The sequence below is a fragment of the Lynx canadensis genome, chromosome B2 (assembly GCF_007474595.2).
Source record: "Lynx canadensis isolate LIC74 chromosome B2, mLynCan4.pri.v2, whole genome shotgun sequence".
In the NCBI taxonomy this organism is placed as follows: Eukaryota; Metazoa; Chordata; class Mammalia; order Carnivora; family Felidae; genus Lynx; species Lynx canadensis.
The window spans coordinates 20448998-20737355 of NC_044307.1; the positions used below are offsets into that span (position 1 = coordinate 20448998).

A 288358-nucleotide genomic window follows, 5' to 3' on the forward strand; every position below is an offset into this window, starting at 1 on the left:
ACTGTGCCTAAGATAATTATGCTCTCATTAAAAAAAAAATGTTCTGAGACTGCTATAGACTGAATGAATATTCATATCCAACCCCCCACCCCCACCCCAGGTTTCATTTGTTGAAATCCTAACCCCACAATGTGATGGTGTTGGGAGATGGGGACCTTTGGGAGGTGATGAGGTCATGGTGGAGCCCTTGTGAATCGCATCAGTGCCCTCATAAAAGAGACCCCAGAGAGCACCCTCGCCCATTCTGCCACGTGAGGACACAGACGGAGGATGGCCGCCTCCCAACCCGGAAGTGGGGCCTCCTCACCAGGCACTGAATATGCCTCCCCTTGACCTTGGACTTCCCAGCCTCCAGAACTGTGAGAGCCTCTGTTGGTTATAAGCCTCCCAGTGTGTGGTTTTCTGTCAGAGCAGCAGACTAAGGTGGGCACTTTTGGGTAAGGAGGCTTGGCTTTTGGACACATTTTACTTCTGAACACTCTTCACCCACCAGTTCCTAAATAAATAGCCGAAGAAATACAAAACTGCGGAAAGCATCCGTTTACACAGAAAGCTAAGGAAACAAATCATCAAAATGGCAGAAGTAAACTTGTCTCCAAATGCCTGGCATAGCTCCTGGGAAGTAAGAGGGTAAAGTCCTGGCCCCCGTGTGGAGTCTCTGGGCTGGGAGGGCTGAGTGCTGGAGAAAGGGGTGGGCTGTGGGACTAATCTGGAAAGTGCCTGGGGGAAGTCTGGCTGGGTGTGCGCACTGCTGGGATCCCCTGCCAACAGTGGCCTTGCAGGATGCAGAGATCCAAGCTGCTGTGATTAGGGAAGAACTGTGGCTCGAGGCTCAGGAGAGGATGTCTCCCGAAGCGTAAAGGTGATTGTAATTGTGGCAAGCGGCCGGGTGAACCTGGGACCCTTTCCCCAAACAAGAGGCTGCTGGGAGCGGTAGGAGCCGCAGCCCAGGATGGTGGCAGGTCTTTGTGGACACAGTAACAGCTGTAGAGAGAGATGGGGCTCAAGAGGCAGGTATTCAGATGCCAGAGAGGAGGCTTTGCTGGAACCCTGGTGCCCAGCAGAGTGGCTTCCCTGTAGATAGAGGAGAAATTACAGAGACCGAACTCTCTCATTGGCATAGCCGGTGGCTCTGATGCTCTGTCTGCTCCCTTCAGGATGGACCACTGATTATCAACAATCAGTAAGCAAGAATAAAACTAATATGGTGTCTATGAAAAGATTCTTTATTATGAAATCCCACCAGTAAGATTCAGAGAAAGTGTATATTTTTTTTTAATTTTTTTAACGTTTATTTATTTTTGAGACAGAGAGAGACAGAGCATGAACGGGGGAGGGGCAGAGAGAGAGGGAGACACAGAATCGGAAGCAGGCTCCAGGCTCTGAGCCATCAGCCCAGAGCCCGACGCGGGGCTCGAACTCCCAGACCGCGAGATCGTGACCTGGCTGAAGTCGGACGCTCAACCGACTGAGCCACCCAGGCGCCCCAAAAGTGTATATTTTTAAAGAGTGTTTATTTATTTATTTTGAGAGAGAGAGAGAGAGAATGTGCCAGAACACGATGCGGGGCTCAATCCCACCGCCCTGGGATCATGACCTGAGCCGAAATCAAGAGTTGGATGCTTAACCGACTGAGCCACCCAGGTGCCCCGAGAAAGTGTGTATTTTTGAAAAACATTTGTGGCAAAAAATACAATGAATTTCAGACAGCAACTGCTCTTTACTCTCAACATTAAAGAAATCTGCTCTCCATCAAATTAGATGACCTGTAAAATGATGTGACAGTGGAAGATTATGTTGAGGTATAGGCAGAACCATGCAGAGAAATAAATGAGGTATTGAATATATGTTTTAGAACCAAGCAGATAATGTCAGAGTCAAGATGCATTCGAAGCCCTAAAGAGCAGAATCAACCCTGCCAAAAATTATTTCAGTGACACAGAAGACAGGCTGGGGGCGGGGGGGGGGGGAACATATGTGTGTGTATGTATATATATAATGCAAAAAATAATGAAAAAAAGGAAAAGAAGTATATGTGGGATTTCATGGATATACATGGAGATCCAATATGTGGATAACTATTTCTGAAGAAGGCACCAGAACAAATGGACCAAAACAAAATTCAAACACATCTAAAACTTCCTTAAGACCTAAATCTCCCAATTAAAATAGCTCACTGGGTCCTAGGCAAAAGGAAGAATCTCAAACTCTTAATATACCCTCGTCAAAGTTCCAAAATTTAGGTAAAATTAAGAACTCTGTTAATGCCCTGATAGAAGATTACATACCAAAAAAAATTTTTTTTAAGGGCGCCTGGGTGGCTCAGTCAGTTAAGCATTCGACCTTGGCTCAGGTCATGATCTCACAGTTTGTGAGTTCGAGCCCCACGTCAGGCTCTGTGCTGACAGCTCGGAGCCTGGAGCCTGCTTCAGATTCTGTGTCTCCTCTCCTCCCCCACTCATGCTCTCTCTCTTTCAAAAAATAAAAATTAAAAAAAAAATTTTTAAGAAATGCAAACTGGTCTCAGAATTCCTTTAAAAAAATAACATAGGTGGTAAAATTTATAAATTTTGTAGATAAAATCCATTAAAAAAAATACAGAGATGATGCAATCAATGTCCATAGAGTTTTGAAGGAGAAACTTCATGACCCAAAATTCCTTATGTAGTTGAGCTGTCTCTCAGTTGCCAAGAACATAAAAGCATTTTCTGAGATTCAAGGGCTCAAAATATACAATTCATGTACTTTTCATGGCGCAATGAATACTCAGAGAAGTAGTCCTTTGCTACTCAGATGTCTTCAATCCAGCAGCATCACATCATCTGAGACCTTGTTGGAAAGGCAGAATCTCACTCAGGCTTCACCTCAGCCCTCCTGAACCAGATTCTGCATTCTAACAAGATCTCCATGTAATTTATATGCATATTAAAGTTCCAGAAGTACTGCTCTAATAAACCAAGTAATTAATCAAAATGTAAGCCCCCCACACAAACAGTAAAGTCACAGCTGAGAACTGCAGTGAACACTTAAATACCATAGAATAAAATCTTAATAAATGTATATTAAAAGTCTACATACACATTTTGTAATATAAAAGCATAACCTGAAAATTAATGTCTACAATTTAACATAAATAGAGAAGAAGAGTTAATGACAGGAAATAAAATGAGCCTGTTATGTCTTTATGGTTCAAAGAGATTCAGTAGAATTTATTTGAGATGTTTTATCCTTGATGTGATAGACAAATATGTATATATTCAAATATGTTCTTGAAACTCTTAAATGAAACCTAAATTATATATTAGCCATGTAACAAACTACTTGAGAGGGAAAAACTCATAATTCACAATGTAAAAGAAAAAAATTAAAAATTGAAGAATGAACCAGAATACATTCTTTGTGGAAATAAATGTAAATGGAACAAGCTCCTGTATTCAAAGAATTAGTCAGATTTTTGTCAATGAAAATAGTTTTATTGCTTATCTTTAAAGAAAATGGGAAGTACAAAGCAGACACAAAAACCCTCCTGGGATTCCATTATGCTCAAATAATCACTATAAATGTTCTAATGATCATCTTCCACAAAACAATTCAGTTTTTACAAATGGGGCAATACTACACATGTAGTTTTGAAACCTACCCATTGGAAATGATGTGTATAGGTATATTTGTTATTGTTATTTGTTTGGTGTGGCTTGATGTAGTTTGTTAATTTTGAGAATTTTGTTTTGAGTATTTTTTCTGCAAAGTTCTCTCTCCTCTTTGAAGGCATTTTTCATGCCTTTCAGTTTTTTCATGCCTGAGACATTATGGTTTTCTTCCCCCTAGTATTTCATTTTGACTTTCCCTTACAGTTCCCATTTATCTGCTAAAATTTCTCATCTCCTAGGACTATTGTATACTTTTTTCCCCTACAGCATCTAACATATGAATTATACGTATTGTAAATTCCTTATCTGATAGCTCCAATATGTGGTTTACCTCCGAATCTGGTTTTATTTGTTGCTTTGTCTCTTGTTGACTTTGGTTTTTTATTATTATTACTATTTAATCTCGTGCACGTGTCTTGTAATTTTGGGTTGAATGTTGAATTGAATGGAATTGAATACACTTTGTTTGAATATCGTGTATAGTATAGTCAACATTGAGGTAGTGTGCCTGCAAAGGGGCACACCTCTTCTGTTAGACCATTACTGTTGGGGGTTGAGGAAATAGACTCAGGAGTTCAGGGAGGTTTGAGTTGGGCGGTTGTTATGGTTACCTTCCATGCACCATTGGTTTCAAGTCCTCTAGCATTACCTTGTGCTTAGGGTGGGGCTGGGGTTCCAGATGGTTTTTCTCAGTGTTCCTGTTCCACCGTCAACTTTCAGTCTTCTTTGTTTGCCTATGCCAAAGAAGGGGACGTTGCTCCCCATGCTCTTGTCCCCTCCCCAGAAGTTCTTGCTTATTACTTGGTGCTTGCTAGCCTGGTGGTGGGGAGAGGGAAGGGGCAGGTGTTCTGCCCCTTCTGTTGTGCTGGTCCAGCTCAGTCTTAGCCTGGTTCTGTCTGCCTGGGTCTCAAGGGTGGAGCTCTCCTAGTGACCCTACCTCTCTTCCCCATGATAGCCAAACTCTCCTGTATCTGTGGTGAGTCTTGTATGGGCCAGTTCCCTGCCCCTCCTTCAGATGTGGGAGATCTCTCTTCATACTGGTATATGATTCTGGACCCAGAATTGCTTCCTGCTCCTTCTTCAAGGGTAGAGGATGTCCCTTTTTCTTTTACCTATCCCCTAGCTGCCCCAGTTTCCCAATGTCTCAGGAAATTGAAACTTTAAAAAAAATTGTTTTTAACGTTTATTCATTTTTGAGAGAGAGAGAAACAGAGCATGAGCTGGGGAGGGGCAGAGACAGAGGAAGACACAGAATCCTAAGCAGGCTCCGGGCTCTGATCTGTCAGCACAGAGCCTGACACAGGGTTCAAACTCACAAAGCTTGAGATCATGACCTGAGTCGAAGTCAGATGCTTAACCAGCTGAGCCACCCAGGTGCCCCAAAACTTTTTAATAGGGGAGAAGAGTCCAATCAGATTTTTGTGCCTTTCCTACAATAACAGCCACTCCTGCCCCAAGTCTTGGTCTCCTATTCTGCTCCCACCAACCACTTTCTCGGGAGCCTCTGGTGGAGGTCCGTGTAAAAGATCCTGTGTATGGGGGCACCTGGGTGGCTCAGTCGGTGGTGGCTCAGTTGGTTAAGCATCTGATTCTTGGTTTTGGCTCAAGTCATGATGTCACAGTTGGTGATAAGGAGCCCCGTGTCTGGATCTGTGCTGACAGCAAGGAGCCTGCTTGGGATTCTCTCTCTCTCCCTCTCTCTCTGCCCCTCCCCTTCACTTGCTTGTTCCTCTCTCAAAATAAATAAACTTAAAGAAAATTAAAAAAAAAAAAAGACCCCCACGTGTGAGTGCAAACTCCATTTGTGTCTGTACTCTCGGGTTTGTACTCGCACTAGCCCACACTTTGCCTTTGCAATTCATTAAAAAAAAAATTTTAAGGTTTATTTATTTTGAGAGAGAGAGACAAAAAGGGAAAGAGAGAATCCCAAGCCAGCTCCGCACTGTCAGCAAAGAGCCCCCTGTGAGGCTCGATCTCATGATCTTTGAGATCATGACCCGAGCCAAAATCGAAGAGTCAGATGTTTGACTGAGCCAACCAGACACCCTGCAATTCATTTTAAAATCTAACTGAATTCTTCTTACCCACAAGTATGGTCCCAGCATTTCTTCCCCCTATGCTCTGCTATAGATGAGCCCATGCTTGTATTTCATCTTTCCTTGCACGAGCCTGAAGGATATTTGTTTTGTCCTGTGGCCTCAGTTCTCTGGTAAGTTCATGAAAAGTTAGTGTTAGAGTTTATCGTGGTTTTTTCTGTTGTCAGGGTGGGGAAATATTTTTTCCTGCTTTTTACATCCTAGGTGGAACTAGGCATGGTTTGGAATGCTTTACGTGTAATAACCCACCGCTTCCTTACAACAACAAACCTATTAGGTGGATACTATTCTAGTCCCCATTTAGCAGATAAAGGAACTCAAGCACAGCAAATTTTAATTACCCAAGGTCACATCGCCAGAAGGGCTAGAGCTGAAATGCCAATCAGAGTTGTCTGATACAGTGGCTGCACCACTCACCACTAAAATATACTGTTATGCACATTGTGCATTGTGCATGGTCTGAATATAGGTTTGCTTTTTTGTTTTGCGGTTTTGTTTTTTTTCTCAGTCCCCTCCTAAGGGATAGCGGGGTTTTTTCCAGTAGTTTGCTATTATAAACAATGCTGAGGGGCGCCTGGGTGGCGCAGTCGGTTAAGCGTCCGACTTCAGCCAGGTCACGATCTCGCGGTCCGTGAGTTCGAGTCCCGCGTCGGGCTCTGGGCTGATGGCTCGGAGCCTGGAGCCTGTTTCCGATTCTGTGTCTCCCTCTCTCTCTGCCCCTCCCCCGCTCATGCTCTGTCTCTCTCTGTCCCAAAAATAAATAAATGTTGAAAAAAAAAAAAAAAAAAAAAAAAAAAAACAATGCTGCAATGAACTTGTGAAGTTACCTCCCAAAGAAACTTAAGGTCCTCAACTTATTGCTGGGTCGAAGGGTATGCTTATTTAAATTTGAACTATCTATTGCCAAACTGCAACTAAGAAACATTTTTTATTTTTTTAATTAATATGTTTGAAATATTTATTTACTTTTGGGGGAGCTCAAGCGCAGAAAGGGCAGAGAGAGGGGGACAGAGGATCTGAAGCGTGCCCTGTGCTAACAGGCTTGACAGGCTGACAGCAGTGAGCCCGATGTGGGGCTTGAACTCACAAACTGCGAGATCATGACCGGAGTTGAAATCTGATGCTCAACTGACTCAGCCCCCCAGGTGCCCCAAGAAGCGTTTTTTTTTTTTTTTTTTTATTAAATTTAAACTTTTTCCAATTACAAAATTCCAAAAGTGATACGAAGGCAGAATTATTGCAAAAAAAAAAAAAATCAGATGACAACTGTTACACACACACAACCACAGCCCACTCCAATCCCACCCCTCTCCTTGTATCGGCCACTATCCCAGTTTAGCATGTATAGCACATAGGATTTTGAAAAGCAGAGAGAGAGAGAGAGAGAGCACATTTCATGCAGAGAGCATAGCACAAGCAGCATCTGGCAGAGGGAATAGGGAAAGCAGCCTATCTGGAACAGAGTTACACGATGCTAGAGACAAGCTAGTAAAAGTGGAGGGAGCTGTGAACTGCAGGCAGAGGATTTGTGGAGTCGTGGAGAAGGAGATACAGAGCTGTTCTTTACGTGGGGGCAAAGCAGTGATGTGACAAAACTGGCTTTTAGGTGATTTTAGACTATCTTTATTAATCTGCTTCTTATTTTAAAATGATTATTTATTAGTTTATTGGCCATTAATTATTAGATTATCTTGGCCAAAATTGGTGACCATGGAACTGGTAGTAACTACTGAGATCCTGGGGAGAGCAGCCAGGCAGGATGTGGTGAAGGCCTGAGCTGAAGAGTGGTAGTCGAACTCGGGGTACCTGGGTGGTCCAGTCAGTTAAGCGTCCCGACTCTTGATCCTGGCTCAAGTCATGATCTCATGGTTCGTGAGTCTGAGTCCCACGTTGGGCTCCACAATGACAGCATGGAGTCTGCTTGGGATTCTCCCTCCTTCTCTCTCTCTTTCAAAATAAACTTAAAAAAAAAAAGTGGTAGTACAACTAGAGAGAATGTGTGGAATGAGACTTCTCAATAAACTGACAGGTGACCTACTGGAAATTACCAACATATCAAAGACATAATGAACTTGCCTATTGTACAGATAGATGGCTGAACATTGTAACTTCTTAAGATAGCTGTCCTCTCCATTTACTCAGCTTAAATTCCATACTCAAGAGCTATCGTTTCTTCCCTCCCTACACTCTCACCCTGTTTTCCCCTCTGCCTTGCTACCTCACTTGACTAAACCACCAACCTGGCCAAATTCAACTGCAGTCCCCTGTGGTTGCCCCGCACAGCAGATTTTCTGCAGAGGTGAGACTGGAGAAAATCCGGGAATGTCACATTGACTTCAAATGGGTCTTCAAGGCCACCAGGCAATCATACCAAACTGCCCTGGTCCTTCACACTCTCATCCCTTTCTAGACCTTGATTTCAGACTTCTCTTCCCTCCCCAAACCTCCCATACTTTCCCCCCCCCCCCCCCATCTTTGGTCTCAGTTCATGACATTGCTTCCCATTTCCGTGACAAAGTAGAAACAACCAGAAGAGAATCGATGCGGGTTCCCACCACAACCACATCTACCCACCTCTCCAGATCATTGCCCACCCCTGGGCCTGCCCTCCTCTTATTACAGGCAACTGGTGGTGTTCCTTGGGTCAGCCAACCTCTCCCCCTATACAGCTGGTGACACCCCCATACACACTCACTCAGAAACAGCGCCCCAGAAATTCTCCCTTCTCTTTCCTATACCATCACTGTGTCCTTCTTTTTTTGGATCAGCCTAGAAATGTGCTGGTTTTTCTTCCATGTTAAAGAAACAAAACTCTCTTGGCCACACTCTCCCCTCCAGTTACTGTTGTGTTCCTTTGCTTTTTTTCACAAAAGAAGTCCTCGAATGTGTGTGTGTGTGTGTGTTTTTAATTTTTTTAAGAGAGAGAGAGATTGTGCAAGGGCAAGGGAGGAAGAGACAGGAGAGAGGGAATCTTAAGCAGGCTCCACATTCAGCGCAGAGCCCGACATGGGACTCCATTGCACAACCGTGAGATCATGACCTGAGGCGAAATCAAGAGTCGGACACTTAACCAACTGAGCCACCCAGGCGCCCCTTGAATGTGTTTTTATACTCATTTCTCTGACTCCCCTCCTCCTGCCCCTCTTGAAGCCAGTCAAATCAGATTTTTGCTACCACCTCTCCACCCAGACTACCATGTTCAAGCTCGCTGTGACCTAAACATTGCCAAATTCAGAACTAAGCGTTAATACCCAGTCACACCTGACCCGTCAGGAGGATAACCTGCAAAAGTGCTATCCAAACTGGGACATATATGAAAGGAAATGGGGTATGAGTAATGATTACACTTGGTCCCCCGGTGCAAACGGGGATCGTCCAGGGCAAGCAAAGACATATTAGCAGATTTGCAACATCTGCTCCCTCGCTCTTCTTTGAAACATTTCTACTCTTGGCCTTCAGGGCAAGAGTTATCAGGCTGTCCTCCTAACTTGCTGGTTGCCCCCTGTTAGTCTTTGTTTTGTTTTGTTTTTTACATTCCTCCTCATCTGCTGGTCTTCTAAATGGTGAGAGGTCTCAGGGCTCAGACCTTGAACCTCTTCTCTTGTCTAGACCCTCTCCCACAGGGATCTCATCCTATCTCACGGCTTTAAATGCCATCTACATGCTAATCGCTCTCAAATTTATATCTGGCACATCTCTCCCCTGAACTCGAATATCCAACTGCCTACTCTGTGTATCTACAGACATCTCCAGTTTCATGTGTTCCATTTTGAGTGACTATATACCCCCAAAACCTGTTTCCCATCAAAGTGAAAGACATCTCAATCCTCCCGGTTGCCCCAGCTAAAAACCTCAACGTCATCCTTAACTCATGTCTTTGTCACACAACCCTCATCTGCTCAAGCAGCAACTTCTACTGGCATTTAACATCGAAAAGTGTGAGTCACCAGATGGGGTGGCCGCAATCGTGCCCTAATCGTACCTTACCTCCGCCCCCCTGCCCTCTTCGTGTTCCTCAGTACAACTCTCCGCACAATGTTGCTGGACAGGAAGTCAGGGCCTGTCATGGTTCCTGCTGAAAACCCTCCAATGACTTCCTTTCTCATTCATGAAAGCAAGCATTCTCACTCCGACCTGCCTGACTCTGGCTGCACCTCTCTGACCGCCTCCCCCAATATGTGCCTCCTTCGTCTGTTCTCTGTTCGGCTGAGTCCTCCGCAGAGTTGCTCTGCTTCCAAATTGTCACCTCTGTTACCCCCTCACTGCCCTCACATCTTTACTCAGAAACCACCTCCCCAGTGAGCCCTTCTTAAGACATCAGTCCCATCTGAACCCTAACACTTCACACCCCCCTTCCCTGCCTTATCTTTTCTTCCTTGGCGCGTAGTCCTGACCAACAGAGTATGTATCTCCCATATCCTGAAGCTGTATTAAGGCAGGGGTTTGGGGGTCTATTTTAGTCCTCGCCGAATCCCCAGCACCTAGAAGTGTGCCTGACCTGGACGAGACGCTGATACATGTTTGAGTGAATTTCCCTGCAGTAGGTCCTCATGATAGAGGAGGAGGTGCCAGAGCTCCAGCAAGGCAAGGAGACCAGACGTTTATCTTTGCACGTGAAATGCGACCTAACCTTCACAAAGTCGTTCGCAATGCGTGTTTGCAAAGCATGAATGGCACAAGATATCCCACAAATGAAAAGGGGTCTGTGATGAAAGATGTTCAGGAAACGCTGCATATGATACTGTTGGAGACTCAGAGGGTGCGTTTATATATTAAAATCCCTGAGACATCCTTTGGTGAGTAAGCTTGACTCTTCTACTTTCTTCCTCATTCCTGCTTCATCTGGCCATTCGTTTAGTCTTCCCAGCTCCTTGGCACACGCTCCTGGTGTTTGCGGGGCTCCCAAGGTCACACGTCCCCGGGTGTGAACTAGAGTTCAGGGCACTCGGCCCTGATGCAGTGAGACTTCCATTGGAAACTAGTTTTGTCATGCAGAAGCCATTCCTGCAAGGGGGGTGGCGGGTGACGGCTGCAGAGGTTGAATCCTGTGTCCTGTCTCTGTCGAAACCCGGTGTTCTGCAAACATGTTGGAGTCAGAACTCTTTTCTTAAGAAAACCCCTGTTAAAGGGGCGCCTGGTTTCGGCTGAGATCATGATCTCATAGTTTGTGGGTTTGAGCCCCACATCGGGCTCTGTGCTGTCGACACAGAGCCTGCCTGGGACTCTGAATCCCTCTCTCTCTCTCTGCCCCTCCTTGCTCACTCGCTCTCTCAAAGTAAATAAATAAACTTAAAAAATTTAAAAAGAAAAGAAAACCCCTATCTACTTCCAGGGAACACCAGCATTCCTTCAGTGGTCTGTTCCATGTCTGTGTGCTCAGGGCCCTGCAGCACCCCCTTCAGAAGCACCCCTCCCCCCCCAAGAAGCACCAGGGGCAGAGATCCGACTATGCATCATCTAATCTCAGTGCTTTTCGACATTGGGTGCTGGGCCAAGGCATCAGTACTATTTTCAAGACCCAGCTGATTGTAGGATGCAGCCAGAGCCTAGAACCATTAGTTTAGGTAAATCATTTTCCTGGATTCTAGATTTGGAATAGTTTCTGGGACCTGGGCAGCCTTTAAGAGCTGGATTCTTTTTCTTTTTTAAAAATGTTTATTTATTTATTTTGAGAGAGAGAGAGCTTGGCGCTTGGGTGCGACCATGAGTGGGGGAAGGGCAAAGACACGGAGAGAGAGAATTCCATGCAGTGTCCACACTGTCAGCTCAGAGCCTGACTCAGGGCGTGTTCCCACGAACCATGAGATCATGACCTGAGCTGAAATCAAGAGTCAGATGCTTAACCAACTGAGCCACCCAGGTGCCCTTAAGAGCTCATTTCTAAGCACCGTGAGAGTAGCATGCCCCCATGCCCATATGGAACACCACAGACCACGGTCAAGGCCACCAATGCCAGCTAGCACAGCCAAAAGAAAAGTAGAGCTATTTAGTGAGTGGCATCCATCCTTGATGAGAAGACTGTTCTCCTGCTCCCAAACCCAGGTGCCCACGTGCAAATTGGTGCATCGGCCTGTTGACCTTGCACTCAGGGAGCCTGGGAGAATGGCAGAAGAGCTGCCATAGTAACATCCAGCAAAACGAGGAGCTGGGAGAATGACAGAGGTGAGGAGGAGCACAAGAATCCACATGTGCAGAACCGCCCTAGAAAGCTAGAGCCACACGTCCATGGACTTTGAGAAATAGCACAGTTGTTTCAGCTCAGTGGTCACAATCCATTCAAGAACTTTTAAAGTGTTTCCCCTGGCATGGATCCCACGTGGATTCTGAACTGGGTCTAGGATGTTACAGCGTGTTTTCCTGTGCTTACTTGTTCAGGAGGAGACGGGCAGTGTTGCCCAGGGAGCTCATGTGGGTAGCGAGTGAATATCAAATTTCCATTAACCATTTTCAAACGCTGAAAATAGCTTTATGTCTCTGAGGGACTCCAGGCTGGGACATTGCTTTAGTCTTTTTCTTTAGACTTTCTCTGATGAGAGCAATCCTATAGCTTTGCCCTCTTTCTCAACAATCACATTTGAAAAGTCACAAAGGCTTACTGAGAAAAATGGTTTCTCTTCTTTAGATGCACCTTCCAGAACGTTCTGACCAGCAGTCAGAACAGGATGCAAATGCTTTCAGTACCTGCCCCAAAGTAGCATTTTCAGCCCAATAATAACTCAGGATGCACCTGCTAAAGGGGTTCCGATGGTGGCATTTTAGTTTCTGTATTAACAGAATGTTCTGTGGGGTCCTCTTCCCAAAGTGACAACATACCGGGGTTTCATTTTACTCTCAGAACGTGGAAAATGCAAGCTGTAGTTTCCCTGTCATAGCAGTTCTTCCTATTTCAGCTTTGATTGCACTCACTGGGATGAGGACAGCTTTGCAAACCATAGGCTTTGTCACACACCCCTTGGGCTGCTGTTGGGATAAGGGCACAGCTCCTTGAAGGCTACAGATTTACAGTAAAAGGGCAGTCTAGCAACACTATTTGTCAGTAGTAGGAATACTGATACCAGCCTTCGTGCCTGTAGCCTTATCTGTTTGGGATAAGGCTGTGATTGTAAGGGTGTTCTCTGAAGGAAAACCAAATGACTATGGCTTTTCATTTAATCCTTCATGCTTTCGTTCAACAAACATGCGTAAGTACCTGCACCAGACATGATGTTCACAACCCTTACCCCACGGAGTCTACAGGGGAAGGCTTATACCAACAAATAATTACTGTTCCGTTCAGGGGTATGGAGAGAAAGGACAGCTATTATGAGGGCATAGTGTGGGGTGAGGGCTAACCCCTCCTGGGGGGTCAGAAAAGCCTTCCCTAAGAAAGTTGTATTCACTTCACGTTGTAAAAATTCCAGTTCTCCATTCTTAAGCCTTCTTGAGCTGGAAGTCAGGCTGCTGAGAGATGGGGCACTCCAGCAGGGGCACCCGTAGCTGCCGCCATATGAAGTGGCACCTCCGTTCCACATGAGGGCTGGGAATTCACAGAGAGTCATGCCAGGTACAGGGAAGAGCCCGATGGATATTTGGGAAAGAGTAAGTCATTTAGTCTTCCTGGAGCCTGGGAAAAGAACATGGGTCAGAAGATGGGCTCCTTCACCCAACACTTGTTGAGTGTCTACTATGTGCCAGGCATTTGGGTTCTCGGGAGAGAGCGGGGAACATGACAGATATGGCTGTCCTTCACAGGGCTTATTGATGGAGAAGAGGGCCAATTAACCAACTTAACCCATGTGTCTGCAACAAAATGACATCAAATTGTGGAAAGGGATGTGCGGAAACCAAACCATGCAGTGACAGAGACAATGTGGTGAGCAGAGGGAGGCGGCTCCAGAGGGATGCATAGGGAAGGTGGCCCTGGAGTCGGTGATGTGGGGGCAAGAGACCTGAGGGCGCAAGGTGGCCAGTCACAGGAAGAGAGAGGAAATGAGCCTGGGGCACCACAAGTGCAAAGGAGGGAATCTCGTGGAGGGTGGTAAGAATCACCCAGAATGGGAGCAGAGGGCACAGCGGTAGGTCAGGAGGCTGCATCTTTCCTCAAGGCCCTCGGAAGCCGAGGCAAGGAGCTGGGGCTGCATTCTAAAAGAAAAGGAAGCCACTGAAGGAAGTTAAGTGACAGTTTTAGGATTTCAGCAGTTCTAGCTGCTGTGTGAAAACCTGTGAAGCCTGGAGGGACTCAGTGGCAGACCACGTGCGAAGTGATACTGCGGGTCGTGGCAGGGAGTAAGTTGTTGGAGATGTGTTTCAGACATGGAAGTGACTGAGCCTCCTGGTGTGAGGTGGGGGCCGGGGTGGGGACTGAGACGCAGCATTAAGGGAAAGGGAAAGGGAAAGGAAGCCGTGCAGCTGTGAGCAAACCCCAGGGAAGCGGCGCTTATCGAGGTGGCGAAACTGAAAGACAAGCGCATCACTGTGGGGAGTCACGAGTTTGGTTTCGGCCACGCTTGTCAGAAAAACGAACGGCGGTGGCAAATAGGTAGGGAGAGCTCAGAGAAAGGTCTCAGCCGGTGTAAGCACTATGGAGTCGTCATCGTGGGGGTGTCTAAAGTCATGGCTCTGAGTGAGGTCACCCAGGGTGGTTGGGGGGAGTGTAGCCAGAGGAAAAGTGGGTTGGAGGCTAAGCTCTGAGAAGCTGACACGGAGGGGTGGAGGAGTGGCGAGTAACGGAGGGGGCACATGGGAGAAACTGCCACCAGTCTCCATCCTGAGTGGATCCAGATGTGGCCAATGGTGATTGGACCAAAGCTGCCAGGAAGCCCAGTGAGATGAGCAGAGCAAAGCGCTCCTCTGACTAGCCAAGTGGACACCTTTGGTGACTTTGGTGTCTGGTGGGTGAGGGAGCCACAGAGGCCTGGCTCAAGAATGAATGGAACGTGAAATGCAGATAATTCTTGAAAGATTTTCCTATGAAGGAAAAGTAGGGAATTGGGATAGTAGCTGGGAGATTGTGAGGTCAAGAAGGGATGTGTTTTATCTTTAAGTTCGGAGATCTAAAGTATGTTGTATGTGCACGGAAAGGTCTAGGAGAGACGGAGCAGTTCATAACCCATGCGGGGGAGAGAGAGAGAGAAGACAATGGAAGCAGTGAAGCCCTTGGGGAGGTGAGCTGAGATAGGGTCAGTTTCCTCTAGCTGCTCTTACAAACCACCATGAACTTGGGGGCTTAAATAGCGCACATTTATTCTCTTACAGTTCTGCAGGTCAGAAGTCCGAAATTAGCTTTACTGGACCAAAGTCACATTGTCAGTAGGGCCAAAGAGCCCTCTTGGAGTCCCAGGAGAGAAGCCGTTTCTTTGCTTTTTCCAGTTTCCAGAACTACATTCTCAGCTCACTGTCCCTTCCTCCACTTTTAAAGCCAACCGTGGAACAGCTTCAAATCTCTCTCTGCTCTGGTTGCCTCCTGCACTCCTTCTGTAGTCAAACTTCCCTCTGCCTTTCCCTTAGTAAAAAACTTGTGATTACATTTCAGGCCTACCTAGATATTCCAGAATAATCTCCCCAGCTCGAGATCCTTAATCTCATTACATCTGCAAAGTCTCTTTTGTCCTATAAAATCACACTCAGAGGTCCCAGGGATTAGGACCTGGATATCTGTCTGGGGAGGTGGGTGGAGGGGGTGGAGGGAGCCACGGATATGCTCTAGAGCACTGCAGAAGACTGGCCTTTGTAAGGAGGGGGATACTTCCTTCACTTGTATAGCCACAGGGAAGAAGGGGAAGGGGCCACGAGGGTGTGTATAGATTTGGTGGCACAAACATGAGAGAGTTCACGCTTTGGGCTTCAGTTTCCTGAGAGCAGTATGAGGTCAAGTTCAACTGAAAGGGTGAAGAGGGGAGTGGAGGGAGGTTGTTGGTAGAGGTAAACATGGCTGATTGGGAAGCCAAACTATGTCTCAGGCCTTGCCAGGGTCACTGCAAGAGAGCATGGCAAGACACCAAGTATGAGAATCCATGGGATCCAATTTGGTCGGGAGGCAAGGGAACACAGCGATGTGGATTGTAAGGAGACTGTGAGCAGACGTGGTCTGGAGCTCAGAAGTCATGATGAGGGGACACTGAGCAGTAGACTGTAAGTACAAGAGGCATTGGGCAGAGTGGGATGCCTTTGATTTGGATTCCGGACACAGTGCAGTTTCAGGTTATATAATAAGTTCCAGGGTTTCCCTTTGGGAAGGAATCACTGAGGGACAGATAGATGGGCCATCTGAAGACACCAGGAATGAAGACGGGAAGGTGGTGGCCAGGAATACGGTGAGCCAGGAACCAAATCTTCCATGAACAACAGGGGGAACCACCTGGAAGAGGTTAGATGACAAAAGTGGGCGGGTGACAAGGACTGGAAGAGCAGTGGATGCCATACCCAATGGCATCACTTGAATGGCAGCTAGGGGTTTTGCAAGAGGAAGGGGGAGAGACGGTTTGGGAGGAGCAATGGGGAGCAAGGAAGCCATCTTTCAAGGTGTGAAAGAATAAATAGCTAACATTTGGGAGGGCTCCTCTGTTTCTGTTTGTATTACGATAAGGAAAGAAACGTGTGCCACTCTTGTGTTGGAACTTCCTGATAGCACAGGTGGAAGAGTTTGTATGAGATTGGGGGGAGCATCAGGATAAGAGTCTGGCAATAATAGATTATTGGAGAGGATCCCTGGACTTCCAGTGGTGAGTTTCACAATGATACAAAGCACATGGAATCTCATCACAGAGGGCCTTGAGTGGCAAACTAAGCAATCTGTGTTTGACCATGTTGGGGGGGAGGGTATTGAGCAGCAAACTATCATGGTCAAAGGTAGGCTTTAGGAAAAATAATTTTCCTTATGTGTGAACAAAGGAGGCCCTTAGAAAACTACTACAGTAGGCCAGGATTAAAGTCTGATGAGAGTATGGATACTTACAATGGTGGAAAGAAAGGATAGATGCAGGAAGTGTGGTTGGTTTGAATTATAGGAGATAAAGGAAACGAGGGAGCATGTGAGAGATGATTCCCATTTTTCAAGCTTAAGTGGTTGGGAGAAAAGGTTTTGAAGGGAATTGATAGTTTGGTATTTGGCAAAGCATGGTTAAAGGTTTAGTGGTGGCTGACCCAAAGTCTGGAACAGAGTAATGACAGGTGAATCACTGGGATCTTCCGCTGTTGCCATGCTGAATGCCTGGAGTTTCCCAGATTGAGGACAATCAAGGACCAAGCAGGATCCCAGGAAGCAACCCAGTGATTCTGCCTAATTTAGCTTCAGGCCCCCAGGGCAGAGCCCAAAACTTCAATAACCATATGCAACAAGACATGTGTGCAGGTATGAACTGTGAGGTGCCCAAGCCCAGGGAATACCTTTTACTGGTTCCACAAGGGGGGCAACCAGAGTAGGGGTGTTGTCATTCACCTTAGTGCAGGGGGTGCACAGTAGGACGCCAGCCACCCTTTTGAAGATGAGCCCTGCGGGACTTGTTTGAAAGAAGCCACTCTGACCTCTCCTTCTCACCCCAAAGTTAAGGCAGGGCGGGGATAACAGGCCACGGTTTCACTTGGAAAGTGGGTTTCATCACACTTCTGACTGAGCTCAGGCCCAGAATCACGGTTGAGGTCTGGCCAAGCATTTGACTCATTCAGGTGCAAACCCCACCCACTTTTGCTCAATCCCCTCCATTCTGCTGACAGCCGCTCTTTTCTTCCTTTAGCCTGAAATCCCGGGGTCTTTGTGTGTGTGGCTACGATTAACCGACGCTGACATTCCCATCTGCGGCTTCCCTGCACTAGTCACCTTACTGTGGGCTGAGCGGGCCCCGGGGCGTGCTGGCGGCCGGGACCACTCACCTTTTCCCCCCTGGCGCTGGGGGTAGGAGGACCACGGACGGGCGCGCGCGGACTCAGCCTCCGGCGGGCAGCGGGCGCGCGCCAGGCGCGGGGCGGAGCGAGGAAGGGGCGCGGCCTCTGCGGGGCGGTGCGCTGGGCGGCGCGCGGGGCGGGCGGCTGCGGGCGGGCGCCGCCGAGGGGACCGGCCGCCGCGGCGAGAGCGCGCCAGCCCCGCCGTGATGCCCGCGCGCCCCGGACGCCTCCTCCCGCCGCTGCCCCGGCCGCTGGCCCTGGCCGCGCTGCCGCTGCTGCTGCTGCTGGGCCATGGCGGCGGGCGCGGGGGCGCCTGGGCCCAGGAGCCGGGGGCGGCGGCGGCGGCGGCGGACGGGCCCCCACCGGCCGACGGCGAGGACGGGCAGGACCCGCACGCCAAGCACCTGTACACGGCCGACATGTTCACGCACGGGATCCAGAGCGCCGCGCACTTCGTCATGTTCTTCGCGCCCTGGTAACTGGCCGCGCCGCGCTCCACGGGGCCCCGCACCCTGCGCGCGGGGGGCGGTCGGGCCGGGGGCGCCGCGGCGGGCCGGGGTGGGGTGGGGGGTCGCGCAGCGCCGGGGCGGCGGGGGCGGCGCGGGCTCGGGCCGGGGGCGTGGGCGCTCGCGGCTGACGTGGCGCAGGGCGGCCGGGGCGGTGCAGGAGGGGGCGGACCCCGAGGGGGCAGCCGGGAAAAAGCCGTCCCGTCCCCGCTCCCAGCACACCCTCCCCCCCCTCCCCGCCCCCGAGTCCCCGGACCGGGGGGAGGGGCGGGTGGCCTCGTCGCCCTGTGGGGCTACCCCGCCGGTTCACCAGCCCCCTCCCCAAACTTCCTGCGCCGGCCAGAGGCGGCGGCCTGCGGGTGCGGCTGGGACCCGTGGGCCACGTGCGGCGGCCGCCGGCCAGTGGAGTCCGGCGGTGAACGCTCGGAGGTCGGATTCCGTGCGCTCGCTGCAGGGCAGATCCCCCTGCACAGGGGTTTAGTTGAAAAATAGCAACTCGCAAAGGTGTGATTTCCCACTTTTGTGTGTTCAGGAGCTGGGAAAGGGTGGTCCGGGGAGAGAAGGGGTTCCTGTGCTACCCCGGGAAGCCGAGAGTAGTGAGAACGCTGGAGACCCCGTCGTGGCTCCGAGTCGATGGGGGAGCTATGTGTGCTCTAGGCGACTGCAGCGCACTGGCCCCTCCATTCAAGGCTGACCCCCGGCACCTCCTCCCCACCTCTGTCTTGGGGCCTGGTCTTCTGGAAAGTGTGAGCTGAACGGAGCTCCTGCCTCGGTTCTCCGGTGGAGGCGTCCGTATGGGCCTCCGTGCCAACCCCAGAGACCCCCTTCCCTGCGAATTGTCCTGCAGAAGGACTTCCTGATGTTCACAGAAGCACAGGTAGTGCTTTCCTTCCAGCGCCTGGATGCCCCGGTGGAGGGAAGTTCTCATGGGGCAGAGCACAAAACCAGTGTTAGGGCACAAGGCAGTTTGCAGGCTTGTTGCAGCACTTGGCATCCTTCCCCAGAGCGGGAGAGAGACTCACTGAGATGGGGGGAAGCGATGTAGGAAGGAACAGAGAGAAGATGCCCATGAAAAACGTCCTGCTCAGGAACTGTGCGGGCGGAAGTTGGAGGAAACTTTTTTTCTCTTTCTTTCCATACTCAGGCTGTTAACTGTATTTCAGTTCATTTGGAGTTAAGTCAACTTTGGGGGGCAAGTCTGAGTGAGAGATGGCATTTATTAGCAGTGTACCCGTGGGGTACATTGTGTTTCAACTTCCCAAGAACCAGCCCCGACTTGAAGTTTTAGACCTACCAGTGGTCTAGAAAATACTTTGTAGCATAAAATAATCGTTCATTATTAATAGTTCCTCTGTGAAGGAGTATTCTCAGAGTATCTATTCCAATTAAATACATTACTTAATTGGAGCCTATTTCAGTGGAATAAGTCCATGGATTTTTTTTTCTTTATTTTTTAAAGAAAAGCTGACATGTAGACATAGGAAGTCTGCGCAGTGCCGAAGGGGTTTTAATTTTGGAGTCTCAGTAATACCAGCGAGTCCTAGACTGAGTGAGAAGACTGGCAACTGGGCACTTCGTATTAAGTAAACTCCTTTTTCAGTGTATGTGACTTACAGATTTAGATTTTTTTTTAATGTTTAGTTTTGAAGGCGAGCGAGAGAGCGCACACATTTGTGGGGGAGGGGCAGAGAGAGAGGGAGACACACAATCCTAAACAGGCTCCAGGCTCTGAGCCCTCAGTACCAGAGCCTGACACAGGGCTGAACTCGCAAGCCACGAGATCATGACCTGAGCCGAAGTCGGAAGCTTAACTGACTGAGCCACCCAGGGGACCCATGACTTACAGACTTTTAGGTGGATGTTCCTAGGAACATAGCTCTTTAAAGTTTTTGTTTGCTTCTTAATTATCCACTACAAAATACTTAGATAAAGATGTTGGGTTTCTATGAAGGCATTTAAAAGTTAGACCTTAAGGGCACATCGGGGCTCAGATAGAACAGGCTGTGGCCTACACTATTCCCCCCATCTCTTTCCAGGTTTAGTCTCTGGAATGTTGGAAGCCCACATGTAACTTGGGGGCAGCGGCAGCATATAATGAGAATATTGCTCTGTATACCTGCACTCTGAACCTGGCAGATGTAAGGTTATCCGGCTGTAGATTTTGTGCTAACATCAGGACACGGCTTCTGTATGGCCGATGTGCATCACCTTGAATCTGGTGACTGTCAGATTAGGAGGGCCAGGTGGCTTTGCTCTATTACGTGGCCACAGATGCAAGATTTTGAATTCAGCTACTGTCCCAAAGGTTCATACTGTAGCCACAACGGTCCCAAACCAGAAGTGCCCACTACATGGCACCTGTGGATGATCCATCACTAAGACATTGCCAGACATTTAGTACCCATTAAGCATGTGCTGGTTACTGGAAATAAAGTTGTAAAAGGAACAGTGCTTGTCTTCACAGCACTTGAGCTGTATAACTTATATAACTTAATACAACTTAGGTATCATTCTGATTTTCCTTCACAATTATCTTCCAGAAAAGAGGGAATCATTTTGTAGTTGAGTTTCTTATAAAGCAAGGATTCTCTTAGCTGGCCAGGAAAGTGCTGCTTAGGGAAGACACATTAGCTTGAGGCAGACTTTTTTGGTGCTGCCTTTCAGTGCTTATGACGGAGGTCATCTGTCAAGAAAAGAAGCAAAGAAATGTAACACTGATTTTGTTGAAAAATTACTTTGAGGACATTGTGACCATTTTGAGTGTTGGGTATTCTTTATAAACAGGCATTTATTTTTTTTTTACGTTTATCTATTTATTTATTTGGGCGGGCGGGGGGAAGAGAGAGAGAGGGAGAATCCCAAGCAGGTTCTGCACCTTCAGTGACCTCGGGCTTGAACTCATGAAACTGTGAGATCATGACCAGAGCCAAAAATCAAGTGGGTGCTTAACTGACTGAGCCAACCACACACCCCTGTAAGTAAGCATCTTAAAGATCACTTTGAAAAGCAATACGGCAGCCAGTTTCTTTGTAAATACCATGAATATACACCAGGTGAAAAAAACAAAAAACACAACAAAAACTCCTACGTGCCATAATGCTACTGTGACTGCACCTGAAGCTTGAGATAAAGTTTCCATGCTGACTCATACAGTATTCAAATATGGCACTACAGAGAGCTGATAATTAAAAAAGGTGGTCAGTTCTAGGACTGAAAAAGTAGATTTAGTGATGGACAAAACGCTGATGCTGTCAAGAAACGGGAAGAGTAGCAAGAAGCAATAATTCTAAGTTAATGTATTATTTTAAATGATAAGGGATTTAAAAATGTACTCTCAAATTCGTACAGCGAATATCAGAAGTATACATTTGGTTGCATCAAACCGAGAAGTTGGGGTAGCCTCAAACTTTTCTAAAGTTTCTCATTGGGGAAAATGCAGAATTGAGTGAATTTTGAGGTTGCCTCGCGTTGGCAGATACTTAGTTATTTAGTAGAGAGTCCTGACTAAATAAAATAGGGGCGATTATGACAGGCAGTGTGAAGCTGCTGCAGTAGAAGGAGAGCAAGGGAACTTTCCAGAAGAAGAAGAGAAGAGAATGGCATCAGACAGCCTGGGTAGTCAGAGCCGACTTGCTGGAGGAAGCGATACCCAAACCAAACTGAAGGGCAAATAGGAATTTGCCATGTGGGCTTAGGGTGGAGGCGTCAGAGAGGGTGTGTACCAATGCCCCTGTGCAAGCCAGTCTATCCCCCTTCGGAAAACCGCAAGTAGTTCAGTTTGGCTCCAGGTTAAACTGCAAGCAAAGGAGGGCAGCAGGTGTACAGAGGTCAGATTGGAGGTCAACAGGGGCCAGTTCAAGGAGGATCTGTCACAACACCTTGCTATGTTTCGGTTTCCTGCTGAGAACAATGCGGGAACTCTTTAGGGGGCTGGAGGCCGAGGAGTGAGGTTCTGTGGTAATTGTGAGGCATCCTTCCCTGCTGTAGTATAAAGAAAGGATCAGAAAGGTCCACTGCCGTATGAAATGGGTGAAGAGGTGGCCCGGCACCCCCTGACCCGATATTCAGTGTGCTTGCTCCCCTCCCCTTGTTCCAGGTGTGGACACTGCCAGCGGCTGCAGCCCACTTGGAATGACCTGGGAGACAAGTACAACAGCATGGAGGACACCAAGGTCTACGTGGCTAAAGTAGACTGCACAGCCGAGTCAGATGTGTGCTCCGCCCAGGGGGTCCGAGGATACCCCACGTAAGTGGGAGGGGCCCGTGTTTCCCGTATGGGTCCAGGTTTTCCAGAGCCTTTTGCCAGCTGCACTCGGCTAAAGAACATTCAAGTTAAACTTCTGGTAAATTTTTATGTAGTTCTGAAGAGTGAGGAGATGATAAATGTAAGCAGGCAGTCCCTGGTGTCAGGGAGAGGTTATACTTAACACTGTCTTGTCTATATTAGATGTCTTTTTGTGCTGTATTTGGAAAGAGCCTTTCATTAATCAGTGTCGGGTTTCCTGTCTATAAGGGAATGTGTTTGTGAGACAGAAATGGCGGTCTCCATGGGGTCCTGTCAGGTTTGATGTTCACAAGTACCTTTATGCAACGAGCATACTTTGTCATCAATTTTACTTTGAGTTTTTGGTCACTCTGCTATACTTAAGCATCCTTCCTGGAGTAATTTTCCCATGTGACTAGCACAAGGGCTGTTTCTGTTGGAAAGAAAAGTGACAAACTGGAATATGGCAGTTCTGACCAGCGGTGCTACTTACTCCCTTGACAGTTAAAACAGGTTTTTTTGGTTTTAAGAAGTAGAAATTGAAACTGGCTTAACAAGCAATAGAGGGATGACTTAGAAGGCTGTGGAAGAGGCTCTGAGGCTCCCCTCCAAGGGCTTAGGGGCCAGTTTTTACCTTTACCTCCTTAATGTGACTTAACTTTCCAGCTCTGCATCTCTCTGTTGCCACGGTGGGCTCGGGCTCACTACTGATGGGCCCAGCTGGGGTGGAGTGTCCGCCCCAGACAGTCCTTGTGGCCAGAGAGGCAGGTACTGTAGGAAGGCAGCAGTGCCCTCAGACCACATGGCAGGCGTTAAAGTGAAGAGCTCTGCTCCAAAAAAGGGAAGAAGCTGTGTCCAAAAAGATGGGGGAGGGGCTGGCCACTGCGATTCCCCAAATATTTATTCAAATTGATGAATGAAGTAAATTCTTATAAAACCTGGGCCTGTCTTCAAACCCGAGGGGCGGCATGGAAAAGTGGAAGGAACTCTGGGTTGGAACCTAGAAGCCAGGTCTGAATCCCGGCTCTACTGTTTACTTATCATGCAGTCCTGGCCACGCTGTTTAACCTCTGAGTCTAAAGTAGGATGTTGATATCTTACTGCCCCCCACACCCCCACACCCCCACCACCCTCATTGTTGTATGAAATTACGTGTTTGTAAATACTGACCTCAGCATACTCAATAAATGTTAAAGTTTTCCCTTACGTTTAGAAATTTGGCATTTTCATAAAGGACACTAGAATTCTTGCTCTTTGGTGACTGCTGCTAATCCAAGTGCCATGATTCAAATCAGATCAACTACGATGTGTGCCTACGATAGGTACCATTGTCCTGTGCTTCATAGCATTGCCTTTAAAGTAAATGTAGCTTAGATGAGGGCATCGCAAAGAAGCTGTCAGTGAGTAGTGGGACGCACGGAGGAGGTAGATGTTTACCTGTTTGGAACCTGTTACTTTCAAGATGCAAGGGCAACAGAGATGATTGGCTGAGGTGTCTACTGTTAAATAACTGGCTGTGTGTGGCCATGTACACCACCAACCACACCACCAGGAAGTGAGACAGGACTGGTGATAGGCTGAGAAGGGTAAGTGTTAGGGGGCGCCAGAGGAGGCAGTAGAGGGTTCCACCAAAACCTGGTCATAGGAGCTCTCTGGCTACGACGTCAGTTACTCCATAGATGTTATTCACAGATTTTAAACGAGCCGCATTGGATTGTGTGTCCTGGTTTAGAAGATGTGGTCTGTCCAAGAAAACCATGCACTGGTTTTGTGTTGTTAAAAAGAACTAGAGGGGCGCCTGGGTGGCACAGTCGGTTAAGCGTCCGACTTCAGCCAGGTCACGATCTCGCGGTCCGTGAGTTCGAGCCCCGCGTCAGGCTCTGGGCTGATGGCTCGGAGCCTGGAGCCTGTTTCCGATTCTGTGTCTCCCTCTCTCTCTGCCCCTCCCCCGTTCATGCTCTGTCTCTCTCTGTCCCAAAAATAAATAAACGTTGAAAAAAAAAAATTAAAAAAAAAAAAAAAAAGAACCAGAATGAGTCCACATTATACTGAACATTGTTTGGCAAGGAACTTATGTAACCCTCAGAGCCCTACACACAAGTGCCCGAGAACAGGTTGTTGTTTTTTTTCCATAGAATGCAGGAGGCAGGGTGTGCTGCATTAAAACGAGTCACATGAGAGCATTCATGCATTGACCTGCGTGAGCTTTTACTTCCTCTGAAACAGTACTCATCTCATAGAGATACATGAGTGAAAATGCCTGAGCGTGCACCGTGGGTCAGTGCATTCGCTTTTATGTCATTCTAACCCTGGTACCTTCAACTGAAATAAAGGATTGCACAGGGAGGGAGTTTGGGTTCCCATGTTCCTAGGGATGGCTCACTGTGCTTAGAAAAATGTTTTGAGGTCATGCTGTTGAGCCAGTAAGGAATCTTTATTATCTGGGAAACCGTGAGCCAGAGCAGGGCTGAAGGAGGTTTGCTAGGGCTGCTGAAGCAAAGCACCACAAACCACGTGGCCAAAGAGACCAGAAATTTATTGTCTCATAGTTCAGGAGGCCAGAAGCCCAACATTGAGGCATTGGTAGGGCCATGATCTCTCTGAAACTCGGAGGGGAACCCATCTCTGCCTCTCCCTAGTGTCTGGTGGCTGCTGTAGTCTTTGGGGTTCTGTGCTTGTGTCTGCAGCACCCCAGTCCTCTGCCCTTACACGGCCTTCAGCCTTTGTGCATGTCTCTCTTTGGGTCCAAATTTCACCCTTTAAAAAGGATCCCAGCCATGTTGGATTAGGTAGGGCCCATCTTCATAACCTCATTTGAACTTGCTTGCCTGTATATAGATCCTATTTCCGAACAAGGTCACATCCTGAGGGACAGGAGGCTTGGACTTCAACAGATCTGCTTTGGGGGACACAAATCAGCCAGTATCACTGTCTCCTCAGTTGTGCTAGGATTTTGATCACAGATTTCCAGAGTGACCCATAAATGGAGATTTTTTTCCCCCTACAGTCTCCTTGAAAGAGAAACAGATCACCAGGAAAAGCAGATGCCCCTGTGGAGGTTTGGGAATAGCAGGAAAGTTTGGGGCTGTCCTTTAGGCTTGTACCCCGGGGCCCACTCCCTATCCCAGATGCCCTGGACAGACTGAAAGGTCTGTAAAGGAAGCTCTGATTTTATCCCCTAGGCTCTGTGAACCTAAGGAAGAACCCAGACTTGGGCAGGATAAGAAGATTTCTAATCCAGTAAGAAGAAATTTAAAAAAAAATTGTTTATTTTTGTTTTGCTCAGTGCACACCAAATCAGAAAAAGTCACAGGTTAGGTTTTACTGCATTTTAATGTTAGCAAAGAAATGAGGAATGGGTTTGGTAGTGCCTGTTCCTTCCTAGTAGTTTGAGGATCCACCTCCTTTTCCACTCTGAAGAGCTGTGGTGGGGGAGGTGCCTTCTGGAAGAGAGAGTCGGGGGTGGAGGAGTACATTAAGCATCTTCTAGCTCTGTGGGCATAACACGTTTCTAGAGCTTCCTGAGGTCCCAGGGGTGGGTGTGGGCATTCGTGATTGTGAGATCATTGGGGTTGCTTAAAGTGTTAAAGTTCACGAAGTAACGGATGTACTGGCCAAAATGGTGAGTTTAGCTTTTTGTTACAGTCGTAAAAGTAAAAGCTACTGAGGAAGCGGGGCACATGTTCTTTATTGGAGGCACATTAGGGATGTCACCCTGAGTCCATCACAGGATCTTAGAGCGGGTAAGGCCTGTAAGCCTGTTGTGATTAAAGTGCTGATTCCGGCTAATGTGCTGGTTTTCTTGTACTGCTACGAAACTTCCTTCTAAGGCCTTTGGGGAGTTAGCTCTTCAAACCACAGTTCTGATATCTGCATATCTTGACTTCTGACACTCTGCTCCTGCACGTCGGGCTCCTATTGCCAAAGTCCACAGATGTGCCATAGAAGTGATAAGGATGTTTGGATGAACAGCTCACCAAAAAGTGCTCGTCTGTGTTTCTTTTCTTCTGTCAGTAGCCATATTCCCTGCCCCCACTCCTCCATCCTGGACACCCTCTATTAAGTTTTATCTAGAGCGTATTTGTCCCCTACCAGTGGAATGATACAGGATCTGGAAGTGTAATTTCAGTCTCTGACAATGTCTTTTGCTCACCGACTAAAGCAAGTGCTACATATTCTATCTGCAGATACCTTCAGAGGCTAATATATGTAGAAAAAGAAAAGACTCCTCAGTGGGGAGGTGGATAGACCATATCAGCCAGTGTCAAGGCTATTCTTATAGCCGGCAATGTAAATCTCACAGAACCTGGATATTCGTGCTTTGTTAAGAGTTGAAGAGCTGACAAGGTAGCGTGGAAATACATTTATTGCAAAACAGTGCTATTTCTACTACAGCTTTAATTTTTTTTTTAAACGCAGCACATAAAAACTACTAAAGCCTAGGAAGGATGACAAATCCCTAGCAGGAGAGAAGCTTGGAAGTTCTGTCAACCGAACGTTGGTGGCTTGGGTTTTCACTCACAACATCTTAGACTTGATGTGTTCCACTCAGTCTTATTTTTCTTGAATAAGTTAAGAAACTTTTTTAAGTGTGGGATTAAATGGATATGTTATCTTCTAGGACATTCTTTTCCTTTCTTTTTCATGTTGTATCAGAGGGCAGCAGGTCTGTGCCTGGCTGCGGTCCACTGATTGCCTCCCTGCACAAGCTTGCCCCCCGATGGGACAGCGCTGTCTACTCGGAGCACTCTGAAGGATTTAACAGTCTGCTCTGTCCTGTCCTCTGTCACCCTTTCAGCTTGAAGTTTTTCAAGCCTGGCCAAGAAGCTGTGAAGTACCAGGGTCCTCGGGATTTCCAAACACTGGAAAACTGGATGCTGCAGACGCTGAATGAGGAGCCTGCGGTGAGTGCACATGAGGCTTCCCTGCCTCCCGCCTGCTCTTTCTTCCTATAGTTTCGGGGTAATAAAGAGGCCACTTCAGGCAAAAAAAAAAAAAAGTAAAGCTACCGTTTCAAAGGAACTTTTTACTCTTTTAGAACTAATTGATGCTGTAAGTAAAAATGAACTTTTTTTCCCTTCTCAATTTTTGTTGATTTTGGTAAAATACACATAAACTTTACCATCTTAGCCACTTTGAGTACACAAATTCAGTGGTGCTAAGTCCATGCACCCTGTTGAGCAGCCATCCCCACCACGCGTCCCCAGAACTCTTTGCACCTTGTAGAACTGAAACCATGTCCCCGTTAAACCAACTCCCCAGCCTTTCTCCTCAGCCCCTGGTAGCCAGTCCTTCTACTTTCCGTCTCTATTTCACTGCTCTGAGTATCTTGGTGGAAACAGATGAACTTTTGAAAAGCTTTTTATTATGGAAATATTCAAACATGAACAGAAGTAGGAAGAGTCTTATCTTCGGTGCATGAGCGAGGAGCTGTGTAATGCAGATGGCCCCGTGTGCCTGCCCCCACCTTCCACAGTTACCCCCATTTTGCCCAACTTGTGTTATACCTGCCTTCCTAGCTCTTGTTTGGCTGCAGAGTCAGCCCTGGCAGAGTGTCATTTGTGAATATTCCAGTAGCATCTCACAGGTGCACGCTTCCCACTTCCTGACATAAACCTCTGGGCCAGTCTTGCACGTAATACAGTTACACTAATTTCTTAGCATCACAGGGTTGACTTGGGGTCCATTCCAGGCCGGCTTCGGCCCTCTCCTGCGACCGCGAGCGGTACAGCAGGGTGACTCCCTCCTTGCCCTCTGCACTCTCAGTCCCCAAAGGTGCTCACTGGCCTCGCCAATAACCTAATGTAATAAATACTCGTAATACTGTCGGTGTCTTAATGGCCCTCCCTGCGCTAAGGGTAATATCAGGAAATGGTGGGAACCGTATGATTTCTGAGATATTTTTCAAAGATGTAGGTCTGTGTAGAGTTATACTAAGCGTTTATAACCCTCCCCCTCTCCAATGGATGTTGGGAGCCTTGGTTTTGACCTGGAAGCACTCAGAATGCGTAGCACGTTCTGATTGGCGCAGAAGGCCCGCGGAGGCGGAGCGGATTGGCCAGTGTGTGGGCCCTGGCAGGGCAGGTCTGGAAAGACGAGGTGTCCGGTGCCACGTGTCTCTGGTGAAATAGAGCCCCTGGAGTCTCTGGAGGCAGTTGTAATCCCGCAGTCCACTAAGGCTGCTTTGTTGTGTCAGGTGGGCTTTCGCGGATCCGAGGGTTGTCGGTGCCCATGCGCAGCTCCAGCGGTCTCTGGGGGGGGGGGAATCCACTGCTCCCGGTGCCGTTTCCCGGGGTGCCTGTGTGGTCCTTCGGCTGTCCCCCGCATTCTCTGTAGATGTCGCTGCTTATCCAAAACCCACCTGCTTCTCAGGTGTTGCTTTACCTCACGTTTTACAAAGTCTGTAACTGCGTGGTGAGGAGCATTGGTGTTCGCGCTGAATAAGTGTCCGGCAGGGACTTCTCTAATTTTAGGCACTAGGGGAAGCCACAGACCTCTCAGGGAGTGAATTTGCATCTTTGTCATGGCAAGAGAGTTACATGAGCAGGTGGAACTTTCATGTCGATTTAAACTTAAAATTGTTTCCTCTGTGAAAAGTGCTCTGAGTGGAGGAAGCCGATTTTAAAGAGGGAGTAACGGTCTCAAAAAAAAAAAAAAAACCCACTTACAATACTTGTTTTCCATTATTCCACCAAAAATCCAGTCTACTGTGAGGACGTTTTTTCAAGGAACCAGTAGCCCTTAACAGGATGGCAGAATGACTTCTCGGGTGCTTCAAGCTCCCGTTTTGAGGAGCGGCAGCCTCAGGGCAGGCTGGGAGGGACAGGGAGGCCCCGCCCCTGCTGGGGGCACAGTGTCTCCAGATGAAGGGCCATTGCTGCTTGGGGTCCACCTGCTGCCATATCCTAGTGTCAGAGCAGTAGGGATCTCAGGTCATTGCTGGAAAACAGTGACAATGTGCCTTCCTGTCAGAAAGTTCAAATAGTCAAACCTTATATTGCAAACCAAAAATTTTTTTCAATTAGAATTTGCCTTTTATTGTACATGAAAACTTTTTAAAAAGTTCTCCATCTGTGTTTATACCTAAGTAACTTAACGTATGCATTTTTATATTTAAAGAGGATAAATTTAGAGTTTTCCCCTTAGTGTTATGGCAATATTAAAGAAACTCAAAGAAACCCTGATGCTATATCTTAAGTTTCTACTTCAAGTTTTATATTTTCCTATTTGCTTCTGTATTTTTTTTTCTTAAATAGTCATAATCACATAAACACAGTTCACTTTACTAGTGATATTTTTGTATAGTTATATCATCTCAACATTGGTCATATTTTATATTATGTGGATTTGCCATAATTCACCTCTTCTCTGTCAATGGATATTTAGGTTGTGTGTATTTTTTCTATCATCAGAAATGCTTAAGGAGCATGTTTATTTTTGTGAAAGACATTTTTTTCTACTTTTGAGTGATGTTTTTAGAATATATTCCCAGACATAAAATTGCCAGGCCAAAAAAAAAAAAAGAGAAAGAAAAAGCAAGACTACTTTTATGGTTCTTGATGAACATTGCCAGATTGCTTTCTTAAGAATCTGTAAACTCACAGTCACCAGCAGGGCAAGACTGTACCCATTTCTGTGGTATACTGTGTTTTTGCCATGACTGCCGGGACTGCTCTGGTATCTGCCACAGGGCAGATAGTGACAGTGCCCCCTCCCCCCAAGTTTCATAAATGAGCATTGAACATCCTATAAAAGGCGACATACAGTGTTTTGCATTATTGGAACTCACTGTTTGCTTAGCCACCATTCTGTCGGGCATCTTTTCGTGTGGGTACTTAGCACTTGGAAAGTTTTGACAGGCCCGCAGCAGCAAAGAAAGCTTCACGGTGCTTTACGATTACAACTCTGCACAGCTTTGAGCTGTCAGCACTTTTTGAAGCTTTTAATAACTTGGCTATTCTTTCTCATAGAAACGTGTGAACTGCCAGATAAAAATTGAGTAATCTACATCCACGTGTCTATAGCAAAATGGTGATTTTTCTGATCCAGCCTCAGAAATTGAGAACTTTAGACTTGTGTCCTGTGCTAACTGCCTAGTTGTACACAGTTGGTACCTGCTCAGGGACTGGCAGAAGCATCCTTTAAAAAGCCACTTCTCGCTCCTGCATTACGTGTTTCTGTCCCAAGCTTCGTTGAGTGAATTAAGAAGCACAACTCAGGTCTGCTCCATGGTTTTCTCACTCTTGTGAGAAACAGTCACCATCTCTTCTGTCCCTTTATCAGTCCTTCACAGTTTGTTACCATTTGTGTGAACAGAGGATGGCCAGGCCCTCCTGTTCTCTGATGGTCTCTCGCTCTCCACTGTGTCTATCTTGCTATCTTTGTATTTTCAGGTACTACTTCCTTTAGAGCCAGTCCGTCAGGGATTTCATTTTGAATTCCATGTGGAATCTGAGGTCACGCTGCAAAGAACAGGGCAGTGTGCTTGTTTGGGGTGGGCCTCTCCTTCAGTTTGTCTGCTCTGTTCGTCTGGGGACAGCGAAGAGCAAGTTGGGGTGGGGACAGGCATCCCTGGCTGCCTTCAGTGCTGATTCTGGAGCACTTCCTGGAGGTGTGGCTGGTGAGGGGCCTCCTGCTGAAGTGTCCAGACGATCTGACAGAGTTGGTTCCTGCCTCGGCCTCCCTTAACACAGCAGCATGCCCCAAGGGTTTGATGTAGCCAGATGAAGGAGGAGATCTGCAGAAGGTTCCAGACAGACACAGGTCACCTCCTCAGTTGGTTTCTCTATGTCTTCACATACAAACCCAGTGACTGTTGTTTTGTTTCTGTTAGACACCAGAGCCAGAAGTCGAACCGCCCAGAGCTCCTGAGCGCAAGCAGGGACTGTATGAGCTCTCAGCAAGCAACTTTGAGCTGCACGTCGCACAAGGTATGGTGGTTGAAGCTCATGGGTGCTCACAGTGGGACGCACACTCTTAGAACCACTGACCATCCGTCACTCCTTGATTTGCCGGGCTCTTTCTTCCTGCCACTTGAGGGCTCGTGGTTACCATCTGTGCACTTAGCAGTGGTCTCTTCAGGACCCGTTAACGTCCTTGTACAGTGCACTTCCTCTTAGAAATCATTTCTCCTTTTGTCTCTCTGCTTACAGAAATGCCAGTTTTCATGCTAGTTAAAGATGTAAGTTTTGGAAAGCTCACAAAACATGAATGGGCACGCTTAATTTGTATACTAGTTAGCACATCCTTGGATAAGAAAGTATTTATTTATATTAATGTGAATCATATGCTTATTGACCAGAGGCAGAAACAGAAGTTTCTCTTATGTGTTCAAACTAGAATTTAATGGGACCATTTTAACGTGTGAATCAGAGTAGGTGTTCTTGACACTTAAAACGGTTTTTTGTACCACATCTCATTTTTTTTGAAAACGCTCTCCTAAATAGTAAAATGATCTATATATGGTTTCTAACGTAAATAACACATAAGTCCTTTATTCACATGTTTCAGAACAATTGGCTCAGCACTGAATGACTTGAAAGCAAATTCAGCTTCCTTGTTGCTCTCCATTCTCAAATGCTGCCATGGAGAGAAGTCCTCCTGTAAGACTGGGCTGGAAACATTGTGAAAAGGGCTTAACATTATGTCTGGCCCTGTAACTTCATGCCCGCTGGGGGGTTGAACCCCCCCCCCCCCAACTTAAGGTCTAAAATAACTTACTGTGATGCCTTCCTTTGTTTTCCCTTTGTGTTCAAGGCTGTTATTTGTACCAGGGCTCTGGGGGGGAGGGGGTGGCGGTGACAGTACAATTTCAGGGTGTTTTCCCCAGTAGGGGATTCACTTTAGTTCCCATAAGCCCAGCTAGGACTCTCTCTAAGCAAATCGTGCCTGAAGGGCAGCATTGTGGAGATGCCACCTTGTGCTGCTCACATGAGGATCTGTCCTCAGAAAATGACAGTCACCTCTTGGCCTTAAAGCTGCCACTGATACTCTGGTAGGTTCCTTCCTGGACATCCTGTCTCCACCTCACAGCACAAGTTAGTGTCATTATCTGTTTAGAGAGGCATGGCTTCAACCTCATGGATCACTTGCTAGTTTTTTGAATCAAGTGTTTCACCATTTCCCTCAAGGTGTCATTGCTGTGGGTGACAAAGCACTGCCATGAGCGTTTGGTGTGGCAGTGTCCTTCTGTGAGCCTACGTCACATTTTGATGACATACTCACAACCTGATTGTGGTCTGGTCTCAGCCTGACATCTTTCAGGCCCTAGGCTGGTCAAGGCAGAACAGCCTAGAAAAAATCTTCAGTATCCAAATGACGATGTTGTATGGATTTGGGTTTTTTTCTCCTAGCCAAGGCACTGATACTGTTTTTAAAACCTTCTGTTTTATTGTCAAACAAAACACAGACACAGAAAGCCCTCAAACGTAGGGCTTAGTGAGTTGTCATAGAGTGGTCAGCCTATAACCACCGTCCAGTTCAAGAAATGGCACTGCCAGTCACCCCGTGCCCTTTCCAAGTCCCAGTCTTCCTGCCCTCAAGGAGGCACTTTCCTTGCTTTTCTTCATCATTCACTATCCAGATGTGCCTTCCTTACATTATAGTTTAATTTGTTCTTTATTTTACCTACGTCTCTCTTGCGTCTCAATCTACACGTTCCCCCAACATGTTTTTCTTCCTTGTATCCTTTTGCTGAGCACATAGGTTATTGGACCTGTAGAATTCCCCAGTCTCAACTCTGACAGCTGTGTCCCCATGGCATGGTTGAACATGTTTCCCTAGATCCGTTAACTTATCAGGGTTGCCAAATGCCGATAGTCTCATTAAAACATCCTTTCTTCATTGTTTTAGGGAGAGAAACTTGCCCTCATTTATCACATGCTTATCCAGTGGTGCAGTTTGTGTAAGAAAGGTGGGATAATTGCCTGATTCTTTCCGTTTGTTGCCAGTTCTTCAAATAATGTGTTGGTTCCCTGTTGTCCTCCAAAGATGACAAATTAGATTTTGTTTTGAGGATTGCTATGAGTTCATGGATATACACTTACTTGATGGAGTCTCTTTTTTACCAGTTAAAGGGTTCATACTGCAGTTAGTTTTGCGAGAGGACAAAGATCAGATCCTTGCATTCGATCTTGAGTAAGGTATTAAGTCACTCCTTCTCCCTCCTCTGTCTTGGCTCTCCACTGAAGGCGACCACTTTATCAAGTTCTTCGCTCCGTGGTGTGGTCACTGCAAAGCTCTGGCTCCAACCTGGGAGCAGCTGGCTCTAGGCCTTGAACATTCTGAAACTGTCAAGATTGGCAAGGTAAGTGAAAGCCCTTATTAAACTGGAAATAGACCGCCTTTGGCTGGATTAATTAGCAGAGTGGCCCATTATTCATTCTGTGTGCAAAGTCGCAAACTTGATTTATTAATTCCATTTAGTGTGCCACTTGATAATTCATTTCACCTTCACAGATGGCAGCCTGGTTTCAAATGTGCTGGCTTTTCCACAGCCTAAAGATAAATTATGGCTTTGGCTCCTTTGTTTATTTTGAAGCAATGGCCAATTCTGAATTGGCAGCCCCAGAGCCCTTTCTGCAAAGATACGGGGCACAGCCTTCACGAATGTTCACTGGCCGGACTTGGAGGCCATCCACATTTGACCTCACCCAAGAGCTGTCCCCTAGAGGAGCCTCAGCCCTGTGCTCACAGAGGCGTACAGAAGGTCCCCCTCCGGTGAGCCCCAGCTTTCACTGCTGCCTGGGAGTCTTTCCAGCTTTCCCCACTTTGCAGAGAGAAGCCAGAAGTGGTGTCTAACAACTTCTGTATAAGTGGATTTTCTGGAAATCTCCAGAGCAGCTCCCGGGCCATCAAGCACTTTTCATCTCACCCAGCCTTTGGCATCCACCAGACGTCCAGGCATGGGTTTCCTTTTATAAAGATCTCATGTTTTACTTTGCCAAAGGCCTGACTTGTATACAGAAGGAATGCTGCGTTTCCAGAACTGCAGCTCATGAGATGATCTGCCCGGGACAGGGAGATGGCCAAAAGCACAAGCTTAGGGTCCAGGCAGACCTGGCTGGCCAGCCTTTTTGACAGCTTCTCCACACCTCAGTGTCCCCTTTGCAAAACCACAATAAGACCTAACTGGGGCAGGGGGAGGTGGTGCAGGGAGAGTATGGAAGTCAGATGCTCAGTACGATGTTTGGCATGAAGCAGATGCCTGGTAAGTTGTAATAGTTGTCGTTCAATGGATTTTCACTGTTGCCTATTAAACACTTTTATTTTTTTAATGTTCGTATGTTTTTGAGAGAGAGAGAGAGAGAGAGAGAGAGATCAGGAGAGGGGCAGAGAGAGAGGGAGACACAGGCTTCAGGCTCTCAGCTGTCAGCACAGAACCCGACGCGGGGCTCAAACTCACGAACGGTGAGATCATGACCTGAGCCGAAGTCGGATACTTAACTGACTGAGCCGCCCAGGTGCCCCGTTGTTAAACACTTTCAATTATGTATTCTAGTTATATGTGTTCTTATAATTTTATATTTATTGAACATATCGTGGAAGTAGTCATAATTTTCTTGTGTTCTATCCTCCCCATTCCTTGTATCCTTACTTTAAACTATTTTATGAATTCTCATGGGCGATTATTTTCAGATCATGTCTGTAGAGATTGCTAGTAGAACCAGGTGTGAGCCGACACAGTCTGCCCATGCGGGCTGTGGCCTCCGTCTCCGGACATGTGTGCGGCTGGCTTAGACTGGACTCTGAATGCCCCCCACCCAGACTTCAGGCTGGGGCTTCCTGTGCTTCAGTTTAATACTTTAACTGCCGACTTCAGTCTTAGGTGTGAATGTAATATTTTTATCCTACTTTGTTGATATCCTGAAAAACAACAACTTAGTATCCCACATAGCTGATTTTAACATCAGTAGAAAATCAAAGAGAAGTGACTTAGGATAAACGGTTTCATGAAAATGTTGAACATGCAGAATCTTGGTAAGATTTAAGTGAAACAAATTTAAAGAGCTGTAATAGTTGAGCTTATGGAATTAAGAACATATAATCACCTTAATTTGATATCTTTTGAGTTATCTTTATTTTATACTGAATACTCCTGTTTCAAAACTCCTTAAGTGTGAACATGAGAATAAATATCGCAGCTGGTGTTGGTGTGGGCCTCTCTCAGCGACGGCCAGGCCTCCCCTCCCCAGATGTCAGGCTAGGCTCCCCTTCTCCATTTGCTAACATGCTCCAGGTAAAATGTTGCTTCCTAAAAATTGTCATTTTTAAGTGAGATAAATAAGTCATGTCTCTCAAACAAATCCCATCCCTCTGCTCCCTTAGCTCAGGTGTATTTTGGGGTAGGTTTTAGGAAGTCTCTCCCCAAACTGCCACTTGCTGGCAGAGATGCTACAGATGAAGTATGTAAAGTACTGAGTGCCCAGTGATCCATTTAGCAGGGAGGCTCATGAAGAAAGGAACTGAGAATCTGGTCTTACTTTATTTTTAGGTCGACTGTACACAGCACTATGAACTCTGTTCAGGAAACCAGGTTCGTGGCTATCCCACTCTTCTGTGGTTCCGAGATGGTCAAAAGGTACGTACGTCTTCAGGTCCTGGTATCGAGACCAAGTGCTTCTCTTAACCACAGTGGGCTGTTGCCAGTATGAATTGTTTGGGCACTGTTTTTTTTTTTTTAATTTTTTTTTTTTTTTTTTTTTTTTTTTTTTTTGAGAAGAGTGCATGAGTATGCATGTGTGTGTGAGCAGGGGAGGGGCAGAAGGAGTTTTTTTTTTTTAAGTTTCATTTCATCTGAGAGAGCACGAGCACGAGTGGAGGAGGGACAGAGGGAGGGAGGGAGAGAGATAATCCCAAGCAGGCTTTGCACTGTCGGCATAGAGCCTGATTCGGGACTTGATCTCACAAACCGTGAGATCACGACCTGAGCTACAACTGAGAGTTGGACACTTAACCAGCTAAGCCACCCAGGTGCCTTGGGCACTGGTTTCAAGGCATACATAATCAACAAAAACATCTTGGCCTCAATTAGTAAGATTTGGGTAGTTGACAAAAACGGTCAGTTGTCCTGCTATTTTGAAGCATTCCCATTGGCTGAGGTTAGCACTAGAATAGCTCGGGCGTACCGCCGGCTGTAGCTGTGCTCTGGCCACAACCGTTGAGTGGAGTCAACACTGGCTCCCAGTCACTGGCACTCACTCCCACTCTCCTGTCTATCCCTGGCCGATGGTCAGCTTCTCAGCACACCAGAGTCGGCCCCAGTCGTGACTCTGGGCTCTGCAGGAGGCAGGTGCTGTCAGGTTCTCTCCCCAAAGCTGAGGTGTTTGGTTTGTAACGTGCACTCTCGTGTGAATATGAGCGTGCGAATGCTGCCCAGTCCCCACCGCCAGGGTGACGGCATCAGTGGAGGTCTCATGGGGGTGAGTGGGGTCGGGACGAGGTTTGAGCGATTCAGAACACTTAAGTGTACTAACCTGACAGCATTTTTGTGTGGCCCTTACCTTGGACAGATTGACCAGTACAAAGGCAAGCGGGATTTGGAGTCCCTGAGAGAGTATGTGGAATCACAGCTGCAGAGCACGGAGCCGGGGGCCCCGGAGGCTGTCGAGCCGTCAGAGGCCCCAGTGCCAGCCACTGAGCCCGCAGCCAAGGTGGGTGTCCGCTGCGATCAGGAGCGCCGGGGGTGGCCCACCACCTCCTGCCCACAGAGGCCGCTCTCCTCAAATGCTTTGCACAGAACGGCAGTTGGGGGTCAGCAGAGAGTAGTTCAGATGGTTGGCTGAGGCTGACTTTTCAACGTGAGACATTTCCTTCAGCCACTTTTAACATGCTTGTGAGGGGTAAACCTAGGAGCTTCTCTGAAATAAACGTGAGACAAATCCTAGGAGTATTTGGCGTCAAAAGCTCTGGAAAAGTCGTCCCTTTTTGAGTCAGTAATCCCTGTACTTGAGGGCATTTGCTACATGAAAGTTTGGCTGCTGTTAGGCCCCCGTTTCTGTCCATTTCCACCACCTGCTATAGTAATTTGACTTTCACCCCGTGGTAAAGGCCCCTGAAAGGTCTGCAGCAGGAAAGATGTACACGTTGGAACTGAAAGGCACATTGCCCGAGGACATTTAGTTTGCTTAGGCAGGCAGTCTCTGACTTACTGTGCTGTTGTCTTCATTCACCCAGTGGAAGGTTTCAGATCCACTTGCTCTGCATTTATCGAGCCCGTTACATTTCAGACACTGTCCCAGGCCACCAGGAAACAAAGGCAAATAATAAGACTCTTTCCCTACCTGTGAAGGGTACCTGGTCTAGAGGGGAGACAGATGAGAACTTGGAGAAGCAGGTGTCCCAGGTGTGTGACCCAGGAGTGTGCAGGCCCAGTCATGATTGGGGCAGGCAGGCAGGAAATGTCACTTCAAGAGCTGAAAGGCAGATTGGTAATTGCTGCAGAGACGTGGTGGATGTGGAGAGAAAAGGCTTGTCTGAGGAAGAGCGTGAGCAGAAGCGCATTAGTGTAATCGGCTGGGCATATTTGGGGCAGGGCCAGCCGTCAGCTGGAGGGAAGGGGGTGAAAAGGACAGGGGGTGCGGTGCAGGATGCCAGAGAGGGGAGGTAGGAGCTGGATCATAGAGGACTTTGTCGGCCAGCCAAGGATTTTGAGCTTCATCGTATATTTATAGGGATCCAGCAGAGGGTTTTGAGCAGATTTGAATTTTAGATGACTGGCAAAAAGAGATGGAAAGTATGAAAGGGAGGGGAAGTCAGTGTATTAGGCCAAAATGATGATGAGACCCCGAAACTAAGGCTGTGACAGAGGGTGGAGACCAGGAGACAGCAAGCGTAAGGAGCCTCACCCTCCTGAATACAGTCGGGCAGGTGGGGTGAGGGGATGACCGGAGTTGTGGCATACCTGGTGGTCAAGGGCACCAAGCGTGAGAGAAGGACTGAGGAGCGGGGGGAAGGGAGGCGATCAGGTCAGTTTTCAAGTTGCCGATTTTCAGGGCTGTGGTGGACATTCAGGCGGAGATGTCCGGTGGACAGTTAAGTAGGACTCGGGAACTGAAACAGGAAGGATATGTGCACTAGAAGGGTAGCCTTAGGCGAGATTTTTCAAAGGGAGTCAGGGAATGTTTTCCAGGAAAACAGAGCTTGGTTTCCTAGCTAAGAACCCTAAGGCCTATTTGTCAACAGATTTCCAAGCAGAATACTTAAGTTGCTACATCAATTTACACCAAGCCCTTAGCTGGGACACCAGGATACAGTGGGCAGGGGAAGGGGCAGCATGCCCTCGTCCTGCGAGGCCAGAGCAGTGAGTGTGCAGATGTGTGTGACCACCCTCCTCCCAGCCCCCCCCAGTAATTCTTGAACCCTCAGCATTTACATAGCAGATCCTGACTTGCTGGGACCATCGCTCCCTGAGCCCTAGTTGTTTGGAATTGGAAAAAGACAGTCATCCACTCCCTCCTCGTGGAGTGGGGACAGGAATGGGCCTCCTTGCCCCCTACAGCCCATGCCTTAGTTGGACTCTTAGGTTGGGGACTTACCTAGGTGTTAGTTCAAAGTCGGAGCTTTGGTTTAAGAAGTAAACGAATGATTCTGCAGTAGCTGCGACCACATACGTTGGAGGGGACTGTGTCACGGTGGTTCTAAAGGTCACCATCCCAAATTGAATGTAATTATACACTGTGGATGTTTTCATCAAACACAGAACAGTTTCTATTTATAACACAGTTTTCCAGCAGTAAGTAGGTCTTTCAGTGAGCATGGCGTCATGTTTCTGGACATAAAGAAAGATGGTAGTGTTCTACAATGGGCCCCTTGGCGGGCTTCGCCTCCGAGTCACTGACACACGTTACTCGATGCCAGACTCAAGCGGAGCAGCCCTGGTACATTTAGCCACATGATAAATCATCATATTCTTGCTCTCGTGAGAGAATCACAGATCCATTTCTGGAGAAACCCAGGAACATAATTCTGCAAAGAATTGTCAAGACCAAATTGCTTTAGAGCAGGCTGTCTCATGGCACCTTCCCCCTACATTCTCCAGCCAGAGCTTAGATGAACAGTTTGCACGTTTACTTTGAATTTAAGAAGCCTAGGATACGTAAAACATGTATCCTTGCCTGTGGTCTTGCCACTGTCGACTCTGAAGGCAGTACACAGAGAAGGGAACTTGTGCACATCCACGTGCTAGGAGAGTGGTAGGGTCACTTCGAAAAGACAGCAGGTGCACGCACATCAGGTGAGCCAGTGAGTCGGTGTCTGGGACTCTCCAGTCGGCGTCGGAGGCTCTGGGCCGGAGAGGTGCACACTGTGGCACAGGCCGCACAGAGCCAACTGGTCCACACCATGGAGCCCTGGATGACAGCAGCCACACCTGAGCCCCTCTTCCCCCCCAGTGGCCGGGGAGGACTGCGTCCTGCCACCTCCTCGAGGCATGTCCTGGGCTCAGGACCTTGGGGACCTACCTGTGGTGAATCATTGTCCCTTCTTGTGTAGCTTGTGAAATGCACGTTGTACAGGTATCTCCGTGTGACCTTGGAGCATGTATGACAGCACTGTTAAAAGATTATTGATTTGTATTTCTGTAATCCCTGCTCTAAGTGATGCCTTGGAACTGTGGCCTTTCCCTCCCCTGCAGGGCACCCTGTTGGCACTCACGGAAAATAACTTCGATGACACGATCGCAGAAGGAATAACCTTCATCAAGTTTTATGCTCCATGGTAAGTGGCCGTTTGATGAGAAACTGCCTTGTCTCAGTGCACTTGAGCCCCATCAGAGTTCTCTGCTCATTAGGCACCACTCTAGACTCGATGTTGGGCCTAGATGTTGCTACATTTATACATAGGTTAGGTTCTAGGAAATGAGGAAAGGTTATTGTTTGCACCTATATTCAGGTATGTTGAAGTTCGGTTTGGTGGTACTCATGAAGTTATTTATAGAGAATGAGGCCAGTTTATTTTAAAATTCAGTCTGCTTTGGAGAAAACATGACAATGTGACAATAGAGAATTAGGATGGCCATATAAAAGTTAAGCTTTGTGATATCTGCCCTTGTCCAGATAGATTGAACATCCATATCACGATGTAGCTTTGCTCCTTAGTGTCTGAGACGTCGTAGAGAAATCCCATGGGGCTCCTGGGCAGCCGTCCTATATGTTACCCAATTACCCGAACCTTCCTGCTGCATGGTCCTCAGCGACCGGAGCAGAGAGGGCGACACCAACTTTGTGCCCAAGGCTCCCTGAAGTGGGGCAGGTGACAGGTGCCAAGAGTCACCTGCACTGCTGTAACTCTGCATGTCCTTTCTTTCCTTTGAATCTCTGTTTTCTGAGCTGTAAAATGGGAAGAGTGCTTTGTCTTCACAAACAATCCGCTTAGAAAAGCACGGTCTCAAGGAGAGTGTTAGGTTTTGTTTCTAAACACAAACAAGTAAGGTCCAGCGTGTCACTTCTGCTCTTCGGTTTGTTTTCATTCCGGGTATTGATGAGAAACCACAGGGGCAGAGAAGAGAAGTCAGGGAGCACGCGACTCACAGGAGTTGTACAACTTTTGTTCTTAAAGAATAGAAACACTAGTCAATAACACCTTTAAATCTATTATTTTCTATTTTTTTTTTATTTTTTTGAACCTAAAGCCATATAGACCAAGTGTGAGGACAGAAGATCCCCTTTCAGTGAAGGGGTAAAGTGCTGGGGAAGGGGGAGGGTTTGCACAGAACTTGGCTTGGACTTCACTGCTCACAGCGAATGGATGACGTTTCAGGGAAGCTTTCAGGCTGCTCTGACATTTTGAGACCACAGCAATCAAATCTAAAATGAAATGTCTTTAAAAGAAGTTTTTGGTGTCCATTTTCTTTTCTGTTCATCAACTCCTGCTCATGGTGCACTTGCTTCATTCATAATCCAGCTAGCTCAGTTTACCACATCCTGGAAATGGTCTCAGATTCTAAACTTGCTTTCAGACCAGCCTGTTTCCATTCAGTTCTCCAAAAGCCTACTTTGGATGGACTTCGAATTCCGTGTCTGGGACGGAGGAGGAGGAAATGTTAGCGCACCCAGGGGGGAATCTGATATCTTATACATTTCTAGGCAATTGCGGACTGCCTCGTACAGAAGAAACTAGGCTTGGCTCGGCAGCTGGATTTAGGTGAGTGAGCTTGACCCAAGACTTCAATAAAGCTGTCGTTGTCCTATTCCTAGGTGTGGTCATTGTAAGAATCTGGCTCCTACTTGGGAAGAACTCTCTAGAAAGGAATTCCCTGGTTTGGCAGAGGTCAAGATTGCGGAGGTGGACTGTACTGCGGAACGGAATATTTGCAGCAAGTACTCGGTGGGTACATGCAGAAGAAAACCCTCCCGGGGACCCTGAGTATCGGGAGCACGCCCACATGGAGCTGTCATCTGGTGTGGTGGCCTCAACCAGGACAAACCACAGGGCCCTCGTCGTCTTTGCGAAGCGCTCCTTGTGTCCTTTTGAGGCTGTTGCTTCATTTTCGTTTTGAAAAGCAAAAGAGATGCTCTGCCCGAGGAAGGGCTTTCTTCTCCCACTGGTTACACACCTCTCAAGGGGGACTTGAGGCCTTGCTGTCTGCATGGAAGTCTGGGCGGTAACAAGAAGGAGGTGCCACCTCGGCACGGCCACTTGCTGGCTGAACAGTCAGCTGATTTGCAGCCTCGTCTCAAGCCCCTAAGTGGCTTATTGTTCAGCCCTGAGCGTGTCCTGAAGTACAGTGGTTGAGTAAGGGAAACCCCTGACTTCCTCCCGAAGGGACTATCCCAGCCAGCCAGGCTTCCACTTGGTTTTGTCCTGAAGCGTTGCCTTCTTTCTGAGCTGCTAGCACAATCTGATAGCCCAAAAGGTTTGTAGTTCACATTTTTGCTTTTGTGCGGTTTTCTTAAAACATCTGGGGGCTCTGGAGTTCCCTCATTAGATTGAGAATAGGTGCAACACAGACGTCATTTACTCATCACTCGAAGGTGCCATTTTTTCTGGTGCCTTAAAGCCTTAGAAAAGAGCTGGAGATGTATATTCTTGTGACTCCGCGGGGGCCACAGAGTGGCTGGGCATCAGCAGGGGGCTTGTCAGAAATGCACAGTCAGGCCCCACCTGGACCTGCGGCATCAGAATGTGTCTGTTCACCGGGTGCCCAGGTGGTGGCATATGCACGGAAGCTCCAGAAGCTGTACTTCTGGGTAAAGTCCTTCCTTTGACACTAATCCTGAATGTGCTTTTGAATTAGAAGGTGAATAACCCCAAGGCTTTGCTTTCTTGTACTTTTTAAACAGTCTGCACCTTTTAAAAATTTAACCATGGGGGTTCTGTGCTGACAGCTCAGAGCCTGGAGCCTGCTTTGGATTCAGTGTCTCCCTCTCTCTCCCCCCTGCTCACGCTCGCTTGCTCTTTCTCAAAAATTCACATTAACAAAAATTTTTTAACTTAACCATGAACTTCCCTGGTTACAACCTTAGGAGTTTTTTTTTGGCAGGGGGTGGTGGTGGTGGTTTATCTCAGAAGCAATTTGTATGTGACCTGGACCACTGGTCTTTATATTTTTTTTTTTTTTTTTTTTTTTTTTTTTTGAAGGTACGAGGCTATCCCACATTGCTGCTTTTCCGCGGAGGGAAAAAAGTCAGTGAGCACAGTGGAAGCAGAGACCTTGACTCGCTGCACCACTTCGTCCTGCGCCAGGCAAGGGATGAGCTGTAAAACCCAGTCCCAAGTCGCCTGGCCACCCGTGCCCAGGGTGTGGGAGCTGAATTGTGCAGGTGTGGAGTTTCACATGGTGGTTTTTCAGAGAGCTGAATGTACTAAACTTGTGGTATCTTCTTTGTGTGATTTTTAAGGCAACACACTCTACAAATTCTTTATTAAGTTTCTCTAAGTAAACACGTAACTCATGATCCCTTCACAAACAATATTTTCAGTGGCGATCTGTCGTCCCCTTTACCTTTCTCTTGATGAATCTAAATGGTTTCCTTTGAGACTAAAATAGAGTTGAGAAAAATCAAATTGCTCAACTACTTTTGGCTCCTGAGTGATTCTGGTGAAAGTATCATCTAAAGCATCGTTTGTGGACTGCCCACAAGTTCTGGAAAGGTGGCAGTATTGATATTCTGCTGATTCTAAGGTCATAACGGACTTGTTAGTAAGGTGGTTGGTCAGTAACTTGGAGCAGATCTAAACACAGAAACCCCACACCTCTGGAAGATACCTTCACGTCCACCCCTGGCTTTGCTGTTTCTGTTAATACTACTCTCATCGCGAGAGGTCAGCCATAATGAAAGCAATGGTACTTCTGACGTGTGCCTGAGTAAGACAATGCTGGTGCCATAATGTGTGTGTGTGTGTGTGTGTGTATGCTTCTGTTAGTCACAGGTGAAAGATTTATTAGTTAGGTTCTCATGCAGCCAAGAGTCCATGTGAACTTTAAGATTTGACGTCTCCCACAGAAAATGTGGCACGGAAAGTTTCACAAGACTTGTCCTGACTATTCTGTTAACTCATAGAAAGATTCTGGTTGTATTTGCCACCAGGGGGGCAAAAGGACTTAGGCGAGCTTTCCCAGCCCTGGGTCTCCTGACCAGGGTGGCCCTCCTGCTCAGCAACAGGGCCCGAGCTGGAGGCAGCCTCACGTTCTGCTTCTGAGTAGTCATTTTAGAGGCTAACTGTACTTTGCCTTGGAAGAGGTCTACTCTCTGCTTTATGAGGAGCGGGATTAAGTTGGCCTCCAGACCAAAGACTGAAGTAGGTGGGGCTGGCTGGGTCAGGGCTGACACAGGCCAAGTCACTGCCAACACCGGCGTTCTCACAAGCCACGCCATCCTAGGTGTTAAGCATTCTTAACTGTCACACTCGAAAATAAGCACTCATCAGACTAGGCTCCCTTAAGATAATGTACCTGTATGTTCTTTGCCATCGAGTTACCTCTCATAATCCCTCCGTCTCCAACACTCTTTGCCCCACTTCCCATGCTCGGGGGGTGCGGGCAGTGGACACACAGTAACTGGTGGTGGGAATCTGATAAACAAGACCACTTCTGCTGTCTGCAGCAGAAGACAACAGAGCAGGATCTCGGCCAACCTCTGCCTTAAAGGAAATCTTTATTAATTATGTATGGTTCACAGATGTTCTTTTAAAACCCCAACTTTCTAGAGAAGCACAATCCTCATGAGTGGCTTCAGCTTTGCATCATGAGTCTTGTATTAAGAGAAAATCCAAGTGGTACAATTTGTTTACACTATGATACTTTCTAAATAAACTCTTTTAAAAAAAGAAAAAAAGTCTGGTCTTTCCTTAAATGTTACAGCAAAACAGATATAAAATAGACAATAAATTATAGTTTCTATTTACAAAAAAGCTGTAAGTGCAAACAGTTTTAGATCATAAATGTATTATTTAATCAGTTTAGTATGAAATTGGCTTCCTAGTACATGATTGTGAAAAAGACACTTTAAAAACATTCTACGATTTCATCGGCGTCTTACTTTCTACAAGAGAAAATGGGATTCGGGTTCATGAGGGCATGCCCATCCCATTCCTAGCGGCTGGGGGCTTCCTTCCTCATTTTGTTTCCTTTGTTGCTTCTAACCCCGCGACCCGGCATGCTGTCCAGTAAAAAGGCAGACAGCCATTTTACTGAGATAGGTGAACTATTAAAGCCGACATTCCCGAAGTTAATGTGCTTTTCCAAGAGCCGTTCCAGAAGAGAAGAGGCGCAGAATGGCTTTCACATGTTACACGGTTAAAGTGACGGCTGTCAAAAATGCTTCTGGCCCCCTGTAGCCTCACTGCAATGCCCAACTCGCCCCACTTATGGTGTTAGCAGAGAAAATAGCAAATGTTGGGGTGGGGGTAGGGGACCGAGGTGTGGAAATGACATGGTTTGTTGGACCGAAATAAGTATATTTTCACACCAACAACTCCAGCACAAACGCTAATGGCAGTGACAGAGACAAGGCACTTCCACGCAGCCCTGGGGATGACCCAGGCTGTTGATCCTACATGAAACCAACTTTTCTCGGAATGAAATCTGTGAACAGAGGCATTTCCCCCCAGTTTCCATTATCTGTAGGTCTCCCTTCGACAAACACTACAGAACGGGTGGATACTTTAGCCGAGAATACTCCTTTTAAGATTATTTTCCCTATTTATTGTTAGACACTAATGCCACAAATAGCTTGATCTAAAGCTAAAACTAATTTCAGTGGGCTCTTTTTCTTTTGTTGGGTGTGTGTGGGGGGGGGGGAATACTTCAAAGTTAGTTAACCAGACTTCATACTGCAGACATCCAAACTCCATTTCCTATAGACCAACAACTACTCACGTTATTTACTGTGTGAGCGAATTATTAACGAGGCCCTTTACAATCTTCCGTGGGCACCAACCAGCACTGAACGGCTTCGAAGCCTCGCCTCCCCCCTTCGCTGTGCTTCTGAATGTTTGTTTTTAAGGCAGACGTCATCTGGGAACCCAAGGCAGCATCTGTGTCCCCAGCAACTGGTTTTGAGTTAGTGGCATCCACAAGCTCTGACGACCATATTCCTGTATTTTTTCAAGATGACGTTGGAGTTGTCATCAAAGTAAAGAACCGAGATGGCATTCAGTTTGGTCGGTGCACAGCACGGTTTGGGGACATACTCAGGATTCATAAGGTGAACCTGTTCCAAAACAGAAGGGGAGAGGCACCGTTAGAAGCCATACCGGACCCTGACTGACTCCTACCTATAAAGCGAAGCAGGGAGGGCGCCTGGGTGGCTCAGTGGGTTAAGCATCCGACTTCGGCTCAGGTCATGATCTCACGGTTTGTGGGTGTAAGCCCTGCGTTGGACTCTGTGCTGACAGCTCAGAGCCTGGAGCCTGCTTCGGATTCTCTGTGTCCCTCTCTGTCCCTCCCCCCACTTGTGCTCTGTCTAAAAAAAAAAAAAAAAAAAAAACATAAAATTTAAAGTGAAAGGGGTCCCCAGGAGCTCACCAGCGTCTGCACGATCGCGTGGTTTGTGGCGTTCATGTGTGCGTTGAGTGGGAAGGAGCATTCTCCATCACAGTAATTGGCAGCATAGCCCTTGGGTGCGATGATCCAGTCCTTAGTTGAAAGCAAAGGGACATGACATGTGATGAGCATACATTCCTTCTATCATCTGTGTTCTTAGTAATCCTGTGAGAAGGTATTCCTCACGTAGCACAGCTACGCAGACCAACACAGGGAGGCCAAGTTCACGTTCAAGTGGCAAAGCCAGGATGTGAACCCGGTCTGTCTGGCTCCAGAGCCCTCGCTCCTTCCACAGCCTGCAGGGCCTTAGCTGCTGCCCACCTGCCAGACCGGGAAGCACACAGGTGGTTGGCTGTCTGCACCTGCCCCCCCTCCCCCGAGGGGCCTCGAGTATGCCCTTCCTCATAATGCCACCTGCGTACAGTAAATGGTATCTCCTATCCCTTGTCACCGAGGATTTGCTCATAAACTAGTGGTGGCTCTCAGCTGTGGGGCTCAGCCTTTGTGCTCCTCTAGATAGTTCAGGTGAGTCAGTTTGTAGCCATTGGAGAACTGTCAGGGCAGTTTCTCCAGCGCTTTCTCAAAACACAAAATTGGTGGGGCGCCTGGCTGGCTCAGTCAGGAGAGTGTGCGACTCTTGATCTTGGAGTTGTAAATTCGAGTCCCACATTAGGTGTAGAGCTTGAAAATAAAATCTCACACACACACACACATACACACAATTTGTTTAAATGCCCAAATAAGCACACGCCTCGTGGACTTTGCAAAGAATGGGAGAACACTGGGGACGGTAGTATGGATCCTGAGGGACACAGAACTTGGCAACCAGGCTCCCTGGGAAGGGGGGGCTCTTGGTGCACAAGCAGGCCCAGCCCTTCCTCTGCCTTACTCCAGAAGCCCAGGCATTTGGAAAGTCTCCCAGTACCTTCACACAAGGAATCGCCTCAGCCCTAAAGCTCAAAGTCTTTGATGGTAGCTGCTCCATTAAGATAGGAAAGGGCTGCTGTGAAGGGACCTTTGTCCGCCTTGCTGTCCAGAAAACTCACCTGCCATCCCAGGTCTTGGAAGCTCACGTAAAGCTCATGTTTCCTGCAGGCTGTTTTCAACTCACTGCTGTTATAATCTGTCGGAGGAGATCAGAAGATGCACCCGTTAACCCACTCATTCTTTCATTTGAAAACATACACCGGGAGGGGTTGCTGCAGCCCAGGCCCAGTACGGGGCTCATGACAGACGTGAACCTGGCCCCTGCTAGACACAAAGGCGGTCACCAAACAGCTCCGTCACGTGCCCGGTCGCTTGGCTGTCTCGTTCATGCCATCTTGTTCACGCCAGGGCGGGTGCCGGGCACACTGGCACACAATGTGTAATTATTGACTTGAATGGATGCTTTTAAGCGACAGATGATCGTTGTGAGCCCGTTATGTGCAAGGCCTACGGACAGAGTTTACAGATGCCCCCAGACCCCCCTTGGGCTCCTGACCTGGAAGGCACTGTATTCACAGTAAAAGCCACACCCAGGCAGGGTTTGCTATCATTCAAACAGACACAGTCCTAAAACTGTCCAGGGGCTGTGAGGACAGCTGGGTCAGGAAAGCATCCGGAAGGAAGGGTAATGGAGCGGGGCTTAACCAAGAGAGTGTCGTCAGAGTGAGAGAGTGAGAGAGAGAGAGAGACAGAGAGAGAGAGAGAGAGACGCTGCAGCAGGAATCACTCTGGTACTGGTCCCTTGCCTCACTTCCAGCGCTGAGCCCTTTGCACCAAAGCACTGACTCCTAAGACAGGAAGCCCTATGAGAATCTGCTGAAGTATCCTACCTGTCCTGTGCAATGTGGGAGCCACGAGCCTGGCCTAACCTAGAAGAAGGGGAGGGCCTGGATTTGTTTCGGTTGACTGGAACAGCTCTAATGTGACATGCCCTCTGCTAGACTGACCGCGGGAAACAGGAAGAGAGGTTATACAAGGCTTGCATCCTCCAGGAACTTAGAGAATCTAAGGGGCAGTATGAGACATGTACACAAGTAACTCCAATACAGAACAGCATAGACGCTCCAGGCAAGTGCGGATGGCAAATCCCACTGGGAGTTCAGAGAAGGGTCAGTTATCAGGAGGAATAAAATGGGACATGAACGGCCTGGAACACCAACCAGAAAGATTGGGACTTTCTACCAGAGGCATTAAGTAAGCCTGTGAAGGGTTTTGAGCCAGGGAGTGCCATGTTCAGAGCTATGATTCTACAGGATCAATCTGGTAGCAGTGTTCCAGAGAGATGAAAGGCAGGACTCCGGAGAAAGATTCCTAATCTAAAATGGATTTTGATGGATGCAAGAGCCTGAGGTCACTCACATGCCTGTTTTAATCACATGAGCCAGTAAATTGCCTAATTGTTTAAAGCCTATTTGAACTGGGTTCCCTGTTAACTTGTGCTTCTGGACAGCTTGGCCCAAAGTAAGACAGGACACGCGAGTTTGTAAGGGGAAGAGACAAATGGTACTGACTCCACTCAGTCACCTACACTGGGAGGAGAGAGAGGCTACCTTTTTGAGGTGATCTGCTAAATTCTAAATTTTTTCACGCTCCCTACCTGCCTTTTTCGCCTTGCAGAACAACTCTTGCTGTAATTTCAAGTACCTGGGAGAACTGAACACAAGGCCATGCTGAAGGGAAGTCTTCACAGAGAAGGGCACTGAGGACTCTTGCTTAAACACACACACACACAAACCACCATTACCAGGCAAGACCAAACCTCCTGCTGAAAACAATCCCTCAAGAAAAAAATCAAGCACACAAAGGAATAAATTATCCCTAAAGTTAGAATATAAGAGAATACACAGAGACCACAATAAGAGTAGTCTCTGAGTGAGATTACAAAAAAGAATACCTAAAATAATGGAAGAAATAAAGTAAGAAATAGAAATGCTACAGCAAAAACGTTATGGAGAAAGAACATGAAAAAATTATAGGTGGATGTGAAAGAGAACAAAATAGAACTTTATAAAACCAGAACCATTGAAGATAAAAATGAAATGGATGGTTTAAACATCAGATTAGACACAACCGAAGACAGGATTAAAGAACTGAGCAATAAGTTTGAAGAAATTTCCCAAAATATAGCCCAGAGTGAAATGGCTCAAAAATAGGACTCTCTTCCTATAAAGAGATAATGGAAGACAGAATGTAAATTCCAGTGTATTTCTAGTAGGAATTTCTGAAGAGAATAATGGGGGAATAATATTTGAATATATAAAGTGTCGGGGTTGGGGGAGGATTTTCTAGAAGTGAAGAAAACCAAACATCTTTATATTGGAAAGGCACAATGAATCCTAAGCATAGTAAATAAATTCCTGTCTGGCCACATGTGGTGAAACTGTAGTATATTAGATACAGAGGAATGCTTAAAAGCAACCCAAAGATAAAAAGAAAATAATCCACAAAGGAACATAAGGTAGATGGACAGCAAACTTTTTTTTAAATGTTTTTTTGAGAGAGAGAGAGAGAGAGAGAGAGAGTGCACAAGAGAGCAGGCATAAGCAGGGGAAGGGCAGAGAGAGAGGGAGAGAGAGAAAGAATCCCATGCAGGCATCACACTCAGTGTAGAGCCTGATGTGGGCCTCGATCTTACAACCATGAGATCATGACCTGAGCTGAAATCAAGAGTTGGGTGCTTAACCAACTGAGCCACCCAGGTGCCCCATGGACAGCAAACTTCCTAGCAACAAAAATATACAACATAAAAGGTTTAATACCATAAGAATGATGCTGTCAACCCTGAATTCCATACCCAGCTATGGTGGATACTTCTTGTTTGGGCCACCCAGCTCCCAGGTTCACCTCTCATTTGGAATGAGATGGGAATTCATAGACAGGTGAAAATCAAGGCCCGATCCCCCACAAGATAGCTCCTGCCTTTCTTCCCTGGCAACTGAGTACAGGCTCATGACTTCATTAATGCCAGGCAGATGCCCCAACCCGTGAGAAGGGGACTCCAAGGGAAAGCCAAGAATGGGCAGTTTGGCAGCCATGTGTTCAGGGTAATGGCATTCCAAACCACACTCTCCTTGTGACTAGGTCTCAGCTTCCTCACTGGATTCCCTGTGTTTGGTTGTAGGTTGGAGGAGTTCCTGATACTCTTACATTAGTTTGCACTTTGATTAGAATCTGTTTCTCTTTCACGTAGCCAAGAAGGGCCTTGACTAGCTAAATTATTATTCCACGGTTAAGGGATAGGGAGTGCAGGGTGCAAGGGAAGTGACGGTCACTATCTCATATGGGTTGCTGAGACTGTCTTTCCATTCACATGTCTTCTAAGCAGAGACCTGCAGGCATATTGGGAGTAACGCAGGAAGCTATTTGGGGGAAGAATAACCTGCACGGTGAGAATGACAAATGCAAAGTCCCCGAGGAAGCAGCCTGGCCGGCCTATCATAGAACAGCCTGGTGAGGGCTGCTGTCTGTTTAGTAAAAACCCATATCCTCCATCTACCCCCTTGGCACACAGCTATTGGATATTTCCCACTGCGGTTAGGTGTGGCCATGTGCCTAAGCTCTGCCCACGCACTTGGGGAGAAGGGGGGGTGTGCGGCTACCAGGCTTGGGCCTCCTGGGTGCACATTCCTTCCTTTCCTGCCAGTTTTGAGCAGGGGTCAACCTTTTGAAGACTCCAAGGCTCTGGTTCTTTGTGCTCCTGAAGGTTTCTTGGGTTAGATGCTAAGTTATATGATCTTCCTACTTATAGTCTCAGTCTGGAGTTTTCCCCACCCAACATCAGTTGGCCTGTGTCCCCACAAAGTAAACTTCCCCCCAAATGCCTTCTCTGTGCTGGGGACCATGATCTCTCCAAAGTCAAGCTTGGAACCGTTCGCCATGTGGAAGGCAGAGATTTCTGGGACACTTTTCCTTCCCAGGTTGATGAACATGGACAGTATAATATAATAAAGAATATACATCCTGGCAGAGCTATAAAAACCATGAAATCTCCTAATAGTTCCAACTCGTGGGTCCCTAGATAGGCTCGGGATGAGGGCCGGCTGCCAGAAAGACCAACCATGATGTCATAGAGCAGGACTCTGCTTCTCTACCTTCACCAGTAGGTCTGTCTGTGAGCCTCCTGCAAATTTGACTCTCTCAAAGCTCAACAAAGAGAACTTTCTCCGTAAGAACAGCTATTTCTTTTAGAGCCAGACACTGGCATTTTTGTTGTTAAGTAAAGATTGGGGCCGGAGAGAGGAAAGGGAGGAATTCAACTCTCCTGTTTTTCCTCCTACAGACACTTTCAAGCCACACTTAAGTTTCCTTATAACTCCATGTTAAGTGCTGGCTGAGAGTGTATAAATATTTGTGAAGGTCAATGCTCCTCAAAATACTTGTGTCTGCCACTCAGGGGTCAGTGCCCTGGGCTCTGCAGTGGAATTACACTGCCACGCACCATTTTGTTTGTTTGTTTGTTTGTTTGTTTGTTTGTTTGTTTTTAAGGACTGAGAGATTGCAGAAAAACATTCTCCTGCCCTGGCCCCTTGATATTTGTTTAGATGAATGGTCTGGACAGGCCCAGTGAAAGTTCATGCAGTAAATTCTCAGTGGGAGAAAGGAAGGCAACATGACTTTGTCCAGATGGGCTCGCCAATCAAGGGGAAGGCAGAAACAAGAAGCCATATTGCTGGACAGAGGTAACAGACAGACAAACAAACCAGAGCAACAGACCCGAGGCTGACACAAACCTCCCCAAGGGCAACAGTCCTCTGTCTGATGCATCGTGAGACTCATCAGGGAATTCAAGCCCTCTCTCAGACCCTCAAGCCAGGATCACTGGAAATGGGTCCCCTGCCACCAGGGCTATCTGGGCATTCTGGCATGCAGATGTGGCAAAGGCTGGTCTGGGAGGTGAGACACATCTTCAAGGAATCTAGGTTTCTCAAAGTTGAACACATAATGTGAAATCTGTCTTCCATTCATCCCAGGGGATTCTTTGGCCTAGAGCAGAGGGCAGGGCAAGTGCCCAGCAGCCCAGCTAGGATTCTGGCCCAGCCAGACCAGGCCCAAGGGGGTTGTCCTGAGTACCGTGGATAAGCAGGGCCCAGCCATAGATGGGTTGGGGCAAATAACTGTCACCAGGTGACAAAATCTACCAATCATAAAAGCCCCCAGGATTAATTTCTTTCATAACCAGAAAAATGTAGCTCCCTGGTCTACTTTTAAATAGGAGAGAAACATTTTCCCTCACCACACATTTCCTTCCTTCCAAGAGAAAGTGCGAGTAGGGGAGGGGCAGAGAGAGAGGGAGGCAGAGAGTCCAAGGAGGCTCTACACCGTCAGCACAGAGCCTGACACGGGACTTGAACTCACAAACCGTGAGATCGTGCCTGAGCTGACATCAAGAGTTCAGATGCTTAACCAACTGAGCCACCCAGGTGCCCCAGCCCTCACCATACATTTTCAAGCTTTAAAAGCTTCAGATGCCCCACACTGGGAGAAGGGGGGAACCTTTAAAGACCTAAGACAGCCCTGCCCGTTTGCCCCCCACAAATGAAGATCCTTGGGCAAAATCTTCCAGGCTCTGTTGTGGGAAAGGCACCGTCCTGGTCGGAAATGAGGATGAGCAGAGCGGGGCTGGGGCAAAGGCCAGGCTCCCACACACAATGCGTTCTCCATAAGCCTCTGTTCTTCCCATACTTTGCCGAGCGACACCTGCATCTCTTCCAGGCCTTCTGGGCCATTAAACCAGTGGCACAGAAAGTGTCACGTCCATGCCCAGTGGCCAGGGCCACCCGTTTTGCACTGTGGCTGCTTTGGAGTAGTCAATCTCCCAAGCCTCAGGTGTGTGTGTTATTCGTTGATCTGGGTAGTGCAGGAGCCAGGTGCACCGCGGAGGCTTCGGGGGGAGGGGCGGAGGGCAGCACAGAACGAGCTCTATGGAGGTATGTTCCCTGGAGTCCAGGCTGATGGGCAGGAGGGTAGGGTGACACGCGTCTCGTCCCGGCGCTTCAGACACCACCTCATTCCCACATCCGAGAGTCCTGCTGGGAGCGGGTGGCCACTGGAGGCCGACGCAGTGGGTCCCACCACACGCAGCTCTTCGCTGACCCACTCACTTGTCCTCGGCCCCCGCTTCACCTTCCAGTGCCTCTCTCACCTGGACAGCTACGGCCGGACTGCCACGGCCTCCTCGGTTCTGGCTGGCCGCTCTGTCTTCTCGGCTTCTGGCCCACGGCCCTGACACTCAATTTCATCGGCGACAGCCTCTACTCCCCGACCTTACGTTCCATTCTTCCCTGTGATGCCTGAGGGGCTGCTCACCTACAGACAAGAACTAGTGGGACTAACGGGGGCCTGGGTGAGCCCCTGTGACAGTGGGGGCCACCACTGCCTCACAGGACACTGCAGGGAGACAGTTCTCTTGCTCAGCACAGTGAGGACAGGGTGCTTCTGACCCACTGTAAGCAGCCAGCTGGCCTGGCACCTCCTCAAGGCATCCGTGTCCCTAGGCAGTGGCCATGTGTACCACATGTTTGTTCTGTCCTGAACACAACGGTCATATCCCATACACCCTAAGGAGGACATCCAGCATTCCTTGCTGCCCCCCGCCACCCGTCCCCAAAAAGCCATGAAGACAGTAAAGCACAAAGGAGCTGTAGGAGGGGAGAGCTTGGGCCCCACCACTGGCTTATTTCTGAAGCTGATCGGCTACATGGAGTGAAATGCAGGCTTCCCAGGCACCAAAGATCAGGGGATTCTCAGGGGAATGAATCCTGGATGAGAAGGGAAGGGCCCAGCAATGATCCTGACTTCCACGGCAGGCAGCGAGTGGGAAGGGTGGGGACCATGGTGCCAAAGTGGGAGCCATGCAGCCAGCCGGGTCCCAGGTGTCCAGGCAGCCTGCCTGCCATCCTTTCCAGTGCCAGGAGAAGAGGACAGGAGAGAAACAAAAGGGAAGACATGGAGAGAGGAGACAGGCAGACCAGGGACAAGGTCAAGGCAACCACACGTAACCAGGTGAGTGGGAAGGAGGGAAGCAGGCAGGTGGCCGCCACCCCGGCCAGGGCTTCTGCACAGGGCTGCTCAGCAGTGCTGGGCTCACCCCACAGCTGTTGTCCCTGCTCAGCAGGCTACACACCTGGCAGGGGCTGGGGACCAGGTGGCACGCCCCACACTGGGTTCCCCGTTCTTCTGAGCCCAAAGAGTCTTCCCAGAGGAAACCCGTGTTTTAAGTTATTTTTAATGTTTTATTTTTGAGAGAGACAGAAAGAGAGAGCGAGCGAGCATGAGTTGGGTGGGGCAGAGAGAGAGAGGGAGACAGAATCGGAAGCAGGCTCCAGGTTCTGAGCTGTCAGCGAAGAGCCCAACATGGGGCTCAAACCCACAAACTGCAAGGTCATGACCTGAGCTGAAGTCGGATGCTTAACTGACTGAGCCACCCAGGTGTCTCAAAACTGGTTTTTCAGAGAAACAATTGACTACTCTTATCTCCCTCCTCTCCTAGAATGACAAGGGCAAGTATAACATCAGCAGCTGTTGAAATGGCACGTTGGTCTTCATTGATCTGGCTGCACCTTCCAGATCGCCCAGCCTTATCAGCCTGTGTTAATCCAAGAGTCTCTGGCTCTCCCTCCCTACCCCGCCCCTCCAATGGAATCAACCTGGCCATTAAGAACGTGCTGGAGGAAGCCCAGCTCCTTGTGGAACCACACTGAGATCTTGATCTCAGGTCTCAGTAACATCACAGAATGTTGGGGGGCAGGGAGCTTGATATTCAGAATCTAGACTTGGTTTACAACCTGGATGGTTAGATTGAGAGTCAACAGGGAGGTCCCATTCTTCTGGGGTGCTGGAATCTCAGCCTCTCCTGCTTCATTTAATTGGGGTGGACTTTGGCCTACTTTCAGCCTTTATCTCTATTATCAAAGAATGTGGAGATTAACTATCTTGAAAACAGACACAGGCTTCTCTTCAACACTGAGCATGAACACTAAGACTCCCTGTGCTTTCAGCACCTCTGCTCTCCATGTTCCCTCCTAGACGGAGTCTCCTGGCCCCCAGGACCTGCCTGTGGGCTTAGCAGGTCTTGGTGGATCATTCAGGTTTTTGCAGCTCCTGTTTATGCTTCTTTATTATTTCCCTTCAGCACTGCTGGCCGTTATTACATTCCCATGGGGTAAACCTAAGGATGGGGTAAAGGAGCCTATCACTCCTTGATAACTTTTACCCAAAGGGACTTCATGGTAAAGGAGAGTCAAGTATTATAAATACGGAGTTTGAAATGACTCTGTTGAATCACTAACACCATGCCTGTCGGCCACAGCTGTGAAGAATTAAGACTTGATTTCATTTTAGAAAGTCCTGAACAGGCCTGTACTTCTTGACCAAGACATCTGGAAGCCAAGCCGCAGGCCCTAAAATTTTAAGTTGAGATCAAAATGACAAATTACAATTCCCGATTCCTTTGAAGAACCATAAACAGCTAACTCAAAGCCCTGACCCACGTCCATTCTTCTCAAGCTTTGGATGGCCACAGAGGGTCAGCCCACTCAGCTGTGGCATGCCAACCCCCAGAAGCACATGAGGAGCTAGTGGGGACACCTGCCAGGAACTAAAAGGCCAAATAAACATTGATCTGTAAGAATGAGGCCCTCGGCCTGCAGACCGGAGTTCCCGGAGATCTACAGCAAGATTTCACAGTCATAATAAAGTACCCAAACCACTGTTTTGCAAGCGACACAGTCCGGTTACCTTGCTTTTATGCTGGATGCGCACTGAATGGTCCCAATCAGGAAGTTCATGAGATACAAGATATGAACTATCAATGAGGTCAATGGCATATCTATAATGTACCAGAGCCACATTTCCCCCCAAGGATCCTTAAAGGCACGTGTCTGGGTGGGTTGGAAAGACACAGAAGAAGAAAGGACTCAGAAATGCTAACTGGTAGCATCTGAAGCAATGAAGGACTCATTCCAAAAGACAGACAGGGTCTTGAGTAGTCGTTGATTCACAGATGGTTGGCAGAGGTGCGTGGCAGCGACAAAAACATGAGGATTAAAGAGGCCTAAAGGTCATCTAATTTTACATAAATCGTTAAAAGTGGCAGAAGAGTTCCCACACTATCATCTGCCACAGCAAAGCACAATTCTAAGTCACAGCGTTGGCAGCTAGTGGGTTGGCGGGGCAAAAAACCTCAGACTCACCAACAACTTCTCCCTCCTCAGTGATGTCTTGGAAACATCCTGGGAAAATTAGCTAGGTTGGTATCTAGAATCACCACATGGATCCATCCCTCAAGGCCATTTGTTCATGGCACCAGTAGTGAATTGGCCAGGTGTTGTCACAGTCCTCCAGTAGGTGAAATAATGAACCCCAAGGAAAAGCTACTATAAGAGAGGGTGAGGGGCAGCAGGTAGAAAGACCAGCACACGAGAGAAGGAACTGGAGGGTAGGGTGTCACAGAGCAGTAGGCTGGGAGAAATGGAGGCTGAAAACTGCCAGATTCACTGGAATTGCCAGTAGGCGGCACAGCGTGGCTTGGACCAGCACTAGTAAAACATGTGTAAAAGTGATAAACAATGCTGTCCAGATGATGTCCAAGCCCACTGGAGAGGTGCGACACAGCCAACATCCATCATTCATTTGGAGCAGACAGCTGCAAAGAAGCAAGGGCAAGTGAAAACCATCCAGGAGCCTTCGACCCAAACCCAAGCTTCGGTGCGTGTGTTTGCAAAGTCTGGCTTGAAGGCCAAGTACAGATGTCAGAGCAGATTCCGGTGGGCGGTGGGGAGGAGGTGGATGGGGCTCTTGGCCTTTCCCTTGTTATGGACTCGTCCTACCGGCCCAGGCATCTGCAGCTCTGTTCCAAAAATAGCCACAGATTTCCCTGCCATGTTTCACCCTGATGACAGGCAATTTGATGGATTATGTTAACTTCTTTGCCCAGATGCAGGATGGTCTCTGATGGGCTTCCGGTGGTGGTTGTTTCTGTGGAGAAATATTAATTCCTTGGGAGCACTCTATTGAAGAAGGGGGGCAGCAGAGGCAAAGTAATCTCTCCCTTCAAACTTCCAGAAGATTTATAAAGGGAAAGTCCTGCCTGGAGTCATACCAGAGACCACAACTTTTTGTCTCAGTGGCAGCTACCTGGTTCAGGAAGGTCCAGCAAGACATGAAGGTTTAGTCCCATGGTGGCCTAGAAAAAAGGACAGTCCAACTGGATGGCCCATTTCTCTGGGTAGCAGACCATCTTTGTGGAATTCCCTTCTCCAGGAGTGACCTCTTCCGTTATGTATCTGCTCCCATTAATAGCAGGGATAAATGAAGAAAATGTTAAATATATAAAGTAGCACTTGAATGGGCCTAACCTGAGCAATTTCTCGAACCAGCTTGAGAGGGCCTTTGAAGACAGTAAGAGGGAAGGAGAGTCCTTCTTAGTCACACTCTCTTGGGGGTTGTCCTTGGAACAGGTGAGGCCAGAGGCACTTGCTGTGAACTCTCTCATCCTACTACCACTGAAAAGAGTGAAGCGTGTTTGCAAGTGCTGGGTTGGGAGGTGGGGGGAGGGAAGACCAAGACAAAGCAGATATACTTGCCTGTTATTCCACATTCGATCAACTTTAATACTCGTATTTAATTGCAACTTATCAAATTGAAAAAAAAAATGTTGAAAGGGACATGGAAAAGAATAATTGGGTGACATTATGGAAACCCAAATCAGAGACCTGTCTTCCCAATGAAAAACTCTGGCATGTGTACTTCGGGGAGGGGGTGTTGAATAAATCAAGTGAAATTTCAATTTTAAAAAGCAATCAGCATTCCCAGCGCTGCCTTCGTGTCTGGGGTCCCAGTACCAAAGTGGAGTTCATTCATTAATTGAAGCCTAAAACACTGAGATGATTAACTCTCTTTAGCAGGCTCCCTCTGAAGCGAATAAAGAAAAGCAATCATTTCTTCTTTGTGTTTTTTAAAAACCCAACCCTCACTGTTTTTAGTGATAAACACAGGAACACCCATGCTGGGCAATGCTTCCAAGAAACACCAGGAGGACAAGCAGGAAAATGTCACGTCACCCTGGGTGGTAGGTCCTCAAAGCCCCACAGCTAAGTTGCTGGGGAGAGAAATGGCTTATTAAGTCAGACTCTAAAATGAAGACCATTCCTCCCAAAGAAAAGATGAGTACTCTGGGAAGTTGCATGAACTCTTTGTGGCCACTGATGAGGACACTTTTAAACAGTCACCTGGAGGAAGTAATGCATCTCCCAGATCTTTTTTACATCCTTCCCAACGATCCTAACATATGCTCTCAGAACATACTTCCCACAATTGGAGGTAACTAATCTTTGAGTATTATGGACCAAATCAAACACTTCTCATTTAATCCCAGCAAATCTACCAAGTGTTAAGCATCCCCACTTAATGGATGAGTAAACTGAATCTGGAATGGATTAGGTTTGCCCAAAGTCAGTCACAGGGTAGTAATAAGGGAAGCAACATCTCCGGCTTCAAATCCTACCGCAAAAGTTCAACTGCATGCTTGAATCCTGGGCTGGCTCAACAGCTTGAGGAAACCCAGAACTTACAAGCCTTGGCTTTAGAGTAAGATGGATCTCTGCTGGAATTCAACACTTACTAGCTATGTGAACTTCAAAACATTGAAGAGTGGACTTCCATACCACTTCCCAAAAAAAGGCACAGCATGGTGGGGTGGGCATCTCTGAAGAACCACTGAATTGACAAGTAGTGGTGTCAATTGACTCTCAATTGACTCTCACCCTTTGCACCTGCCCGTTTGGGGCAGGATGGAGCTGACCCCATTCTCTAGCTCCAGGGTCAAGCACATGACCTCAGCCTGGCTATCTACTAAGCTACTGTGAGAGAGACATTCTCTCCTGAAGCAGAGGTAACCAAGGGTGATAAAATCCTGGAGCTGTTGGTTGCCTTCTTTACCACCATGTTAGAGATAGTCTTTCTAAGAATGCCACCAACAAGGGAAAAATTGAAAAGGAGAAAGTAAGACTCCTAACACCATGTGAGCCCATGATCCAGCCATGCCTAAAGGCAGAACCCTCGATTTCCCAGTTCAATGAACCAACGAAACCCATCAGAGAAGGCTGTTTGAGCTGACTTTCCATCACTTTCAGCCAAGAGCACCAACAAATGCAAGTCCATTTTCTGCAACTATACAAAGTTTGCTTGTGCACCACAACCTCCCAGGTGTCATGCAACTAGAAGAAAACCTAGGTGTCCTCAGGATTTTTACGTGAATGAAAGAAGAGTTGGAAGAAAAAAAAACCAGAAGGATGCTTTTCCAGAAAAAGAGACTCTCAGGAGGTCTTCAGCCTGCAGACTCAGTACCTGGATAACAAATGGTCCCTTCTGACGGCCCTAGGAACCCATGCAGATAATTGGTGGCTGTGATGAGGCACCTCTGGGTTTCTGTATTTGCCATGCAGAAGCCATGCGATGGCTAAAACCATCGACACGTCCTTGTTCTCGCTGAGGCCCAAGAGCCAACTAGGCTTCCTGAAAAACCAGGCTCCACCCAAACCTACCTGAAGCGCTGGAGACCCGCGACACGTCCTGCGACTGGGTGGAGCGATTGCGGCTCTGCTGTCGGCGCCGCCCAGGGGCTGACCTCGTGGTGCGCACATGGACCTCACTCACTTTGAAGAAGGCCACCATGAAGGGCTGCTTGTCATAAGGGCCGTCTCTGCCCACCAGGCCTGCGGCTCGGGGGTTGATGTTGAGTCCTTGAAGGCAAAGCACAGCGCACCTGTCTTTACCCATGGAAACTTGTTGCTGCAGCTGTAGACCTGAGCTTTCCTGGCCACCCAGGTGCCAGCCACAAAGAAGGAGCAGGAGGGAAGAGCACTGTGCACTCTCAGAGCCCTGATGACTCCCCTCAGATGGGCAGAATCAAGACACTCCTTCCAAAGTTCCATGAATTAGAGCCAGGGGTGGTGTGAACTCCCAAGGCTTGCCCATCTCGGATAGACTTCCCCCTACATGATCATTCTCTCTTTCTGATGATATAGGTCATAGAGTCTCTAGCCAGTGAGGTGACTTCACAGGCAAAGTGTGCCCAGTCTGGGACCTGATAATATAGATCTGATCAGATCTGATCATATAGATCATAGAGTCGCCAACCAGTGAGGCGACTTCACAGGCAGAGTGTGCCCAGTCTGGGACCTGCATGAGGACCCTGAGCTGCTGGGCTTTGGTGCTGCAAGAGAATAGGGTGCTAGAGGGGTTCTTGTGCAAACCCACCCAACTGTCAGGAGGTAGACTAGGCTCCCCCCCTGCCTCCACGAGCTGTCTTCCCATTGTGGCCCCTGGAACTCAGACCACCTACTTGTATCTGGAGACCTCAGGGACAGGTTTTGCTTTTCAATAGCCATTCTGAGGGAATAGTCAGTGAGGTCATCTTGGAGCCGTGGTCTTGACTGTAAACCATGGTTCTACCATAACTGTTGCAAAGGAGACGAATGAAAAGTGTTTGCCGATTTGAGCAAACTTACCATCCCGAGTCACCACGCTCAGCTGAAGCCCCATGTTGTGCTGTGGGGTCACGACCCACAGGTTGCTAGTGGCTGTGATGTCAAATTCCAGCCAGCCTTCTTCTGAGGCCCACACCACGCGGGTGTCCAACAAAAATAGGTCAGAGTCTCTGAAAGAGAGAAAAGACAGCGTGGTGAGTACCACACCGCCTTCTTGGCCCATCCTCTCTGTCCTGCCTTGGTATTAAAGTGAAAATGCCAGCATCGGATCAGGTTCACCTAGGAGACACTGCATACAGTGCCTACCACGGTTCTGGCTCACACACACAATACAATCTGGAGACGGCTATCTGCTAGGGCACTTCAGAGCAAGGAGTTTTCTCCCAAATATAGGTGGACCCCTCAACTTCATCAAAGGCCTTGCTAGGGCTGTTCATGCCAAGTCTTTCTCTGAAATAAGGGAGGGAGGGAGGGGGGGAGGAGGAAGGGAAGGAAAGGAAGAGAGGGAGGGAGGGAAAGGAAGTCATATTGTTGCTTCCTTTATGGCAAATGAACTCTAAAAAGAGAGAAAGGGGGGCATGAAAAAAAGAATTAGGAAAATATTAAAATCAAGATTCATGTGAGCAAAAAACGAAAAAAGTTGTGCTTTGTTCATTTTTTTTTTTTGTAAAATTAGGGCATGATAATCTTCACATGTTAGTTCCCATGAAATAATGAGAAACAAGAAGCCACATCGTATCTATGAGTAATCTTTAGTCCCTTGCTTTTAATTAAGGCCTGTGAGTGGTCCTTGCTGAGTGTGGGGTCCTTCCTCGTGTGGACAGTATAGCCACGGGTGCATGTTGAGTGATTTTAAAGTTCATCCCAGCACAGCTGTGAGCCATGGCTGGGGTTCTTGTAGGCAAACTCAGAATCCATACCCAGGGAGTAGTTTTATATATGTATCTCTGTCTATCTATACATATGGACATAATTTTTGCTTACAGTTTTCAACTAACATAACCCTAGGAATTGTGGGAAAGTGGGGTAAGGGTTTCTTCCTGCTCCTGCACACGTCGTGATAGAGCAGTGTTAAGGGACAGTCCCCTTCATGTGTTTCAGGGACATGCTGAATCTGAGCTGACATCCCAGGATCACTGGCACGAAATGGCCAGGAATTCCCATGACAGGGAAGGGGAACCACTTTGGCCATGGAAAGATTCAAATCTCCTGGTGCCATATTTTACAGGATAGAAAAAGGACTAGAATTAAATACTGAATTTAAGATTAGTATCACAATACTAATGTCGTACACCAAAATTGGTTATAAAAGGCTTTCATCCACTTTGCTTTCCTTAACAACAATCCTGAAAGCTAGCAGCATATCATTATATAGCTGGGGAAACGGAGACTCAGATGTGAGGTTTCAGACATACAGCTAAGATCAAACACTAGTAAGTAAAAGAACTGGCTAGCAAGGGGCGCCTGGGTGGCTCAGGAGGTTAAGCATCAGACTTTAGCTCAGGTCATGACCTTGCAGTTCATGTGTTTGAGCCCTGCATCAGGCTCTGTGCTGACAGCTAAGAGCCTGGCATCTGCTTTGGATTCTGTGTGTGTCTCCCTACCTCTCTGCCCCTCCTCTGCTCGTGCTCTGTCTCTCAAAAATAAATAATTGTTAGAAAATTTTTTTTTAAAAAAGCCTAGCAAGCAAGAAGAAAGCAAACAGATTCGGAGTTTTCCATACTATCATGCTGCCTTCTGAGATCAATATGAAAGACAGCCTGTGGCAAATGAATAAAATGCATTTCTATCCCATCAAATATCTGTGAGGCCAGTGAAAATGTCTAATTTAAACATTTTAGATTTCTGAGGGGAAACAATTTTTCCTGTTTACATGGCTTAGAGTTAGAAGGAAGTTCTATTGTCATCTTTTCCAAGCTTAAAACAGTAGGTAGAGCTAAAAGTAGTTTACTCAGCTGCTGACCAGGGTCCGCGGGGGGCCACTCTTGGGCCTGCCATCTTTAAAGTGCTCTCCGATGTGCATGTGTCATACCTCCTGTTGACAAATTACCCCCCAGGACTGAGGTAACTGTAAGCAGGGAGATGGGGGTGTTCATGGAAAACAGCAAGAGGGGAGTGCAAGTCCAAAGCTTTGAAGTGAAGATATAAAAAGACATAAATTCTGATCTAGAAGGTTGGAGAAGACCCTCATCCAGAAATAACACAGACGCTATGGACAGCAATGTGGGAAAATGTCCCGAAGGCAGCATGAGACGTGTCCATGTCAGAGCGGCACCCTTGAGGATGAAGACATAGTGAGAATTTCAGGGTGCCACGCTGCCCCTGAGGCGAAGGGGGTCCTCTGTCACTATCTACAGAGCTTAGATGACGGACCTGGCAAACGATTCTTAAGGCCTTGTAACAAGGACGCAGAAAACCTCAGTCTGGGACAGGAGTGTGGCAGAGATGGTACGAAGAGCTAGAATGAACTTTTATTTTGAAAAAGTAGGGTTTATAATAATGGAAATGGGCCTCAAGAGAAAGCAGGATGGGACACAAGCCCATCGTCCACAATAGGAGAGAAAGCAGAGAGGAGAAAAGGGGAAAACATGAATCAGAAACTAAACTTGGGGTAAAGGGGGAAGTGTTGACGGGAAGGATTAACAATTATGACATGGAAAGCATGAACTCCTCGGGGTTAGTGGAGACCTGTGGACACAGGGAGCCTGAAGTTCTCTCCTGACTGCTCCTGAGTCACGCCGGGTCCCCGGGCATCTGTGATGTCTCTCCACCACCTTCCCAGGCCGTGCAGTGAGAACGCTGCTCCTCACTGCTTAGGAGACCAGTGGCATACACAAACACAGCCTGGCAGCTGAGTCCAGAAAGATGGAAAACTCTGTGGCTCACCAGCAGTGAGGTAGCCTCAAATTCAGATGTTCTTTGAATCTACGATGCCTGGGTCCCATGGGAAGAAGGTGAGCTAGAGCATGCGCTTAACATGATGGGACTAAATGGACAAGGAACAACTACTATTCACTGTGTGCTTTCGATATGCAGGGTGCACCCAGAGCCTCTCCTTTATTCCTTGGGGACCCCGAGAGGCAGGTCCTATTACTGTCTCTCTCCTACAGCTGAGGGCATGGAGCCTAGAGAGGTGAGGTATATCAAAAGTCATATAGGTATTAAGTGGGGTGACCAGAACTTACAATCAGAGCCCACACTCTTGGCCACCACATATCTCAAAAGCAGAGTCAAGAAAAGCACAGGGGGGGCGCCTGGGTGGCGCAGTCGGTTAAGCGTCCGACTTCAGCCAGGTCACGATCTCGCGCTCCGCGAGTTCGAGCCCGGCGTCAGGCTCTGGGCTGATGGCTCAGAGCCTGGAGCCTGCTTCCGTTTCTGTGTTTCCCTCTCTCTCTGCCCCTCCCCCGTTCATGCTCTGTCTCTCTCTGTCCCAAAAAATAAATAAACGTTGAAAAAAAAAAATTAAAAAAAAAAAAAAAAAAAAAAAGAAAAGCACAGGGCCCAGGTTGAAAACTACTGCACCAGGGCTCAGAATAAGGTAAGGGTTCAAATCTACTGCACACCAATGCCAACATCAGCTGGATGCAGAAACGTGTTAAGATACTTGGAGCTGGCATGTGATCAGAAATCACGAGCAGGTTCTCCTATCAAGGCCAGGGAGGAAGAGGTGAAAGGTGCACACAGGAAGGGACCAAAGATGGCTGACATCTGCTGAACTCTAGGGACCTTCTCAGTCTTACTCTACTCTTCTTCCCACGCAGAATATTCTCTGTTTAGACTGAGAACACTACTGACACACATTCACCCAGCCAGGGTGAAAAATTAAAAAAACAAACAAAAAACAAAAGGAACAACTTCATTAGCTCACCCTCAATGTTTCCAATAACTCAGGTATTTAAGAGACGCTATTTGGGGCGCCTGGGTGGCTCTGTTGGTTAAGTGCCTGACTCTTGATTTCGGCTCAGATCACGATCCCATGGTCCATGGGATCGAGCTCCAAACTGGGTTCTGCGCTAACAGCACAAAACCTGCTTGGGATTCTCTCTCTTTCCCCCTCTCTCTGTCCCTCCCCCCCTTCACGCTCGCTCTAGCTCTCTCTCTCAAAATAAATAAACATTTAAAAAAAGACATTATTTATGGCAAGTCAATGAAGTGGGTCAGGTCTCACCAACATCTATTTACTTTTCTTCAATGACATATAACCTTCTTAAGTCTCCTTACTATAAAAGTGTAGCCTCAGGGCCGCTGGGTTGGCTCAGGCGGACAGGTGTCCAACTTCAGCTTAGGTCATGATCTCATGGTTCATGGGTTCAAGCCCTGCGTCGGGCTCTGTGCTGACTGACAGCTCAGACCCTGGGGCCTACTTCAGATTCTGTGTCACCCTCTCTCTCTCTCTGCCCCTCCCTAACTCGTGCTTGCTCACTCTCTTGCTCTCAAAAATAAATAGAAATATTAAAAAAATTTTTTTAAATACAAGGATTCCCTTCTGAATCTTATCTAAAACATGTATAACCAGTGGATAAAGAATCCTAGGGTCTGGCCAAAGTGACTGCCATTAAAAAAATTTTTTTTTTTTAAATACAAGGATTCGCTTCTGAATCTTATCTAAAACATGTATAACCAGTGGATAAAGAATCCTAGGGTCTGGCCAAAGTGACTGCCATGACTGGACTATTTGGACTTCCTACTTGGATGACTGACATACTCAAGTTAATATACCATGAAAGAAGATTCTGAAATGAGAGAGAGACAATTTTGAAAGAATTTACTGGGGCGCCTGGGTGGCTCAGTTGGTTGGGTGGCTGACTTGGGCTCAGATCATGATCTCACAGCTCGTGAGTTCGAGACCTGAGTCAGGCTCTGTGCTGACAGCTCAGAGTCTGGAACCTGCTTCAGATTCTGTGTCTCCCTCTCTCTCTGCCCCTCCCCCTCTTACACTCTGTCTCTTGGTCTCTCAAAAATAAATAAACATTAAAAAATTTTTTACAAAAATAATTTACTGCCTCTATCAACTCACAGAACCCCATGTTTCATGCTAAATATGCATTCCATCTTCAAGGATACAGTAACTTTATTCTCAGTGTTATCTAACCTGAGGGAATGAGTTTCCTCATACTGTGATCATCCTGGGAAAATTAAGTTCTTAACAATTAATAAGCCTAACAAGAGATTTCTAGAAAATGTAGAAATTTCTAGAAAATTTCACAAATTCACCTTGGGGCTAGAGTTGACTGACCAGCAAGTGACTTGCAAAGACTTGTGGAACTAGTGTTGATGGGCAAGGTCACCTCTACGTGGTCCCTCCCATTGCACAGCCTCCAAAGCACCTGCCCTTGTAGGTGACACTCCGTCAGGCTGAGAGGCAGACCCATGGCGAACATAGTGGGTCTCTTTCTTTTTCACCCCCAGGGAAGAGCAGGAAGTATCTGAGCTCCTAGTGGCCAGCTTTGGTCTTTCCTGACAAATGGCACCCATTACAGTCATACTGCCCTAGACAAGGTGCAACTTTGCTTACTACTCACCATTTTACTAGAAATGTTCTTGATAAAGTAGAATTTAGATGTTTGAAGCAAGCAGATTTATGAAATATTTGATAAGGTGAGCCTGTGGTCTTGTGCCTTTATTTGTTCAGAACATTCATCTACCTATGTCTAGACTTAATGGTAAACTAAGATACGAAATGACATTCTTATAGTGATGAACTGACTTTATACGCAATGAGGTGAATTTAAACTTCAAAAAGAATGGAAGTCAAAAGCCAATCATTTTAGAAAGTGAGATAGTAAAGCAGCATTTTTACTTTCTTCTTACATAACATATCATATATAGAGAATTATGTTTAAACTTTTATCACTAAAAGGACAGAAAAGAATAGGATATTTGAAAACAGCCCTACGAATCAGTGTAAACTGCTACACACACATCAATTTGAGTAACAAGGGTGAAGGCACATTATTATTATATAATTATCTAAGCTCTCATTGATTTTATGCCACTTTCTATTAACTAATTTTCACCTCAAGGACTAGCATGGTATAAAGAGATGTTTCAAATGGCAAAGGCACCTTAACTCTGTATGGAATATTCCATCTTCAACAAACGAATACAAGTCATTTTGCTGACGGAATATTAACCTAGCTAGCCCTTACATGCTGTTTACTACCTGAATGCTTTTACACATGCTAATGCCTCACAACCACCATAAGAGGTAAACGCCAGGGATACCATCACAGGTTTACAGATAGGGAAATTAAGGCACAAAGAGGTTAAGAAGCTTGCTCGCAGTCATACAGCCAGTAAGCGTAGAGCTGGGATTTGAACCCAGGCAACTTTGCTTCAGTGGTGCACATGCTCTTAATCAATCATCAGAGCGGTGGTTCTCAAGTTCAGCTGGCTTCCTGTTGGAATCCCCGGGAGAGCTTGTTAACACACAGACTGCTGGGCTCACCCCCAGAGTTTCGGGGCATGGGGCCTGAGAACTTGCATTTCTAAGGTTCTCAGGTGATGCTGCTGGTCTGGGAATGACACTGTAGAGCCACTGACCTACAGCATAGTCCCCCTCCCTTGAATAGGACTAGCATTACCTTCACATGCTTTTTAGACTTAAGGTTCAAAGCTAACTGCTCTTGAGAGTTCTTGCTCCTCTCCTTAAAACAGTACAAAGCAAATGTAGAATGCTCACAGAGTAAATGTTTGATTGTCTTATGGATTGGCCTTACCCTCAGGGAGTTATCAAGTTAGACTAATAATCAGAATCACAAGGAAGATCAAGTCCAAAACAGCGGTATCATTAGAAGGCCCACTTCTCTGTGTCGAGGACGGAGAGAGGTAAAGCGGATGACTTTCCACAAATTCACAGCTATCTAACCTGCAAAATAATGTTCTCCTTCACTGGGGTATATACTCCAACATGCTCGAGTGATCAAGCACAGACTGAATGAGAAATCCAGCCGGCTTTTAAACATGTTATGTGCAAATGTTACGCTGTCATTGTCATCACCAATCCTACATTTCCATATCCTGTATGATCTAGGGAAATAAAACAGGAAAAATGCTGTTCGTCTGTGACTTTTCTTTAAAAAACAACAACAACGACAACAACAACAACAACAACAACAACAACAACAACAACAACCCCAGATGTCTTGCAAGATAGTCTTAGCTACTACCATGGCCAGCCTCCCACAAGGCTGGACATCCTGGTAAGAAGATTCACATGACTAAGGTGCCTCGGTGGCTCAGTCAGTTAAGTATCCAACTCTCAACCTCGGCTCAGATCATGATCTCACAGTTTGTGGGTTTGAGCCCCACATAGGGCTCTGAGATGGAGCCTGCTTGAGATTCTCTCTCTTTTCTCTGCCCCTCCCCTGCTCATGCTTTCTCTCTCTCAAAATAAATAAATGAACTTAAAAAAAAAAGAAAGAAAGAAAGAGAGAGAAGAATATGCACATGATTAAGGCAATCTGTTTCTGGGAACGAATAATATGGAAGGCACAGTTTCCAGAAATAAAGACCTATTTTCATGTTTACCAAGTTACCACTTGGTAACAGTCCCCAAACAACAGTTTCTCTTGCCCGCCACACCCTGACTCCCCCTCTCCCCCCAAGTGGAGCATTCTTTTGAGTATATCCAACTCTTTATGATAACCTCAATTCCTTTCTGTAATATTCTCTTCTACATTGTGCCTATGCAAAGAACAGAACTTAGATTGGCTAAGGAGTAAGGTTCAGTAGCTGCTTGAATTTTTTTCTTGAATTTCCAGTAGACCATTCTAGGTATGACTTCACTAAAGAGATGAAACTAACTAGTTATATAACCTGAGCTGTGGGTCAGCTGTATTGTCCCTTTTTCAGGGGCAAAGGAACAAATACTGAAAAGTTCAATGCTTGTCTGAGGCCCACGCTGAGTGTGCCAAAGATTATCAAGTCGGCAAGTAAGATTTCAGGAGTCCCTGAGGATCATACCTGTGAAAGCCAGATACAGAAAGAGAAACAGGTGTGGCTTGGTACAGTGATAAAGGGCTTTGATTTCCGTCTGCCCCAGGTACAATGAGGTTCTCTAATCCCGGCTTTCTCAAATTTGCCCTTCTCTTCAAAAAAGAACATAGTCTCAGGTATCTCACCTTTACCTCAGTGAAGATAAAGGTTCGTGTCACTTCAGCAAGCAGCACTGAAAACCCAACAGCATTTTTAGAGCAATCAATCTATAAGAAATGCTATTCGAAGGAAATTGCTCTCCTAGATCCTGGAACTGGATCAAGTACCAGGTTCAGGTCCTGTTCCCAAAACAATACCATTTGGTTAATAAATCAAAAGCAACATTTGTAGGGATTCATTATAAAGATTTCACCATAAAAATAATAAAAATACTATGATTCAGAGACACAGGCTTCTGGTTATAATGTAGCAAACTAACATTTCCACTAAGAACAATTGGGGAAAAAAAAAGCTCATTTGTCGTCATCTTAGAGCAATAGGACAGTCAACTCTTGATGGGTCAATTTCACAGAGAAAAAGAAAAACACATGGAGGTGAGCCCCACATTTGTATTCTCTTTGTATTGCCTTTTCATTTCAGGACATTGGATAATTCCTAGCCTGATGCATGGGTATCAGAAAGGAGCAGGAGCCTATAGCTTGGAACAGTATCTGTAACTGAGGAAAAAACTGGAGTTTCAGAAAGCGAGGGCTTGAAGGGCTAAGGTCTCAGAGGAAAGGGGCTGCATAAAAGTGAGCTCACAGAAGTTTGGGTTCACTTCCTCTAGGGCCTTGGATCTTTAAGTCCTGTATACCTTGAAGTCCAATGTTTCCGTGTGAGATATTTGCCAAATATTAGGCTGTGTATGCCTGGAGTAAGAAGTTGAGAAAACAAAGAGAAACTGCTTAAAAGGCAAAAAGCAAAGCAGAGTTTTTGGCAGTTTCTTCATTCTGGGGAGTTAAATACTAAAGCTCAGAGCCCACCAAGGAAGAGGAGTTCTGGTAAACATCCTAGACTTTCAGCTGAGACTCCCTGAAGAGCTAAGCTCTAGGAGAAAGGGAAAAACCAAAAACAGATAATCCTTAACACATCCTTAAATACCCCCATTGGAACAAAAGAACAAGATGATCATGGTGTATTTTGTCTGCCTTCCAGAAGAATTTAGAGTCCACTCTGGAAAGAGATAACAGTATCTATTAAATATTTTCCATAAATAATTTCCAGAATTTATTTTTTAAAAAGTATCAGGCATGCCAAGAAATAAAAGCAAATGAGGAAAAATCAAGGGAACAAATAGATAATGGGAACAGACCCATAGGTGATCTAGACAATAGAGTTATCAGACATGATCTCTGAATCAAGCCTTGTATAAAAAGGATAATAAATGACAAGTTAAGCTTGTTCCAGGGATGTAAGTTTGGTTTAACATTTGGAAATCATTTAATGTAGTATATCACATTAATACTTAGGGAAAAAATCATATAATCATCCCCCCAAATTCAGAATTTTTTAAATAAAATTTCACACCAATTTCTAACATTAAAAAACTCTTAGCAAACCAGAAATAGAGAACTTCTTTATTCTAATAAATATTATCTACAAAAACAGTTTTAGCAAACATCATCCTTAATGGTAAAATATTAAGTCTTCCCCCTATAAGATTCAAAATATCATAGGGATTTCTAATCTGAGACAGAAATCTGAATCAAATTCAAAATTTTACTGGATGTCCAGCTAGCATAATAAAAACAAGAAAAACAGAGGAAGATAAACTATAAGAATTACAAAAGAAGAAATAAAACTGATATTTATAGATGGCAAGATTATATTTATAGAAATTCCACAATTTTGCACAAAAAAATTTTTACAATGAATATGTGAATTTGCAAGGTTGCTGGATATAAGATCAACATACAAAAATAAGGGCATCTTGGTGGCTCAGTTGGTTAAGCATCCAACTCTTGACTTCAGCACAGGCCATGATCTCACAGTTCCATGAGTTTGAGCCCCCTATTGAGATCTGTGCTGACAGCACAGAGCCTGCTTGGGATTCTGTCTCCCTCTCTCTCTGTCTCTCAAAAATAAATAAATAAACTTAAAAAAAATCCAAAAGTCAATTGTATTTCTATATGTGAGCAAAAATAATTAGACACCAAAATTTTTAAAAGCTAATAATATTTACAATAGCATAAAAAATCTTCAAAACCTGGAATATTATAATGTTCTATAAATAAGAATAATGTAATAAAAATATCCAAGACACAAAAAATTATAAAGAATTACTGAAAAAAGTGAAAGAAAGCCTAAATAAATACCACATTCTTAGACTGGAACATTCAATATTTGTAAGAGTCAATTCTTTCCAAATTGATCTCTAGATTTAATGCAATTGCAATTAGAAGCCCAGCAAGTTTCCTTGTGGAAATTAAAATGGTGGTTTTACAATTTATACGGGAATGCAAAAGGCCATAAGTAGCTGAGAAAGTCTCAAAATCTGAAGAATTTAGATACCATTTTTCAAGACTTCTTATAAAACTGAGAGAATGAAGAGTATAAGATTGGTGCAAGAAAAGTCAATCAATGGAATTGAATGAAGGTCTCAGGACCAGACCCACACAAACATGGCTACCTGGTTTATATTGGAGACGCCACTGAAGTGCATGGAAAAAGGATAGTATTTCAATAAATGATACTGGGTCAATTATGTATTTCTATTCTTACACAGCGAGGCTATCTAATCTACTTCACAAGTTCACTTAGGATCTCTAATATCTATTACTTTAGTGAGACCATTATGCTGAGCTGAAAACTTTCATTTAAAAAAAAATTAATGTTTATTCATTTTTGAGAGAGAGAGACAGAGACAGAGACAGAGCATGAGCTGGAGGGGTGCAGAGAGAGAGGGAGACACAGAATCCGAAGCAGGCTCCAGGCTTTGAGCTGTCAGCACAGAGCCCAATGTGGGGCTTGAAACCACAAAACATGAAATCATGACCTGAGCCAAAGTCAGCCGCTTAACCAACCAAGCCACCCAGGCGCCCCTGAGCTGAAAACTTTCATATCCCACTGCCTCTTGGTCATCCACTCATGCTTCGAACATGTCCACACCTGAACTCCTCCTAACTCCCCTTCCCTCGCTTATTCCTGTGTTCCCTATCTCTATGAATGGTTCCGAAGAGCACTATCAAACTAAATATTCTGGAGAAATGTGTCTTTGCCCTTTGAAAGTTATCTTCTCTCCTGAAACAATTTTATATTGTATATTGATATCGGTGAACTTGGCCAAAAATTTAGTTCAAGCAATAATTCAATCTGAGATTGTTCCCAGGCACTCTACTAGCTTGGGTTTTGGGTGGCCTGAAGAAATCTTTCTCAGTTTCAAAATCCAACTCTAATGCAGCATTGCCTTTTTCCCTTGATTCAAAGATGCATTTCTTCACAACCTAAGGCTACTTAAGTCAGGATGAAACACATGAACTAAAACAACAACAAAACTTTGCCTATCTGCAAACAGAGGAGTATGTTGTGATATTGCTTATTATCAAGAGGAACTTAATTTTAAAGTTGGGAATGAATTCTCAATCTAAATGGCTTCCAAAGACTGCACCATGATAGAACACAGAAAAGTCACCATATACACAGAAGACGGACTATGACTGCCAGCAACGCAATTGCCAAAACATATAGAGCAGAATATGGAATTTCCAAACTAGCAGCAGCGAGTGGGCCAATGCCTGTACCAAACTGTACCATCTTTCAGACCCTGAAAACATTTCTGGTGGGCTTTCAAGAGATGATGTTTGACTTTGACTTCTAAGTGGACGAAATTCAAGTAAGAACAGTAAAAGACTGTCTTTAACCCAAGAAGAGACGTAGGTGAAAACGATCTTCTTGAAAGGTCTCAAAATTGCACTATTAATCTAAAAGTGCTATCAAAGTAAAGATCATGAGTACGTGTGATGGAAAGCAACAGGCTACCATCATGAGCGGAAGGTCCCAAGGTATTCAGAGCAGCCTTTACACTCCAAGCATGAAGACAGCTTAGGGTGTATGAGTTTCAGGAGAACATGGTAAAGTAAATGGACAAACAGATAATACTAGGAATAAGTAAAGATACTTTTATATAAGATTTTCTAGTATTTTTTCTCATCCACACCCTTCCTCTAGAAAAGCTAACAGATGCTCAATAGCTCAACAAAGGTTTTCTTTAGAAAAACCTGGAAAGCCAAAGAAGCAGGGCCTGAATTCTAGCACATCTGGTCCCCAACAGAGCCCCATCTCATTGGACATCCAAACAGAAGCATCCTTTGGAATGCTTGCATCAAAGCTAAGCAGATGGATATAAGGGATGGGCCAGAAGGGGACTGCTGACCTCTCTCTGACACTTCAGCTTTATCTTGGGACTGTCCCCATGTCATCGGGGTGACTTTTGGGAAACAGCAGGTGACAATGGAGGCCTAAATTGGGCTTGGCAAAATTCATATGTGCCACGTTTCATTCTCTAAAAGGAAACATGCCGGCCTGCTTAGCTGATGGGATCAATGGTTAAGTCCTCCTAGTGGGGGGATATGTGAGAAGGCTCTTTCCAAACTCTAAGTGCTATGCAAGTGCCAATTTTCACCAGTGTCATCATAGAACCATGATGATGTAGAATACCAGATATTAACACCATGTGCAAAGGGCACCCCGTGCTACTCTGATTTAACTGTGAGCACTGCTGGGTTGCTAACCAAATGCTGCTCTATGGGTTGCTCCAGATCTTTTCAGCACTTAGATTCTATCTCAGGGCTTATTCTCAGTTTTTGAATAAAGTATCAAATGTTTCCCTGTTCTTACTCAAAGCGCCATCTATTCAAGTAGTCACTTTCTGGAACTTACCTAGTTCAGTGATTTCTTATCAGTAAGAGGAATATGTTTCTGCAGAATTCATAGCAATGGCCTATCTTCCGAGAATCTTTTCTGACCCTGCCCTGGGTCAGCCTTCTTAGCTGCTTTTATATCAAGAGGCCCAACATATCATTTCTGCCTTAGCTGAGGCTATGACTTCAGCACCAGAAAACCTGCCTTTTTATGTTTTTATTTTTCAAGGAGGCCAACTATTTTGCAAAGCAAACGTTTGTTAAATTAAGTTAATCCATCAAATTCTCCAAATTTCACTTAAACACAGATTAGACAAATAAGTTTCTTCACAAGCCCGAAGGATCATTTTTAGCCAGGACACCCCAAGACGGTACAGATGGGGAGATCAAACCTTCCCCAGAAGGAGTCCTGCAGTTAAATCTGGAGGCCTCAGGAAGAACATTAAGAGACAGCAGGAGGCCTGGGCTCCTGGCCCACTGATAAGAAAAGAAAATCTCCTCTTGGCCAACCTGGAGCCCTTCAAAAGCATGAAATTCTCCCAAACCTCCCCATATTTCCCCTTTCCTATGCACAAAAGTTAAATACATCCGACCGCCAAATACTCCCATCCTAGAAGGCAGAGAAATTACAACTTTGCTTTGACACAGTCATCAAAGTTGGGACCGTTTGGGATTTTGTTTTCCAAACTCGCTGCTGGCCTCGAGAAAGTATGACACCACCATGTTAAGCACAAGGCAGCTGTTCATTTTTGGCTAGAGTTCAACATAAACCTTACAAATGGTCTGCTAGCTCTATTTGTTAAATAATAATAATTTTGAAAAATCCCATAGTTACAAAAATCCCAATCTAGTGTTTTCACTAGAAAGCTTTTCCTGCAGAACAGAGAAAACCATGTATTCCAAACAAATGCCTGAGCCAGAAAGGTACTGGTAGGTTATTTTTTTTTTTTAATGTTTATTTATTTTTTGAGAGAGAGAGAGAAGCAGAGAGAGGGAGACACAGAATCCAAAGCAGGCTCCAGGCTCTGAGCTGTCAGCACAGAGCCCAATGCGGGGCTCGAACTCATGAACCACAAGGTCACTACCTGGGCCGAAGTCGCACACTTAACCGACTGAGCCACCAGGTGCTGGTATCAGTAGGTTATTTCTGCCAGATAAATACGGTGGACAAATAATTAGGCAGATTGAAAAATCAATGGCTAAAGCAGGTCCAAAGAGTCACCACTGAGTATAAACTCTCTCTGAAACCTCAAAAGACAAAAATCTACCAACCAATAATTTATTATTTCAAAAGAGACCCTCCCTTAACACTTATTAACTATGCTTTTATTCAGGAGTGAAAATCAGACATCAGAAAACTTTCCCTTCTTTCTGAAATTTTGGTTTGTAACAGATACCACAATAGCTATATTTTGCTTATTATGTAACCATCCCACCTAAAAACTCACATACAACCATCAGTGCACATGTTCCACACCATGACGTGTCCCCAAAGCCTGGCATGTGTCTTTCCTTCTTCTCTGTTTCCCTCATTACAGACTTGAAAATGCACAAGGGCCAAATGTTGGCAGTGCTCTCAAAGTAAACCTTTTATGGGGCAAGTTAAGGTCCGTTATTATTTTGGTGTGCCTATTTGTGGCAGACCCACACACAGATCCATAGGTCCGGGAGAAGCCAAAGTCATCCCTAAACCTTCGGACATTCTTGGGAAGTCAACAGACATCCAGGACCGATAAAGCAAGAATCGAGATTTGGTGTATAAAACCAACGCTGGCGAATCCCTTACAGAGTTTATAAATGTGGGGCTCCTTTCCTCTCTGCATTCGCTTTCATTTTTATCTGCCTACTTGCCACAGAATTGCCAGGCTGTCACAACACATGCTGCATTTCCACGTCACGAGCGCTCACATGGAAGCATGCGGTGGTGCTAATCTGTGCGTCAGGATCACCAGTCTCTCTGGACTACCGAACTGACTGACCCCCAAATACTAAGCACAAGTCAAGGTCACTGGCTTGCTCTCTTGTGCTACAGGATTGCACCAGCTGCTGTAATATTTCTCTCCTTGGCCCATCTAATCCTCTAGAAACCACTCTGTGGAAGTTTTTCTTTATGGTGAGCAGCCCCAAGAATATGTTCTGTTGAAGTTCTTTTGTAAAAACAGCCTGGCCTCATTTCAAAAAACAAGAATAATACAGACAGGGTGGGGAGGGGGCGGGGCGGGGCACGTCTATTGTTGCCCTGAACCCAAATGAGAAGAGATACATTCGAGACACACAAAGATATATTGTATCATTTGGATGTATATATTGTATGCAAACACACAGCTTTCTATTAACTTGAATCAGTATCCTTTGCAAGCATCCTTACGTAACTGTCACGTGTGAATCTATTTTAGCCACCTTCTCGCCCATCATTCAAAGTAGGCACTGAAAAACGGTGGGATATGTTTTTTGCCCAATAAGGCACGTGTTCTCTGATCACAAAGGATGCTTAGTAAAGACCGTCCACTGGCTTGCTTAGGAACACAAAACTATTTGGAAAAATCTTCATTTTAATAACAAAACATCTCCCTGCTGGCCAAACACTACCATTCAGAACACATCTCTCGTCATGCTCATGGCTGCCCTTGGACTCCACATCACGTTCCACAGACACACTCGGGGTCAGACGATGGCGGGGTGAGAAATGGGGGCCAGCCCCACCCTTTGGGGTTCCTTGCGCCTTCATACCTGTGCTGATGCTCCTGCAAGACTTGATAAATGCTGATAAGAAAAGTTTGGTTTTTAAAACTCCCCACAACACAGTCCTTGTAGATTCGGAATTCTGCAGCCGTCACCGCCTCACCCTCAGGAATCTGGGATAAGTTGAACTTGAACTCTTTGTGGTATCGCTGGCCAGGGGAGAACTCCTTCTCGTGCTCCACTATAAGATTAAACAAGAGAGAGTGACAACTATTGTTACTTGACTAAGTGCCACAGGCTCACCTCAAGAAAGCCGCCCCGTTTTCATTCATAAGTGGATTACCGGTTACCAATGGCTTAGGAGAGGGGATGGGGGCGGGGTAGCAAGAACCAACAGAGGCTGACCTGTCACACAGGCTGAGATTAAAATCCCTCATTTGACCCAAGGATTAAATAAAACTCTTAGATTCTATTTGGTTTAAATACTTTAAATACTTAGTTGAAGTACGTTGCATGAAAGCAAGTTATTTTAAACTCTTGGCTTTGGATGTCCTCATCCATGGAGACAAGAATTCACAGGGCTTCCCAAGGAAGTTGTGAGAATGAAGAAAACGAATATGATGGTGCCCGGTGATCCTGGCCCCGGTCACCCCCTCCCGCCCCCTTGACTTCCTGCAGCCTGGTCCCCCTCAGATTGGTTCACCAGTCACCATCAAGCAGTTGACGAGACCAAGGGTAGCCCTGAGCTGACCTCTGAGGGGGATGGTAGGGGAGGGTCCTTGTGGTGGAGGGGACCAAGGAGTGCATTGACCTCAGCCTGAAGCTCCAAGAGTCCTCGGATTTTGCCTGCTGCTCTGTGGCAATTTTTGTTGAGGGGTTTAGGGTAAAGCTTCAAAGAAAATGCCACTGTTAACTCAAGTCCACTGCCCTCCCTTCTCCAGGAAGAAAGGGAGGGCTGCAGGAATCTGAAGCCAGGGCCCCTCCACTTAATCTTTGTGTACAACCCAAGTGTGGGGACGGACACGTGGAAGCAAACTGCCAATGGTATGTATAGCTTGCTATTTTCTAAGGCTTTTCTAAAAACTGGGAAAGATTTGAATCTGAATGTCCTTTTTACTTTTTTTAAACGTGTCTTTTTTTTAAGTTTATTTATTTATTTTGAGAGAGAAAGCACTAGAGCAGGGGAGGGGCAGGGAGAGAGAGAGAGAGAGAGAGAGAGAATGAGAATGAATGAATGAATGAATGAATGAATGAATCCTAAGCAGGCTCCATGCTGTCAGCACAGAGCCTGACGCGGGGCTCCAACTCACAAGCCATGAGATCATCACCGGAACTGAAATCAAGAGGCAGACGCTTAACCGACTGAGCCACTCAGGCGCCCTTGAATTTTTTTTAAATGAAATCTTTCCCCTGCATGAAGATAAATTACGGAAAACTCCAACCGCTGATTATCATTTTTCAGAGTCAGCTTCCAGTTGTCTATATAAAGTCCTGTGCGAGAGAAATGGTATCAACCTCAGATGCTTAACTCATAAACGTAAAAATTAAAAAAAAAAGGGACTGCTCTGCTTCCCACCGTAAATCCTTGACTCTTTTCTCCAGGGTTTGGAAACACTTCTGCCCTACTATTCCTACTGGTTTTTTTTCTTAATGGCAACCGCAGTGAAATCTCATGAGTAAATTAATCCTTTATGGCAGAGTTTTCCCAGGGCTGTGGGTAGGAAAAAAAAAAACAACAACAAATTATTTGCCACCTCCAACTGCCCATTTTCTCCCACATGTGTTGGAGATTTAGCTTCTTTAAACAAAACAAAACAAAAACACCAATAACTCTTTATAAGAACCTAAGACCTCAATGGCATTTGCGGAGGAAGCTAAGGAAAAGTTAAGTCATGTATAGGTAGGAGATTTTAAATAAAGAATTTCTGTAACTGCCATGTGAGTATGCTAAAATCTTTTAGATTCAAGTTATCTCTTCATTTGGGGGGTGGTATAAAAAATAAGCTTGGACTTGTGTAAGACTTTGATAGTTAAAAAAAAGAAAAAAGAAAAAAACAAAACCAAGATCTAACCACAAAGTAAACCACGGTTCAGTCCCAACAAGAGAACAGGTTTTCTAATTTAGTGGCTAAGCATGAAAAGCAATCTTGTTGGTGAGTTCACCCAAGGACACCCATACATGAGGGTATATCACTTTTCCCTAAAACTGATCTGCCTTTTAAGTGTGATATGTTATCATTGGTGGTTAAAAAGTGAATCAAATCTGATTTCCCAAACAGACTTTCTTAAAAACAAAACAAAACAAAACAAAAAACCAGTCACATAGCTTTTCTATAGGGCCTTTTGGTTGCTTAAATTTTAATATCAATAAATAAAAATATATTGTTAAGATTCATTTGAATGAATGCATACGAATTCCTCAAAGAAGTCTTTCAATCACTATTAGTATAAACAATAGTTAGAAAGAATAATGGATGTGATACAAGATATAAGATAGTAACAAGATATTTCAGTTATAAGAAGTAAACAGAAACTTCAATAAATCAGGAATGTGGTCTCTAGTTCTAGACAAGTATATCACCCCCAATAAACCACAGTTCTGTGTATTCAGACTACTGGGTGGTCCCCCTCCCCTGGGGTGGGCTCCGTGACCTTCTCTGTACCCATTTCATTCAGCAACAGTGCTTCTGAGTGACTTCCAAGCTTTGAACTTCCTTCCACTTAGACTTCTTGGAATGCTTATCTGGGGGAAAGATGGTTACCATGTAAGAGGTCCAAGTACTCTGGCCCTCTATGCTATGAGGAAGCCCAAGCTAACCATGTAGAGAGACTGTATGGTACATGAAGAGACAGATGGAGGGAGAGAGGGAAGAGTCCAGTCAGTCTCTGACCACCTCAGCTGAGGCACCACACATGTTATAAAGATGCTATCTTAGATGCCCAATCCAGGGGAGACTTTGGAGGACTCCAACCCCAACCAGCATCTGTCTACACCTGCATGAGAGACCTTGAGCAAGAATCACCCAGTTGAACCTGGTCATTTCACAAGACTGTGGGAAGTAGCAGCACATTGTTTTAAGCCACCGTGATCTCGGGTGGTTTGTTACACAGTAATCGGTAATGAACACAAAGAGGACTAGGGAGGACAGGAGAGGATAAGAAAGAGATGGGAAGTCTGGTAGAAATCACATGCAATTATTAAGGATTTCAAAGTGCTGGGAAGCAGTATGTATGACTGAGGAGGAATCCTGGCAAATGATCACAGACAAATGTGAAGAGTTAAGGAATCTAAAAATGAGAAACTAGGGGGTACCTGGGTGGCTCAGCCAGTTGAACGTCTGACTCTTGATTTCGACTCAGGTCGTGATCCCAGAGTCATGAGATGGAGCCTCTCATCTGGCCCCATGCTGATCATAGAGCCTGCTTAAGATTCCCTCCCTCTCTCTCTGTCCCCATCTCTCTTCCTCCCTCCCTCTCCCCCACTTGAGTGTGCTTGCTCACTCACCCTCTAAAACTAAAAAAATAAAAATGAGAAGACAGGAGCATGGTTCAAAGCCTTCGCCTTATTACAACACGAATTAGAGCTCATTGCCTTATTATGTGCATTTTCCCAGTTCTCTACTGACCCCACATTACCTTGAAGCACTTTGAACTTTCTTTTACCTTTCCTTTATTCCTTCTTTGAGGAGATTCAGGGATCTGATTGCCCCCATCTCATTTTCAGCCCTCTCACTCAACCCCTTTACTCCACTGTCTTCCAAACCTCTCTTGAAGCCTCTTGGCTGGAAGTTGTACCACCTTCTTTCCTCTCCCCACGATACTTCAGCCACGAGTCATTAGGAGTTTGCCTGGAATGCCTCTCTCCCCCAATCTTTTGCCTACAACTGAATTTACATAGTGTGTGCACTAATGTCTCATAGGGATACAAGAAATAAATGCAGTTATGTCACTGCTCACACGTGCATTTGAAGACCACAGTGGTAAAACTGTAATGTTTCCAGCAAGCTTAGCATTCCCCCTTCAAGCTCTATGATTCTGGACTCCTGAAATATCAGACAACTCAAGAAATATGAGAGGTAATGAAAGGGAGAGGGCTGAGTTCTGAACTCAGCACTCAAGGCTATTTTGTAACTCCTAGCCTTTTGGCATCTCAATGGTGGTGCCAAACACGCTACATGATTGAGTAGAATCTAAAAGCGTTGATGAAGGGTCATTCTGCCAAACTGGTTTTGAACTCCAGCTCCCCTTTTCCTGATCTGTGTGATGCTGTGCAAGATATTAGCCAAAATTTGTTATCAGTTAAGTGAGAATCATAGCATTTCTGAAGGTTAAGTGAGACAATCTATACAAAAGAGTCAGTGGTAGAGTAAGTACTTAATAAATATTAGTTGTGATGATCATTAGCTGATGCTTGAGAATCTAGCTCTACTGATGGAGTATGTCTTTGCTGAGTAATTAAAATGTACTTCGGAGTCTTTAGATAAGGCCAATCAATGGTTCCTCTAAATTACCTTTTTAATTTGGAGAGATGCATTCTGTGTAAAGGGCAGTAAGTCAAATCACTACATTGAGTATCATCAGTCTTGGTGTTTGGCTAATGAATACAGTTCTGTGTTCTCTGAGGTGGTAATTCCTAGAATTTTTTTATTTCACGGACCAGTAAAAACTTTTTAACAGTAATGACCTTTTGCAAGTTCATTTACTTTTTCCGTTTGCCATCTTTGAAAGCAGTAGAACAAACGAAACAACAAACTGCATCCTTTTAACTCGATGATCATTTCTAAAGGTTCTTTTAACACCAAATAAAATAGAAAGGACATAGTTGAAGACCATATACAATCCCATATACCAGGTGAAATATCAGACCAGCACCGGACCTTTGCCCAACATGCAGGAACCATAGCCCAAAGGAGTAGAAGTTCCTAGTTGAGGATTCAAAATGTAAGTTATGTAATACTATATATACAAAAAGGATATATGCAACTTACGAAGGTAATGAAGCATCCTAACAAAGCACTGAGGAAACCAGCACCCAACTGGAATATGACAAATACTGTGTTATTCCTCCCTGGTGCCATCCCCGGCACCTGCCCAAAAAGTACCTAGAATCATGAATAGTGCCCAGCACTGTCTTGCCTTTTAAGAACTAACAGTTTCACTACATATGTATCACTAAATCAGTGTTTTTTCTTTTTTCCCTTAAAGTCTGTCAGAGACATAATGGAAACTTTATAGGCACGCATGGAAAATCCAGGCACGGTCACAGCTAAGAGTGAAGGCAGCCCAAGCAGATGGCCATATTGCCTGTCAGCTGGTGGGGAGGTGAAGTCCCATGGGTGTGGCCTGGCTGCTCTGGAGGCGATGGGTGACTAATAATTCTTCTTCTTCAGCTCTACCTCGTACAAATCCACTGAAAACACGGACGTTTTCTTAACAAGCGCTGGCAAGGATGTGGAGAAAGTTAGAACCTTTGCGCTTTGCTGGTGGTGACCTAAGATGGGGCAGCTGCTATGGGAAACAGTTTGGCAAGTCCTCAAACACACACCGAATCACCATATGATCCAGCAATTCCGCTTTTAAGTACAGACAGGTATCCACAAGAATTGAAAACAGGAACTTCAACAGATATCTGCACACCCATGTTCCTAGCAAGATTCACAGCAGCCAAAAGGTACAAGCAACCCAAGGGTCCACTGATGAATGAAAGGATAAACAATGTGGCAGAGACAGACAGAGGAATATTGTTCAGCTTTAAAAAGGAAGGAAACTCTGACATAGGCTACGACATGGATAAACCTTGGGGACATTATGTGAAGTGAAATAAGCCAGTCACAAAAAGACAAATATACGCACTTACATGCGTGTCAAATTCATAGAGACAGAATGTAAGAATGGTGGTTTCCAGGGGCTGGAGAGGGGAATGGGGAGTGAGTGTTCAGTGGGGACAGTAATTTTAATTACTCAGCAAAGACATACTCCATCAGTAGAGCTAGATTCTCAAGCATCAGCTTGGGAAGATGATAATGTTCTGGAGACGGATGGTGGTGATGGCTGCACGACAGTGTGAATATACCTAATGCTGAACTTGTACAATTAAAAATGGCAGAAGCGGTAAATGTTATGAGTATTTTACCACAAAAAAACTAAAAATGGGCATTTTTCTTACATAATCACAATGCATGATCACAGCTAAGTTAAATAATTCATTTTCTTTTTTTTTTTTTAAGTTTATTTATTTGAGAAAGAGTGCCAGCAAAGGAGGCGAAGACAGCGACGGAGAGAGAGAATACCAAGCAGGCTCTGCACTATTAGGGCTCCATGTCATCAACTGTGAGATCATGACCTGAGCTGAAATCAAGAGTCTGACGCTCAACTGACTGAACCACCCAGGTGCCCCCATTACTGTTTTCTAATATCCAATCCCTAATCAAATTTTCTCAAACTCCTCAAAAAACTATGTTGCTGCATTTGGTTCATTGGAATCAGGAGACAAACAGGGTCCACTCGTTACACTTGGTTGTTCTGTCTCCTAAGTCTCTTCCAAAATAAGCAAACTAGGAACAGAAAGAACCCCACTAATCTGATCATGAATCCATCTAAAAAACCTACAATGAACAACATTCTCAATGGTGATACACTCAGACGTTTCCTTTAAAATCAGGAAGAAGACAAAGATGTCCATTTTCAGTCTTGAGGTCCAGTTCAGCATTGCTGAGATTAAATAATAGGAAAGGAAGAGTACTATTACAAACTGTTAAACCTAGTAAGAAAATTCATCAGATTGCTTCCTTGATGGTCTCGGTGAGTTAAAGTTGCTCTAACAAAAGTACTACAGACTGAGGGGCTGAAACAATAAACGTTTCTCACAGAGATCAGTGTGCCAGCACATTTGGGTTCTTGCTGAGGGCCCTATTCCCCCTCTTCCTGGTTGGGTCGTCGCTTCGCCTACCTTGGCGCATGCACGTAGAGAGACACAGTGTGAGCTCCAGTCTCTTCCTCTTCTTTTTTTCTAAGCTTATTTATTTTGAGAGAGAAAGTGGGGGAGAGGCAGAGAGAGAAAAGGAGAGAGAGAGAATCTCAAGCAGGATCTGCAAGGCAAGCACAGAGCCCATTGCGGGGCTCAAACCCATTTTGGGATCGTGACCCGAACCAAAGTCAGATGCTTAACCAACGGAGCCGCCCAGGTACCCCCAGTCTCTTCCTCTTCTTGTAAGGATACTAATCTCATCATGGAAGCTCCACCCTCATGACCTAATTATTTCCCAAGGGTCCATTCATAACACCATCTCATCAGGGATTAGGGCTTCATCCGTATGAAATTTAGTGGACACGAACCCACAGTTCCCAACACTGACACCAAAAGTTGTTTGTTACTTGTTCACATTATTTGTTCTGTTACTTTTCAAATTTACAGTTTGGAATTTTTGCATTTGTGTTCATAAGTGACACTGGTGATGGGCTCATCTCACATAGCATTGTTCAGTTTCAAGTAATACTTGCTCCTGGAATCAGCTGGGAAATGTTCCCTCTCTTTCTTTTCAGGAAATGATCTCTTCCTTCAAACCCTGGCAAACTTATCTGTAAAATCATCTGATCCTGGTGTTTTTCCTTTGGGGAAAATTTTTAATTACTCATTCGCTTTCTTTTAAACATATAGAAATATTTGAGTTATCTATTTCTTTTTAAGTCATTGTACATTTGCTAGAAGTTTGTCAACTGGGGCATAATTTATCAAATTTATTGACATAAAAATATTTATTTATTTTTTTGAGGAAAAGAGAGAGCATGGATAGGGGAGGGGCAGAGAGAGAGAGGGAGACACAGAATTCCAAGCAGGCTCCAGGTTCTAAGCTATCAGCACAGAGTCTGATGTGGGGCTTGGACTCAGGAACTGCGAGATCATAACCTGAGCCAAAGTCGGGTGCTCAACTGACTGAGCCACCCAGGTGCCCCGCCATAAAATTTTTCACAGTATTCTCATATGATTTAATCTCTGCTCTATCTACAGCTTTTTCATTCCAATATCATTTATTTGTGAATTCCCTTTTTTTCTGGATTCGTCTTACTGGAGGCCAATTTTTTTTTCCTCACTATTGCTTAATTTTATTGTAATATTGATTTTTCTTTTTTGACATGTCGAAAGCAAAGAACTTTTTGTTACTTCTTACAAACAAGGAGACAGGGAGCTAACTCTCAAGACTTACTACAGTTTCTGAATCACATCCTGCTAAGTCTGAATTGTTTCGGGTGTCTAGAGAAAAATAAAGACACAACCTTTTTCAAGTGGAAATATAAACAGAAAAGAAAGAGGGGAGAGTGGTGGGAAAAGAATAGAGCAATCTTCCTAGTCAATACATTAAAGGATAGTCACATAATCAGGATTTTCTCACTATCTGGACTCACTCACTGGTGAACTTGGCAAGACTTAGTTAAGGCAAAATTACACTCATTCCGTAATAAATTCTACAATTCCAAATGCTTCATGCTTCCACTTATAGTCATACACCAAACTTACAAATCTTTTAACTCTTTAAAAAAAACAAAAATTTGCCATTCCATTGACTACTGTAAACAATTTTTTATGCTATGGCATAAGTTTCTTTCATTTTAGGTGACAAGGACTGTTCTGGCTGGTTTCAAGACTTGGTACAATAGCAGCCTTCTGACTTTTAAGATGCCAGCATTCAACCTGAAACAGTAATAGAGACATTGATCTGGACTCTTTGGCTCACTTTTTAACCACAATGAGTTAACAGACTTTACCCTCTAGGGTGCACCAAACATTTCTAAATATTTGTTTCTATTAATGTTCTATTAGAATCACAGATATCAAGATGAATATTTTCCTGGCTGCCATCTTATTTTTTTAAACTGATTTTTCTAAACTTTATATTTTTTAAATGTTTATTTATTTGAGTGAGAGAGAGAGAGAGAGAGAATGTGCACAAAAGCAGGGAAGGGACAAAAAGAAAGTGGGGGGGAGGGGAGTATCCCAAGCACGCTCCACACTGACATCGGGCTTGACCCCATGAACTGTGAGATCATGACCTAAGCCAAAATCAAGAGTCTGATGCTCAACTGACTGAACCACCCAGGCACCCTAACTTTTCTAAACTTTAATTTTTATTTTAAACAGTTATGGACTCACTAGTAGTTTCAGAAATAGCAGAAAGGATGAAAAAAAAATAGTCGAAAGATCCCCTGTGACATCTTACATAACTGAATAACAGTCAAAAACAAAAACCAGGAAACTGACATTGATATAATACCTTAACTAGACTTCAGACCCTACTTTTGATTTCACCAATTTTTACACCCCATTTTCTGGTGTGTGTATATGTGTGTCCATACATAATTCTACAATATCACATGTATCGATTCCTATAACCACCACCATAATCTAGACACAGAACTATTCTGTCCCTGCAAAGTAAATCCCTTGAGCTGCCCTTTTAATTAAAATGACTTTTTAAGACTAGATCGAGCACATATACTATAAAGAGCTTTCGGACCAACACTAAGTGCCTACATGTCATTAGTAGTATGGGTTAGCCAACACATTTTTTTAATTTTAAAAACATGTTAGAAAAATTTTCATACCAAAATACAGATGTTCACATCACTTTAGGCTGGGGAAGACACTCAGCTAATAGCCACAACTATATATGTCTTCCAATGGAAAAAAGTTGCAGACTTCAGCTAACATGAGAGAATACACTCAGGCACTTAAGTCAATAAACATGTGTCATGAGGAAAGACTTAAACTGAAAAATTGCAGCCTTGCTAGAGTTCCATCAATATCAAATAACCACATTTTTTGCCCACTTATAAAGACTACTATAAAGAAGCAATCAGACATTTAATAAAAACCAACATATACATGTATTTTTTTCACTATTAAAAATTTAACATCTTCGGTCAAAACACCTAGATGGGACAGCCTAAAAGAATACGCTCCCATATCTCTGATTAAAAAAAACTTATTCAATTTACTTAAACTAAAAAAAAAAGAAAAAAAAATGAAAAACAAACAAACAGTTCACCCATTTCTTCCACCCCCAACCACCTGCCTCTTGCAATCACCAATCTGTTCTCGTATCCATGAGCTTGGTTTGTTTTGTTGTGTTTTAGATTCCACAAAGAAAAGAGATCATATGGTATTTGTCTTTCGTTTTTCACTTCAAGGTCCATCCATTTTGTCACGAATGTCAAGATTTCATTCTTTTATATGGCTCAATAATATTTGTGTGTGTGTGTGTGTGTGTGTGTGTGTGTGTGTATTGCAATTTCTTCATCCGTTGATGGACATTTAGGTTGTTTTCCATGTTTTGGCTACTGTAAATAAGCTGCAACGAACATGGGGCATATACACTTCTACTTAGTGTTTTCATTTTCTTTGGATATCCAGAGGTGAAATTCCTGTATCATATGGTAATTCTATTTTTAATTTTTTGAAAAATTTCCATACTGTTTCCCACAATGGCTATACCGATTTTCATTTCCACCAACAGTGCACAAGGGCTCCCTTTTCTCTACATTCTCACCGACACTTCATATTTCTTGTCTTTCTGATACTAGTCGTTCTCACAGGTGTGAGGTGGTATCTCACTGTGGTTCTGATTTGCATTTCCCTGATGATTAGTAATGTTGAACATCTTTCCATGTGCCTGTTAGCCATCTGTAGTGTTGTTTGGGAAAAATGTCTATTCAGATCGTCTGTCCATATTTTAATCAGATTGTGTTTTTGCTATTGAGTTGTAGGAGTCTGTTGTATATTTTGGATATTAGCTCCTTATCAGATATATGATTTGCAAACATTCTCTCATTCAGTACATTGCCTTTTCATCTTGTTGATGGTTCCCTTTGCTGTGCAGAAGCTTTTCAGTTTTGGTGTAGCCCTACTTGTTTACTTTTGCTTTTCTTGTTTTTGCTTTTGGTATCAAGATTCCAAAAAGTATCGAAAACTCCAATGTTAAGGAGCTTAGTGCCTATCTTTTCCTCTAGGAGTTTTACAGTTTCAGGTCTCACATTTAAGACTTTAATCTATTTAGGGGCACCTGGGTGTCTCAGTCAGTTGGGCGTCCGACTTTGGCTCAGGTCATGATCTTGCAGTTTGTGAGTTCTAGCCCCGTGTCGGGCTTTATGCTGTCAGTTCAGAGCCTGGAGCCTGCTTCGAATTCTGTGTCTCCCTCTCTCTCTGCCCCTCCCCTGCTCACACACACTCTCTCTGTCTCTCAAAAAATGAATAAATATTAAAAAAAATTCTTAAAAAAAAAGACTTTAATCCATTTTGAGTTAAACTTTGTGCACAGTGTAAGACAGTGGTCCAATTTCATTCTTTTGCACGTGGCTGTCCAGTTTTATCATTTATTGAAGAGACTGTCCTTTCCCCATTGTATATTCTTGGATCTTTTGTCGTAAACTGACTATAGATGTATGAGTTTATTTCTGGGATCTCTATTCTGTTCCATTGATACATGTATCTGTTTTATGGCAATACTGTTTACTATAAATTTGTAATGTACTTTGAAATTAGGGAGCATATTGCTATGTTGTTCTTTCTCAAGACTGTTTTGGCTATTTGGGTCTTTTGTAGTTCCAGACAAATTTTAGGATTGTTTGTTGTATTTCTATGAAAAATACCATTGGAATTTTGATAGGGATTGTACTGAATATATTGCTCTGGGTAGTATTGACATTTTAACAATTCTTCCAATCCATGAGCATGGAATACCTTTCCATTTATTTGTGTCTTCTTCAATTTCTTTCATTAATGTTTTATAATTTTTAATATATAGACCTCTGAGCTCATTGGTTAAGTTTATTCCTAGTTATTTTGTTTCTCTGGTTATCCAAATTTTAATTTTTGTCAAGAAATTAATGTGGTTTTTTTGAGTATAGTAGACACATCATGTTAATTCAGGTGTACAATACAGTGATTCATTCATGGTGATAGTGATTTATATGTTATGCTGTACTATTTTATTCTCTTTAATGTAATTGTAAATGGGATTGTTTTCTTTTTTCTGATAATACATTAGTATAAAGAAATCCAACAGATTTTTGCATATTGATTTTGTATCCTGCAACTTTACTGACTTCATTTATTCTAATAGTTTTTGATGAAATAATTCAAGTTTTTTATATACAACATATCTTCTGCAAACAGTGACAGTTTTACTTCTTCCTTTTGGATCTTTTTCTTGCCTAATTTCTCTGGCTAGGATTTCTAATATTATGTTGAATAAAAGTGGCAAAAGTGGACATTCTGGTGTTGTTCCTGATCTTAGAAAAAAGCTTTCAGCTCTTCACCATTGAGTATGATGTTATTAGCTGTGGGCTTGTCATATATGGCCTTTATTTTGTTAAGATACATTCCCTCTATCCTGCATTTTGAAGAATTTTTTTTTTTATTTTTTTATTATTTTTTTTTTTTAATTTTTTTTTTCAACGTTTATTTATTTTTGGGACAGAGAGAGACAGAACATGAACGGGGGAGGGGCAGAGAGAGAGGGAGACACAGAATCGGAAGCAGGCTCCAGGCTCTGAGCCATCAGCCCAGAGCCCGACGCGGGGCTCGAACTCACGGACCGCAAGATCGTGACCTGGCTGAAGTCGGACGCTTAACCGACTGCGCCACCCAGGCGCCCCGAAGAATTTTTATCTTGAGTAGATGTTGGATTTTGACAAATTCTTTTTCTGCATCTGTCGAGATGATCATACAAGTTTTATCCCTTATTTTGTTAATCACATTGACAGATTTGCAGACGTTGAATCATTCTAATATCCCTGGAATGAATCTCTCTTGATCATGATGTATGACCTTTTTTCTTTTTTTTTTTTTTTTTTTGACATCTCTTACACTCTTCACCTGTTTCACCCATCCCCCAACCCCCTCCCCTCTGGTAATTACCAGTTTGTTCTCTGTATTTATCAATTTGTTTCTGTTCTTGCTCATTTGGTTTTTAGATTTCACATATAAGTGAAATCATATAATATTTATCTTTCTCTGTATAGCTTATTTAATTTAGCATAATATCCTCTGGATCCATCCACTTTGTTGCAAATGGCAAGATCTCGTTCTTTTTTATGGCCAAGTAATATTCTATTGTGTGCATATATAATATCAATGTCTATTAATGGACACTAACATTGCTTCCATATCTTTGCCATTGTAAATAACGCCACAATAAATACAGAGGTGCATATATCTTTTCAAATTAGTGCTTTTGTTTTCTTTGGGTAAATACCCAGTAATGGAATCAGTACAAGATCATACAGTAGTTCTATTTTGAATTTTTTGAGGACCCTCCATATTGTTTTCTACAATGGTTCCACCAATTTATATTGGCCTATGATCCTTTCAATGTGTTGTTGAATTTGGTCTGCTAATATTCTGTTGAGGATTTTTTCATCTGTGTTCATCAGGGATATTGGGCACACTTCATTATTTCCAGAACTAATGTTCTGGAAAATTCTTAGCCTTTAGCTCATTGATGAGGACGTTCCTCCATTCTCTTTAATGTCTCCTTCAAGAATGACAATTAAATGTGTTTCAGACCTTCATTTTAATTTCCACTGCTCTTAACTGCTTTTTTATGTCATTTATCTCCTTGTCTCTTGGCTGGAAAATTTCTTTAGATTTATCTAAAAGTTCACTTGTTTTTTACCATACAGCTTAAGCCATCTATTAGTTTCTCATTTTAATGAGTTTTTAAATTTTTCTAACTCCATCTCTTGTCATCATTGTTGTGTGGTCTTTTTCAGTTGTCAATTGTTCTATATCACTATTATGTATTTCAGTATTCATTATTCTTTGTGTATTTCCTATATAGTTGTCTCACAGTTTCTAACTCAGTGTCTGTTTTCTGTGAAATCCTTGGCAAATTTAAATCGGCACTGCTTTCCCATCCCTCTGAGGACTTTCATTTTGCTTGTTTATTACCTTGTGTGTTGCAGATTTTTAGGTAATTTTTGATTAAAATTCATCCTCAATGTTTAAATGGTTTGCTTTTCTCCCCGCCCGCCCCCCTCTCCAAAAACAGAGAGAGAGAGAGAGAGAGAAACATGGACATTTGCTTTTGTGAGGAATGTTACTGACCTGGACCCAGTTATCTCCCCGCTTTGAGGGCTTAATGTGGGAATGTCTAGGATAGCTCTCCCACCTTGGCCTGGACTCTGCACTGCTCTCATGATCTGCAGGAACGTTGGTATTTGCATTCACAGAAACCTAGCTTTTATGTTTGTTTGCTCACAGTAACACTCAGGGGAGTCCTCAAAGATGTCCCCAAGTCCCTGACATTCATGCTGTAGACATATTTGCTTTTGTTTATCCTGGATCGAGTCATATTTTAGCAGGAGGGCCTTACAAATTATCTAGTCTGCAATATTTCCAGAATTTGAAGTCTTTCTTTGATCGGTTACGTTTGGAAAACAACATTTGGGACACACTCCTCTCAACTCCTAAGATATTATAAAACATGCCTAATGTTTGAGGAGTTTACAACCATTTTCATACATGCTATCTCATCTGTTTCTCAGAATAGTCCCAGAAGGTAGACACAGCAAATATTATCACCATCATAGCAATAGGAATCCAACACCAAAGGCAGTTAAGGGGCTTCCCTTTGGCACTTACATTTATGATTTCAATTATTATTTTACGCTAATGCCTCCCACATTTCCCATCTCCAGCTCATTGCTCTCCCTTAAGGAATGGGTTTATCTCACTACCTGGGACACTTCATCCTGATGCCCCGTATGCATGGGGAGTCAACATGCACAAAATGAGACTCTTTTTCTCTCCCACTAATATGCCCCTGTAGCTTTCTTTACCTTCTCCACCCTTATCACTCCCAGTTGGCCAATTAATCACCAACTCCTGTTGATTTTACCTTCTAGAACTGCATTGTGTAATACAGTGGCCACCCGCACTAGCCACATGCAGTTATTTAAATGTAAATGAGAGAAAATTTAAAATTCAGTTCCACCATCACACCAGCCACATGTAGAGGGTTCAGTGCCCGAGTGTGGCTGGTGGATACCGTATTGGCAAGCATATCACAGAACATTCCCGTCATCACAGAAAGCTCTGTTGGATGGCACTGTTCTGGAAATTTCTCTAACCCACCTGTCCTGCTCCATGACCACTGCCCTTATTCAGAGCCGTCCTGCTGCCTCAAGATGTGTCCCTAGCCCATCCTCTCTCCACACTGCAGCTGGTACCACAGTCATAGACCCAAACTTGAAAATCGCCTGCTTAGAGCCTTTAATCTATTTCCCTGACCTTCTGTCCTTACCCCTCACCTTCTCCTGCCTCAAACTCTACTCTTAGGAGACCTTAAACTGCCTTTCCCTTACCCTTTTTTTTTTTTTGAACTGTTTTGTTAAGGTTTATTTTTGAGAGAGAGAGAGAGAGAGAGAGAGAGAGAGAGAGAGAGAGAGAGAGAGAAAATGAGCAGGGGAGGGGCAGAGAGAGAATCCCAAGCAGGCTCTGCACCATCAGCATGGAGCCTGATGTGGGGCTTGAGCCACAAACTGTGAGATCATGATCTGAGCAGAAAATAAGAGTCAGATGCTTAAAAGATTGAGCCACCTAGGCACCCTGCCGTTCCCTCACTTATACAATCTCCATGCCTTGTCAAAGAACTTCCCCTCCCTAACCTCCAGGATGTAAACTTTTACAGGCTCAAAATTTTGGAGATGCTTTGATGCTTCTATGTAATTCTAAATGAAAACAATTTATTAAAGCCATAAAACAAGGGTAGGTACATCAGAGTTTTTGCTTCCTCCATAATTATGAATGCTTTGTTGAAAAATATCAAGCTAGGGGCGCCTGGGTGGCGCAGTCGGTTAAGCGTCCGACTTCAGCCAGGTCACAATCTCGCGGTCCGTGAGTTCGAGCCCCGCGTCAGGCTCTGGGCTGATGGCTCGGAGCCTGGAGCCTGTTTCCGATTCTGTGTCTCCCTCTCTCTCTGCCCCTCCCCCGTTCATACTCTGTCTCTGTCCCAAAAATAAATAAAACGTTGAAAAAAAAATTAAAAAAAAATATCAAGCTGAAACTCTTTTTAAAGTAGATGTCTTCAGGGGCACCTGAGTGGCTCAGTTGGTTGAGTGTCCAACTTTGGCTCAGGTCATGATCTCACCCTCCGTGAGTTCAAGCCCCGTGTCGAGTTCTGTGCTAACAGCTCAGCTTGGAGCCTGGAGCCTGCTTCGTATTCTGTGTCTCCCTCTCTCTGCTCCTCCCCTGTTTGCACTCCGTCTCTCTATCTCAAAAAATAAATAAACATTAAAATAAAAAATAAATAAATAAATAAATAAATAAATCTTCACTCAGTGTTCACTCAGTGTTAAGTGTTCCTCTTTTGCTAAAACTCTGACCATTACTTGCCTTGCTTAATGGGTAATGCAGCGATATTTTAAATCTTCCTTTAAGGCTGAATTCCAGGAAGCCTTCCTTAACTGTTTCTCTACCCTCCTTACCCCCAGTTGGTTTGGGACCTTGACTACAGGTTTCTGTAATATTCCATGCAAATCTTCAGCGTTGCACCCCACCTCTTACTAAGGTGATCATTGTTCGTGTATGTACCTTACCCACTGGAGCGCAAGCCCTCAAAGGTAGAGTCCCTGTCACATTCACTTTAATACCTCCAACAGAGGGTTCAAGAATGTTTGTTGAATGAATGTATAAGCCGGGACTGAGGTCTGCTTCATGCTCTTTCCTGGGCACTGTAGTATCCCCACTGGACAAAAAGAGCCAGAACAGAACTCAAGCTTTGGACTCCAGCCTCTGCGATCTGTCTTCAAGACCCAGGGGCATTCTCCAGAACACAAACAGCTAACCTAAGGGACCAACTCAACACATCTGTCTGGGTTTGTTTCTTGAAGGAGCAGCACTATAAGCCCAGAATGCCAATTAGCATATTGCTTTGTGCTAGGGAGTTGAGGACACAGACTCTAAGCATGTTAAATTTTAAAAAGCTAAAGAAAGAAACTAATCTGCTCAAATTACTTTAATTATACTCAAGCCGTATCACAAGGTCATCACGCACAAGAAAGACGGAATCACATCCTCAATTCAGAGAAACAGACCTCTGGCACATGAACACACTCTCTTTCATCCGTTTTTAAAAGAAGTGAGGGGCACCAGGATGGCTCAGTCGGTTGAGCTTCTGACTTCGGCTCAGGTCATGATCTCGCAGTTTGTGGGTTCGAGCCCTGCGTCAAACTCTGTGCTGACAGCTCGGAACCTGGAGCCTGCTTCAGATTCTGTGTCTCCTCTCTCTCTGCACTTCCTCTACCCATGTTCTGTCTGTTTCTCTCTCTCAAGAATAAACATTAAAAAAATTTTTTTAATTGAAGTGAAATTTACATAACATGAAACTAATCATTTTAATGTGAATAATTCAGTGGCACTTCGTACATTCACAATGTTGTGCAATCACCACCTCTATCTGGCTCCAAAACATTTTCATCACCCCAAAAGCAAACCATACACCCATTAAACAGCAACTCCCCATTGCAGCCCCTGGCAACCACCAACCTTTGTTCCATCTCTATGGATATTTCATATGAATGGAATTATACAATCCTCTGTCACCGGTTTTTTGCACTTAGCAATGTTTTCAAGGTTCATCAACAGTAGTATCACCTATTGGTCCTTCATTCCTTTTTATGGCCATGAAACATTCCTTTGTATGCACATACATTTCGTATGTCCATTCATATGCTGATGGACCCTTGGACTGTTTCCACCTTTAGCAACTGCGAATGGCACCTCTGTGAACGTGCATGTACTTATCTGAGTGCCTGTTGTCAATTCCGTTATGTTTGTCTTTTGCTTTTCCTCTTCCATTTTCCTTCTCAGCCACCGATTCCCTAGAATTAATGTTGGATGGGTTGCTCATTACCCACCAGAGTTAAGTCATAGCCTGTCCCAAACACAAGGGCAGGGAGCTGGGCACCCCCCTCTCCAGGGGCAAGCTATGCAGGACATCTGAGAAGAGACTAGGTGTTGAGTGAATGTGCCCAGCACACTCTCTGGCACACAGTAGGTCCACAACAAATGTTTCCTGAGTCCGAATATAAATGAGGTTAATCCAGGGGGGCCTGGGTGGCTCAGTTGGTTAAGTCCAACTTTGGCTCAGTCATGATCTCATGGTTCTTGAGTTTGAGCCCCGCACCGGGCTCTGTGCTGGTGGCACAGAGCCTGCTTTGGATCCTCTGCCTCCTAGTCTCTGCCCCTCCCCCACTATCTCTCTAAAAAATAAACATTTAAAAAACAAAAAATAAATGAAGTTAATCCAGAATTACAGAACAAAGAGAAGGAGAAGTAGATATTGGAGAGGAAGAGTCCAAAGAAGAAAATGATAGGTCAGAGGCCAACACACAGAAGGGGCAACAAGAGAGACTGAAAATCGCACTGGTGAGAAAGTTTCTTGCCAGATGAAACCCTGGGAGCACTGAAAAAGAGAGAGGTCCTCCTAGTGAAACAGCTAGCTTTTTTTTCTTTTGAAAGCCAGATGTCTAATACACAAGGGAAGAGCACAGGGCCAACAGGCTGAAGAGGGAAGGTTGAGAAGCAGCAGGGTCTCTGTGTCAAGTTACTTAATTGTTGCAGCTTTTTTCTTTTTGGAGGAAGGGAGGGAGGGAGAGAGATGGACAGAGAGGCAGAGAGAGAATCCCAAGCAGGCTCCATGCTGTCAGCACAGAGTCCAATGTGAACCTCAACCTCATGAACTGTGAGATCACAACCTGAGCCGACACCAAGAGTCCGTTGTTCACCTGACTGAGCCACCCAGGCGCCCCTGTTTCAACTCTTGCAGTATCTACACAGTGGCCATAAAGTCTGGAAACAATGTAATATTATTTTATCATGCATTAGAATGTAATGTCTATACTTCATTTGTTACTGACTTGCCTACACTTACAGATATGGTGACCATCCTCTACGTGAGCAGTAGGAACATCTACCCACGAGGTAGCATGAGAGGCAAATGAGACCCTATGCACCAAAATGCTCCATAACCCACAACGGGGCTATAAAATGCTACATGATGCATTCTCTTTACTAAGCGCAATGTATCAACATCACTACCATTAGGGTTTTTCTCCATCTTCAACCCTTTGCAGAGAAAGACAGTACGTGCAAACGGGTACATGAAAAGCCCACAAAAGGAAAAACCCATCCTTAAATGATTGAGAATTGAACTGCATTGGCAACAGTTTCTCTCATTGGGTGGCAGCTTAAATAAACACTAAATCCTGCCTTTCTCCACAGCAGACTTTTGACCATGACAGTGGAGCTATGCGATTTACTAAAACGTTCAAGTTTTAAAAGTTAAAAGTAACTGACAGGCCAATTCCTTGCTTCAGTTCCCAGGGTTACCAGGGTTTCATATTCCTATCAAGTTACACCGCATCAGATGACCTGCTATTATTCGAGGCACAGCATCGAGCATGCCAAACACGGGGACATGGGAGAGTCCTTTCTCATGATCCCTTCCGACCTCTCCTCCCCGTGATTGGTCCAGGGTGTCCTGACCCTGGGAAGTCGGGAGCCAGCCCGCTTCCCTCCTTGCAGGCATCTGCATGGCCCTCCCTCCCCACCTTAACAACACCCAAGCCAGTGGCCACAGAAAAAGAAAATGCAAGCCTGTGACTGCAGAGGGCTGGAACTTCCCTCCAATGTACACCCCACAAGGGCGGGGCATTTTGTCTTGCTCCCTTATGAGTCTCGAGTGCCGAAAGTAGTACCTGGCCCAAGGAAGGCGGCCAGTGCATACATGTTGACAGAGTAAATGACTGACTCATCCAGAGCCAGGGGAGTTGTACTTCTCAAGCTCTGGGCGGCCTGACCTGGGACAGACCCTCGACTCCGTCCTGGTCAAACTAAGACCTGCGGTCCCAAGTGGAGATGTGACCGTGGCTGCCGAGCTGTGTGGGGGACGTGAGCTTGTCATGCCAGGGGCTCTAAACAAGAGAATGGAAAAATGCCACCATGGGGGTCAAGACATTCTCTGTAGCACAGCCGTGTGATGCAAACACACAAACACAGAAAAGGGCCATTCCTTTCCTTTAATAGACAAAACTCGGATCCCCACATCCTTGCAAAAACACAACAAACACTTCTCCCAGGACTGCTCTCAGGGAATATCTTTCCGTCTCTGGACAATAAGCCCTCTGGGTCCCTTTTGAGGGATAGCTGTGCTGGTGTGTTTAGCCCTGTTGGATCCTAAGTTGGATTCTAAGATCCTAAGTTGGATTCTAAGTGTTTACAAGGCAATGCTTCCTAAGTTGAAAAACACCACCAAAAAAAAAAACAAAAAAAACAAAAAACAAAAACTCACCAAGATTAAGTATTTGAATGTATGGTTTGAAAAAACAAAAATACAGCCGACACCTACAAGAGGCTTTAAAAACATGAGAAAAGGAGGGGCACCTGGGTGGGTCAGTCAGTTGAGCTTCCGACTTCAGCCCAGGTCATGATCTCGTGGTTTGTGGGTTCGAGCCCCACATTGGGCTCCCTGCTGTCAGCCTGTCAGCACAGAGCCCGCTTTGGATCCTCTGTCCCCTTCTCTCTGCCCCTCCCCCACTTGTGCTCTGGCCAAAAAAAAAAAAAAAACAAACAAACAAACAAACATGGGAAAAAGGGTAAGAAATGCCTATGGCTCCCACCTTCCTGCTCCTCAAAAATATCACGTAACTTCTGACTTAACCAAATAATCCTTACCTCAACAATGTCATGTCCTAGGCAGTTTTATTTATAAGACTAAAACTGAGTCCAATCCATGAGGTACTTCCGGCTTTGACTCCCAGATGATGACAACAATGGATGGTCTAAAGTCAGAAAGACAGAACTGAGCTGGGAAACAGTCAAGTGTGACAGATTGGTGGTATGCACTCATTTGTGTTTTTCATTTGGTTCTGATTTACTAATTAACAAATGGAGCAAGAAAAACATATTTGGGTTGAGTTGGAAGCTTTCACAGCTCATCTCCACTTCCTGGAGCCCTCAGTGAAATACTCATCTTGGATTTGTTGCTCTGTGATAATTTCCATGTCTAACATGGCCTTGTCATTTCACTGCAGGATTGAGTTTGGGAAAAACCAGGCTGGAGGAGAAAGTTCTTATCCAAGCATATATCTGAGGGAAGGAAGGAGGGAGGGAGGCAAAGGAACAACAAAGCAACCAGCCAAAGGTTTCTCAGTTACTCGCGCTCCCCTTCTAATTCAAAACATTATACTTTATTATTGGTGCAGCACCAGAGAGCACATTCTTTGCTCTGGTGATTCACTTCATTTTCCTGAGAACACAATGGAGAGAGTATCTCAGGGTAGAGTTACTGATTTGCCTCCAGATTAAGTCCAAGCTAAACTGCTCACTTCACGTTTTGTTTTCCCTGAAGCACAGCAGGTCCACATGGCGGGTGAGTCCTCGTAGCGGGTGGCTCCTGATGCCGAGTCACAAGATCTCAATTCTTTCAGGAGCTCAAATCACAGATTGATGAGACCAGCAAACAGGCCTGGCAAAAAAAAAAAAATGGGCTTGGGAAAGAACTGAGGAGGGCCATAAAGATGATAGAAAATCTCCAAGGACACTTGCCCTTGGTTTTCAGATTGACACAGGGCTGTGATGTGTTTGGACCAATATTCCAGCCTCACTAGTGTGGACTGAAAGGATCAAAAGTCATGGTTCATAGGACAAAAAAAAAAAAAAAAAAAAAAAAAAAAAAAAAAAAAAAAAAGATGAGAGGAAATGAGTGGATGGGGGTTGACTGGGGGTCCCAAAGAACAGCTCACATAAGTCAGGGAGCATGTGTCCACAAAAGCGATCGACCATGTAGCCGTGGAAAGCCAAGTGTCATCCCACTCCACTCAGTGGGTGAGTGCCCGAATCCATTACACTCTCGACTCGGGTGGCTAAGGGTGCGGTACTATGTCGTGCTGTATCTCGTGCGGTACTTATCTCATGCAGGCTCTTGCTAACCTATTCTCTTCCTACCTGGTCTTGGCAATAACCAGACAAACCAAGTTAAGAGGACAGTGGGAAGAAGAAAAAGGGCCATTACTCAAACGATCTCTGCTCAGAAGTGCCTCTCCCATGAAACCTTCCGCCAAAAGCAATTAGTAATCAGTGCAACTGATGGTCTGAATTCTCTTCTTTCTCTTTTCACAGCTTTCGGATGCCCAGAGGTTGGCAGTAAGGAGCTGAGTGCAAAATAAACCGAGAATGAAATCAGGAGCCCTCAGGTAATTCAAACCCAGGCTGACAAAAGGCATTTCCATAGGCCCCTCCGGGTGTGGGATCATGCCAGCCCTCTGCACTTACTGGGAGATAAATACACCATAGAGGAGAGTAAGAATGAGAGAAAGTGAATGGGAAGCCACCGACAGAAAGTATTTGACTTGGCTAAAAGTCACTTCTTGAATAACAAAAAGGAAGCTGCTGCCTTATAGCCCTTAGGAATCAAGAAGGACGTCTACCCAGTGGGCCTTAGAGAGAGAATGACGTATAACAGCACAGCCACTGTCAATGTGCCTCAAGCCTCCCTGAGTAGTCTGGAAGGATCCACAGCCCCTGTGATGTGGCCTCAACTCACAGGACACCCCAAGCCCCCTCCGTCTCTGGGATCCTCCTCAGCCCTCCTCCTGGCTAGAGTGTGACCAGCCAGTGGCATGGGGTGACAAATAAGAACGGGGGACAACCCGCCTTTTCTGCCAACAGGAAAGAATAAGATGATGGGGGAATGCTCCCCAACAGGCTGCCACTGGTCTATAGTAGATGGAGTCTTTGAGAGCCACATGGTTGAAGAAGCATTGCATACTTCAAATTAAACCTTGGGGAAACACTTTGTGCCTTAAAACCACTACGATTCTAAAAATTACCAGATATGAGCAGATTTTATCATGGCCTGACAAAGTCCAGTCCACAGCAAAAGAAGACCCTAGAAGGTGAACATGGGTTGAAGTCTGCACATTTTCTTTTTTTTTAAATTTTTTTTTTCAACGTTTATTTTTATTTTTGGGACAGAGAGAGACAGAGCATGAACGGGGGAGGGGCAGAGAGAGAGGGAGACACAGAATCGGAAACAGGCTCCAGGCTCTGAGCCATCAGCCCAGAGCCTGACGCGGGGCTCGAACTCACGGACCGCGAGATCGTGACCTGGCTGAAGTCGGACGCTTAACCGACTGCGCCACCCAGGCGCCCCAGAAGTCTGCACATTTTCAACGGCGCAGCAAGCGTGTGGATCCCCAGGGCAGATGCCTGGGATCCAGCTGTGAGATTCTCCGGCACCTTCCCAGCTCCAGGGAGGAGGATCTAATGGCATCATCCAGACCAGCTCTTCGATTTCCCACTTGTTCCCATGTCAGTTCCTCACTGGCAAAGTACTAGAAACACCAACACTAATCCCACCTGAAAGTGACGTGTGGCTCTAATTACCAATATTGGAAAGAGAATTGAAATATGCATGTTTCAGAAAAAAAGCCAACATGCTTCACCTTCAAAAATCACTAAATTCGTGGGTGATGGGTATTGAGGAGGGCACCTTTTGGGATGAGCACTGGGTGTTGTATGGAAACCAATTTGACAATAAATTTCATATATTAAAAAAAAAATCTAAATTCAATGCATACTTCCTGAACATCTATGATCTACAAGGCATGTATGGATAAGCCTTTGGGATTTTCAGATCATCCTCTATATAGTTCATATCTGCACATGAAATCACTGTAAAGTTGTTAGCCAGAGGTGCCTGGCGGCTCGGTTGGTTAAGCATCTGACTTCGGCTCAGGTCATGATCTCGCGGCCCTTGGGTTCGAGCCCCGTGCCAGGTTTTGTGCTGACAGCTCAGAGCCTAGAGCCTGCTTCAGATTCTGTGTCTCCCTCTCTCTCGCCCCTCCCCTGCTCAGGTTGTGTTTGTCTCTCTTGCTCTCAAAAATAAACAAACATTAAAAAAAATTTTTTAAAGGTTGTTAGCGGGCTTTTAAAGATACTACAGATACACTAAATGGTATATTAGTATTTAACTGGAGATTCGGTTAAGCTCACCCTCCTCCACCATGACCTTAAACAAAATTAAACGATTACACAGCAATAACTTGCTGTCCTCCCTCTACTATGTACCAATCAGGAAGGGTCAATAAATGTCTGTGGTCAAAAGTGGGTTTGAAAGAGGGAGAAAGGTCGCAGCTGCATCCATTCTTAGAAGGCTCACAATGGCCACAGGGAGAAGGGGCCAAGCCGGACAGAGAGCCCTGCTACTCACTGACCCTTGCTCAGAGAGTTCTGGAAAAGACACAGGGACATCCATGTCAATCAGGACGTCTGGACCTGCCTTCAGCCGACAACATTATATCACTTCTTGAATTCTTCCTCTGAGCTTAAAGCCCCACTTGGCTCCTCTCTGTCTCATACCTGACTCTAAGACACTGGAACAGCCTACCTGTACTATCTTCAAAATCTATCAGATTCCAATCAGCTCACCACCTCCCCAACCACCATCTGTTACCTAAATTATGGTGGCAGTCACCTGACTCTACTTTCTGACTCTACTTTGCCCTGCAGCCTATTGTCTACACAGCAGCCACAGTGATTCCTTCGGAATATAGATCAGACGCATCCCCAGCACCTAAGTCTCTGAAGTACCCTCCTGTCTCAAAGCAAAAACCTCCTCAGAATAGAATTCAAAATCCTCAGGGTGATGCACCAAGCCCTGATTTAGTCTCTGACCTCATTTTGTACCACTGAAGAAGCTTCTCAATAGGGCAATATCATGAACACACCAAGCACATTCCTGCCACAGGACCTTTGCACCCGATACATCCTCAGCAAGAATGCTCTGATTCTGATGGCCATGCAGCTCACTCTGTCACTTCTCATTATCTTTCTGCTTACATGCCATCTCCGTGGACAGGCCATCTTCCCCGACCACCAGTAACAGCACATCTAGTTACTCTCTGTCCCCTTAAAAAGCCTGTTTTGTTGACCTCCACTGCATTTGTCACCAATCTGGTATTATACTGAATTTGTTTAAAATGCATGTTCCATGAATGCAAGAACTTTGTGTTGGGCATTTTTATATCCTGAACAACTAGAACTCTGCACAGTACATGGGTGGTGGTCAGTAATTCTTTCAAGTGAATGAATAACGGTTTTGATTTTATTTCCTCCATTGGCTAAAGAAAGATGATAATTCATCTGCCTCTTGAAGTTCAATGCTTCAGTGAGACAAAGATGTGGAAGCATTTTGGAAAGAGTAAACTACAGTACTCTAAGTGGAAGGTACCATTCACTTCTTTTTGCCCACTTGCCTTGGAACAAAGCAGAGTCAACAATAACTCCAGCAGCTCTACTTCCTATAACCGAGATGCAAGGTGCGTAGATGTGCAAGAAAACCCAGCTGACAACACATTGTGGTCACTGCAATCCCTCGCATTAAAACTTTTTCCGTGGAGAAAAGAAGATCAGGGTGAACGTCGGATAGAAAAACGTAAGGTACTGATGGTCACAGAGAAGGTCAAGCAGGCCTGCTGCAATCTGCAAATTCCACACTGGGGAACTTGACGGTGAATCAACGCCAGAGGAAAAAGAGGGGGCACATTCACTGGAGCAAATGCGCTAGCCCTGATCCCGCTGCAGGGCTGAGGGCCCGCTGTGGTTTCCAGAACACAGTGGCATGGAGCAGCTAGTTGCTATGGCTTGAGATTCCAGCACATCAAAAGCCTTCTGAATGCTGGCACGGCTGACTTCTGTAACTCGGGCTTTTGAAAGCCACACCACTCTTTCGGTAATCTGTCCTATTTTGCTTCATTTTGTACCGCTGCTCCCAGAGGAGTGCTAGCAACTAGGAGGGAGAGGTAAAAGGGCGGCGGGTGGGGGGGTTGGAGCACGGTAAGAGGAGGGAGGGGGCAGATGAGGGACCTCACAACTGGAGTGAGGCCGGAGGGACGGGAGGACAGTGTTTCCACAGTCACTCCCAGGATGAAAATAAAAGCCCCAGAAATAAGTCCACGGAGCGGTGATGGGGTGGAGTTGAGGCAGCGAGAACAGGGCTCCTGGCGTTAGGAAGTGATGTGGTGAGAAGGAAAGCTTCAGGAACCTGACCAAACACCCCAAAGAGGACAGAGGAAAGAAAGCACCACTGGTCCCTGCAGCCTGCCTCCTGTGCCAAATGCCATAGTCCCCTGAAAAAGTCCTTCCCGGGGGCGCCTGGCCGGCTCTGTCAGGACTGCATGCGACTCTTGATCTTGGGGTCATGAGTTCGAGCCCCACGTTGGGTGCAGAGATTACTAAAACTAAATAGACTTTTTTCTTTAAAAAGCCACTGTCTGCTGAGCTAGTGACATTGAAAAAAAAAATTCCTTGGGGCACCTGGGTGTCTCAGTCAGTTATGCATCTGACTCTTGGTGACGGCTCAGGTCATGATCTCACAGTTGGTGAGTTCGAGCCTCATGTTGGGCTCTGTGCTGTGGAAAACACATTAAAAAAATTCCTTTCCACAGTCGGGGATGACCTTCAGTCAGTCCTTGGTTGCACAGGGAGGAGGGCGGGTAGAAAGGTGAAATTCACAACCATAGGCTCTATGCTAGGTTACATCTCATTCCCAGTGACTTTCCCCAAACAGCCAGTCCTTTCACAGATCCCCTTTTTCTTTTTTAGAGAGAGAAAGAGAGAGAGATAGAATTTCAAGTAGGCTCCACGCCAATGCGGGCTCTATCCCACGACCCTGGGATCATGACTTCAGCCAAAATCAAGTCAGATGCTCAACCTACTGAGCCACCCAGGCGCCCCCATAGATCCCTTTTTTGTGCACCTAGGGTCGAATATTCCTGGAAAGGAGAGAATGTTTTGTTTAAATAAGAATACATTGAAAACAGATTGTGGGCCAAATAGTCTGCCAAGTGGGGTACATGCGTCATCTCACCCACTCTTCCTGATGCCCGCATGCAGCAGTCGCTGTTACCACACACACAGCACATCTGGGGAAGCAGACTCTCAAAGACAGAAGAAACCGGCTCAAGGTCACGTGACTGATAAGGACACAACTGGGACCTGACTCCAAACCCAAGCAGTCTCATCACACCATGGTGCCCAAGGTAGTTACAGGAGAGATTCTGGGGACACAGATGGCACCAGAGGTGACCCAGGTTCTGCAGTCTTGATGGACACAACGCAAGAGCCCTAGAGTTCTCCCACTCAGACCAGGAGAAGCCAGCCCTCAGGTGGGGACAGGAGAGTCCGACCCCAGGACCCCAAACCTCACAGCCAGACCTGGATGGAAGAGTGAGACAGAGAGTGACAAGAAGCCTGGGCATCCTATTCAGCTCAAGCATGTTGACGTTTCCCCAGAATAAAGGAACACAAGGGGAAATAACCCACAATAGGCAGAATTACATCCAATGGGCCAAAGGCTCTTGGGGAAACATAAAAGATGAAGGAATCATTTAATGACTAGCGAATGTGCCTTCCCCCATCCAACAAGCTCATCTGCCTCAGGGAATGAGCTGACAGGTCAGGTACTGGCTCTGTCCTCCACCTGACTCCCTCAGGGAACATACACACTATATATGCTTTCAGTGCCTGGGTCACAAAGCAACCACAGGGCTAGAAGAGCTCCCAGATACAACCTTTTTTGGGTGGAAAAAGAGGAAGGACCACAGGAAGCAAAAAAGGGCATTCAGTCATCACCAAGTCTTGAGACCCAAAGAGCTTCTGAGCTTCTCAACCCGTCACAAACCCCCCCGGGTCTGATGTCATCGGCTACAGGTAAGAGCTTGTAAATGCCGCAAAACCCAAAGCAATCTTAGTAACAAAAAAGGACCAACCTGTATTGTGTATCTGGAACTTGCTAAGAAAGTAGATCTCTTTTTTCTTTTAATTTTTAGAAATATTTTTTAATGTTTATTTATTTTTGAGAGAGAGAGAGAGCAGAGCACGAGCAGGGGTGGGGCAGAGAGAGAGAGGGAGACACAGAATCGGAAGCAAGCTCCAGGCTCTGAGCTGTCGACACAGAGCCCAAAGCGGGGCTCGAACCCACAAACCGTGAAATCATGACCTGAGCTGAAGTTGGACGCTCAACCAATGGAGCCACCCAGGTGCCCCAAAAGTGGACCTTAAAAGTTCTCATCACAAGCGGGGCGCCTGGGTGGCTCCATAAGTTAAGCATCCAACTTCGGCTCAGGTCATGATCTCGCAGTTCGTGGGTTTGAGCCCGGCATCGGGTTCTGTGCTGACAGCCTCAAGCCTGCTTGGGATTCTCTCTCTCTCTCCCTCTCTCTCTCTGCCCCTCCCCTACTGTCTCTCTCTCAAAATAAATAAATTCATAAAAAGAACAAACCTTTAAAAAGTGTCTATTTATAAAACACTATATGGAGTGACACCGTTTGTATGCACATACATATATTAAAATGTACACACATACACCCACTTTTCCAAAGACTGAATGGGTGTATACAACAAACTAGTCAGCTGGGATGACAGGATTATGGATAATTTCTATTTCCTTAGTTTTGGTTATCTCTATTTTATGATATTTTATTGTTCCCAATATATTTTATTTCTAATAAAAATACATTTTTTAAAACAAAAACATTAAGTGGACCACAAATGCACCCAATTGCACCAAACTTTCACTTTATTTCTCAAAGCTAAATACTCTCAGATGACTAGAAACATAGTTGGAATGCCTCTTTCCCATCTGATAAAAAGATTACTCACCATAGTCCAATTTATGTTAACTCTGCCACCAAAAGAAAGAAAGAAAGAAAGAAAATGTAGCTTCTGTTTCTTGGTGAAAATCACAGTATTACCTCAACTCCAGATGGATGATGGAAAAACAACATTTAGGATTGAAAGGCCATCTTCATTTACATGCTGAGTTTTGGAGGAATATTGTAAGTGAAAAAAAAAATTAAATACAACTAAAAATGATTTTCAGAACAGATTCTGAGTTCCCACAATTGGCCTCATTTTGGTCTGGGAACACTGCTGAGGCCTGTCAACAGGGCCCTGGGGCCTGCATGCCACTCCCAGTCCTTGCTTCCTTCCTCTCACCCTACTTTCCCTTTTTCACTCTCCTGCCTATTTGTCAAATTCAAGTTTAAACAACCGCTGGACCTCCAGATCTGACAGTCAACATACTCTTGTCAGGCCTACCATGGCTAAAGCATTAGCCCATAAACTGACCCGGATGAATCCCAGCCAGTGAACTGTGAACAATGAGACAGTGAAATAGGGATGCAGTCATACCAGGTTTGCGTTTCCTCTGGATCATTCTCACCAGCTGGACCTTAAGCATGATGAGTAAGGTGTATAGTGACCACCCATGCCGGTACGCCCAACACGGAGGGATTTCCCAGAATGCAGCCTTTTAGTGCTAAAACCAGGATGGTCCCAGGCAAACTAGGGTGAGCTGGTCACCTAAGGCCTTAGGCTATCAACTTCAGTAAAATCTCAGGATCCAGAAGATGCCCGGATTGGAGAGCACATGTGGACACAAGCGCAGGCATGCACACATGCAGACTCACACGCAGAATCTCACACACACACACACACACACACACACACACCTACACGTGTACCTGGTCACACCTGGTCGCTTTCTTTCCCTGATTTTCTTTTCCAGCCAATTCTTACAATTCACCTTGTCATCACGAGTGAGCTTTCTCCCTCTGAGTACTCATGTGCTCACAACTTGCCCTGGCTGGACAGGGGATATCCCTCTCTGAAACATGAAAGGAGCATCTTGCCAATTTCGTGTGTTTCTGTTTTTACACAATGCAATCATCAGCTCATTAAAGGCTCTCCTTTCCCCCAGAGAGGGATGGCCTTTTCCTGTTTTGGTATTATCAACATGTCGACAAATGACCTCTGCCGCAGGTTGTAGGACCTCTGACCTGGCAGTCCTATGTGACATGGTCCCAAAGACCATGAGGAGCTGTATCCCCTGTTCCCTTAGCAAACAAAGGCCATGGAGCCGGGCTCCAGAAGCCCAAGCCCAGAATGGGGCTTCCTCATTCGAGAAGAGTCAGTACTCTTGGCTCTGTGACCTTGACCAAGCCAGCTACAAGCTTTGCCCTTTGGCGGCTGCTATATGATTAGTGTTTGATTGCAGACAGTGCTTGCCTACAGAAAAAGGAAATCTTTGAAAGCACCAGGCCACAATAAAGCCCTCGCTCCCGTTGTGTATGTTGACAAAACGCAAGTTATACAAAGATGTTGGTTATTGCCTACAGCTGCTAGCAAGTTTGGGGGGGAAAAAACTCCCCAAATCAGAGTTAGAAGTGCTGAAATATCCCACAAGGGGTGGTAATAAGTTAAATAATATGATTCAACAAGGACTATTCAAAATCCCAGAATCTCTTCTTTTTTTTCCCAAATCCCCTTCAGCAGAATAGAAATTGTCCCAAAAGTATAAAACAAATACAGCGTTGCCACTCTTGTCCTACAAAAAAGAGAAATGCTTAGTAATGTTTTTATACCTCTATGGCAGTGAGATTAGGAAATCTGGGAAGCTGACCTAGCTCTAACTTGTTCCTATTTGCCTATTTTTGATCTACTGCAATTCTCTGTGTCTTGTAAATTCTGAGAAAAATCAGCAGAACCAAACAGTCTAAGCCATGGATTTAGTCCGTTTTATGCTTTTTAAAAATTTTTTGAGGAGACAGTCCAATTACAAATGTGCTAAAAAAACAATGTGCGGGCATGGAGACATGAGCTAAATTTACTCACCTGTTGGATCCCTAACGTGATTACCCATAACAGATGGGGACCAGCTGGCTGAGCAACATCAGACAAAGGGCCTGACACTCAGGACTTCCACTTCCTCACTTTGCTACATGAGGTGGCTGTCCAGGATGATTCCCAAAGCCCCTTCATTCCAACGCTACGTTTCTATCATTACAGGAGGTGTCTGGGATCATCTAGTATTCCACGTGAGATTCAGTTAATCCTCAGCTGATGGGAACTTGATAAAAACTTTAAGTAAAACTTCTAAAAGCACCTATAATTCAGCTTTAAAACATGAGACCGCTTTCTGCTTTGCTAAAACATACAATGATTGAAGCTCATACAGAATACCCACATTAGCATTCACTAAAAAAGGTAAGACAGAAACAAGGTCATTTGGTTGAAAGAACCCCAAAGATCACAAGACCAGAGCATATGCTTAGCTCCCTCACCAAAATGAAAAAATGCAAGAATCAAATGAGCTCACGGACACATGAAAAACCACCTTGCAAGTGGTGAAGTTCAAAGACCAGACTTTTTTTTTTTTTTTTTTTAATTTGACGGAATACTTGGTTGGCCAAGGACCTGCCTAAAAGTTGGTTTCGTCAAGTGAAACTGATGCTGGGGATGTGAGGGACCCAAGGCTTGCTTCTGTTTTTGAGTTTATTCGTCTCTTTACTCTAAGTATGGCTCCAGAATGCTAGACCTGCCTGGTGAACTGAAGGATCTGATCTTAGTAACTGAAGCATCACCATAACAAAAAGACCAATCAGCTAATAACTGGTGTCAGGCACAGTACAGCAATAATTTCTTGCTTCTATAGCATTCTGTAGTATTTTCCCCTAATGTCATGGTGGATTTTCTTTTTTTAACCTAATACATAGCCTCCTTAAGGAAACCTGACATTAACAGAAAAAAGTAAAACCAGAATCCACCACAACCAAAACAAACAACATACTCTGATGTGCTAATGTGCTCTAATCAAGTTGAACTAGTCCTCAGTTTAATTAGTCAGTCTAAAATAAGGGTCAGCAAGGACAGAAAATGTAATTATGGATAAGACTTTGAGAGACATTCTACTGGGAGGGATTCTTTCAAATATTGTTTCAACGTCACCTCCCCCTCCAGAGTTACCATGGTGAAATATATTGACGTTTTCCTAATTATGAATTTTACTTTAGGTCAGAAACCAAAACTGTATCTGCAAAAAAATGCATAGGTTTTGTGGTCAGATTTATGTTTAAATTCAGCTCTCTCACCTAGCAATTCATGTGACCTTTGAGAGCTATTTGACCTCTGAGCCACTTGCTTACTTTTAAAATGGGGAGAGCATCATTCTTTGACTTGAGAGGATGAAAAGGGCCCAGGCATTACCTAAATGTCAATGCCAAGGTCTGTACCCACCTCCTCTAATTTGTCTCTTTTCCCACGTTTCCCTCTTCCTTTTCTAAAAAACTCATCAGGAAAACATACACACAAGTCTCTCTAGCAGTTTTCCGTCTTACTAATGGATGGCTTCGCAACCCAGCGGGTAGGACTTCCTTAAGGCCTCACTGTCGGAAATGCCCTAACATAGAAGCACAACCCCACCCCGAAGCGTCACAAAGTCAGCCTGTAACCATTTTGCCAGCAAGCACAGCTTAAACCATATCAATACAGAAATGATTAGTAAAATTCGCCTGCCAACCATTTGGTTTCCAGCCAGAACTACTATTTCTATGCTATGTTCTATTTCCTCTTGTTCTATTTTTGGATAAATAAGTTGTATTAGGAAGTCCAGCAACTGGAAACAAAGGAAAATGTTAATACTAAGCATATCTTTGCTGTTAAATGCTTATTATTGTAGTCGGAATGAACCAAGCCATTTTCCTCCATTCTGAAAGACCTTATTGTAGTGTGTATTCTCTATTTTTAAAAATTTAGTATTAATTTATGATTCAATTTATAATTCTATGATCATTTTAACCTTTAAAATGTTTCATTCTAAATGTAATTTCAACCAAGACTATAGCATTATTATTGCCACCATTAATTCTTAGCAAAATAATAAGCGCTATTATTTATTGAACCCTTATTATGTACCAAGCAGTGCTAGGTCTACAAACACCTAGTCTGGTTTTTGCAACTCTCAATATTAACTTACTGATGAGAAATTTGCCCTAATTCCTAAAGCTTATCAGTGTCAGAGCCAGGATTCCAGTCCAGATTTTTTTTTTTTTTTTTTTTTGAGAAAGAGAGTGAGCAAGCATGTGGGAGGGCCAGAGAGAGAGAATCCCAAGCAGAATCCTCACTGTTAGTGCAGAGCCTGACGCAACTTTGAGATCATGACCTGAGCTGAAATCAAGAGCTGGATGCTTAACCGACTGAGCCACCCGGGTGCTCTCCAGTCCAGATATTTTTATTGCAAAGTCTGTGCTCTTAACCACACTGCTATCCTGCGTTCATAGAGGTAGGCGCCACACATCCAAAATTATTTCCACATTCATCAGTTCATCAATGTTTTGGTCCCATGGCACTTGGTGGAGGTCTGAAATGCAAGTCTTCCAGGAAGCACTTTGAGTAAAGGCTCTAATTGCTCGGTGAGGCTGATCCTTTGATTATATCCTAGGAGTTCTTATGTTTACCAGGAGAGAAGCGACCCCAGAAAGGGGAGAACAGTCTTACAACTGGTGACTTGGGAGCCTGGCATCACATAATTTGAATGGTAAAAAAAAAAAACAACAAAACAAAACATGAAATGAGCTCATTTTATACCTCAAACAGGTTAACAAAGGCACATTAGTTACCACCAAATGAGATAACTAAGGCACTAAGAGATCAAGATATTTGCCTTAGAGACAACAGACTTTCAGACTACATTTCTCCTCCTGATGGTCTGAACAAAGAAACAAATACAAGGAGAGAAAGACAAGATGGAGAGACTCCCTATGTTTGCTAGTGAAAGATTCAGGGGTGGTGTAAAAGGATTAAGAGGATGTGTGCACTTTATGCAAAAGAATTAAAAATTCCTGAAATAAAATGAAAGAACAACAGAAGCTGGTGAACAAAAGAAAGACAGAAATGGGGAATATGATAAGTACCATCTTAAGGATCAAGAAAAGTCCAGAGTTTTTGGCATGGGCTATGGTAGGCAAATCCTAAAATGGATCCTTGACACTATCTGCCCTAAGCCTTAGGACTGTAAACTGATGAGATACCATGCCCTGATTATGTCACATGACCTGGCAAGATGTAATTAAGGTTACTAACCAGTTGACTTTGAGTTAATCAAGGGGAGATTATCAGTGAGAGCCTCATGTAATCCTAGAAGCCCTTTAAAAGCAGTTTTCTCCAGGGGTGCCTGGGTGGCTCAGTTGGTTAGGCATCCAACTGCGGCTCAGGTCATGATCTCGCAGTACGTGAGTTCAAACCCCATGTCAGGCTCTGCACTGACAGCTCAGAGCCTGGAGCCTGCTTCAGATTCTGTGTCTCCCTCTCTCTCTGCCCCTCCCCTGCTCCCACTCTGTCTCTCAAAAAAATTTAAAAAAATTTTTAAAAAGCAGTCTTCTTCAGCTGGTGGCAGAAGTGGAAATCAGAGATTCCAGGCATGATGTGCCACCATGGGCCCTGAAGATGGAGGGGACCACCTGTTGAGGAATGGGGATGGCTTCTAGAATCTCAGGGCAGCCCTGGCTGGAAGCCAGCAAGAAAATGGGGACCTCAGTCCTACAACCACAAGGAAATGAATTCTTTCAAAACTGTGTATAAACTTCAAGGTAGATACTTCTCCAGCTTTCAGGTAAGAGGCCAGCTTGGCCAGTATCTGGATTTCAGCCTTGTGAGGCCCCAAGAGGAGTACCCAGCCATGCCCCCCAGATTTCTGATCTATACAACAGTGAGCTAACAAATAGAGATTGTCTTGAGGCCCTAAGTTTGTGATAATTTGTTATGTAGCAGAAGAAAACTAATACACTGGCTGACTTAGATTCAAATCTTAGCTCTGTCATCAATTTCGCCAAGTTACTTAATTTCTGTGTGTCCCCATCTGTAAATAGAAATAATTACACGCAGCCCGGAAAGCTGGTGGGAGGACTTAAATAGCTGCGCTTGGCCTGGCACGTAGAAGCTGACACCTGTTACCTGTGAGGAAAAATCCGAATAGCTGGAGTCCCTCAAACTGGCCACCAGGTGGTGCCACTAAACAAGAACAGCTGGGTTTTCACTCAAGCGCCCGCCCCCCCCACCCCAACCCCGGAGAATGGGGGGGGGGGGTAGTAACGGGAGGGGGGAGGTGTCATCATACAGCTAGCTATTTACATACACAACTTTTGACAACTCAGGTGTGCAAAACCAAGAGAATTCCAGAGACAGACTGTAGAGGGATGCTATGGAATATCTGTACAAGCTTTAAAAAGCGTTTTACGTAAGGATTTACTTAAAACCTATGTCATTTCAGGTTTTTATAAAGTTTATTTTATTTATTTGGGGAGAGCGGGGAGGGGAAAAGAGAGAAGGAGAGAGACGACCCCAAGCAGTCTCCGCGAAATCAGCACAGAGCCTGATGAGGGGCTAAATCTCACCAACTGTGAAATCATGACCCCAGCCGAAATCAAGAGTTGGACGTTTAACCAACTGAGCCAACCCAGGCGCCCCAAAACCTACGTCATTTTTTAAAGAGTATTTGAGGAAAAAAAATAAAAATAAATAAACGTATTTGAGGTGGTTTACAAAATAAAGCCCTATATCAAGTTAAAAATTAATAAGTGAGTGGGACAGCTGGGTGGCCCAGTCGGTTGAGCATCCACCTCTTGATTTCAGCTCAGGTCATGAGCTCACGTTAGTGAGACTGAGCCCCGTGTAGGGCTAGAGGCTGATAGGCGCTGAGAGTGCAGAGCCTTCTTGGGACTCTCCCTCCCCCTCCCTCTCTGCCCCTCCCCCTCAAAAATAAACTTAAAAAAATTAATAAATAAGAAAACAGGGAAAGAGAAAAGAAAACCAGAGGTGTATAAACTATGTGACATTAAGATCTTTCCCCATGCTAAGGATGGTGTTCAACCTTCCCGGCAATCACTGAAAACAAGGAGACATGGCCAGGGACCCAATCCACTGAGAGCAGCTGCTCAGAAAAATGCACAGACCAGAGGTGGGGGTGGGGGGGGCGTCCTCATGTGGGTCCACAGAAGCAGGCCAGTTCACCATACTCTGAAAGGGTGCTCGAAAGTACCCCACAGATATTCACAATTCTTTCTCGATCTCTTTTCGTGCCTTCTGCACATTTTAACATCAATTTCAGTATTTTACTTCATGATTTGCATGGGTTCCTTATACAAGACTAGCTTTTTGTCAGATTTGATGTCTATCTAAAGGGCTAATACCACAAATGTATTGTTTATATTTTGACATAAGTGAGATTTTGAAAGTTTATCTCGTCTATTCTGTAGGTATATATTTCCCGATACATATGTGTAAGTAATATGTATAGGAGTACAAATACATTATACAATCTCATATTACTTTACAGCTGGAACAAGCATTTCTCCATCCAGAGACAAGTTAAATAGTCACCTTTATTTCCATCCAGTTTAATTTTGTAATGGTTTAATTTTGGAGATCTCCCTGTCGCCCAAAGACTACTGAATTTCAAAACGTGTCTGAGGTTCAGGCCAGTGTTCGAAAGTACTGGAATGGGTAGTGTTCTTCAAGCAAATAAAAGGAAAATTTTTCTAAGACTGAAAGTTTCAAGTAGATCCTTGTTATCTGGAATGAATTCACTATCAGTCCCGAGAAGAAGCAAACAGATTCACCTCTTATTTCCTTTCCTTAACACCCTTCCATTTTCTCAATCCAATTATAACACAGTTCTATCAAAGTATAGAAGATGTACCCTTGATCTAAATCAACCCTAACCCAAAACAACCAAATCTATGTTGAATTTGGAATCTCAGTCCTGGCTTGCAACCCTCACCCTGTTTTCTCCGTTTGAACACCTGCCTGTGTTGACATAAAGCTCTGAGCAGAGAGGCACCACCCTGTTCTCTTATAACCATCTCAGAGCAGGAATTTCATATCTATGGGCTTTTTTTCTTTTAGTTAAGGAACCTAATTTGAAGACAAAAACATGAAGTGTTTTCATCATCAGAGGCTTCTACTGCCCCAAAAGAAAATTCGGTGCTTCCATTACAGAAGTTACCTGGAGAGAGAGTTCTCACCACTGCCAGAGTTTAACTGGAAAAGTTGAGCCAAGGGAAAAGAGAACCCATTTGAAGAAAGGAGGGATAGATGTTCGGGAGACAATGATGAGGCCTGGAATCAATTAGGTCAAATTATACCCTGTATTACATGCGCAAAATGCCTCCTGTTACAGTCAAATGCAAGAGCAGAAAAGAATACTACCCTGAACTTAGACCCTATTTCTGAACGCGGAGTGCTTTATAAACAAAGTTTCCTTAATCAAGCTGTTTCGATTAGAGCGGGTCAGAAACTGCCAGCTGAGAAGGCTTTTCTCTAGGGCATATACATTGGCCCTAACAGGGGGCCCATCCCCATGGCAACTAGTTACCAGGCCAACGATTATCCCTACAAATCAGACCTTCCTCCCAAATATTCTTTTCCATCTCCTCCTCCACCATTGATTTCTTCCTCCCGTCATTTTACCCATCAAGCAAGTGTGTCTTACCCCACAACCCACCAGATACCCCAAGTCTTCGCCCCTGATGACCTCCACGCCCCTCTGACTCTTGCTGCTGGGACTGGCCCCATTCATGCTTCCAGAAGAGCCAGGAACACTGAGCATGTTAGAGGGGATGTCCCGGGCTTCTGGGGACAGGATCCGCTGGGGTGAGGTGTAGATCTGTTCACTCAGAAATCATAGTTACAGTAACTGAGGCCTAAGAAGGTGTCAAGAGCCTGTGATACGGTGACCCGCACTCCTGTTTACATGCTGACCTTTGACCCCATTTAGCATGCGCACCTCATTTACTAAACAGGGCTCTAGTCCCGAATTGGGAGCTGTACGGAGGTAACAGCACACTTTCCAGGCCCTGGACCGTGGCATTTTCCAGTCAAGGGAAAAGCAGCATCGGGGGGCCTCTGTCAGACTCTGGGGTTTCAAAGTATGGCTGTGGCTGGGTCAGAACTCCAGCGCGAGTCGTTGGCTCCACACTGTTGCTGTCCCCATGGGAACACACGGCAAGCACAACCCCCTGCCCCCAGGGCTTCAGAGCTGGCTTAGGTGACAGCAAAGCCTCTCTCCTACACCCTGAGAATTCCCTTTTCTCGAGAATGAATGTATTTTAACGCCTTATAAACACTTCTGGTAAAATACAAGCACAACCATTACGTATAATCCCTCAGAAAACAATCTTAATGGATCCTCTGGTTAATTTTCACACTTCGTAAGCTTCCACTTTGTAATATTCAAGGAAGAAAGATCTAAGACAAATACAAGACTGCGTGTGAGCTCCTCAGGGACAGGGACTTTTGATTTCTTCTATTTAGTCACGGAATCTGGCACAGGGGCTAGAGCCAAGTCAGAGCCTCAGCAAGAGTTTGGTGCTCATAAGGGTATCCACCCTGAGGGAAGCAACATGGCCCCTGTGCTTGGCTATTCCCCCAGCTGCCTCTGTAGTCTTGGGACAGCCACTAGGCTAAGCTCAGTGTGCTCATCTATAATTTAGGATACTGAGCTGGATGTTCTCGAACATCCCTTGGAGCTTTACGATTCTTATGATGCAGGGCGCCTGGGTGGCTCAGTCGGTTAAGCGTCCGACTTCGGCTCAGGTCATGAACTCGCAGTTTGTGAGTTCCAGCCCTGAGTCAGGCTCTGTGCTGACAGCTCAGAGCCTGGAGCCTGCTTTGGATTCTGTGTCTCCCTCTCTCTCTGTCCCTCAGCTGCTCACACTCTGTCTCCTCTCTCTCTCCAAAAAATAAATAAACGTTTTAAAAAAATATATTAAAAAAAATAAAAAGATTCTATGGTACTATGTAGCTGTGCTCTTAAATTTTGAGGATCACACAACTTGAATGGAACCATTTTGCTATTTATGGATAAGGTGAACAACCTGGCATACAGGAAATGTTTAATTCACATTCTTCGGTGAGCCAAATAAATGTGTTTTTTTTTTTTTCTATCAGTACATACAATTAACCAAGAAAGTTAGACCCAACTTTGGGAATTTGTAGAGCAGGAAATGTAAACATATTTGTATACATATATTTTTAAATGGCTTAAATACCTTGGGCTAACAACATCTAGCTGTGTACATAATCAAGTGGCCAACAAATATATGACTAACTGATCTCACCGTGGAGGAGATTTTGGAGAACTAATACAATATATTTTCGTGATCAGATTCCATTTCCTTTGATTTTGCTGTCTTTGATAATGTTTTATTCCCTAGAAACTTCCTGAGCATTCAACCCAATTAGGCTAGTTTAGACACACGGGGTTTTTCTCAAGCTGAGTGTGGTATAAATTCAAACACAATCACACACTGTTCACCCATTGGGCTATAAACCCTAAAAAACAACAAATAGCATTTGCAGTAATAACTGTGTCAGTCTATCTTACAGAGTCTGAAGATTTCCACTGAATGGTGGCGGGTGGAATGTGGTCACTGGTCGGGAGTATCTCCTGGATTAAATGTTTTCTGGCATTTCTCAGAGGAGAGCAGTTAGTCTGCATTTAATTTTTAAACCACATTTCATCCCCTTCTGCCTCTACACAGCCACACACAGAAGGAAAAAAAAAAAAAAAAAAAAGCCTGTTGCTCATGCTACGCATTCTTTTTCCAATTCTTCTGGGCCGTTCTTCCATTTCTGTTTAGAACAGCTAATCTTCCACAAACCTGGACTGAGTGCAAAGAGGCACATTTTGCACATCCCTAATCACACAAACATAAATAAGGTTTGGACACCATTAACCCCTTGAACAACAGCTTTTTCCTGACCCAGGAAAGGTTCAGGAAACATATGATATCTCTTTCCCCGCTCATTCCAATGAGTTTAATACAGGTTGCAAAAAGCTACCAGAGAGTTCCATTTAAATAAATGCAAGCCAAAAGTTTACAGGATCTACGGATGAATGTTTAAGCCATAGCTTTTAAATCTTTATCAACACAGCCATTTTAAGCAGAGTATATTTCTGTGCTGTACATCCATTAGAACAAACAGGGCCCCTGCCGAAGCCTTTTATTTAAAAAAAAAAAAATCTATTTATGGCCACAAGTTCTCAGGAGTCTCAAGACCCAGGAGTGCTAATGCAAAGTGGATGCTTGTGATCACAGTAGGTGAGTATGTGCCTGCCTTGCTCTTTCAAGGTAAATAAAATCTGACACGTTCAGTGTCTTTTGGAAAGGAAGAGGAAAGCTGTTTCAGGAACCATCTACATCTTCTTTAGTCCTCCCATGTCCTAAGAATAAATGTGAAATTTAAAATTGATAATTCAGAACATGCAGTCTTGAAAAGTGAACTGGGGCCCAGAAATCCCAGGCAATTGGTTTTGATAAGACTGCAGTGTGCTCCGCCCACCACAGGGGGCACTGTGCCGTCTTTGGTCAATGAAGTGTGCATGATTAGCAGGTCTATTTGCAAAAAGCTTCTCCATTCATCAGTGAACGTTCAGACTTTATAGAAGTTTGTCTTCTACCCACCAAAAGCACAAGCTGACTTTAATTATAACTGCAATTCTTTATATGTGTATTTGTTTTCTTCCACTTTAACATTTAAAGACTTTAGGTTAGGGGCACCTGGGTGACTCAGTTGGTTAAGGGCCTGATCTTGATCTCAGCTCAGGTCATCATCTCACAGTTCGTGAGACTGAGCCCCACGCTGGGCTCTGTGATGACAGCAGCACGGAGCCGGCTGGGGATTCTCTCTCTTTCTCCCTCTCTGTCTCTCTCTCTCTGTCTCTCTTTCTCTGCCCCTCCCCTGCTTGCTCACATGCTCCCTCTCGCTCTCAAAAACTTAAAAATAAAAAAAAAAATTGTTCTTCTAAAAGTGAAAAGCTCTCAAACCAAATATTGACATTGGTTTCCCCAGTCATAATGAAATATGTGCTCACTGATTCACATAGGTTACTGACACATAAAAGAACTAGGATCCTTCACAAGGATGAGGTGGAGTATGGCTGCATCCCATTGTTGTCTTCAAGATGCACTTGAAGTGTGATGGAAGACACAGTCTGCCCTTCCCAGGATGGTCTGAGTTGTCCTCTCTCCTTTATGACTGCCTCTCCCCAACTTCCTATATAGCAAGGGTTCCCAAACCTTGCACACATCAGAACTATCTGGAAGGTCAATTAAAACAAATTGCTGGGCCCACCCCTGGAACTTCTGACTTAGTAGGTCTGGGGTGCGGTCCAAATGTGCACGCCTAACAATTCCCAGGAGAGGCTGATGCAGCTGATCTTCGGACAACACTTGGAGAACCACTTCTATATGTGTCACAGGTGGGGAGAGGGGACAGGAGATACAAGATTCCTGCAGGGTACTATTCTCTCCCCCAACTACAATCATAAGGAGAGAGTTATCTATGAGGATGACCCAGTGTTTCCTACTTATAAGAGTGAATGTTTAACTGACAAACAGAAGCAAAATACGTTGGGATAGGATATTTACAGAGCTGGTAACTAGTGACACAGATGACAGAGAGATCATGGAATCCTCTTGTCAGGAAGTTAGGATTGGGGTGACCCTTAATTCAATGGTCTGATTTAAAATGAAGATGGGGGGTGTTAACCAATCCATTCCTGTCCTATGACAGGTGAAGTATTTCCTTTCCTACCCAGCTACCCTAGATTAACCCAGTATCTTGAGAAAGCATGAAACTTTTATTCTAAGCTATATTTTTTCTTTTAAAAACTTAGTAATCCAAGCACAATTTAAGAAGATGGACTCTTAAGTGGAAAATATTAATTTCGTTAGGATGTAAAGTCTTTAGAGTTGTCTAACGCGAAGAAAGAACAAGATAACTAAGAGAAAGACCACACTGAAAATTCTTTAGACTACTTTGATATATTCCCTTTATTTAAATCTTTCCTCCTTACTTGTCAGGACCAGAAGTATGTGTTCCTTAGAAGCAGAGAAAATATCAAGAGCCAATGAAATTCATTTGTACAACCACAAAAGCCACACATTTCCAAGTCAAAACTCTGGAGAGGGAAAGGAAAGAAGGTACAATTTACACATGAGAAAAGCCACATAAGTTTTCACAGTGAGAATGTGAAGGATTATAGAGATATTTGGACAAAAGGAAATTAGCTGATTAGCTGTCCTAGAAATGGGTCATAGGGACTGTAACCTACAGACTGCCTATTCATGCTAGGAAGGGATCACTAGAATAGAAGTCGATTTCATCGACCTGGGCTGGATAACAACATACGTATCATTCTTATTTGAAGATCCGGGTCCCCCATGTGAGAAGGGGAGGGGGAGGTCATTGGGGTCCTGGAAATCCAGAGAACAGCACATGTCTCATGTTCCCTGGGTCTCTGAAGGCTGGCACCAAGTGGTTAACTTGACGTGTTGAACAGGCTTTGCAGAAAACGTGTTCGATGTTAATCTCCTAAAAAGCATCCAACCACATCGCTGACCCCACATCTCAGAACACAGCAATTCTTATGTGTGGAAGACTGCATTCTTTCCAAGTGGACACTTCACACTTCAGCAGTAATGAGACTAAATGTGACTGTAGTCATGTGTCATTCCAAATGGAGATACACAGACTCAAATGTGCCTTCCATGGTGACCTCGCTTAGTGTGGGAAGCCTCACTGGGACATTTTTCACATTGTGGAGTAGTTAAGACTTTAATGGCCTTGTGACTTCTGTGCTAGAATATTTTATGATCTCTACTGACCCTCAAAAATGCTCTTTGTGGGGTTTTATTTTGCCTTACATGGTCCTACAAGTGCTCTTCTAAGAGTGAAAAGCTCTCGAACCAAATATTGACACTGTTTTCCCCTGTCATAATGAAATATGTGCTCACTGATTCACATTCATTCCTATTACTTGAATCCTCTACAAAATTCTAAGGGGGAAAGATCTGGTTTCCTTCCAGAGTATCTGATGCATCTATACAATTAAAATTCCATCTGTCCTAAGCCATTAAAACGAGACAGCAGGGCAGACTTGGTTCTTTAAATGAACCTAACACAGAACCACAGAGAATAGTTCCATCTCAGCCCTTCATGTTAAAAAGACACAAATTTCATTCTACTTTTTAAGATGACTGCAGCCAAGATAACTATCTTGTATGTGCTGAACAGATACGGATCACTTCACATACCTGTATGTCAGTGTGTAGCTTTGTAATCCAAAAGATAACATTTATGTATTGACAATGAGCTCAGGATTATTCTGGCTCTGCTGGACGGATGATAGACAGCATGGCCAACAAAGCTCTTTTACACAGGGAGGACTTAGGTGAACTCCTTTGCATGGCTCTTTGTCTACTGAAAAGAACTGAATCTCTAGGCAAAGGGTGAAAATTTGAAGCTGGCCAAGTCAGCATCGGTGTAAATTGGGTTCCATTTTGGATAATAACTAGCTTTCTATGAAACACTGTGTCACTTCGGCGTGACCTGGGGGTTTACAAACATCAGGTTGGTGAAGAAGAGGGGACAGCATTTCTGGGTGATGGCATATTTTTTATACGCTAAAAATTGGTCATAGAAAAAGATGGAAAATATTTTAAAATCGTCCAGTCCAGGGATGGAAGTAACCTAATTTAAACCAACCCAGTACAGGTCGTCAATACATGTTTAGTAACAATCCTGAACATGCTCCTTCCCTCCTTGACATGGAAAAAAATCACCCACTAACCAACTCTTTGTGTTTAAAATAGAAGTTGCTTGAAGGAAGGAAGCACACCTTTGTGTGTTTCCTGAACCCAGCATAGTATAACTGGAATGCAGATGTTTGCTGAATGAATGAATGAATGTACCAATGACAAAGGAGGAGAAGACTTCCAGCATTACCCACGTGTCTTTGGGTTCTAAAATCTTACTCCCCACTGAAGTTAGGTTGATGTGAAATTAATAATTTAAGTAAAGGACTTGGGTAATCAGTCCTGACAGTCACAGAGCTGCCTGAAAACTCTGCCCTGACATTCACTATGTATAAGGCCAGGGTTTCTACTGAATTCTTCTTTTTCTAAAGAAAAAAGCAAAGGAAAAAAGAAAGAAAAGAAAATGTCGAAAAATCAGTTTACACGACAAGATGGCTAGTGGCGAAAGGAGCTAGAGGTTTTTTAAAAATCTGTAATGTTTTAAGGGGAGAGAATCATGAAAAAAAATAAATGATCAGAAGTGAGGGTTAAAACCAAAAGAAAGGGGGTAACCCCTGGAGTCCTTTACTTCTTCCTTAAATCTCTGTTTTAATGTCATAGCTCAATGACAGTCTTAGTTCAGGCTGCTCTGGGTGCCTGGGTCTTAGTTCACAGCCCTGGGGGTGCCTGGACAGCTCAGTCAGTCAAGCATCCGACTCCTGATTTTGGCTCAGGTCAAGATCCCAGGGTCATAGGATTGAGCCCCATGATGGGCTCTGCACTGACTGTGGGGCCTGCTTAGGATTCTCTGGAAGTGGAAAGGAGGGGAGGAAGGGAAGGAGAGGAGAAAAGAAAGGAAAATCCTGGGTGACTTATGGACAACAGAAATTTCTTTCTCACAATTCTGGAGGCTGGGAAGTCCAAGGTCAAGACACCAGCAGATTTGGTGTCTGGTGAGATCCTGCTTCCTGGGTTACAGAAAGCCAACTTTTTGCTGCATCTGGTGGAAGGAGGAAGCAAGCTCTCTTGGGACATCTATAAGGGCACTAATCCCATTGATGAGGGCTCCACCCAAATGCCCTCATCTAATCCTAGTTATGTCCCAAAGTCCCCACCCCCTAAAATCGTCACATTAGGGCTTCAACATAACCAATTTTGTGGGACATGAGCACTTGGCCCACAACTGTGACTATGCACCTAACTTGTCTGAGATTCTAGAGGAGATCAGAATTCTTTAGCCTGGCATTTGGGCTCTCTACTCAATGGGTCACCCACCCCATTCTAGAAATGTCCATCTCTCATAATGCTCCAATTCAGTCCCTCAGATCTAGCTGGAGTAAATTCCTTATTGTTTCCTGCACACTCTTCTCTCACTTCCCCCATTTTCAATTCATCGTGGCATGCCAACTTTGCATATCAGAAAGCTTGCCTAGAAAAAGGGGTAGGTACCATGTGGTCACTGTGCTCTGAGCCCTCATTTCAGGAGTGGAACATGCAATTATGTTGATCACAATAGCACATGGTAGACTGATTACCACGTTTCACCCAATCTAAAAGGCCACTGATCGAGAAACACAGACTTCACTTACACAACCAATAAAGTTAAAAGCACTTCTAACTAAACTATTGCACACCATCAGTTGTCTGGCACAACCTAACTTCAGAAGTTGAATGTGGAAGGAAATCCACACCTCGAAGTTACGGAAATCTAGTGGCATTCATAAATTACAAAAGGCTCGCGGAGAAGGGAAAGCATATCTGGGCTGAGGGAACTACAAAACAGGGCATTATGATGGAAATGCCATGTGAGCTGGGCCTGGAAGGTGGTGAGTTTTCTAGAGGTGGAGAGAATGGTACGGACAAAGGTGTGAAGTGGGCCAGCATAGGGGGTAGGCATTGGTAATGGGATGGAACTTACTTTGCATGCAGGGAAGAAATGAAAGACAAGACAACCTGAAGGGTGCTGAATGCCAGTTGGAAGTCCATGGGGGCGTCCCCAGGGATTTTTGTGTAGTAACCCACAGAGACCGTTAATCTGGTAGCAGTATCTAGGATTACATCACAACTGTATTCAAACACTTCAATGGATTCTAGTTAGAACACATCCAAACTCTTTTTCAAGAACTCCAAAGCCCTGAATGATCTGGCCACTGTGTCTCTCTTCAGCTTAACCCACACCTCTCCCCGTCTACCATGGACCCAGCCACATTCGCCTGCAAGGCTCTTCCTTGGGTCTACACAAAGTGGGTCCTTCCTATGCTTCAGTTCCCCACTCACCGTCTCAAATGGCAGGGGTGAGAGGGGGACCTGGCCTGGCCAACTCCAACCAACAACGTCTGTGGTTTTCCTATTCAGCTTCTCACATGCTTCTTTCCTAGCACCCACCACAGCTGGAAGTGGTTTCACTCATACTGTTTCCTTGTTTAGTTGGCCTCCATCCTTAGAATGAAAGGTCCATCATTACAGGAAGCACGTCTCCCTTATCTTCTGCTCTCCCAGTAAGTACTATGGAGTGAATACATGAATGCCTACCCTCCTCCTCCCCTAGTGTGTGCGCACTCTAAGCCAGAGTGCCAGCTGGGCTCAGGGCCCCTCGATCTCACCACGGCACACAGGGCATTGCCTAAGACTAGCTCTCTGGGATAAAGAAACCAGGAAGATGCTACATTGTCAGCTGACAATCCAAAGGAGGGAATCTCAGCACATCCAAGGGCATTGCTGCCTCCCTCTCCTCTTAGCAACCTGCTCTGAAGAAACACATATTGTCAATAGCAGCCATGTGACTGCCCTGTCCTTCCCTCTCCCTGATGCGAGGTCTATCTGAAGCTTATAGAACAGTGTTCTCCTAACTCGGTCATGCCACAAACCGTGGGTTGGCTGAACACGGTACTTACTCCACTGATTCTGACTCGGATAGGAAAAGCCCCTTTACTTGTAAACATTATAACCCCTGCACACGAGGGTTCAAGAAAGATGAACTGTGTGAGCTATCCCAAGTCTCTGAACAGTGCTCCAACATAGGAATCAACAAACTGCAGGAAGACAGGGTCTATATACAACAGATCTTTTTCCTTAATAACTGATGCTAATAAACGATGAGCTGAATTAGGTAGTAAATCGACTGGCTCACACAAGGCATCTTTTTCAAGCTGAAGATCTCTTGAGCATTCCACCAAATGTCTTGTAAATGGCCTATTGGCAGGTTCTCTGTGCTCAGGAAGCTGATTAGGACTTTGCCCCTTGGACCTCTGTCTCCATCTCCCTGATAGAAAAGCTTTCTACAGATTTCTGGGCGGTACATACGTCTCCCTGACCTATATCAAGCTGACCTCATTTGTGAATTCTACTATAGAACCATCTGTACCCCATCTTGCTAGATGTCCGCAAGGCTGCTGTTTCTGCCAACCAGAACCACATCGCTGTGTCTGCCTTGGCTCCAGGGCCCACTAAGTCATGAGAGGCAACCTCACATCTAAGCACTCTGCAAACCTCACAGACATACAGAAGGCATCTGTAGTCATGTGGCATTCTGCAAGCCACTTGAGCTACCCACCCACCCCAGTTTGGCACACATCTCCCAAACTGAGAGGGAAACGCGGAGGGAAAATATTTCCTCTGACACTACTCTATTATCTGGACAGACCTTTCCCAGTCTCTGAACTATTTCACAAAACCACCTGAGATTGGGGTGGGGGGGTGGGGATGATGCCAAGCCTGTGGGCGAGCATGACTTGGCAGAATCCAATTGTCCTGGGCCCCCGCATTTGATCACTGTGCATCTCAGAGCTCACTGTTGACCAGAAGGAAGTGATTTCCTGTTCACCTGGGTTTGCTCTTAAGAATGCATTCAGACCCAGCCTGGCAGAGTCCAGCCCGAGCGTCAGTCACTGCAGGTGCTGCTCTATCGAGTTTCTCAGTGCGTCACTGCTCAGCGATGAAGAGCTGGCTTTAAGTCCAGTCGTATCAGGCAATGCCAAAAATAAGAGGACTGGTCTTCAAGAAAACAATAAACAAAGCAGTTTGAAAATTCTGCAAGAAAGTTTTTCAGAGGATACAGTTTGAGTTAATAAGTGCACTATTAAAATGTTAATGCTGAGCTACCAGAATGAAGGAATACTATTTATTCTCTTGCATGGGAGGGATCATCAATTTAGAAATATTTTGCTTCATCATCTTTGCCTTCATGACTACATCCCAAGACAGAGACACATTTCTTCTTCCAAATTAAGTGGTCAAATGAGAACAATCTCAATTTGAAAAGCCTGTTATGTATGGCTTCCTCCGACCTGAGGCTAACTGACCCTTCTCCCTGAAACTGAAATAGACATGGCTGACAATGACCAGCTCAACTGGCTGGAGTCAAGGTCAAGGATTTGTGGCCCACCTTTGATTCGCTTTGTTTTATGGCCGCAGCCCTGTCCGGTTCAGGTGAAAATCAGCTGGGGTAAAGAATCATGGGCACTAGAAAATATGGGTTGAATTTTTTTAATTAATGAAGTTTTATTGAATCAGGTTAATCAGTTGGTTTGTAAAATAATGCCACACCAATAAATATCGCCACTATGCCCTCGAACATGGAGATAAAATGGAACAATAGAATGAATCCCAGAATAACTAAATAAAGTGATTATATAAACTCACCCTCCAGCCCTAAAGGAAAGAAAAACTTCTTCAGTCAGTAGGGAGAGCTACTACTGACTCCCCAGAGTTTAGTAAGAGCAGATTGCAAGGGATCCCACCATCCAGATAATGTGTAAGACCTGGTTTCCCACAACTGTAGGGCAAAGGAAAGGAGAGAGGAAGAATTTTTTCAGGACATAATATTAACAGATTTTTTGAGACTTTGGGGCTATGGAAATAAAGGCCAATACATGGCGAAACAGGAGATCAAATGCACTATTTATTTTATGGATATTGATTATTTACAAAGTTTTCCACTGGAATTATTTGATTTTATGAGATAATTTTTAACGTCTGTATTTAAATCTTTTCCTTAAGAGATCAAAGAATGCTCACATTTATTATCTCATTTGTCTCTACTACTTACTGTGAAATAGGAAAGATAAAGACTATTCCATTTTATAGCAATCAGAGTGATGTTTGGAAGTGGTCATGTGAAAAGGGAGGAAACCATATGGCAAGGTGACTATTCTAAACACACACACCTTTTATTGTTCAGTAACATAAATATAATATAAACAGAGAAAGTCAAAAAGCATCACGTGCTAGAACCTGATCAATTCAGGACCTCATTAATTTTGAATGTCTCTCTCTCTCTTTTTTTTTTTTTTTGGAATGTTTGGTTTTTTTTAATATTTATTTTATTTATTTATTTTGAGACAGAGCATGTCCCTGTGAGCAGGGGAGGGGCAGAGAGAGAGGGAGAGAGAGAACCCAAGAAGGCTCCATGCTGTCAGCACAGAGCCCGATAGGGCCTGATCTCATGAACAGTAAGATCATGACCTGAGCCAAAATCAAGAGTCCAACACTCAACCCACTGAGCCACCCAGGTGCCCCAGGAATGTCTGTTTTCTTGATGGCACCTGACCCTTCACCATTTGAACTTACCAATAAATAAGGAGTTCCTTAAGCAAATGGAAATGACACATATGAAGGAAAGAAACTCAACTGTTAAAGTGGGTGTGGATTAAAATCAAGCTCTGCTTTCAAGTTTTAAAGATTCTCAAATTACAGGGGCACCTGGGTGGCTCAGTTAGTTGAGTGTTGGACTTTTTGTTTGGGGTCATGATCTCATGGTTCGTGAGTTCGAGCTCCACATCAGGCTCTGTGCTGACACTGTGGAGCCTGCTTCGGATTCTCTGTCCCCCTCCTCCCCCCATCTCTTGCCTTCTCTCAAAAATAAACAAACATTAGGGGCACCTGGGTGGCTCAGTCAGTTAGGTGTCCAACTTCAGCTCAGGTCATGATCTCATGGTTTGTGGGTTCGAACCCCATGTCGGGTTCTGTGCTGACAGCTCAGAGCCTGGAGCCTGCTTCGGATTCTGTGTCTCCCTCTGTCTCTCTGCCCGCCCCCCACCAACCCCACTCACAATCATTCTCTCTCTCAAAAATTAACATTAAATTTTTTTTTAATAAATAAACATAAAAAAAGATTCTAAAATTACATCAAGTCCTGTAGATATTATTTTTTTCACAAACACAGTAGGTTGGCTGGTGCTGTTGTCAACTACAAATCGTGACTGTTTATTAAAGTAAGCTAACTGGTTCAGATGCTTGACTAACTCATTCCCAGCTACCGCAGGTATTTTAAAGTAATGGCCCTGTGCTTACAAGGTGTTGGCATTGGAAGAGACGTTAATATTCATGTTGGTGAATGGATGACTGGATGGTTAGATGGTTCATTTGTCCATTCATTCATTCATTCATTCATTCATTCATTCATTCAATTTACAGGGAAAATCCAAGGCCCAGAAGACTTAAATAATTTGCACAATGACATTCAGCTACAGCTAAATAGCCTTTCTTTGAAGAAAAAAAAATCATAACTTTAATTTCTTCAGTAATTTCATCAGGCCTTCCCTGAATTAATCAAAGTTACTTGCAGTTTTCTGAATTCTACTTCACACACAATTACCAATTCGGCATCTGACCCTGACCCCCTGCTTTGATTGACTGAGACTTGGTGACCATTGAAAATCCACAATGTAAATAATCCTTGAAATGGATAATTGAGAAGTGAGTGCAGTAATTTTAACAAATTAGCTTGGCACTCCAGCCTTAAAATGAGGTTATTCTGTTGAATAAGCTGTTCTCTCCTCTGCCTCCTTTGGAGTCCTTGCCAGATTTTGCCGTCCAAAACCCTGGAATTCGCAGTAGCCGAAGTTTTCATGCTCTATGTTGGAAAGTTCGAGTAAGCTTGTTACTCTTAGGCTACTGACCAATTAAAAATCAGTACATGATGTGGGTGAGAGAAAGTGAGTGAGGTCAAGAGGTAATAATTAAAAATGATGTAATGAGATGATCCAATCTCCCTCGGCCTGCCAGAAGGCCCACTGGTGACCACGGTCCTGGTTTCCCTGTATCACTCTGGCATCTAGCCAGAGAATCTGTGAAATAAAGCCACCTCTAATCCTACCAGGGGTTTCTCTGGTTCCTGAGCTGAGGCCAGTTGTTGTAAAGTCTGAATCTATGGGAATTACTCTAGAGATCATCTTCCTTGGACTACAAGTGGTGTGGGGATCAAGGACTATTTAGAAATACTTCATAGTGACAGGTGTCTGATATGTCCTTGAACTACCACCCCTGGCCCAGTGTGTGGCACACAGCAGTGTTCAGCTGCAGGAGTCTGGAAGAGATTACTGGAGTCCTTACCCTCACGATGAACAGGACTGGCAAAATGTCCCGTGAGTAGGAAAACATACTATGGAGAATATAGAATCGTGGAACAGGAGCAATGAACTGGTGTGTTTTTGTGTGCTCCCCACAGTGATGGGATATTTGCTGAGGTGTCTGTGCACACGGCACAGAGGAGAGCTGGATAGAAGGTGGTCATACAGACCAGCTCTGAGAGCTCTGAGTGACTATAAAAACAGACTTGACCTCCTTGAACCTCAGGTCTTCATCTGTAAGGTGGGGAAAATGACCCACTCATCTCTGCTAAGGACCTCAATATTTGTGTCCCCCAAAATTCGTATGTTTGAAATCCTTCACCCCAATGTGATGGCATTTGGAGGTGGGGCCTTTGAGAGGGTGCCTTAGTTCATGGGGTGGAATCCTCTTGAATGGGATCGCTACACTTATAAAACCCCAAAGAGCTCCCTTACAACCCTTCACCAGGTAAGGACACAGTGATGAGGACGGCTGGTTCAGCCTGGTTAGGAGGTACACTCTCACTAGACACACCAAATCTGCCAGTGCCTTGACCTTGAACTTCCCAGCCTCCAGAACTGTATGAAATAATGTCTGATGTTTATAAGGCCACACCCAGTCTATGGCATTCTGTTATAGCTCCCTAGCAGACTAAGACAATGTCTGTGGTTCCTGCTGAGCCCAGAGTCCTCGGCCCTCTGGGCTTGCATCCAGTTCTACCTCATGATTCATGGCAAGGAACTGGCTGACTTGGCCTAAAAGTGTAGCTTACGGCCTTAAAATATAAGGTTAGCGGAATCTACAGAGATGAATGCATTGGCACACTTACACACATGTGTGAAATAGAAGAGGAGTTTTGTATTTAATCGAAGGCTTGGTCCCCTTAGTATACTTCAATCAACCAAACAAGTCAGCTAATGAAGAAACCACGATTGAAGTAGCAGAGTCTCTAGAGGCGACTTTAGCTTAAGGGAAAGAATGGTAGAGAAGCACAAGGTCCACAATATAATGGCAAGTGGAAGTCACCCTATCCCAGGACAGGACGGACCAGTCAACATGTCTGACCTTTTCAATTGCTAGTTTCTACACTTCTCACAGCATCACGATGGAACAAATGATCATAGAGGAGTTCACTTAGTAAAAAAGAAATACACATAAATCAAAAAAGCAGAGTCTAAAATAATTTTTTTTCACTTTGGGGTTCTCTAAAGCTTGCGTCAATCCACTTTTTTGTTGCTGTTATTAATAAAGTTGAAGTCTAAGAGATGAACCAAGCAATCTCCTGGCACATGGAACTTACTACTCATGCAATTTCTACTCCGAGAAAGAGATTTACAGACCCAGTGAGAAAAATAAATCAAAGGTACGCTTGTGAACGTTGTCCAATAAGAACAGTGGTGTGACAAAATGTCGCCATTTGACGTTTGATGGTTTATTACTCCCTCTCAACACCCACTCTTGTTTCTCATCTAAAACACAATTTCACATGGAGATAATTTATAAGCACCAATTTGCCAAGGTCGATTGCGAACCTTAACTTTTCACTCAATGAATTCTTAGGTGCTTATTAGGATTAAATACATTCACCTCTTAGAATATTAAGTTCCGTAGCTTTCCAAGCCAGGAGAAAGTTGAAGCAATTATATACTTCACTGCTTGGGATTGGTGACAAGCCCATGTTTTGTGTAGTGGATGAACGAGGGGGTGCTGCCTGTGCCGGATTTATTTTGGAGTCTGTGAACTTAGGGACACATTAAATAGAGCATACATTTAAAAATAAGCACCACCTGAAATTTCCAGTGTGTCATCCTCTACAAAGAGTATGATGATGTATATTTGTTGTACTTACTGTGAAGTTTCCTATTGCTTTACCAAATCCTCATTATTGGATTTGTGAGTCTGCATTGAAGGTTAGTATGAATAGGTAGCACTGCTAAAGCATTCTTTAAAGAAGATACATTACAGGTCCAGAGTTTTATCACTTCAGTTGATGAATAACAAAAATAAGCCTCAACCCACACAACAACAGAACTACTTGGGCCTCTGTTTGGGAGCCTAAGACAGTGCGGATATCTGGAAAACAGGACCAATTATCCAGAAAGATTTAGATAGCTGTGAATTGAGAAGAAGATTATTTGGGGGAATTATGTCACTAATTTACAAAATGTGAAGATCTGATTTAACTGTGAATCCAGCAGCCTTCTCTTGTTAAAAAGAAGTCTGCTACTAATTTGCTTACAGAGTAAATGTAAGTAAATGAAACTAAGATTCCATTATATATTTATTCTACTAAGAGTTAAGTGATAGAAGAGAAAACACTATTTTGTAAGTATTACCTTTTCTGACAAAACAGAAACTCCTTCACCATGAATTCTAGGCCCCATGGAAGTTAAAACATTCAACACATACAATTTTACTTCTCTCAACAGAATGTCCATAATATAACTGACAAGAATTTAGGAAAGTTAGCTAAGATACTCTGGCATCAAGACAAGGCCCAGAACTATACTCCTACACATGAGAGAGAAATACTATTTAAAATGCCTTAATGCAACAATGTGGAGAACAGGGTGAAAATAACATTTTTCCACCAAGGACTTTCCTGCGACAAAACCAACACCTTCATGGCCACAATGGCTAGAGTTTGGCTTCATCCTCAGTATGTCTGCCAAAGCTTTCCTACCTCCGGTATCATGAGCTCCCCTGTGGCAATCAGGATGGCACTCTTCTTTTCTTTCAAGATCTTTCAGCAGAATGTGACATTACCCTTCTTGAATGCTTGCCTCCTTTGCTTTTGAGATCCCATGCGTTTCTGATTCTTTTCAGCCTCCTTCCCAGGATCCTCTTCTTGCACCTCATCTTAGTCTACCCCAGGAGCTAGTTTATCTCCCCCTAGGGACTCTCCCTGGGCAATAACATCCATTCTATAGTGTCAACTGTTATTCCACGCTGTAGACTCCAAATTCCAAACCTCTACCCTGGACCTTCCTTACAAATTACAAACTTGATTCCAATCACCTACTCGATATTTCCCAAGAGTACCTCAAAGTCGACATATTTCAAACTAAGCTCAATCTTTCCCCCAAACCTACTCTTCCTCATTGTGATGGTTAATTTTGTGTGTCGAATTGGCCACTGATGCCCAGATTAAACAGTGCATCTGGGAGGGAGTTTCTGGATGAGACTAGCATTTGAATTGGTGAATGTAGGAAAGCAGACTGCGCTCTGCAATGTGGGTGGGCCTCACCCAACCTGTGAGGGCCTGAACAGAACAAAGGGTAGAAGGAGGAGGAATTTGCCCCTTTTTTTCCTCCCTCATTACTTGAGCTGGATGAGATCATCTTCTCCTGACCTCGGACTGGGATTTATATCATTGGCTCTCAGGTTCTTGGGCCTTTAGACTATGGTTGAATCACTCCACCAGCTTTCTAGGGTCTCCAGTTGGGACTTCTCAGTCTCCATGAGCCAATTCCCCATAATAAATTTTCTATTCTATCTCTCTATATAAATTTATAATGTACTTTTACACATTTATGATCGATCATTTTAACATATAAATATATCATATGCAAATATATATTTAAATATATAAACCCAGGATATATATTATAAATATTTTAAAATACCAATTTATATACACTTATATATTATGTATAAATATGTTATCTATTTTTATCACATATACTAAAATATATAACTATATGTTTTTATTATATATAAATATATATTTAATATATAGATGTGCATCTATATCTCCTACTGGTTCTGTTTCTCTGGGGAACCCTAACACACTTCCCATTCTCTGACTCATTTAGAGGCATCACCCCCCAGCCATGCACACAAGACAGGTGTCTGGGAGTCATCTCTAACACCTTACTCCCTGCCATCCCTGCCCTTTTCCAATCAGTACCAAGTCCCACCAACTGGACCTCCCCAGTGGCCTTTCAGTGTGTCTCCTGCTCTCCACCCACACTGTCACTAGCTCATCCCAGGTCTTCATCTCACCTGGACAATCTGAGAGCTTCCCATCTTCAAGTTCTATCCCATCCACCCTCTCCCTGCCACCCAGCAATGCACCTAAAAACACATGTCTGATCACATCACTCCTGATTAATTTCTTTCAATGGCTTGTCATCACCTAGAAGGTTGAATCTAAGGAGCTTCTGACAAACTGGCCCCTTGTGACCAGAACCTTGCTTACCTGTCTGACCATACTGCTGTGTGTTAGAAACCCCTGCACTAACAGGGCTATTTTACAACTCACTAACAGGGCTGCTTTCCCCCCTCTTTGCAGCCTGGGACCACCACCACCATCCCCTGCCCCAATCACATCCTCCAGATCATCTTCCTGGGCCAACTCCGATCCCCTTGGGACTTGACTCCATCCTTGGGGAACCTGCACCAACCACTTCAGACTGGGCCAGGGTCCTCTCCTGGGCTCTCTGTGCCCTTTATTCAAGCTTCTTTCAAAATCCCAGATTGTGTGTAAATGAAAACTTCCTGCCTCCGTGTTTTCCCCCATGAAAGTTTCTGGACATAGAGACTATGCCCCACTGTGTTCATAAAACCAAGTGCACAGAGGTTCTTCCCTCCAGTATCTAGCCAAGAGACATTCAATAATGTTTTTTTTTCTTCCTAACTTGGCAGTGGTTATGCTATTTGCAGTTTAATAAACATTGAGAAAACCATAATTGTTTTACAGGACTCTGTTTCCTGCATAGTACTGGGATTCTGAGGTCTATAAACTTTTCTCTAGAGTTAGGGACAGCCATACTCTCACAGTTCTTTTCACACTGGGTTAGGTGTCCCTTGGAAAATTCCTCCATGGACTCATCCTTACAAACAGTTTGGCATAGTGAAGTGAGGCCAACCTGTGTGTCCTAATTCTTGCCCTACCACTTAGAACTTGGCCAAGTGACAGCTCCTAAAACTCTCCGCATTTCATTTCCTCTTCTTAATCTGGGAGTGAGGGTGCTACCTCCTGGGGTTGTTGTAAATGTGGCAGAATTTACTGTGAGGTTTTAACTCATGTATTATTTTCCCATTTCCCTTACCATTCCTTTGACCATTTTCCATTTGGGATGCTACACATGGGTTGACCTAAGTCATTTCCACCCATTATTTCATGGGGACAAACCAACAAGAGACAAAACAACCCAACTTGGCCTCTTCCTTTTCAAAAGTCAAGATCCTTCCACAAACAAGTGTTGGCAGAACTCGTACTGAACCAGGTGTGCCTCCCGCCACTCTTTCCCAGACTCCTGAAAGGAAATTTCCAGGCCATGGGATGGGAGAGAGCAGGAGGGAGTACCAAAAGGACAGATACTGATGTGGGTCTCTGAGAATGAGCCTTACCCATAGGCAGAGCTCAAGGCTGAGAATGACAGAAGCTTTACAGGCATCTAGATCCAGACCTTTGTTTCCATCCGAAGCCCTGGGGGGACATGGAGTCCTGAGAGCATCAGGGGACAGAGAGAGCAGACTAGAAGTGGCTGCATAGGTAACTGGGAGAGTCACAGAGAACTTCCTAGAGATCACAGAGGGAATGGAGAATAATACCTTCTTCCCCCATGCACTTGACAATGGAATTAGTGGAGATGCAGCCAGCAGCTCCTAAAAGGCTTGGCAGTGTGAAAGCAGCATATGCTGGCCTGAGCTAGATGGCTGGGGCTCAGGTGCAATCACAGACACACCAACAGACATCAAGGTAGAGGGAGCACTTTGCCTGGGGGTGAGAGGAGAACACCTACACCCTAGCAGACACCCCTGCAAAGATGGTAACCAATGACAGGTGTCCTCCCTCACAGCTTTGAAGTTATGAGAACGTCCCGCCAAGAAGATGCACCACCACAGAGAAGGATGGCTAAAATTTAACTAAGAAGCCTCTGAACTGACTGTTTTCTGGGCACCAACTCCATGACGTTTCTGCCATCAGGCACACGTGCGGATGGGAGGCAAACTCATTTATAGAAAAATGCAGAAATTGTACTTCTTGAACCCCAAAGTGAGTGACCTAGAAATGCAGAATTGCTACGTAATAAAAAATCATGTGGCCGTTTTTGAGTACTTAATATGGCACGTGACAATTAGTGGTTACCGCTACTAGTCTCTTAAATAGGAAATACTTAGCTGCCAAGTGGCCCATCTCTTCTTTCCCTCTTACAGTTCATGTGCTACCACTGGATCTGGGCCAGGCTTTGTAAACCCTGAAATGTTTGCCGTGTGGCATATGGAAATGTTGTGCATGACCTGGCAACTGGCAGTGACATCAAATGTCCTTTGTCACCGATTCTACATGGTTGGGACCATTGTCTGCTTCCTACAATCCATGAAAACACAGACTAAGAAAATAAATATCCACACATTCATTTTACTCCTACATATGTATGTATGAGTGTGTGGGGGGGGGGGGAGGGGAGTATATGTCTGTGCATTCCTATTTTATGCAGGCATTAGGTAGACAACATACAATCTCTGCCCACAATCCAGTGGAGACACAGATGAGTACACAGCCCATCTCAATACAGTGAAAAAGATGTTAGGAGATGTGTGCTATGGGAACATCCACCCAGAAGAACTATGATGGTGAGTTTTATGTGTCAACTCAGCTAGTTAATAATAGTATCCAATTATCGATCAACCTAGTCTAGGTGCTGCAGTAAAGGTATTTTGTAGATGTGGCTAACATCTACAATCAGTTGACTTTAAGTAAAGCAGATTTCCCTTGATAATGTGGGTGGGGCTTAATCGGCTGACGGCCTTAAAAGCAAAAGCAGACGTGTCTCAGGTAAGATGAAATTCTGCCGCATCACCCCCTGCCCGAGTTTGCAGCCTATTGGCCTGCCCTACAGTTTGGGATTGTCAGCACTCACAACTGCATGACAATTCCTTAAAATCAATTCCTATGCACCTATCCATCCACCCATCCTACTGGTTCTGTTTCTCTGACAGAGGCAAAAACCCAACCAGTTTTTGTGAGGTCAAGGAAGTCTTCCAGGGTATTGACTTTTAAGCAAGAGATGAAGTGTAGAGAAGGATAAAGACAAGTAGACAGATGTGAGATGTATTAAGAAGATGGAATTGATGATTGTCCATTGAAATGGGTAGGTGGGAAATGGTGGGAAGAGGAAGAAGCAGCTGAGAGAATGCCTTTTTTGCTGGCTTGGGAAGCTGAGTGCATGGTGATGGCAGTTGCAGGACAGGGGCACAGAAAGGTGGCAGGCTTAGGGACATGATGAAACACATTTCTACATGCTGAACTTGAGAGGTCCCTGGGACTCTGAAGCACCAACGTTCCAAGGGCAGTTTGGAGGGTCTGGAGACAGAAAGAGGGAGAAAAGGAGAAAGAAGATTCTAGGTTAGATATACAGATTTCACAGACAACCCCTCAATGACAAATTGAAGCTCTGGGGCGACATGGGTTGCCACAGAGAGTGAGGAGAAGGCATGAGGGCCAAGGGAGGGGCCCGAGAAAGCAAAGCAGAAAAATCAAGAGCACAAACGCCACATGGACATGATGCTCCCAGAGGAGAAGAGACATAGCAGAAAGACCATCATGGAGCATTCCTCCCCAAATGCCAGGACTGACCATAAACACACAGGGCTGGGAGCAGGTAATGGGTCTATTGGAAATACTTCAGAATTGTGCCCGGCTATCGTAAAAAGCTCGGAATTTTTTTTAAAAAAAATATTACTTATTTTTGAGAGAGAGTATGAGCAGGGGTGGGGCAGAGAGAGAGGGGACAGAGGATCCAAAGCAGGCTCTGCACTGACAGCAGCAAGCCCGATGTGGGGCTCAAACCCACAAACCATGAGATCATGACCTGAGCCAAAGTCGGACACTCAACAGACTGAGCCACCCAGGTGTCCCTATTCTATTTTTTAAAGTTTACTTATTTTGAGAGAAACAGAGACAGCATGAGTGAGAGAGGGGTAGAAAGAGAGAGAGAGAGAGAGAGAGAGAGAGAGAGAGAGAGAGAATCCCAAGCAGGTCCCACGCTGTCAGTGCAGAGCCCCATGCAGGACTCAATCATGACCCGAGCCAAAACTAAGAATCAGACGCTTAACCCCTCAGGCACCCCCAAAATCTCAGAATTTTAATAGAGAGAGAAAACAAAGCATTGCCACCTTCTCTTGCAAATAACCACTTTCCCTCTACCCTCTGACAGCGGGGAAGCCAGTCAGGGGGAGGGAAGGCAGTGAGACTGCAAACACCACTTTCAGGAATTCTGTCCCTGCAGGGGAGGTGTGAGGAGGGGAGGGTCAGAGAGGGCTCCTGTGGGAGGCGGGCAGACAAAAGAATGTTTAAATGCTCTTGGGAAGGAGACGCAAGACAGGCAAACGGGAACCTGTCCAGGAGAAGGCAGATAAGTGGTCGCTGGGCAGCAGAAGCTTTTCCACATGACAAGAGGAAAGGAAAGGATGCTCCTCAGAGAAGCTTGGAAGCATAGCAGTGGGAAAACCTTCAGGAAGCAGTATTGGGACATCTGGACATCCAACAGTGCCCAACGTGGTGACAGCTGACATGCCTTGAGAGAGGAACTTGGTGGTTTGGGTTTTCTTCTGTTTTGTTTTCACTACAAAGGAGGCACGATGGACAGTGATGAACTCTGCCAGCACCCTTGCCCTATCCCCTCTGCCAGATGCTAGAAAAATTCTCCAAGTAGAGGGGGCAGGAGGAAGGGGACCATGGGAAGAAAACGCTTGAAAATGAACTTGAATAAACACACATGCGCACGCACACCAGTAAGAAGAGCTGTGTGTGCGGGTTCTTGGGCCAGCATCAAAACAAGTGGTCCAGGCTCAGAAACGTTCACTGTGGCAACTGGTGACACACAGGAAGCTTCTGGAACACAGGGTAATGCTCAGAACTGACAGAGGTAATGGCCCCAAGCGAGAACCTGATCAACACTGAGCGATGCTGACCAGCACTGGCAGGCCTGAGCAAGCCAGGGACACGGGCCAGGGTGCAGGCTGCAGGAGGCAGGCCAGACCAGCAGCCCCCAGGCCCAGCGAGGCACGGCACGCTGTGGCCTGGCTGCGGTCATCAGAGGCCGCTGAAAGCATCTTCTTGGTCTGAAATAGAAGGGTCATTTGGAAAAGGCCAGCCAAGGAGAGCCTCTGAAGAAAGCCTATACAAGCTGGGAAATGATTACCAGCCCAGAGTACTTCCAGAAAGGAAGTTGTCAAGACATTCTGGAACTGGTCGCTTAGGAGCAAGTTACCCACTTTCCCTGAGATTTGTGGAACGTTTGCCAGCCTGTCTGCCTGCTGTCTCCCCACCTCACTTTATCCACACATTTTCAATTCAAGCATCCATGTGAACTACAGTCTCGTGGGCCTCATTCTTCCTGGCATTTTTCTACCTATTTTTAAACTTCTGTCTATCTTCAGTTAATTTTTCAGTGTCTTTTGGGACACTCTCCCTTGACCTTTCCCTCTACATATATGCCTGCTAAGAGTCACATGCTCTAAATCAGTCAGTCATCTCCCAAACGGGGTCCACAAAGCCCTAGGGGAAGGACAAAGATTTTTCTGGAGGGGGTATAAGCACGGAGGACTTCTAAAAGTAGATTACATTTCCAGAACCCGTTTCTATATGAATTCTTTCCTAAAACTGACGAGGCAGAGATTGTGCTGGGTCTCCCTTCCTACCTCCCCTTTCACCTCTCCCCTCCTGAATCTTATTTTTTTTTTTATTTTTTAATGTTTATTTATTTTTGAGAGAGAGACAGAGTGCGAGGGGGGAGGGGCAGAGAGAGAGGGAGACACAGAATCCAAAGCAGGTTCCAGGCTCTGAGCTGTCAGCACAGAGCCTGACACAGGGCACGAACTCAAGAACCACGAGGATCAGGACCGGAGCCAAAGTTGGACGCTTAACCGACTGAGCCACCCGGGTGCTCTCCCCAACTCCTGGATCTTAAAGCACACTGACAGGAGTGTGAAAGCCTCTGGGGTGCCAAATAAAAAGAGTCATTTGAGAATGTATTCCCAAGACAGAGGCCTGAGGAGCAAAGCACAGAAATGTTTTCTTTATAATAAATAGAGGAGCACCTGGGTGGCTCATTCAGTAAGCGTCTGACTTGTGATTTCGGCTCAGGTCATGATCTCAAGGTTCACAGGATTGAGTCCCACATTGGGCTCTGTGCTGTTAGCGCAGATTAGGATTCACTCTCCCCCCACCCCGCTTGTGCGCTCTGTCTCTCAAAATAAACATTTTTTAAAAGTTTATAATAAGTAGAGATATGATATAATAAGGGGAGGAGGAGTCTTATTTCTGTCAGATGACAAATTCACTGCACAGCCCTTGCTTTTCTGATCTATATACCCCAGATTTAAATCCAGAAGTTAGATGGTTGCCTGAAGACACATGTTAACACATTTTTTAAAATTGAAAGCCAAAGTGACCACTTCTGATTTGCTTTATAAGGAGAACTGGTCCTGTCACTATTTGTCTTATAATGGTGGATGTTTTCCAAATAGGAAAATCCATAACTTCAACATTTTGAAGAAAATATATTTAAAGCATGTATACAATGTTACAAGGCATGGAAGACTGCACCTTTAAGACTATTCAAATTTATTTTTAAAAAATCTTTAATTGTTCACACAAAAATGTGTGAAGGGGTCCATAGTCCTTTAGCATATACATGGCAGATGGTATTGAGATCATGTGACTTAATCATTTTCCCACTTTGTGCCGGTATACACAATAGTATACACTTGAGTTTCTTCTTACTCAGAGTTTACAGACAGTCTAGCTGGAAAGACTAATGTATGAACTGGGGAGTTTGTTCCATACTGGATGCAAAGAATGACTCTTCTTTGTCTAGTGTCCTCAACTAATTGTTACCAAGCCTCTGCCCAAGTGTACTTGGAGGTCTGAATTCAATTGTTTGAGCTCTGGCAACATTCTTCCAAGGACTCCATCTTATTCCACTGCTTCAAGAAATATACTCCAGACTTGTCCAAAGAGCACCTGTACACGACAGGCTGAGCCATGCTTACAACCATTGATCGTCACTCTCCATCATTTCTAATGGGTCACAATTATCGCATGTTATTTGTCGTCTTGCCATGTGTACATACATATGCAAATACACCGTCTGATGAAAGAATGTGCCTGGATTTCTCTGGAAGGGCCTAAGTGAGTCAGTGTCTAAAATGGAGTTACACCTCTAAAACAGTTATCAAATATTTAGGGGTGAGGTGCTTCAAGCTATACTTGAAGCAGGCACCCCAGCCTGACATAATTTCATCAAAATGACTTTGGATTAAAAAAGTAAGTCAATGTACCACAGTCAGCAATCCAGAAGGTGGGCAAATCATGCCAAAGATAAATGTGAGCCCACCAATCAGCAGAAAGGAAGGAGAGCTCAAGAAGGGAAATGCCAAGATCAAATGATTTATGGGATTCTGGGTAAGAAATCTTGGTATTGCCATAATGAAAGTAATAAACATTCCATAGGCGTTAGGAAATATGAATTCCAGAGAAGTTCTACCAGTATCTACTATTTACTAAATTGAGAGTCTTCATTCCAACCTAACACACAAATATGCCAGAGTTGAATGTAGTCTTGACCTGTTTTGGATAGAGCAGACTCGGCTGAGAAAAAGTAGCTAAGTGGCACACCACACGAGGCAAATGGCCCCTCGGTTTACTAACGGCAATGCAAGCAAACAGATCCCTCCTCTGACTGAGGAGTCTAACAGATTCCTCTTGGAGCTCTGTCGCAGCCTGCAACAATTCATCTGTCAAAAAAGTGCATGAATGGGAAAAATCCAGTGTTCGAGCCAAGGACTGTGTTGCAAGTGTCTAAGATTGTTGAGAGCCGGCCAAACACGCCTTTATGGATTGTTTTCACTCTCTTGGCTTTGTAGCACCTCATCCCTAAATACTTGATAACTGTTTTAGAGGTGTAACTCCATTTCAGACACTGACTCACTTAGGCTCTTCCAGAGAAATCCAGGCACATTTTTCCAACAGATGGTGTATTTGCATATGTACACCTGGCAAGACGACAAATAAACACATTTTCCTTTTACTAAGAGCTGATCCATATTCAGCTATTCAAAGACAGACTTCCCTGACTCCTTACTTTTGTTTCCTCCCTGATGCTGCCTCCTTCCATTGGCCTTCTACTTCTCCCCAGTGTCTCCATCAGAAGGCTAGTGGAAAGGAAACACAAGGAAGGAAACTGAACTCAAACTAGTTAATTTAGCTCCATACAGTAGCTCTGGGGAAAAGGCTCAGGAGAGAAGGATGTGAAAACTATTACCAGTGTCTGGGAATTGTTTGGGGGATCTTAATTACTCCCATTCTTCCTACTTTGAAAGGTCAGGAGTGATTAACAGCTGGACGATCAGTGGAATGGATGGTCAAATTGGTGGATCCTCAAGGAGACCCTTCCTTCTGACCCTGACCTGGGTCCCCTGCATGGGGTTTTTTACCTGATGCTCTGAGTGAGCACTATAAACCATCAATCACTGCTTTCCTCTCTACTTCCTGGGCTGTCTCAAGAAATGCTCAGTATGGCAGGCTTGTTGCTGGGGCTGTCTGTTCAAGGCCGACTGAATCACAAACACAACATTTGATGCCCATACACAAAATTACCTCTAACTCCCAGAAGGGCAACCTGCTAATTGATAACCTGCCTAGAGTAACAGGTGCTGGTCAGGAGCATGGCATGGCATGGCATGGCATGGCATGGCACGTGAGGGCCTTTACTAAGGAAGCATTGCCAACGATGTGAGCTGAAAGGTTTCCGGAGGGATTTTATTTAAAAAAAAAAAAAAAAAAAAAAGGAAAAACAGACTAAAGAAGGGAAAAGCAGCTGTTTGGAAATAAACTGTAAAACATCTGTAGCACACGACTAGAATTCTCTAAGTATGAGCATGAACTTTTAAAGGGACCTCATCTTTCACAAACACCACCCCAACTGCCCAGCATACACCAAAGGCAACCGATCCTTGGCAGTCCCCCTGGCACGAAGGAGAAGAGGCGTGCCCAGATGAGCCATCACAGGGGAAAGGCCAGTTTCCCTGGCAGCCATGGAGCATAACTGTCCTTTGCTGCACCAAGCCACAAAGAAGGGACAGCTCAGAGAAATCGTAGCTATAGGGCAGTACTGTCTCATCGTGGATGGTGCATAAAGAATGGAACACACTCAGACTGGCTCCGCCTCTACTGGGAAGCCTCCACTTACGCTTTCTGCTTTCTCTCGACTCTTTGGGGGTATGCTAGTTAGCAAAAGGGCAAACACACTTTCCGTACAGTTTCTCTGTGTTTTTGTGTTGGTTTTTTTTTTTTTTTTTTTTTTTTTGCATCACTGCAATAGAATTTAGAGATTTTTTTTTTTTAAATCAAGGTTCAAGGGTCTAAGTAGCTCGATTTATTTTTCAGTAACTAAGTTACCAGAAACTTGTAGCGTGGCTGTATTTATTTTCTGAAGAAGGCTCCAAGTTGGCAGAGGGGTCCTTGGAAGGACATATTTCTTCACGTTCTCTTGATCTCAGTGTGTGGAGATTCGCTTAACAGCTGGTTTATGTACAAGTGTTTTTTTCAGCCACATCCTCCCCCTCCATAAACAGACTTTTTTCAGGCAAAAGAAGTCTGCAAGACACAACAAAATACGAGGCTCCTCACGCTTCTTCCAGCAGCAGACACAGTAAGAGTTTAGGACGTTCATCAGGTTGCATGCTTTCCATTAATTCCTTTAATAGCTTAAGGGCAAATGTGTTGAAAATAAAAGATGCCTCTTCTCCCTGTCCCCTAAGGAGGCCTTTTCCAGGCTTATCATCACTCAAAAGGCAATCATCAAGATGCAAAATCATGAGAAATGCCAATTTTACTAAGTGTTTGACAATTGGGAAGGTCAAACAGGAATGAAACCCTTTTGTCATTTACCAAAAAAAGCAGGTAACAAGGAGACTAGTTGTGACGCATACAAAGAAGTAAATTAACCATTCTTTAAGCCATATAGATTTTTTAATGACAGCTATAATTCCTTGCATTTTTTAAACATCATTTATTTGAAGAGTGCCAAACTCTGTAAATTCAGTCTCCTCTCCCTCGACAGCACTGGTGGTGGGAGATGGGCGCTGTTTTGGTAAATACTGAAAGTGGACCATCGCCGAAAGCTATCTGGTATACCATCACACTCTTGAAACTCCAGCCCTCCTCTGGCTGCCTAGAACAGGTGTCTAGGGAGGAAATCTGTTCTCTCTGGAATTCATCTCAACTTTCTCGTCTCCATGACTACTCCTCTCGGTTTGCCAGTAAAGCATTAGCTATCCCTTGCTAAGTAGGTGGCAGATGGTTCTAGGGACTTCCCCTCCCAGGACTGAAAAGTTCACCTCAGACTCTAAGAAACACAGACACTCCTTCACTTCCTCACAGCACACTCTGGAGCCCTGGGAAGGGCAACCCAAAGTAGGAAGGAGGCAGCCCATCTCTGTGGAGACAACTGGTCCCTCCCTCCCTCAGCTGCTTCTATAAGCTCAGGGTTAGCATCCTACTGAGGAATAAGAGGATTTCTTACACTTCTTCCAAGATCAACTTCCTACACTTCCTTCTCTTTCGTGTTTGATCTTCCCCCATGCTTGTGTCAAATACTATCATCGAAAGTTCAAAGGATTTTGTAAGAAAAAGTGAATTTTGCCAAACGTGTTAATTAAAAAAAAAAAAAACCTATGGAAAAAATATTTGAGTTGAGGCATGAATTAAAAAAAAAAAAATTATCCTGACAGAGAAAAGCTTTACTTTGTAACACTTGTGATAACACCCTGGACAATTTAACATTAATCACGTGATCTGAACAAACCTTCAGATACATACAGACCCATTGAACTATATTTGAAGATGGCCAATGAATTTGTTTTAAAAGAAATTATCAGTAAAGATTGCTAACATTCACATTTTTTAAAAAAATTTTTTAATGTTTATTTTTGAGAGAGACACAGAGCACAAGCCCAGGAGGAACAGAGACAGAGAGGGAGACACAGAATCCGAAGCAGGCTCCAGGCTCCGAGCTGTCAGCACACAGCCCGATGCGGGGCTCGAACTCATGAACTGTGAGATCATGATCTGAGTGGAGGTGGGATGCTTAACCGACGGAGCCACCCAGGCGCCCTGCTACCTTTCACATTTCTTAGAAAATAAGATGAATTTAGATAATAAGCAGGGGGGTGCAAGAAGATGCATCACACATTTAATGATGAAATGCAAAAATGTCTCTAATCACAAAAGCAAAGTGAAGAAGGAAAGAACATTTTAGGTGTCTGTGTGCGTTACAGAATGTGAAGGTTAGAAATAACAGCACCTTAAATTTTTAAATATACAAAATGATTGACCCAAATTGCTAAAGAATGTTCATATCCACTTAGCAGATAATAAAAAACACTGAATTTTTTTAAATAAAAAGATTAAAGAATGAAAATCGAAAGGAACCATTTTTCTATGTAAAGGAAAATAAATGGCAGAGAGAAATCAAATAAATATTGGAACTTTTCAGACCAGAAAGATAGGGCCTTAAAAAGAATCCAGCAGAGGGGCGCCTGGGTGGCTCAGTCGGTTAAGCATCCAACTTTGGCTCAGGTCTTGATCTCGCTGTTTGTGGGTTTTGGGCCCCGCGTCGGGCTCTGTGCTGACAGCTCAGAGCCTGAAGCGTACTTTGGATTCTGTTTCTCCCTCTCTCTCTCTGCCCCTCCCCGGCTCGCTTGCTCGCTCTCTCTCTCTCTCTCTCTCTCTCAAAAATAAATATTTTTAAAAAATGTTTTTAAAGAATCCAATAGAAATATACAACAGCATAGAGGACGGGAACATCCACTGTTTTGAGAACTTCACAGGTTATCTCCTTAAATTTTCACAATGGTCTTACCAGAAAGGTATCTTCATTTCAGATTCTCAATCATGTTTCTCTCTCTTGGGGCATCAACCACGCCATCTCATCTAGATCCTTCCCAGGGATAACTGAAACACAGCAAGTCTCCCCCAGCATAGCCGCATACTCCCATCCTCTCTGGTACATACCCCTTCTCTCTCCTCCCCTCCACAAGCCAGGTTCCAGGAAAGTTGTCTCAACTCTAGGTCTGCATTTCCTAACCTCTTATTCTTCCCCTTGCCCATCGCAACTTGACTTTTGCCTTGATCTCTCCATCCAGTCAATCTCGGTAGTCAATGATCTCCATGTTGCAAAATGTGATGGACAATTTTAAGTTCTCCTACCGCTCTGTCAGCAGGATTTAAAACTGTTTGTTGCTCCCTCTTCCTCCATACACCCTCTTCTCAATGCCCCTGGTTTCTCTCCCACCTCCCTGGCTGCCGCTCAGTTTCCTTTGTCAGTTCTCTCCTAGGCCCTCCTCCCTCTCACTCTGTATTCCTCCCCTGGGTGAGTGCATCTATGCCCATTGTTTCAGTTACCTCGCAACACTCATGGCACCAAGTTCTATGCCCATCCCACATCTCTCCTGACTTGAGATCTCTAGAAAAACAGTGAGTACACAACAATTTCTCCTGGGTGACTCAAAGACCCCTCAAAACTCAACATGATCATGATCCAAATTGTAATCTATCCCCCACCAACCCGGTATTCCAGATTTCCCTATCTCCACGAATAACACTCCCTCTGTCCAAGGTCTGCCGGCTAGAAACCTATGCATCAATCACCCTCCAAACCCCCCTCTTGCTTGCTCCTTCACCCCTTATCCATCACCATGTCCTGTCCATTTACCTCCTAAATCTCTCAAATTCATCCACTTCTCTCCATCTCCTCTGCCATTCAAGCCACCGTTTTTCAACCCAGCTACTAAAATCACTTTCCCAGTGGGCTCCCCATCCACTCCACCCCCTCCATTCTGTCTGTTCTCTGCACCAAACCACAGTGATCTTTTCTGAAATGCATTTTGGACCAAGTCAGCCCCCCACCACCAATCACTTGAAACCTTCCCCATTGCTCTTGGGATAAAGGTTAAAACCCCAGATACAGCCTGCAAGACTTTGTACTTACCACCCCACCTTTCGGTTCCACCCAAGTTCTACATCTTCTGCTGACAAAGCCTTCAGCCAGGTGCCATTTATTCCAGGATAGCATCCCAGAGTGCCCAGTCTTGCTTGATAGCTTTTGCTCTTTCTGAGCACTTAACTTCAATATGACATTATACTCAGTACTAAAATTACTTGGTTGATATGTCTGGGTTTTTTTTTTTTTTATTTTTTTTATTTAACTGCATCCCCGGGCACAGTTCTTAGCACTCGATACACAATTGTTAAATGAACAAATGAATGAGAGACTCACTTAAATAACATGCTAATTCAGCTGGTGACAGAAGTCTGATTCAGAGGAAAACCTATCAAATGCTAAAGGTCATGTTCTTTCCGCTACACCACACCACCTCCCACAGCAAATGCTCGCTGTGCAGTTGTTGAGCCTGAATCCATACAAATACAGTAAAAACGGACTACAGAGTCTTTGTCCACATCACCACGGGGCATGACTTGAGCATGGCAGAAACAGCCACGTGACACGTATGAAGGAGCGTGGGTTTTTGCACTTATCGGCTATGTGAACTTCAGCATGTTAATCCTTCTGTGCCTCAGTTTCCTCATCTATAAAGTGGTAATAAGGAATTTGGTGAGAACTAAATAGACTGCAAATACTTTCTTGACTCTTGAATGCTAAGCATCCAATGAGAAGGGGCCAGAAGATGCAGTGGAAGTAGCTTTCATGACAGTGTTAGGGCAAATAAAAATAGTCCCATAGTGCATTACACTGTTTGGATGAGAAAGTTACTAAGAGATACAGGTTAACGATATAGTCTCGCATTTAACAGATATTTATTGATCACTTACTAAGTAGAAGCTGTTTGGGATATTAAAAAAGGGCTTTAGGCTAATTCAAGGATTAAGGAAAACGAAGACTTTGAAGGGTATTCCTTGACTTTTTAAAAAACACTAAAGGGGCGCCTGGGTGGCTCAGTCGGTTGAGCGTCCGACTTTGGCTCAGGTCATGATCTCGAGGTCCATGGGTTCAAGCCCCGCGTCGGGCTCTGTGCTAACAGCTCAGAGTCTGGAGCCTGCTTCAGATTCTGTGTCTCCCTCTCTCTGACCCTCCCCCATTCATGCTCTGTCTCTCTCTGTCTCAAAAATAAATAAACGTTAAAAAAAATTAAAAAAATAAATAAAAAATAAAAAACACTAAAAACACTACCGCGGTGGGCTAACAGTCTGGTACCAGCAACACACACCAGATATGAGATTGAATTGGTCACAGAAACTCAAGGATTGAGAAGATCTTGATTCCCCAGAATAAGTCATGACAAATTAGCCAAGTAAAAGGAGCACAGAAATAAATTACTGGGCGTGTGCACTATCTAGATTCTACTTAATTCTCTCTCTCTCTCTCTCTCTCTCTCACACACACACACACACACACACACACACACACAACCACAAACAGCCTATGAAGTAAGGTGGAATGAGGTGAACCAGAGAAGCAAATTGGTTGCCCAAAGGCAGCCTGTGGTTTCAGGGCGGAAAGACCATAACGCACCCAAACACTCTCACCAGACACCACAAAAAGACACCGCGAGCACCAACGAGGTACCAGAGAGAGCTGTTTTCTCATCAATCCCTTCTTGACCTCAGATGGCATCTCTCTGCTATTTAAGTGTCCTTCTCCACTTTGGTGCCCCTGACCGTACGATGGGGAGGGTGGGCTCACAAGGATGCAATGCGGATAGAGGTACTGCAGCTGAGAGCCCTGTGGGAAACGTAGAGCTCTCTGCGAGAGTAGTAACGTTTTTCTCATCATTGTTGTTAAGTACACAATTTGCACATTAAAAGCTCATTAGAGAGTAAACCCACCCGGGTGAGGAGTGGAGGCAGTAACTTGAGAGTCCCCCAGGGGGCACCATGGTAACTTGGCACGTGGAGGCCACACAGTATCAGGTTACTTGGGCAGCCACCACAAACACCTGCAGGGCTGTAACCTGGGTCTTAGGGAAAGTGCTTGGGTCCTCTTGATCCACTCCGTGGGGAGATCCACAGGGGTTCAGAAATTGCCAAGACAATCCACCCGGCAACCCCCGAGGCATGAATTACTACTCCCCAAGAAGCAGAGTTGTGTGGCATGCCTAACGTGACATGAAATCAGAAATACTTGAATACCTACATGTTTGAGGCACTTGTCTATGAGCTTAGGGGAAAACAAAAAAGTTGCACAGTACCTGCCCTCGGAATGTTTATGATCTTGTTGGAGAAGGCAGGCATGAATAGAGAAGATAATCCATGAGGCAAGATGACTGGATACCAAATGAATGTCAGGGAGAACAGAAATCACAGACAGTGTGCCCTCCTCGCGTCCCACACCGAAAAACAAGTTCTGCCCCTGACTCAGTGAATCTGGGAAGTTGCTTCATAAGACCAGACTCCAGCAAAGCATAGAGGGTTAAAGCAAATCATCTCAAACTCTTTCCTAGGTCTAACATCCTAAGACTTTAACATCAGTTCCAATTTCTCTACTTCTCTCATGCTTTTTCTGTCACTCATGTTAAGAAACTTACAACTGTACAGCCACAGAAACAATGTCTAGAGAGCAGCTCCAGGTCTGCTCATTTAGAGACAGGCAGATACCTCTAGGGGTCAAGAGACGGGGTTTGGAGTGAGACATACCTGACTGCTTACTGAATCCTGCTGTTGCTGGCTATGCAGCCCTGAGCGAGGTACTGAAAGCCTCTGTCTCCTTATCTCAAAAATGGGGAGGACATGAGGCGCCTGGGTGGCTCAGTTGGTTAAGCTTCAGCTCAGGTCATGATCTCACGGTTTGTGGGCTTGAACCCTGCGTCAGGCTCTGTGCTGACAGCTCAGAGCCTGGAACCTGCTTCGGATTCTGTGTCTCCCTCTCTCTCTGAACCTCCCTTGCTCATACTCTGTCTCTCTCTCTCTCTCAAAAATAAACAAACAATTAAAAAAAAATTTCTAATAAAGAAAGAAAGAACAAAATAGAACATTTGGTGCATTGCACTCAATACATGCCGGCTGTTAATAACATTTGTGTTTTCACGTTACACTTCCCTATAGTGTACATTTATTCTGTGTATCCCACTGCTTTGAGATGAGGGTACCCAGAAGGTAAGTCACGACTTCTGTAACACACCTCTCCTGGCAAAGTTCCATACTGTGCTCTGAAGGTCAGCCGACAGTCAGCAAACAGTTATTTAAAACACTGCAAATGGTACAGCTGCTTGCTCCGAGGAGATGCACGTCTGAATATGAGCATGTAACCAGACTTTTGAACTAACAGGTAATGTTCCTCATAGAAAAGTTATTTAGCACTCCTTTTGGGAAGGAGGGAAAACACAAGGGCAGTGCTATCACTAACGCTCTGCAAGCCAAAGAAAACACTAACGTATACAGCCTCGTCTCGGGCGGGGGCCCTGAAGAGGCTTGGTAGGCTGGAAGTCATGGCTATGCAAGCAAGCGGCCTCCCAAAAGGTCACTCCCTGAGTGGCTCCAGCTCTAAATATAAAGGTATGTTTGCACAGAGTACTAATTTGGTAGTTCTCATGTGTTTACTAGGGTTTTATACTTTACTTTCAGCATTTTGTTCCCTGTGCATTAGAAAAAAAAAAAAAAATGATGATTCTAGAAAGATACAGTCTTCATTAGGTTTGTGTGCTTGTTTTATTTTAATATCGGCCTAACTTCCACTGTCTCTTCCCAGCTTCTCTCTCCTGCCGAACACTTCCCAAACCTGCAAGTGCCAGAAGTCTGCGAAGAAACAAGGCACTTCCTATCTTTATTCTGTATCTTCCATTTTCCAGTACATGTACTAGAGCAAGAGAGTGGGCATTCCATTTGACACAGAGTCACTCTGGACCAGCTTTAGCATGCTTTAAAGAAAGCGCTCTTATAAAGCAAGTATTCATGTATTACTTGCATAACTTTTTAAAACCACAATGTGTCAAAATGCATCCAGTCCACTGTCTCCTAACCTGATGGCTATTTGAAGTACACATGCAAAGGTGTGTGTGTCTCTGTACAATGCACATGCAGGGTAAGTGTTAACAGTCTGAAGCTCAAGTGCACCCAGGGGCACCTGGAAGCACTCAGACTTGATCTGGTCAACTCAGCCAGCGCCTATGTCCCCCTTCACCTTGCCAGGTACCCTGACGCAGAAGATGCCTGCCCATTCTGAGGACAACCTTCTCAGGTGGACGATACCCTTCCTTGATCAGGGGCATAGGAAACACTCCACTTTCATGCGAGAACCCTAAGGTGAGGCTGTCCTTTAGAATGTGGAATTTAAGAAACAAAACAGATGAACATTTAGGAAGGATGGGGGAAGAGGAGAGAGGAGACAAGAGACTCTTAATGAGAGAGAACACACTGAGGGTTGATGGAGGGAGGTTGGGGGGGGGGACAGGCTGGATGGGTGAGGGGTATTAAAGGAGGGCACTTGCTGTGATGAGCACTGGGTATTGTCTGTAAGTGATGAATCACTGACTTCTACTCCAAAACCAATACTGTAGTGTATGTTAACTAAAATTTAAATAACATTAAAAAAAAAAAGAATGCTAAGGAGCCATTCCTAGCTCCATAGCATAAATAGTTTCTGGTTATGACCTCCTCATATTGTAGTAACATGAGTGCCTGACATTAAGAAAAACTCTGAGACTAGATATTCAAGTTGTGGCCAGATTAAAATCGCAAGGACTTATCACTCTACTAGAGGTCTTCATTTTTTTATAGATGTCTTTCCCTTCTCTTCACTCCTCCATCATAAAGTAACTAGAGTATGGTCCTGAGGGGCTTCCCATATCAATAAAAACAATACTGATAAATCATTGTACTTACACTCTTAGTTTGACAACGACCAACGGTAAAGCCGGGGAATGAAAAATAAGCAATTTTGGCGAATAGACCACCCTAAGGAAACAGCCCTAGTGACTAAATATTTGACTGACACTGTCAGGTTCTTCCTCCTGAAAGTCTGGGAATGGGCAGGGGACTCCCTGGCTAACTAAAAAGAGGCTCTTTGGGAACCATCATTTTTCCTGGATCCAAGAAAGCAAGCTATAAAAGCAAAGCAGAAAACCAAACTTTGTTACTTTCTCTGTTAATTTCTCTTTTACTATATCAAAGTCCCATAAAAGTCTCTTTTAAATGTTCTATCCAGTCCCAGACAGTTAAGGCTCTTGGGCCAAAATGGGGAAAAAAATAAAAATAAAAAATAAAAAATAAAAAAAAGAGCATTGGGAGAAGTTCTACCAATGTCTTCGTATATAACTTAGGCAACTATCTCAATGACTAAATTCCTTCTTTAAGCCCGTAATTTTGTTTCATCAACTTGAGGAACCACTCCTCAAAATTAAAACCTTTCATTTCCAAGCACTGTAAAACTTAACCTTTTTATTCCTGCCCTTGGTTACATAACAAATTAGGGGCATTTTTTTTTTTTTTTTTTTTTTTTTTTTTAACGTTTATTTATTTCTGAGAGAGAAAGAATGAACGCAAGCAGGGGAGGACCTAGTGAAAGAGAAGGAGACACAGAATTCAAAGCAGGCTCCAGGCTCTGAGCTGTTGGCACAGAGCCTGATGTGAGGCTCAAACTCACAAACTGTGAGATCATGAGCTGAGCTGAAGTCCCGAAGTCAGATGCTTAACCGACTGAGCCACCCAGGTTCTCCAGGGCATTGATTGTTTTAATTAAAAATTTTCAAACTAAAGAAAAATATAGAAAGTTTCATATTTGAAGTGCTATTTCATCCTAATGTGAGGAAAAAGAATGGAAAGGAAGTTACTAAAAATATATATAATTTCATAGGAGATATGGAGAATGATGCCTTCTTTGCTACCCCAAATGTTTAGTTTTAGAATCATGGAGGAGAAATTATCAATACTGAACCAAGTCACTGGAATTAATGAAGAATATTAGCAAATTTCACTCTAGTCATCAAATGAAAGCTAATGTCACCTGGAAGGCCAAGCAGAGAAAGTCCTCTTGACTGGGAAGCAAAGAAGTAGGAAGATGACAGAATTGGAGGGCTGAGCTTGCCTCATTCCTCCAACTGGGGACATAAGCCCCAGGTCCCTTGACTCTCTGCCAACAAGTGAGCAATTTCATAGGATAAAGGGCTCATCTTCCTAAGAAGTCAACTTCACTCACCAGGATGTAATTTAAACCATCATTTTACATTAAAAATAAACAAGGGGCACGTGGGTGGCTCAGTCAGTTAAGCATCTGACTCTTGATTTGGGCTCAGATCATGACCTCACAGCTGGTGGGATGGAGCCCTGCATTGGGCTCCATGCTGACAGCATGGAACCTGACTAGGATTCTCTTTCTACCCCCCTCTCTCTCTATGCCCTTCTTTGGCTTGTGCTCTTTCTCTCCCTCAAAATAAATAAACTTAAACAAAATTTTTTAAATAAACAAGATGTGTTATGGACAGTGAGCAAAACTTGCAGAATTTTTTGAGAGAATGCAAGGAATTTGAAAAAAATATCACAGGCTCTTGGTGGTGGCTGTGCGTACTCCAGATCTTTCTAGAATACAAATGGGGTCTCCACAGCCACTGAGGCTGCTTCAGCAGCTCCATGATTCTCAAAAATTTCCCACCAACTTCATGCTTGGAGCAGAGGAGAGACAAGTTTTATGATGCAGATATCTCCAAGTTAGCTAAGCTCACATTTTAACATTTTGTGCTTTTTATCTTAAACATTCATGTGAATTTCCAGTCTGCTCCACAATATATCCATGTGTATTCTGATAAAGAAATAATGTCCTATGGTATTTATCACTGAGGAGAATGGAGGGTCTGGGAAAACATGGTGTATTGATCTACTACATCCTTAGGAAACCTCCAAAGATATGTTCTCCTATGGTAGGTAGAAAGAACCCTAGACTGGAAGATGTGGGCTCTATTCCAGTTCCTGATACTAGCCAGCGGTGGGACCTTAGGTCAGTCACTCTCTTTGGACTACATGTGTTCTGTGATAGTGAATTTAATGTGTCTACTTGCTTGGGCCATGGGGTGCCCAGATATTTGGTCAACATTATTCTGGGTATTTCTATAAGAGAATTTTGGGATGAGGTTAACATTTAAATTGGTAGACTGAGTAAAGCAGATTACTCTCCCTAATATGTGTGGGTGGGCCTCAACTCACCAGTTGAAGGACTAAACAGAAAAGAAGGCTAACGCTCCCTGGAGTAAGGGAGAATTGTCCTGCCTGATACCCTCAAACTGGAACACCAGCTCTTCCTGCCCAATGAACATTGGCTCTTCCTGGTTCTATAGCAGCTTCCAGCCTTTGGACTTGAATTGGGACATTGGCTCCACAGATTTTAGACCTGCCAGCCTCCATAACCACACAAGCCAACTCCTTATAATAAATCCCTTTCTATATATATACACACACCCTATTGGCTCTGCTTCTCTGGACAGCCCTAATACAAACTCTCAATCTCCACCATTCCAAAATATTATAATTGGAATTACACATTCAATGTTTCTCACTGCTTCTCTCCCCCACCCAAATTCTAAGAGTAATTGGACACACTTGGCTCCTTCCTTCCTTCCTTCTAGTTTTTATAGTCCTAGAGCTAGTGTCACTGGGCAGCCAGGGAGGCAGCAGGGGGTGGGGGTGGGGGACTCCATAATTTTTTTTTTAAAGAAATATACAGCATGTTAATGCAGGTTAATGTGAAAAGACTTTAAGTCTTGTAGTAAATAAGTCTTTTAAACTGTTTGGAATCCCTTTTTTAAAAAAGAAAATATACATCAACACCACCACCAGAGCTCTTCGGCACACATTTTTAAAAACGGCAAACTGGAGGGGCGCCTGGGTGGCGCAGTCGGTTAAGCGTCCGACTTCAGCCAGGTCACGATCTCACGGTCCGTGAGTTCGAGCCCCGCGTCAGGCTCTGGGCTGATGGTTCGGAGCCTGGAGCCTGTTTCTGATTCTGTGTCCCCCTCTCTCTCTGCCCCTCCCCCGTTCATGCTCTGTCTCTCTCTGTCCCAAAAATAAATAAAAAACGTTGAAAAAAAAATTTAAAAAAAAAAACAAAAAAAAAAAACAAACGGCAAACTGGAATAACTGTTCGGGGCCCAGACATTACCACCTCTCTCTCCACCTGCCAGCCTAGTAATGCAGGCACCAGGTAACTCTGTCCTGAGTCACCCTGGTGGCCATAAAGAGGAAGCACGTGGCTCAACTCCTACTGAGAAAACTGGTATGAACTTGGCATCCTCTAATTATCCCTGGCCCCTCTCTTTGGTACTAAAGCTGCAACAGTGCTCGACTCACTCCTCCTTACTTCAATTCCCTCCAGCTGCCCTTGGGTTTCAATTGAATCTAAACTCACCTGGAGGATCCAGGCTAATTTATCCTTGACCCACATCCCATTAAGATGTACCTGCTGATCCGAGCTGTTATTCATCCTCTACCTTGTCCTCTGGCCTAGGGGTTTGTCCATCCTGTATCCCTTAGCATAGTGCCTAGCACGTAAAAATTACGGGTGCCTGGGTGACTCAGTAGGTTAAGCATCCAACTTTGGCTCAGGTCATGATCTCACAGCTCGTGGGTTCGAGCCCCGCATCGGGCTCTGTGCTGACAGCTCAGAGCCTGGAGCCTGCTTCAGATTCTGTGTCTCCCTCTCTTTCTGCCCCTCCCCTGCTTGCACTCTGCCTCTCTAAAAAAAAAATAAATAAATATGAAAGAAATTTTAAAAAATTACATATGATTTCTCTTACGTGGAACTTAAGCAACAGAGTGAACAAAGGAAAAAAGAGAAACAAAACAGACTCTTAACTAGAGAACAAACTGGTGTTCGCCAGAGGAAGGTGGATGGGGGAAACAGGTGAAGGGAATTAAGAGTACCTTTATCTTGATGAGCACTGAGGAATGTATAGAATTGTTGAATCACTACACTGTACCCCTGAAACTAAAATAACACTGAACGGTAACTATACTGGAATTTAAAAAACATTAAAATAATGGCCAAGTAGCAAAAGGGGGGGAACATTAGCAACAGATTTATTTTTAACTCTATTTAGAGAGAGAGCGCACACACAAATTGGGGAGGACGTGCTGCGGGGTGGGGGGCCATGGAGAACCCTAAGCAGGCTCCATGCTGTCAGTACAGAGCCCCAATGCGGGGCTCGATCTCATAAACCATGACCTGAAATGAAATCTAGAGTCGGATGCTCAACCAACTGAGCCACCCAGGAGCCCCAGCAACAGATAGTTTCAAAAAGCACTTAATCAATTTCTGTCGAATATGTAAATGAATGAATGAAAGTGCAAAGCAGCACCTGAAATAGGGGAAATTTCCTGTGACTCAGCCCCGGTTCATGACAATAAGGAGTAACGAACAGCCTCCTCAGATCTGGGGAGCGCACAGGGCTACAGTCTGCAAGGTATTGTGAGGGCAACACAGTGGATTCAGGCCAATTTAAACACCTCTAAGAGAGGACCCTTCTTGTCGCCAGAATCAGAACAATCTGAGCTCGTTGGGCACAGGGGGACATGCACCTACTGCGTGTAATGGAGCTGCACCTCGCTGTCCAGGAATAAATAAGGTCACCAATGCTATTAGGGTGGCAGCTACGAGGGCCAGTAATAAATCACAGATTGAAACACTGAAAGCCAGGACTCCAGAATTACCCATTCAATTCCTATCGTTCTACAAACGAGAAAACCGAGGCCAGGAGTCGTTAAGCAACTCACCGAAAGTTGAAGATTTCAGAGCCAGGACTGAAGTCCAACTCTTCTGGTTCCCTGTTCAGGGTGTTTCCTACACCACCACCCTGCTTGGGACTTGCTCAAGCCTTAAACCTGTCGCTGACGCTTTTAACACAAATGTTTTGAAATTGTTTTAAGAAATTCTTGGAAACATCTGCTTACATTCTTTCAAGTTGTCAGAGTATCCAGAACAGAACAGCAGCAGAACCCGAGTGCAATCCACCCAGGCACAACACACACGGTTACTGGTTTTCCACGTCCTGTGGCAGTTTTTCATCTCTATCGGGACATCCGATCCACTGTTGCTAAATGATAACAGCAGGACCTAATTCATCCATGGCTGCATAGAAAATTATTACAAAACCATGTTGTTACTGAGAGCAGTGTCACGAGCAGGGTCTAGGGGAGGCAAGGTGGCAGGAACATAATCTAAGGAGCCCATCCTTGCTATGTCTATATGCTCATCACACAGCATATGCATGATAAGATGCCAAACCCAGGTTCCTTAAATGGATTTTATTTCCTTTCCCAATACTTTGGAAATGCTTTTCTTTTGGTTGGAGAGATGGAGAAAGAAGGTCTAAGCTTCGGCTTTTGCTGTTGCAAAACATGCATAATGCCTGAAATTCTTTCATCCAATTAGTTCAAACACCATTGGACAGACGCGACTTCACAGCTTTTCCAAAAGTCTAAGCTTATTCCAAAGTAGAAAGTTTGTTTAAAAAAATTTATATATATATATATATATATATATGTTTATATTTATATATATTTATATATATATGTTTTTATATATATACATATATGTATGTATACACACACACACACACACACACACACACAAAGAAAGAAGGCAGGAAGAAAGGAGGGGAGGAGAGGAGCTGCAGAGGTGGAAATCAGCACATGAGCGCGAAGCTGTGCTTGCTTGGCAATCCAAGCTGGAAAGTATTTGGGTCCCACCATGTAGTGACTCATCTGTACAGTCAGGGTGCAGGTAACACAATACAACTGAGCAACTTGAAGCAGAAAGTATCTTAACTTAGGCAATTAGGTGTTTATGAATTTGTGAAGGAGCTGGCGGTACAGGCCCTGGGCTGGGCCTCCAGGAATGAGTCCTAGAACAACACCCCAGAACTGGCCCGCCAGGGGGGCCCTCAGCAGCACAGTCAGAAAGCCACTGCTCCCAGCTGGCCCTGACACCATCCACCCTCTCAGCCACCCCCAGGGAAACAGGAAGCTGTTCCAGAGGTGTGCTAGGCTTGCGAGATCTGCACCAACCAGCAAGTGGGGGCCTCAGGCCCTGCCCCTCACCCCTCAAGTTGGTTCCACAGCATATCTGACTGGGGGAACTGGTTGCACTGGGTCTCCTGGCCTCTGCAGCACAACAAGGCACACTAGAAGGGAGATGGAGAAGTTTACAGGCAAAACCATGGTATGCCCCACACCCACCAGGCAGAGAAAGTCCTCCTTCCACAGAGCAAATGCCTCAGCCAGGCTCGGGGTGGAGGAGCGGGAGTTCATCTTCACTCTGAGCCACCTCTTTCTAGAGCACCCCAAGCTGAAGCCTGAGCCCTCTTCCAGGTTAGCCAAACCTCCACAAAAACAGTATATCCCAAAGAACAGGTTCCAAAGGAGACCGAGATGGCCAGCAGACACATGGAAAGGTGCTCAGTGTCACTAATCCTCGGGGGAACACAAACCAAAACCACCGTGACACCACCTCACACCTGTCAGAATGGCTAGTATCCAAAAGACCAGAAATGGCCAAGTGTTGGCGAGGATATGGAGAAGAGGGAAACTTTGTGCAGTGTTGGTGGGAATGTACATTGGTGCAGTCACTGTGGGAAACAGTATGGAGGTTCCTCAAAAAGTTAAAAGAGAAATGACCATAGGATCCAGCAATCGTACCTCTGGGTAGTCATCTGAAGGAAACAAAAACACGAACTCAAAAAGGTAACTGCGCCCCCATGTTCATTGCACATTACTTACAATAGTCGGGACATGGAAAGAGCCTATCGATGAATGAGTGGATAAATAAGATACATATCAATAAATAAGATATATATCGATCATAAAAAGAATGAAATCCTGCCATTTGTGACAACATGGATGGACCGTAAGGGCATTATGCTAAGTGAAATAAGTCAGAAAAAGACAAATACTGTACGATCTCACTTATATGTGGAATCTAAAAACAAAAACAGAATTGAATGCATAGACACAGAGAAGAAATTGGTGGTTGCCAGAGACGGGAAGGGGTGGAGGGTAGAGAGAGGGTGGAGGGGGCCAAAAAGTACAAACTTCACTTATAAGACAAATCCTGGGGATGTAATTAATGTACAGCCTAAACAAACAAAACCCCAACAGGCACACAGCGGCCTTGCTGTAGTCAGCTGGGAACCAAATCATGGGATGCCCACCTGCCTCAGCCTATGCCGCTTTCTGCCCAGGCGAAGCCTGACGACCAATGCTAGCAATTTCTCTCGGTTAAGCTCTCTGTGCCCAGCTCCCTCCTGGACACTGCTTTTGAAGCTGGGATCCTGCCCTCTTCTCCCCTTCCAGGAATCCTGAGAAGTGCTCTTCCGAGGCCGCATTCACTTGAGCTGGGCCCCTAGCACGTGTCACAGGTAAGTGGGGCAGCTAAAATCTGATGGCCACCAAAGAAATGGGTTTAAATCCCAGCTCTGTCACTGAGAGCCGAGTGAACCTGGATGAGGTACTGCAACACAGTGAGCACTAGTTTTCTAAGATGTAAGAGGAGGAGTCTAGAGCTGCCAGGGATGTTCAAAGAAATGCAGCAAGACAGCTTAAGGAGCCTGGTAAACCAGGTCCGCAAAAGTACACAACCCATCCTTTGTTCTTTGACTGGGCTGTGCTCATGCCTCTTGCTTCTGCCTCACCTTTCCGCCCCCACGTGCTTGGGGATGACCAGTGCACACTTGCCATCGGCTGCCCACCTCTCTGGACATCCGCTGACTGTCTGCCACCAAGCAACATCCCAGTCTGCCACCCCTTCCCGGGCCCCTTTTGAGACCAGTGGTTTTCAACCACGGTGAGTCATAACCAGATGTAATAAGACACTGGAGTCTGCAAAAGATTCACATTTTTCATAAATTAGATGAATGAGGCTATCCCCAGTCTCGCTCACCTCCTTGCACTTTGAGGAGCTTTCTTGGGTGCAAAGGAAAGCATGCGGACGGGGACTGGCACGCCGAGACTTATCTCCGCCACAGCCTTGAGGGAGCCACCTAAGTCCTGGAGTGGACTGTGCACCGTGTGTGACACCCCGTGGGCCAAATCCAGGCTCCACCACAAATCGATGTCCACTCACCGGCTCGTCTCAAAACTGGCTCTCCTTTGGGCCAGCAAGGCTGGAATGAGGTAGGCCCCTCTGAAAATAACAGGGGTGATGGTTAAAGGCACTGGTGGCTTCTGGCCTTTTGATACATCCCCAAGAAATCATGACAAACTGGTTAACATGTCATTATCCCCCCAAATTCCAAATAGGCTCAAGAAAAGGGTCTCTCGCAGGAGAAAGAAATGGAGGGAGGGGATGTGTCCCATTAACTCTAAGCCATCTGTGAAAACCAAAGTCAGATGGCAAACACATGGACATACCAAATCTCCTTGGTTGCTTCAGGAAAAGTCACCTGCACATACTAGTTTTACCCAATGTTCACATTTCTCTCTATTCCTATTTTTATTATTTTTTAATGTTTATTTATTTTTTGAGAGAGAGAGAGAAGTGCGAGTGGGGTAGGGATAGAGAGAGAGGGAGACAGAAGATCTGAAGTGGCCTCTGTGCTGACAGCAGAAAGCCCGATGCAGGGCTCGAACTCACCAACTGGGAGATCATAACCTGAGCCACAGTCGTACCCTTAACCGAGCCACCCAGGTGCCTCTATCCCTATTCCTTTTAAAAGCTTTGGCTTCAGGACGCTCTTTTGAACGTCTACACGTGCACATACATATTATAGCACAGAACACGGTACACGATACTGAATACATGTACATGACCTGCACATTCATTGTGAGCCTATGCTTATGCACCATGTAGGCCTGGACCGAAGTTTGGCTTGCCCATCCTTTCCCTGTTCCTGATCTGTTCTGTATGATCCTCTCCACAGTCATCTCTGCTTTCCTGTCACTCCCTAGAACCCTGCCCAAGCACATTCACTAGGAAAATTCTTTGTGATGAATGAACACAATTAATAGCAGATGTTCTCTGTTCTCCCATTCCTTCCCTAGTTCCCTCTGGAATATGGAGGTCATCTGGCTTTGCCAAAAATGCCATGATCAACAGTAAAACTGGGTCTGTTGGGCTGTACACATGCACGTAAATGGAGACAGAGGGCAGAGGAAGGTTTATGCTGGGATTTTATGTGCGCCCCTTGAGAGCAGGTGCAAGTGGAAACCGCTAGAACAGTATCAGGCATTAGTTGGGAAGAAATTCTATAAAAACAGAATCTAGATTCTTCTAAGTATGCTTCTTTTGTCATTTTCCTAACTGTGAACAGCATATAGGGGCTACAGTGAGAAAATCCCCTCCAAGAATCTGAAAAGAGAGGGAGGGGAGAGGGAGAGGGGGAGGGGGAGGGGGAGGAGGGGGGGGGGGGGGGGGTGGGAGAGAGAGAGAGAGAGAGAGAGAGAGAGAGAGAGAGAGAATTGCCCTTGGAAAATGAAATTTTAAAAATGAACCCATAGTGAATCCAATTAAGCCACCAGAAGGAGAAGGATTGGTTCCCAGGCTTGCAAGGCATGAGAGTAATCAGATCAAATGTTCTATAAAATACCTAAAGAAAGAATGTAAGAATGTGTTAATCAGCAGTGGGCATAGGAGGTGCCTGTCACCTGTTGGTCCCTGGATCTTAGGAAATGAGGGCATCCAAAGATTAAGACACACAGGTTCTAGGGACGCCTGGGTGGCTTAGTTGGTTAAGCGTCCCACTTTGGCTCAGGTCATAATCTCAAGTTCATGGGTTCAACGCCTGTGTCAGGCTCTGTGCTGACAGCTCACAACCTGGAGTCTGCTTTGGAACCTCTCTCTCTCTCTCTCTCTCTCTGAAAATGAATAAACGTTAAAAGAAAAAAGACACAGTTTCCACCCAAGCACTGTCCAGAGTTAGGGGAGCCCACCCCCTGGGAATTTAGAGAAGAATCCCCATTTTACAAGCCTAATTAACTCTTGCACTTGAGTTCCTGTTTTGCCTCCCCACCTCCTCGTGACAATTTGACTCCTATGGCATCAGCCCTCCAGGAGAGAGAGCATTCTGGCAGGAGGATACAAGTGCTTAGTCCTGTTGGCACTTATTCTCACTGTAAATCAATAAACTGGCATCACGTTTGAAATCAGGCTTGCCCCAGCCCCCACCCTCAGGGAGACAACCCTCCTCCATCTGACTACATTTGTCTGGCCTTCCCAGTAAGTTATAATCTTGTCATAAATCAATAAATTCGTTACTGGCAGAATGGGCCGTGAGACTTTACAACTGTGGGACAGGCTCTGTTTGACCAAGGAGAAGAATCCCTGATAGGTGTGATTCTGCCCATGAGACAGCACGGGAACACACCCTTGCTAGGAATAATGACAATAAAATGGAGGGTGTCTCTGTTAACTGGAAGCCTCTCTGTTGGTTTAGGACCCAGATGCATTTGTTTATGCCAGGTGAGAGCGGAAGTGCTCTAGAAAATAGAGGAAGAAGACTGTGGGATTCCCAGGAGTGATCCTGAGGCGGGAAGATGGGAAGGGGGTTACTAAGGCTGACAAGGTCAAGGATGCAGCCCAGGTGACAAGTCCCTTTTAGTGAGAGCTGAACAGATTTCTAACAGAAGCAATGACCTATATGCAGTTTCAGGTTTCCACAGTGCAGCCTGCTAGGCCATTTCCACTCCCTATGACAGCCTCTCAGCCCCCTGACCAAAGGCTTCCAGAAAATCTACTGAGGGGCAAGACTGCAGGACCATAAAAAGCATCAAAACACCAACTCTGGGGCTAGGATGCCCAAGCCCAACGTCTGGCTTCACCTCCCACTTAACTGCATAATCTCAGAATGAGCTACATAACCTCTCTGCCTCAGCTTCCTCACCTGAAAATGGGGATAATGAGAGCAACCACCTTACATAATAATGCCATACTTACGAGGGAGGGATGATTTCACCAATAGGTCAAATCCGTGTGGAACATGAACCTCTTAGGCACACAAGCAGACACCCAGGGGCTGCCGCCAACACAACCACACAAACGCAAAGGCAGCAGAAGGTTTGAAAAGGGCACAGTGGAGACTCAAGGCAGTCAGGTCTACAGCGGAAGGAGCAGGGTGCTCCCAGGAGACATCTGGATTAGACCAACAGTCAAGAACATTCATCGAATGAACATTTACTGGGTGTCTGGTATACCTCTACTTTTCTACAGAGCTCTAACTTGGTTGACCAGAGTGATTTTTAAAATTTTTTTTTCAACGTTTTTTATTTATTTTTGGGACAGAGAGAGACAGAGCATGAACGGGGGAGGGGCAGAGAGAGAGGGAGACACAGAATCGGAAACAGGCTCCAGGCTCCGAGCCATCAGCCCAGAGCCTGACGCGGGGCTCGAACTCACGGACCGCGAGATCGTGACCTGGCTGAAGTCGGACCAGAGTGATTTTTAAAAAGAATTACATTGAAGATGAAGAAAAAGGGAAAAAAATAAATATTAGAGCAGAAAGAGGGTCTCAGCCTCCTTCCTGTTTCGCAAAGACAAAGAATCTACCCAGTTAGACCCAGTCTTGGTTTTCCAACGAGACAAGGAATCAACAATGATCTCCAAAGAATTCCCTTCAGTTCTCAAGAATGCTGAAGGTCAGGGGCACCTGGGTGGCTCAGTCAGCTGAACATCTGACTTAGACTCAGGTGGTGATCTCACGGTTTGTGGGTTCGAGCCCCACATCGAGCTTTGCACTGACAACATGGAGCCTGCGTTGGATTCTCTGTCTCCCTCTCTCTCTGCTCCTCCTGTGCTTTGTCTCTCAAAAATAAATAAACATTAAAAAAATTTTCTTAAAAAAAGAATGCTGCAGGTCAAAGTCTCCCACTGAACATCTGAAAAATACTGCTGTCCAAGACCTATTTACAATAATGCAGTCAGTCACTTGGTGAGTGAGGCCTGGGCATCAGGATCTTTAAAGTCCCCCACTTGATTCTAATGAGCAGTCAAGGCTGAGAACCACTGGTATGATGAATTTTAATCTATTTCCACCTAGGTTGCTTCTCGAGCTTTCCTAACAACGGAGATTACCTGGGATAATAGGTGAACATACAGATTCCCTGGGTCCCCTCCCTAGGATTTCCGAGTTAATAAATCTGGGACAGAGCCCAGGAATTTGCATGTTTACAAGCACCTTGGGTGATGTATGTACTCAGGGAGGTTCAGAAAATAAGGTGCACTTTTCAGAAAGGGTGTGGACAATATTGGAAAATCAACAGGGAAGTTAAGAATGACTCTAAGTATACCTCTTTATATCCATAAACACAGTCTCTCCCTCTGAGGTTTTGTTCCAATCCCAATCTAAGTCCAGGACTCCAATGACAGACAAAACGGGGGGAAAAAATTCCCAGTTCTGCAGATACTCGATCCTTAGTGGGCCCCAGGCCCAGAGAGAAGAGAACCAATTGTTACATGTGGTTTCTGTCATTCCTTATGGGATCATTTCTTTTCACTATTATTTGAACCAAATCACCAGGACCTAGCATTTAACAATGATGTAAGCTATACACACATCACTGAATAAGCACTTAGATATCAATTCACTTGAAAGTATGTTCAACCACTTAAAAACAGGATGTGGCTTATTTTTTATTTTAAATGTTTTATACTGTATCATTTAAACTGTTCCATGCATTTTTTTAAATAAGGCAGAAGGCTTCCAGCTCATTCTTTACATTCACACTGGAAGTGGCTATGTAATCCAGATACCAAAACAGGACAATGACAGAAAACAACAAAAATGGAAATGCATAGCAATTTCATCTGATTATATCCAAAGACCCTAAAATAGTTTATTAGAATAATTATATTATAAAAGGTTTATTCCAGGATGCAAGAATGATTCAACATTAGAAAATCTGTTCGCATAAATCACTACTTTGAAGGAGCCCACAGTTGCTATTATAGATTTTTTTAATAAAATATTTCTTAAAGTCCTAGACAACGAAAGAACAGGACAAGACAGTTACTGATACTAGAAAGAAAAATACAAATTTATCTTTATTTGCAGATGGCATGGTGGTATACCCCCAAAATCCAAGAAAATCAACCTCTTTACATTGTTTCTTCCCTTGTTTGATCTTAAATAAATGTAAATTACAGTTCACAAATTATAATACTTTTCCAAATATGTTTTTTTTCCTGACATTCCATGACTCTATACGCAACTACCTTAAGTATTTTCACATGCTTGATCTCTCTGTGACCCTACCAAGTAAGTCTTCAGGTTTTTAATTCAAAGGCCAAAAAATGCAGAAACCCAAAAATCCTCTAGAGGTCATGGCAACAGGAATGTGAAGATCATACACCTGTCCTGAACTTGACCCCAACTCAACACATGCAATGCATAAGCCCATGGCCCTCACACTCTGCTGTATCTGCTGGAGTATCTCTAAGGGAGCTTGATGCCCAGCTTCTACCCCAGACACATGATTGAATTAGGGTGGAGTGTAATCTGGGCATCAGATTTTTTTTAAAGCTCTCCAAGTGTTGTTGTTTTTTTTTAAATGTTTATTTTTGAGAGAGACAGACAGACAGACAGACACCAAGCCTGAGCAGGGGAGGGGCAGAAAGAGGGAGAGAGAAAATCCCAGGCACACTCCCCACTGTCAGCACAGAGCCCGATGTGAGGCTCTAACTCACAAACTGTGAGATCATGACATGAGCCGAAGTCAGATGCCTAACCAACCGAGCCACCCAGGCGCCCCTAAAGCTCTCCAAGTGGTTCTAATGCATAACATAGCTCAGGAACCACTGGTTCAAGCAGTTCTCAGGTTGCTCATCATTTCGGCAAATGTAGGCTATGAAGAGCTGGTCAGCATAATTCTGCTTTGTCCTTTCCAACAGTGAGCCTGGTTCCCTTTATTTATAACCAGTCTCCCTTCTAGTTCAGAAATTACCTGGGACATTTGTGTGCTCTGTTTGTCTTTGGTTTTGTGTTTCCCATCTGCATTACCATACTAACTCATTACATACTTACTATGTTTGGTTTGGGGAGGACATGTGTGTATCCCTTTAGCACTGTTTTAGCTAGGCAGTACAATAAAATTTCTATCGTATTTATTGACTGCCTACCATGCAGGTGCTGGGTTGGGAGTGGGGGGTAAAAGCGATGAATGAGGCCCAATCTGCACAGTTTACAATGTGGAGAAAAAGACACAAATGACCATAACATACAACAGAGCATAATAAGCTGTGATGAGTTCAACAGGAAAGGAACAAATAAAGTGTAACAGGAGTTCAAGGGAGAAATATTCCTTTATACCACAAGATGATGAGACAGAAAAAAGTAGCCAATCCTGGAGGGCTGATGAAATATGAAAGAGGCCCCTGAGCAGCATGAAGAGGCATGACAAGGTGATGCCTTTCCAGAGGGGCCATGATGATCAGCAAGAATGGGGCTAGGGTGGGGGGGCAATGGGAATGAACACATGCAACAGGGACACCAAGGTGAGGCTGCTCAGAGGCTGAAGACCTAGGTTCAGCACAGGTGGCCAAGACCATCAAGACAGCCTAGGGGAGCAGATGTACAGAGGTCAGGGTGTCTGGAAAAACCCAGGACACCCAGCTAGGACAAAGGCAGGGCACCAAACGCAAGTAAAACGAATGATTTTCACTTCCGGTTTCCACTTTGGCCTGTGAGGCTCTCGTAAGTCTCCAGTCCATCCTAACAAGTAAAAAGTTGAACAAACTGAGAGGCGCCTGGGTGGCTCAGTTGGTTAAGCGTCCAACTCTTGATTTCCATTCAGGTCATGATCTCATGGCTGTGAGATCAAGCCCCGAGTCGGGCTCCACGCTGGGCATAGAACCTGCTTAAGACACCTCTCCCTCTCCCTCTCTCTCGCCCTCCCCCATTTGTGTCCTCTCTCTCTCTCTCTTTCTCTCCCTCTCCCCTCTCAAAAAAAAAAAAAGTGCTGAACAAGCTGAAAATCAATAGCTCTTCTCAGGTCTGTCAGTGAAGTGAGGTCACAGGACAAGCCACCATCTAGGATACTGGAGACATAGACAGGCAGATACAGTGAATCACAATTTACTGGAGCAGAAAACTCCAGGGGAACCAGGACCCAGGAAGGGAACCCTGAACTGTAAATAACTGATCATTGGAAGTTCCATGTGGACCAGTCTGAGAACTTACAAGTTCGGGGGAACCTCATATTTTTGCAAGTTTTACATTCTTTAGGAACTTGACCATGTTCTCACAATGAAGATCAGAGAAAAATCCCCTCATGCTTCCAACAGGAGGAGAGGGAAGTACTCATTTTAAAATGAGTGTATTTTAAAATGCACTAGAGCCTCTATTCTTTTTTTTTTTTCATTTGAGAGAGAGGGGCTGGGGAAAGGGTAAGGGGTGGGGAAAGAGAGAGAGAGAGAGAGAGAGGATGAATCTTAAGCAGACTCCACACGCAGCACAGAGCCCAATGCTGAACCAAATGAGCCACCCAATGCCCCTAGAACACTCTCTTCTTAGGGCCTGTGCTCATGACACATTATTTCAGTAGAGCCCAACCAACCTGGGGAAAAGGAAATACCAACTCCAGTCCCCACAGGCCATGATATCCCACCAGGGAAAAAAGTTGAGAAGCACGAGTGAAGTTCAGAGCGCAGGGACACAAGCTCACTAAAAGACCAAGACCTAGTCATAGGACCGTAGAACATGGTGTCCCTGCCCTATCACCTCACCACCACCTTACTGAGGATTTGTTTATCGAAGTTCCTTTCATCCAGTACATTATGTCTGTCTTTCAACAAAAAATTACAAGGCATACTAAAAGGTCAAAACAAAAAACACAATTTGAAGAGAAAGAGCAAGTATCAGAACCAGACTCAGATATAGCTGGGACGTTAGAACTATGAGATCAGGAAATTAAAATAATTAGGACTGTCAAGTACAAAAGATTTACCATATGCTGTTAAACTTTCATCCACCAAATAAAGAAAATTACTTTGTAATTAGCTTTGTATCTGGGAGAAAAACAGCTGAGAACTGAGTTTTCTGACACTGCCCCCTCCCCTACCTGTTGAATCTGAATGTCCAGGATGGGACTCAGGACTCTACACTTTTTTTTTTTAACATTTATTTATTATTGAGAGACAGAGAGACACAGAGTGTGAGCAGGGGAGGGGTAGAGAGAGGGGGAGACACAGAATCCAAAGCAGGCTCCAGGCTCTGAGCTGTCAGCACAGAGCCCAATGCGGGGCTCAAACTCACAAACTGCGAGATCATGACCTGACCTGAAGTCGGTCGCCCAACCAATTGAGCCACCCAGGTGCCCCCAAACTACACTTTACAAAGCTCCCTGGTTACCCTGATGATCAGGCAGCTCACAAATAACTGCTGTTTCAAAAGAGGCTCATAGGGGCACCTGGGTGGCTCAGTCAGTTAGGCATCCAACTCTTGGTTTTGGCTCAGGTTATGATCTCGTTGTTCATGAGCTTGGACCCCAGGTCAGGCTCTATGTTGACAGTGTGGGGTCTGCTTTGGATTCTCTGTCTCCCTCTCTTTCTGCCCTTCACCCGCTCATGCTCTCTCTCTCTCAAAATAAAATATTTTAAAGTCTTCAAAATGGGACAGTAAGGTCACCAATAGGATAGTAATGATACCTAAAATACCTTTATGCATATCACGCTTCAAAGTCTCCTGCCTAGAGAATATGCCATCAAAATATATACTGGTTTTATTTAATTGTGCACATTATCCTAAAAACAGCAACCCTACATTTAGGCACAAGGAAATAGTCTGTCATCACATACCTTCTAATTAATGATTTCTGATCATCTATTTAGATCATCAAAGTGGACTGCAAAACCATTCAAAACCTGCAAATGAGATCCAATCATCAAAACTCTCCATAGGATCTTCCTTCCATCTGCCTAAAAGACCCACCAGAAGTACACACTATGTGCACAAAGAATCTCCCACTTAAAAAATATGTCATCACAAAGGCATCAAACTTACTCCAACAGTCAGAACAGTACCCCCCCCCAAAAAAAAAAAAAAAAAAACAAAAAAAAAAAACGCTCACATCCTAACCCATGGACCAGGGAATGTGTTACTTTATATGGCCAAAGGGATTTCATAGGTGTGATTAAGGATTAAGGATTTTCAGATGGGGAGATAATCTCAGATTATCTAGCTGGGTCCAATGTAACCTCAAGGGCCCCATATAGGGAAAGAGGGAGGGAGGGAGGAAATGAGACAAAGACCTCATGCTGCTGGATGTAGTGTAACATAGAGGAAGGGGCCATGAACCAAGGAATGCAGGAGGCCTCTAGAAGCTAAAAAGGGCAGGGAAACAGGTTTGTTCAGGCCTCCTGAACAAATACTGTCTGGCTAACAACTTGAAATTAACCCAGGGAGACCCACACTAAACCTCTGATCTACAGAACTGCAAAAGAAAGAGCTTGCGGTAATTTGTTACAGCACGCACAGGAAGCACGTTGCACCAGAGTGCACTGAACGAAGGTCAGTGACTTAATGAGAGAACAGGAATCTGGGTCTGTCACCTTGGGGGGGTTGCTGATGCCAACAAGGTGAGGAATGCACTCTGGTTAATGTGTGCTTCTGATGCGCTTATATGTCATTGTCACTGTTAGGTGAGATCATGGAACAGAGTTAACCCAACTAAACCAAGCAAGGATTGACTAGCCACATTGTTTGTTTCGGGGAGAGAAGAGGGATTATTTTTCCTTTTAACCTATAATGGTGGGAGTTGATGCTATTGTTCCCTGTCCTTCTTATAATCCTGAGAAGAGGTAAAAATAATATATATGGTTGAATGAAATGGGGTTTCCCCATTGTGGAAAAACTAGTGTGGACTTTTTGAGAAATATATCCCCAACCCCAGCATCCCTGTGCCAACCAACTACCCTAACCAATCAAGAAGGAGATGGAGAAAACAATCATGGGGAAATTTGAGGCTTTAAAGTCTCAAGGCTGGCCCATTCCAGGAACATTTTATCAGCCACCATTTGTCAGGAGGACAGATTTATAATGAAACGGAATGAGCTACATACCAGTGAGAGTGAAATAGGGCAGTGTGTGTGTGCATATGTGCACATGCGCATTTGACCAAACCTTCCTCATGAAGGTGGAGCCGGGGGTTAAGAGAGCCACCCATAGTCCTTGGAGCACATCCTTCCTCCTTCGGTCCCACTGACGACGGCAGTGTGTGCTCCATGCTGATGTCCACAAAACCAGTGATGAAACACCATGGGATCCGTCTTAACAAATCCAGGGATCCATTAAGGAATATGACTGGATTTGCATTCTGGAGGGGACTCAAGTTATTCAAGTCAAACATTTTCAAAGTTCCATCTATGATCCCTCTTTAAAACCAAGAGCTGGGGGGCAACTGGGTGGCTCAGTCAGTTGAGTGTCTGACTTTGGCTCAGGTAGTGATCTCGCAATTCGTGAGTTCGAGCCCCTGCATTGGGGTCTGCGCTGACAGTGTGGAGTCAGCCTGGGATTTTCTCTCTCCCTCTCTCTGCCCCTGCCTGGCTCATGCTCTCCCCTGTCTCTCTCCTCTCCCTCTCTCTCAAAAATAAACAAACATTAAAAAAAAACTGAGAACTTAGAATAGCAACTCATTGAAAAATCGATATTGCAGGGAGGAAGGGGAGGGGCAGACCAATGGGGAATGAGACAAAATTCAAACTTCCCACAAGTCTACCACTACCAAGAGAAGACTTGGTCTTGAAGTCAACTCATTATCTGCACGCAGGAAGTATTTAACAAATGTCTATTAAATAAATGAGGGTATGTATAGAACCCCGCAAGTCGTCAATGGCCAAGATGACACAACCTCCATGCACTAACTGAACGCCTCCTGGCTTCACTCTTCCCTACTGCTCCAGTGGTGGGTAACCAGACCCCGAGTTCACCCCGATGCAGAAATCTGACCTCCTCCATAAGGTGACACACCAAGGAGGGCCCATCATAACAGTGCACACTGCACATTATAGAGTGCACACCGTGAGCCTACATTTGGACAGTCAAGAACAAAGAAACAGGAGTGTGGTCCAAGACTTACTTCTAGTGGGAATAACTTACAAATGTAGGCTGCTGGGGCCACGAATTTCTGATGTCTTTTTCTCAGAGTCGCAGATTATTTTAAACAAGAATAAGTGGAGAAAGATAAAATCTCCCTTCCATCACCCCCAGGAAAGGACATCCAAGGGCTTGTATATTAAACAGAGGTTAAATCTGAGTAAAGCGGATGAAATTTCAGACTCCCTTTTCCCCCAAAGCCTTCCCACACTAATCGTTCTGAATACTTTAACCGTCTTAGCTGAAAACACAGAACGGTCTCTCCTCACACCCAGCTTATCCTGGAATACACAGCAGATACCCCGTCCCGGCCCTGCTGAGGACCACCTGCTCCCCCAGGGCCCTGACACATCACTTCTCTCCCCTGCTGTGGGCTCTCTGGCAGGGCACTGTGGTTTGTTTCACCATTTCTGAGGACAGAGCCTTCGCTCAACAGCTGTGTTTGTTTACAGGACTAGAACTGAACGCAGGACACACACGCTTGACCCAGCAGAGTTTTTCTTTTGGCATCTTCCCCTCCAGACTACACAATATATCCAGCCTCATAGTCCAATTGTAACTTGCCATCGGTGTGAGCCAAGAGGGTGGGCAGAGAGAAAGTCACCACGTAGGGGAGCCTTGTACTATTCACTCAACATTCTCTAGAATAGACATAGGTTTTTCCTTTAAGCAGGGCCAGGAGCCCACACCTGCATGGCCATCTGAACCTAGCATGTCCTTACAATGGAGGGACAGGGTCCTCACTTTTCAGACACAAGGGCCTAGTAAACAGCCCTCGGAATCCATGAGAGGTTGTGCCGGGGCACAAGCGAGCCAACCTGCCCGTCCAAGACCACAAACCGCACTTTCTTATCTGGCAAACTGTCCCCAATAGCAAATGGGTTTCTGTATGAAACCCACTAGCCTTCATTTTGAGTGGGGTTTTAAAAGGATGACAGCAAAAGTCTGGGATACAAAAGAAAATGTGGCTGTTTTCTTGAGACTTCTGTTCAGAAAAAATACTCTTGGTTTTTGATGGTTTTTTTTTTTTTTGGTTGTTGTTGTTTAACTCCCATGAGAGTGCCCTCCCTCTTCACAACTTTTTAAAAATAAAGTCATCTAGAAGAGAACCATTATCGTCCATAAAAATACAGAGCCTTATCATTACTTTTCAAAATAAATACTTATGGTCCTCTTGTGTCAAAGTAAAGGGGTGTCTTGTGCTTTCATTTCTTTGAGATTCTTTTACATTATTCCTCCCCCGGGGTTGGCTGCAGAGAATGGAAGCTGAAAATACCCGAGAACTTTTTCCAAGTTCTAAATTTGCTTCCGAGATGCAGGCTTTGTACTTCAAAACACGGGTTTCTAAAAGCCAACCTATTTACCCGATATTAGTTTTGGAATATCTGCAAAGCAGAGCGTGGGGCGCAAACATGCCTGGGACTTTGGCGGTCAGGTGGGAAGTGGGGCCTATGGCGCACAGTCACATTTTGACGGGGTTGTGGCTGAATCTCAGAGTAGTTCAAAGGCTTCCGGGATGCCATGATTGCACAATGAACCTCAGCCGGCTGCCTAACTGTGTTGCCACGCAGCTTCCCCGACAAGCCAACTAACAAGATTCCCTCTGTCACCTCACAGCGTGTCCCCTGAAGAGGATCCGTGAGAATATGGATGCACAGTCCAGGTTTCACTGGGACATTATGGCCACTGGAGAAACATTTGAAATGGATGGACACACACCCAGACATGCACATTGAGCTGCATGTTTTGATTAAATCAGAATTGTTATAGACACTATAGTGTTTAAGAATACTTAGCATGCCATCAATAATGTTACATTTCTATGGTCTCTGTTGACCATTTCACTCAGCCGGCATTGCATTTAGAATATACTTACATCGTCGTTTTTATTATATATTAGTCTTATTTGCCCTGACGTGTTGTCAACTCCGAGAGGGCGAGGACAATCGCATAAGGGTTCAAATCTCACACACAGCACCTTAGCAATAGATGCCTGGTAACCTTGTGAGAGACAAATCATTAAAGCAAACCTGAAACTTTGAATCAAACCGTTGACCCAGGAAGTCACTGGCTAGGCCCAGACATGTCCTTTGAAAAAGAACATGTAACATTTCATTAAGACATGGCTAATCACATCCTAATGAAGACACATCCTCTTTCCTGTGACAAATCCAAGGTGAGCAAGACACTGTTCTTACCCCCAAGAAGGTTATAGACCAGTAGGGGCAGTAAAAAACAAATGATGACTGAGCAGTGAGGAAGTACACATAAAATGCTGAGAAGACTCCAAGGAAGGGGTGTTTGTGTCAACTCAGAAGGGCTCAGTCAAGACTTCATGAAAGAGGTACCATTTGACATGGGCCTCAAAAGTCAGCCAAGAGCAAAGGAGAGCCAGCAACAGGAGGGGCCTATGATGGAGAGAGAGAGGTGCCCATGGCTCAGCACCTCAGCGGCTGTGTCTGTGCCCTGGCCCAATCCATTCCTCCACCCCCGTGGCCTCCACTCAACAGCAACCACGGCTGGGTTTGGTTAACCCTCAGCTGTCCCAGAATTTTCTGTGCTATTAATTGATCACACGGAGTCTATTACAGAATATCAGATGTCCTCCTCAATCTTACAAAAAGAGAAATGCACTTGGAATTCTATGTTAAAATAATATAACGTGCTCCTTCTGTCTGCTGCCCAATTACATTAGGTTGGAACGCTCGACTGGAAAACTTACTATAATGACCAGCCAAGTGCTGAAGGGCATAATGTTTTGATTGTCAAACAGGTTGTACATGATGCAAATATATGACTTAAGAAGTGATTTCACAAACATTTTGGTAACAGTAATCTGAGTCATAAGCTCCAACGTAGTCTCATAAAACAGCTGTGTATATAAGTAATCCAAAGATGGTCCTTAAGAAATGTTACAGAGAAAAGTCTTAAAGAAGAGGAGAGAGCTTGAATCTTGAAGAGGATGTCGTTTGACATTGTAACTTTAGCGTTCAATGGCAAAGGCCAAATTGACCACGCAAACAAAATGTGCCACTGCCATTCAGATCTGCCAGCATTATTGATCTGAGGAGAAAGACTAATAATTATCAATCTTACAAAATTTACTGGAGATTTTCCACCCACTAATTATAGCATTAGGCAAACAAAAGATATTTGGGTGGCACCGTTAAGATAATGTTCACTTCACAGAGAAATTGTTTATCCATTCCAGATTTTTACTTTGATTTGTATATTTTATTCACTGGGCATCTGTCTTTGCTTATGAAAATACTATGGTCCAGGAGAGTTAAGTGACTTGCCCACGGTCACCCAGCAGCAAAGTCAGGTACAAAAATGGTGTTCCTCACTCTACTCTGATTCCTTTAACACATATGCAGGCCGACAAAGATACTCAGGAAAAGGGCCAAATAAATTGTAATTCTGCATTTTCTGTGTCAGTTTCACTGGGGCTCAATCACACCAGCATAAAAAATTTTGAAATTCTGATTTCTTAAAAATAAGAATGGAATCTGGTGTGTGGAACAGATTTCTTTTTTCTTTGACTTCAAACTTTTAAAATCTGATTTGTTTCATCCCATGGAAGGTGTCTTTTATTTAAATTTCAAAGCAAATTCAAGGCAAGAGTTTAGACTCAGAAGAACCTTAAAGAGCTTGTGTTTTATTGCTGAGGCAGCTGGGACCTAGAAAGTTTAAATCTAAGGTCACCAGGTAGTTAGTGGCAAAACTAAAACCAGAAACAAAGTGCTCTGGATTTCAGCATCTTGAGTGGTGGCTAAGTTCAAACTGTCTACAGCACCGAGCTTGAGCTGTTTTCTTTGTTTGTTTGTTTTCATTCACGCTCTGACAGGTCCCCTCTACCTCCAGCTGCTCAAGGAAATATCTGGCAAAACTCATCTGGCGGAATTATTCTGTGGCAATCTATGAGCTTCCTAGCGACACAAGTTCCTGGGAAGACTGAAGGTGTTGCTAGTGTTGAGGATATTTACATGGTCATGATGGATTTAAAAAGCACATAACTTCAGAGAACACCTCCTGACTCACTGAACGAGTCCCCAAAGCCAGTAGGGAGACTAATATTCTGCAAAAGGAAAGCCTCCTTTGTACCACTGAACCATTCAGAAGATAATTCAATGGTTATCATAGGCCAGGCTGTGTGCTTGAAGATACACAAAAATTATAGTTTCTGCCTTTAAAAGCTCTTGGTATAGTGAGAAGCACTGATAAGTAAACAGACTGACTCGTGTTGGTTCGACAGGAGACAACCTCTCCTTCACCACTCCTCAAACCACAGATGCACCTGTACACAAGGTGAACAGAGAAGGAACACGGGCTCTACCTCCTGCTCTGCCCGTGAGCACGTGGAAGGTGGGTGCAGAAAGGGTGAGGGTGTTTGTGGCTAGGTCAAAGTCAAGACTGGATAAAAAAACTGCTAGGCACAGCCTGACCCAAAGGCTGCATTTTTCTAATGCATCAGGTTTGGCAACTGGCCTCCTGTGACCAACCCCTCTAAAGTATCCTAAACGTTCACCTTCTGGCCACTACCACCACAGCTATTCAAAAGAAGTCAAAATTAACACACCAAGACCACAAGGCCGAGGAGGGAGGACAGGGGTCCTGTTGATCTTGTTTTAAATAGGCTTGGTTGCAAACCGTAGTTGTCAGTATGGCCATTTTCCAAAAACACAAATCTAGTAAGGTCCTGCAAGGACCTAATAGAAACGCAGATTAATTTCTTGGTCTCTAAAAAAGTGCCTGGTGGTGAGTCTTCAGCCAAAATTCACTAAATCTATTCCTGATTCTGCCAGTAATTTCTGGCCATGAGTGAGAATCACTATACCCTTATTCAGTTCCCTGCATGGCAGTAGGGATATCACTAACCTAAGTATGGTGGCCACTCAACTTGCTTTCGTGTTCTCAAGTATGAATTCATAAAGATGCTAGAACCTGCACAGATTATCTTCTTTCCAAAAAGAAGCTGAGCTAGAACTCTGTAGGGCAACACGTGAGATGTTTGTGAAAAATGCTGTGTATTTGGTTGGTGTTATCCCTATGCAAGAGCATTCTTCTCTAACCAGAAAGAGTATTCTGTTTCTCATCTGCCATGATTCTGTTTCTCATCTACAGAACTTTGATCTGAAAAAGGAGCCACTTCTATGGAAAGAGGTCACAAAGGAAACTTGCAGAGATCATTGCAGGTAGGATTCTGAAATGTGAACCTTCAGAGAATGGCCATTTTAGCAGAGTAGGGAGTAGTGACCAGCAGTTATGACCAAGGTTGTGGAAAGAATGGAAGGAAATGCTAGATGGGATTTCCTCCCTGCTCAGCAGTGCAGTTATCCTTCAAAGGGAATGAGTACAGAAACAGCTATGAAGATGAAGCTTTGGGTACACTGTGGAGCTATAAAAGAACACCAATCAAGGCGCCTGGGTGGCACAGTTGGTTAAGCATCTGACTTTGGCTCAGGTCATGATCTCACAGTTCATGAGTTCAAGTCCCGCCTTGGGCTCTGAGCTGACAGATTGGAGCCTGGAGCCTGCTTCAGATTCTGTGTCCCTCTCTCTCTGCCCCTCCCCACTCATACTCTGTTTCTCTCTCTCCTTCAAAAATAAATAAACAAAAAAAAATTTTAAAGAACACCAATCGATTGCTGGGTAGGTGGCTCCCACATAAGGGAGGAGTCTGGAAAGGAAGTAGACAGCATCTTTGAAACTGGCCTTGTTTCAGCATAAAGAATTTCTTTATCAAGAATAATAACTGATGTGAGCCCCTTTCCCTCTGAGCTCTTCCACAGCTTCAAGGGATCAAAGGAATTTTGGGGACTCACAGTTGCCAATGTGTTGGGTTAAACAGTATCCCCCTAAAATTCATGTCCTTCCCAGAACTGTAGAATGTGATGTTATTTGGAAATAAGGTCCTTGCAGATCTAATTAGTTAAGACAAAGTCATACTGGGGTCAAGTAGGCCCTTAATGCAATATGACCAATATGCTTATGAGAAGATGTGAAGAGACAAGAAACAGATAGAAGGCCAAGTAATGGCAGAGGTTAAGACTGGAGTGATGGAATGCCAAGAACTGCCAGCACACCAGAATCTAAGAGAAAGGCATGGAACAGACTCTCACCTAGAATAGAGAGAGGAGAGAGAGAGTAGAGAGAGATAGAGAGAAGAGAGAGAGAGAGAGAGAGAGGAATAGACATTAGGAGAATAGGAAGGAGACGGATGACGGGAGGAGTAGGGTAGGTTAGTCTTATGTCCTTGTTATTCGTCTTCCTTCATCTGCTTCTTTTTTAGTGTATTACTGAGTTAAGGGAAGTTCTCAGCATCCCTATACATTGATTTCACACTTTTAGACTCTATATCTATAGAAGATAAATTTCGCTGTGGCCCAAAGCCACCCATTTGTGGACTTTTGTGATGGAAGCTCTAGGAAATTAATATACCATACTATAGGACCTTCCCTTCTACCCATGAAGGATTAACTGCTATGGAATGCCCCCCCCCACTATAAAACTATTAGAAACAGAATAAAAGTTTTGAAACAAATGATTTGAGCCTTACAATTATCCCAGATCACTACCAGGAGAGAGATTTGAGGGGCAGAGGGGCCAAATAGAACCCAATAAACTTACTGGGTTTTGGAGACAGAGACTGGAGTCTGGGGAAACCAAGGTAGCTAAATTTGCAGGGGTGAATACCAGAAGAGAGAGAGCTACACACACACACACACACACACACACACACACACACAGCACATGCACGCTCCACAGATTTTCAAAGGGGTCCTCTCTAGCCTTTAGCAGAGTTGTGAACTGCTAATGTATGAGAAAAATCTCCAAGGCAGGGAAAGAACTGTGGGAAAGCAATACGAAAACAAAAATTACCAGAACCCACACATGGCTAGAGAAATTCTGTGTGTCCAAGAACCAAGAGTGTAGAGGCCTCTTATGAGAAATTAGGTAGATTCTTAAAAAGAATGTGCCTTATTTGTGAGATAACTTATTTCTAAAATAAAGACTGATCTGGATCTACCATAACAAAGCTTAAAAGCAAACCTCAAAAGGATCCTCAAACAGATCCACAAGTTACTTAACTACACACCAGAATGAAATCTAACTTTCCTCAAAAGAATATAAAATCCAGCACACAACACCAAATCAAAAATTAGTAGACATGCAAAGACACAGAAGTATAACTCATAACCAAAAGAAAAAAAATCGATACAGATTCAGAAATGAAATAACAATTAGTACACAAGGACCTTAAATAGCTGTTATCTTAACAATATACTCAAGGATGCAAAGAAAAACATAAATATGAGGAGGAAATAAATGGAATGGAAGATATAAAATATCCAAATGAAACTTCTAGAAATCAAGTGAAAAATATACCAGATAAGATTAACAACAGTTTAGATACTGAAGAAGAAAATATTAGTGAAGTTGAAGTCATAGCGATGGAAATTATGCCAAACAAGATAGCACAGGAGAAAAAAAAAATGACTGAAAATAAACGGGCAGGGTTCAGGGAACTGTAGGATAAAAAAACAGTCTAGAATTTCTGCTATCTGAGGCCCCGAAGGAGGGTACAAAAAGGGAAAGACTGAAAACTGATTTGAAGAAGTAACGGACCAATTTTTCTGAATTTGAAGAAAACTATAAACTCGCAGATCCAGGAATCTTCAAATAGGAGAAACATAAAATAACACCAAGGCACACGATAATAAAATTGCTGAAAACAACGGTGATAAAGCGAAAACCTTAAAAATCAGCCAGATAAAAGAAGACATCACATACACAGGAACAAAGATAAAAAGGAGAGAAGACTGCTCATGAAGCCATTCAGGATAAAAGTCAATAGAATGATATCATCAAAGCACAGGAAGAAATGCTGTCAAATAGAATTCGATTTTGAAAGTGAAATTTTTTCAAAAACAGAGATACTTTCTCTGATAAATAAAAGCTGAATTTATCACCAGTACACCTATACTACATGAAACATTAAAAATAAAAGTTCTTCGAACAGAAGTAAATGATTCTAGATGGAAATTTTGATCTACACAAATAAATACCATGAGAAATATGTAAATATAAAAAAGTTTTAAAATTTGTTTAAAGTGTTTTAAAACATAATTAATTGCTTCCAATTTAAAAAAGGAATACTAAAGGATTTGTAACACATGTAGATGTAACATGTATGACAACATAGTACAAAGGACAGGAGAGAGAAACTGAGGTATACTTTGTAAAGTTCTCCCACTACATGTGAAGTGTTAAAACATTAAAGATAGAATGTGATCAGTGTGATATATATACATACACACACACACACATACACACACACACACACACACACACACTGAAAATCCTACAGGAATTACAAACAAACAAACAAATAAATAAAGGTATTAACCAGTAATGGAGAATGGAGATAAAATAAAATCATAAAAAATACACAATCCAAAAGAAGGCAAAGAGGGGAAGAAAAGAACAAAGCACAGATGATACAAACAGAAAATAGCAAAAATTGTAGATTTAAACTCAATCAAGTCCATAATCATATTAAATGCAAATGTTCTAAACACTCCAGTTAAAAGGCAGAAATAACCAGATCATTTAAAGACACACACACACACACACACACACACACACACACACAGGCACACACACAAGATCTAACTCCATGCTATTTACAAGAAATCCAATTTGTATATAAATACACAGACCTGTTAAAAGTGAAAGATTAGAAAATTATGCCATGCACACATTAATTAAAAGAAACTTGGACAGGCCATATTAATTTCAGATACAAGATGGCATCACAATAAAAAATATGACCAGGGATAATAAAGGACATTCCATAAATGCTAAAGAGTCCAATTCATCGAGACATATAAATCCTAAATGCATATTCTAGAATAATACAAGAAAAAATAGTAGCACTGAAAAGTAAACAAATCCATAATTTTTGTTGAAGAGTTCAACTTCCAGGAATCAACAGGACAAGTAAACAGAATGCTAGTAGAGACACAGAAGGCTTGAATAACACCATCAACCAACTTACCTACCTGCCATTTACTGAATGCTCCACCCAACAAGAGCACAGTGTATATTCTTTTTAAATGCACAGGAAACATTCACCAAGTCGAGACAATACTACAGTCCTGAAACAATATTCAAATTCAAAATTACTGAAATAATACAGAGTGTTCTCTGATTACAGTGGAATTAAGCTGGAAATCAGTAAATCCCCAAATATTTCAAAATTAAACTGCATACTTGTAAGCAATCAACAGGTCAAAGAAGAACTCACAAGGGAAATTTTAAAAAATATTTTGAAATGTATGCAAATGAAAACACAACATAACAAAAGCTGGGGGTAGAGGAAAACCTATACCATTTAATGCTTATTTAGAAAAGAAGAAATGGCCACATACCAGAGTGATGAGAGGACTTAGAACTTTGGCACTTAGAATAATTTTATTTTGTAGATTTCTGGGCAGAGTCTCAATGCCATCGGAAGTATGACTTCTTTCCTCCACCTTATCTCTCTAAAAACAACTCAGTCTCTTCATAATTATGGGTATTTCTGAAACAAAGATAACCTTGCTGTGTTACCTCTGTGAAGAAGGCTGTGACCAAGATCAGCGGCTCTCAAAGCAAATTACCTAGGGGTCTTCTGAGATTCTGAATCAAAAGATACAGAATTGGGCCTGAGATGACGCATTTCTAACAAGCTCCTTAGTGAGGCAAACCACACTTTCTGTAGCAGGGAACAAGAACCGTGTCCCCCAAATACATAAGCTCATTTTAGCCAGGAACAATTTCTCCCACCAAATCTGAGTTTTTAGCCTTCTCTCGTGTACTTTTCCTCTCCAGAGAAAAATGCCAAGAAAAGGCTGGTGAGTGATTAGGGCAAAGTTACTTAATATGGATGAGACAGGGCTTGCCAGTGACCATCTGATCAATTAAGTAGCAGGTGCGTGATTGAGGTCAAGACTGGCTTTAATAACCATTACTTAAAATGTTCTGAATCCTTTTCTTTAATGCCTAAAATTACTTTGGACTCAGACCAGTATTTTTTTTTTTTAACAGCAGTGCTCTTACCATATATAATGCAAAATCTTAAAAATGAAGTTCTGTGCTCAATATTACCTGCTTCTACAGTGTGATACGCTCTGACTCCCGGCCGACCCTGCTTCTTGATCCTCTGAGCTATAGGTGTAGGTGTTTATTATGCCTACCAGACAATACTCTGGCACCACCACGGCCCTACAGAGGATGCTAATTGGCAAAGAAGAAAACCCAAAGGGCGAGAGGAAAGGGTAAAAACCATGTGAGCAAGATTTCATGTAGCTGTTGCTGTGTATCCATCTAAACTATAATCCATGGCTCTCAAAGGATAGTTGTACTCAGAACCCTAAAAACATGCCACACTTTGGGGGCAAAGATTTTTGTCCACCTGAATCTTCCTCATCTCCACTTTGCCAACGGCTCAACCAGAAAAGCCCAGCGACTGAACGCCAGCGGCACTTTCTTGAAGCTATGGCTTCCTGACATAAAAAATTACGTAGTATCAAAGTTACCCCTTTTCAAAAAGGAGCATATGATCTTAAATCCCATAATAATACATTTAGAACAGGAGATAATTCCACTTGCAAATTCATTTCTAGGACTTAAAGACTTTAGAAGGACCTTCCAATAATTCACCAAGTAGAACAGGTGAAAATCAGCCTAGAACTTAAAGTTTAAGTAACTCACATTCAGGACCTAGATTCCACAGCTCTAGAACAGAAGCCAGAAAACCATGGCCCATGAGCCAGCCACCTGGTTTGTAAACACAGTTTCATCGGGATACAGCCTCTCATATGTTAAGTTACTCCTCTCTCACTACCGTAGGAGACTTGAACAGGGGTGAAAAGACCATGCTCGCAAAGCCAAAAATATTTACTATCTGGTTAAGAAAAAATTTTTCCAACCCTTGTTCTAGAAGCATTAGCATGTACCAAGACTTGTTAAGGAGGTGGAAAAACTGAGCAGACAGTTATCAACGACCACAGCACAAAATTTAAATGAAGTGCCTTTGCGAAGTAGTGAGCTTCCTGTAACTGGAAGGCTTTAAGCAACTCTGACGATGCTCACCGTCTCAGAACTGTGGTGAAAGGGACACAGGTACCCCTTGAATGGTTTCTTAAATCACTTCTGAGATTCTGCATCATTTTAGGCTATCATTGCACAGAAGTCCACATTAGACTTCTTGAAAAATAGTCTCACCTGACTTACAAAGAAAAACATCTTACATTATACCTAAGAGAATCTAAAGAAAACACGTGTCTTGAAAAGGAGAGCCCTGGGTATCTTCTGGTGGCCAGTCTGCCTGTAATGGGCCCACAGAAGTGACTCTGCTGGACAGAAGCCATGTCTAATTCTGAGGCCATTATAGCTCTTCACATGCTATGATTGCTCCACAGAGATTTGTAAATATAATTTAATGATGTCTCTGTGTAATCCAGATTGCCAAATCTTTCCACAATCTTACTCTTGGGCAGAGAATGTGTGTGTCAACACCATTATATACTCTTAAATATCTGCTGCCCTGTTAGGATCTTTTAGAACAACAGTGAGTATTGTTTTCTAGAAATCCAGGTGGGTGGCCTCCTGGAGAAATAAGGTAAGGCTTAAAAAGTCAAAGATTCATCAGTGTTTTTCATTTCTTAGCCAAATTGCTTTCACAATATGGCAAATTAAGAGGGCTTTTTTAAGTTTGCAATTAACGTGTTTGACAGGTCTACTACATTTTAGTTAGGGAGCCCCATGAGATTGACCTGGGCTCCATTCCTCTGCCAGAGGAACACTCTTTGTGATTCTCAGGCCAATTCTTTGACCAATTTGGCAGCGTGACTGGCTGGGCTCGCAGGTAGTAGAGTGAGCACTCTCAGCGAAATGTTCGTTTTTATGGTGTTGGCTTTCACCTACATGTCAGCAGGAGGCAATACCACTTGGTCAAGTCCGCCTTTACGCAACATCAAAGGCACAGAGCTTACTGTGGCTGAGTACAGAGTAATCCAACAACATTCAAGGCTTTGGGTTATAGGCAAGCACAAGTAGGTTCAGCATTTTCGCTCTGGCTCTAAGTTAAGAGTAACTTAAGCAGCATCCTGACATGGATCCATCCACCATTCTAGCTGATGCCATCCGAGAAGGCATGCAAGGTGGAGAGAATTAGAGCTCAGGCACGGCAGAACTGGGGGCAGGAGTGGAGTAAGGAGGTCACCCGACATTTAACCTCAAAGTGTTTGAGGACCTCGGATACCAGACTTAAAAGGAAATAAATAGCAGCCAGGCTATTAAAAAGCTTCCCATTTATTAAGTTCCTCTTTCCAGTAAAGAATGTTAACTTTGTTTTTAAAGAATAGAGAATTTTAAAAAATCAAAGGTATCTTTTTAATTTCAAATTCTCGAGCCACCTGGAAAAACCTCAAGATACACCTAGTTAGTTCCCTACATTTAGTTCCCTTAGTTAAGCAGCAGAAAGGCAGAGAGAACACAAGGAAACCGCCCAATAAAAATTACCTGTTATTGCAGAAGTCACTGTGGGGACTCTCAAGCTGAATCACCACATTGTACAATTTCGTAAACTTTGAAGAAAAACATCTGATTTTGTTTCAGGATCCCTCTGCTTCCTCCTCCTGTCCTTATCATTCCCTAATTGATACACTCCAAGTAGATTTCTATCATAGTGCCAGCTACGCTCCAGAAGTCCTCTATCTACACATCAGCCTCTCCCTTCTCTGCTGCTGGCAAAGCACAGCCTATGTGCTTTAGTGTCCCTGGCACTTGGCAAAGCAGCCAGCACACAATAGGGACCCAAGTGTTCAAGTGGATGGACAGACAGGTGGCACTGACAGTAGGGAAAGTGCCCTACACACACATGGTGTCCACACTTCAGCCCCCCTTGTCACCCGCCCTTGCCCACAGTGATCTGTGCCTTTCTTGGGCTAGCTCTAGCATCTGAGGGGCACTACCCCTCATCTCCTTTTTTTTCAATTTTTCAATTTTTTTATGTTTATTTTTGAGAGAGAGAGAGAGAGAGAGCGAGAGCGAGCATGGTTGGGGGAGGGGCAGAGAGAAGAAGGGAGACACAGAATCCAAAGCAGGCTCCAGGCTCTGAGCTGTCAGCACAGAGCCCAACACAGGGCTCAAACTCCCCAGCGGCGAGATCATGACCTGAGCTGAAGTCAGATGCTCAACCTACTGAGCCACCCAGGTGCCCCCCCGCCCTCATCTCTTTAAATTCTACCCACTCCTCGGTCTCAGAGCAATCATACTAAATCAAACCCTTTAGGAGGGAAGCCCAGGATTGTGCATGTTAAATAAGTTCCTCAAATGATTCTGATGCCCATTATCCACGGGCCACACTTAACGTTTAAAGTCAACTCAAGCCTGCCTTCAAAGTTAATCAGCCAGGCAATGTCACATTGTCCCATGTGCCCTGAGGACTGTGTGTGACACGTAACCACTTGGCAAAAGACGCCAGCCCTACACTCAGGGTGACATACCAGGGTGTAGGCGATTTTTGTAGAGGAGAGTCCCAAAGGTGTGGTCACAGAATAGGTGTGGGATGTACTGGCTCCCTGATGACAGGAAATGGTGTCCTTGACAACTTATTATTGATCTTGAACAGTAATTTGCTTCTCCCTTAATTCTAAAAATAGATTTGAGACAATTTACAGAAATACAGTTTTATAGGATAAACATTAAGCAGATGTGGAAATAGGAATAAAAGGGGAAATGGGGAAGGGCAAGAAGATAAGGCTAATATAGGAAAATAAATACCACAGATCAATCAATACTAATAGCTCTGAGTTTCCTAGTGATCAAAGAATATGAAAACACGAGCATTTACAATAACTCAGTATTCATAAAACACAAGTTGGGGCGCCTGGGTGGCTCAGTCGGTTAAGCGTCCGACTTCAGCCAGGTCACGATCTCGCGGTCCGTGAGTTTGCGCCCCGCGTCGGGCTCTGGGCTGATGGCTCAGAGCCTGGAGCCTGCTTCCGATTCTGTGTCTCCCTCTCTCTCTGCCCCTCCCCCGTTCATGCTCTGTCTCTCTCTGTCTCAAAAATAAATAAACTTAAAAAAAAAAAAAACACAAGTTAGAGAGAGAGAGAGAAAAAAAAAAAAAAAAAAACCCTGAATTTCCCTGACACTGGCAATTTGATCTAAGCACAGCTTCATATTCTGAAAAGCATACCAATAACATGAAATACCTATCCCACATCCCACTGCTCCCCATTGGAGGCACAGTGCCTCATCCACGATTGCCTTCGGTAGACGAAGCACACAGTGGTCAGCGAGCATCTATAGGATGTTATAAGTTCTCACCATGAAGGACAGAAGGCCAGCGGCATCGAGGAGGGAATTGGTGGAACTAGACATTTGCTCTATTTTACTAGGATCTCTGCTTTGGCTAAAGAATGTCGGGATTTGCAATTTTTTTCATCCCCCACAGGCTCATCTTCTGTGGATACCAGCATTAGGACATCATCATAATACGGTAGCACACTTGAAATCAAGGGCCATCAATTGCAGTCTAGAGCCATCAATAGGCACAAGAAAATTATAAGACTATGGAAATTATGTGACTGTGGCATTTCAAAATTATAGCCCTACGGAACTGGACTGAGACACTGACAGGGAATCTTCATCATTCATCATGGGTAGCTTTAACAATAGCAAAAATCTCCACCCACTCAAAAGCTGACCATAGGCACTAAGCTAACTTATAGGGTATTTCTGGTCACAATTGGTGGAGCTCCCAATCGTCCTGATTTATCTTATCTTACGTTGGCATAGTGCTTTAGCTTTATAAGTCTCTCATAAACGTTACCTTAAATTCCAGAGACTACATAATGTATTTGTGCATTCCAGAAGAACTTGATATTTATTACCTAGTGCTTCCCAGTTTTTTATGGTTTCCTCTTCTTCACAGAAGAAGAGGATGTGTCAAATAGTATCACAGGCAAAGAACATAAAGATTTTTTGTAATGGCCCCTTATTGCAAACAAATGCTATGGCTTTTAACCGAGCACTTAAAATGTAGCAAGCACTGTGCTAAGCTTGTAACATGTACCATCTCAGTGAATCCTCACAGGCACCCTAAGAACTAAATGCAATTATTATTTCCTGTTTATACAGGTGACACAACGGGAGCACAGAGAAGACACTGACCTAATGCCCACCCAACTAAGGGATAAAGCCCATATTCAAACACAGGCAGCATGCCTCTAGCAACTATTGGTGTAACCCTCCTTCTCTCCCAGAATACCGCCATCCCATCACTTACTTAAGGGATTTCCAAGGGGACAAGAACATCATCGAGGCCCTCTATAGAAAACACCACATTCATTTTTCTATCGCTGCCTTAACAAATTACTGCAAACTTGGCAGTTCAAAACCACCACGGTTCCATAGGTCAGAAGTCTGACATGGGTCTCACTGGGCTCAAACCAAGGTGTCAGCAGAAATGCTCTCCGTTCTGGAAGCTCCAGGGGAGAATGTGTTTCTATGCTCATTCTATGCTGCTTGCGGTCACAGAACTGGTATCCCCATTTCCTGACTGGCTGTAGGCTGAGGGCCCAGGCCACTGAAGCCCTTGGCTTGATCTCCTTCTTCCATCTTCAAAGCCAGCAACAGGGGGATGAGCCCCTCTCGCCTCTTCTACCTTCCTCTTCTAAGGGCCCATGTGAGTAATCATCCAGGATAATCTCCCGAGTTTAAAGTCAACTGTTCAGCAATCTTAACACCCTCTTGCCATGCAAGGTAATATATCCCTAGGCAAACCTGGGGGGGTGGGGGGGAGGGGCAAATACTATGGCGGCCCCACCTGCTGCAAATATGGACACCAACCATGGTCACATCTAACCCATCTCTCATACACATGGTTGTCCTGGGTGTTATGTATTGAGATAATGACATTTTGTGAACTATACACTGTGGTCAAAAATTCTTAGGAGTAGGTCCTTATATGATGAATTAGGGAAGTCAAAAGGAGGAGAGCTTGTCACCTGCTTGAATTGACACTGGCTAATTCCCAGCCCCAGAAGAGGACACGGGATCCTTCATGCTACCTGCCACAGGTGTGGGCTGGCCAACGGAATGGAGACAAACCTGGTGGAGAAGCGAGCTGAATTTCGATCTGGTCAGTCCCGTTGGGCCGAGCAGCCTGTGAACAAGGCTTGGTTCACGACTCTCCAGCCTCCTCTTGAGCCAATTAGTTTCAAAAATGGAAACATTCTCTGAGCCTTGACCACACTTCTAGGCTCACAAACCGCTGTTTTTAATTGTAAGGAGAAATGAGGGAAAGGGTTCCAGGAAGACCAGGTTAAGTCTATTTAAATCCCAACCTTTCAGAGCATAGTTACTGGAAGTGGCACTTTTTCCACAAGTTATAATCTCTTAGGTGCTATTCATGAATTTGTCACCTAATTTCCCTTCTTCATTAAACATTCTAAACCTAACTAGAGGAAAGGAAAAATGCAAAATACTTGTAAAATTTCAAAAAGCCCTTCAGATGCTGCAGATACAGATCAAATGGAGGAGGGGGGGATTACCTAGACGACTGCAAAATTGTCCTAGCTGGTCTCCCCCTATGCAGCCTCTTCCACACTGCTACCAGAAATACCTTCCTAAGCACACATCAGCCATGCCACCGCCTGACTGAAAATGGTTCCTCGCTGCCTACAAAATCAAATCCAGACTCCTCAGAACTGCTTCAATGTTCCCCACAGTCTGGTCTTAGCTTGCCTTGTCAGCCTCCTCTTCCTCCAAGTCCCATAGCACCTCCAGGCCCACCTGCCCTTGGACCCAACGCCCCACCGCCATCCCCTGCCTGGTCCCCTCAGTCTGGAATGACAGTGCCTTTCACATCCACCAGCAGAAAGCCAACTCTTCTTTCTACCCTCAGCCTAAATTCATGTCCCTCCATAAATTAATCACATCGTCCTTGGCATTCCCGTAATATTCCGCTTTTAGCTCTATCACAGGCACCACCAAATTCTGTTTGGGGTCAGGGTCAGGCATCCATACATCTGCCCCTTTCTCTGGAGGACACGACGGCACCTCTCCCTTCCCTACTGGAGTCAGCACTTGGCCTGATGTGTTGAGAGAGCTCCATCAACACACTGGACATCCACATCAAATCCGTCATTTCTAATACTGAAGACACTCCCTGGGTTTAAGGAACGTTCTCGTCAGGGTGTGTCACCCAGTGCCTCAGACTCCGTTTGGTAAGAGGCACATTGTCACTGGATCTCCCACAATGTCAAAGGATGTGACAATAGAACCCATATACTTTTGTCTTCATGTGCTAGATGGGATCCTGTTGTAAATACATCTTTTTGCATTCTGGAGGGGGGCGGTATATAGATAATCACTATAAAACCTTTCTGCTTTTCTGTTTGAAATTTTTCGCAATAAAATGTTGGCCAAAATTAAACGGTGAATCGCAACTTGGAATTTGCGTCCTCAGAAAAGGTGTAGAAGTAAATCAAAATATTTGCAGAAATCAACATGAAGAAAGCCAAGAATTCATTGTGGAATTGTACATGAAAAGCACTTAGGTAAGAGTTTGGTAAACCATGTTTGCTGCCCAGTAGGAAAAAGCATGTACCATAGTTGACCTTAGAGAATCATGGAAATAAATCCCTCATTCCAGCGAAATGTTCTGGTGACATATTTTATTTTTGTAGCATTCACGGGGCTATCCCGGTTGTCTCTGTGGTTTTAGTGATGCAAGGTGGCACTTCAAGAGAAGTTTCGATTCTGAGTTCAGCTTCCTATGAGCCAGGCTCCAAACACCAGAAGGGTCACAAAAATATAACACCTAATGAGAGGGACAGATCAAGTGCATGAGAATGAGCAAGCATGTCTACTGTCCTGAAAACGCAGGTGAGAAAAAAAAAAAAAGTCGAAGGGATGACTCATTCGCTTCAGAAAAGTGTCTCACATCATCCCACATCCCACACCAAGAGGAAAAAAGTTAGATGATGTATTACAGACACAAGATAAATTGTGACTCTAACAAGAGCCGGTCAAATAGGGAAAACATAAGACGACAGATATTATGATAGCCAAGACACCTTAACCTTCTAAGTCCTGAATAATGCAACATTATACACTATTACTTATTCCTAAACAGAGCCAAAAAATAAAAATAAAAAATGAAGCAGGCAAGATATGGAAACAATCTAAGTGGCCATGAACAGATGAATGGATAGAAATAATGTGGTATACACAACAGAGTATTATTCAGCCTTAAAAAAGGAAACCCTGGCACACCATAGATGAACCTGAAGGACGTTATGCTAAATGAAATAAGTGAGACACAGAAAGGCAAATTCTGTATCACTTATATATGGAATCTAAAATAGTCAAACTCGGCGCCTGGGTGGCTCAGTCTGTTAAGCGTCCAACTTCAGCTCAGGTCATGATCTCATGAGTTCATGAGCCTGAGCCCCGCATCAGTCTCTGTGCTAACAGCTCAGAGCCTGGAGCCTGCTTTGGATTCTGTGTCTCCCTCTCTCTCTCTGCCCTCTCCTATTCTCACTCTGTGTCTCTCTCTCTCTCTCAAAAATAAATATTTTAAAAATTTTTAATAAAAAATAAAATAGTCAAACTCAAAGAAGCTGTGGCTCAGGGAAGAGGTGGGGGGAAGCACAGAGAAATGGGACGATATTGGTCAAAGGATACAAAGCTCGTTACCCATCATGAGTTCTAGAGATCTAATGGACAGCATGGTGACTACAGTTAAAGCTGCACTGTATACCTGAAATGTGCTAGAAGGGTAGATCTCCAGGGTTCTCACCGCAAAAGCACACAGACACAGACAATGGCCACTACATAACATGATGGATATGTCAGAGTGTGGTGATCATCTCACAGTGACTTCTATTAGGTCATCATGATGTATACTTTAAATATATACAATTTCTATTTGTCAATTATACTTCAATAAAGCTGAGGGGAAAAAAACACTACCTAATTGGGTGGGGGTCAGGTAACGGAAGTATATACTATACAACATACCTTCCTCTACATTTATACAGGTCTTAAACATTATAAAATACAGAAGATTATCACTTACAAATAGGAATCTGAGGTTATTTCACATCTCTCTTGGCTACACTCTTGCAATTCATCAAATAAAATGTGAAGGAGAGCGGGGTCTGCTAGTTTTATGGCCTGTATCAACTCTGTGTCCCTCCCTAGAGCTAATATATCTCCCCTCAACCTAAGGCTAATATATATCCTGGAAATAAAAGTGTTTATGTCTTGCATACTCTAGGAGGGAGAGCAAAATTTAAGTGGGAGAAGGGGGGAAAAATGTTTTTTGTTCCAAGACCTACCTGTCTCATTACACATAATTTAAGTACTGAAGAGCTGTTTAATTTTAAACAATTTTTACAACCATCTATAAAAGGAGAAACATCACATCTTGTAGGTGCTTACTCTAATTTGACATTTTTTCCAACCTATTTGGACACACTTGTGCCCACTTAAGCAGTCTCTCTGGATCGGCTGCTCAGAGTTGAATTCTGCTGGATTCATTTTACCAATGGTCTGGAAATACAGTGGGGCAGTAACGCACGTCTGTTCCGGCAACCAACCCAAGAGACCACCCTCCCCCTGGCCAGACCTCGCTGCTCCTGGGCAGGGGTATCTCAACCCTGCCCACAGCTTTGATCTGTTTTCAGGTTTTAAATGCTCCCTGTTGCCTAATGGGGAGCTAAGTGACTTAGCTTCAATAGACATTATGTCACCTCCTCAGCCCTTACGTAAACAGAGTGTCTAACACCTTCACGATGTAAGCCAAGCCATCGAGTCTACAGTAGAGGCTGACAAGATACGTATTTTTGGATTGGCACCTGCCAGAGTCCCGCCTCCTCGCATGCAAGCTTTCTGCGGGGCACGACCAGGAAATTTATATTTAGACTTAGTAGCCATTCTTTCTCCTACTAATACATATTAAAGTCAAAATGACATCAGAAAGAGGGAAAATAATCTTTCTTCTTCCTGAGGTCTTTTTTCCCTAAACCATCTAGAAAGTCACAGAACATTAACTGTGAGAAGAGAAGGCAAGGTCCCTTTTTAGAACCGCTTTTGTGAACAGAAAGAAGGAGCATTCCTCATATCTGCACAGTATTTCACAGTTTATCATTCTCTTGCTCAAGTGTTTGGTGTTATTAGTGAGAGGGGGAGGGGGAAAGAAAGAAGACATGCACACACCAACTTTATTTTGGACAAACTGACTTTCATTCATCCAGTGGGCACTTATTCAGGATCAACGAAGGTAAGGCACCATGTTAGTTACCTGCAGGTGGGGGGGAGGGGGGTGTCACGGTGAATAAAATATTACATGATCAAGAATCCAAGAAGTTGGTGCTGAAGGTGATTTGCCCGAATCCACACAGCTGGTAGGTGGCCGAGCCAACACTGGAGTTCAAGGTTCCCAGATCCTTCCTGTGAGCCACATGGAGCTCATCTGCAAACACGCGTCTGGCGTTCTGCGCTAAGAAAAGTGCCCGGTCACCGGGCTCCAAACGTTCTTCCAAAGAGTCATGGCCTGTGGGTGAGCAGATGTCAGGAAGGCTCCCATGACAGCATGGCATTCGAACCGGGGCTTGAAGAACAGACAGAACAGAGAATGCGGAAATCGGCAGCTGTGCAATGTCAACGTTAAAAGTCCGGAGAGAAAGGCCTGGAGGAGGAAATCACACAGCAGTTAGTGAGCCTGAGGAGGGCACGCACACACCAAGACGAGTGTGGGAGGTAAAGCTGGAAGGGGTGGGAGTCAGGCTGGCATTCGGGTGTCATTCAGCACCCCTCGAGGGTCCAGGGAAGGGGTGGAGGACAGAGAACAGGCCACACCTGCTATAGAGCAAGAGGACCCACTGGGGGCCATGCAAGGGTGGGTTAGCTGCAGAGGTGACAGCACACAAGTCTAGGCCAACATCACGGAGACCTTGTGCGGGGAACGTGGGAAAAGAATGGAGCAAAGAGATAGAAGTGAGAGCTATCTCAGAAGCTCAAACAGAAAGCCTGGCGATTAGCTGGATGTGGGAGGAGGACAGAGATCAATGCTGCACCTGGGTGCCTGGCTCCCAGGTGTTCCTCCCTGGCACACTCACTCCTCCCAGCCAGCGTGCTGACACATAGATTCCCACACCAAATGCCCACGGAGGACAGGGTCCAAGAAGCTGCTTGCTCACAAACACACTAGGTCTGAGCCACCCACTGTCACCAGCCCACAACAAGTACAGAAGGGGAGGCTGTTCAGTTTTACAGCAATTTGATCATTTCACACCAATGGAATCCAATAGTTAAAGATTGAGGCTTGATTTTGTATATGCTGGGGGGCGGGGGGGGTGCTTTGCCATTTCACTTTTCTAGTAACTCGTTTTTGGTGGACTTTAAGAAAGTATACACCCCCAGAAACAAACAAAAAAGCTAGTTCTCGTGCAAAGACAGCTTGAGGTGCACTGCACCACACGATTCTGATGCCGCATTGTGCCTGGACCACACTCTGAATACACAGGGCACAGAAACAGAAGGCAACACACGAACAGGTGCTCAGCGCTGGCAGACCTCCCCGCAGCTGACATCTGGCCCTCTGACTACACCGGCTGCGGGGCTCCCCACTACCGTGGTCCACTCAACCCCCAGGCCACCGCACCGCTGCAGCGGGTCACCCGAAAGCCTGGCACCTGCCTGTCATTGTGCCCTGTGGCCACAGATCCCCTGAATCCTGTGCCTGAGTGTGTGCTCCCTTGCCCCCCGCCCACCCCCCACCCCAGCCCTGTGGCTATCTCAGCCCCACATGGAGGTCTAGCGCCACCTGCCAAACCTTCTGCATCTTTTGCTGCTTTTCAGGAAATGTCCCAAAACACAGCAGGTGTGGGCAGGACAGAAACAGAATGAAGAGGAAGCAAGCAGTATTACGGAAGAAGAGAATTTTTCAAGGGGACTAGAGAGCAAGGAGAAAAAAAAAGTGTCCAAGTGACAAAAGTCTTGTGGAGTCAAGATGAAGACTTGGGACAGCAGCATGATGAGGACTCCCTGGTGGGGAGTCAGGGTGTGGTCAGGTAACTTCATGAAAATCTTCCATCACCTGACTGCTATTAGGAACATTAATGCTGCTCTAAATAATTTTCTCTAAATTCTCCCCTTACTATCTACTAATGTTCCGTGTAAAAGTCTCAGTTGTTGCCTTGTGGGAGATAATAGGATTGTACGTGACATCAGTCATTCTTCCAGGCAAAGGCCATAAAGAAATACAATACTTATGTTTTCTTGCAAAAAAAAAAATGCAGTTTCCACTTCAGCTTACAGAACATTTGGAGAAGGATGAGCATGGGGGGAAAGTTGGGGGTAAATTGGAGTCTACTTTCATAAATTTCTTGGACTTGTGCCCTGCGTAAATTGCCAGAATGTAAAACAGAAACACAGGAAAGCATCTTTGTGATGTTTTCCAGAAGGATCAAATCTTTTAAACTTGAGTATTTAGAAACAAGATGTCAACAGGATCACTAACAACCCAAAAGTACCCCTACACGCTTGATTTCAAAATTGGAAAAAGATATTCAACCTATTTTTATTTCCTAAAATAAATATGGGAGGTGAGATATAGGATAAAAGCCAATCACAGCTGCAAAGAGCAAGTTTGACCCCAGGAAGACTTGACCCCAAGGTTCTCTGATCCAAGATAACCACTTACAAACATCTTCAGCAAATTCCTTGAAGGATGTTCAGAGCCTGTAAGATGAATGCATGAAGAGCAACGTCATCCGTGAAAAATGGGAATTTTCACTGAAGTTCCTGTGTGTGAGGACTATTTCATTCCCTGGCATAGGCAATTGTTTAAAAGAACAGCTCGGTATATGCTCACCATCTTGATCGTGGTGATGGTTTCATAGGTACATGTGTATGACAAAGCTCATCAAATTGTACATTTTAAATATGCAGCTTATTCTACATTGATTATTCCTCAAGAAAGCTGTTTAAAAAAAAAAATAAAGAATCAGAGAAATACAAATACCTAATCTGGAGTTTCTCTGTGTTTTGCTGGATTAAGAAGTCCTAGCCATCAGAGTCCAACCAATACTTGCAAAATCCCTGCAAGTGTTTACAACAGAGGGAATTTAATGAAGAGAAATGGCAGCATAGATAGCAGGTGGCAGAGCCAAGCAGTCAAACAGGTGATGGTGAGTCAGCCTGCAGATTAGCAGCACGAAGCCACTTCCACCCCCAGGAAGGAGAGCGTCCAGGGCCACCAGCGGGAGGCAGCCCATCCAGAGAGAGCTGGAGTCACAGAAAAGCAAGGAACAACTAGAAAAGCAGCTGCCTGGGGTCCCACACCCGATCCACAGAAGACCAGGGAAAGGGTCAGGAGTGGATCTGGGGGCACAGACGCCCGGGGCAGACACAAAAAGTGGTTACAGAGCAAAAGTCAATTCAAAGAAAACGCTCTTCTTCAAGCAAATCAATCAGCAGACATCAGTGCCGGGCTTGTCCGAGCTTCAACCTGCTGATGGATTTGTAAATCTCAGGACTAGGATATAAATGATATTCTCCATGATATTCCGCAGAACATCCTGGAGACGTAGTGTTCCCTGAAACACTATTTGGAAAATGCTGACCTAGCCAGTGCTGTCATGTTTTACAAATAAGATAGATTACAAGGCAAGAGACCAATAAATTTGGGTAAGTGACTTCAACAAGGTATTATAAAAAGGAATAGCACTAAAATTCAAGCTTCCTAACTCTTAGCCACACACTCCTTCCTCAATTCTGTATTGAAGTGCTGTAAGCACTTCCCGGCACCATCAAGAAAACCCGCAACTTAACCATTCTAGAGGGCAAGGAGTCATTTTGGCGGTATAAAACCACCAGACTCCGTGGAGATACGTACAATCTGCCATGTTAGGTCAGTGACAGCCAAGGGCACCAACACTGTGAGAAAAGAACAGATAGGAAACAGGAAATAAATGCAATGGGGTTGCTAAATTTACTAATGGGAAGGAAAGAAGGGAAAAGTGAAAGAGAAAGAGGGAAACCAACCTGCACTGGGGACCACCTACATGCCTGCAGCTATGTTAGTTTCCACATCTTATAATGATGACACAAATGTGCACGCATAACGGTAGGTCAAACACCCTCAATTCAGCAGATGAAATAACCGAGGTGCCAGATTTGTGGCAGCAGTTTTCCAAGCTGAGGTTCAGGGATTCCACCCTAAATGGACCCTATAAAAATGCAAAGACCTGTTCTGAGGCCCCCGGAAGAAATGCGGCTCTCCAAATATCTTTAGCTGCAGTACCTATGTCCTCTTCACTATTACCTACCCTGAGTCTTAGTCCTATACCCTATGGTATCATTTCACTTAGGGCTCGATCAAACTTCTATCCTACCAGAGGGGTAGTTAAACCACAGCACATCCTAACTCAGGGGTTATGGGCCAAAGCTAATTTTCTCAAGCCCGTGGATACAGCCATGGCCCCACGATCATCCCTCTTTTCGAGAGGTTTCTTAAGGGAAGGGGGGGAGCAAGGGGATCTAGCTACAATTCAGTGAGAAAATACCCCACTATAATGGAGAACTGTATGAGAAGTGGTGAGAATTCACAAAGTGTCTCACCTATAGAATGCTTGTTTAAAAAAAAATGCCCACAAGTTCCCAAAATATGTCAAATAAATCGCTTTTTGCTCAACTGCACTCTTTTAGAGTTACCATGTTCCTTGCTTATACTGGTATTGCATTTTCTTATTTACCATTAATCTGTGTAGCTCTATCTCACAGAAAACAGTTCAAAGCAAATAAGCCTCATCTATAGACCACTTACAAAGACCTCTGGATTTATGGAGTCTCTATTAATTTAGTTTTAATCTGATCTAAACAGTCTCTCCTGAGGAAACCTTTAAAGGTCCCCTGACCCTGCCTCTAGGGCCAGTAAAGCATATTTTTGTGAGTTTCTCTATCCAAAATCACACTACGTTTTAATATGTTTTCAGAAAGGAAGGGAAAAAAAAAACTTCATCCCTCCCCTAACCATCCCCCAAATTTCAATAATTTACAAGCACAGAATTCCTATAATTCTTGTTCATTCTTCAGGCATGACTCCCCCAAATCCTGCAGAGTGTGGATCAAACAGGGCACAAGCCAGGGAGAAATTTAATCGCTCATATCTCTGCCTAAGGGATTGTCTAGGTACTATGGTGACAGACACCTCAATGAAAGTATGTGGAGGAAAAAAGATTTTTAAACTCCCAGACTTTAACAAAAAAAAAAAAAAGGTGGGGGAGGGATTTCTAATGGATTTGGGGTCAACACACAGAAGCACAAAATAAGGCCCATGGAGTCCATCAACATCACTTATTTCTACACCAATGTGGTAAAACCACAAAAACAAAACATTATTCAACAAAAGCATTTTATTTTTCTCCCCACAAGCTCTGCATATTTTGAATTTTCATATTCCCATTGATTTGTTTTTCTGGTTACATGTACAGCTTCTCCACAGAGGAGTTTTAGGGCAGTGAAACGACCCTGCGTGACACTGTAATGACAGATACTTGTCCTCATACATCAGTCCAAACCCAGGGAACATACAACAGCAAGCGTGAACCCTAATGCGAAAAATGAACTCTGGGTGCTGATGATCAAGGTCGGTTCATCAAGTATAACAAATGCACCACTCAGGTGTGGGATGTTGACAACAGCAGAAGTTATTCATTCGAAGGCGGGGAATATATGAGAAATCTCTAGACCTCCCACTAAATTATGCTACAGACCTCAAACTGCTCTACAAAAATAAAGTGTTTGTTTTTTTTTTTTTTAATGTACAACCTCTCTGTTAACATACTCTTACATGAGTGTTCAAATTAAATCTGGAAAAACCAAAGCCAAGTAAAACTTTTAGTCCTTAATTCTGTAGTTTACAAAGCTCTCTAATATTTAAATGTAATTCACAGATTTGAAAGAGGGGAGAGCAAATAACTGGTCTCAGAGACTTAAGCAAGGCCAATTATAAAAATCTCCCAACCTAATCAGCACATAAAATAGCTCACACCAATGATATGGTTAGTTCATGCTCTAATACGCACATCAGAATGTTTTGCCAGCCCGTGTTCATGCACAGGAAACCAACAAGACTGTAAACACAGGAACAACAATCAACACACACAGATGTTTAAGGCTGGAAGTCACATTCTGGACAAGGTGAAAAGGGTAAGTGGCAGGAGAGTCATAATAAGGATCGAGGCGGATATCAAAGTTCAGCATGAGGAGGGCTCACGGCTTGGCTGTGCTTTGGAGACACTGTTTTCTGCCTGCAATAAAGCAACTACACATGCCCACCCCACGCCCCCCCCCCACCCCCACCGAGCTCTGTGATGATGAGAAAACAATCTGAACATAAAATCAGCAATACGGAGCCAGTACATTTCAGGCCTAGGACAATCCCAACCTATCCAGCAGGATCAGTAATCAAGGGCGTATGCCCATGAACCTGAAAGTCAGTAAGGCTCTCCTGCTCGGAACCAGAGCCTCATTCTGCAAAAATGCTTTGGAGGAGAGTCTTCTACCCGGTCATCTGGGACAGAGTTAGAGATAACAAGGCCGTGGGGACCAATCAAGGAATTACCTGATGTCATTTAGATATCATTTCTATTATGGACTCAATCATTTTCATAATGGACACGGGAAGGGTGGGAAGAGAATCAGTGCCTGCAGACATCAGTGGAACAATGCCACTCACAGCAACCTGGTTTTCAACTCACTTTCAGAGCAGAAAACAATTCTTTGGGGTCCGTGGTGCTTCAGCATGCCAAACAAGGTGGTATTTATAGACCTGCACAGACTTTTCTTTTCTAAAAGCAGAGTTCTAGGAGACAATGCTACCCATGGAGAGAAAACCCACAAGTTTTCAGATCTGGGCTTCCCCACTTCTCGCTTAGCACAGTGTTCTGGCAAGCTTTTGTAATTTCTCCTTAATTATCCACTCCTGCCTGATGCAGGGCTCCATGGCCCTGTTCCTCTGATGCATTAGGATCTCTCTGTGGTTGTCCCTCAGTCTTAAGATGTAACAGTGAAGAGGAATTGGTCCTGAATAAATCAAATTTAACTGCAAACATAAGTGAGTAGATGATATGCAAAAAAAAAAAAAAAAAAAAAAAAAAAACCCTTAAAGTTCTAAATTCTATGATCTACAAAACAAGTTTACCACTAATCCCAAACTCCCTATCAATTATAGTGAAAGCCTTGCTTTAAAATGGGGTGTCTGTTGCCCAGGCACATTTCCCCAGATAAAACAATGTTATGGAAGGGAGTTGTGCCCCCAGCCAGCTCCAGATTCTAATTTTATCCAAAGCAGAATGAAATACTATACATTTAAGGTGGGGAAAAATGATGGAGAACAGTATTTTCCAAACACTAGTAACTGAACAAAAAATCCAATCAACTTCAGTGAACTACTGGAAAATCCAATGCTTCCAGTGGAAGATGAACAAGAACACCTCTGAGTTCTAAGAATTTCTGGCACTCTCAAAAACTTTAAAGGGTGATGGCCCTGGTTCTTTAGTGACTCTATTTTTCATCAAAATGAGAACGGTTAGGGGCACCTGGGTGGCTCAGTCGGTTGAGCATCGGACTTCGGCTCAGGTCCATGGGTTCGAGCCCCACGTCAGGCTCTGTACTGACAGCTCGGAGCCTGGAGCCTGCTTTGGATTCTGTGTCTCCCTCCCTCTCTGCCCCTCCCCCACTCATGCTCTGTCAAAAATAAACAAACATTAAAAAAAAATTTAATGAGAATGGTTTTCCTTCTCCTTAATTGTCACCACTTTCCTATATTCCAGGGAAGACTGGAGCCATTTTCTGGCTTCCAAATTTCCAGAGGGCAAGAGTTAGAAGTGAGCACAGTCAGGGTGTTAGAGAGGCAGTAAGGGTGTTATAAGAGGAGAGAATGCGCTTGAATAAAAGCAGCTGAGCTGTCATGATGAAAACAGACAAAGAAGAATGTGTCAGCTTTTTGTGAGAACACGAGAAGTCAGCAGCTGGGTCATACCAGCCCCTGGGTGACACCCTGCGGCCAGGGCAGCCATGTTGTTGGGCTCTTGGTTGGGTTGTGAAATGACCACAAGGGAGGGTGGGACCGAAAGGTTAATGTGTAACAGCTGTAAACTGCTCATCTCTTAGTTTCTCTACTGATTTCTACGACTTTTACTTAGGTATTCATGGAAGCTTCTAGTCAGGAACACAATCACCTGATTAAAATCTGTATTGCCTGCTTTCCTTCCCCTGCTGGAAGCGGCGAGGGATAGGAAAGAAACTAAAATTCAAACAAGGGGGTGGGGGAGGGGAAGCAGGAGGAGGCTCAAAACAGAAAAATTAAGAGAAGGCTATAAAGGCTTTTTATTAAAATAAGCATTGTATGGATTCATTCATTTTTAAATACACGATGGGAAGCAAAGGACGGACTTGTGAACAAAATTAGACAAAGCTGGTGAACGATCCAAGAAATTTTTACCCTCTTCGTTTTCCCTAACTCAGCTCCTTCAACAGAGGAAGGGTGAGCCAAGGATGATAGCACTGTCACCTCTGAGTCGGCTATACACCTCTGATACCCAGCATGCACCCATCCAACCCCCACATCCAAGTAAAATATTATTTTGAAATCCAACATTTAAAGTAGCTAAACTCTGGGGGCGCCTCGGTGGCTCAGTTGGTTGTGTCTGACTTCGGCTCAGGTCATGATGTCACGGTTCGTGGGTTCAAGCCCCGCGTTGGACTCTGTGCTGATGGCTCAGAGCCTGGAGCCTGCTTTGGATTCTGTGTCTCCCTCTCTCTGCCCCTCCCCTGCTCACACTCTCTCTCAAAAATAAACAAACATTAAAAATAAACAAAAATAAGAAAAAAAGTAGCTAAATTCTGAAGACAAGGTGTACATGTTGAATAAAGTGCTGAACTCAGTCCGGCTCCCCTCCCCCCACACAATTTTTTTTTTTTTTAATATCAGTAGGAATCCTTCCTCCATGCTAATCAGAGGTAAGCTCTTAAGTAGAGGAACTAAGCATGATTCAGCACATTTAAAAAGGATTTATACCCATTCTTAGAAGGACGACCAGAGGAAACACCATCTGAGGTCTAAACAATGATATCTGCTTGCCCTTTGATCTGAGTTTAAGAACACTTTGTACAACTTTTTTTTTTTTTGCTGAAATACCACTGAATTTCACATTTACTATTTGAAATCTGTTTAGAACATCGACTGCTTCTTTGAATCACACTCTTGCAAACAAATTCTCCAAATTATATTTGCTGTGAGTAGCTTGCAGGCAGGGATTTATTTTCTGCTAACAAAAATCTTCATAAGTACAGACAGCCTAAATGAAAAATAGTACCACTGATCCTATGTTTATGAGAAAGAGACAGTACAGTGTATCTGGTTACAAATACAAGTAGGGAGTATTCCATTTTTCTTCTAATTTATGTTTCCCAAGGGTAATTTTGTTCAGAAGATTGCCAGTATTTTTAGTACAATAAGTTTCTTGTTACTTGTACTAATACATACTGATTCCCTTTTCTGAGCATAATTTGTTTTTTTTTTATTTCATTTTACTCTAGCATCTGGAGATCAACACCTCATTAATTCAAACTAAATGAAGTCTGAAATGCAGAGATTTACAGAAACCCTTCCACTACTCTCAAATGTGATGCACATTAGAAATATACACATGGGTAACTAATTAAAGAGAGATTATTAAAGTATTATGATATACATCGAATACCATCAACCTCAGTGTCCTAAATGTCTTTACTTCAAATTCAAATGATTTTGACTTAATAAAAATCAGGTACACCATTTATAAATGATCAGACCTTCCAGATTAGTGAAATAAGAAGTTTAAATGAAGAATTTAAAAAATACCCCCTGTGAGAAGTGCAACCAAGGAAATAAACAGGGTGTTGTGACAGTAAAGAAGTGGGTGGGGGTGGGGAGGGCACTAATTTCTATAGAGGGGTTAGAGAACGCTTTTCTAAGAAGGCGAATTTTAAGACCTCGAGGATACTTCAGGATACTTCTCCAAGGTCACCAAATTGGCAGGCTTGCTTATTAGACTGCCAAGACATTTTTAGCATAGAAAACAAGTAGAAAATGGCATCGGTGGCCCTGATTGAATGCAGGTTCACGAGTGCACTGGGCTAGTCCAGGCAGCCTCTACACCAGCCGGTTCGCACTAGGGAGGCTGGACACATCTCCAGCCTATTCACCCACAGAGAGTTAAAAACAGTCAAAGAAACAGTAGTGAGCTGGTCGAATGACCAGCATTTGGGATGGGGGGAGAGGGGGGACTTAATTCTGTCGACTGATACTTCTGATAGCCACTTTGGCTGACAAGGTTCAGGTTGTTTCAAATGTATTTCATGAGTAAATTATTCCCAGGTCCCAGGGAAGAAAGATGTTTACCACCATGTAACACTTTCTCTTGTACTCTGTTTATAAACCTAACCTACCCCACTAGGTATGTAAGTACTTCAAAACATGTATCTTTTTGTAGGTTCTTTTACAAATGAGTCATGTAATGCAGCAGCGAACATGCCGTGGACATGGACATCTGCAGAATTCTCCCAACATCCTGATTTAGAGAATCCACATTGCTAAGCAATTATAGTACTTTCTTCCAGTAAACTGTCCTTATGCTCAGAGCTATGATGATCAGATTTTTTTAACCACATTTTAGCCTCTCATTATGAAATTCTCTTTCTTACTGCTAAATGGATTTAGATAGAATTTCTGGACTGGCAGGTGGCATGGTTTGGGACTTGGATTCTACTTACCTGGAAAAGTTTTCCCCCTCTAACTGCCCATGTGGAGTCCAGGACCGGACCTACAGACAGTTAGGACTTGTAGTCGGAAAGCCTAGGGCTATGATTGGAGGGGCTTGGGGCAAAGTTCCCTACCCAGGAATCTCTTCCAGTTCCAGATTAGCCTGTCCCAGGCCTGAAATTACACTACTGTTGAATTCTCTTCAAATTTTTCAGTGGTATATTTTGGACCTCGAAATTTCCCTTATGTTAAGAGATACTATGTTAAGCCATCACCTTAACAGGATTAGTGGACAACCAGCTTCAAGCAGTGTGACTCAGAACCAATGTTCACCTGTAGACTAGGAAAGGTCAGACAAGCAAGGAATGAGAATTCAGAGGTCCTTAAACACATTAAAAGTCACCGCCCTTTACAAACTTGGCCTCTGGCCAACTCTAACAATTTCAAATACCACCTAAGGCAGTGGTTCCCAAACAACGGATTCACCTGGGCAATCTCTGAAACGAGGGATACCTGGCTTCCACCCCACACATTGATTTAACTGATGGGGGGGTTCCACCTGAGCACCAGGATTTTTAACAGCCCTCAGGTGATTCTAATGTGCAGCAACAGTTGGGAGCCACTAACATGAGGAAACATTGCTCTTCTCACTGGGATGATCTGATTTCCTTCAAACATTAGGATCTCATGTCTCAGTGCTTTCTTGACCATGGTGGCACATCCGAAAAACCAAAGACTCTTCAAAAAAAAGAAAAAAGAAAAAAAAAAAGATGCCAGAGCCCACTCTCACGGACTCTGCTCTAACTGCTCTGGGGAGCAGCCCCGCAGCATCCCTTAGGTCTTCAAGTATCCTCAGGTGATGTCAATGGCCAACCAAGGTTAGAACCATGGTCTAAGCCCAGGAACTGTTTCTGGAGACCCTAACATGATTCTCCGTGAAGGAGCCAGAAGTACCATTCTTTTTCCACTTTGTCCAAGTTGGGACTACCCCAAGAGGCAATAAAACATTTCCCCAAGGCTGTCAGGAAACTGAGGGGAGGGAGATGGCAAGAGGTGGAATTCACTGAGCCAGAAGAAGCCCTCAAGTTAGAAGACAGAAGAGCTCCGGCCTCTGAGCCGCCCCTCCCCCGCCAACTTTACTGACTGCAATGAGAAGCCTCAGAGTGCTTCCTGGAGATGGCTCAACCTTGGCTGTGGTCCCAATAAATGGTGAAAACTCTTGTCCAATCAGAATTCCTGGCACTGCAAATAGCAAGATTGGCAGGCCTTGAGCCTCCACTCCCTGTGAGATTCTGTTTCATGTATTTCCCAGGAGGATTTCTGCACCAGTTGGAGGCCAATCTGACCTCCCCCTTGGGCCCCCACTCCTTTCTTCCCCCAAAGCTCAGCAGAGTTGAGAGTCATCTCATAGCCATACTTGTAAATAACTCGCCGAAATATTTCACATAGTTGTCACTCAATGATGTCAAATGTCCGTACATCTCTGACGCGGTCTGGACAAGTGTCCGGTAACCCACTTTGGGGCGTGGGCAGGGCCACGCGTCTCACACGGGAAAGGACGTCCGCGGAGACCCCACCCCTGGCGTGGCTACCGCACCCCCATTCCTCCCAGCCCAGACGGCGTCCCCTACATCCCTTCGCCTACGCTAAGCTGAGTGAATTTATGAATGAAGAGTAGCATAGATCGGAGGCACTGATCCCGAAAAAAAAAGTCTGCTTTACACCGTTCTCATTTACAGATGAGAAAACTCGGAGAAAAAAAGGCTATGTGACTCCGTCCGGGTTTGCCACAGAACATTTGTGGCGGAGCCCGATTTAGCCGCCCTTGAATTTCCATTCTGTTGCCTGGCAACCAGTTCAGACCAGCTCAGCGCCCAACCCCGGCCCCTAACCCGCACCCTTTCTCTGCCCGTGCGGCTTGGGCAGCAGTTATCAAAAGTTCAGCCTTTGAGGGGGCAGTGGTCAAAGGCATGTGAGCTAGGGCTCTGGACGGGATACCCCAGCTGGGCTGGGGGTCCGGTCCCAAACCCGCGCGAGCCCCGTCTGGCGTGCCTTCCGAGGTCCTTTTGACACCTTCCTCTGCAACCCTCCTCCTGCGCCAATTCCCTGGACACCACTTAGCACAATCATGTCAAGTTTCTAAAGTTCTAAATCGCTATCAGATTCTCTAAAAGTCCCGGTTGGGAAACTGGTACTCAGAGCTTTAAGGGTGCAAAAAACCAAAAAACAAACAAAAAATCAGGAGGGGAAGGAGTGTTGAAGAGCCTTCTCCTTCCCAGCTGGCTACGCTCGGGCGGGACTTTTCTGCTAAAGTCGAGTGAACCTGGCCCCGGCCGGGCGTTCTTGGAAAAAGCGCGGAGTGTGCTCGGACGCCGCACTCCGGGAGCCTCACGCCCCGAACCCGCCCGCCGCCGCCCGCAGCCCCAGCGCGCAGCCCCGCCCGCGGCGCGGGGGAGCGCACGTGCAGCCCACCGCCGCGCAGGTGGAGGGAGCGCAGCCCGCCTGCCCTCGCGTCCCCGCTGCGCCAGCAGGGCCCCCTTGTGCCAGGGGCTCCTCCACCCTTTCGCCTCCCTCCCCGGGCCCGGGAGACCGTTAAGGGGAGGGAGTTCTCGTCGTTACGCTACCCTAGATCCTTACCCAGGTTCACAAAGCTCATGACCATGTCCGCGTCGTTGAGGAAGGCGCTGTCCTGCGCACTGGTCAGTGGGGACGTGCCGCCGCCGGGTCCCGAGGCCAGGAGGCTCTTGCCGTTGACCGGGTGCGCCGCGCCGGGGGGCGGCTGCCGGGGCTGGGACGAGCCGGCCCCTCCTCGGGGCCCGGGCTGCCGCCTCTCCTCGTCCGACGCCCAGTCCTCATCGTCGTCGGCTGCCAGGGCGTTGTACAGATCCAGCATGAAGAGGGGCGCAGACTTCAGCCGCCCGGGAGGGGGCTCCCCGCGAGGCTGCTCCTGCGGGAGCGCAGCGGGCTGCGGCTGCTGGAGGCCGTGCAGGGGCCGGGGCCGGTGCGGGAGCCCCAGCACGGAGAGGATCTCCTTCTGCATCTCGCGCTTCTCGTGCGTCTTGAGCCGCCGGTAAAGGAAGCCCGAGGAGGACTGCGGCGGCGGCGGCGGCTGCTCCGCGTGGCCCGGGCTCCCGCCGTCCCCCAGCAGCGCCCCCCCGCCGGCGGCAGCGGCGGCGGCGGGCAGGGGGGGCCGCAGCGGCGGGGGGCCGCAGCAGCTGCACAGCAGCCCCCACCACCAGCACAGCCACTGCGCCCTCCGCCCCAGCATCCCCGCCCGGCCGGGCTGGCCCCGCGGGCCCCGCGAGGCGTGGAGCGGCGGTGCGAGGCCGGAGCGCTGCCGCTGTGGCCCTTAGCGTGAGCAGCCCCCGCCACCTCTCGGCGGGCTCGCTTCCCCTTCCTGGCCCTCAGTCCTTATCTCTCATCGTCCTCTGGGGCGCCCCCAATTGCCCAGGCTGGAGGGGAGGCGAAGAGGACGATCACCCGGAGAACCACTTTGAGGGGAGCCCCACACTCCGGCTCAGGTCTCTGGAGGCGCAAGGTTCGGGCCAGGTGCGTCCGAGTCGGGACTGCGCTGCAGCCCGAGCCCTGGCCCCTGGGCGGGTCACGGCGCGGTCACTCTCGGGCCTCGCTGCCCCGCGCACGTGCGCTGTCCCGCGCCCTCCGGGGCGGCTGTGTGGGACCCGGGGCGACCGGGCGGCTCACCAGCTGGGGGGGATGCCCGGCATCATCCCCGCGCACGCCTCTCCTTGGCTGGCACAGCCGCGGTGAAGTTTACTCCGCCGTGGGGCCCAGGCTGTGGCGACAAGGCGTCCCGAGATGCCAGTCTTCTCCGCGAGGCTTAACTTCCTTCCCGCTCACAAACTCCGCGCCCTCCGCCCTCGGGCACTGTCGCTGCCCCCCTCAAAATCTCCGCGCGCCGCTTGACCCCCCAAGCAGAGGCGGCAAGGATCTTGCTTTCCGTTCTGAGCTCTCCCGGCTGCCCCGCAAACACCGCCCGCAGAGGGAATGGGAGGGAACTGGACCCGCGCGCAGAGCAGCGACCGCGGCGTCGGCGCGAGAATTCGCAGACTCCCGCCTCTCGGAGCTGCGCTCCCCGCAGCGGCCAACGTGGGCTTTCTGGTGCGCGTCTCGCTCAGGTACCGCACTCCAGCCCCGGAGAGTCCCTGCCCTCTTGGGTAACAGACAGGTTGGCAGCCAATGAAGAGGCGCGTCTCGCCTGTATTTAAATAGGCCCGCCCCCTTCTTTCACCCTCCCTCTCCAGGGAGGCGTTGCCTCGGCCGCGCGTAGGTTTCAAGTACAGAGGATTCTTGGAGGCACCCAAAGTGGGCGCGAGGTAGCAAAGGCTGAGAGGTCATCTCTAGTGTGGACGATCTAATCAACACCCTAATTTAAGCCTGTCTGTTTTACAATCATATAAAAGTCCTGACCTGATGCTTTAACTAAATAAAAGCAAAAACAACTGTTAAATCAGTGCCGCCTGTATTAATAGAGGAACAACAGGAATAGTTTCTCTTATTGCTGTAATATAGACATTCAGCGGACACATGACTTTCAAAGGCAGCTGCTGGAAGCTGGGACACACCTTCTGTTCACAAACGGGCCACGGGGCCACAGACGGGACCAAATGTAAGCCAGAGCAGGCATCCCGAGGGTTTGGAGCCATGTATTGTGATTCATCGCTTCGTTTCGGCCTTGGCTTGGCTTCTTAAGACAGCACCTTAAAGAAAGAGGGGCAGTCAGATAATATAACAACAACAACAAAAAAAGCCACCCTCTATCTTCTTGGAAATGTTTCAGTGCTCCAGTTTTTCTGTGAACTTTTCATGTTAATGTATTGAAATACAATAGAGCTTTTATGACGCCAGATAAAACCTGAGGAGAGGCAGTATGGATAATTCCAGCCCGGGCAGGGGCCTGGCGTGTTCCCTTTCAGTGTAATAGGGCAAAGAAAGTCAAGTTGCCGGGAGGATTAGACAAGATCAGGCATAGAAGACACACGTTACATTACACTTGCATGATGGACACACTTCTCAATCACAGATACGACCCCCTCTGTCCAAACACCACCACCACCACCTGCCATTCAGGATGCAAATCCGCTTGCCCTCACACTATCCAAGAATGCCCAGTAATCTATGTCCGGATCCTACAAACGCATTCACTTAAAACACTAGGATCTTTTACTTGGTGGAAAGTGTACGGATTAGAAAACAGACTTCACTTTGCTGGCCTGACGGTCTTAGTTCACATGGTCCAAGGCATTTCTGAGCCAGACCAAAGAGCTATAAACTATGGGACTCAAGGACTTATGAGATCATGGGGTTTCTGCTGCTCAAAATCTGATAAGCATTTCTGTCTTAATACAAAGAATCTGTTTTTCATGGGTGAGGGTCTTCACCCCCCTCCACCCACTGGATTGCTTTTCTCATTCTCTCATGGCCCAGAGAGATCATCTAGTCTTTAATTCTACAAATTTAATTTTCTCAACTCGAGTTTAATTCTGCAAGTGTGGTCTTTAGTTCTACAAAGGTCCCATAGCCATTGACCTCAGGCACCACAAGGTCAACAACATTGAAGGCCAGTCTTTAACCATCTGCAGGGATTCTTTCATCTGAAAAGAAAATATATCACTACTTGGTCTGGGCTACCAGGATCCTTAGAATTTAAAAGCCTCCATCACTTGTTGCTTCTGTATGGGGCTTAAAATCACTGCAGTACATAACATCACAACAGCCACGCGCTCTGATCAAAAGATCTAAACTCTCAGCGAGTATACATAGGCTTCCTGCCAAGGTCCTTCTCCTTTCTCAAACATAGTCATACCTTCATTTTAAGATGGCTGGTGAAACACAGCAGAGTAAAAGCAGCTTTAAAACCTACAAGCAGAGTAAAAACCTATTAGGGCAGTGGAGAAAGCACTCCAAAACTGTAAAACCCTTGGGCATACACAAGGGCACCTAGATGGGGCTGTGCCATTTAAAACACAGAAGCAAGTTGTGACCCATCTATATGCACTTGTTGTATATGCACCTATGGTCTAGCAGAGAACACACAGGCAGACACACGTACCATCTTCCCCTTTTGTTCGGTACTTGGTTAGAAGTAGATGGACCTTGTGACGTGAGTCAAGAACGGCACTTAATGATGCACTACCAATTAAACATCTGAGCAGCAACCCCGACTCAGGTCTGCCATGCTCCTCACATCCCCATCAAGGTGGCCTCTCGGTTCCTGTTGAATATTGCTGGAAAAAGGAGGTGCTGAGGGCGCCTCCAGATGATAAACACAAGCTCTCTCAAGAGCCAGAGGGAAACTATGTGAAATGAAAAATGATAAGGATCCTAAGGGCAGTGACATTCAATTGAGGACCACAAAAGAGGGTATGCTCTCCTCATGTCCCTGCTACTCCCAACAGGTGCACTTGTTTGCTGGAAAACACCAGGAAACATCTTTGGATTGGACATTGGGGCAAAAGGGGATAAAGAGAGGCAGTTCTAACATTTCTACAACCTCAAAATTGAGACCACTGCTTTTCCAAGGCAGTTGGAACTCTATGTGGATAAGCACCCCTCACCACTACCTCACCCACTCCCCATTTCTCTGACCCCTCCCCTGCACCCCCTGAGAAGTCTCAGGTTAGGGAGCTGGACAAAGTCCAGCTGTGATGCAGGAGGGATGGAGTGAAGGGGAAAGGGCAGGTTTGGCTCTGGAGTCTGCTGGAATGTGTGAACCAACTGGAGAAAATCAGAGGTAACTTCGCCCCCTGCAGGACACCAACATATCACCACCCCCTTCCTCTGTGCCGGAACAACCTTCATTAAGTTCTCTGGATGTGTCTCCAAAACATCTGGGTGGAAAGAGGAGGAATTCGGTCAAGAAGCCGGATGTGGGAGCCAATCCACATCAAACATCTGGTTGCTTGGCTGACATCTCATGCAGATGGCCTTCAGTTTTCTGGAAATAGGTTGCCTGTCCCACTCCCGCCCATTTAATGAAGGAATGAGGAACCCTCACCGAAAAGCACAGGTTTATCCCATGACTTCAGAGATGCTGGGGAGAGGGTGAGAGTCCCGCACCCAGGTGCAATTAATGCACAGGGCAATTCACACAACAAAGTCTTAAAACAGCAGTTCTTCTTGTTTCTTTTATGAGGGCTTCTGTTCTACATTTAAAACACACATGACCAAATTTCCATTTTTAAAAGATGTTGTTTCTTGGGGGCACCTGGGTGGCTCAGTCAGTTAAGCGCCAGACTCTTGGTTTTGGCTCAGGTTATGATCTCATGGTTCATGTGTTCAAGCCCTGCGCTGGGCTTCATGTGGATGACACAGGTCCTATCCTGCTTGGGATTCTCTCCACCCCCCCCCCACCCCCATTCTCTCTCTGCCCTTCCGTCACTCGCTCTCTCAAAATAAATAAACTTAAAAAAAAAGATGCTGTTTCTTAATTTATGTTGAGTATTCTATACACTTTCCTTTGAATCAATTATTAGCAATAAACTGCAGTTGCCGTCTTTGCTTTTATCCTAAATCGCACATTGCCCCCTTTCAACTGTCTTGCAGAGGCATGCAAGCTGCTTCTAGAATGAACTTAAGTGCCATAAACTATGTTGCTCTTGTGTTGAAAAGCCTGAGATCTGGTCACCTTGAATCTTTGGGAACCCCCCCCACTTAAAATTCTAAATTTTAGGGGCACCTGGGTGGCTCAGTCGGTTGAGTGTCTGACTTCGGCTCAGGTCATGATCTCATGGTTCATGGGTTCAAGTCTCACATCAGGCTCTGTGCTGACAGCTTGGAATCTGGAGCCCGCTTCGGATTCTGTGTCTCCTTCTCTCTCTGTTCCTCTCCTGCTCATGCTCTCTCTCTCTCAAAAATAAATAAAGATTAAAAAAATAAAAACAAAATAAAATGCTAAATTTTAATCTTTAATATTAGTCTAAGAATTTGATTATTCCTTAATATTCATTTCTTTAAAAAATTTTTTTTAATGTTCATTTATTTTTGAGAGAGACAGAGTGTGAGCAGGGGGAAGGGCAGAGAGAGGGAGACACAGAATCAGAAGCAAGCTCCAGGCTCTGAGCTATCAGCACAGAGCCTGATGTGAGACTTGAACTCACGAACCGGGAGATCATGACCTGAGCCAAAGTTGGATGGGCACTCAACCGACTGAGACACCCCGGCACCCTGATCCTTAATATTAATTTCTCAATAGAATAACTTGCTCCGATTTGAAAAATATCCATCTGGAGTTAAGTGAAAAGGAAATATGGTAAGTAAACGTGTGCCGAGTGTGAGAAATGAAAACTTGAGAGTTAAATAAATATTGCTTCTGAAAGCTACACCTGTAAGGCAGCCTTCAAAATACGTGTCTCATCCAAAAGTCTGTGGTAACATTTACATTCACTCACACTTTCCTTTCTCTGTCAACTATTCAAAAATGCTGGGCATTCACACTTCAAAATATCATTGGAGCCATCATATTTTCCTACTCGTGAAGGACATCTGGTGGCAAAGTGAAAAACTAATACATAAATCTGTTTCCAGAGATTTTTTTTCCACACCATAACCCAAAAGGCAAATCTGTTACTTGTGTGTGCTTCAAACATTTTGGCCAAGCTCAGATCTTTATCGTCCTAGGACTTAAGCTGTCTGAATAATATTAAGCAACGGAATCTTTAGAAACATCCAAATGATTAAACGGTTTTTAAATGTTTCATTGGATAATCAGTGGGAGCGGACTGAGTCTTAAACTTATTTTACTAAGCAAAACAATGCTCAAAACCTTTCCATGACTAGCTCTACTATCCCTGAAGCATTCTGTTCCAAGAAGTCATTGGACACTTGGTTCCACTGGGGAGTGCCTGAGGCTTCCCAGACTGTGTTGGCCTCTGAGCTTGACTCCATTCTGGGGTCCCCTCTGTACCCCATGCCCTGGATGTGTCTCTCGTGGCAACTAGGAGGCTCCATGAAAATACGACATTATTGTGGCTGCCCATCCCCTTAACTAGCAGAGCTGTAAGCCGTGGTGTGGGGGGCTCGGGGAAAACTACACTTACTGGGTAAAATCAGGTTGAAATAAAAGTCAAGACTATCTCTAAAAGACAAGAGAAAGTCTAAGAAGATGTGTACCAATGGGAAGGCTGATGATGATACTAATCACCCAGGCTGCATTCATTCATTCACCCATTCATTCAACAAATATTTGAATGCCTAGTATGTGTCAGGCAAAGATCTCTGCCCTCATAGATTCTAGAAGGGGAAGATGAACAATGAATGAAATAACCAAGAAAATATATTGTGGTAGACAGGATGTTGTCTCTATGATTCTTACCTATAGTGTTACATCTATGAATGTGTGACCTTATATTGCAAAAGGAACATTGCAGATGGAGTTAAGATTGTCAAACAGGTGATGTTAAATTGGGAAGATTATCCTAGATAATCTGAGTGGACCCAGTGTAACCACAAGGGCCCTTAAAAGTAGAAAAGAAGGGGTGCCTGGGTGGCTCAGTTAGTTGGGTGTTGGACTTCAGCTCAGGTCATGATCTTGCAGTCTGTGAGTTCGAGCCCTGCGTCGGGCTCTGTGCTGACAGCTCAGAGCCTGGAGCCTGCTTCGGATTCTATGTCTCCCTCTCTCAGCCCCTCCACCCCTCACACTCTGTCTCTCTCTCTCTCTCTCTCTCTCAAAAATAAATAGATATTAAAAAACATTTTTTAAGCATAAAAGGAAGGCAGAAGAGATGTGTCATCCTGAGAGGGACTCAGTCTGCCTTTGCTGGCTTTGACGGTGAAGGGGCCACAAGTCAGGGAATACAGGTGGCCTCTAGAAGCTGAGTACAAACCTCAGCCCACAGCTGCCTAGAAAACAGTGACCTCAGTCTTGACTCTGAATTCTGTCCACAACCTGAAAAACCTGGCTTCTCATCCAGAGACTCCCAGATAAAAGCCCCAGGCAGCTGACACCTTGATTTTGACCTGGTGGGACCCAGGGCCAAGAAAGTAGCCAAGCCTAATGGACTTCCAACCTACAGAACTATGGGATAAGTTTGACTGTTTTAAGCCACTACATTGGTGGCATTTTGTTTCACAACAAGAAGAAACGAATATGTATATAATATGGCGGTAAATGCTGTGGAAAAAATCAAGCCAGGAAGTACACCAGGTCAGCAGTATGTGGATGGTCTTCACTGAGAAGGCAAACACTTGAGTGAAGACGTGTCAGAGTAAAGAGAGTAAAGAGAGCCAGACCTGAGGATATCTGAAGAAAGAACTTCCAGAGGAATGAAAATAGTAAGCGCAAAGGCCTGGAGGCAGGGGCATGCCTGGTGAGTCTGAAGAAGATCAAGGAGCCGTTGAGGCTACATCAGAGGAAATGACAGGGGATAATAATAGGAACTTAGGACAGACCTCCAAGGAGGGTGTGAATTGGAGGCCAGGGTAGCATGGGGCCCTGGGCATCCTTATAAAGGCTTAACATTTTTTAAAAATTTATTTTACTTATTTTGAGAGAGAGAGAGAGAGAGCAAGTGGGGGAAAGGGCAGAGACAAGGAGAGACAGAATCCCAATCAGGCTCCACACCATCAGCACAGAGCCCGGTGTGGGGCTTGAACTCACAAACCGCGAGATCATGACCTGAGCCGAGACCAAGAGTCAGACACTTAATCAACTGAGCCACCCAGGTGTCCCAAGGCTTCAGATTCTAAGAAGCATAAGATGGCATAACAACATAGACAAATCTCACAGACATAGTGCTGAGGAGAAGATGCCAGGCACAAAAGAATACATTCTGTAACTCTACTTATATAAAATTCAGAAGCAGACTGAACTAATCTAGAAGTCAGGTTAGTGGTTACCTCTGGGAAGAAGAGTAGGAATAATAATGGAATAAAACCAAAGGGCGGGGTTCTCAAGAGTTGGCCTATTTCTTTACCTGGGTGGTAGTTCCACGGGAGTTGTCAATTTTAACAATTCATTGAGTGGCACACGTATGATTTGTACTCTTTTCTGTATGTATGTGGTTATAGTGCAATAAAAAGTTTGACTGAAAACACAATTAAGAGCAGGGCACCTGGGTGACTTAGTTGGGTAAGTGTCCAACTTTGGCTCAGGCCATGATCTCACAGTTTGTGAGTTCGAGCCCCACGTCGGGCTCTGTGCTGACAGCTCAGAGCCTGGAGCCTGCTTCGGATTCTGTGTCTCCTCTCTCTGCCCCTCCTCTGTTCATGCGCTCTCTCTCTCTCTCTCTCTCAAAATAAATAAATAAACACTAAAAAATTAAAAAAAAAAAAACAAGGGCCGCCACCACCAATAAGGGAGGGTCATGGGATAAGGTTTTGAGCAGAGTGACACGTGCTGACTTAAATTTTATCAGAATCTCTTAGGCCATTGTGTTGAGAATATAGAGTTGCCAGGGCAGAATCAGGGGGATGAATGAAGAAATTCTTGTTATTGGTCAGTCAGGAGAAGACGGTGGCTCATAGGGGACCTCAGGGGGAAGCAGTGGAGAGAGAAAAGTGGTTGGATTATGGACTTACTTCGAAGGCAGACCCCAGTGCCAAACTTCTTCTCCTGTACCGGCCTCCCCCACTGCACAAGGCCTGGGGTAGTAGTGTGAATTTGCTGTGGATGGAGGAGAAGACTGTTCATGTTCTGGTGACCATGGGTTACCGTGCTATGATACAGGGGTGGTCTGAGGGGCTTCAAGCACCCCATCTCCATCAGCACCCACGCTACAAAAGCCGATCAGAATAAACACTGTGTGCTACCCAAGAACAGCTTCAAGACAAGCCCCCCAATAATAGCCTTGCAATGAGATTCCCTATGTAGTCATATAGCAGCTCCTCCTCTGACATAAAATCTCTTCTAAGACATGAAGTTTGGCCACTAACCCTAATATTATAAGGACTCCTATAAATGTAGTATCCTGGGTGGAATATTGGAGAACAAAAAAAGGACATTAGGTGAAACCTAATGGAATCTGAATAAAATATGGAGTTTAGTTAACAGCAATGTATCAACAGCGGTTCATTAGTTGTGACAAATGCACCCTAACATTCTAAGATGTTAATCATCAGAAGCACTGGGGGGGGGGGGATTTATAGGAACTCCTTGTACTCACTTGGCAGCTTTTCTGTAATTTTTAAATTATAGTAAAATAAAAGGTTTATTTTAAAAATTATCCCTATAGCTTTAATCTTAGGATGCAATAAGTAACGTGTGTCTATATTCCAATCCCGGGAGTTTTCATTTCTGTAAGTATATTCTTTCACTTCTAAAACTTCCATTTGGTTTTTTTCTATATATACAACTTCTGCTTCTTGCTGAAACTTTCAACTTTTTCATTTATTTCCAGAGAATCTGTAATTGATTGAAGCATTTTTAACGACAGCTGCTTTCAAATCCTTGATGATTTGGATAATGTGGGATAATTCAACACCTGATTGATCTTGAGGGCGGGGTCAGCTGAATGTCTTTTCTCATTTAAGTCAGGATTGTCTTGTTTCTTCATATTACAGGGTTTTGTTTTGTTTTTTTTAAAGCATATCCTGGACATTTGGTCTGTTATATGAGGAGCCTCTGGGTCCCAGTTAAATCTTTTATCAGGCAGTTGCACTGTTTAGCTTTAGCATATAGGTCCTGGCCTACTTTTGTAGCTCTGGTTCCAATGGCAACTTAATTTTCAGATTTGTAGTGTTATTTTTATCTGCATCATTAATCTGGTGCTGTTGGGATTCCTGTTGTCCCTGCTAGTGCTGCCTGAAGGGACAGAAGAGTCTTCCCCAGTCCAGACTATCAGGTGTCTTTCAGTGGGAGAGGGCAGCCTTCAGGATAGGAAGGATTTCTTGGAGCCAACTTTTAAACACCCACATATTGGGGCACCTGGGTGTCTCAGTCAGTTAAGCGTCTGACTTTGTTTCACGTCATGATCTCACAGTTCCTGAGTTCGAGTCCCACGTCAGGCTCTATGCTTGACAGCTCGGAGCCTGGAGCCTGCTTCAGATTCTGTGTCTCCCTCTCTCTGCCCCTCCCCTGTTGGTGCTCCATCTCTAGTTCTCTCAAAAATAAATAAAAACATTAAAAAAATAAATAAAACAAACACCCGCATACTGATTTTCTACTGTGAAATGTTAGTTCCAGGATGATTTTCTCTAATGACTGCATAACTGTGGTCACTCCTCCCTGTGAAACGAGTACGTGTTCATTTTTTCTTGTACCAGAGTAAGACAAATCTACTCCAGTATGGCCCATATAGTATATTCCAGAAATAAGTAGAAACTGCTATTTGGGCTTTCATATGACATTATTTTCCCAAATTTCATATGGAGGTTAGTGAATTTATTAAGTAAACTGGAGTTGTGGGCTGAACAGGTAACAAATAGCTAACTCATAAGCCAGTCTCCAGATATCCAGTGTGTAGGTGAGAACCCACTACACCTCACTTTCACGTAGAAATCTAGACTGCAAGCTCTGTTGTCTGTCGGCACCTAACACAGTACCTGGCACATGGTAAGGTGCTAAATGAGCATGAGCTTAATGATAGAATTTCATCGGTTAAGGCCTTGGCTGGGGAAAGAGAACACATAGGACACCTTCCTGATCACATACTTTCTCGACCGTGAGAAGACCCCATAACATAGAAAAGTATGTGCATTTGTAATAGTTAAACTAAATTGTAGCCAAGAATAATAAATACTAAATTATTCATTAAATATAACTGAAATGTCAGGGCTTTAAAACTATGTATACTACACGGACATTAGCATGGGATAACTAAAGCTAATTTTAGCAGTCACCTCTACTACTTAAATCACACCCATAAAAATGAGACGTTCATACAGAAATAAAACTAAAATTTGCCAATACACCTCAGAGTAAAATGTTATTTAAGGATTAGTAAAACATTTATTTTCCTAGCATGTGAATAGGACACTTGTTCTCATAATTTTCCTCCACGTCCTCACCAGAACTGAATCTCCTGGCATCTGGAATAGATTCTTTCAAATGCATACATCCACCTGTTTCAAATTCAGACTCCCCAGAATCAGTAAAAGGAAGCTCTCCCAGATGACATCAGCAGGACAGGGCTCCTGTCAGCCAAGCACTTTGCCGTGAAAAGAATGGGATCTGTCCCTGTCATTAGAAATGAGCTGAAGGGAAATAAAAACCCCACTTATTAAATTAAGAAAATGGTGATGTTATCACTTAACAAGTTTTCAGAAGTGTGTGTGCCTTGTAAAGAATTTACCGTAATTACCCTTGCTGTACGTCATTTGCTCTTACTTTTTAGCAGAGCAACTCAAGAGACATTTTCCTCAAGGGGCGTGTGGGTGGCTCAGTTGGTTAAGCACCGACTTCGGCTCAGGTCATGATCTCACGGTTCGTGAGTTCGAGTCCCGCGTCAGGCTCTGTGCTGACAGCTCAGAGCCTAGAGCCTGCTTCAGATTCTGTGTTTCCCTCTCTCTCTGCCCCTCCCCTGCTCATGCTCTGTCTCTCAAAAATAAATGAAAATATTAAGAAACATTTTCTTGAAGACTGTTATGCTCTAGTTATGCAAGATGCCTAAGTTCTAGAGATGTGCTGTATAATATTGTGCCTATAAGTAAACATACTCTATAGTGCACTTAAAAATTTGCAGATGGTTGGACAGCTGGGTGGCTCAGTCAGCTAAGCATCCAGCTATTGATCTCGGCTCAGGTCATAATCTCACAGTTCATGGGATGGAGCCCCACATCTGGCTCAGTGCTGACAGCGCAGAGCCTGCTTGGGATTCTCTCTCTCTCTCTCTCTGTCTCAAAATAAATAAATAAACTTAATATTTGAAAAAATTGCTGATGGTAGATTTCCTCTTAAGTATTTTTACCAAAAGAAAAAAAAGGGCAGGGAGAACATAAGGCACTTTTTGGAGGTGATGGATATGTCTAGTACACTGATCGTGGTGATAGTTCCATGGGCGTACGCATATGTCCAAACCCATTGAATTGTATATATTAAATATGTGCAGCTTTTTGTATATCAGTTACACCTCATTAAAGCTGATTAAAAAAAAAGACTTCCATGTTCTTTCCTTTCCTACTCTAAATATGTTTCACTCAGCAAAAGCTCAGGGCCTCAAAGGGGCCCTTCCTGAAGAAGCTCAGCCTTAGCAATGCTGCGGGTGGGGGGGGGGAGGGTTGGGGGGGTGGAGGGAGCTGGTAGAGAACTCAGGAGCCTGAGATTTGTCCCTGAGCCAGGAAAAGAGCTTCCTCGGCCATGGCCAAGGACTTCCCATGGGCCAAAGTCCTTGTTGTCAAGAACTTTCAGTACATCATTTGGCAAGCGTGTTAAGCACCTGTTGGGTATACACCAGGCACTGTAAAGAGGCTGTTGGGTTTTAGGAATAAAAAGACAAAGTTCTGACCTGACCTCAAGGAGCACATGGTCTATCATGGAGATGGATATACAAGGAACTCTCAACATGGTATGGCCACTGCTACCAGTGGAGGTGTTTATTGTTTACAAATAATATATAGGGGGAGTCCTGGGTCAGCCTGAAGGAATGTGGGAAGACTGAATAGCCTGGGAAAGTTATTAAGAAGATAGTTTTTCAGTTGAGACTTGAAGCACAACAGGGAGATTGTTCATTTACACAAATGGTTACTAAGTACTTACAAAGTGCTTGGTGCTGAGTATACAAGTGTGAACAAAGCAGACATGGGCTTCGTCCTTATGGAGCTTACAGTATGACAAAGTAGGCAAATAAATAAATGAATAAATCTGTGAGTACTAGTTTTGACAAATGCATGAGCCAACCATGGGGGGAAAGTAAAGGAAGGCATCACAGGCTGAAGGAGCAGCATGTGCAAAAGCCTGGAAATAAAGAATTCAGGGCATGTAAGAAATGAAAGCCAGGGCACCTGGGAGACTCAGTCAGTTGAGTGTCCGACTCTTGATTTCCGCTCAAGTCATAATCTCACAGTTTGGGAGAGCAAGCCCTGTGTCCAGCTCTGCATGGAGACTGCTTGGGATTCTTCCTCCACTCCCCGCCTCTGCTCCTCCCCCATGCTCTAAATAAATAAATATATAAATAAATATGTTAAAAAGAGAAATGATGAAAGCCAATGCAGCTGACACATAGTAAGTGCAGGGTGAATACAATGATCTGAGATTGAAAACATAAAAGACGTATCATACAGAATTTTGAGAAATTTAGATTTTACAAAGAATAAGGGGGCAGCACCAGAGGCTTTTATCCAAGAAAAACATGGCCTGATACAGTGTTCTAGACTATTCCACTGGCTGCTCTGCAGAGCAGGAAGCCAGTAGGGGATGACTCTAGTAAGCCAGGTGACAAGATGGTAGATTAGGGTAGAGATACTGGAAGAGAAACAGATGGTTTGGTAGTATGTTTGTAGGCAGAAAAAGTATAGGACTTGGTGATAGATTGGAATGAGGGATTGAGGAAGAAGAGGAATCACGGATTTATATTTGAGCAAACCAAGTGACTGGTGGCTCCATTTATTGAGGTGGGGAATTTGGGAGACAAATAAGAGAGAAAATTTAGAAAACAGAAGTTCTGTTATAGACATGAAGCCTGAGGTCCCCTTGAGATTTCCAAATGGAGTTATCAAGTAAGCAGTTAGAGAAACCATTCTAAAATTCAGAGGAAGCATTGGCTGAACAAATTCATCTACATGTAAGTAATATTTAAAACCCCAGGAATGGGAGAGGTCACTTATGGAAAGATGGAGATAAGGAAGATGCAGAACTGAACTCTGGGAAACATCAACATTTACAGTGCAGATATAAGAGAAGCCAACAAAAGAGAGAAGTGACCAGAATGATTAGAAAAACTATGTCACAATGAAAACGTTAGTATCATGGAAATCCAGAAAGGAGGCGGTAGCAATGGTTAGCCATGTTGAATGCAATCAAAAATAGGGAAGTGCTCCTTAAATGTAGCAATATGGGAAGAAGAACAATAAGATGATAGCTTAAGGAGGACAAGAAGCCTAGGGACATTTTTTTTTGTACTTGTGACAAGGGGGGTGGGCAGGAAGAAGGACAGTTTGTCAGTGATAACAAGAGGAAAAATGGAGAAAATGGCTGAAAATGAGGAAAGTGGGAGACTTGGTTGCAAGAAGATAAAAAACAACTTATGGTCTATTTTCTTAAAGAATAGGAGGCCGGGTCATCAGGTAAGAGTAAGACTCATAAGAGGCAGAAAGTGGAGAGACCTTGTGGTGCAAGGAGAGAGAATCTGGTAGGAAGCTATTAAGATGGCTCGCAATAAACCTTACCTCCTGCTTTTCATGAACTTGTGTTATCTCTCCCCCTTGAATGTGAGCTGGACTTACTAACTTTTAATGAATACAAAATGGCAGTGATGGGATGGGAAGTGATGGGATGTTCCTTCTGAGATTAGGTTATGACAAGAATATGGTTCCTTCTTGAACACTCTCACTCATTCTGAAGGAAGTCAGCTGCCATGTTGTGAGCTGCCCTGTGGGGAGGTCTACCTGCCAAGGTACAGAGGGAGGCCTCTGGCCAACAGCCAGTATGGAACTGTGGCCTTCAGTGCCACAGCCCATGAAGGTCTGAATCCTGCCAACAACTACATAAGTGAAGTTGGAAGGGCTCCTCCTTCACCTGAGCCTTCAGAGGTGACTGCAGCCCAGGCTGGCAGTTTAACTACAAACACATGAAAGACCCTCAAGTCTGAGACTCCCAGCTGAGATGTACCCAAATTCCTAATGCACAGAAACGGTGAGACAACAAACCTTTGTTGTCTCAAGATGCTGGATTTGGAGGTGATTTGAACACAGCAATAAAAAATGAAAACAGAGAAGAAAACAAGGAACAGAAGTCTGGGACGATATGAAATTCAGTTAACTAGAGAATTACAGTTAGGATTGGTACTGTTAACTAACCCATTTATTAAGGAATCTCAACTCAGGGGGCACCTGGGTGGCTCAGTCAGTTGAGCATCTGACTCTTGAGTTCAGCTCAGGTCATGATCTCATGGTTCATGAGTTCAAGCCCCACATCAGGCTCTGTGCTGACCATGCAGAGCCTTCTTGGGATTCTTTTGCTCTCTCTCTCTCTCAAAATAAATAAACTTAAAAAAGTCTCAATTCAGGGGATGCCTGGCTGGCTCAGTCAGAAGAGCATGTAGCTCGTGGTCTCAGGGTTGTGAGTTAGAGCGCCACGTGGAGTGTAGAGATTACTTAAAAATAAAATCTTTAAAAAAAAAAAAGAAAAGAAAAAAGAAGTCTCAACTCAGTAGGGTCAAAATGTAAAACATTTTATATGTTTTTCCAATCTATGCATTCAGCTTTGCTCTCTTGAGTCCTCATTGCCCAGTCCTTAACACAGCTGGGGGGAGACATCATAACTTGCCACCCACTTTCAGTTTAAAAGCCCATACACTTTAACATGCCAGTCTCTTTATTAAAATGTCTGACTACAATTTTGAAGGAGCACCCCAAAACCCACTGTGTGGTTTACAGGTTGGATAACCAGTGCTCTAAACCTTATAATAATGTTTCACCAAGGGTATCCCACAGAACACTATAACTCCTTAGCATATTCTTTAGAAATCTGCCAAAACAAAACCAAAAGCATATACTATTTTTTATTTTCTCTAAAATTCTTTTAAAATATAAGAAAAGTGTTTAATTATTAAGCCGTGTTTCCTCATTCTTGATAACCCGCCTTTAAAAATGGTGTGTCCGATGAGTAAATGCTGAGAAGTGTGTCCTGTGGTTGCTTTGTGTATGACTGAATGGCTTTAATGTGCTTACTGATGGATATGAATGTTTCTAAATTTATTATTGCATTGATGTATGTCTTGATCTGATGATCATTGGTCTCTCTCATTTAACATTCGATGTCTGTGATACTTTGTTTTTGTTTCTTTAATGTCTCTAATGTTTTAATTGATGGGAATACATTTGGAATGATTTTTTGGAGGGATTAATTTATCAGTGAGACAATACTTTTTCACTACGCTAGTCCAAGTCTGCAAAATATCTCCTGTGTTCCTGCTAGTGTTGTATCAGTTTTATAATTTTTTTTCAGTTTTATAATTTAAATGTATTAAGTGTTTAAGAAAGCCTGGGATAGGCTGACCTACAGAAATGCTCAAGTACCGGAATTATCGTTTTTATTTCCAAATATACTTTCTTGACTACTAAACTTGTGTGTGCATGTGCACGCATGTGAGGGTGTTGTGTGAAATTTAAAGCTATACTCCCTCTCATGCCAGCATCTTGAATTGGACAGAAGAGTATGGTCTAGAAAGCAAGGTCTTTCCCCTCTCTTTCTGAGTCTACCTCCTCCAGAGATAACGACTGGGAGCAGCAGACAAGAAAGCAGAGGTTATCCGAAGCAACTGATGTCTTACTGGTGGTGGTGATGGGGAACATCTTTGATCCACTCTGACTTATCTGATGCTGGTACCCCCTGCTAACTTGGTGGCCTTATACCCAGTATGTGTGGTTTGGGGGTTGGTGTTCAGGTTTACCCCTACCTCCTCCACTACTAAGAATCCCTTCAGAAAGGGGTGCCATTTGTCTTTTTGTCTCCAACAGTGGTCTACACCCTCAATCACCTCCCCAAGCTGGGCATCCCATACTGGCCCAGACTCTTCCTGGAGAACCCTCCTTCTTGCCTCTCAGCTAACTTCTGTGCTCCTTTGTATTGAGCCATGGAAGCCACTGAAGTCTTTTCCCACATCCTCTAAAGGCCAAAGAGAACTACACTGAGGTTCCCCAACATCCAACTTCTTCATGAAAAGCAGGTCAAAATACAGTCCTTTCTCACCCTGCTGGCAAAGACTAGAAAGCCTCACCTTAGAAATTTCAGGCAGAGGAGACCTTGTTTCTATGGCTATGTATGCTCCTAAACTCTAGGGGACCCATGTCAGGCTCTCCCACAAATCCCTTCACCATTCTTCCCTCTGGTCCTATAGCAGCATCAGAATGGAACAAGAGGTTTCCGCTTCAGAAGCATGAAGCCAAGGAGTGAGACATCAACCTTCTCTTCTTGCAATTCACCCACCTCTACAAGTGATTCTCCTGATGTTCCCTGCATGTGCATGGCTTTGTGATAAACAGTCCCCCACCTCCAAGAAGAGAGTGTAGAAAAGACATGCATTCCCCTACCAGGCCAGTGACTCCTGACTCCATTGATTCCCCCTTTGTTCCCCCTTAGGAGTATGGGGGAAGGATGGGAACCATGGATGAGGATTTTAGGGAAGCTATTACAACCTCTTTAACAATCCATGACAGAGTGTCTGGTTCTAAATGTGGGCAGCTGCTGCCACTTACTGCTTCTCTATCCTCTACTTTGGAACCCCAGTTACTGAGCCAGGAAAATAGTAAATGTCTCACTTTGTGTGGCAAACAATCATTGGAGGATATTCTGAGGACAGAGAATAGCATATGCAAAAGCGAAGAGGCCTTTCAAGAGCATGAAAGACCACAGTAACAGATAAGTAGATCCATATGCTTGATTTGCAAGGACTTTGAGACCTGAGTCAAAAGATGAGGCTAAAGACACAAAAAGAGGCCTATATGCCTTTCTAAAGAGTAAAAACTATGTAATATAAGTGATGCAGAGTCACTGAAGAATTTTTTGCAAAAGTTGAGAAGATCCAATTTGCATGGTAGAAAGGTGACTCTGTGGCAATGTGGCAGGGAGATTATGGAGATGATCTAGAAACAAGACAACATGTCTCAAGTAAGAGGGGAGAAAGGCTTACATTAGAGCAATAGTGGCTATGATGTCCAGTGTGAACACAGGTGAAAGAGGTTTAGCTTATAGACCAGACAGCTCTTTATGAGTAATCAGATGCACAGGAAGAGAGAGGTGGGGACATTTACAATGGTCCATTGGTTTCTGAATTGAGGGAGCTGGTGGATGATATTTGCAAAGACAGAGAGTTCAGCAGAAGAAGATGGTAAATTCTGCTTTGGACCTACTGAATTTGAGGTCTTTATGGGACCTACTGAGTTTGAGCTGCCTAGTTGGACAGGAAGGAATGCCCCTCAGTGTCAAACTGTCTGGAGATGTTGATTTGGAAGTTGGAGCCATGAGCATGAATGGGTTAAGTACAAAGTGATAAGAGGACCTGGGGCAGAGTTCTAGGGACCACAGACACGTTAGAAGTGGGAAGAGGAAGATGAAACTACACACACAAACACACACATACACACACCCCACAAAGAATTTACCACTGAAGTAGGTGGGAAACTAGGAGAGAATAGTGTCATAGGATTCACTAAGGAGATTACAGAGCGAAAATGCTATAGGAGAGCATTTGATGGCATTTGAAGAGTTTCCACTGGATGTAACCACCAGAATGTCATGTGAGATCTTGGGGAGTAAAGAGCTGAGGGGTGGAGGCTGGTGTAGAAAGTACTGGAGAGTTAATGGAAGGTGAAGTAGAGAGGGCAGAAGGAGAAGAAGGTCTACTGGTAAGGAAAGAAGAAAGACATAAAAGTTGGAGGCGGTTGTGGGGTCAAGAGAGGGTGGTGTCTGTTGGCAAGAGTGGGTGATGGGATTTCCACTTTAACTCAGAGAAGGGGCAGGAGAGTCATGTTGAGGGTTTCCTTTGGTTCTTCATGCTGAGACAACTGTGAATGCTAGAGATGCATACTTATAAATTAATCTGGGGCTTGCTAAATTTTATTTACCAGTCCCATGAAGTATGTAATACTTCAGTAGAATTTAGTAGTCAGAAATTTCCAACATCTAAATTTCCATTCTTTACATTAGCCCAATTATGAAAGCAGCCCAAGTGTCCATTGAGAATATCACTCAGCCAAAAAAAAAAAAGAAAAAAAGAGAATGAAATCTTGCCATTTGCAACAACATGGGTGGAGCTAGGGAGTATTATGCTAAATGAAGTCAGTCAGACAGAGAAAGACAAATACCATATGATTTCATTCATATGTGGAATCTAAGAAACAAAACAAATGAACAAAGAAAAAAAGATAAACAAAAAAACAAGATTCTTAACTATAGAGAATAAACCAGAGGGGAGGTGGGGGGGGGATGGGTGAAATAGGCAAAAATTAATTAATTAATTTATTATTTATTTATTTATTTATTTATTTCAATTATCTGCCTAAATCTCTGCTTTTCTTCCCAACAACAGAAATCTAGAAACCAGGAATACTATGTCCAGGCCACTGAAGACTTGTGAATTCAGTTACTCTTGGGTTATAATATTCACATCTACCATTTTGATAGAAACCATAAGCATCTTTGAAAGCATACCTAACTGCAAATTGTCAAACATCTGAATCAGGCAATAACTCTTCCAATCTTCTCCCAAACCTAGATCAGCCCCAAACGCTGTTTGAGAAAAATCACCCGGTATGGAGACTGGTTATCAAGACCATGGTCAGCAGTTTCCTCCGGACACTGCCTATGGAGCCTTCCCTCCATCTCCATGCAATGCCGGGTTCATACCTCCGCAACCTGCTGTGACTCCCACTGCCCTTTTTATCTTCACTATGACCTTGCTTCACACTCCATAAAGGACTGGGGGAAGAATCTACTGGGGAAAAAATGCCATCACCTTCCCACATCAAATCTTTAAACTCATTTTCTACATCTTCCTTCCTTGTCACAACGAAGGAGGGGGCTCCCCTCCTCTTCCAGGGATGGTGTAACCTAGTGCAGAATGCTCCACGTGCACTTGGTCACATCCCTTTGTGACTTCTCAGGGACTCTGCTCCTTTGATCAGCCACCCGACACCCTCTCCTTCATACATACACCATCATCACTAGCAATCTCCCCCTCCCTGGTAGATGACTTTCCTTATTGTGCCCAAATGCTTTCGGATGTCCCAGTTTCAAGACCTCCCCTTCAATCCACGCCCAACACACACTCCCTCCAGTTTCCTCCCCATCTTTCCCCTTCCCTGGATGGCTAAGTTCCTACAAAGTGGAGTCTGCATATGCTGCCGGCTTCCACCCCCACTATGCAGGGTCACTACCTGCCTCCACATTGTCAAATGCAGGATCAACTTTGGAAACTCCTCAAAGCCATTAACTTGACCTCTTCCTTGTTCTTAAAATACTTTCATCTCTAGGTTTTTGTGAAACCCTCCTCTCTTGGCTCTATCTTTTCCCTTCCTCCAATCCATTCTCCACAGCAGCCATGATCATCTTAAATGCAAACTGTACCCCTGCTCAAATCTTCCAAAGGCCTCCAGAAATCCTGCCCCGCTCTCCAGCCTCAAAATCGATAGCCCTCCAGGACACCAGGGTGGCTCAGTCTGTTAGGTGTCCAACTCTTGACTTCAGCTCAGGTCATGATCTCATGGTTTTGTGAGTTTGAGCCTCACATCGGGCTCTGTGCTGGCAGCACAGAGCCTACTTGGGGTTCTCTCTCTCTCCCTCTCCCTCTGCCCTAACTCATGCTGTCTCTGTCTCTCTCAAAATAAATAAGGGGCACCTGCATGTCTCAGTCAGTAAAGCTGACTTAACCTGACTTGGGTTCAGGTCACGATCTCACAGGTTGTGAGTTCTAGCCCCACATTGGGCTCTGTGCTGACAGCTCAGAGCCTGGAGCCTGCTTCACATTCTGTGTCTCCTCCTCTCTCTGCCCCTCCCCTGCTCATGCTGTCTCTCTCTCTCTCTGTCTCTCAATAATAAATAAATGCTAAAAAAAATTTTTTAATAAATATAAATAAATAAACTTAAAAAAAAATTTTTTAAATTGTACCCCTCCCTCCAATGCTCACTGCCCTCCCGTCACCCTGGTCTCCTTCCATTTCTGAGAAGGTGGCTGTATCTACTGCCTCCTCCCTCTTGGCACATTTTGTTCTGTCTGGATTACTCTTTTCTCCCTCACCCCAACTCTTCACCTAGGTGACTCCTACTTCAATGCTTAAATGTCACTTTCTCAAAGAGGTTTTTCCAAGTTTAAACTGGACTCCCTGTAATATCTCACATAGCCCTCTTTCGATTTTCTTCATAAGATTTATCATAGCTTCAACTATTCATCAACTATGCATGATTGCGTGTCATGTCAACAACTCTATCACCTCCAGGAGGTCAGAGCCTCTGTGTATTTTCCTCCCAGAAGCCAGCATTGTCACAGGTCCCAGGAGGGACTCGACAAATATCTGTTAAATAAAATAAAATATTACTTTTAAGCTTATTTATTTATTTTGAGAGAGAGAGAGAGAAAGCACAAGCAGGGGAGGGGCAGGCAGAGAGGGAGACAGCATCCCAAGCAGGCTCCACACTGTTAGCACAGAGCCTGATGCAGGGCTCAATCTCACAAACTGTGAGATTGTGACCTGAGCTGAAATCAAGAGTTGGATGCTTAACCAACTGAGCCTCCCAGGCGCCCCTAAAATAAAGTATTATTTTGAAATGACTTTGTACACTTGAAAATAATATCCTCAGTGTATTAATGATATGTTATCATTTGCAAAAAAAAAAAAATTAGAAAAACAAATCCCCCCTTTGCTTTCTGGTCACAAGATGGTATAGCATAGCAGAAAGGATGTAACCCAGGTGGGGACACAGGGAGCCAGGTCTGGCTATGCCCTCTGGGTCACAGTTTTCTCCTCTGTAAAATAGAGGTAACAATCATACCTAACTAGTGTTAATAAAATTATCGTGAGGATTGAATAAAGGAAAAAAAATGGGAAAAGTGCTTTGTAAACTGTAAAATGCTAAATAAGCATAGTTATTAATATGATGCTGCTGCTTGATTTAATTCCTTACAGAAAGCTTATTTCCTCATTAGTTTTCTTTACAAAGGAATAGGCCTTTAAGTTTGTTTAAGTTTTGCAAAAATAGGTTATTAAGTTGTGAAAGTATTGGAAAAATATAGGCCTGTCACTTGGCTCTAGTTCACATCTAGTTTTTGATTCACCCAGCAATACATACTGCACATTCTGTTGAGGAGAAATCATGGCAAGTCTCTATTTTTTTTCTAAAGCTGTGTTTTTTCGATGCATCGATTAGATTAACTTATTGAGATCAACATGTTGGAGTATCAAGTCACCTACAATTTAACATATGTTGATAAATGCAAGGAACTGGGCCATTGAAAGTTGAAGGAACAGGGGCACCTGGGTGGCTCAGTCGGTTAAGTGTCCGACTTCAGCTCAGGTCATGATCTCTCAATTCATGAGTTCAAGCCCTACTTAGGGCTCTGTGCTGAGAGCTCAGAGTCTGGAGCCTGCTTGGGATTCTGTGTCTCCCAATCTCTCTACCCCTCCCCCACTCAGGCTCTGTCTGTCTGTCTCTCTCTCAAAAATAAGTAAACATTTAAAAAAAAGTTGAAGGAACAAATACCTTAAACAAAAGGATTCCTCCGTGTTTTTTTAAATGATTTTTTTAATGTGTACTTATTTTTGAGAGAGGGGGAGGAGGGGCAGAAAGAGAAAGGGACAGAGGATCTGAAGTGGACTCCATGCTGACAGCAGTGAGCCCCATGTGGGGCTTGAACTCACGAACCCACAAGATCATGACCTGAGCCAAAATCAAGAAGCAGATGCTTCACCGACGGAGCCACCCAGGCACCCCAATGATCCCTGTTTCCTTTCCCTTAAATGCCTCACAGGATATTGTTGATTCAACCAAAGGGAGGGCATTTGGAAGTCAGACAGTGATTTCTACTCTCATACCAACTTTGAGGGGCATCAATTGTGTCTTTTAAAAATTTCGTTCGATACACGTTAACATATTTAATATATTCTTTCTTAAAGTGGTATTTATTTAGGCGTGACTTTCAAAACTGATTTGCTAATTTAGAAAGATCATCCTTCAACACTCTATAGTCAATTATGTTAAAAGTGCTTTCCCATAAAGCTGACAAAATAATTCAATAGACCAGCATAGTTGTTTATGGTTGCCGAAAATTTTTTCAGTTTTACAAGATCATGGATATGTAAGCCCTACCAACATCTGCAAGTATCATCCTGATGTCTAAACAGGCTTGTAACTGCCCAGTATGTGATAAAACTGTCAAAAGTGCATGGAGGCAGCTGCATAAATTCTGGAAAGCAAAGTCAAGGTTCTATTTATTCTGTGACAGTATAAGAGTTGTACATTTTACAGCATTACAGAAAGTAAAACCCTTACCCCAACTTGTTTGCTTTTTTAACTCATTCTATGGGGATTTCTCCCCAAGTGCTAAACGTTTATTAACCTGCTCTGTTTCTAAGATGAAATACTGTATATATTTTTTATTTTTTATTGAATATGTATTCGTATATGCATACACTCAGAAAAGTGCATATACATTCAGAAAATGTACATTCAGTAAAGTGCATATGTTGTAACACACAATTCAATGAACTTTTACAAACTGATCGCCCAGATCAAAGAAACATGACCACCCTTTGGACCCCATTCCAGCAACTACTCTTCCTAATGATAACAACAGCTCTGACTTCTAACAGTGTAAATAATTTTGCCTGCTTGGGTACTTCATACAAATGAAATCAGACAGCATGCTGATTTGTGTCTGACTTGTTTTGTTTAACACAGTGGTTTTTTTTTTAATGTTTATTTACTTTGAGAGAGAGAGAGCGAGCTGGAGAGGGGCAGAGAGAGAGGGAGAGAGAGAATCCCAACCAGTGCAGAGCACGACACGGGGCTCAATCTCACAAACCGCAAGATCATGACTGACCTGAAATCAAGAGTTGAATGTGTAACTGACTGAGCGACCCAGGCGCCCCCAACCCTGTGTTCTGTATACCTTTATTAATGTGTCTTCAGTCAAATGCTAATGTCCCACAACATTGTAGTTCTTATCCAATCATTCAATAAATATTTGTTGGGCTCCTAATGTCTGCTGGGAACAAATGAATCTTCATTTCTAGGGGTAACGTTTCAGGGTTCACTTGTTTATAGAAAGTCAGTAAATAAAACTTTAGTTTACTAACCCATCTTTCAAATTTAACTGCTTTGCCAAACTGAATTCAACTGAAAAAATAATTTAAAAATCATTATACACATAAGGATACAGGCAACACTTTATTTTTCTTTAAATAGTCACAACTCCAACTGATATTAATAGTCTTAATGTTTACTCAATAATGGCAGGGTTTTCTCTCATGGCATTTGTGATATAAATAATTTATTCTGTCTTAAGATTTATAAATCCAACATCTTTGAAGCAGTTCTTTGAATAAATCTGCTCAAGGACACACTGAACCTGGGCTATGAATCCCAATTTTGCCACATATTAGCTGTGTAACTTTAGGCAAGTTTCTCAATCTCTCTGGGCTACTTTCTGTACTCCATAAACAAGATGGTCAATGTACATGATTTCTACAGTCTTTCCTCACTCAAAAACCCTACTAATCTTTGTTAAAAATAGGAACTATTTCCCAAATCAGTTTACCTTTTCTAGTTTTCAAGTATAGGTAGGAACATGCTAAAAACAAGAATACCAGGCCAAGGGAAGCAGAAAACTCCATCGGTTTAACTTAAAGAGGACTAGCGGCTGCCGTGGACCTAACTGAGCCTGGACCAATCCAAGATGAGACCTTCACTCAGTAGAGCGCCTTCTGTTTGCCCTGTACAGTGCCTGGGGGTCCCCGGACACAGAACCCGAGGGACTTATCTATTTACCTTATAGCAGTGATTCCCTACCACATCCAAAGTGTAACACAGAAATATAATTTCTTTTAGGCAAACACCACTGCTATTGGAAGGAAACCTCCAAAATTATGTATCCCCATTTGAAACTTACATTGAATTACCCAAAGAAAGAGCTGAATCTGGTCTCAGAGCAGCATTTTCTAAACAGCAAGCTTAAGCAAGAACCTGACTATACACCCCAGAATCTGGATCTATTTTCCCAAAGAGAAAAGTGATAAGATGTGTTGTCTTTTTCCTGGGGCCTATGAAACATTTGATTAATGGCCTAATCTAGCAAATAACAACAAAAAATAACACCTGCCTACTTACTCTCGTCCTTAGAACTCTTAAGTTTGACCACAAAGCTTAAAAAACCGTAGTTAGCAGGTAAGGGACAAGTTTTATCCTTTCTTCTGTGTCCCCCTGCTTATTCCACCCTCAATGGGGAAAACTGGGATATTCTTCAAGTTTAAGGAGTAATTATTAAAATGAAGCCCAAACTATAAAGGATGTTGATAAATATACTAATATATCATCTACTCAAGTTCATGTCTGTTTTCCAGTTGATTAGCTCTAAACCTGTGGCTTCATTTAATTCATACAGTTTGAGGAAAAAGCAAAAACTAAAACAGAATCCATTGATAGGGGCTTTCTGTCCTCTTCAAATGAGGAATTACAAACATTTAAATCAACCACCAATCCTATTTTTGGTTTATTTGAGGCAGAAATACATCAACACAGATTTTTTTTTTTTTACCTCTGAAAAGTAAGTCACTACTTACGTAAAACAAACACCCCAGAAAGGAAAGCTTCATCATCCCAGCCTGCAGTGGGATTTGGGGAAGCGTGCTGACGTAGCTCAGGATTTCATCTGCCAAACAACAACTGAGCTCATCTGTACGGAGTTGGTAAATTTGAAAAGGTAAACTACTAGAAATGTTGCATAATGACACCATAAGAAAAAAAAAGTCATTTTTGAGTTCGCTGTTCTTTAAACTCTTTGAATTCTTGATTCAGTGGCTCTGTTGAGTCACAGCTGTGATCCATGTTGGCATGAACCAAAATACATGGCTAGCTGCAAAGGTTACAGGGTTTGGGCCAGCTTTTATGGGCCACACAGCAGTACCTTTCTGTTGAGTGGAAATGTAACATTTAGCTTGTAAGGGAAATCTTTCTCAAGCAGGTTCTTATTCAAAGTTGTCTTAGGTCTGCCCAAAGTGTTTGTTTCTGCTCTACTGAAAGCCAGAGTGAGCAGACTGCTAAGGTATCAAATATACGGTGTTAAAAGAACACATGTATCTTCAGGGGACTTCCTCTGAACATCCCATGCTAGACCAGACTACTAATGGAGAAAGTGAAGCTCGTTACTGAAGCAACATAAAATCAGTTCTACATCTGACTTTGATTAGAAAACATAAGCCCTTTTCAGAATCTTTCCCCTTTCTTTCCCCTCCTCCCCTCAAAATGGCACTACAGACTGCTTCACTTTTTCCAATCATACAGTGATATTTGGAAAGTTCCACTTGCTTCCATTAAGAAAAATACAGAGAAGGAAAAAATACATAATAGCCATCTATCATTTTGTATGTGAGGTTTAGCTATGGGATTCTCAAAAAAAAAAAGAAAAAGAAAAAGAAAAGAAAAAAACCTGTGTGTTATATGAATAATTTAACTACCATAGTGATAAGCCTATTTTCCTTTAAAGAAATGATTTGTATATTTAAGTTAGGTTTTGTTTCGTAATGTCTCAGCAAGGGTTTATTTTACCCTGATCTCTTTTGCAGTCATTTTTGTCAAAATGTCAAAATACATTCTGTCACTCATTCACATAGAATTATTTAATGCCTATCATACTCTAGACATCGAGATACAGAGAGGTAAGTGGCGTCAGCCCTTGTAACAGGGAATCTAGTAGGAAAGATTGGCTTGAATCAGAGAATTACAAAACGAGTTTGGCAAAGCAATCGTGATAAGGACTCCTCAGGAGAACAACACGTTTGGTAGAGCATAATGTTGAGAGGGCTGAGCCTAATCATGGAGGTCAAGAAAGGCATCTCCGAGTAATAGTTGAGCAGAGATGCAAAGGGAGGGACAGAGTCCACTGGGAACGAAGAGTGAGTGAAGAGTAATCCAGGTGGAGAACTGTTTCCTGGTGCAGAGTCCCTCCATCTGAGGAACTAGAAGCAGGTCTGGGTAGCCTGAGGGCACAGCAGAGCCCCAGAAGGACTTGGGGATTGGGGAAGGTGGCTGACAAGCTGGGTAGCATAGCGACCGTGCAGGGACTAGGAGCCACTAAATAAACATTTGAGTCCTTCTCCCCAGAACAGCAGGAAGTCATTAAGGTGTAATAATGAGTAAGTAGTGGGTGCCTTAGTCAGATTTCAGTTTTATTCTTGTCACAGAAGCTAATGGTTGAGTAAAAGAAAAAACAAAATTCCAGGGGATCCAAAAATGAATTATGGCCTTAATTATTCATTATTGTTAGGAATATCCCTAGCAACACATGTGAAGGATAAACTTGGCACACACCAGTTTCCTAGCAAGGACAGACAATGACTCTTCTCTTCATGGTCATAGAAAGTTGACCCAAACCCTGGTAACCTTTGCCATTAGTCATGTCGGTTTTGACCAACCCAACTCACCTGTTTCCAAAACACTGGGAGGCACTCTGGCAAGACGTGTCCAATGCCCTCAATAGGCCAGTGAACCCAAGTACCCTGCGTCCTTGGGTATCTCCAAATAGAACACTGGGAAGAAAATGCAAAGGCAAAGGGTAGATCTTAAGAGCTCAAGTGATGACTGCTTATCAGAATGCTAGACCATTAGCTGGCACTATCCTTCCAGAAGGCATTTTTGTGTTCTGGTTTGCTTTGTGTGAAAGAGAGCCTCAGACTTTGTAAAGCTAGAGAACAGTCCCTCTGTGGTACACTTCCAAGTTCTATCTTCCCAAGTCCTTGAGGGCCCCCACAATCACCCCACTGCACATTCCACACCTTGAAAGTCAGCTTCTGGTGCCTTCCTCTCTTTCTTGCCTACCTCCTACTCGCTAAGGCTTAACCAGATTCAGACACTTAAGACCTCCTCCATCAAGAGAAAAACCTGTAAGCAAAGTTCTAACAAGGAAAAAGGTGCTTTTTAAGATTTTTAAAAAATACTTTCAAGAATGAGGAGCATAGGATGATAATGTGTAGGCAAGGTCCCCCTGCCCAGGCCCGTCATGTGGAGTAGCCCCATTCAGCTGTGAAAATTAGATAACCACATGAAACTGAGTGGGCCCTTGATAATGAATAGAATGTTCTTAGCAGACCTGCAAGTTGAATGGAAGGAGCACATGTCACATAGCTCATAGTGAAACCCAGTCAAAGACCCAGGCAAGGATTTTGCCTAATGATGGATTAGTATAAGCAGGGACATATTATAACTCTCATGGACCCCAGGCATTTCTGCCTTTCTGGTCCCTTCTCCATTCTATATATAACATATATTATACCAATCATCATTTCTATTGTATAGTACATGTATATATACTGCTTAGTGTAAAGACAAATATTACATATAAGACAAATTCTTCAACCTAAAAGTTAATTTTTTTCTTCTGACTTAAAACAAAAAATTCAAACATTTTACGAACTCCTGAAAGTATTACAGGCTCTCAGCACTGAGCCCACTGTGCCCAGGGGCTCAGCAAGAAAAACCTTTACACAGATTAATGCTTCTTGCGCTCAGTGAAGGTGGTCCCCCCTTCCACACTGGTCACAGCACTTACCGTGGTGTCAATATCGCTGTCCCACTTCCCATCAGTTTGTGAGCTCCGGGAGCACGGAAGCATATTTGGGACAAGTTTTCTTCCCCATCACTTGGCAAAGTGCCTCACGCTTCTTGGGGACTTCTTAAAAGTTTGTGAAATGAGTACATTGAATGATCTGGGTTGGGGCGCGGCTGAGAAGATCGTGAAGCTAGACTTGCTGAGCTTGGAAGGCCCATTAGCCGGCATTCGAGGCCCAGCAATGACCCTGTGCAGACGTCCCTGGAGGATTGCTGAAGAAGGCAGGGTGGGAGTCAGTCTGCCCGCCTGGGAACTCAGGCCGCAGGATCTATGGCACATTCCCTAACCTCTCCAAGCCTCAGTTTCCCCACTTTTAAAATGGAGGATCCTGAAATTGGGGTAGATGTCAAGGGGATAATAGTGTGGGGAACTTAGCACAAAGCCAGACACATAAGAAGGAATCGACATATGTCAAATGTTATTGTCAGTTTGCCCGAATCTCTCATCTACATAGTAGGAATGAATTACACCTGTGTTATCGGGCTTATTACTGTGTTATTGTGAGAATAAAGGGAGGCAATAAAGGCTGAGGTACCTTGAAAACACAATACATCAGAAAACCTGACTCCGTATCCCAGCTCCAAAGCTTATTGGCGGGCAACTACCGAGCCTCACATCACTCATTCACAAAATGTGGTTGATGCCTACCTGAGAACAGAGCTTGGGGGTGAAATGATATCATGAATGTGAAAAAAGAGCTTTGTAAAGTCCAAGGAGCTATTAAAAAAAAAAAATCACTGCCCAAGGGCACCTGGGTGGCTCAGTCAAGTGCCCGGCTCTTGATTTCAGTCAGCTCAGGTCATGATCTCACAATTCATGGGTTCAAGCCCCACAACGGGCTTCACACTGACAGGGCAGAGCCTGCTTGGAATCCTCTCTCTCCCTCTCTCTACCCCTCTCCGTCTTGCTCTCTCTCTCAAAAAAAAAAAAAAATCACTGCCCAGCTCTTGTTATTTATTGGTCACAAATATCCAAAGCAATACATTCTCACTTGGGGCTTAACAATGGCAGCCATTGATTTCACCCACTCCTGTTTCCGATCTCCCTTCTCTTCCTTCCTCTGCTGTCAGCCCCTTTTGGGTTTTAGCATTTCATTCCTTAAGGAGGTCTACCTTGGAGTTTCTTTGTGTGTTTAACCCCTTAGACTCTGGCTAACTTCAGCCTTTTCTCCCATGTGCCTACTGGTAGACTGAGGTCCCTCAGGACCATCCCGTTCCTCTGGGGAGTTTGACTTCACTTGGTGGGAGAACCTCTTGAAATTTGTCACTTGTCAAATCCAACAACCCCAGCCTGTGTTCAATGAGATAACATAAAAGGCGCCAACCGCTGTATTCACTTCCCTTTCCCTGCAGTAGACACACATAAGATTTCCTGCCTGTTTATAAGGCTATTGTTCTAGGTTGGGGAGGAAGTTGTAAAACAGTAAAACAGAGAAAACCTCTCTGATAGCTTTATCCTGTAGGGTAAGGTCAAAACGACCCCTTGTTGCAATTGACAGTTTTAAGCCCCCCAGAGAGGCACGTCTGACTCTGCTCTCAGACTTCAGACATCACCACCCCAGCCGGTGACTCACCCTCCCAGAGGAAAGGGTGGGGCTGCCAAAAGTAAACAGATCAGGACACCTAAGTCTGAGAACCCTGGGAATGTGCTATCTCGGGAGGAAGCTGCCCGGCTCACTAGGAGATCATCAGGGCAAACATCTGGGTTTGAAAGAGATCCCTGTGGACGGGCTGTCATTGACATGGCCAATTTTTAGCTTCAAACCCTAGAAAAGTTTCCCTGTGATTCACTAAATATCTCTTTTCAGTTTTCTGGTTGCAAAGTAGAATTTCCTCAAATTTCGGAAATTATTTAGAAGCAAGGATTCTCCTTTTTGACCCATGCAGTCTGTGTCTTCCTCTTTGAGCGTCTCTTTCTCTGTGCTCCAAACCTGAGAACCCTGGCCCGAGCAGAGGTGGGTTAACCAGAAAAAGGAATTTCCCCATCCACTGTTCCCCAGGACCAGGAGCACCTCGGAGGACAACCATTATCCAGGGCCTGAACTCCTTCTGCTAGCGGGGCCTTCCAGGGTGCCCTCTTGGCCTGGCTTCTCTAAGAGCCACTGACCCCGCCATGTACCCCATCTTGCCCCACACTGCACAGGTGGGTCCTGGCTGCCTTCCTGGACCAGTGTGTCCCACGTATGTCAGGACAGGTGCCTGACCTGAGCTTGCCAGAACAGATTCTCCCAGGAATGAGGGACCGGAAATCAGAGACGCTAGTCAGCTTCTGTTTATGTGACTGAAGGTGGACGAACATAAAAATTCAGGAGTTGAGAGATAGCCATCTTTTGCCATCTGCACTGAGGCACAGGATCTGATGGTCTCTGGATAAACGATAAAACCCCTGTGATAAGATAAAACCAGAGAGAGAGAAGGTGGGGGGGGAGACGGGTAAGGAGAGAAAGGGAGAAGTAACAGTTTGGTGTCTGGTGGCTCTTAGGTTCTTGACTCCTGACCCCTCCCCCAACAATAGGCTTCCCTGCCCTTGGGTTCCACAAGACACACCTGTGTCCATGTGATTCCTTCCCACTCTTTACTGAAGCTAATAATCAGGTTGATTTCTGATATTTACAACCTTAGCCCTGAGGTTGCCTCTTTACCAGCATTTCCCCTTTCTTGGCAGCTACCACGATTCTGTTGTCCACATTTCCATCAGTGCCGTGCACATGCTTTAGAGGAATGTGACTTCAGAACAGTACATATGACTCAGGGTTAAGTTAGTCAGCATAACCTGATCCCCTGACCACAGGTCAGGTTCAGGAACAGACCCATCAGACATTGAGGACAATGAGATGGGAGGAGTAGCTTGATGTGGTCTTTTGGGAGCTTCTAGAATGACCCCTCACTTATGCCTTCGATACGAATGGGAGTTCATGGCAACCATCTTGTAACCGTAAAGAGATGACCCCATGGAGGGCTACGTGGGAAAATAGAAAAATGGGGGAAGATGCCCGGTCTTGGAAGACATCACTAAAGTATGAAATCAAACCATTCCTAAAGACCACCTTCTCTCAGACTATCCCATTACGTGGGCCAATAAATCCCTTTAACTAAATATCTTAACTAAAATTTCAAGACACTACCCCAATGTACACGTTTCCACAGCAACAATCCCAAACTATTTCAGTGTGTTTTGGGAGAATAAACAGTGAAACAGGAAAAGAGTGCTTGATTATAAAATCATACCAATGGAAACTTAAGCAAGCCATGTACTTTCTTGAGCCCAATAATGCATATGCTGAATGAAAAGAAGTAGACTTCCAACACCAACACTCTCTCATTGTAATCATAGACCCTCCGCCCCAACTTGTATTGAGTCCTATGGGGGCTGTTTATAATTACATATGTGAACTATGCCATGTTCTCAAACTCAGAAACGAACAACAACAACAACCATTTCATTTACATTAAAGCTCTCACTGTGAGGGAAGACACCCAGGGTTAGAATTCTAACACAAAGGTGGACGGGGAAAACACAAAGAGTCTTCTGGCTGAGTCCTGTTCATAAAAGCCAGCTGTTGGAGCATTTTTTAGTTATAATGACCAAGGAATCCATGGTTTTGGTGGCCTTGCTGGTCACACCCAGCCAGGGGACACCCTTCACTTGAGCTGTGTGGTTGCGGTTGACTCTGACAATGGAAAGAGCAGCTGGTTCATCGGGCTTTGTGAAAAAGGATCTAAGTGTGTAATATTTAACTTAGGCTTTGAATCCGTTAGGGAACACACTGAACCCTTAAAAGTTAGTATTTGTTATTGATATTATTTTTCAAGACATTTTTTCATTGTCAGAGATCATTGTTTTTCTCTTTTGTGGCCTGGTTACTGCTAAGAAAATAAAACCCATCCCAACCCAGAAACTCAGAACTGATACTCCAGGTTCTCTCACTGGAAAGAACAACAAAAACAAAAACCTGCATAATTAACTTACACCACAAAGGGCACCTACAAGATTGTGTGTGTGTGTGCAGATATGCACACACACACACATACACACACACTCACACCAATTCATAAAGGATCTTGGACCCAATCACCCAGGAATCAAGCTGGGACTAGAACTGCTGTATGGATTTACTTTTACTGGAGTTTTCCAAATGTTCAAGTTTAGAGCAGACTTCAGTATGCTATTTTTCAACAAGTCTCTTCTCCTTACAGCTTTAAATATAGCTGAGCAAAAGTCAAGCATGATCTCAAAAGAACAAAGCAGGAAAAGTTCATAGATCATCATTTGGTGAACTACCAAGGATATATCATATGACACGATCTGTATGTCAGGCCAATTTTAAGACCGATGTCTACCCATACTAGGGAATATAATACTGGAGAAAAATATTCTAGAGATTGTAAAGAAACAGTATGGTGTGCATTTCCCAAATGCCTTTAGATTAGCTTAAAAAGCATGGTAAGTTTTGTCAGCCAAAAACATATTTCAAACAAAAAATATTTCACAATTTTCTTGACTCACAGACTCCAAAGTTGAGACCTAGAAGAAATCATAGTGGTTACCCTGTTCAGTCTCCCCATTGTTACTTGGCATATCTATATTTAGTTATGTAGAACACTAGTTCGAAATATAACTAAGCCTATTAAGAGTGTAATATTCAATACTATATGATTTTATTTACATGAAATTCAAAAACAGGCCAAACTAGTCTATGGTGTTAGAAGTCAGAATATTGGCTCCAGCTGGGAGGGAGGAAGGAGACTGAGGAGAGGCCTGTGATGATGTTCTGTCTTTTGATCCAGGTGATGGTTACTTCGGTACATGATAGTTGTGACATTTATAATCAAGCTATACATTTATAATCTGTGCATTTTTATGTGTATGTTATACATTAATCTAGAAGAAGTCTATTTCCCAAAACAAGAGCATAGATAACCAAATCTAAGTAAAACAAAAACAAAAAGGAAAGATGTCATTGTTTTCAATCCATTATTTAATTTAGAAATCCATTACCTTTTTATTCTCCTTTTAAATTCACATATGGGGTGCCTCGTGGCTCAGTAGGTTAAGCATCTGACTTGGTTTCAGATAGGGTCATGATCTTGCAGTTTTGTGGGTTCAAGCCCAGCATCAGGCTCTGTGCTGACAGTGTGGAGCCTGCTTAGGATTCTCTCTCTCTCTCTCTCTCTCTCTCTCTCTCTCTCTCTCCCCCTCCCTTGCTCATGCTGTCTCTGTCTCTCTCAAAATAAATAAATAAAACTTTTTTTTTATTTCAAATTTAAATTCACATACAGTCTAATTCACGGCTTTTGGTGTCTATGAGTCAGACAAATGCATGCCATCAGGGCACCATTATGAAGATACAGAACAGCCGTCTCATCCTCGAAGATTTCCTTGCGCTGCCCCTTTGTACTTGACCCTTCCCCCACATTCACCCCTAGCAACCACTGATCTGTTCCTATAATTTTGCATTTTCCAGAATGTCATATAATTAGAATCATAAAAAATGTAGTCTTTTGAGTCTGGCTTCTTTCACTTTGCACAAGGCACTTGAGATTCTTCCACGTTGTTACGTGAACCAGTAATTTGTTCCCTTTTATTCCATTCTGAATAGCATCCAAGTATTTGGATGTGCTATGGTTTGTTTATCCATTTACCAGTTGAAGGGCATTTGTGTTGTTTCCAGTTTTTGGCATTCACGTACAAGTTTTTACGTGAACAAAAGTTTCCAGTACTCTTGGGTAAAAACCTAGGAGTGGGGTTGCTGGATTATATGGTTGGTGTATGTTTAACTTTATAAAAATAAAAAAAAAAACTGCCAATTTTTTTTTCCCTGAGTGGCTGTACATTTCATTCCTGCCAGCAATGACTGAGAATTCCAATTGCCCTGCATCCCTGTAAGCACTTAATATTGTCTTTTTTTTTTAAAAAGCCATTCAAATTGGTGAAGAGGTCATGTTCACAGAGAACATTTGCCCAAGATTCTGCTAAAGGTACACATAGTAAATTTAAAATTGAGGAAGAAATAGATACATTAATATAGTTCTGCAGGCCGATTGAAATGATTTATTTCCCAGGCACCTGGGTGGCTCAGTCACCTTGGACTCAGGTCATGATCTTGAGGTCCGTGGGTTCCAGCCCCACATCAGGCTCTGTGTTGATAGCTCAGAGCCTGGAGCCTGCTTCAGATTCTGTGTCTCCTTCTCTCTCTGCCCCTCCCCTGCTTGTGTGCGCGCACTCTCTCTCTCCCTCAAAAATAAATAAATATTAAAAAAGAAAGGTGAAAGGATTCTATTTCCTTAAAAATGATGAACTTGCTTTTCAATCTGAATCTTTTTAATAATTGATACTGAATATTTTCTATTCATTGGCCATTTTTGTTCCTTTCTATGTGAAATGCCTGTTTAGATACTTTGCTCCTTTTCTGTTAGTATTTTTAAAACTAATTTGAAAGAGCTCTTTGTGCTTTATGGAAATCAGACTGTCGATTGCCATTATGTTGTGAATAAGTTGGTGCTTTTACTTTATGAAGTTGGCTGCTAGAAAGAGATTTTCTGAAACTTAGACTCAAATTTATGATTATTTTTCTTTATGGCTCCTGAGTTTAACATTATCATTAAAAGGCCCTTTTCCATTCAAAAATTATAAAAAATTCTCATCAATGTTTTCACTACTTTTTGACTTTATTTTCTTCTGGGTAAACACTGATCTACCTAGAATTAATTTGGGGGTAACAATTAATGAAAAGATCTCAACCTATGGAAATTAAAATTAAGGAAAAGAATTAAAATCTTTAGGTAAAAGATGGAAAAAAAATTCTTAAGATTAATTAACATCTTTTCCAAAATAATTTTTTTTAATTTAAGCCTTTTAGTCATTTTCGTTTGCCACTACATTCTAGCTCTCTAACCATTTGAGATTTTTCCTTTTGCCAGCTTTATTTAAAGTTGAATGTAACAGGGACTTCATGGGGAAATGTGGTATCAAGGTCTGTTCTTAAATATTTCAAATGTAAATGCAAATTTAAGTGACACACTTTGATCTTGGTTAGCTAAACAATATACCCAACACCTATTCATTTAGAAAACCTTATTGAGGGTGCCTGTGTGGCTCAGTTGGTTGAGCTTCTAACTCTTGATTTTGGCTCAGGTCCCAGTGATCTCACAGTTTGTGAGATCTGTGCTGACAGTGCAGAGCCTGCTTGGGATTCTCTCTCTCCCTCTCTCTCTGCCCCTCCCCAGCTCATGCTCTCTAAATACATAGATACATACATGCATGCATACATACACACATACATACCCTCCTGGGAAAAATGTGCATTCCAATGGCAATAGTTTGATCCCACTAAATGTAAATTCAAATGCATAGTTTATCCTAAATATACAAGAATATTCCCATCACCACTTGTTAAGCAACTCATATTCCCCTCGTACTGACTTGAAATGCTACTTTTCTGGGGCGCCTGGGTGGCTCAGTCGGTTAGGCGTCAGACTTCAGCTCAGGTCACGATCTCGCGGTCCGTGAGTTCGAGCCCCACGTCAGGCTCTGGGCTGATGGCTCGGAGCCTGGAGCCTGCTTCCGATTCTGTGTCTCCCTCTCTCTCTGCCCCTCCCCCGTTCATGCTCTGTCTCTCTCTGTCTCAAAAATAAATAAACGTTAAAAAAAAAAATTAAAAAAAAAAGAAATGCTACTTTTCTTATATAATAAATTCTCATTTTTCCTTAATTAATCTATGAAATGGACACTTTTATGGTTCTATCACATTATGCCTCTAAACATGAAAGAGACTAACCTTCATTTTTTGTGTGTTTTATTGTGAAAATTAACATAGATACAGAAAAGTTCATTAAAAATGTAAGGACATTTAAACAGTCATAAAGGGAATCTCTGGGCAAACACTCATCCAGGTCAAGAAATGGAACTAAAATTTATTTTTTAGGCTGTCTCCCACAAACTTCCTATTAAAATAAGAATTATGTTAGTTCTGATGGTTAGACAGTCACGGTTAGTCCTTTAGTAAAAATTGGGATGTAAGTCGATAGTGGAACCACCAATGCTCCAGGAAATAGAAAGCATTTGGTTAATTTTGCTATTTTTGTAAATTAATAGGGTTTAAACTTCCTTATAATTCTATACTACACAAATACAATGCAATAATTTTTCCTTATTATACAAAAAGATTTTTCTAAGTTAATCAATCCTGTAAAAAAAAGAACATGCAAACTTGAGAAGGACCCCTTTTCAGATGTTCAGAAGTATTTGTTTATTTATAAATGGTCAGGACTGTGCTGTTCAATATGGCAGCTACTAGCCACAGATGACTACTTAAACTTCAATTTATGTTCATTGAAATTACATGAAATTAAAAATTCAGTGCCTCAACTGCACTAGCCACATTTCAAATGCTCAAGGGCCACATGTGGCTAGTGGCCACCACTGATACAGCACAGATACAGAACATCTCTGTTGACACAGAATGTTAAGTTGGATGGTGCTGGTTTAGACCTTCCTTGGCTTCCACAAGTGATTTGGAGTGTCTTAAAACTTAAAACTAGGGGCGCCTGGGTGGCGCAGTCGGTTAAGCGTCCGACTTCAGCCAGGTCACGATCTCGCGGTCCATGAGTTCGAGCCCCGCGTCAGGCTCTGGGCTGATGGCTCGGAGCCTGGAGCCTGTTTCCGATTCTGTGTCTCCCTCTCTCTCTGCCCCTCCCCCGTTCATGCTCTGTCTCTCTCTGTCCCAAAAATAAATAAACGTTGAAAAAAAAAAAATTAAAAAAAAAACAAAACTTAAAACTAAACACTAAAACATGAATTTGAGGTGTCTTTAAAACATTCAAGATCTACAATTAAAATAAACACAGGAAAGAGAGATCATAAATTACAAAGAGAGAAAAAAAAAAGCAATGTACTAGGAACTAGTGATATTATACAATGAAGCACTAAATCTTTTTCTAACCTTGTTTACCCAAAGCTAAACCAATAAAGCATCTGATGAATTTCTCATTAGGCAGAAGGAAGCATACACTTTTATTTGGCAAGCCATACTGTTTCCTGGCAACAACATTTGGTGAGAAAATATTAATGGGGGATCTTCTATCAGTATAACCCATGGATGGCCGGACCATTTATGTGGCCTCTGCTCACCCTGCACACCTTGAAGCCAATGTTCACCTCAAAACAGCAGCAAAAATCACTAGGAAGATTTTCCTGAGGGTTTTGCGGGGAGATGAAAAAAAGACTACGTCACTAAGCACAAGACAAAACCTCATCCAACTTGTATTAGCCGTCTCTGTCCTTGTCCATCCTAAGGTCTCTTCTCCACTCCCCCTTCAGCTCAGTTTTCTTTTCCTTCTCTCCTCCTACTCCCCAATTCTTCACCCACAGTTTCTAAAAATCCTCTTTATCTGTCCCAGCAATTCAGCTCATGCCCTTCCATGCACACCTCACTCGGCAAAACGAAAGCTGAGTGGGAAGCGAATTAGCAACCTACAGTCCTGCCTGCGGCCTGCCTCACAGAAGGCGTCCTCTGCTCACCACATAAGAAACGCTGAGCAACCATTTGAATAATGCCTCTAACAGCAATTTTGAAGACAATTTTAAAAAGCTGCCATTACGACATTAAATTCTAATTTAGTCCGAGGGATTCTCTGACTTAAAAATTTAAGCTAATTCGATCCAGATATTTGCTTTCTGGTAAACTTGGTAGCACTCAAGGCAAAGCAGAAAAACAAATAGACACGCATACAAGGGATGATATGTTTCTCTTCTGGCGGAGAGAAGCATGCAGTTTTTATGGGAGGACATTCTTTTTTCCAGCTCTGCAGCGGCTGACATCTGGGACAGAGGGGAAATGACTTTCCCAATCACAGAGATCAGGAAGAAACAGGTCTGAGGTTCCAGCATATTGGCCTTCTGGACAATTCCATTATGCCACCCTGCCTCCCTTGATGACTACAGCATGGGAGAGGGCAAGAGACACAAAGTGCATCATGGTAGCGGCCAATCTGGCCCCAGAGAGTCCAGGTAGCCAAGACTGGTCCAATAATGAATTCCTCCAGAGCAGCAGCTCTCTGCTGACACTACATTTCAGAAGAAGGAACGTAAAAAAACAAAAAACAAAAAACAAAAAAAACAACACAGACCTTGTGTTTACCACCTTCCTTTTTTTTTTAAGTTTATTTATTTATTTTGAGACAGAAAGATAGTGTGGGGGGGGGGAGGGGCAGAGAGAGAGGAAGACAGAGAGAATCCCAAGCAGGTTCCTCGCTGTCAGTGCACAGTTGGATGTGGGGCTCGAATTCACAAACTATGAGATCGTGACCTGAGCTGAAGTCGGACGCTTAACTGACTGAGCCACCCAGGTGGCCCCCCAACCCTTCTTTGTAGACAGAAATCAATTAGAAGTCTATTTAGACATTGAATTCATACACTCAGAGAAGTAGGAAAAACTCCAGAGCTCATCCTCTGCAGCTTACTGCTCCATTTCATGGATGAGGTCACTGAGGCCCAGGGAAGTTTTGTGATTTGTTTAAGATCACCAGTAGATTAGGGCCAGAACCAGAACCCAAGACTGCCTGAAGCTCCAGTTATTTAAATCAGAGTTCATAAATCATTGGCTTATACAGTGCTTTTAATTTTTTAATCACTTGCTAAAATTTTAAAGTTGGGAGATGGTACCTCCACAAGTCTACATTTGTGACTTTAAAAAGAAAATCGGGGGCGTCTGGTGGCCCAGTCAGTTAAGCAAACGATTCTTGATCTCTCGGCTCAAGTCACGATCTCAAGTTTTGTGACAGCACGGAGCCCGCCTGGGATTCTCTCTCTCTCTCTCTCTCTCTCTCTCTCTCTCTCTCTCAGAATAAATAAGTAAATAAGCATTAAAAGAAAATCAAAGATTCGCTAACATGGAGGGACAGCCATCTCCTCTAGGTAAGCCATGAGACCCTTGGTTCACTGCATTTACCAAATAGTCTCTACATACTGCACCTGCTGACGTCACCATTTACACGGCCAGCCTGCCGCCCAAAGTCCTGTGAGTAGCAAGCTCTGCCTGAGATCCCTAGTACATGTTTCCCCTCCCCGGTCAGGCAGTCAGCTCCCCAGACTCAGAACCATGCCCGATGTATTTTTGTAACTCCAGTAGCAGTGGCTGGCATATGATTGGTACTTAAGGCATGTTATTTTTTGAATAAGCAGAGCCTGAATTATGGATTGACAGTTATAGAGGGCGATGAGAAGGGGCACATCTTTCTCTGGCTCACAGTTCCGCTCTCCTGAGTTGCCAGCTTCTGAGAGACATCATCATCCATGGAGACTACCTGGTAGCTGGCCCTCATTGGTCCCTGACCACCTCAGCTCCAGCGACCTCCAGCTCTACCTCCTTCACCACAGAACCTTGGTCACACAGTCGCACACAGAACCTTGGGGTTCCTCTGAAGCATTAGCTAGCCAACATCTCCTTTCTCTGACGAAGCTCCCATCTTGTCGGCTCTGTCACGCCCTGGCTTCCACCCCAGGCTGTCTCTACACATGCAGCGACAGACCTTCAGTTCTCCGCCACTCTCCTGTCTCCTAGGCTGTCACAGTGCTCCTGATGGCACCGCCTTCCTGGCCAGCCCAGACTCCCTGCTCCACATCACAGAGCCTCAAAATGTTTTTCAGACTCTAAAGAAGTACTGTGGTCTAATAATTTCAGAGCACTTTTTACAAACATTTTTAGGGTCCAAAATGTGTAGTTTAGCAACTTTAAACAAATGCCCTACTTTGAGGAGGTTTTTGCTCTGCCTTTTATCTTTGTTTTTTGTTTTCTGGTGTTTTCTTTGTGCACCATAATTTTTCTTTTGTCAACCATAAGTTTTGCGTTGTGGTGTGTGTGTGTGTGTGTGTGTGTGTGTGTGTGTGTGTGTGTGTTTTAGTTACCCAACAGATAAAGCAATGCGTTAACCTTGCTGAAAACTGTGGGTGTATCATTTCTAGAGCAACTAGTTAGAAGTAACAGCTGTAAGTTGAGCTTCTCTGCCCACTGTAGAAACAACACATTCAAACATGCTGAAAACTTAGAAAGGTGGCTCTAGAGGCACAGCTATCCACCACAAAGGCACAACATATAATTCAACTATGTAACAAATATTATATTTCCAAATAAGTAAAAGGCCACAAGTGGGGAAGAGTGGGAGCTGAAAAAAAAATCCAAATTTCATTAAAACAGCGGTTGCAAGCAAAACTGAATTAACTTTGACAGTCACAGTTGCATGAAGTATCTGTTATTACATGTGTCAAGATAACCAAACATCTAAAACTGAAGTATGAAGGATCCATTGTTCAATCTGCAAAAGGGCAAGATCATGTAAATGAAAATACGATAGGAAAAAAGGTACCAAAGAGAAAGATTCCAATAGAAACCTTCTGATAAAAACTCAAAGCATATACAAAGAAGCTTTGCCAAAAAATAGACAAAGAGAGACAAAAATCTTGAAAAGATTTACTGCAAAGAAAGTAGTAAAATGAGGAGAGGCTATTCAGTGGTCCAATTGCTTAAAACAAAAATAGAAAGGAGAGGTCAGCAACGCTGACCGGTTGGGAGGGAGGGGTCCACACAAGAGTGATCGGAGGACTTCAGCCTTCCATGGCCCCCTTGGACTCCTAGCTGAGCCACTCCCTATAAATATCCTGGGAGACACAATGCCAGGCCACCAGCCCTTTTATGCAGGATCATTCTCTACGCCCTTGCTGCATGAAACTTTGGGGGTCTCCCACTTCAAGAAGGCATAAAAAATGCTAGGAGTTGCTTAAACAAACAAAAATGAGCAGGCAGGTTAAAAATAAGCAATGAAAACAAGAAGTGGAATATGCCTTAATGCATTATCTTCCTGGTAGAATAGCAATGGTCATTTAGTTATTATGATTGTGATGAGTAGCTAAGAATATTTATTTCAACCTCATTTGTTTTGCTGTCTATGTTAGCCAAAAAAAAAAAAAAAAAAAAAAAAAAGGACGAAAAGTCAACAATTAAAGCCGGAGGGACTCATCATTTTCCCATTTCCAACACTGCCTTATGAAGTGGTATGTCCTTGTGGGATTGGGGTGGGGGGGGTGCGGTAGAGGTGGGGTGGAAAGATCATCGACAGCCATTTTGCCCAGACATGTACCAAACCACTGCTGAACAGCCAAAAAAAAAAAAAAAAAGGCAACAGATCAGCCAAGAGGAAAAGCGAACCCCCCCCCCACCATGGTGACGGCAAGAGCAGGCTCCAAAAGCTACTTCCAGGGGACACCCCAGCCAAACAAGCAAGCAGCCCTGGAGGCACAGGGTCTCAGTACCAGAGCCCACAACCACATTCATTTACCACGTGCCATTTTTACAGCGTGTTCTAGTAACTAACCAGGTGAGGCATAGGAAGCCGTCCCATCACCGCCCATTGCCGAGGTCTTCCTGGATGGGCACGTCCCTCTCCTCTCCTCTCCTCTCCTCGCTGCTTTCTGACTTCCCCGCCACATGCACGCTCTCTTGTCCTTCCACAGAGATGCTGAGTCGATTCAGTTTGATCTCTGTGTTCTGCATTTGAAGGCCTCGACCTTACCCGCCCTGCCCCTCTCTACATACGCGGTAATGCTGCTCAGGACGAACGCTCACTCTTTCCCAAACACACTCAGTTTCTCCCCTCAGGAAGCTGTCCTGCAGCTCTGGGTCCAGAGCCCTGGGTGAAGTGGGCCTCCATTCTACTTTCCTTCCTTCTAAAATGTCACTATCGAATAAATAGGGAAGATGGCGGCGTAGGAGGACGCTGGGCTCACCGGGCGTCCTGCTGATCACTTAGATTCCACCTACACCTGCCTAAATAACCCAGAAAACCGCCAGAGGATTAGCAGAACAGAGTCACCGGACCCAAGTGCCGACAAGAGGCCCACGGAAGAGGGTAGGAAGGGCGGCGAGGCGGTGCGCGCTCCACGGACTGGCGGGAGGGAGCCGGGGCGGAGGGGCGGCTCGCCGGCCAAGCAGAGCCCCCGAGTCCGGCTTGCAAAAGCGGAGGGGCCTGACGGACTGTGTTCAGACAGCAAGCGCGACTTAGCGTCTGGGAGGTCATAAGTTAACAGCTCTGCTCGGAAAGCGGGAAGGCTGGAGGACAAAGGGAGGGTGAGCTGCGGAGCCCCCGGACGACAGAGCTCAGTTTGGCGGGGAACAAAGGCGCTCGCCAGCGCCATCTCCCCCGCCCATCCCCCAGCCAAAATCCCAAAGGGAACCAGCTCCGGCCAGGGAAATTGCTCGCTCCGCGCGAATACCCAACTCTGTGCTTCTGTGGAGCCAAACCTCCGGCAGCGATCTGACTCCCTCCGGCTGCCACAGGGCCCCTCCTGAAGTGGATCACCTAAGGAGAAGCGAGCTAAGCCTGCCCCCCCTGCCGCCGTGCACCTTGCCTTCCCACCCCAGCTAATACGCCAGATCCCCAGCATCACAAGCCTGGCAGTGTGCAAGTAGCCCAGACGGGCCACGCCACCCCACAGTGAATCCCGCCCCTAGGAGAGGGGAAGAGAAGGCACACACCAGTCTGACTGTGGCCCCAGCGGTGGGCTGGGGGCAGACATCAGGTCGGACTGCGGCCCCGCCCACCAACTCCAGTTATACACCACAGCACAGGGGAAGTGCCCTGCAGGCCCTCACCACACCAGGGACTATCCAAAATGACCAAGCGGAAGAATTCCCCTCAGAAGAATCTCCAGGAAATAACAACAGCTAATGAGCTGATCAAAAAGGATTTAAATAATATAACAGAAAGTGAATTTAGAATAATAGTCATAAAATTAATCGCTGGGCTGGAAAACAGCATACAGGACAGCAGAGAATCTCTTGCTACAGACATCAGGGGACTAAGGAACAGTCACGAGGAGCTGAAAAACGCTTTAAAGGAAATGGAAAACAAAATGCAAACCACCACGGCTCGGATGAAAGAGGCAGAGGAGAGAATAGGTGAACTAGAAGATAAAGTTATGGAAAAAGAGGAAGCTGAGAAAAAGAGAGATAAAAAAATCCAGGAGTATGAGGGAAAATTAGAGAACTAAGTGATACACTAAAAAGAAATAATATACGCATAATTGGTATCCCAGAGGAGGAAGAGAGAGGGAAAGGTGCTGAAGGGGTACTTGAAGAAATAATAGCTGAGAACTTCCCTGAACTGGGGAAGGAAAAAGGCATTGAAATCCAAGAGGCACAGAGAACTCCCTTCAGACGTAACTTGAATCGATCTTCTGCACGACATATCATAGTGAAACTGGAAAATACAAGGATAAAGAGAAAATTCTGAAAGCAGCAAGGGGTAAACGTGCCCTCACATATAAAGGGAGACCTATAAGACTCGTGACTGATCTCTCTTTTGAAACTTGGCAGGCCAGAAAGAATTGGCACGAGATTTTCAGGGTGCTAGACAGCAAAAATATGCAGCCGAGAATCCTTTATCCAGCAAGTCTGTCATTTAGAATAGAAGGAGAGATAAAGGTCTTCCCAAACAAACAAAAACTGAAGGAATTTGTCACCACTAAACCAGCCCTACAAGAGATCCTAAGGGGGACCCTGTGAGACAAAGTACCAGAGACATCACTACAAGCATAAAACATACAGACATCACAATGACTCTAAACCCGTATCTTTCTATAATAACACTGAATGTAAATGGATTAAATGCGCCAACCAAAAGACATAGGGTATCAGAATGGATAAAAAAACAAGACCCATCTATTTGCTGTCTACAAGAGACTCATTTTAGACCTGAGGACACCTTTAGATTCAGAGTGAGGGGATGGAGAACTATTTATCATGCTACTGGAAGCCAAAAGAAAGCTGGAGTAGCCATACTTATATCAGACAAACTAGACTTTAAATTAAAGGCTGTAACAAGAGATGAAGAAGGACATTATATAATAGTTACAGGGTCTATCCATCAGGAAGAGCTAACAATTATAAATGTCTATGCGCCGAATACCGGAGCCCCCAAATATATAAAACAATTACTCATAAACAGAAGCAACCTTATTGATAAGAATGTGGTAATTGCTGGGGACTTTAACACCCCACTTACAGAAATGGATAGATCATCTAGACACATGGTCAATAAAGAAACAAGGGCCCTGAATGAGACACTGGATCAGATGGACTTGACAGATATATTTAGAACTCTGCATCCCAAAGCAACAGAATATACTTTCTTCTCGAGTGCACATGGAACATTCTCCAAGATAGATCATATACTGGCTCACAAAACAGCCCTTCATAAGTTTACAAGAATTGAAATTATACCATGCATACTTTCAGACCACAATGCTATGAAGCTTGAAATCAACCACAGGAAAAAGTCTGGAAAACCTCCAAAAGCATGGAGGTTAAAGAACACCCTACTAACGAATGAGTGGGTCAACCAGGCAATTAGAGAAGAAATCAAAAAATATATGGAAACAAACGAAAATGAAAATACAACAATCCAAACGCTTTGGGACGCAGCGAAGGCAGTCCTGAGAGGAAAATACATTGCAATCCAGGCCTATCTCAAGAAACAAGAAAAATCCCAAATACAAAATCTAACAGCACACCTAAAGGAAATAGAAGCAGAACAGCAAAGGCAGCCTAAACCCAGCAGAAGAAGAGAAATAATAAAGATCAGAGCAGAAATAAACAATATAGAATCTAAAAAAACTGTAGAGCAGATCAACGAAACCAAGAGTTGGTTTTTTGAAAAAATAAACAAAATTGACAAACCTCTAGCCAGGCTTCTCAAAAAGAAAAGGGAGATGACCCAAATAGATAAAATCATGAATGAAAATGGAATTATTACAACCAATCCCTCAGAGATACAAACAATTATCAGGGAATACTATAAAAAATTATATGCCAACAAATTGGACAACCTGGAAGAAATAGACAAATTCCTGAACACCCACACTCTTCCAAAACTCAATCAGGAGGAAATAGAAAGCTTGAACAGACCCATAACCAGCGAAGAAATTGAATCGGTTATCAAAAATCTCCCAACAAATAAGAGTCCAGGACCAGATGGCTTCCCAGGGGAGTTCTACCAGACGTTTAAAGCAGAGATAATACCTATCCTTCTCAAGCTATTCCAAGAAATAGAAAGGGAAGGAAAACTTCCAGACTCATTCTATGAAGCCAGTATTACTTTGATTCCTAAACCAGACAGAGACCCAGTCAAAAAAGAGAACTACAGGCCAATATCCCTGATGAATATGGATGCCAAAATTCTCAATAAGATACTAGCAAATCAAATTCAACAGCATATAAAAAGAATTATTCACCATGATCAAGTGGGATTCATTCCTGGGATGCAGGGCTGGTTCAACATTCGCAAATCAATCAACGTGATACATCACATTAACAAAAAAAAAGAGAAGAACCATATGATCCTGTCAATCGATGCAGAAAAGGCCTTTGACAAAATCCAGCACCCTTTCTTAATAAAAACCCTTGAGAAAGTCGGGATAGAAGTAACATACTTAAAGATCATAAAAGCCATTTATGAAAAGCCCACAGCTAACATCATCCTCAACGGGGAAAAACTGAGAGCTTTTTCCCTGAGATCAGGAACACGACAGGGATGTCCACTCTCACCGTTGTTGTTTAACATAGTGCTGGAAGTTCTAGCATCAGCAATCAGACAACAAAAGGAAATCAAAGGCATCCAAATTGGCAAAGATGAAGTCAAGCTTTCGCTTTTTGCAGATGACATGATATTATACATGGAAAATCCGATAGACTCCACCAAAAGTCTGCTAGAACTGATACATGAATTCAGCAAAGTTGCAGGATACAAAATCAATGTCCAGAAATCAGTTGCATTCTTATACACTAACAATGAAGCAACAGAAAGACAAATAAAGAAACTGATCCCATTCACAATTGCACCAAGAAGCATAAAATACCTAGGAATAAATCTAACCAAAGATGTAAAGGATCTGTATGCTGAAAACTATAGAAAGCTTATGAAGGTAATTGAAGAAGATTTAAAGAAATGGAAAGACATTCCCTGCTCATGGATTGGAAAAATAAATATTGTCAAAATGTCAATACTACCCAAAGCTATCTACACATTCAATGCAATCCCAATCAAAATTGCACCAGCATTCTTCTCGAAACTAGAACAAGCAATCCTAAAATTCATATGGAACCACAAAAGGCCCCGAATAGCCAAAGGAATTTTGAAGAAGAAGACCAAAGCAGGAGGCATCACAATCCCAGACTTCAGCCTCTACTACAAAGCTGTCATCATCAAGACAGCATGGTATTGGCACAAAAACAGACACACAGACCAATGGAATAGAATAGAAACCCCAGAACTAGACCCACAAACATATGGCCAACTCATCTTTGACAAAGCAGGAAAGAACATCCAATGGAAAAAAGACAGCCTCTTTAACAAATGGTGCTGGGAGAACTGGACAGCAACATGCAGAAGGTTGAAACTAGACCACTTTCTCACACCATTTACAAAAATAAACTCAAAATGGATAAAGGACCTAAATGTGAGACAGGAAACCATCAGAACCTTAGAGGAGAAAGCAGGAAAAGACCTCTCTGACCTCAGCCGTAGCAATCTCTTACTCGACACATCCCCAAAGGCAAGGGAATTAAAAGCAAAAGTGAATTACTGGGACCTTATGAAGATAAAAAGCTTCTGCACAGCAAAGGAAACAACCAACAAAACTAAAAGGCAACCAACGGAATGGGAAAAGATATTTGCAAATGACATATCGGACAAAGGGCTAGTATCTAAAATCTATAAAGAGCTCACCAAACTCCACACCCGAAAAACAAATAACCCAGTGAAGAAATGGGCAGAAAACATGAATAGACACTTCTCTAAAGAAGACATCCAGATGGCCAACAGGCACATGAAAAGATGTTCAGCGTCGCTCCTTATCAGGGAAATACAAATCAAAACCACACTCAGGTATCACCTCACGCCAGTCAGAGTGGCCAAAATGAACAAATCAGGAGACTATAGATGCTGGAGAGGATGTGGAGAAACGGGAACCCTCTTGCACTGTTGGTGGGAATGCAAATTGGTGCAGCCGCTCTGGAAAGCAGTGTGGAGGTTCCTCAGAAAATTAAAAATAGACCTACCCTATGACCCAGCAATAGCACTGCTAGGAATCTACCCAAGGGATACAGGAGTACTGATGCATAGGGGCACTTGTACCCCAATGTTCATAGCAGCACTCTCAACAATAGCCAAATTATGGAAAGAGCCTAAATGTCCATCAACTGATGAATGGATAAAGAAATTGTGGTTTATATACACAATGGAATACTACGTGGCAATGAGAAAAAATGAAATATGGCCTTTTGTAGCAACGTGGATGGAACTGGAGAGTGTGATGCTAAGTGAAATAAGCCATACAGAGAAAGACAGATACCATATGGTTCCACTCTTATGTGGATCCTGAGAAACTTAACAGGAACCCATGGGGGAGGGGAAGGAAAAAAAAAAAAAAGACGTTAGAGTGGGAGAGAGCCAAAGCATAAGAGACTGTTAAAAACTGAGAACAAACTGAGGGTTGATGGGGGGTGGGAGGGAGGGGCGGGTGGGTGATGGGTATTGAGGAGGGCACCTTTTGGGATGAGCACTGGGTGTTGTATGGAAACCAATTTGTCAATAAACGTCATAAAAAAAAATAAATAAAATAAAAAAATAAAATAAAATAAAATGTCACTATCCCGGTATGAAGGAGATAAGACTTGCCCTGAGGGGTTCTAGAACTTTCTGACCCTTCCTTCATGTCACACCTTCCACCCTTTCTGAGGGTCTGCTCCTTGATGTCGAGGGCAGGCCTTCATACTCACAAAGTCACGTACCTCAAGCCGCTCAGGCAGCATCGTGCACATACTAGGTACTTAAATATTGTCTGGATATTTATGATTGAATGGGATTGAATTGTAAAATAAGATTTAAGTGGTCTAAGCTGTGGGTGCCCTGAAGCTACGTTCACAGAAGCAGAATTTTAATGCCAAAGAGAATCTGAAAACCCTACAGATGAAGCTGAAGCCTGGGAGGATTATTGTCTTGTCCAAGAACATACAATCAGAAACCGAAATTGGATGATTGAAAATAAGTTCCCCAGGACTTAATTCTGATGATCTTATAACATATTAAGGCAAAATACTGATATGTTAATTTTGGAATATCTCTTGAGGAAATTGTCTGATTTTTCAGCCATATATGGCAGTCTGCTGGGTCCCAGGCGCTGTGCTAAATGTTCAGGGCAGGGTCCACTGCCTTGCAAGTGTATAAATTAAAATAGTTATTAATGTCTTTAGAAAGGCAGTAAATAGGGGCGCCTGGGAGGCTCAGTCAGTTAAGCATCCGACTTTGGCTCAAGTCATGATCCCCTAGTTCATGGGTTGGAGCCCCGCGTCAGGATCTCTGTCTACAGCTCAGAGCCTGGAGCCTGCTTCGGATTCCGTGTTTCCCTCTCTCTCTGCCCCTCCCCCGCTCGCCCTCTGTTTCTTCTGTCTCTCAAAAATCAATAAACATTAAATAAAATGAAAATAAAATAAAATAAAATAAAATAAAATAAAATAAAATAAAACAAAACAGAAAGGCAGAAAGTAGACTGTCATTCCACCAAGATCCCACATGGGAAGGCTACGTGGAACCAGAACAGCTCCTTATTCCCTAAATCAGTGCTACTTTTTAGCTAACCACATTTCCTCTGTACATGCAAATGTCCATTCTGTTCACCCATCTGTTCTTATCTGTGCCTTCTGTAATAAAAGCCTTAGTTTTAAATCCACGCCTATACTGCTGTCTGCTTTCATTTTTGGCTCCTCTAATATCACTCCTGGCCACAGCTGCATGGCTTCTGTCTTTAATGTGGATGATAAATAAGTCTCCAGTTTTTGACATTATGAGGTTTATGGTGGGTCATGTTACTCTAGGAGATACACACCACCTCCCCAGCTTCCAAAAGAGGGGAAGAAAAAGAGAGCACATAAGAATGATTTGAATGATCTTAACTCCTAACTTGGCCCTTCCATATTTTGTCCTCTTTTTAATCCTCCCCTTCCTGTTTAATCTTTTCAAGATCACCATCTTCTAACGTGATGTGGAAAAGAATGGGATGCTTCTTAAACGTAGCCTGGATTAGACATCTGTGAATTGACCTCTATTCTATGTAATTTTTCATGGCTTCTTGTTTTGTTTCATTTTTAATTCCTTCAGCAGACGCAAATGCTCTCTGGCTTTGCCACAAGGACTACTACATAAGCAGTGAAAGTTGTTTACAGGACACGGTTCCTTCTGCGGGCATTGTGTAGGAGGTATTCCCTCACGCAATACAAATCACCTTCCTAAAGCTGACATTTCATTCTTTGTGTGACCCTTCTTGTTCAAATAGCCAACCATTTTGCAAACATGGAACATCACACAGAGCGTCAGAACTCCAGCCAAGCCTGGGCGGAGGGGGCTAGGTCAGACAGAGTCTCAATCATATGTTACACTTTCATTTCTTCCATTGGCTTGTGTCCCAAATGCTATTTAACAGCAGTTAGTGCCAGTTTCCTTTGTTTCTGGGAATGTATCAAACGTGTACCTAACATGAATTTAATTCCTTATCAGAGTTGAAATAAGAGTTTGCAAAAAGTATGAACAATCCTCTCCACAGGTTTAGGAGTGAACAGTCTTGGATGTATTGCTGGGTTATGGGTTCTCTTACCTAAGAGTGTCTTGACTACACTGCCTTCAAGCATAGAATGCAGAATTGGGACACATTGTAAAGACTTCTAGAAAATAGAAATTTGAAGGTGGTTAAAGATAAATCACTAAGAAACAGATTCCTTAATCAACTGGGTCGGTATCTGTCAAAGAACATTTTGTAGGTGTATGATTCCACATATTTTATTTTTTTTTCAACTTTTTTTTATTTATTTTTGGGACAGAGAGAGACAGAGCATGAACGGGGGAGGGGCAGAGAGAGAGGGAGACACAGAATCGGAAGCAGGCTCCAGGCTCTGAGCCATCAGCCCAGAGCCCGACGCGGGGCTTGAACTCACGGACCGCGAGATCGTGACCTGGCTGAAGTCGGACGCTTAACCGACTGCGCCACCCAGGCGCCCTGATTCCACATATTTTAGATGCAAATTAGTAACTATTGTCTGTTTTCCTTTGCTCAGAAAATGTCTCCATTAGTCAATGTTCTCCAGAGAAATAGAACCAATAGGATATGTGGGTACACACACACAGATTTTAAGGAACTGGCTCATACTTGCAGCTGTGAGGGTTGGCAAGTCTGATATTTGTTAGGCAGGTCAACAGGCTAGAGACCCAGGGAGGAACTGATGTGGCAGTTTGAGTCCAAAGGAAGTCTGGAGGCACAATTTCTTCTTCCACAGAGGACTGTAGTTTTTTCCTCTTAATGCCTTCAAGTGATTAGATGAGGTCCGCCTGCATTATGGAGGGTACTCTGCTTTACTCAAAGTCTACTGATTTACAGGTTATTCTCATCTAAAAATACATTCACAATGACATCTAGATTGATGTCTGACCAAATATCTGGACACTATGGCCCAGCCAAGTTGACACATAAGATGAACCATTGTAGTGCCATGTGCACAATCTGAAGTTCTCTACAAGAAATTAAAACATTATATTACTTTATGCAGTATCTTCTAGTTTTCAAAGCACTTTATCACTTTGCCCTTAGAGACATTATGACATGAAACTTACAGTTGAGATCCCTTGAAAATTGGAAAGAAAAGGCCCTTTTTCAAAAGCTTAAGTCCTTTATCTAGAACTTACAATATAGCAATTGCAGCAACTAATGTAATAAATGGTTCAACTTCACCTACTTGATCCATTACATGCTGGAAAAGTGTAAGACCAGTGGTTCTCTTGTAACACTGTGTCTATGGGGAAATGCATTCAAACCTGTAAATCAAAATACCAGTAGTATGGTAGCCTGCCTGGGTCAGTCTCCCATAAGTTAGGGATCATCGTGGGGACTCAAGGTGAACTGAAACTGGGGGTGCCTGGGTGGCTCAGTTGGTTAAACATCCGACTACAGCTCAGGTCATGATCTCACGGTTCATGAGTTCGAGCCTTGTGTTGGGCTCTGGGCTGACAGCTCAGAGCCTGGAACCTGCTTCAAATCCTGTCTCTTTTTCTGCCCCACCCCTGCTTGTACTCTGTCTCTCTCTCAAAAATAAATAAACATTAAAAAAATAAAAGATAAACTGAAACAGGAAGAGCGATATGTTCTTTGCCACCAAGAACTTCTCTGTGCATTTGCATAATCGTAAGAAGCAATCACTCTACATTTTTATTAGCTGATGTTCTCTAACCCAAATAATCCCTGGTACCTGGGCGTACAAAGGAAAAATGATCTGGAGAAGGTCCCTGCTACTAAAACTTTTTCCATATGAAAGTTGTTTATTAAACAAGGGCCATCTTGTCTAGATAAAAGGAGAGGAGTCATTTTAATGGTTAGAATAACAGCACTCAATAGTGATGTGACCATTGGAGTTTTCGTTGTGTGTGTGTGTGTGTGTGTGTGTGTGTGTTTGTGTGTGTGTGTTTTGTCTTGGAATATACAAAAGCAAGGAAACAAGAACAGATAATCTAAACTGTGTAATGGAAAAAGAAGCCCATCTATTTGCTAACACAGTTAACGCTGTTAACTCCCAAATAAAAGCTCCCAAAGTGATAAGGGTAATACATACAATGTTATACATTTACCAGATCCATTTTATTTCCCTCCTCCCAGCCCACATTTCCCAGCTTTCTGGTAGCTGGGGAGGCAGGACTGGGTGCTGCTGACAGACGGCTGTCGGAAGTTACACAAGCCACTTTCCTGCCCACCAGTGCCCCACCAGCAGTATGGTCCACGAGCTCTCCTTTCCAGTCTTACAGACCGCACTTTGAAGATTGCATAGTCATGAGATAAAAGGATCCTGAAACCCCCAGTCCCTGCTTGATAAAGACACACCGAAGAAAACCATCCTACCATGACATGGGTGAGAAAAATCCTTTGTGGTGTCAAGCCATGGAAAACCGTGATTTATTAGACAGCATAACCTATCCTATCCCAATAGACGGTACCCAATTCTTGCCATCAGACAGTGGAAACACCATATCTTAAAGCAAGTAGTATATTCTAAAGATTTGTCATGTGGAACATTATTCAGAGAATAAATAGCATGATAGGTTACACAGACTGTTCACAGCTTTACCACACATTTAGAAGCTTCCTTCATTCCACTGTTTCTTGTGTTGGCCAAACGTCTAGCATGGCATTCAATTCCTTCCATGGCCTGGGCATTTCCACCCTTTCTGGTCCCATCTTCCTCTCTCTGCTTCTCATTTGATTTCTGGAAACACCAAGCTACCTGTGGTTCCCTGCATATACTCTGCCATTTCACGAATCTGTTCATTCTATTCTTCTTGCCTGCACCATTTTTTCCCAGCCATCTTTAACTGGTCTACCCATCAAGGTCCACCAAAGAAGTATAACCATTGCAGTGATCTAGAACAAGGGGTTTATTATGGGGATTTGACCCTACACAACTGTGAATGCTGGTTACACAGCTTATGTGCAGCTGTTGTGTCTATATCTGGTGCTGGGCCTGGAGGGAGCAGGGCCATGTTCACGTCTGGGAAGGAAAGATGAATGTGAAGTGGGGAGAGCCAAGGGCAAACCAGAACCCACATGGATAAGAAGGTGGGAGCCCAGAAGAATGAATGGAGTCTGTGCTGGTCTCTCATACCTCAAACTTCAATGATGCTAGAAGGGAGGCTGGTATCCCTCATCACAGAGCTAAACACACACCTGGCCTAGCCATCTGAGAAGTTGAAGGAGGGAGTCCAGAGGGAGGGGAAGGAGGTGCAGACCTCGTTGCTTGCCTGACTCCAACAGGGCAGGTCAATGGATCTGCAACCATAAGTGTGAGCGACAGCGACGTCTGGCCCTATGTTGACATTCTGGGCATAAATATGGCTGCTGCTTCTCATTCACCTTCCAGACCTCATGCATGTTTCTCTTATGATTAATCCTAATCCAGAATCAGACAGGGAAGGGAATTCTGGGGAATGTAGTCTCAGCTTAGTCAGGGTAACAAGTACGAAGTCACCACACTGGCTAACTGGCTCTTCTTTTAAGACTCAGCAAAGGCAACACCTTCCTTAGAGTTATCCTCAACTTCCAGATTGTGCTCATTGACACTTCTCTGTGCTTTCTTAGCATTCTGTGCATGCCATTGTCACAGCATCTAACACATAATATTTAACTCACTTATGTGTCTGTCTCTTCAGCGGAAATGTAAGGTCCCCGAAGGCAGGGGCCACATGTTGTGCATTTTTCTGTCCCAAGCACCGTGTCTGGGATGTAGCTGGTCTTCAGGAAACATGGAACAGAACTGTTGACATCCATGCCATCAGTAACTTATTATCACCACTCGTCAAACTAGGATCAGATTTAGAAACACGGGAGAAGAGAATCAGGAAAAGCTCCCCTTCTCTCTAGCGCTCAAGCCTGAATGGAGTTGGACCCACCTCGAGCTGACTCAGGTGGGTGACAATGCGGAGCAATCTCTCCAACTGGGGGGTGCTGAGGGTGGGTGAATGTAGACTAGAAACAGTCATCGGACACTTCCGGGGTGCCAGGCATCCTACACCCCTCACATCTCGGACTCCTCTTTCTATTCCCACCAGAGTCATGTGAAGTGGGTATTACTACCCCCAAAAGGAACTCAGGGCTGTTGAGTGAGCTGGCCACAGCTGCCCCAAATCACAGCTGGATTCATCTGACTCCAAAGTGCGCCCTCATTCTGCAGCAATGCATTCCCTTCTGGCCCCAGTTTGGGGACTGCAGGTGGCTGGTATGGCAGTGTGACTCAGAGGGAAAAGAGAAGGAAGGGGCGCCATCAGCTGGTAAAAAAGCCTGAGGTGCTTATAAACAATCTTCCCTTAGTGGCCCCATCCTCTTCCCACAGAGGCCAGGCAGGAGGGGTGGGAGGCCAAATCACCACCTCCCTCCTTCTTTCGCTCCCCTATCCCTGCCCTCCTCACCCTGTACCCTGGTCAGCCGCATCTCCTCCCCTTTAGGCTCTTCCTTGCTGGCCTTCCTGGGTGTTCTCCTGCTGAAGCCTGCCTGGTTAATTATGTGTTAAATAGAGCCCTACAGTGGAGTGAGGGAGGGGGTCATAGGCTGGGATGTACCTGCCATGCCCAGTGCCCCTCAGGCTGGCTAATTGCTATCCCCAAGCTCCTTGACCATGACTATATAGTCCTGCAGATTGCTTGGCTTTAGGAACGGAGCATGATTCCTTTGCAAAAATCATGGAGGGCAGCAGGGAGAGGTGGCCTTTGCACTCAGACCAGCCTGAGTGTGCGTCCTAGTCAGGCCGCTCACTACATGGTCTCAGGCTGCTTACCCTTTCTGGGGCCCACTTTCCTCCAAAATGAAGACAGTGCCCACTGTGGTTGGGTGGTGGTTGGCAGGGGGAGGGGGGGCGATAAATGGGATGGAATCACAGGACACAACACCAAGCCCCGCGCACAGACGTTGCTGTCGTGGAGATCTTGCGGCAGCTGCTGATAGCAGCCTGATTTGGGATATATGAAAGGAAGTGGCCCAAACTGAGAGCAAGTTCAGGGTTCCTGTAGCTCTCAGTTGCTTGGCACCAGGGACTCAACGACGCGGCTCAAATAAAACCACTCCTATTTCTCAATGGAAAAGTCAAACACTGCTTCTCTCTTTGGTCGAATAGGATGCGCACCTCTCCCTGACAGTGTGCCCGCCACGGCGTCTGTGCTGCGTGTGGAGAGATATCTAAAGACATCGAAGACAGATTTCCTGGCTTCAAGGAGCTTTCCATCCAAGTGTCTTTTAAAAGGAAGGCATTTGGATCATGTGAATAAAGGGTTAACAGCAGCTCTTTCTGCCTTTATGTAGTTGCTATTTAACAGCAGTAAATTCTCATCTGAACTGCAATTGACCCCTGTGCGCACAATCATGTTATTCATATTCTTATAAACAGAGGGTACAGTATGTATAATTTCCTAGATTTCTGGGAGGGGATGTATCATAACTAAACTCCAGCTTTTCCTTTGGAGAAACAGAGCCATTTGTTTCTGGTTAGCTTCAAAGCGAAACTAATTTTTTCCTTTTATGTGTCAGTAACTTGAGTGAAATTTGTCACTTGTTTTTATGAAAAATTCTTTGCCATTGCCTTCATTGCTTGAAGAAAAAAAAACCACCCACAACACTCGCACTTCCTACATGGTACAAGGGACGTGAAATGCAGTGACAGAATGGTGGTGTCATTTCTAGTCATGGAAACTAACAGACGTCCCGCAGAAAGGCCCAGAAGCTGGCAGTCCCGATGCGAATCTATTTCCAAGTGCCTACTGTGGGAGCAAGACCACTGGTGACATCTTGTTCCAATTTGAGCAAGGTTGAGCTGTGGGCCAGCTCCTTCAAATCATAACCAGCACAGAAATTACCTCCTACCAAAAAACCACAAGGGTTAGACTCTGTAAGAATGAATCCCGGAAAAGTTGGAACTCTCGGGTCCAGGCATATTTCTGAAGCAAGCCAGTCGAGAACAGCATTTTCATTTTCTTTCATTGGGGCATTTCTTGTTTGTCCTGGGATGCAGTACCCGGGTGTGTTGGGGATGATGAAGAGCAGCTTTATTTTGCCTTAAAAAGAACTAACAGCTCTTTCACCGCTTTGCTTTGAGCCAGGGCTATTTAGAAAATGCTCCACCTATTTTTACCTTGCTATATACGTATTTAATAGATACCATGTCATTAGCAAATTACCAAAAAACATGAGCTGACACAGTCTCAGAAATGAGTCAGAGTAAACAGGATGTCTCTCTAGGAGCACAGTTCTCTCCGAGGACAACTTCCTCTGGGTGGCATTTTCTTTCCCAGGGCATGCCTTGGTTCCCCCAAAGGACCATAAAGATTGTGATACTTTAGGGAGGTGCCCTGTTTACATCCCAAACCCCAAACATCATGATATGCACTGTGGCTTTGAACTCACAGTCTGCTTACCCTCTGTAAGTTCAAGTGACCAATGAGCAAGGAAAGAAATAGGAGTGGCCCTAAGATGATTCAAATATGCTGGGTACACCCAGGATAAATGAGGAGCAGTCGATTCACATTTAGGATTCAGAAGTGTACTGTGTGTGTCACTATGGGACATGACGTACGGGACTGAAGAGGGAGGGAGAGAGCTGAGGTTGGTGGTCAGCAGTGGCCACCTGGTCTGCTCTTGGAAGTGCAGATGGGCCATGTTGGTTGTAGGGAACCGCCTGCCTCTACATCCCATCTGAAATGATCACTGGTGATATTGCCTAAATTGTGTCCCCTGCTCAAAAAATTCATATGTTGAAGCTCTCACCCCTAATACTTCAGAATAGGACTCTCTTTGGAGGTAAAACCTTGAAAGAGGTCAAAGTTAAAATGAGGTTGTGAGGATGGGACCCTAATCTAATCTGACAGGTGTCCTTATAAAAAGAAATTAGGGCACAGACATGCACAGAGGGAAGCCTGTGTGAGGACACAGGGAGAAGATGGGAATCTGCAAGCCAAGGAGAGAAGCTTTTGAAGGACCTGGCCCTGCTGACAGACACCTTGATCTCTGACTTCCGGCCTCCAGAACCATGAGGTAAATTTCTATTGTTTAAGCCCCCAGTCTGGTATTTTGCTCCAAAAAAAGAATGGCAGCCCTAGCCAAGTAATACAAGTAGTGACTAGCAGTTGCAAAGTCAAATTATTCTGGAACTTCTGGCAAACTTTGGCTATTTTCAGAATTTCCTCAAAGCAAGCAAATTGAGAAAAGTCTTTCTTCGGGATTTTAAAATTAGGCAAAAGGATAACATTTGAGAGGCTTTTACAACCACAGTCCCCAATATATTTCTATTTTCCTCACTCCTCTGGCTGTTGAGCATGCTGGGTCACTACTTCCAGTCTCCCTGAGCCCATTTTCATCCTCAGTTACCTGTCCTCACCCTCCCACTGTGCACAGAATGTCACCAACAGTATCTCCAAGCCACTTCTAAATGCTTCTCCAATGACGGTCTTCAGCTGTGTAACGTTTGACATCGTCATTACCCCTTACTTTCCCCCCTGATTTCTTTTAACAGAAGGAATACTTGCTTTCTATGAAAATTCTACACACTGCAAAAGCATATGGAATTAAAAGTTAAGACCCACTCCTCTTCCCCATCATCAGCCTCCTTAAAACAGTGGGCTGTCCATCAACTGATGAAAGGATCACCAAAATGGGGTAAATCTATGCAATGGAATGCTATTTGGCAGTAAAAATAAATGAAGTATTAACACATGCCACAACATAGATGACCCTTGAAAGTATTATGCTAAATGAAAGAAGCTAGTCCCAAAGGACCACATGCTGTATGATTCCACTTACACAAACTGTCCAGAATAGGCTCATCTGCAGGGCGGAAAGTAGTGGGTGTCAGGAAGTAGGGGAAGGGCAAATGGGAAGTGACTGCTAATGGGTTTGAGATGTCTTTTGGGGGGGGGGGGGCGCAACGAAAATATTCTACTTTTTTATTTTTATTTTTATGTTTGGAGTGAGAGATAGCATGAGTTGGGGAAAGGGGAGAGAGAGAGAGAGAGAGAGAGAGAGAGCGAATTCCAAGCAGGCTCCACGCTCAGTGTGGAGTCCAATGCGGGGCTCCATCCCACAACTCTGGGATCATGACCTGAGCCGAAATCAAGAGTCGGACGCTCAGCCACCCAGATGCCCCGCAATGAAAATATTCTAGAGTTAGATTGTCATGATGGTTGCATAACCCTGTGAATATAATTTTAAATTTTATACTTGAAATGAGTGGACTATGTGGTTTGTGACTTATCACACAACAAAGCTGTTAAAAGGAAAAACAAAAACAAAAGCAAAAACAAAACAGAAACAAAAAGCTACATGTGGAAGCCAGAGGGCCCCCTGGGCAACATACAGTGATCCTCATCTTCTGCAGAAGAGGATAGGGAAGGTTGAGGATGGACTCAAGATTTTTAAATCCTATGAATAGATTGAAGTCCTAAGAGTAGCTGAGCTCAAAAGAATGTTAAGCCAACCAAGGTATGTCATCTCTACCAAGACCAGCTCCCTTTTTGAGGAACAGGACCCTGACACATGGAATGAGGACATCTGGGTTGATGCATCCAAAAATCTTGAATTCCCAGATTTCCTTAAACCTTCTAAGCCCACAGAAGTGCCCTCTCTCCTCCCCATTAATAGCTAACACTCCTCCCTTGTTTCAAAACAAACAGGGTGCCTGACTGGCTCAGTCGGTTAGGCAACCAACTCTTGATTTCAGCTCAGGTCATGATCTCTGGTTCCTGAGATCAAGCCCTGTGTCAGGCTCTGCGCTGACAATGAGGAGTCTGCTTGGAATACACTCTCTCCCCCTGCCTCTCTCTCCGCCCCTCCCCCAATTGCGTGTGCCCTCTCTCTCAAAAATACATAAACATTAAAAAAAATTACAAAGGTCTGTTCCCCCCCAAAATCACATACTTTCCCTCCCCACTTAGAATCTTCCTTGTCTCCCCCCACATCCACTTGCCATGAGGCCAATAGCCAGGGTTAGTTAGGTCACTTTGTCACAGGGCTGGGGATGAGCTGGTCCCACTAAGTGGTAGAATCGTACCACTTGGTCTGAAAGTCTGAATACCTCATCAAGGCCCCAGAAGATGGTGCAAACACCCCCTAAAGCATGGAGAAAGCAACGGTCCACACCAAGCCAAGTAGGAGCACCAGAACTGCCATGGCAGATGGTGGGTGAAGGCACTGAAAGGCTCAGAGCAGTGGGCATGCTGGAGTGGGCAGTGTTACAGGGAAACCTAGAGGGCACCCCATTTCCCAAGGTGGTAAGGAAGACACAGGAGAGATGGGCTCCAGCTTCCCTTAGGGGTTTAGGGGTGGCTCTGCAGGGGAAGCTACCACAGAACTGAGCTCCCCAACAAGAAAGGGCAAGGCAACCCCCCACCCCGCCCCAGTCGAAGCCAAGTGACTGCAGTCACCATCAGAAGCCAGAAAGACTCAATTGTCACATGAGTGTCCAGATCAGAGGGACAACACAGAGGCCTGACCCACAGAGAGTTAAGGGAAACAGTTCAGAGAACATAGGTCCCCAAGGGACAGAATAGATGGCGGCCAATGAGGATATTATTACATCTGTACAGTGAGAAAGCCAAGGTTGGGTGAGCCAGAGACTGAGAGGGGAGACCCCAACAGTCATTGTTACTTTCTCTGGGTTGAGACCTAAGGCCATTTTTAGTCCCAGAACCCATTGATTAAAGGAGAAGCTGAGCCCCAGGAAGAAGACGCTGACATACCACAGGAAGTATGTATGGTAATGAGCCTCTTAGTGCTTCCTAACTCAGGTAACTAGAGAAAGGAAATAAACATTTCAGGACCATTGAATACAGGGTCCAAGTTGACTATTGATATCCGAGGACACCAAGTGACATCATGCCCCACCCCCTGTTATAGTGGGATGCATATGGGGGCCAGGAGTCCTAGCAATGAACCAGCTCACTTAGGTCCACTGGTTCCACAGACCCGCCCAGTGGTCATTTCCCCCGTGTCTGAACATGTCATTGGTACTTAGTAATCTCTTGCATCAGTTCATTGGATTGTGGGATAGGAGTTCTCCTGGTAGGGACATTAGCCCACTAATTTCCATTTTCTAAGTTTCCCTGGAAAAGATGCCCATTGGAATCCCAGATGAACTGCTCCCAGACCTTACACAAGATAATGGATTCAAGCAGCTCAGAAAGGGACTGTGGTGGGTGCCATAAGTGTCTCCCAGACCCCCAGGCCCCTACCCATCCCCCACAGGGATTACCTGGGCTAAAGAGAGATCCTCACTCAAAACCATACCTACTTCCTAGAGGGGCTGGAATCCAATGTCTGATTGTTGTAGGTGTATGAAGGCCCGACACAGTCATCCCAACTTGGGACAATGCTGAAGACTCAGCTCAGCTCCAGAACAACCTATAGCACCACTGAGGTCTCACTGAGTCTGTACTGCAGCTCACCTTCTCCCTCTGCCCATACCTGGTTCCTTCCCTTCCAGTGTACTGATCCCAAGAATGTCCCTAGTGGCTCCAGTACCCTCATCTCCTTCTCAAAACCTGCTTCACGGGGAACGCAGCCTGTGATAAGACAGACCTGGGTCTTCATTTTCTCTTACATGGAACATCACTGTAATATTCATTACTCCCCATTACATGCCTTCTCTCAAGAAACTATGGGAAAGTGTGTTCCACAAAAATATGGGAGCAAACCAGGAAAGAGACTTGGGATCCAGGAAACAAGGGATTCAGCCCAAGAAGGAGGTAAGAGAAAGGTCCAGAGGACATCTATGGAGTGGACCTGCACAGTGGCCAGTTCATTCCAGAGCTGGAGGATAGAGCTATCCAGGAGGGACTTCTCCAGGAAAGAAGAACACAGTGGCATCAAACACCTGATGTGTCTGAGTATGTTTAGAACATACTGGACTTTCACAGTCCCAGTACACGACTGGGGCTATAGGTCCCCAGGAAACCAAGCAAACGAAGAGATGACCACATGAGACAGTTATTAACATCTGAAAAACCAAACATTTCACGAGGAAGAAAATAGACTCTGAGCTCACCACTTGGCTGGACTGTGACCGGTATTTACCTGGTTCTCACAGTGCAAACACTGAATATTGATTTAACCAAAAAATAAAGCTATTGGGAAAATAGGAAGAGAGACGAGTTTGTATGCGTGGAGACTGATGTAAGGAGCTAAATCCTCACTTTCTTCAGTAAGAGGCCATAGGGTTATATCTAAAATTGGAAAATAAGACAGAAGGAGGATAAACAGATATTCTGACATATGGAAATAAACAGCATGAGCAAGAACTACAAGAGATATGAGTTGGAGCCCTGGCAAGAGGAAATCCAAGCAGGGAAGAGTTGAGCAAAGAGCTAGTTGCTCTTTTTTGGTGGAAATTGTGTAGAACCATTTGATTCTTAAAACTGTGTGTAATGTGTTTTAAAGTAGCACGTGTTTCCTTACGGTAATAAATATTAACTTTTCTAAAGTAAGGGAGCCCCAGGTGCACCTAGGTGGCTCAGTTGGTAAAGTGTCTGACTTCTGCTTAGGTCGATGATCTCATGGTTCATGGGTTTGAGCCCCATGTCGGGCTCTGTGCTGACAGCTCAGAGCCTGGAGCCTGCTTCAGATTCTGTGTCTCCTCTCTCTGCCCACCATCCCCACTGACTCTCTCTCTCTCTCTCTCTCTGTCTCTCTCAAAAATAGATAAAACATTTTTTTAATTTAATAAAAAAAAATTAAGGGAGCCCCATAAGTATTCAACTGATTAACTGACTGATTTACCTAATATAAACCAATGGATTATTTGATTTTCAGCAAAAAGTGCCAGGAGTAAGGAGTGGATCCCAGCTATCAGATAAACCCACAGCTGGCCTCTTCCTGCTTCAAGCACAGTCCCTGCCCACCTCACCCAGATGAGAAGTAGGAAATCAGCCCAAGTCTGGCCCTGAGCCATTGCTGGAATAACTAGCGATGCTGCCCCATGGTGCTGGCCCTTCATTTTATTTACTTAGGAAAACCCCTTCATTCAAAAACTATGCTCTCTTTTGACATTTATTATGCAAATGTTCAAACGCTCACAAGATTGGAAAGAACCCCCATTTACCCATTTGCTACCTTCAACAATGACCAACATTTTACCCAATTATTTTATTTGCCCCGCCCCCACCCCACCTTCAACCTGCCCCATTCCTTTCGTCTCAAATATTTTAAAGCAAATCCCAGATATCGCGGTACTTTAAGCAGGAATAACTTAGTGTGCATCCCCAGCTATTGAAATGGATTCAAATAAGGTCCACATGTTGCATTTGATTGCTAAGCCTCTTAATTCTCTTTTATTCTCTAACAGTCCCTCTCTGTTTTCCTTGCCACTGATTTGTTGAGGAAACAAAGTCATTTATACTGTAGAATGCGGAGTGTTCTGAATCTGGCTAATTACTTCTTTGTGTCATTTAACTTGTCCCTCTAATGCTTGTGTTGCCTGTAGATTAGTCATCAGGTATAGGTGTTTGCAGAGATTCAGAATCAATGTTTGGATGGGAATAGTTGCTGAGTGATGCCATGTGCTCCATCACAAGGCTCACAATTCTGGCTGCCTGAGTTAGAGTCCTGCCAAGACTCATTACTAGGTTCACACAGTGTCAGCCCTATTTCTCTAGCATGAAGGTCTCCACAAAGTTTTCACCCAAAGACTTGAGTATATGCGATACGTTGTTCCCAAAGATCACCACCAGCAGCTCCTCCCCTGTCTGACCCCAGAATTGTAGGAAATGGTGAGGTTGGTCCGGATTCAGAATTGCTGTGGAAGAGTTACTACCACGTTCTTCCCATTCTTCCCCTTTTGACCAGCTGTGCCCTGTGCAGCCTCACCATTGTATGTTGGATGTGTGGAGGGGAGAAAACTTGTCTTCCTAGTCCATAGGACTCAGATCAATAGGAGCTACACCTGAGGACCTGGTTTAGATAACAAGACCCTGGACTTTCAGCAAATGACAAAATGGAGACATTGGGGGAGAATTAAGTGTATGTTGCATGTGGAAGGGGTATGAACTATTGTGGTTAGGAGACAGACATTGACAAGTTATTCCTGAGATGCCCATGTCTCCCATCAGAGCTGGAGTCCACTTTCCTTCCTCTAAATCTGGACTGGCTTTGTGATTCACTTCAGCCAATAGAAGGTGGCAGAGGAGATATGGTATCCTTTGAGGTTTTAGTCCTTAAGAGACCAGCCAGCTTTGACAGCTTCTGCCTCCACCCTCATGGAAGTCAACCACCATGTGAAGAAGCTCAGGACAGACTGTGAATGATGAGAGGCCACTGGCAGGAGAACTGAGACTCCCTGGTGACAGCCAGCACCAAGGCCTGCAATGTGAGTGGGGCCATCTTGGACACTGAAACCCTGGGTGCAAAGAATGTAGCCCCAAATAATGTAGCCACATTAGTGACCCCAGCAGACCCATATGATTGTGGTTTGTCATGCATCAGCAGATAGCTGAGATTCATGATAGTAGATGATAGATGGATGGATAACAGATACATAGGTAGATAGATAGATCCACTGATAACTATTACAAGTTTCAAAATGTGATTTTTCTAATTTCTTCTTCACTGATTAACTGAAAATATGCTTTAAAAAAGGGACAACTTCCTATAAGAACTATTTGTTTGCCTTGAAAGGGTAAATATAAGAAAGGAAGGACAAACTCTTGATGTTACTTTAGAATTTTCATAGTGCCCTGTAATTCCAACTCATCACTGAGGTTTGAGTTTTTGGTTTTTTGGTCTTTGGGGTTTTTTTAGTTTTCTTGCTTTTATTGTTTTTGTGTTTTAGTATCATTGTGAGCCCTTGGATATTTATGTATTTATTTCAACCTATTACAGCTATTATCCTTGCCAATACTCAAATAGCCCCTTCTTTGGCCCATGGAAGTCTCCTCAAGTTAGATCTCTGTTCTTGTGATAGGACCCCATTAGTCCTGATAGCTTCCTTGCTTTCTGGCACAAGATGTCCTAGGTTCATCACATATGTTTCCTGCCCCAGATCTGGAGTCAGCCATTTCTCTAAGGAGTCCTCATTCCTTTAGTGGGAAGTGCAACCTGTTTACTCTTAATTTACATTCAATTCCAACAAACGTAGACATTAAATTTCCTAGCCCCAGATGCTTAGCAATATTCCATTAGAAATGGGCTGTTATAGACGTACACTCGCAGCTGTAAGAGGGACAGCTAATAGCCCATTAATAGGAGAGAGAACTTGGAAAATATGATGAAGTGCAGACATGTGAAATCAAAAGTTTCAGCAATTTGTCCCACTCCACACTTGCATTCTTCAAGAAAAGATCTTCAGTATTCCCATTTGAAATTAACCTCCTCTTCCAGCCTTTCCTTACATTTTATTTATACCTCTATTGTAATATTTATCAAATTGTTATTATGGTTGTTTTGGTCTGTTTGTCCAGATCTGTACCCCAGGGGCCCATGAGAATCATCTAAAAAGTTTTTTATTAACAAAATAACATAACAAAATTTTTAATGTTAAACTGAGATATACTTGATGTATAATATTGCATTGCATTAGGTACATGACATAACAATTTCATATGTGTATAAAGAGCAAAATGATAGCCAGAATAAGTTTAGTTAACAGCCATCACCACACATAGTTGCAATTTTTTTCTTGTGATAAGCGCTTTGAATATCTATTCTGTTAGCAACTTTCAAATGTACAGTACAGTATTCTATATATTCACCATGTTGTATATTATATCCCCTGGACTTCCTTATCCTATAACTGGAAGTTTGTACCTTTTGGCCACCTTCAACCATTTTGCCCTTCCAACACTCCCTATCTCTGGCAACTACCAATTTGTTCTCTGAGTTCTATGATGGCAGGGTGTTTTTAGATTCCAAATGTAACTGAGATCATATAGTAAAATAAATAAATAAATAAATAAATAAATAAATAAATAAATAAAATAAAATGATGTCTGGGTCCTACTGTCAGAGAGTAATATTCAGCAGGTCTGAATATTTTTGAAACTTGCCAGATTATCTTGTTTGATAATCAGGGCTAAGAATCACTAATCTGTGACTCTGGAAGAGTAGAGCCTCATTAAGTAGTTCTTGTATCCCTCATAACTGTGTTACCCAGAACTGCCATTCAATAAAATGCTTGCTGATTTGTAATGGGATTGAAGTTGACTAGGAAGCCTGAATCAAAAATGGTTAATCATTTTCAAGGTAATAAAGTAGATGAGTGTCCCACCCTATCCCTTCAAAGGACTGGACCCATAGCCATTTAGGAAATTAGACTGTTCAGGACAACATATTTCCAGAGGTGTTCAGAAAGCTCAAGATTACACTAATTTGGGGGAAAAATCACTATATTGCAGAAGCTTTTATCCCAAAGCATTAAATCTCACTAAACATGTAGGTTGGAAAGACTCCTACAGATGCAGAGTTGAAATCCACATGGAGAAAATACTAATGTGGGAGGTATGGTCATGTGGCTTGGAGATAAAGCTACTATAATATTGCCAACAAAAGATTTTCTGAACAATGCACAGTGACAGCCCTGGTGGCATATATCCCAAACTGCCTTTGATTCTCTACCATCCCTTGTATGTATGTGGCTCATTGAAACTCCTGGTGGGAAGGAAATAAATGTATCTTATATAACATACTTATTTGTATTTCTTCCACACTTAGCAGTGTGTTAGACATAACACATAATCAACAAATAAGTATTCAATCTTTTAGGAAGGAATAAGAGTGTGCTTGCCACCTGTGTCTTGTATGAGTCCTGTATCTAGCCAGTTAGGACCACATATTTTTACTATTCTCATTAACATGATATAGCCACAAAAGCATTGAAAATATGATCTTTCTATTTTAGGAGAAACAAAGAACTACAATTTTCTCTAAAAATAACCTAGATTGGAATTTTCTTCCACCCATGAGAGCACTATGTTTATGAACACACAGTCCCAAGACCTGTGTCAACAACATTCTAAAACAATGCTTCACTGTGATAATCACATATAATAAGCATTTGGTTCCTTAAGTTTTCATTAGTTTTGGAAATTCTTTTAGCCTGACAAAGATGGGATCTTTTTCACCCCCTTATAGTACAGCCCATCTGGTTAACAGCAGCCTTATACTAGGGTGCCTGAAGAGGGACAAAAAGTAAATTATGGATAATAGTGTCCCATGCCCTGAATCTGTTTCCAATCCCAAGAAGAATAGCAGAATAGCTTCTAGAGAAACTCCAGACCCAAAGTCAAGCCTTTGAAATGCTCAAAGTCAAGCATCTACGATCCCTTTGGAAAATTTTCTGGAGCTATCTGGGCATAGATCAAGAGCTTGGCCAATCTAAAGTACAAGTCACACCATGCAGAAAGAGCTACTTCTAGTGGAGAATGAGGGTATCATTTATCTATTGCCTGTCCTTCAGGATTCTTCATTAAAGGTAAGTATAGCTTTGCCGCATAACTCCCAGACACTCTCTTGAAAGCAAGTCCTTATTCCTTTAGTGATCCTCAATTGGGTGAAGTGTTTGAGAGTTGTAGGAGCAGTTTCAATTGTCGCTTTAACTGGGAGGAGCCCAGAAATGCTATACATCCCATAATGCATAGAACAATCCTTCAGACCAAAGAACTTTCTTGCCTAAATACAAGTAGCACCTCCTCTGAGCTTAATAATTTAGTTACTTAATTACCAAGTTGGAAATAAGACATTAAGACCCCTAATGCTTATTTGGCTCTTCTGTTGTAGGCAGGTGGTGATCATCTACATATTACATTATTGAACAGAACCATCTGGAAAAAGGAGAGAACAATTCATCTCTCTCCAGTACAGGATCATCCATTAGAGATGTACCCATCAGTATCTGTTGTTGGATGAGGCCACAGGTTAGAGACATTTAGGGAATATAACAGTTACAGTTAATTAATTCCACGTTCTACTCAACCCGTAGTCTGAATTTGAGGGTGGCAATAGGAAAATCTAGAAATCAGCTTCAGCAAAACTATGTCAACCAAAAGAAAATTAAACCAAAAGCAAGTCCAATACCAGGCAAATGTAATGAAGACAGTCTGGGAAATTATCAGATTAATTAAATGATTGAATATAATGACTACTGGCATGAAAGTTGTTTTCTAAAATGAAGGAGCTGGTCTAAATTCTCTTATACGTTGATAGTTACTAAATTTCTCTGCTCAGGAGGCAGATGTGTTTGGTTCTCTGTACTTTTAGTTTGTATTTCTTGTACCCCAAAGACAAAACTGAGCATCTATAAAATCAAGTAGAATTGCTTTCAAGAAGATACAACCCAAAATGGAAGTCTTGAGATTTAGTGCTTTTGAGGGATATGACTCTAATGGAATCCTGCTTTGTTTTCACCTGGCTCAGGCACAAGTGATGAGGAATGTACTCAGGACAGCTCTTAGGCAGAAAATATAATCCAGATTCCCAGATAAATTCTGAGTTTTAAGGCAGCGCTCCAAATGTAATGAGGTGAGGTGCGTTCTGATTAAAGTACTGCATGTCTAAGAATGTTATAAATACCTGCCCAAAATATGCAAGCAGACACATCTTCATGTATTAACCAAATATTTGTTGATCTCTAGTATAGCTACACCATCATGCCAAAATAACTAGAGTTTGGTTTCCTTCCCCAATGTGCATGCCCATTCCACAGAGCTGAACAGAAGGATAAGGGGTGGAGGGGAGGGACTAGCAGAAAATAGGAGAGGATGGGTCAGGCAGGACGCAGTGGGGCTGATTGCCTCCAAAACGCAAGTCACCCTTGGAAAGTCTTCCAATTTTCAGCAAAGGCAGGCATAGGTATGTCCACAGGTAAGCCAGCAGCATCTCCTATTAAAAAATGATCTCTCTTGTTTCTGGAGTCTGTGCTTTGAACAGCTTCTTAGGATTTGCTTCAGCTCTTGTTGGTTGGCCGACAAGATTCTGTGTTACAGAGAATCTCAGTCTGATTCTGTGTTTATTATAAATACAGACATTAAAATATTCTTCCAGGATATATTCAAAGACATGGTGGAATTTGGATATACTTCCCAGAACCAGGATATAAACTGCAGGCCATAAGATAATGGCTGGGATGCTCAATAAGACAGAATCTTATATCTGTATTTATGCAGATGTGGCTGGAATGTATGGAGATCCAGCACAGGGCATAATATAAGCAATCTTTGGAAGTGTCCAACATTACTAAATACTCTTGCTGGTCCAGGAAGTAGCATGGAGTCCATGTGGAGGTTGCCAACAGAGTTCAGGAATCAAAAATGAAGCTAACTCTCTGAGTCTCCCATTGTCCTAGGTAAAAATGTCACAGTTATTATAACAAAGGGCATCATCCTATATGCAAGGCTTCCAGAAATTTATACAGGCCATGATCAATATTTTGCAAAGTAGGGTCATAGCCAAAATGCAACTCTGAAGTCTGGACTCTCTTTTTCTTGTTACGTTAACTGGTTATTTGGCAGAACTAGTCCTTCCAGAATGCTGAATCCTTTGGAGGACATAGAAGAATATTTTCAGGACTTGAAATGGTAAGGTTAAATACTTAAAAATGGGGAGAGGTGGTGATGGATCTCTTGGATTGAAGAGATCTCTGCCCCTTCCCACACTTCCTTTAGAAAAGACAGAGAACAGAAATACAGTAAAACCTTGGATTGCAAGTAACTTGTTCTGCGAGTATTCCACAAGATGAGAAAACATTTCTGACAAATTTTAACTTGATAAACAAGTGATGGCTTGCAATACAAGTAGTACATGATGCCAAACATCACGTAATCACAACTGAGCCAATGGTTCTTCTCTCTCTCTCTTTTTCTCTCTCCCTGTGGGATTGTGGGTGATCATCTCCCATGCTCAGTCTCAGGCCACAGTGTTTGGCAGAAATCAGTGATTTTTCAGAATGTTGGCAAGTGCCCACAACTAGCACTGGTGTATTTTTTGTCATTTGAAAGCACCTATGGACAGTCCTTTGCTTTTCCATACAAGAGCAAACTTAAAAATGCTTTGCTTCATTCTAGGTCAGGTTGCCTGCAGATATAGACCCTTTCCTTCACTGCCTTATTGCCAGTGCCATTAAATACAGCATATGACAAGAGTTTATTAATACTGGACTATAGTCAACATCCATGCAAGCATATACAATGGCCCCATGCAGAAAAAGTTGAAAATAAAAGCAGTAAGGAGATGATTATGGTGGAAGTTAAGAAGGAAATCATCAAGAAGTACAAACATGGATGTGAGTGACCAAAATTGCAAGATTTTATAAGAAGTCTAAGTCTGCATCTCATCTGCAGAGGAGGAGGAGAAAAAGGCGGAGAAATCCATCACTTCAAGTGAGATTAGGCAGATGTGTAGAATTTGGGAAACAGTGCAAAATTTTGAAGAAAAGCATCACCTGAATAAGGCTGTAGCAGTGCAAGCAATGAATCTGTTTAACGACAATGCAACGTCATATTTCCATGAAATCCTCAAAAGAAGGCCAAAGCAATTGTCATTGGATACGTTCCTTGTGAAAGTTGCACGAAAAAAAAAAAAAAAGATTCCGTTGAGCCAATAGATAGCAGTGATTCTGTTAGTGATAGTGAAAATCGTCCTACACAATAACCCTCCCTCTTTCTTCTCCCTCACACCTGCCACGAAGGTTATCAAAGGTAAGTGCAGGTTAATTTGTTTACTTTTCTTTCTCTTTTGTATATTCTTTATTATTTTGTATTATAGTACAGAATTGTAATCATTTTTGCATGAGTATGTTTAGCTTATGGAATGAATCATCTGAGTTTCCATTATTTCTTATGGGGAAATTTGCTTTGATATACAAGTGCTTTGGATTACAAGTATGTTTCCAGAATGAATTATGTTCACAAACCAAGGTTTTACTATAATCTAATCCTGTAAAGTAATACAGGAGATACCATACACTTCTACTTCGTGAAAAGGCATTTTTGATTAAAGACAAAAAAAATCTCATGACAAAATGCAATTGCTTTTACTTTACTGTGGACTTTTAAAAGCCAAAATATTCAACCAGTTAAACAAAGAACAGGAAAGAAAGAAGATACAATCAAGTGATGGCATCTACTCCTTTAGCAGTGACATCTGGGAAAGGTTGGTTACCAGTGAGAGGTTGTCTGGGTAGGAAGGGGCCCAGTAAGTCTGCACAGGGGAAGATCTTGCTTCAACACACACACACACACACACACACACACACACACACTTGGTCTCTGTCCTGTCTGCTATCCTATTGGCCATTTATCCAAGGAGGACTTCTATATTCCAAAGTTCAGTTACCACAGCCTTGGAGGCCTCAAGGCCCATACCAATTGAAGTGATGATTCCATCAGTCTATAGATTTCATATACATTCTCTTTTCAGACTTATCTAAAGACAAAACAAGAACAGATATATCTGGTTGGCAAGCCAGCTGTCAACCACGTTAGCCCCAAAAATAATTTTTAAATTTACTGGTTATTCTTTTTTTTTTAACTTTTTAAAAAAATGTTTATTTGTTTTTGAGAGGGGGGGGAGGGAGACAGAGTGCAAGTGGGGGAAGGGCAGAGAGAGAGGGAGACAAAGTCTCTGAAGCAGGCTCCAGGCTCTGAGCTGTCAGCACAGAGCTTGACACAGGGCTTGAACTCACGAACTGTAGATCATGTCCTGAGCTGAAGTCAGGTGCTTAACTAACTGAGTCACCCAGGTGACACAGTTAATTATTCTACACATAGACATACACAATTATCTCTAGGTTCTGAGGAAGAGACATCTGTTACATGATATTTTCCAGGAGAAAGGAGGAGCCTAAGACAAAAGTCCTCAAGTTATCTCCCCACATTATGATATGATACCTCTTGACCTGATTTCCAGCCTATATTAGCACAGATTAGATTTGGAATTCATGTATGTCAAGGATTGGACTCAGTTCATCAACTGTGAGCTTTAGCTGTCCTGGTTTATGTCAGCTTCCTCATAAGAGAACGGTCAGATTCTATGTGCATTGAGTCCTGAATCCATATAAGCTCAGGTCTTCACTACTTAAACATTTTTGATTTTTAGAAATGTCTTATATCCCACTGGTAAATTTACCTTAGTCAAACAAGCTTCTTTGAGAAGCAGGTGTGGGGGCAGAGGTAAATTTTTATTTACCTGGAGTCTTCTTATGAAGGTTGCTCTAGCATCATGATACTGAAGACATTAATTTGATGATTTGGAAGAGTAGTATTGGAATAGGCTAAGCCCAAGGTAGGTGTGAGCAGGTTCTTCAATTTCTATAGTTGATTTAAAGAGGTCTGTTATTAGAGAAACTTGAATAGAAAAAAATGGGAAATGAATCATGTAGCTCGTGCTTCTGGCACACCATACCACATCCCTCCAGTCCATCTAGTTTCAGTGCATCTCTGACCAACAGTTCTGTGCATACTACCAACATCCCACATCAAGAGCTTCTCTCAAGGTCCCTCTGATGTTCTTACTTTGAGATTTCTCTAAAACTATTTAAATCTGCTGAGATTCAACTATTTTCAATCCATATACACACTGGAGTTAAGACTCCTGGGGATAGCCCTCAAATAACAGGGGCAAAGGCCAGTATATAAATGTTACAGACCACCTGTCTCCTGGTGGGACAATCTTGAGTTGCATTCCACAGTTCCTCAGAGAATCCCCAGTGGAACTGACCCTTTCTGTCTCTTTCTCCCTATTCTCTCATTTTGGCTTCCATAAATCACCTCCTGAATAAACTTTGTGCACCTAGGAGCAAGTCCTTGTCTCAGGCCCTCCTTTCAGAACATCTCCTTCAGGGCATCTCCAGGAGAGTGTATACTTGTCCATGACATCAGTTAAAACTTCTCCAGTTGAAAATGGCAAGAAATCCAACAGAACATGTATTTTGATCAATGGGAATGTATTGGCTCATTGACCTGGAAGGTGTAAGGACAAAACTGACCTCAGGCAGTGACTGCGATGTGGGGATTTCAAATATAACATTAAGATCCAGCATCACTGTCTTTTGACTCAGTTCTACAGCCTTCCATATGTTGGCTTTATCCTCAAATAAGATTTCCCTCTGTGGTCATAAGGTGACTATAGAAGTTTCATATCTTTTCTTCTTTAAGCTTCAGTTGCACTACAAACAGCAAGAATATCTTTCCCAGAGATTCTAGGAGTCCCATCATGTTTATTTGACTTCTTCTGGGTTGCATGCAGATAGGCAATGGGATACTCCAAATCTACATGTGGATATGTAATCAAGGGAATGGGTAAGGGGTGACCTCCCAGAAAGAGATCACATATGGTTGTCAGAATAAAGGTAAATGGTTTCTGGGTGACAAAATACAACTAAAATCCATTACAATCCACTCCTCTGGGCATCTCTGAACACACACACACATACATGCATGTGCATGCATGCTTCCTCCCATATCTTACAAAGTTGCTTGAAATACCTACTTAAAATACATTCACCACTTCTCCAAAAGCAGATAATCCAATTCTAATCCAGCACCAAACCTAGGATCTCTGGATAATATGCAATCTTGCCAGTCAAGGAAAAATGTCATGCATCATAATCTGATATAGCTAACTGATCATTTTAGCAACCCCTGACACTCAATATACAGTGGTGGGGGAAGAACAAGATAACTTCCATTAAGCCATTTGAGAAAAGCAACAATTAGAAATTACTTAGTGTTCGTCAATCCAAAACAAATATCATGTTCCACTGGACAGGAATAACAAGGCTTACTTCCTGGCATTGGACCTTGATCCTTGGTTAACCAATCTGGACAGCTCTAGGAAGTTCTCCCTCATCTGTTTTCTTCCATGGCTCATGGTTTCTCCTTGGAAGATCTCTTTGTCCATTATCCTCCATAGTCATATCTCAGATGGTCTTAAGAGGTAATGCTACTTAAAAGCTATACTCTATCAACTCCTTTCTTAATGACATGAATTTAAGCTGAAGAGTGTCTTCAAAATCAATCACAAATTGTTCTTGGCTTAGGCTTATGTTTTTATTATAAGCCCTCACTGAAACCACAAAAAGTAACCAGCATACTCTAACACCCAGAATTCTTCCTACCAAGTCCCCTTGTGTTGTCACCTTTGGTAGTCCATGGTGTGAGTGCCAACACAAGAGCAGATGAAAATTTGATTAGCATTTTTACTATGCTTAACTACTATTGTCAACTTTACAACCTGAGGTAGAGAATTCCTTCTGACTTCCATTCAACATTGACCCAGCCAATTATGGAATCTGCTACTTGCTAATTCTTACTCCTGGTACTAACTTATCGATCACTCATTTATTCAACAAATATTTCTTCCATGCCTATTACATGTCAACCATTGTTCTCAGTTCTACTGATACAGTGGTAAATCAGGCAAGATCCTGCTTACACGGAACATACAGTTAGAATTCATTCATTTCCATGAGACAAAAAAAAAAAAAAAAAAATCTGGCCCTAATAGGATTAAGCCAAAAAATGTAATTTATTAACTAAGATAACTGAAAAGTTCAGGGGTAATATTGGCTTCAAACATAGCTTTGTGTAAATGCCAAATGATGTTGCCAGGACCCAGTTTGTCTTCATCACATGGTCTATTGGCCATGGTCTATTCTGTATCTTGGCTTTGTTTTCAGACAGTCTCTCTCTTCCTGATCACAAGATGTCTACAGAAGATCTAGATTGTATATCTTCCAGGCGTTAAGCCCAATAGGATTTCATTTTATTCACTCTGATTGAGTCATACTGGGTCCCTAGCCAGGGAACTGAGACATGCTGATTGGCCAGACCTGAGTCATATGTTCTGCACCTCAAAGGAGCCAAAACAACCAAAAGTAGATGGAAGGAAAGTGGATTAGGGGTGGTTCCCCAGAGTGATATTGGGGTGTGGTTATCAGAGACGAGTGAATGGATACTGGGCAGCAAAATGTATCCACCAGATCCAGAGGAGTGCGGATGTCCTGACTCACATACACACCCAGTCCAGGATCTCCAGGAGTTGACCAGGAGTTGGTGGTGCTACATTCAGTTGAGAAATATCTGAATCAATGATTCATAATGGCCAGTGAGTACATGAAAGCTCAAGTCCCAAGTCAGAAAGTTATTGAAAGAAAGTATGGGTGTTGCATATGCCAAAGGGCATTCTGACTGTCCTGACTGAGCTTGTCTGGAAATTTTGTTCCCCTTCATCACACTCTAAGATCTGGGTGAGGTTATATGTCCCTAAGATTCAGTTTTACAAAGGCTTGGGCTCCTCCAAGTTGCTTCAGAAGATTAGAGATTGGAAAGGAGGGAGTAGTAAGGCTGTAATGACATATTACCAGTTTTCTCGAGTCATTGCCAAGAATTACTCAAAGCTGGAGAATAACAGGGTAACAAGAAGAATATGACACATCTTTTCAGAAAATATATTTTGCTCAATAGGAAGTAATTTAAAACATTACTTATAAACATATATAATGGCATAGAATGCAACATTTACATTAATTTTAGGACACAACCATAAACTTCAAAAAAAGTTTTCAAGCTTGCTGGGGATACTCAAAGGAAAATCACTTGCACAGTGGAGAGAAAAAAAACCAACTCTTTTCCCCAGACAGAGATTAAGAAGCATGATCCTTATCTAAGAAGTTAATCCAGCCTCTCTAAGCAGAAAATTCAGTGTATTGGCAAGGTCTTTTTAGTAGCCAGGGAAGCAGCCATTGAATATGGCTGAGTAATGCGCCTGTTTATTATCCCCAACAGGCCCACTGGGAAACCATTTGAAATCCAAAGTGAACAGAACTTCATTGTGAGTAAGTAGGCCTTGCAATTACAGAACTGTGAGGAAAGTATTAATCTCTTTCTTTCTGTTAGACAATCAGGAAAATAAATATGCACTTTCACAACCCACACTGGTGGGCAGGGCATAAAGAAGAACAACCTAGGGAAGTCTGCCAGGACAGTATCCAGGAAGAGTCTGACACTCTTGGTTGGATTTGAAGCAGTGGTACCAAAGCCCACTGCCTGACCAACTCTGGGAGACTTGGAGAGGCAAAGACCACCAGAGCCCATCCTCCCAGAGCCCCTGAGATACTATTTCTGGGCTAAGACTCTGGAAAAGTACTGCTGTCAGGAGAAAGGTGTGTCCTGGGGGATTAACAGTGCCCCTGATAGAGTTTTCTTAATCCCTCTAATGGCAGAGAGGTAAAGTTTAGAGGAAGGAGGCACATGGTACAGGGGTTGAGGGCCCGCACACAGAAACTGGGTGCATCAGAACAGAGTCCCCTATGGGAGGCTGGCCACCTTACCTACTTGTCCTTAGACCACAGATAATGTCAGCATACAGTTTGCAATTCTTACCATAGGTTGTCATTCCCTTTGGTTTTCCCCATTCCTCCAATAAAATCTGATCCACCCAGACAGCTATGTGTGGAAGGCTATAAAGAGAAGCTCCCCAGAGCTACAAAGAGGGGTGTGAGGCCTGTATCACTGTAGTACAAACAGTTTGAGAAGTGAGGTGGCTGCTTAGCTCACAATTCCCATGGTGATCTTGCCTTTCCCTCCTTTCTTTGAGGAAATTGCTTTAGTCTTAACATAGGGTCCACCTGTGAGCTTCATGGCACCAACTCAGGCCACACCAGTCGAAGAGAAGCTCTTGGCCCCAGCTAGGCTCTTCCAGCTGGCCCAGGATGCAGGCCAGCCAATCAGAACCCTTCCCAGTTTTGTCCTCTCAGAGGGAAAAGTTGGGAACGTGTGTGCCTGTTACTACCAGTACCCATGATTCAAACCCTAAGGAAAACAATAATTTAGGAAAATGATGGCATGTAAAAAGAAAGAAGTGAAAGAGAGAACGCTGTTCTTTCTACCATTTACTTATATGACTCAGTACATTCTCCCTTTTCCTAAGCTGCTTGGTATTGGATAATTATCACTTGAAAATAAAGATCCTGTTCAATCAGTATCCTTCACACCACACGTGTACACGGGCAACACATGCACACACCCACACATATGCACACACATGCGCATGCATGCACACACATGCGCATGCATGCACACACACAGGCACACTGCAGTCAGTGGATTCCAGACTGAGACCAATGGTGAGGGAAGTGGGCACATAACTCTGAGAAGTCACATCAACACCTTGAGAGCAGATGGAAGACATCCATGCCTCTTTCCCAAAGGATATGGAGAGAAGGAACTTTTTAAAGGTGGGAAAATTCACAGTCTAGATTTGCAAGTCCTGGGGCCAGAGCTAGAACCCGAGCTTGAAGTCATCAGAAACAGATCTCACGTCCCACAAGTGAAAAGGAATTTTGAATGGTAATAAGAATAGGTGTATAGTAATAATTTCTCAAAAAGTGATAATAATCATGAAAACTATTTGCTGGATTAACTTTTACATCTAAGGCATCAGAGTAGATTTGGTGTGCCATAATATGCAATTATTATCTAAATATATTTTGACATTTCTGAGAAGTTGCTGGTAAGTATCAATTTTAAATATTAAAACTAAGATACAGAGAAGAATTCTCTTCCTGGATATGTCCCAGAAAATCAGAGCTCCTATTCTATTCCAGAAGAAAGGCAATGAAAGCAGCTTGATCTGGACTCAATTGGGTTGCTACCCCCCCTCCCCCCGCTATGATTCATACATTGAAGGTCTAGCCCCCAATGTTAAAGAGATGGTCTTTGGAGATGGGGCCTTTGGGAGGTAACTAAGGTTAAGTGAGATCATGAGGGTGGAGCCTTCATGATGGGATTAATGCCCTTGTAAAAAAAGAAAAGAATTAACTCTTTCTTTCTCATTCTCTCTCTCTTTCTCTCTCTCTCTCTCTCCAACATGTGAGGATGCACCAAGAAAGCAGCCTTCTGCAAGCCAGGAAGAGAATTCTCACCAGGAGCCAAATCTTCTGGGTACTTTGATCTTGGATATCCAACTTTTGAACTGCAAGAGCTGATTGTTCAAGCCAACCAGTCTATGATACTTTGTTATGGCAGTTCGGACAGACTAACTCAGAACCCAGGACCACAGATACTGCAACCTCCCAGGTTTTCTGGTTTCCAGTGTGGAGTTCCAGTCTTCTGTCACACTATCAGGTAAGGCACCAGACTTGCCCCCTCCTCTTCACTTCACTGGAAACAGAAAAGAGATAAGAATGGATTGTCCCTGAGGGTCTGGATGTGTAAACCATGAACCTGACATTCATTCTAGCCATCCACAGTGGCTTCCTACTAATAACAGTTCTTGACCTAAAGAATAAATTGAGCAATTAGATTTATTTTTAATATGAAACATTGCATAGATAAGATTCATTTTCAGGAGAAGGAAAAAAACTGTAAAATTAGAGTCACACCCTCCTGATTCAGAAAGTTCCTGGCCACTGGCCTATTCAGAAACTGTCAAAATAGTATCTTATATTCAAAAGTATGTTTTCATTCTATTGTAGAGAAGTAAAATGTTGATTTTTTTAAAGCATAAGTTCTAAAAAATGAATAAGTCACTTTAGTCAAAAATCTTTTTTGTAAGGCCTGAAATAATTAAAATGGTAGGGATAATGCAAGCTAATATTTTTGAGTCATTCTTCTGACCTTGTGTGCTCATTTTGAAGTGCAAAAATTATTTCTGAAAATGAGTTGTAAACACAAGCAATGAAGGGGTAACTAACCATGAAAGTAATTAATTAAAAGATTTCCCACTTAGTTGCATGTTTTCTACAGTAAAAACACTTTTAGAAAATTGCTAACATTAGAGACTCAGATGCACTATTAGTTAAATCTTAATTTAAGAAAATTACAACCACATACAGTTACCCTAAGAAGCTTGCATCCATGTGGCGGCCATCCCCACCTAGGAGAGCTAGTTTTCTGGAAGCCCCAGGATATGGCTTAACTTGGGGAAACATTAAGGCAAAACTAAGGTGGGAAGGGAGAAATTACAAGGAAACATGTGGATGTCATTGTAATAGCACTTTAAATGCACAAAATTCAAGCATAAAGACAACATAGGGAGTCAGTAAATTACCAGTTATATTTTTTATTGTGGCAAAAATTTGTAACATAAGATCTCCCCTCCACAAATTTTTCAGTGTGCAGCACAGTATTGCTGACTATAGACAAAATGATGTATAGTGGATCTCTAGAACTTTTTCACCTTGCAGATTTGAAACTCTGTACTCACTGAACAGCAACCCCCATTTCTCTCTTCTCTCCCTAGCCCCTGGAAACCACCTTTCTACTGTCTCTATGAATTTGACTACCCTAGGTACTTCACATAAGAGGAAGCATACATTACTTGTCCTTTTGTGCCTGGTTTATATTACTTAACATAATGTCCTCAAGGTTCATCCATGTTTTAGCCTGTATTAGGATGTCTTTCTTTCTTAAGGCTGAATAATATTCCGTCATATGCATAGACTGCGTTTTCTTTATCCATTCATTTGCCAATGGACATTTAGGTTGTTTCCACCTCTTGGCTATTGTGAATAATGCTGCAATGAACATGGGAGTGAAAACATCTCTTCCAAATCCTGATTTAAATTGTTTTGGAGAAATATCCAGAAGCACAATTGCTGGATCATGTGGTAGTTCTATTTTCAACTTACTGATATTTTATGTATATAAATCTGCGGTAATTATTTTCTAAGATTAAGGTCTATTTATCATGTTCTAATAGCTAGAAACCGTTCATGATTTTGCTTTTCCTGGTTTCAGTGAAATGCTTGTTTTTCTTTATTAAAGATAATGAGCATGTAAATTTTTTACATTTTTTGTCACTAATGTTATGGCATGAAATGTTTCATTCTTACTATGATTCTAGAGACACGGAACAACCTGTGTGTTTGAGAGACTTTGTGTAGCGCTTGAGCACGTAGGTATTTCTTCACCCCCTTCCCACTGCCCAGAGTTACACAGCTTCACTTGCCCAGTATCTTTTCAAGGCAAATCAGGAGCTGTCAGCAACTCTGATTAATGTCTCAGCTCCCTCCTTCCCACAGACAGGAGAATATGGTCCAAGTCCCATATTAGGTTTTCTTCATCTTCCTTCCTTACTCCCAAGTTTTAGTGGAAAAACCTCTCTTCCTGATCTGCCACTCAGTTTATATTCCTTTCTATTCCCAACCTCCCGATATTATCCTTTTCCAAAGCACACACATAAGAAACAAAGTTCTTGCAGTTGACAAAATGGTACGCAGAAGTAAACCCCTGCATAACGCAACGGAGATGGGGAAGGAATTACCACTCTCTTCTGAAACCATGTTTTATTTTAGGTGAAAATTTTTTTAACATTTATTTATTTTTGAGACAGAGAGAGACAGAGCATGAACAGGGGAGGGTCAGAGAGAGAGGGAGACACAGAATCTGAAACAGGCTCCAGGCCCTGAGCTGTCAGCACAGAGCCCGACGCGAGGCTCGAACTCACAGACCACAAGATCATGACCTGAGCTGAAGTCAGCCACTTAACCGACTGAGCCACCCAGGCACCCCTGAAACCATGTTTTAAAGAGGTTGCTTGAAATGTGAAAACAAGCAACAGCCAAGTGGCCCTGGTAGAGGAAGCCGGCCATCTTGGGATCCTGACCAAAGCCAACCAGAAAATGAAGTTGACACATAGTAGAGGTTGAGCCAAAGTAATTACAGAGAAACTGAGCCAGACCCCTGGCCAAACTACCTGAAGCTCACTCTACCTCTGGACTTTTCAATTCTATGATTTGACAAATCTCTATTATTATTTTTAAAACTTTCAATTGAGCCTTACATTGCTTAAGCTTTACCTCTCTGTGCCTCAATATCCTTATTTTTAAGATGGGGATAATACTGGTGCCTTCTTCTTTGATTCGTCGCAGGAAACAAAGGCAATAGTACGTGTAAAGTTTTTAGATCAATGCCTGGCAGAAAGAAATGAGCTTAATAAAGTAAAATATATGCACATAAAGCTAGGGTTAAAGTGATAGGTATGGTTCTCATGGAACTATAACTTAAAAGCAAATTTATAAATTAAATTCAAACAAGCAGAGACACCTTGATGTCTCAGCTGGTTAAGCATCCCAACTCTTGATTTCAGTTCAGGTTATGATCATGGTTTGTGAGTTCAAGCCCTGCATTGGGCTCTGTGCTGACACATGGAGGCTGCTGGGATTTTCCCTTTCCCTCTCTCTCTCTCTCTCTGCTCCTTCCCTGCTCATGCACTCTCTCTATTTCTCTCAAAATCAATAAAAACATTTTTAAAAATTTAAATTCAAGCAAGCAGGGGACTGAACGTATTAATGCAGTCATTCAGGTGATTCACAATATGCTAATATTCATTGTTTTATAAAGCCATAGAAATTAAGACAGAAATTAAAATATTAAATCCTCACCAAGAACTCCTAAGTCCCCTAGAACACATACAAAACCCTAGTAGAAACCAAAATGTCAATTCGTTACCCATCCAGGACATTCCTACTGAATGAAGAAGCGTAACAAATGTGTTTGGAGATCTTTTCTAGGGAAATTAAGCCAGTTGAATTTTCTGCTTTATATCCAGAAATCCTTGAAATCAAAATATCATCATTCCATACAGAAAAGTCTCAAAAAAATGAACTTCAAACAACTTGACCGAGAGATAATTTAGTTTCACACTCCATTTCCTAACAATGGAAAAGGTATTAAAATCCTAAAATACAGTTCATTATATTAATCAATTTAACACCATTTTCCTAATGGAGAGCTATTGCCTCAACAGTAATGCCAGTCCTTCAGATTTTTTCACACAGTGTCATAATTAGCCATGACATTCAGAGGACCACCTGACAAGAACAGCACAGCGAAGGGCAGCTTAAGTTCAATTACATGTCCATGGTTCTAGAGCCAGGAGTCAGTTATTCACGCTGAGTAAATAACATTGATTTTGTTTATTTTATCGTCTGTGTGATATACACTGAGGCTTGAGCAGCTGGTAAATTTTGTAACTTGTTGAGATATTTTTTACTCTTATCTACAAAGCTGCATTCCAAGGAGTTCTTTTCTTTCCTTAACTATAGCTGTACTTGTTATGAGAATTCTCATGGTGAAAATTTCCAGTTAAAGACAATTGTGATATAGAGTGGGTCTACATTTGGCAGAAGACCAACCTCAACCATCGCTCAGTTGTCAATATAGTAAAGAGAAAGGAGTCATTTTGATCGAGGAACATTTTTGACAGATCAGAAATGCTGACCTGGGGTACAAGTGAGATACTGTTTTGATAGCAGATTCTGGCTTGAGCCTGAGCTACGTGATGAGGCAGATTCAGACTTGCATGGTATGATGGGCTGTAGAGCCTGGTCATTGGAAGTCTATTTGCAAGGGCGCTGACTCGTAGCAAAAAGCACAGAGTCTTGGGCAGACATGTAACCTTGGGCCTAAGTTGAATCTGGGTCTCTGAGGGGTATCTGTGAATCTTTTCTGGGGACAGGGGAAATGTTTAAAGGAATCCCTCTTTATGGGTTTGTTTTCTTACAGTCCACCTCCTAGGAGTGGGCCCCATCGAGGTACACCCAGGATGGTGTCTGACTCCTGTATTTCCTGGGTGGCCACTATGCCTGCCCTGGTTATTTCTTACTATATAAACAAACTATCCAAACTGCAATGGCTTAAAACCACAATTATCACTCACAATTTTGTGGGTCAAGAATCTGGGCAGGATTCAGTTGGGCAATTCTTTCTCCTCCTTGTGCTATTGCCTGGGGTCACTAGATGCTGTTCAGTCTGGATCTGGAGGGTCTAAGAAGGCTTTGCTGACATGCTTGGTGTCTTGATAGAAATGTCTGGAATATTGGGCTTAGCAGGATCCCTCTCCTTCTCCAGAGAGTCCCAGGGCCTTTCCACATGGTGTTTCCCACAGAGTAGTTGGATATGTTACCTGGCAGCTCAGCACTCCAGGAGACCAGAGTGGAAGCTTCCATCCTCCCAAAGCTGGGCCTGGAACTGCCATAGCTTCCCTCCTACTATATTTGGTTGCTGGGGCAGTCACAGACCAGCCCAGAATTAAAAGTGGGGTGGGGTATACTCTAAGTCTCACTGGGAGAAATCCTAAAGGAATGACAGCCATCCCAATATCCTCCCTCTACTGAACAAGCACAGCCCTAGAACCTGGATGATGATTGAGGCACCAGAAAATCCTAGCTCAAGGTCACCATTAATGGAATGAAACATGGACTGAGATCTTGTTCTGAGGAGCCAGGGTGCAGCCAGAGCCCATGTTTTAGAATTCATGTTCTCCTTATTTGTACCTCACTGGGATGCACTAAATGATAAGCCAGATTCTTATCTCCATGCTGCTTCCATCATTCTCCACTGCTCATCTGAATTTTCTGAATGAAACAGATCATGAGGCTCTCCTGGAATCCTTCACTTCCTTAAGGCTTAACCAGTAGACCAGGTCTCCAATGTCTTCTAAAAAGCTTCACAATATTCAAACAAGGTTTAACGAGGTATCTTCAGAAAAGCAGATTTTTTTTTTTTACTTCCCAAGAAAAAAAGAGAGAGAAGAAGGAACTTGATGTTTGAAGAAATATATAAATATTTGGTCAGCTTCTGCAGAGCATTTCAAAGAAACAATGTTATGTCTGAATCAGAATCTGAACATAAAAGTTCAAAAGATAACATGATAATGTTTGCTTGGCAACCCCATCTTCCTGATGGAAATGCAAACAGACAAAGTCAAAGCTTTTTATTCAAAATGGATTGTAAACACTGGGCCCTACCAACATGCTAATTTGAAGATTATTTTATTACTGTGTACTTTTTGAGACTAAATTGGAACCATCTGTCTTCTCGAGAATTAACTGGAAAAAGATTACAACTGAGCATAAGATGGCAAAGTTCATTTCACTTGCCTCTTGCTGAAGATGGGCCCATCTATCTGCTGGATGTTGGAACCATTTTTAGTGTGTGTGTACCCCATTATTTCCTAAAGTATAAAGTATAATTAAGAACATACCATAGTGTGTGATGCACCCAGACTCATCTATATGAAACATAAGTTAATTCTTTTGGTCCCTTTTTTTTTTAATATTCATTTTTCCAAAAGGCATCTGGAACCAGGTAACCCCAGGCCTTACTGATTTATGCATTCAAACTAATCATGTTCTGTTGACTCCATATCTAGACACTCTGATTCTTCATCTATTTGATTTTTACTGCCTTGAATCACAGGAAAGCCTGTCTTTTCCCAGGATCCCCTTCTCCAATAGTCTCCAAAGTCCCCGTGGAAATTATCCATGAAACCAGATTGTTCCCTAGGCTTTCTTTCTATCTGTCCGAAGGGAGTTATTTATAGTCAGACTGTCACCTGCAGCTCTCTAGACCTTCTGTTCCAGGGTCCAAAGCCCTCTCCGTCCTTCTGCCCAATGGACTCTTCTCTGCTTCCCTCATGTTGCCTCCCCAACCCCACTACCACTGATCTTGGAATCCCTTCACCTCCTACTTCTCACAAGTCTTCCACATCCTCATCCTCCAGACATCTCCTCCTCTGACCAATGGGAAATATTTCCTGATCCTCATAACCAGGTCTTGTAGACGGACTTCCCACACCTGAGTTGTTGAGCTCCTAAGCTGGATTTGGTTATTTTCTTTATAAGGAAGCCCTCTTCTTCCTAGCATGCACAAGTACTAGAAGTTGGGGTGAGGGCTGCTTAAAGGGGAGCATTGAGGACTGGTCAAGAACAGCTTCAGCCTATACCTGGAACCATTGGTAGTTAGGTCAACCTAGCTGTGCTATTCAACCTCTCCACTCTTCCAGTCTTCTTTCTCATCCATTGTTGGTTGTTGTTATTGTTTTTCTCAGCAGCCAAGATGTCTTTCCTAGAAATATGGCTTCGTTTAGGGACTCCCCAGTCAAGAACGGTCTTTAGACTCTAGTAAAAAGACCCTTACCCTGAGCTCCATGTTTTAGAGGGCTCTGCTTCAGCTTCCTAGACATGTTCCACCTCAGACAGTGAGGAGTCTATAAGACCGAGGGATCATGCTCGCTCAGAGACCATGGTCTTCCATGCTCCAGGTACCCAGAATCCTGGAATCCCTGCCCAAGTGTCCCCGTGATATCCTAGAGTTTGCAAACCCTCTTATCTGGGGCCTGTTCTCCCAAGGGCAGGCTGTGCCTCCAGTACATGCAAGGCTAGACCTGGAGGTGGACAAGGGACAACGATTTGGGGGATACTGTGGACCAAGCTTCGAAATGTGGTCTAGTCTAGGGTGTCTGCATATCTGCATTTGAGTCTTCTTGCAGTGACAGATGGAACTACATGTGTAAACAGAAGATGGGCAGATCCTAGGCCACATTGGCTCTCCTGCATTGTGATGTTTAGAAATGGAAGTCCAAAAAAGTCTAATAATTCTGAATTTGATCTTTGCCACCCAGGTTATTATGAAAGTACATTTGTCAAAGTTGAAGGATATATTGTATTTAATATTTTATTAAGCTAGTTTATAACTTTGAAATATGCGAACATACAATTGTGGGCCTTCATTTAGTCTCTTGCCTTGGTCCTGGTCCATGTCCCTTGAACATGCTGAATTTGAACTGCTGAATCACCACAAATCAAGGGATGTAGTTGAGCATCTAAGTGTAATGGAATACACTGTAACAGCTAAGATGATACCCAAAATTCTGTGGTTGAGGGAATGTGCTCGAGAGCACCAACAGACCTCTAGGGGGCAGTGTTGCCTAACCCTCAACTTGCCCAGTTAAGGGACAAGTTTTGGTACATCCAGAAAACTTAAAAATGGAGATTGATCCACCAGCTCTTCCCAGATTTTTCAAACCTCAGCCAGGTGAAACCTTGGCTGTTTCTGACACTGTTTTACAAGATGAAGTTCAGTTTCTCACCCTTTCTAAGGGCAGATCTGAGCATCACTTCTCCTTTTCAAGAAACAATCACCATCTCACCTTCCTCCCCACCCGGGAGCATAGGGACCAGACTGCATAGGGACACAATGGACACCGGAAGTGAAAAATTTGTTGAGCAATGACTTCCATTCACCCTTTAGTCAGACAGACTCCATGGTCTTGGGGCTCTGAGTTTCCCCCAGGGTCTACCCTAGGTATCATAAGTGCTAGTTCCTCTAGGTAAAGTGCCAGAAGACCTATATGTAAAGGACTCACCCTTCACCTCTTATGTAGACTGAGCTACAGACCTATATGTAAAGGACTCACCCTTCACCTCCTGTGTAGACTGAGCTACAGTCCTATATGTAAAGGACTCACCCTTCACCTCCTGTGTAGACTGAGCTACAGTCCTATATGTAAAGGACTCACCCTTCACCTCCTGTGTAGACTGAGCTACAGTCCTATATGTAAAGGACTCACCCTTCACCTCCTGTGTAGACTGAGCTACAGTCCTGTATGTAAAGGACTCACCTTTCACCTCCTGTGTAGACTGAGCTACAGACCTATATGTAAAGGACTCATCCTTCACCTCCTGTGTAGACTGAGCTACAGTCCTGTATGTAAAGGACTCACCCTTCACCTCCTGTGTAGACTGAGCTACAGTCCTATATGTAAAGGACTCACCCTTCACCTCCTGTGTAGACTGAGCTACAGTCCTATATGTAAAGGACTCACCCTTCACCTCCTGTGTAGACTGAGCTACAGACCTATATGTAAAGGACTCACCCTTCACCTCCTGTGTAGACTGAGCTACAGACCTATATGTAAAGGACTCACCCTTCACCTCCTGTGTAGACTGAGCTACAGACCTATATGTAAAGGACTCACCCTTCACCTCCTGTGTAGACTGAGCTACAGTCCTGTATGTAAAGGACTCACCCTTCACCTCCTGTGTAGACTGAGCTACAGACCTATATGTAAAGGACTCACCCTTCACCTCCTGTGTAGACTGAGCTACAGACCTATATGTAAAGGACTCACCCTTCACCTCCTGTGTAGACTGAGCTACAGTCCTGTATGTAAAGGACTCACCCTTCACCTCCTGTGTAGACTGAGCTACAGGGTGACCTAGGTGCCGGCTGCAGGGATGAAGCACAGAAATCGACCGCTTGTACTATATCAGGGCTTTGTAATCAGGGGATCCTGCTCCTCCTCCAAAAGGTGTCGCAAGAACTTTGCCAGGCAAGTTACACCCACTGGCCTCAGTTAACACCCCCAAGAGCATGGGGTCAAGTGGGAGGGAAGAACCATTGGCTGAGTATCAACTCCATGCCAGACCAATTTAGACTTTATTTAGATACTTTCTTTAGTCCTCACAGCCACCAAATGGCTGATATCT

The 288358-nt window shown here is 44.1% G+C and overlaps 2 protein-coding genes across 2 annotated transcripts; one reads left to right on the plus strand and one right to left on the minus strand.

Annotated features, from left to right (window-relative positions):
• Positions 1-17811: 17811 nt before the first annotated feature.
• Positions 17812-44641, plus strand: TXNDC5 (thioredoxin domain containing 5). Its single transcript, XM_030314881.1, has 10 exons — positions 17812-18080; positions 22208-22357; positions 27174-27279; positions 31209-31305; positions 33565-33680; positions 35868-35954; positions 36886-37026; positions 40008-40090; positions 41569-41698; positions 42953-44641. The coding sequence occupies exons 1-10, from the start codon at positions 17812-17814 to the stop codon at positions 43073-43075; spliced, it is 1302 nt and encodes a 433-aa protein (XP_030170741.1). The 3' UTR covers positions 43076-44641.
• Positions 44642-44742: 101 nt separating this feature from the next.
• Positions 44743-202328, minus strand: BMP6 (bone morphogenetic protein 6). Its single transcript, XM_030314880.1, has 7 exons — positions 201698-202328; positions 76399-76591; positions 60854-61002; positions 59888-60085; positions 47405-47481; positions 46341-46451; positions 44743-46026 (listed from the first exon to the last, which is right to left on the minus strand). Exons 1-7 carry the CDS (start codon positions 202326-202328, stop codon positions 45877-45879), a joined length of 1509 nt encoding a protein of 502 aa, XP_030170740.1. The 3' UTR covers positions 44743-45876.
• Positions 202329-288358: the final 86030 nt, after the last annotated feature.

Bases quoted from the DNA above. Each gene is read 5' to 3' on its own strand.
- TXNDC5 (XM_030314881.1), top strand. From the start codon at position 17,812: ATGCCCGCGCGCCCCGGACGCCTCCTCCCGCCGCTGCCCCGGCCGCTG. The intron at 31,306-33,564 runs GTATGGTGGTTG...TCTCCACTGAAG, and splicing joins TGAGCTGCACGTCGCACAAG to GCGACCACTTTATCAAGTTC. The intron at 37,027-40,007 runs GTGGGTGTCCGC...CCTCCCCTGCAG, and splicing joins CCACTGAGCCCGCAGCCAAG to GGCACCCTGTTGGCACTCAC.
- BMP6 (XM_030314880.1), bottom strand. From the start codon at position 202,328: ATGCTGGGGCGGAGGGCGCAGTGGCTGTGCTGGTGGTGGGGGCTGCTG. The intron at 60,086-60,853 runs GTAAGTTTGCTC...TTTGCCTTCAAG, and splicing joins GAGCGTGGTGACTCGGGATG to GACTCAACATCAACCCCCGA. The intron at 47,482-59,887 runs GTAGGTTTGGGT...CTCCTCCGACAG, and splicing joins GCGGGTCTCCAGCGCTTCAG to ATTATAACAGCAGTGAGTTG.